Source organism: Ptychodera flava, chromosome 13, assembly GCF_041260155.1.
Source record: "Ptychodera flava strain L36383 chromosome 13, AS_Pfla_20210202, whole genome shotgun sequence".
In the NCBI taxonomy this organism is placed as follows: Eukaryota; Metazoa; Hemichordata; class Enteropneusta; family Ptychoderidae; genus Ptychodera; species Ptychodera flava.
This window is the reverse complement of record NC_091940.1, coordinates 6,335,569-6,589,591: the sequence shown is the minus strand read 5'-3', so window position 1 is coordinate 6,589,591 and position 254,023 is coordinate 6,335,569. Positions and strand designations below refer to the sequence as shown.

The following is a 254,023-nucleotide window of genomic DNA, read 5'->3' as shown; positions in this document are numbered from 1 at the left end:
ACTTATTTACCTACAATGTGACTGTCTCATCATTTGCTACTTCCTATTGTGAAATTTAGTTCAAAAATGCATCATTACTGCTCTAGGAATTACAAAATCACACAAAGTGGATGGAAATACACATTTGTACTCGTGTCATATCATGGGAGAATATCACTTCAGTATTAAAAATCTAGTTTGATGCCTACAGGTGACAGACTCAAGTTGAAATCTTAAAAAAGGCAATGTAAATATGCGATGATGACTGGCATACTTTTTAAAGTGTATCATGACACCAATACGTTTGTCTGGGAAAAATTGCCATTTTGATGTATTTATAAGAGTCATTCGTACCAGACATTACGAATGAAAGGGCATCAACTTTGTAGATATGCCCTAGTATGTAGGTCAACTGGCTGGTTTCACAAGAGGACATTTTATTCACCAATCACAGATTGTAAATTTTAGTTCAGATACTGCAATATGAGTGTCAGAGCTTTCAAATTAGACCGGTGCAAAATTGCTGGTATTTTCTAATGAGGAAATGACATCCACATTTCAAAATTATTGCCACCAGGGTTCTGATGCAGGGCACAAACATTTTTATTTGTTGAACCTTTCATCAAACATTGAGTAGTCTTGTGTCTGTCATCGCCAAGAATAAAGGTTACAGACTTGCTAACAGGATACAGCAAACTACATCTCCATTAGAGTCCCCTCTGCATATGGTACTGGTACAAGACCTGACTCGTGTGAACTGACATGACACAGAAAAAGGGCACCTTCTCATCCATCAATCAAGAACTATTTTTGTAACCCTTCAACCCACTTCACATTCATCCATCCATTTTTTTTCGCAATGTCATGGTTGGACATTTGGACTTTCAAATGGCGTGGGTAATGAGGTCAACAAGGTGCCATCATCAGTTCTATAACCATCCTCCACACCTTATCACTAGGTGACATTGGTATGGTCTACTTAGTCAGTCTCTTGCTAAACCTTATCACTGACAATGGCAAATATTGTCTGGCTTATACATGTAAGCAGGGTAAACAGCATAGCGTAGGTATTTAATTTCCAGACATATCATAGAATCTGCAGACTGCCAAGCTGATGACAGCCACTTTGTCAAAAAGTACAGTGAACTCTACAGATCATTCATCACCACTTACAAGTACCATGGATGTTTGTAAAAGCTATCACAGAGCTGACCAACTTGGGCTCTCACAGCAAACATTTTGTCTTAGTTCTCTAGTTCAACAAAGTACTTCCGTATTTTGAAAAACTCTGTAAAAGTTAGCTGCAATAATTGTAGCCTTTGTGGGCTGGGTCGTGCAGCTTTGGCCTGTGTTGTGGCTTGTGCTATCGCCCTACCAAGGCTACAATCCCATCCTATACCTTGCCCATGTAAATCAGCAGTGCAGATCTGCAGTGCACACACAAGGCACACATGGGAATGCATTATCAGCGAATCTCGCCTTTCTGTGTACAAATTTCACCATGGATAATGTTATAATCATTGTAACCCCATATCGATGGTCAACTGTACTCCTTGCAGCTGAAAATGACAGTTGAAAATGACTCAGGCACAAAGTCAATTCAAACTCGACCGCCATCTTTACTCGACGAGTACAACAGAGGCCCAAGCCTCACCACACATAAAGACTACAATTATTGCAACTATGCAAAGGCACGCCCCTAACAATAATGGACATCTCACAGTTGTCTTCATACTGTCCATGAAAATGAATTGTTTTTCAATCTCCAGCAATTAATCATGTATATTAAAGCACAATTCAGACATAAATTATCCATATTTTCATATGTATATCAAGGTCTAGCCACTCTAGCTTTCAAAAGGTGTACTGTAACTTCAAACCAAATTTTCCAGACCAAAATACCTGTCAGTGACGGTTTTTTTATGAAACCAATACTTTAAGAAGATAGAAAATGGCATTTTCTTGAGAGAAAATTCTTATGACTTGGTATGGTCTTTTAGTATTTTGCTATCAATATAGGACACACTCAGATACTTCAGCATAGTCAATGTTGGAACATCTGCCGTGATATTTTATCATACACTGGAGAGTATTGAACTCACTGATTGTTGTCAATCCTCAACAGCAACGACAGACCAAACATCCTGTCATAACAAATATTGCAGGCTCCATTCAAGGGCCAGTTGCTGTAACTCTCGATGATTTTTCTCCACTAATTGTTTTCAATAACAATTTCTGTTTTCTTGTTGTGTGTCCCATTGGATGTTGAAATACACAGTGATGGGCTTGTCAACTCAGCCTATACATGTGTAAACTGCATTGCTATCTATCACAACGTCAACTGATTTCTGGTCTGGATTAGAATTCAAAGGAAAACAGCAACATTGTATTTAAAACATGTATATGCTGTGTTGACAAGCCGAATAGTTGGTGTTTGAACATGCTTTGGGGAGTAGAACAAGAACTTAGCGTTGACTTACAAAATAAAAACAGTAAAAAAATATCAAAAGATACAGCTACTGGCAGTATAAGTGGTTTCACAACTTCAACAAATAATACTACTGTGCAGTAAGTTCCCCATTTTGGACCTATTTCAAAGTGATTACGGTGTTTCCACCAAGTCCTATGCAGAAGTAAGTCAGTGATAATGTGGTCACTGAAGTGAAAAAGTTAAAAAATTTTGTACTTAAACGGTAATTTATGTTATAATATGTGAATGAAGCATTTCCAGAAACCTGTCACTCATACTTAGAATAAATTTGACTTCAGACATTTGGTTCTAATTTACCAGTCGTATCCATAACTCCATATGCTATTTTTAAATATATCCCCTGTGCTTCAAACATTACAGACAAATATATCAACACTTGGTAATTTTATGTTGTTCTTGCATGGTGAAAAATACATGATCGGTTACCAATGTTAATTATAGACAGAGAGCGTTCATAGGTCATCGCTTGTCACCAGGACAACATACCATGGTCGTCAAGGTAGCCAGACAAACCGCAGACAGCACGCCGTGGGCTGGCCTCTTTTATGGCCTACTTCAAGTCAAGCGCCTGTCCAACACACACACTACACACAGTGATAAATGACACACAAATTCATTCAGGGGTCCGGCTGTGACATCTCTCCAGCTCTTTGGTTCAACAGCGTGTGTGTTGTGGACTTTCTGAGATAATCCAAGCCACAGGGAAGAGAACCACAGGAGATTTCAACATGGATAATTTATGTCAACTCTTAGCTTATATCCTCTTCCTCTTACGTATTGTTTTCACAATCTAACTGTGTTTTGCGGTCATCTTGAAGTTAGCATTGCTGACAGCAGATAATAGGAGAAATATGTTCATGTATTTCACAATCAGCAGATTTGTGGTCAGTTTTTCCCAGTCACTGCTACCTGATTAAACGTGCAGGTTTCCCCGTCACTTTTCTGGGTTATGGTTCTCAAAACCATAAATTCAGAAACTTTTTGTCCTTGTCGAAACCCAGCCAGATGTGTGGGTAGTATGAAATAACAGACCTTGCCACAAAGACCATCAAGATGATCCGATTGCAAAACCTCACGTACAAGCTCCCACTTGTCATGTCTATGTGCGAATGGATTTGCGTCTTTTATGATTGTTTCAATATTACATGTATTTATTTTCTCATTTGTCACTCTTTGAACACTCCAAAGGAAAGTCTTAACACACCATGTCTGATAAATAGCGATCAATGGAGGTATTCACGCAAATAAACCATTTCTAGAACAGCTTCATAGTCTTGGTTATTCTAACCCATGACGTATTTGCAGCCAGTACAATAAAATCACACCAACCAATTATCTTCCAGCCAACCCATCATTTCGGCTAATAGATGAAAATAATGCCACCCAACCGATCAGTTTTCAGGGGATAGAAGAAAAGTGTAGTCCATCATCTCCCCATGCACTTCTGAAAGCTGAGAGATATTCACACCAGACACTGGATATTCATAAAGTATGAATAAATAATTGCCTCTTCATTCCCATTTCCCAGAACAGATTATTGAAAATAGCAGAAAGTCGGGTTTATCCTGTGTTAAGCATAATCGACTTCATGAATAACTGTAATACCTGATGCATTCCGTGACACTGCCACCGCGACTAATCATCACCTGTGTTACCATGGTAACATTAGAATAGACATGACATCATAAGAAAACCTAACAATCTAGTCAGCAATCAGATCATATCAGATCATTCATTATGCCATGCATTTTTTTAACAAGTTTATTTGCCAACAAACTGAAAATGTTCACCTTGTAATGACAGTCACCCAAATGCTTGTTTTAATAATCCAATTCGTGACCTGAGTTTGTACTTTATTCTGTACCAGCAGAAAGAAATCTGTCCTAGACTTGTGTCACAAGGTGGACAAAACAAGAACTATGGCTCTGCCACAGACAACAGATGTTATCAGTTTGCAGGCAGGGAGCTGCACATATGTCCACTCAGCTATTGTCCATCATGCACACTTTTCATGCCTACTGATGCATCTGAGCCCCTAATTGAACAACCCACTGTTTCCCACCATGCATCAGTCTGCTTTTCCAGTTTTTCAGGACAAAAGGCTCAGATCATTTAAAACATATAAGTCCATGTGCCGCATGCAATTCCATGATGTAATGTCTATAAATGTGTTCTTCCAGCTGTAGTTCCTGGCTGTCACGTCAGCTTTTAGAAAAATGAGATCTCGTGTGCCCGGTAACTGCGGTTCATTAATCCATTAATCTGTCGCACTCTTCACGGCATCCCCCATTATTACAAGGGATTAAAAACACAGTACTGACGTTAATCCACAAAATGTTCTCAAGCATTTGTTCATGTCCCGGGAAATCTACACCCTATCTCAGACATTGCTCCTCTATGCCAGGGATACCTATTACAGAAAATTTCTTGGAAAAGTCAACATACTACGTGATAAAAGTTCATTACACTCTGTTTTTCCCAGAGTTCTTGAACAGCAAGTTTTCATTTATATGGCTGTGCTTCACCAGTACACTCTTTCAGGGTAGTTTTTATCTAGAAGAGGAAGTAGAATATTTTAAATCAGTTGCAGTTTGATGGCTTCAAGTGTTTAGACTTTGGCACTTTTCGCTAACACTTCCTTGTGTGACCAACTTGTTCATTGAGATTAAGTCATTTGATGTCCATCTTTTACAACAACCATGTAAAAGTCTGTTTGATGCAACATGATACAGTATAAAACACCCTGTAGTTTTTATCTTTGCAGCAATAACAGATGCATCAGTATCAGGGTCTACACTGAGGGCAGTATACTGGTATAATATACTTCTAGGGTTTTCCTGTCGCTGTTAATACCAGGGTTCCCTTTGGTATACTTATGTAGTTATGTTGTAGTCTCAGTTACCCAGATTGCACTTCAGGGCTTTCATCTCGCTGGATAACCAAGACTAACATGTTGGAGAAGAACATAAATGTTTTAGTTTCCAATCAATTAGAATCTAGCCAGTAGTTTCAAATCCCTAAAACATGAAATAACAGAATCTAAAAGCTATGGCTTGTGTACCTAGGCTAACAAAACCACTGCCTGAGCTCTCTCATACCTTTGCAAAAATACTTGTTTAACTGATAATGCCAGCTGATTTGTTGTGAATTATTTTTTAATTTTCTGGCGACCAAAGTTCAATATGTTTGCAGGAGAGTAGCTGTAGTTACATTCCCCATTCATAGGTGTTATACCAAGGAAGAAATGTACAAAAAGAGCATATGTGGCCAGGTGCAAGGGAAGCCCATTTCGAACGGTGCCCTCAAATTGTGTGCACTACTCAGCAGAAAAACAACTCACCTGAGCATCTGCATTTTAAAAATGTATTTATTGAAGTTCAATTTATTTAATCATATTTTTGTGTGATTGAAAAACAAAGCAGTGATAACTGAAAAATGAAATAATGAATAATAGAAATTCTGGTCACGTTCATCATCCATGGAGTAAGGGACATCGCCATGTAGCACTTCCTGTTGTATTGTTTGCTGGTATCTAGAATTTTTTTCTAAATTTTTTTTCTATTTTAGTGTTGGTTCATTAGATTACTTTTTGAGAGGAAAAACAATTTTTTTTCTGAAAAAAAACAATGAAAGCCTCAAGCCAGCAATACGTACCTTTATGAAAAGAAAATAGAGTCTGGATAATTTGTCAATGTCATTAATCACCACAGCAGCAGTCACCACTAAACTTTTAGCGGCATTTTGCTGGTTTTTAAATTTTCATGCCCTGAACAGTCTGTTTAGCTATTCAAGCAATGAAAACCTTGAACTAAATAAGAACCAATCCATGGATTTCCATGGCTCACGTTTTGGGCCAGACAGAACCTGCTAATGGGAGGATAAATTCTTGGCTATCCTTGAACTGAGTTGCAGCTTTCCGGAGTCATTACCTGCCAGTTCATTGACCTGTGAGTTAGTCAGGCCAATAACCTAGGCAGACAGCAGAGACTGGTTGGCTTTGTTACACACAATTTTTTTGCATTCAGCCCTGATCAGGTTTCACCTCGTTAGGATCGGAGAAGATCGCTGCCAGGAACGGCGTGCCTCCGCCATTCGGGAAGGAACTTATTAATCAGTGCTAGGGAGAGAGTATCAAGTGTACACGTGAGACTTTTGCTTTTGTTGTGAGGGAGCTGGTTATGGTGTATTATTCTCCGTGTCATTTACAGTGTTGCAGACAGAGCCTGACAAAGCGTGTACACCACAGCATACTTTAGACAACACAATCAGGTGCCTGGCAGAGACGGGGTCACACTGGGTTAACCTAGCTTCCTGCTGCCATGGAAACCCGTCGGCTCTCACCACTCCAACAAGAAAAAATGTCAGGAGCACGCTAAATGCTGGAAGAGAGACTCGTGATCGGCATCATTAAATTAACTCAGGCACATTTGTGACTGCCCAGATTAACACGGCCTCAGACAGTTATAAGGTTCATAGTGTTATCGATTCTTTGCCGTGAACCAGCAAAGGATTTTTCTGCTATCCATCCCATCAGTAGCTGCTCCAAGCTAACATTTATGCTGAGTTGCAAGGTCACTACAAATCTGTATTGTCTGGTTTTTTCATTTTTTATTATTAAACCTCGGGTGAATGTCTGATAAGAGCTGGTTCATAAATATCTCTCTCTCTGTGCACAACTGTCGGAGCTATAGTAATTATTCAGACTTTTAGCACGTTTTGTGATAACCAGGGATACTCTAAATTCATGAGCCAGAATTCCAATTTTCAACCAGAGGTGTTTTCGTAAATGTGTTTTCCAAGGAGAAATATTATTAAAGTTTTATTTCTCAGATCTTGGGTATAGTTTTTCCTCTGTACGCACAGTATACACATTTTATTTATACACATGAAAGCTAATATTACATGTGATTAGCATAATTATTTTCACTTTTTTCTTCAAACCACATTTTAATGTTTGTCGAATGCCAAAAGATTTGAAACCATGTATGTTCACAAAGTCAATTTTTTCCAAAGCAGTAAGCTATCAGCATTATGCTATGGCTTCTTATTCAAAATCCTCCAGTAATATTTGAAAAGCAAACCCCCCATACTGGACTACAACTTAAATAAATTTATAAACAAACAAATGTTTTGATGGATTTGAGAAAATGATGTACAAGTTACAGTTTGTGGAGTTCATCAGATGAGTGAAATATCTGTGTGAGCCACTGATGTCTTCACAGTATCATCACATTAAACTTTTTTAAACCAGAGCCCTTTGCTCAGGGATTCTGATGTCTGAAAAATGTTGGTTATTTAAAGTTAAGAATTCAGACATATTGGTACTGGGTCATGGGGGATGGTATTTTAATATTACAGTGTTTGACTGCTCAGCCAAAACATGCGTAAATCACTTACCCTGATATTTAGTGCTTTTGTACATAATTGGCACATCCTGTTCTATTTCAATTTACAAAGTCCAAATTAAATCAAGTTTCTTCTCAGAAATAACAGAATTCGTAGCAAATATTTTGATATGATCTGTTATTTACAATCTTTCAATTTATTCCTGTACAGTTGATCACAGCTGTGAGTTATATTTCATACTGAAATGCTGTACTTTTGTGAATATGTAGCACGTCAGCATAAGTTTTTGAGCTATGCTTTCCAAATATGGCTATGCTGACTTATGACCCTGCATGCATCAGAGTCAAAGGTCATAGCAGATAGGACACTCACCTTTATCATCTTCGTGCACAGTAGAGTTGACTACACAATGCAAAAAACCTCAATTTTTAAAAGAAGTTGTTTTTGATACTATAATTAATTGAAAAAACCTATTAAATCAGAGAAACTTCTACTTTGTGCCATAAATACCGGTGTCTTCCAAAGAAATTAGTAACAAAATATATCAAACTCCAGGCTTTAGAAATGAAACCAACAGCTTAGTAACACATTTTTTCCGATAAAAATTTCAGGAGTTCAGTTTTGTTCACAGATAAATTGTGATAATGAGAGTATTATGAGAGTTCTCAACAGCGCTTCCGTTGGTTGTTAAAAATGATTAAAGAAAAGTAGTCTGCAGCTGTTTTGAAGTTTTATCACCGGCGATATTGAGGGCTTGATATTTTTTTTGAACAAAGCTTGTAATGAAATTTCATCCTGCTTGCTATGAACTATAATTCATCATTTTTGAAAAGTAACAGCAGATGTTGACATTATTAGACAGACCCAGCCTCAGTCTGCTTTCCCCCCGTAATGAAACTGGTTTCCTTGTCTCATGTTTCATCAGATTGGTTGGCGTCTGCACGCTCTGCATTAGTCCCATATACCCAGAAAACCTCGTTAAAAAGAAAACGGTGTCGGATGCAAGCAGAAAGAATCAGTCTCCATGCAGTAGGCACGCTAGACATTGTAGTCTTTTTAGAAAATTATGATAAAGTTGCAAATATTTCTCATTTTAATTTAAGTGGGTGAAGGCGCCTGCAATAGAGTTGCTACAAATGATAGATGCATGCAAGGCAAACAAAACAAATGATGTCTATTCTGGCTTTGAATTAAACAATAGGCACTGCAGACATATGTTTGTAAAATGATTAGACTTCCTAGACATATCGATAAATCAGGGAGAGACCGATAATGTCTGATGATCTTCTATTGACTGAAAGGGCTGTCGTACTCAAGCATTGTGATTCAGATCGCTCAAAAAGCAGATTTCTTATGGGGTGAAATTGAACAATATCTCCGTACACAATTCACTTTCCATTGTGGTGCAGGGATCACGCTGCCTGAATAATTATCCTTTGAATTTATAACAAAATAGTATCAACCATCAGAACAAAAAGAGAAACAGCGTATCAATGGTATCTTCTGTTGTCTATTCACTGGGATGCATGTGTGTACTACAGCATGTGAAAGTGGTCAATAAAATGAATCAAAAAAATTGATAACAGAGACATTCAGGTCAGGATCTGTGACGACAATGAAATTAATGCATCTACTAAAATAACATGTCTGTCAGAAGCCTGTGGGAGACAATGGCTAATATTTGCCCAGGTGAGACTTCTCATAGTTCGCCCGGACCCAATTGTGTCCAGGCGCTCATTTATAAGAGGTTCATTCAGTCTTTGTGCTGAGGGTTTCTGACCGGCGCGGTAATCCATCCCCGGGTGGTAATTCGGAGACCAGAGAATATTGAGTGATCTGTTTTACAAATGATTTTGGTATAAAAGATGCCGTCGGCCATCAGTAGAGGATTAACCCCTTTTATGTGATGTACAACTGTACCTTCTAACACTTTTTTGGCCTCATAAATTTTGCAGTCGACTCCAGTCTGATACAATGTTCACCAATCCATTACCACTAGGATTGAAAATTCAGCCGTCAGTGGTATAATTCTCTTACAAGAAAATGCAATATGACAGACAGGCTGCCCACTAAATCCCACTCGATCCATCATCTAATTACTTTCTGCAAAATATGAACTCTGGATCGATGAGACGCGGCAAATCTCCACTGAATTCATCTTTTTAAATCAGATCCCTCCAATAAGTTGCTTCAAGAATGATTTGATGAAATTATAAATGACCTAAACACTTATTTCTCATTTCTCAGTTTAATATCCATTGTACATTTCATATACCTTACTATTATGACTGTATTTCTTGATTTCATGGCTGTTACATATCTGAATGTTATTAACACGCTTTCTGCTTAAATCTGTAATAATCCTTGGACTCCCATAGCACAGTCATTATAACATTTTTTTCCCATTTTTTCCATGAAGTTGCTCCATTGGAAAGCAAAAATCCTTATATGAATGGAATGGAATGGAATATTTAGAAAAATTCTCTACTTTTACGTCCAAATGCCTGGACTACAGTTAAACGTTAAATGTTATTACTCTCACTACAGCAAGTACTTGGACAGAGCATAACAGACTAAAGTTCAGAAGTTCTCAATTCTATTCACTGCAGCCCTGCTCTCTACCCACCGCACCTAAAAAATACAGCCCAATCAAAGCTCTTTTACAGGTTTGCTTTCAGTCGAATAGAAAATCACCAGTGTAAAAGCGACATTGTTACTAGTATTTGAATTGACAGTAATGCACACATTTTTTCAGAACTGAACAGCAATTTTAATGTTCACATTTTTTCCAAATCCGCAAAAAATGTTTTTTTTTAAAATACACAGATGTATTTTTGTTGGTTTCATATTGCTATGATGTCAATACATGAAACAAAGTATGAAAATTGTTTGCTTCTCTGAGAAAACCATACAGTTTATTTTAAATTTTGATGATATTTTAATTATTTATGATCTGTAAAGCAACCATATTTTATTATTCTTTGACCAAACTGTTTATTTAAAACTTATCAATACACAAATTATAAGCCTCACCGACAAGGTTCTTTGTGTTTGATATGTAATGTTATTGTTGACAAATGAATTCTTGTTCTGACTAAACATCAGTTACCAACAATAACAGCTGTAGAGAAAATGCATTGAAAGCTACAGCTGATGGATTTTTGATGAAATGAAACATTTTCAAATATTTGGATGCCAATGAGTACATTGCCCTCCTGTAGGGTCATCTGCGCGTCAATGTCACCATGTCCTTGTAAGATGTACACCTAGTAAAAGTAGAAAAAACCCATAACATAACAAAGGAAGTCTGGCTCATAAAAACAGGGCATTGTGGGAAATATTTTGAAGGCTGGCTACAGTCTGCGAATGGTGAGTCAGAAAAAGTCAATGAAAACAGTTTTATGCATCAGTTGAAGATGGTAAAACATTGGCTGTATTGCTGAGGAATGCCTTTCCACCATGCATTAAGCTTGGCTATTTTATGTTTTCAACATATGTCAACCTAAAGTCGAGGATTATGGACATCTTCTAATAAAAATCTGTGACGGAAGAGGGTTGGGCAAAAGCAATAAGCAAAACATAAAACTGCGTGCATGAAGGGTCAAGGTAGGCTGGAACAAAACCTAACTTGGCTGGCAAAAATGTTGTGAATTAAGCCATAAAAGTTGGCATAGTTCTGCTTTGAAATAATGACCTTTGAGTTGGCCAGCAGCAGACAGTTTTCAACTCATAAAATCTGCTGGCATTCTTTGCCTATTCAAACAGAGTTTCAAAAACTTCAAGAGTCCAGCCGAAAATCCAGTCCAGTGTTCAAAACACTGCTTGATTTACACAGCAAGTTAGCTTGTACTCAGTATCCTGCAAGTTTCATGTAGCTTTTATTGGACAATGAACTGCCGTATCCATGTGTTTGTTTTGTGCATTACACTTTGTGCTAATATTACTTCTTACATCTATTACTTTCTAAATCAACCTTTAGAATTCATCATTCCAAATTTTTCCAGAATCTTTTACATTAACAGGAGAAATGGATTCAAATATTCAATATCTTGCAAATTCTCCCCTCCCCCCCTCCCTTTTAACAGAATATGTAAAGTAAATTTTTTTTTATCTTTTAAGCAAAAGTGCCACAACTCAACCAAATTGCTTAAGTGTTTTTTTGATACTTTCCTTTTATATTTTTAACTAATCTTTGCATGCTTCATTTTCCTCAACATAATTATATGAATGTATGTTTATTTTTTGTTCTATCCTCTTATAAACTTTAGAATCTGGTCACAATTATAGGAAACACTCTGTGTACCCTTTACATTGTTTAAAACAGTGGAACTTGCTGATAGCACCAAACTTAATATGCAGAAATTGTCTGATTGTATAGTTTACGGTTGGTTCTATGCATGAGGTTGCCTTTAGGCAGTTTCCAGATGCTTTCCATATGATACATAACTTTTCATAAATTGTCCAAGTAACTTAGCATTTGTGCTTTTTAAAATCAGCACATATATAAGTTTTTTCTCAGTGTTTCAAACAAATTGTATATGCGACAAATTTCACATGGGAATTTAAAGAGTTCCACATGTAAACGTTACTTTTCGTTTTCACCAGAGTTGGTCATTTTATACACTTGGCTTTTTCCAAACAGCCTGTTCAATACTTCAAACATAAATTCATGACCTCCGGCAGAGAAATTCCTCTGGTTGTGAGTAGCCTGGCACATCTGGTGTAGTTCAACGACCTTTTGTTAAAGTACCGTGGGTATGGCATCATGAAGACCTCAACAATGTGGCAATTTTAAGATAATGACAATCTATGGTTGACCACTTCCCTTTTTTTTTTGCTGCAGGGAAAGAACTCTTCATATCCACAAACTGCGATAGTAATGGCACAATAACTCTCCATATCAGCTCAGTCTCTAATTTCAACCCAATATCCCACCTTTTCATGAAAAATAAAACTCTTTAGAGTACAGTCCTTGCATGTAAAGCAGTTTTAATATTTTATCACTACATACGTTCAGCCACATATATTGTTGGTTGGGTTTGATTGGCAAGCCTCTAAGCCCTTGATGCAGGGCTTATAGCCATTCATGGCTGGTCAGGTCTGCATTCTGACTGGAACCAATGTGTCTTTGTCTCTGATATCATTATTCATATTTACAGAGCTTGTATTTCGTAGTGGCAGTAACACTGTCTATTCTCTGTTTTTTTTTAATATGCAGAAAGCTTTAACAGAACATTTGTATGATTTTTTGGAGCAATATTCTAATACATATATATATATATATATATATATATATATATATATATATATATATATATATATATATATATATATATATAGATATATAGATATATAGATATATAGATATATAGATAGATAGATAGATAGATAGATAGATAGATAGATAGATAGATAGATAGATAGATAGATAGATAGATAGATAGATAGATAGATAGATAGATAGATAGATATCGAAGTATACAGATGTCCTCGTGGGAAATTACAGTGCTCAATACTAAGCAGAGCATTCTAAATAAATAAACAAATTACTTCAAGTACAAAGTAATATATATATATATATATATATATATATATATATATATATATATGTATATGTATATTTATATATGTACAGTGTGTATGTATGTATATATATATATATATATATATATATATATATATATATATATATATATATATATATATATATATATATATATATATATATATATATATATATCAATAATGCACATGAACTTCAATATTTAAGTCAGTTTCATCTTTGTTTTTCCTATCTGTTCATTTTATGGTATTGTAATTGAAACAGTATTTTTCTCTTTCCTACACATTGAAGTAAAAGTTCTTTCCTTTGTCTCCCACTGTGATACGAGTTGGTTTTCTCAGCTTTTATTGCAGCACAGAGAGGGGCCTTTAAGCATTTCTTCAGCAATTTATGGTTACCACATTGAAACAGAGTAGAATGGAAGATAAAATTTTAAGGACACAATCTAAATAAGGGACTGGTCAGTTTCTTCGGCCTGGGGGTGGCGGTGGATTCATGGGGGGGGGGGGGGGGGGGGGGGGGTCATCCTGTTTTTGACTTTGAAGGTAGGGGGGTCACCATGTTTTTGAAATGCCCAATAGGGGGGGGTCAGTGTGTTTTTTAATTTCGACATGGCTTATAATTGCGAAAAATGCATTGTGCCAGCCACAAATTTCATCATTCAGTTGCATTTTTCGGCGCGCCCTTCGGGCGCATAACTTTAATAATAATAAGACATTTTGTCAGAGCCCCACCCTCGTGCAAAACTTTAATATGTCAGACATATATATATATATATATATATATATATATATATATATATATATATATATATATATATATATATATATATATATATATATATATATATATATATATATATATATATAATATATATATATATATAAATTTTTCGGCACGCCCTTCAGCTCCATGACCGTCATATATCAGATATGTACATATATTAGAGATATCTGGATGTTTAATATTTTTCGGCGTGCCCTTCGGGCGCAGTAAATTAATATATCAGAGATATTATGTCAGATATATCTTGATGTCTGTAAATTGAAAATCTGTTTTGCAAAGTATACTGATCATTATGAAATCTGCAGTTCATATGAAAAGCATGACATGTTCCTGATACTTTTCTGTTTCCTCTATGAGAATTCAGTATTAGAAAGCAACATGCACTAATATTTCACAATCATATGTGCCATGAACCTGGTAATGTATTACCTTGAATGGAAATGATTATTGGACCAGTTTAATGTCATATACTACAACAGTTCTGGACATCTGCTTTATGCATAAAAAGAGTGGAGTACATTCACAGCTCATTCAAAATACTGTATTCAAACTTTAGAATTGACACTTTTAAGTTCTATCTTACAACTGACATGACAACAATTTCATTATAACACAGAATGACTGAATGTTTAAATTATATATATATATATATATATATATATATATATATATATATATATATATATATATATATATATATATATATATATATATATACTGAATTATTCAATTTATATTCCACCTTTTGTTTTACCTTTGTCGCTCGTGTGGGGGGGGGGGGGTTCAGCCTATTTTCGAAAGCTGGAATAGGGGGGGGGTTCAGCCTGTATACAAAAGTTGAAATAGGGGGGTCAGCCACTTTTTGACGCCGGCAAAAAATAATCCTTCGGGCCCCCCCCCCCCCCCAGGCCGAAGAAACTGACCAGTCCCTAAAGACATTATGAGACATTTCATAAAATATTAAATTTTTGAGAATACACCGCTGGCAATGATAAAGTGACCTCCTGCAAGGCTGTTTGTCTCGTATTTCTATCTCGGGTCCATCATGGGCTTTTCACACCTGAATGGGGAAATGCCCATAAAATGACAAAAGACGTCTGGCTGATAAAAGCAAGGCATTATGGGAAATAGCTTGTGCTTATCTTTAGAGTGTATAGGTCAGTGAGCGGCGTTGATTGAAAGTAACTGCTTTTGTGGAACGGTTCATTCTGACCTTTGGGTCACGTTGTAGAGGACTTTGTTGCCCAATATAACTTTTACAAAAATCAATTTGCAACATTTGAAAATTTACAGGGAGGGATGGAAAATGTGCTGTTTTTATGACATCACCTTATAGGTCCAGCTGGTGTCCACAAAATTTAATTTTACAGTATGTGACCCACTTTCTTTCTTCTATATTACTGTTCCATCCCTGATCCCAGTTGGTGGATTCTTGGACTCCCAGAAAGGTTATAAGTGCCATTCTTGGTCCCAACTTCACCAGCTTAATGTCTACAATAGCCATCAAATATTGTTCTCTAAAATTTTATAAATAACAATGAAATTTCTATAATTTGATTTCGTAGTACTTTTAGATTCAAGCTAATTAAAAAGCAGACAAAGCTGTTCAATTCAGAATCTCAACCATCATCTATATAAACTTTTCAGTATTAAATGTTTTCTTCGATGCTTTTGCGCACATTCGCAGCGAATAAAAACCAATAGAATAGTTCTGTATATAAAAAAATCAATGCCAATGTCAGCAAAACGCTGAAACTCCATTTAATGTTTTCCAGTACATTTTATATTTGTCCTGTTTGTAAAATGCAGTCCCTTGTTCTACTTTAAAATATGTTGAAATGCCTATCGTATTCAACAATACTGTCTGTATGTGTATAAAATTAAATGTTATAGTTTATCAATAAGAACTCTGTACATACAATAAATGCCTTGTGCTGGCATGGCACGGCTGCTACTAATTTGTGTTTTCACATGATTTTATGTTTTATGAGGGGGAATTTAGAAAATGTGTCTATGACTGACCAAAAAATAATGAAAATAATATCTGAAGTTGCTGCTTTGTCCTTCTAAACTTCCCATAAAGATTCTCAGTGCTTTCTTCTTTCCATTGATAGTAATCCGTGTACTGGTCATGTCACACTCAGAACACAGTATTCAGTATTGAGTTGATCCTGTGGAAGACCCATTGTGTTGGAAAGTGGTTCACGTATTATGCAAATCTAGGTTTTGAGAACAGCAGTTATCTCAAACTTTACATGTAATGACACTAGTCTGACAATGTTTATCAACATTTCATCAATTATACTGATCCATTTACCAAATGGTGGATGGTGATCAAATCCAGATCTCCTCGTTATTATTGCAAATCTATCAAAGGGTAAACACATTTTGAAGGATTGTAAATTCACTGAGGCATCTGCCTCCGGGGAGACCAGACAGAAAAGAAGATTATAAAAGGCTAATCAGAATTTTCCTGTCAAAATTTTGCTTTTCGTGTTCGACATTTGTTATTTCAAAACCACACAATATTCTTTTTTTCGCATTTCTGAAAATAAAGATTAAACAATGGCAGCCTGATTCCCTTTGAAAACTAGGAATTTATTATTTATTGCCATGGTATAGCAGATGTGGGGGATGACGTGATGATGGTCATCATTACAAAATGGATGTCCTCTTTATATTTTATTTATTTGGTTTCTACCAGAAAAATAAAAACACAATTACAGTAACTGTTACAAAAGCAGAATTTTAAACATAACAAATACCTACACTCAGCCATTGACCAAGTTTAATATGGGCACTGTCAATACTTGATAATGCCCCCTTTCCAGACAAATTGCAAGCAAAATTGTAAATCTTTTTCATCAGAGTTAAAAATGTTGAAGTACAATCTGTGTTATAATTGCTCTGCAAATGTTTGATTTTATACTTTTGATGTTTGTAAATTGTCATTTTGTGGTTGAGGTAGAATGCACTATGGACACAGATGTTGGGACTGTCAAACTTTCACAATATTCTTTTGACTGACCACTTGTAAGGGCTCATTTTGAAGCTTATGGAGTGAATAAAATTTTCATTGGCTTAGTTTTGTGAAAGCTAATATTTGAGTTTCCCCTGTAGAGTTTAAAAACCCGGCGTTGGTGGCAATCTTGACTTTCTAGTATCTGTATATATGGTGATTTGTTTCTCTACTGCTAACTTTTGCACGGTGACTCCCAATTTTTGTTCTTGAATTCGAAAGGAAAGGTTTAAAGTTTCCTAACAGAAATTCAAGTTTTAAGTCTTTCAATTTTGAGGTGCGTACTTCAGTAGCAATCGAACAACAATAACAGTATACAACATGTAAAATTGTTCTCTGCTTTCAGTGGTTAGGATTGTCAAAGAATGTTCAGATCTACGTCCCACATAAACTTTACAGCCATAATGTGCATTGATAACCTGTGTCTGTACTTAATTCACTTGATTACAATGTACTGATACTTATTCACATTTCTTACACTGCAACCTTTTGATCCATCCTACATTTTACAATGTCTGCCATCTCTGTGCTCGCTAGATTCTGATTGGTTGATGAGAAATAGACGCTGCCTCATTGATTGCCTAGGTCATAGGCACTCATCGAAAATCTGCATAAGCGCTTCAGAGGTGATGGATTGGTATTCAACGGAATGATGCTCCTAAGGAATCATTGGTTCAAATTTTAACTTTAAAACAACTGCAGAGATGTGTTTGCTTCAGAATGAATAATTAGCGTTCTATTTAGGCTACACTAACCCCATGTATTAACATATTAGCTATCCATCTTGGTACTGACATTTGAAGTCTGAACACAGTTCGATAATCTCTCACTGTGGGTGGTTATTATCAAGCTGTGGGTATCTCAGCATGTCACGGTCTAGTGGAACAAAAAAAATGCATGTAGACACGATCTCATGTAAATAAATACAAAATGTTCCAAAATTAGTTCATAGGAATAAACCTGCATGATAATTTCAGTCTGTGATCAATCATTCTCAGCCATACAGTTTAAGTGCTGGACCAGACTGAATGGCATCATGAAAGTCCAATTCATCTTAATTCCGCAATTTTTAAATTTTGGATCAAAAGTTTTCAGGATAACGAATGACTTTTTTTCAGCACTACAAAATTTTTACATGTAACTTGCAGCAATGGTTTAACGAGATATGTAAAACCAGGCCGTCTATCACATTGAAAGTATGGCAGAATTTTTAATGCTCCATTTTTGATCTGATACTCATCAGTTTCATATAATATCTCCAAATTTTTTCCCGGATATTTTTCTTCAAAGTGCATTGATGATTTATTTTGCTACTTACTGATATTTTATGAGCAATAAGGCGGCCATCATCTATTTGAAATTTTGAAGATATCTATTTTGACAATTTTTGTTTTAATAAAAAATTTGATGATAGCAGGGTCTAATGGAGTCGTAACATCATTTGAGTTGAGATGGGGATAGAGGATGTAGGTGGCAATGACAGCAGAAAAGGGTTTACTTCTTTTCATAGGGCAAACAGAGACGTTCAGTTCCTTTATGCTGCCCTGGTTTCATTTCATATCGGCCATTGAGTACTTTCAACACAAAGCTGGCGTCTCTGAGTATGTTTGCGATGCTCTTCAGCGAGACTGTAAACACACCTGATCAGTTTATTTATGAGAGTAATTCCCGAACTCTTGGTCATTGGACAATAAATTACAGTGAGGATTCTTGATCTGCCTAGCTGTGTTAAAATATCTCCTCGCATACCAGTTGTCAGAAAGCCCAGGCAGCAAAGTTTACAAGATTGAACAGCCATTTTGAGTCCATCAGTATGAATCGGTGTGCCCTTTGACTTGCAACTGCTTGCATGAGGACACACAGACACCGTTGTGGAAATATATCTACGCTTGGCAGCGAAAGATTTTCAAAAATAAGGCAGACCAGAATGCCATGACAAATCTTTCACAGAATTATATGCAATATGTTGTAAATTGTAAAGTCTTTAATTTTAAACTTTCCATTGAGCGAAGGGAAAATAATTCCCAAATGTGACTTTGTGTGTGCTTATGATTTATTTTTCTAAGGAGATATTTTGGTCAAAATTTCAACCACAAATAATTATGACTTGAAATTGTATGTATTTGCTTTCATCATGATAGCCCTTTGGTTGATGCAATTATGATGTCATCGAGTTCAAGGTTCACTTGTCTTACATGTAGTCGGTTTCCACTAGATCATGCAGTCACATTATGAAACATAATCCAGGTTGTCAGTAAGTTTTTGAAATTAGTTAGACAATGTGACAAAATTTTCTTCAAAGAAAAATGAAAATTCATACTGGTTTCTCTTCAAAATCATTTTCACAATGTACGTACACACATGAGAGTCAGTGAATCCAGGAACATACTGTGCTTTTTTCCACAGTACGTGATATCATTTTAGAGATATTGTTCCACTGTGTGTCATTCAATGGCTGAAAAGGTTTTTATAGGTTTCAAAAAACTCACTCAAAAAAAAGTTGACTTACAGAGGAACAAACCTGCAAAGTTAGAGTGGTGTTAACCTTTTCAGTACAGGGGGAATTTTAAGGTTAAACCCTAAATTTGTGTCTGAGGTATTACATATGTGTGTAGCATGGATTAATTGCCATTTACTGCTCAAGAAGATTTATAATGGACAGACAATTTTGATGGATGGTAGAGTGTCTACACTGACGTATTGAGACAAAGTCCGTTGGTGTGTTAACTGACAGAAGCATTTGCCTCATCACGTTGGAATCATTACTCTGACCTTCTGCATGTAAAACTCATTTCTTTCCAATAAAGCCCATTCACCACAGCAAATAAAACAACAGTGTTTTACAAAATTGAGCAATAGATTACAAAGATTGATGGTATTTTAGCTGCTGAAAACAGATTCTATTTTTGTCTCTTGGCCAACGTTAGCTTCCCAATCCATAACGTCCTTGCCCCTAGCATGATTAATGTTACTATTTTTCTTGGTTGCATTGCTGTCGTAGCCATAACAACACTGGACAATCTACAAACCATTAATTATATAGAAGTCAACAGGAAAAAACAAACAAACACGTCAGTTTTGACTATTTTGTTTGATAAAAATCTTATTTGCTCAGAATATTTATTCCCAAATGAATTATGACATTCAGCGTTTTGTCACTAAACACAAATTTTAAGCCTTCACTGAAAACATTTTTCTGCTATATATGTACATAATATGTACATAATATGTACATAATATATCAATCTTTTCTTTTCCCTTTTCTCTTTGTTTTTGTTTTTGACGGGAATTGTTACACTCATCACTAAAGCACTTTATCCAAAAACTTGGTTTTGGTTGTCATACATATCGGCATGCAGTCATTGTAATTTCATTATGTTGGTCATACTTCATTTTATCTCTACTCAGTGATTATAAAGGTGAAGAGTCAATGATTCACCTTTTCTCTGGACTCAATCATATTTATCGATTTGGGAATGCTTTTACAGTTACTTTTGGAAGACAAAAACCAGTCTTACAGGCAGCTTAGGTCAATAACATAAAATGTTACCAGTGTTTGTTGATTCATATGTGCTGATCTTGGTGAATTGTCTTATACTTGTAGCAGATTTACACAATAGACAACACCTCGCATTTCTCAATTCTACTGCTGTTGTATAGAATATACAAAACACCAATCACCACATCGCTTTTTATATAGGAAAGGAAAATAAAGATATTTCCCAAATGAAAAAATTCAAACACAGGAGAAGATTATTGGATAGATGTATATTTAATATACCATAATTTTTGTCTAATCTTACCATGCCGGTAAATTTACCCTGAGTAAATAAGACAAAAACAAACAAACAACAAATAAAAGATTTTAACATATGTGATGCATGTACAGATTTTGTGGTGATTAGTAAGATTCAGTGGTTTGCTTTTATACTAAATTTTATAAGAAGAGAGAAAGTCCCTATCCATGTGACTCTTTACCCATATTTGGAAACAATGGTGATTAATTGACCATATGTTAATTGCCAAATTAATAATTGTAGCATCGTGCCCTGACCAATGGAATTTTGCCAGGAGGTTACTGTGAAACATTTCACTTTGCAATGTCAATTGTTTTCAAAGTTCAAAAGTTCACACCACAGTTAATTACAACTTGTACAGTCATCAAAGTTGGCAAAATTTATTTTGACAGCTGTCAGCTCCACCCCATGATGCAAACACCAAACTCAGCATGTGATCCCGATAACAATGGTTTCCTGTTCTTTTCAAATGCCAGACAAAAAAAACAAGCAATTTATATTCACTCTTTTATACATTACAGATATTAATTTGTGTCATATAAGCCAAACATAATTTTCTGAAGGACCGAGTTCTCTTGAACCTTCCATTTTTCACTGTCTCATTGTGTTTACAAGTATTAAAGGCACATGAGCCGCAACTTTTGGCATTATTTTCATGATTTTTTAATTAGATTAAAATTAGTTCATAGAAATCCTCTTACTCAGAGATGTTAACTCAAGTATGGTTATCCACTGAGTGGGACTGCATGGGGAGATTTCAGTAAGACAATTAAATAATAAATGGGTGCCGCACCTAAACATGGCCGCCTTCATACAACTACATGATATGCAGCATAAATGTTGCATGTACACATTTGAATCTTAACAAATACAACATGTTGCAACCCAATGAAAGGACAGGAAAGAGATTCACTCCACTTTGACAAAAGTTCTCTATTTTTCACATAACATGACAAGATTTTGAAAATGGCAGGGAAATTTAAAAATGAACAAAAACCTGTTCAATTTCTTGCCTATTCTGTCAGAAACAAATGTTGTTGAGGCATGGTTTAATGACCATATCATTCAATTTGCAGATTGCAATGACTATCCGAGGAAATTGGAGGTACCTTGAGGTTGAACAAATTTCACAGAGTTGCAGCTTATGGGCCTTTGATATTTAAGGTTTATTTTCATGGTCCTATTGCAATGTGAATGGAAGAATGTTATAAAGATGACCTTCCATAGTCTTTCCTTTCCTATCCTATCTTTGTGACTCTAAACCATCCAATATATAACTACAAGGAATTAAAAGTCAACATACTTCAACATCTATCTTATTTTACCTGCTACTTTCCTGCATAGACTTACCATTCATTTTTTTTTAATCTTTTCAAGTTGTTCTATCCTGAAAATTAACTTTTAAAAATTGTTGATCCAGAATGAATCATTTTTTAAAATGCAGTCATTTCACGGTTTCAAGTCTTCAAAATCATTTTACAGGTGTATCGTAAAAGTGAGCATGGAACATTTGGTGTTCATTTGGTGTTCATTTGGTGTTCATTTGGTGTACTGGAAGAAAAAAGAGACTAGTTTTTTGTTAAAAATGTTCTAAACTGAAGCTACAAAATTATGAGACACTTGGACATAATGACAGAAGCATGAAAAATATATTTTTATATTGCAAATTTCAGATGGAAACTTTATTCATATTTTTAATTTGACTGTAAGACTTCCTGTACACTAGGTCCTACATTTGTTGTCAATTAAGAAATTTAAGTGGAATGGAGCAGGCAGAACCTCCATGTCTGATTCTTATATAGCCATCATATTTAAAATCAAATTATTTTTGTAATTGTGTGATGTACTAATGAACACCAGATCCTATATTTGTACTAAATTAAGAACCAGACAGAACCATCAAGTCTGATTGTTATACAGCCATCATTTTTAAATATTAGATTTATTTTTATAATTGTGTAATGTATTCTACATAGGATGACATTTCCACTACCATATCCCTCTATAGAAGTTGCAAGCTGGTACAGCAGCTGAACTAATCCAAAATTTGGTGATAAAAAGGATTACAGAGTTTAAAGTTTGTGTAACAGTGCACCTGGGGGGGGGATGTAATAAGCAAAGGGTGGGAGGTTGCATAGTACATGAAACATGATAATACATGCTTTTGCTCTTTCATTAAAGTTTTTCCTTTTTTTACTTTTATTTACATCCCTTTCATTCACTTGTATTTATGAAGCACAATTTCATATTTGTCAAATTGCTTTTGTACACAGCTCTTGAAAAATCAATCCGCTATTATAACTTGAAACTGTAAAATACCTAACACCACAATAATTGATCTAATTTATATTAGATGAGGTCCACATGGGTCACCACAATATCATTGGATAAATATTTAACGTTTTCTCATAAATCATATCAAACAACCACAGAGCAGATCACTTTCTTCATAAAACCAGTACTTTTCACTTTATTAACTCATTCTTGTTTTTTTATTTCTTAAAACTCCAACAAAGTATAATATGAATAAAAGGATTTGCACAAGACTGATCAAACAAAAGTTGGATTGATACCATCATGAATTCTCTGTTTAAAAAAATATCACAAAAATTCCAGCCATAGCCAGGTAATGTGTTGTAAAATCTGAAAAAGTGGACAACCATTCAAATTTGTCAGTCTCCATACATTTATTTGACTAATCTTACGACTGAGGACATAAAGTGAGGATATCTCACAAATTTTAATAACTTGATGTCATATTTTACATAAATATTTAAAGATCAGTAGAATAGCAGAGATATTTCTCAGTTATTTTGTCCTATGCATTGCCTGGCAGCTCTTTTCAAAATTCTCCAGAGCATAATGGAATTCTGAATATTAATAAACTATCCTTTAAAAACGTCATGCAAAATTTGATGAAATTTTAATCGAAAGCCCCTGAATGGTATAAAACATTTGGTTTTCAATGCATGTATAACAAGAATTGTTATAAATGTTAGCTCCAATTGTTTTTCCTTCAATATTCTGCTGTCTTTGCATGTATAACTAGGATTGAAATCTGACAAGCCTAAGTTTGTACAGGTGTGTAATGAATAAAGGTATTTTCTGCATGGAAGCAACTTGGGAACTTGAAATGCCATTCCGTCTAGACATGTTTGCTGTACATCTTACGATCTATGATATGTCAGATATTAATTAATCATGTTTCATTTGATAAAGACTCAAAGACGTCCTTTAAACTTTAGCCACAAATTAAAAATAAGCATTGTTTGGATTCAATTCCAGCTATACCATAAAAATTTACAAGGACCAAGGATTTTGTTGCATGCTTGCAGATACCATATCATTCAGCCAGTCTCGTTAATGTAAATAATTTAATAGCATATCAAATTTTATTTTGCAACTGAGGGCAGTGGAGTCTGTATTTTGGCACCTGCCTGGCGACAGACACACCTGTGTTTAATCAATAAGCGTTGCCATGAAATCTCAGCGAGGCTTGAAGCATTATTTTAGTCTTAAAAGACACACAAATATTTTAGTGTCTGATCCTTGGAATTTTTCTCAAGACCAACTTTTAGAATTGTCATTTTTGTTGGAATTTTCAGATGTAAAAATGAGTTAAATCTTCCAATTTTTAAAATGATTTAAATTTATTGATATTCAACCACCTGAAACATGTATATTTCTGTCAGTGTTGATATATCATTATTGGATGTATGCAAATATTCATTGATTATTTGGGATATTAATGTTGTAAGCTCTTCCATCCCCTTCACTTTGTACAATTATTTATATTTGTAAGCTCATGCAATAAAATATAAACAAATTTAAATTTATGTATTAACATAAATTCAGATCTTAATATGAATGGGATGTTCACAACGTACAATGTTCTCAAATAAGTTTGGTTGAGACACAACAAAAAAGGGTCATTTCTGCTCAATGACAAAATGTCTCTCATCAAGTGAAAAATAGCAAATATCATTTTTTAAAGGAAAAATTGATGGAATGATTTTTTTTTTATTGTCATTATAACACAATATATGAAAATTGTCTCGTACAAAAAAAATTATGTTCGAGGTTGTTACAAAATGTTCTGAAATTTTGTGAAGTTCAAAACAAGGATTCTGATCTGCTGCAAACATTTTTCACTCTAATGTGATTACACTAGTCTCTGGGGAAACATCTGAGATTTGCAGTTGAGTCTGTTCATAATTGGTGAAATTGAACATGTAAGTGACAGATTTAGTGTCAAAATCACTACTTTCAGACTGAGGGTATTAAAAAATAACTTGAATTAATGATTGTCATCATTTTTAATTTCAAGATTGGGGTCTTGTTATATTAAAACAAAATTCTGTTTTTGAAAAATAAACTAAATCTCTGATATTAGCCTTCTATGTAAGAATATTGGGTATACTCTATACCTTACAAAGTACAGAAAATTAAGAAAACTGAAATTTCATAGGATTATATGAACAAAATGTAAATTGTGGAGGAATTTTGCTATTCTATTTTTTTGTTCAAATCATATGGTCATATGGTCTACAGATTTGTGATAGACTCCAAAATACTCCAAAAAATAATATATACGTCATTTTATAGATTTAACACTTGGAGGAAGGAATTGGTCACTATGCTCGAATAGGATAAGAATTAGAACAATTCCAAATCTGAATTCTACTTTCCAAATTCATACATTAGCACAGACGTACAGTCCATAGAAAATCACGTTTTATGTAGAGCATGAAGAAAAAATGAATATTGAATCCAGGTGAACCGATTTCATATCTTTTAAGAATAAATAGGAATTTATCCACAAAAGTTTTGCATATTTTGGTGTGAAACAAATTTTGTGTTGTTATAGGTATTATAATGTCATAGAATAGGGAGAAAACAAAATCCCAAAATCTCAATGAATGAAACAATATGCAATACATGTGAAGTTTACTGAGAGTGGAGAATGTTGTTTTCATGTGAGAGATTTATTTCTAAAGGACATGGAAAATACTGTCTAAAAACTGTAACACACAAATTCCACCTGAAACTATGAAAAGCAATGGTTCAACCAATATTATGAAATGTACAGGCCTATGGTCAAATTTCCCTAAACTGAGCGCTTAGCCTTCAATGACTTCACCAACTTTCCCATCTCAGCTTGCGGTGAAAATTTTATGTGAACAGTTAAAGGAAATGACACAAAATTTTACCAAAATCACAGTAAAAATGTTTCTTTATAAGCATCCAGACAAACAGAAATTTGATGAAATGTTCAGAGACAGAATCCAGAGGCAAGATACATCATGCAATGTGAAATTGTGAATATTATGAACATTGTACTTTTCCATTGCATTCAATAGTTGTAAATCATTTGCCAATTCTGGTCATGTCTAAATTGCATTGCACAAGTCTTTCTCAACATTCTTTTTACTTTGCTTGGAAGGAGTTTAACAATGCCTAATATTAGCCTTCTATTTAAGAATTTATGAGTCAATTTCCATGTCTCGTTTTTAGTTGACGGACGGTCATTTAGCCAGCTAGAATACCTGTATAGACTAATTTTATATATGACAAGTGTCTGGATTTTTGAAATTCCAATAAATACTGTAGTTCTTCCTAGAAATACAAAGTGTGTAGATTACATGAACACAGTATGTGACAGAAATTAACAATGTACTGTGACAGAAATTAACAATGTGGAAATTCACTATGGTTACCTACCCTCTAGTAGAATTCTCTTTCCAATAAATTTTCTTGTCAAATCTTGCAATCAAAGGGAGTTTCAGGAATTTCACATTCAGGAAAATATTAATATAATGCATTCAAAACCCATGTGAAATATTTTAATTAGTTATTCATTGTTTCAAAGACCAAGTTGCTTTAAATTTCCTGAATTCCAATCCACTGTTTAATTTTCAATCATTTTAGTATTACAATTTATCTACTTTTACAATTTTTATACCACTTCATGGAAATGGAGGATTAACAATTAATATGAATTGCCTGTAAACAAAGTGTTTTCATGGCATCCAGAAAACAGAACTAAAACGCAACAGAACAATTAGCATGCATGTGTGTGTGTGTGTGTGTGTGTGTGTGTATATATATATATATATATGTGTGTGTGTATATATATATATATATATATATATATATATATATATATATATATATATATATATATATATATATATATATATATATATATATATATATATACACACACACACACACAGCATACACATTTGTCTTGGTGTGTGTCTTGGTGTGTGCATGCACATGTGCTTGTATACATTAACAGGCACTTTGTTGATTGCACACTAGGTTAAAAGTGACTTTAATTGTAAAACAGATTAAATTTGGTTCACAGCCCTGGATACAAGTATGCTGCCTTCCGTTACCTGCAGGTATTGGCTACTAAATCGCCGCATGTATATAGATATTAGGTTGCCATGTCGACAGACAGCTAGCCAACACACTCAGTTCAGTGTGCATTGTTCAGCTGTCACTGGCTGGTTGGCGGTAAAATAAATCACCACTGCGACACACCTCATCAACTACATCGACAAGATGTGTGTGCGCTTTACATGTGGTTGGACAAAACTCCTGTTTCTATGGTCCATGCAAGTATGATGGCAGCGTCATAACTTTGTGACGTACGCCCGCTGAACAGTTTGTAATTTCGTCCAGCTGTGATAACTAGAGCATGAGAGCTTTGAATATTTTATATGTTTTCTGTCTGCCTCATGGTGCATAAGTACTTTCAAAATCTCTCAAGTGTTCCGGGAAGTTGCCAAGCTAAAATTGTTTGCATGCATTTTTAACTGTATATTTATGATATTGCAGTGAGAATGGTGTATAGTGAAAGGTGTATGGTGGTTTAGGTGTGTTATTAGATGTGTGACCACTGACAGATATCAATTGAAATATATCTTTTCCATTGTCTGTCTAAATTATCACATTTTATTTTTCTTTACATACATGTGTCATATCCCATAGCGCCATGAATTCACCATATATTTCATCACTTAATCCTTAATCTCTATTGCACCCACAATTTGTATAAGAACAATATTTTAGAAGTTTGCTGCTATAACAACCAGACTTTTAAAGTAGACTCTATTCTTCCAGAGCTTTATCACCATGGCAACAGACGCCCTTGAAGGGAAAAATTGTCAACCATCAATGTGAGATGAAACTCCCCTTAAGAATTAAAAGACAAAATTGTTTTCTTTTAAACAAATAACAATGAATGAATTATCAAAATTCATTTCCTTTTCCAATTTAATTGATTCCTTTCAAGAAGATGATTAAAGTTGGGCTAGCAATTTAATAGATCTAATTATGATTTCATTAATGTCAATAATTCCTCAATGACATAAAAAATGATAGACTTGAAAGGATTTTGTACAAGTCACTGTTTACTATTAATTAATTAACATGTTCAATAAGTATTAAGTGACAATTAATGACACTAATTACCTTTTCTCTTTTTTTATTGTCTAGAAATGAATCCATTGTCTAGACAATTACATTCTGATGTAGAACCAGGTATGCTGGCTCGTACAACAATTTCACCAAAGTCATGGTATATGTTGAGTAAATGCATGTTGTAAACCATCACACTTTGCTTCCAAACTCCTGAGACTAATGACTGCAGGTCTCATTTATTTGACATTAAAAAGGAAGCTTCTGATTGCTTGATAATTTCTTGAATGGTGGACATCAGCCAATTGGAAAAGGCCTTATTGATGACACAAAATCACCCTAAAGAAATATTATCCATTGGATATACAGCCTCGATAGAGTTGACTACCTTTAATATTGTTTTAGTTCACACATCAAATAACCAAAAAGACATCATTTTCTCTGCCTAAGACCAGAAATTATAATTTAATTTATCATCGGTCACTGACTTGGATCATGTCTATAGTTTTTGATCATTTTCATCAGAAAAGGTGAGAGGGCAAAACAAAATCCTTTGTATGTTTTTGTGTCATAAGAGTTTGTTCAAATTCATGGTCCAATTGAACTCACAAATAATTCATCTACCCTTGTTACCAAAAAATATATCACCACCATCATCATCATCATCATCATCATCATCATCACCACAATATAATCACCATCATCATCATCATCATCATCATCATCATCATCATCATCACCAACACTTACCATCTTCATCCTCCTCCTCTTCACCATCATAGTTTATCAACCACTGGAAACTAAAAATATCTTTGCCAATAGAGATAGCATCGGCAGCATGCACAGTTTTGTGTTCAAGACTAGGATACAGACATACTCAGTATTCAACAAGCCTGAACAAGCTAATTCTTAATGATCCGAAGTCATGTTACCAGGTCATAGAGGCTGCACCCACCGAGATCTTTTCATTATCTGCCATGTTTGAAATGATCCATGCACAGTCTGCAAAGAGGTGATCTATTTGATTCTGGATATTTTCAAAGTGCTGCATATTCAAAATTATTTTCTTGCATCTAAGATCAACATAACAACGATGGAACAGCTGAAATCAAGCTAGTTTTGACAGAGGTGCTAGCATGCATGCATACGTACACGTCACTTTTATCAGGCAGTAAGTGTGGCATCCCTCATCTACAGCCTGTCTGATAAGAAGAAAACCTAATCTATGCTGCCAGCATGCATCCTAAAAATGAGTAAAACTTCTCCCTAACTATCTGTTTTCCGAGTGGGGTTTCCGCTGCAGGGACCATTTTAATGTGAAAATCAACGACTGGAAAAAACTGTGAAATTACTGCCAGGTAGGTAGGGCACCGGTCTTGTTACATGAACGGCATGTGAAAAAGCAATGATGATTTTGGAATTTAGCTGATAAATCATCGGATAAAGTTTGTTCGCAAAAGGCTTGAAATTTACCGACACATTATTTGTTCATTTTTCTCAATTTACCCAGTGCCTTTTTTTTTGAAGCCAAATGTTGCATTGCATCTACAAATTTCACATTGAAGTGAACCAATTGAAGAAAGAAATGTTGAAATAAATCCCTGTCTTCTCAAATTTGTCCTCAAATCCATCGTCATCTGTCAGGAAAATTGTAAAACTAGACGGGATATAGCGACATTATCTTGGATGTCACTGATAAGAGTGTAATATAGCTGTCTGAAAGATGGAGCTGTCTCCGCTTCTTCCTCTTTCCAATTTTTTGAAAACGATAATTATACTTATGTCATCATTGACAAATTCAAATCGGCTTTCTATGTATAATTTCAGATTGACTAATTGCAAAAAATGGCACTGAGGTGACGATCTCAAAATTTAAACCTTCCCATCCTTGAAAAATGGTTTGGCCGGGCAGCTGCAGTGAGGAATAAGAAATGAACTTTTCCTTTGTAAATTTTGGGATGCAAGAAGGTTGAAATATTTGTATTCTGTGGCACAGTATATTCAGAAATGGAAGAGATCTCAATGTGCTTCTGGCAAGACCCATCAATTTTATTACATTTTCAGTGACATTAATCAGAGAGTAAGACGATAATGTCGGCAATTATATCATAACCTGGGACTTCTCCAAAGTTGTAAATCAGTATGAGAGACAGAAGTCACTGAACAGAAATTCTGTCTCCGTCTTCCATCAAATATCTTAATTCCATGTCATCATCCACCTTCTTGATCCTACATCAAAGTCGGCAGCTAAATTTTACTCTACAAAGGTGCTCCGTCAATTTCCTTCCCTTGTAATCCGACTTTGTTCCTCGCTTGTGTTTTACTTTGTTGAGCATGAGAATAATTTAAATGAAGAAAAACAGTTGGTCTCGTTAGATGATTCATAAAATGTTGTCAGAGCTGTAATTATGATTCACGACAGAACTACCATTTTGTGACAAGATACTTAAAAAATATTCCTTACAGTACATAGTAATGTTAATACTGTTTTTTATCTTTTCTTTTATTTGCACTTTGTACATAAAATCATATGGTGAAATTTCTCTCATGTAGTGGAATCTTCTTATGATAAATATAGGTATCTATGACAGGAAAATACCCACAACTTCTGATGACTTTTTCAAAGATCTCACAAAACTTAATAGATAATTTAAAATGTTTGGTTTCTTTCCAGGCAGTCTGTTCTGTTTGTGAACTAGTGTATGCAATACTCTAATACGGTATTCATCTTTTGGTCCTAGCAAGTGTCTAATGTCCATATTGACAAATGCAAGTAGTCCAGGCTTACAATGAAATAGCATGCTGTATAAGATGCGTTTCATTGGCAGGGCTGACGCACTGAATATTTCAACATACTTTAGGGCAGATGGTGACAATAATTTACTCATTCTTTGGAATAAAAATGATGGAAGTGTTCTATGTGTATATTCAACAATATTCTATGTCTAAAACACATATGTACAGGTAAGCAAATAGTTTCATATATATTACAGTGAAACATTGTCAACTATTTTCTCAGGGACAGCTATCTGCAATGCAAACATGTCATCACAGACTGCAAAAAATAAAGTAAGACACATCTGTCAGATGCTTTCACAGGCAACATAGCATAACAGTGAACTGTATGGGTCAACCTTCCTACCGTTTGTCTTCTCACTGTCAAGCAATTGACACAAGTTTTTATGAGTAAAATTGCATGCATGATGATCCAGACATTCATGGTCGTCCTGTCCTAGATTTTATATCTTCACGATACAATTGTCATACAACTGAAATTCTTTTTGCTAAAATTGAAACATACAAATAATTGCTTCCACGTTTTACATTTGTTCCATTACAAGTCCTGTTCTTTGTTGATGCATCGACCTTGGCCTTGGCCAATCCACTTCTTCTTTTGTTTTTGTTTGCATTAAAAGGCATGATTCATTCATGGAATGTAATGTTAAATTAAATTAAATAAAATGTAAAACTTTGGAAAATACTTTTTTTGATTCAGTTATCAGAATTAAATGCACACAATTTCTTTTTGACATTTTCTCTTAGCATTTAATTATGATTGGCATATTTTATAGAGGTTGAAATAAATTATAAAAAGACAGCAAGAATCTCTCAAAATGTATTACACGAGGGATATATATTTTGTCACTAGAAGGTTACAGTCCAAAGTATCTCATTGGAAATTTAAGTGACAATAATTCAACATTTGTCTTTGCCTGAAGCAATGGGCAATAGAGATATGTTTTTTATGAATTTAACTGTATGATAGACAAAATATTAGTGATATATGCAACATTTTCTTGTTGATGAAAGGATATTTGTTAGTCACTGTTACCAGGAGTCTGAACATCTGCCTCAGAGCAAACTGTCATAATGCAATTTTATTGAGTGTTTCCATTTGTGTTTGTGGCGGGGTCATTGTTTTTGAAAGGATAGATGAATTGATGTTGTATGGGATGTTCTCAGGTATTCAAGTGAGAAATGAGTAGAGAATGTGACAGCAGTTGAAATGACAGCAGGTAAGAAATAAAACAGGAGATACAAAAGTTTTGCCATCCAAGGAATCATATGTTGAAATGCATCATGGGAGTCTTTGCATTACGAGGTATACGTGTAACTTGTACTTTGCCACAGAATACATGCATAATTATATAATCATATATGTGTAAGCAACACAGGAAAGAATGAAAACTGAAAAAAACAGCAATGATTTCCATTCTTTTCAGAAATTCACCAACTTTTCATTTGATGTACAAGTGGCATATATGGCACGGACATTTTTGCTTTGCAATTGTTCGGTTATTTGAGGTCACTATTAAAGTACAGTTCAGTACAAGATTGATCCAGACTGCCGTCTTGGCAACGTACGACAAAGCAGCTGGGTTGTATGCTCTTGCTCAAGGACTGTGTTGTATCTTCTGGTTAAAATTTTAGTGTAAAAGTACATTCAACCTGAAATTTTTATTTAAGAAGTAAAAATGACCATGAGGGATAAGTTTACAGAGTATGAGTAAAGTGAGACAGTTTGAAGTAAAGAAGATGAAATGAAATATAGAAAAAAATTATGTACTTAGGATTACCATTTCATCATCTGACACAATATCTCACTTCCACCCCACCCCAATAAAATTGACATGACAATGCACGTTTCATTTGCATATCTGGGACTGGATAATTTAAGCCTTCAGCTATAAGTAGGTCAATATAAACATGATTCCCCAGCTTATATATGCTTTACAAATTCATACAATGAACAATGAAGTGTTCCAATTCAGGTTTCACGATTGTGGAAGAACAAAAAAGAACATCATTGATGAAAATATTTCCAAGAAACAAATGTCCTCAAGGGTTCTTTTACAGATTGGAACCCTGCGCCCTACTTTTCATCAATGACCCTCCTTATTAAATAGCTAGGTCACCGTCTGTCTGCCTTGATAAATTAATCGGCGAAGTAGGCTAGGTGTCCCACTTTTGGGGCCAGTCACTTGCACTAAGGATATGTGCTCAGTCTGACATTGTCAATTTTTTCCTAGCTGAAACCATTGTACCGGTACTCTATAATTGCCGGCATTCTGAAGGTTTCAGCATCTGCAAATAATGTGAAACCCTTGATTGGTTGGGGTAGCAGTATTGGTAACAGGCACCTTCTTTGCTCTGAACTTTAGCTCTACCGGAATTACATTTCAGCTCATTGAAATTTTCCAGTCTTTTCCAGTCTTAACATGCTATTCTCTCAGAATGAAGGACAAGATATGCAAAAGAGGAGATGGTTGTGAAAATAATTTGTGACAATATTTAACAGTGGAATATTTATTCAAAAGTGTGTTAATTATTCTCCTCTACCTCACTCAATCTTGCCTTCCTCCCCCATTACCGATATGAAGTGGAACAATCTTGTCTGAAATGGTATTTTATTGCAATCAGCTAATTGTCCAATTAAGAGTTAAAATAATGCTTCATGAAATATTGTGCATACAGTAATTAAAATATAAAAAATTATATTATTCTGTTTTGTTCATGTTGTTAGGGCTGTCTGATCTTCTAAGGATTAACAAACAACAAACAAACAAACAAATGCCGACCTACGAACAGTATACAATCAAAAGAAAAAGTAAATTAAAATTAAAATAAGAAATAGAAAACATCAACAAACTAGAAAAATATGTGACAAATATCTATAACAGAGCAAACATGAAACTTTCATTCATTTTATACCTTAGATAAAATAGTCCTCCTCAATTCCACCCAGTATTTTTCGTTTTTTTTTCTTCTTGACTATGTTGTTTGTTTGTTTGTTTTAAATTTTTGATATTCAAAATGGCTGCCATCCCTGTGGTATTTCTAAGGGGGAAAATAAAATTCCAAATTTTCACATAACCGTGCCAGTGAAAACTTTATTTATATTCTTGCTGGTAGTTTGTCATTTCTGGAAAATCACCCCATGTCATTTTGCACATTTAATTTTATACAGTTAATCAACTTTAAATTTGATACCTTTTGACAGGTCGTGCAATTATTTATAAATCAATGAGATTATTAATTCCTTGGAAAGTATCTTTCATAACATGTTAATTTCATTAGAGGAATATTTAAAAAAAACAAATTAAACAAATTAAAACCTGGTAATTAAATAGTCTTTGAACAATAAATATTCCAGTTCTTGTTTGTATTGTAACTCAATGGATCATTTATCATTCTACAGATGATGTATCACACTACCCTAGGCTGGGGTTCTAGTCCCCATCACAGCCCTGGCTGAGTTACTGTCCACATCACTGTGTTGGCTGGATTCTGCCCTAAGGGGTGGACCATTTGATATCCTGGGGGTTGTCTTCCAGATCCCTCCCCCCAGATATCAAATGGTCCACCCCTAATCGCTGCCCTGGTTGGGTTCTGCTGATCCACATCACTGCCCTGGCTGAAGTGCTTATGATGGTACATCACTGCACTGGCTGGATTCTCAGCTACCCTGCCTGTTGCCACATCACTGCTTTTCAATGCTGGGGTTAAAGCCTGTCCACATCACTTTCTCAAAATATTAATTAATGTTGCCTAAAGATTTTGGAAGATATTTTTATTCCAAATGATCAACAGACATGATGTGATTTTTGTAGTCAATCTGTCCATGAATTGAAGAGTGTTTGTGATAATTGTGCCATTTTAGGTTTTGTATCGTTTGGAAATATGTCTACCAGACATACAGTCTAGAACCTTACCAGCAAAGCAATTTAAGGAATGATAGACGGTGGCTACAATGATAAAGTACCATCAATTGATGAGAATCTAACATAAATTTTGTATTGGGTGAAATCACTGCGGAATGATGATATAGAGTGGAGTGCATGCAGCACCCTGTTATCACCCAAATTTGGAATAACCCTATATCTTTAAATTGTGAAGCTTGGACTCATACATTGTAAAATAGGGCTGTATGGGTTGATACCTGGTGAGTGGGAAAATATCATACACACTCCTTTGGTAGACAAATCTGATTGACAGTTTTTCTCACATGGCTTCTTTTAACGTATATTTCACAAAACAGTATCTGTCAAAAATTGTACCAATTCTGAGAGCCTTTCCAGCAATAATAATTGTTTGTTATTTGACCATTTTTTATTTGTATTATTGGTGAGATGCTGTGGTGAAAGGGTGGAAATTGAATTACGTGCATAAACTCAACGGACACTGACAGAAAGAAACTAAAATTTACACAGACCAGCATTATTTATCATCATTGATAACATTAAAATTCTTTGAATAGCTGAGAACATGATGGAGGAATTGTGCCAAAACCTTTTATTTCTGCCGTCTGTGGAAAGTTTATAAATAAGTGAAATTCTTGCAGAAAAGTACATTTCAACAGAGGGGTCACATACTGGTGTTGCTGTGTACAAGTGCCTGGATGAAAGATGTTTGAAGCAAAATTGAAAGAGTCAGAGAAGATTAGCCAAATGACTTAAAAGAAAATGCAAACCATTTTAAAATGACTCTTGGGTTACTTTGTGTTGTGCTGGGATATCTCAAACAGATCTTTCTTTTCTGACAGTACATTATTGCATTATTATTTCAATTTAGCGTATAATTTAAAATTCAAGGGATGAAACAGCCCAAATCTGGAAATATGTTCCAAATTACCCTATGGCTCCAACATTCTGTGTTTTAAGAGCTGAAGGCATACGTGAAACCTCTGAATGAGCCCATAAAATAGTTGGCTCTTGTTTACCAGCTCACCAGGCATTTATCATGTAATTCTAATCTTAGAACACCTTTACATTAAAAGAGAACCATATTCATCCACAGACTGCAGATGGGAGCTAGTTTGAATGAGTTATGATATCACAACCAGACACACAGTCTGTTCATTCTATGCCTGTTGTATGACTTTGAAAAGAATCCCATCTAAAAATATAATTCAGTGTGGCTCTGCTGATCTGATGGTACATATCGATCAAGAGAGAGCCACTTCAGACTATGATGCCGACTCCCAGCATGCTTTGCTCTAGATGAAGACATCGATAAGCATATATATAGTCTGTCACACATTACCATACTGTGCCTTTTTTTTGTAATATTTAGGCTTTTAACTGAACGACTCCAGATAATAATCTAGGTGTTTTGCAAGTCTCCATGGTGAATGCTGACAAAATTAATAAGTTCATATTACTATTATTGCAAATAGTGAACTTTTGAAGTGAATCATCAGTGTGGTTGGTGATTTTCACTGTTTTTGGTTTGAGATGTTTAATTTTCTAGTCGTGCTCAGCAGCGCATCTGGACTGATTCAGATATTCAGCTGGACAACACAATCTGTGTAATAATTGTGTGCATTGTTGTTGTTGACAAAAGGAATCAATACTTGGCCTTCGGCTAGTTTTGGCGACACGGTTGTTAGATATGGTGTATTGTACACGTATAAAATCATCAAAAAAATGGAAAGATTTCTGCCACTCATAAATGCCTTAAAAAGTGAAAAGGCAGGGCTTTGAAAATGTGGGGAAAGGACCTATTAAAGGTTATCAGATGCCGTGACTGCTTTGCAAAGAAATCAAATTAATGAGTAAGAAATAAATATAACAGTGCTATGTAAAAAGAGCATTCTCTTCGTTTCCACGAATGTGAAGAAAGAAGTTGTGACTGATTAAAAACAAACGCAAATCTGCCAAAATATTCTTTCAAGCACTTTCTTAGTATGTCAAATGGTCACCTCTTTGCCTTCTCCGACTAGAAAAATGTTTCAACTTTCACCATCTCTCTCTCTCTCCCTCTCTCTCTCCCCCTCTCTCTCTCTCTCTCTCTCTCTCTCTCTCTCTCTGAAGTGAATTTTCAGCAATTTGGCGAACTTTCCATTTATGAAATTTTTTCTTCTGATGCTGCATTTGTTCAATGTTTACTTTTCTCTCACCAAGTTAATACATTTTAATGACCAGACATTTAAACAAATAACCAACAGATGTTTTGTTTACAAACCTTTTACTTTAATTGCCACATATTCTTGTAAAATTTGAACAGAAAAAAAAACCGGGTCACTGATGCATTTAAACAGTCTTCTTCAAGTTTGCAAACAGAGGAAGTTTAAAGTATTTAAGATAAACAGACAAATCTTTCACTTCACTTGTTCAATATCAAAGTCAGAAGAAAAAGCTGCAAATACAAACGTATTTTCAAAAGCAAAGTCCTGTTTCTGTGAAAGCTGTAAATGTCGTGTACAAACCATACACAGTCAAACATGTCTCTACAATTCTACAAATGTTAATTTGTCTTCTGTCAAAACATTTTCAGAAACTTCTGATAAATGCATTGTGGTGACAGTCTGTGATCAGTTTCACATCTCCATTCTAATTATTGCCAGTAAAGATACCATGCCTTTGGCTGGTGTTCTTATAGTTTTGCTTGGGTTTTTTTGGAGTGTGACTTGATTTGCACATACCGAACTAGATGCAGGATTTATTAAGTTGTATCTGGAGACAGATTATTATGCAAAACTCAGAGGAGTTCAAATTTGTACACTTTGGACTTTTTCATATACAAAAAAAAAATAATCACCATTGAATATCACAGTCTAAATAATGAAGCAATTTATTGCAATCTCTTCACAAGATCTATCTCTGACTTGATACATTTAAGATAAAACCTAAAATGAAAATACACACTTCAAAAATCTCTTGGGATTTCACTTTTTGCATATCAGTCAAATGTTAAGATGGACGGATGCGGATAATACAATGATAGCAACTACCCTGAGAGTGTCCTGTGGAACTGCATTATGGGAAATTTGTGCACACTGTGGTATGACTATACTACAAATTGCGGTGCACTAGCATTTGGTTTCCAATGAGTAAGCATTTTTTAAAATTAACATGGGTACTTGTTGATATTATGTAGGTCTATATAAATTTCATACATTATTTACATGATAAAAACAATGGATCATATACATAGAGCACCAGATACTTGCTGTTTGTGTCTGCACCAGTCTTTTTAAGAAAAAATAGTCAAATATTTTCCCCAACATTTTAATAAAGAAATCTTTGAATGAGGATATGTAAAACCAGATACTCTTCACCCCTAATTTCCAAGTAGCTACATGGATCGATCTGACTGCATCCTTACATGTACTAGCAAAAGTTATGGTTGGACCAATAGCTTGCTGATGAGAGGGGGGAGCTTACTATCATTATTTTTACACCAAGGCACAATCTCTGAGTAGTTGTTGAAATTTTATAATGGAAAGTAAAAGATATCAGCTGTACACTGACAAAGGTGTAAATTTTGGTTTCTAGTTTGTACTATCACCAATCGAAGGAAAAGTAGAAAAGTCGGGCAGAAAGATTTTCAGAAAATGGCAAACTTTTAAAAAAACCATCAGTAATGCTTTGCCAGATCATGTTACACCTAAAATGAAAATATGATTCAAAATCAGATGGCTTTGTGAATCTTTTACAATTTTTTTTACATTACCATGGTAAATTTTAAGTGACATGATCATCTCATTACAACTGTTTTGACTGTCCCAAATCTTGTATGTTGGAAAAAGTTAAACAAAAAGTTTGACAGAGGAACCACCTTCATTCTAATCAATGTAATTAAAATTTATATAAACATCATGGATCTTGTGACATGTAACATTAAATTCACAAACCCCATGGGACCAATACCATCTGTAACATTTTTCCACCCAAATCCTGATTAGACTAGTTTTAATGTCATTATTAGTCTTGGAGGGGGGTTGGAATTTTAAGTCCTGAGTGCCCAGGATGCGAAAACTATCTCAATATCTGGCACCCTATTTTATTTGGATTACACAATGGCTGGGTCAGGGGTCAAATGATTAGAGCTGTGCCCTATCTGCCATAAACAAACAAAGAGAACTCATTAAATTGCTACCACTCCCCTGGTAAGGTCATCCGTGAGGTCATCCTAGGTTGAAATACCCCAGTCTCTACAATGCAAGCTGGCAGACAGTTTATTGTGGCAAGTTTCGATCCAGACCAAAGGAACGTGATGTTATTACATAACTAGGAAATCTGGTCACAATTAAAGTAAACCAAAATAACGCAGTTTCTAGTTTTCAGTACAGTGCTCAAAGTCCTTGATTTAATCTTGTTTTGCATGTCTGCTGGTTTCCTGACAATTGGCCCAGTTTGAATTCAAAACAGCTGGGAAACAGTTTCAGCTGGTGTGCCGGACTGCAAGAGCTAGAATAGAATGATAAATTTGCTTGAATGGTTGCTCCAGCTTTCAGCATGGTTGAACATGAATGATTCGGAAAACCAACAGGTGATTAGAAACAAACAAACAAACAAACAAATAAGTAACTTGATAAATGATCTGAATCATTTTTTGATGAGGTTGATTATGAAAGTGTTTTAAATTTCAGTTTACAAACACCTTTGCTCAGACTTGTCAGAGAATTTTTCAAGCCCAGTAGGTAAACTTCAGTACGTGTACCAGTACTTCATTTGTGTGGAAGTTTTCATACATTTTACTCTCTAGCCTCTTGTAGGAAAATGTAAAATTCAAGAACACTGGTAATTCCTTTTCCATATTCTATCATTTGTCCCTATATATTATCAAACTACAATTGAATAGAAAGTTTTGCAGCTTAAATAAATTCCTATTATGTTGCTATTGAGAAACCTCAAAGTTGATGTTTTCTAGGGCTCGTTGTATTCAGTTTGGTTGTTAGAGAAAGCACTAGTATACAAAAGAATAAAACTTATGTTTTGATATCATCCATTTTGCCATTCTGTGAATTTATGTGGGACCATGTCACAGGTAATTCACAGTGAGTGACGGCAGATCTAGCGAACTTTCCATGTCAATTCACCACAGGGAATAATGCACTGCATAAACTTATGGTTCATTTAGAGTCAAACATCAGAGTACAGTCTTTGAATGTTTTCTGCACTATTCCATTGTAAGACATTTGATGTTTTCAGAGTTCACACCACGGCAAATATTGGCAACAAAGCTATACTTTTACCTCATTGTTATTGATCATTTCTAGCAACCTGGTAATCAAGTTATCTGTTTTCATCTTTTACGATGCAGTTCCAAGAAATAGAAAATCTATACAACTGCTGGTACTATGAATTGTTTCAAAAATATCCTTTGTGTAAGACACCACATGACACCAACTCTGTGTACGATATGTTCTGAAAAAATATACACCTTTTTAAAACCTATAGACTTAAAAATCAACAAGTACCCAGATAATATGCTACGTATAGAACCACAACCTGTCATGTCAGTTTTTTTGTCAAATTTAGTCGATGCCTTCTGTGGGCCAGTTCAGCTGCTTGACAAGGCCTCCCTTTGGTTTTGCATAACGTCCATATTTTTCTAGTCTGCAATCTGATTTGGTTGATCTCCAGCCGACAAATCCTGCCGTTGTTTCTGGTACAGGAGGTGATCTTCCAACTTGGATATACCTGGATATCGGTGTGATTGGAGGCAGAGTCAACGGTGGAGGGAGAATCAACTTCTCTCGTTCAACCTTTGGGAAATCATCCTTGACAAGCTGGAACAGACACGGAACAAACAAAAGTCATTTATCAAAACATGAAAAATACAAATATTTCATACTTTTGCACAAGGCAACTGTGGACCATTTCCTCAGTGAAGTTACATGAAAGTTCTTGATTGAGGAAAAGCCTGCAAACTCATATTTTTATTAATTTTATGTTGGACTCCATTAATTTTTTACAGGTAAAGTATAAGAAACTTATTTGAGGAATTTCACACTTCCTTCTTAATTTTGAACAACGCTTTTTGTCTATCAAAAAACAGCAGGATAAAATTGTCAAATTTTAGTTTTTTAACACAAAGATTTGATCAATTATAATTGATAAAAATACTGTCCTTTTAGCTGTAAACAAGGTTTTTAATAGAAAGGATAAATGGATGTATTTTCCTTTTGTCTTGTTTTTACCTAAAATAGAAAGACTCATTAAAAAGTAGGGTTGTACCGATATTGTTTGACATTATCAAAAGCTTACAATGTTATGTGTGCTTTAATATGTTACTACATGTGGAAAACTTTAATGATAACAGAGAAAAAATTCATTGTAAGTTTAAATTTCCTTGTCTCATCAAATATTCCTTCAGACCTTTGATAATTATGACCATAGGTTTTGCCCTACAATGGTCTCTTCTTTAACAGAATTATGGGCAGACATTCAAATTACAGCCAGACAATTATTGGTCGACACCTGTGTTTGCTGTTTGTAAAAAAATAAATGTAACTCCAGGTGACCAAAATATTGAATTCCATTCCAACTCGGCTCACATCTCCTGATTCCATGGACGCAATCCAATGAAAATAATAATAGCACGACATAAAAAATGATCAAAAGAAAAAAACAGCAGATCAGAGGGAATGAGTGAAATTCTTTATGCACTAAAAAACACCTTGTCTGAATGAGTTTACCGTGTTCACTGTCACTTCAGGTATTCTCTTCGTTGATACATCGACAGAATATCCATTTCGTTAGTACAGAAAGTGTAAATTGTTTTTTTTGTTGGGATAGAAAATGACGTAGTCTGAGAATTTCCGACATTTAATTTTCCAATGTCCACTTTAATACGATGGCATTGAAAATATAACATTACCTTCTCTGTAATTCTACATTATATCATTCTGGAGTGAACAAAAGTAAGGTGACCCAAGAAATGTTTACCTACGTTGAACCTCAATTTTTGTCCAACAATTTTTCCCTTTTGTATTTTAGTTCAAAGAGGAATTATTGCAAAGTAGATGTACGAAATTTTGTTCAGATTTCTTTTATTCTTTTTTGTCAGGCCACATATTTGTTACAATGCTTTGAATTTCTCTGATGTGATTTTCATTATTTTCAAAAACTTCATCCTAGTGTATTTGCTACTGCCATGGTTTCACAGCGTCAGTCTTGTTTTTGTTTTCAACAAATGCTGAGGAGCCTGATTTTAAAAATTGGCACCTGAAACTTTGTCCATGGTTTGCTTTCACCACAGATATGGAAGATTTTTGTCTATGGTTTCACTGAAATTGTCGACAACCAAACTTCATTTCTGAAACAACTCATGTTTTTATTTACCAAAAAAGTCTACAAACAAAGCATAAGTTAGTAGACAAAGTCTCAAATGCAAGCATTTTTGCCGACTGTCTGCCAATCTGCAGGATCCCAAAACTGAAATTTGTATGTTTCTCTTGCTCACATGGTAACACACACATTAGGTCTGTGAATGTGCAGACAAGATCTGGGATCACTGCTGGGTATACGTCATTTCCAATATGGTGATTAGTGTGGGTGGAGACCAACAATCTGTGCTTTTTCACATTCATGTTGTCTTTACTTTCTGCACAAAAGTCTAATAAATGACATCATTCAAGGTTGTCTCCTTTCAAGCTTTATCAAACCAGGAAAACAACGAGAGAATGTACCCCCGGGCCTGAGACAAACTATACAGTTGTAATTTATTTGCATTGATGATTTCCATTTCACAGAGAAAATATTCTTTTGTAAGAGGACATGTGATGCATGGTAGGCATATAGACATTCAATTGATCCAGATGTGTTAATATCGAAAAAGCTCAATACCTGTAATTCTTTACATTTTCCTATTGAAAACTTTTTTCAGAAATAGAATTACGCTTTTCTGTGGTCTGAGTCATGATGGATTACGGATCAACATAGAAGTATTGTAAACTTCATTCCTACAATGCAATCTGATAGAGGAACATGGATAATATTTTGGGAATGTTGAATAAGGCATTATATGTTATGCTTTCCTACTGATCATTTAGACATATCACCAGATGCGTGAAGTCCCTTATTCTTTCAACTTTGATATGTAAGATGTGCTCAAACTGAACTCAAATTAAGTTTAACTGAAATTTTATCAGGTATCAAAACTTGCTGATTTCATTAAATTAATAAATTTGCGGTAGTAACCTTACAACATAATGTCAATTCCTCAGTATGACTTGAATGTGGATGCATATTTCTTGATATAAATTAAGTCAAGTAGGTACGGCAAATATCTCAGGCAAATGAAAACTTTTGATATCTTGGTTGTTTTTCCTGTTGAATTTTCCCTTCCTTGTGGAGTAAGTTCAGCTTATGAAGTATTTGACAATGGATATATTCTGTGTATCGGGAAATTATTCTCATTCTGCGGTGGTTTCAGTAGTCTAGAATCCAATATAATTGGTTGATTCCTAATGATATCACACTTTAAAAGGATATAGTTGTCCAAAATTTTGGACAAGAATTTTGGGAATGAAGTACTTTGTGTCCGCCAATGTTATGATTGAAAACATGAAACTCACACCTCCATTAGGAGCTAAAGTGTTAAAGATAAGTGTACAGAGACAAAAGTTGTCCAACTTTATACTGTATAGGCAGCAGCTGATGTCATGTGCTTGACCCTACTTTTAGAAACAAACCCCTACAACCGTAATCAGAGCTATGTGGATTTGTCATTGTAGAACCTGAAATGACCAACTGGATTCTAGATTGTGTAGTACAGTTTTGAGGTGATTATGTTATGGAAAGGAAAAATAAAATCTAAGATGAACTAAAATAATTATCATTCACGATATGAATAGTGCTAAATTTAACACCCCACTCCCCTTCCCTGTATTTTGCGCTTGGTTTATAGTTCAGTAGAACATCCACAAGCTAGATTGTGTGTATTTCCAGCATGTACCACAGCTATGTCACTACTTTGGTTTATCTGCTTTACTGAAATCGGTTAACTAGGTGAATAACAAGTTTTGCCTAACCACTTTTCTGTTGTGTTTTGATATGATGAATGTAACAAATTTCACAAAAAGACATAAAATTGACAAAATGTCCACAGATAGATACTTTGTTCATAATTGTCCACTCTACAACAATGGAAAAGTAATTTGCAGGTACCTTTTTCTGTACAAGGTTTACAAGGTATCTTGGCAAGAATGAACCAGAAACAAAAATTACCAGTCGGCATTTATATCGTCTTTCTCTATTTTTTGTTTCCAACATCTTGTATATTTATATGTTGCATATTCTATAAGATATTATTTGAATTGAAAACAATATTTTATGAGAAGAAAGTGACTTTTCAAGTCAGGTACACGAAGTTCTACGTAGTTGGTAGACTGGAATTTAATAGTGAGAAATTTTTCATCATTGTCTAAGAAAATTGATCTTGAAAATGATATACAACTTTTGTTGGCAAAAAATAACATGTTATTTATCAAGTTAACATATGAAACCATTGCAGAATGGACATACGCAAGATCATGTTGGTTCATTTTTTTTGTGATGGCGAGACAACTTCCTGTGACATGCGGTTTAATCACCTTTTGGGATAATGTTGCATTATTGAAGCTGAACAAAAGTAAGCACAAAAAAATAAGAAACGGATTTACAAGAATCATGATGCTTATACAAGACTGTCTTTGCCAAAAGCTTGCGGAAATGTTGACGTTAGAATTTTCCAAACTTGTTTTCTCTTTTGGATACCAGTTTTACATAAGCCTCAGTAAAATTAAGCCCATTTGAGAATTATACATGAAAAGATGTTGTATGGATTCAGGGAGAGTACAGGATAGACCTCTTATGGACTAGTTGCCCAGGGAATAATATTTTTCAAGCTACAGTAAAAATCAAAATAAGTATCCTGCTAATCAATCGTTTGTAAAAGAGTCAGTTGACTCCATCTACCATGACTTGTGAACTTTACTCCAGGTTTGGAATTTTCTCCACAATTTGGAGTAGAAAATTACAAAAAGCCTTACATAATCAGTGAGATTTGTAAAAATTTGTTGAAATTAATAAAATTCTTCCTTACATATAGTTGAAAAAAGAAACATGAAAAATAAGATTCCATCTCATTTCTAACTATTAAAATCAACAAGGAAAATGTTGTTATCACTTTCCATTTTGTAGTCATTTAAAACTTTAAGTATAAATATGTAACGTGCATATTTTTTGTATTTAAACAAATATATACTATTGTTACGATCAGTAATTTACAATTGAAATTAAATAACTACTTATTAGGAATTATCAGAAGATATTTATACAGGAAGATAGTATTATACTGAAAGACGTGTACGGGTTGAGTTGACGCATACAGGATCTGTCAGTTTGGTGTGACGTGAGCTAGTACTAAAATACAATTATTACCTTGCAAGTTGTTGAAAAGGTTCTTAACAAGCAGGTGCATGAAAAATGACACAGTCAATAGATGTTGTCGTGTTCAGCAACAGCGTGAAATTTTCAACAGGATGTACATTTTAGACATGAAATCAGAAGAGAAAAACTGCTGGAAGGATATACGACAAACAGACACACAGACTGATCTTGAAAGTCAGTTTGCGCCAGAAAGGACCCCCATAGGATATGCATAGACGTGTACTTTCAAACATTTTCCTTTCAAAATTCTTGCTATACTTGCCTCTGGTGAGCAACCACTTTTCATGATGTTGCAAAGATTTGGCATTATTCATATGTCAGTGATTTTCCAATGCAATAGGCTGCCCCAGACAGCATCCATGCTGTGTGCTTTTTAAAAGGAAAAACTGGCAGCTTAATTGTGACAAGAGTCTGACAGACTCTGCCACATGTCTAATACCAGACTATTGCTTCTCTTGTTATGTTTCTGAGACAAATTTCAGTTACATTGTTGTCTGAAAAAAGTACATGTTAGAGACAAACTCTTTGATAATAGTAATAAAAAATATTTATCTGTGAAAAAATTAATACAGTGGTTATCACTGACAAACTTACATGGTTTTTATGTAAATGTACATAATGACTTAATACTCTATATACATGTAGCTTACGTTGTTCAAACTTGTAACCAGATAGAAACATTATTTAAAACTTTATTGTTTTCTCTGTGCATGAAATATTTAGTAATTTTGTCTTTCATAGTCTTCCTACAAACTATTATGATAAACTTTCATTTTTGATAAACTTGTATTTTTAAATGTAGGCCTTACTTTACTTTAATTATACCTTTATTGAAAGGAAGGTTTTCACCTTCCAAATGTTATGGTTATTTTCATGCTCAGACAAGCAGTGGGCTTGTCATCTATCAACAGTGCAGAGTCAGGACAGAGTTACAGTTAGTATGCTATTTGCTGAGAACACTCAGAGAAATAGAATCATATAGGTAGTTGTACATATCAGTAAACATTTACCTGTAGGCAGACTGCACAGTGATTGTGAAATGAAAAAAATATCAAAATACACAATATTATGGTGAAGGAAAACTTGCGACATACATCTGGCTCTTAGTTCAGATACAATATGAATCAGTATTGAAAACTGATAATTGTTACTAAGGTTACCATGTCTTTTCTGTGGCGTTCCCTTTCAATGCAAGCACACCGGGGTCAGTGCAAAAGTTACGATTGAAGTTCCCTAGTGAGGTACTGGCGTTCCTATGGTCTTAAACTTTAAAAACACAAATCAGTAGTTCATAGTCTGATGTGAAAATGGCATGGACCAGGTGTAAAGAGGTATGGAGACTTGTACAGAGAAAGGAAAATTGTTTAATATTGCAGCAATATCCACTGTCATGTACACTTATAGATAGGAATACAAATGAAAGAACGGCTGAGAAACAGTAGTTATGGATACTAGAATTGAGACGGCAAGAATTTTAGACCTCTATGTCAATGAATTGAGCTGATAATTACCACCAGTCTTGATTTAATCAGGCAGACTTTTGATCGGTTGGCAAATTGCCGATTTTTCACATTGACAATAGCCATGATAGAATGTAGCAGTTATAAGTGGAACTGGTAAGTTGATTGCCAGAATCACGGCACTTGAATTCTGATACAGACAATTCTCTGTATGTTCTGTATGGAAACCATAGGATTCTAGTGTCTGGCAATTTTAGTAATGTTGGAAATTTTGGCTATTTCAGAAAATTTCAAGAAGGAAAAATGTTCTCCGTCTGAATAACAATAAAAGATTCGTTTTGATATCACAGTCAAGTACGGACCAAACTTGGAAAAATACATCATTTAATCTTGATTAGCAACATTTCTGTTGACTGCAGAACTTAAACAGCAATACTTCAAAACTTAGACTTCAAAAAGTATTGTGTCATATCATCCCTTCTTTGCAACAACATAGAATACTTCTATTCTTTCAATAGCTGACAAAACAGAGAAATATTGCCATATCATACTGCAGAAAATTCATCAGATTACCAAATGTGTTCAAAATATCATTGTCAAAAGTAGGCTGGGATGAGAGAATCTCATCTTTACATATCCTAATACTGTAGATATGTAAACCCTAAATCATTGACTCATAAAATTATGAAAAAATTGATTAAAATAAGACCCATGAACGCTACATTGTACCTACAACCATGAATATACACATTTGTGGACATTGTTGTGATATTGGTGTAGCTGGTTTATGAAATTAATTAACCCTTTGATGCCAAAGTCAATTTCTATGGCTTTTATAAAATATATCACAGACACAATTTGTTTTCAGACATGGGCAATTTTTTTCTGATTTCCCCAACATTTTGATCAAAAACTATTGAAAAACTTACAGAAAAAGTCATAAAAATTAGTATAATGTTGCACTAGAATTTTGGTGGGGAAAAACTACAATACTCAAAGGGTTACTGTAAAAGTCTATCTAAGCTGTAACTACTGATGAAGTAATACTTATTTTGTTATCTCTGTAAAAGAAAGTTTCTTGTTTTACTCTCTAAGTCATCTTGAATTTCCAAGACCGCACCTTCACAAGATAGCCTGTATGATTGCAATATATACATGTCCATATTATTACATAAATAGTAGCCCCCTCTATTGTTTATGATTACTGACTACTTAATTGTAGTCAAGACTAGAACACAATTTTTAACAATAACATTGCATATTGTTATGTAGACGGTGCCTTTTCCTTATGGAAGGCTACCTGTAATATTTTGAATTTTTATGTACTTAAGTCAGATGATGGGAGGAAATGTGCCTGCTGCTTTCAGGAACAAAAATAATGCAAATAGTTTGTCAACTGTAAAGGCACTATAGTTTAATTTATAACTTTTGATAATATTTTCGTCAGTTTTGTTCTAGAAAGCTGCAGGTACATTTTATTCTTTGTATTAAGGTATGTTGAAAGGCAAATTGTTAGCCGCCTAAACTTGTGTACAACACAGATCGTGATTGTTTTTGATGAATAAATTCCAGTCCAAACTTAAATTCGCCTATCAACAATGTTATTGGACATCATGCACATAACAGACCATGTTGAACAGTCCAAAAAAAAGGCACTGCCATTTCAACATGATTTCCAAAACAACAAGAAATGGTACTTTACTATTAAATGAAACAATACTAATGGAAAATATGTCACAATAGTGATTGAAGTCAATGGTAAAATATTTTGAAGTTGATTTTCATGTAAACAGGAAACCCTTTATTGTTTTAACTACTTTTCAATAGAGTTTCAGACATTTTGCCCTGTGAAGTACATGTACGCACTGACTTATAGAAATTATCACTTTCATTTACTGGCCTCAGCATGAAAAATTTATTTTTTAAAAATATTTTCATTGTAGCTACCCTACACAGATGCATGTATCGATTGAAATTAAAGGGAAACAATGAATGGCCTCAAACATTATTATTTTATCACGTGAAACAAGTAATTTTCTATGTCCTCTTGAGCCTTGTTGTATCTTGTATCATAATTTATCAAATTTGTTATGCACAAATATTTGGACTACATACAGAGTAAAATTTCCATTCGATTAAAACAAGTCATTATATTCTTTGCTATAAATGAGCAATTAACAAATTGTTGGACAACTTCATTCAAGTTGAAGAAAAGTTTGAAAATGTTAAATTGTAAACAGTAAGCATGTCAAGTATTGGATGGCACTGACATAGGTGTTATAAACCTTTCCTTTTTCTGTAAAATTTTGTATTTTTGCGAAGAGAGACCATATAAGAATTTTAATCTAATTTATCATTAAAAGATGACATAATCTGTTTGTTAAATGTTTCAAGTCTAAAGTAAAATTGTAGGAAATTTCCTTCCGAATGCAAAATGAACAACTGTGAAGCCACCCTCATAATAAGGAATAAGAATGCCATGATTCTCCAGGCAAGGAAAAGCAAGCTCACCAGAAATAACGTCTCCTGATATTTTTGACTTGATCTATAAAATATTCCAACTGGGAATATGAAAGCAAAGCCAGGGGATTGGAGATGAACTGAGGGGCCTGACATGACAGAATTAAAGCTGGCCGATTGAGGGATGTGATGACATGAAATATATTATTAGCAACTGAGGAGTTATTGCAGTCCCTCCTGGCAATGATAAAAGGACATTAAAATTTCATACTTTGTATCTTATTTGCCAGATGAGACCTGTTCTTGTTAAAGGAGTCTGTCTTTCTTAAAAAGTGATGGTCCTAGCACTGACACTTCTAACTTTATATGTCAGGTCTACGTTTCTGATTATTTTGTGTCAGAAACAACAGTCTGTTATAATGATATTAAATTCTGGGAGTCACAGTCTTGAAGGCAACATTTCACAACTGGTAATTCTACCGTTATAAAAGGATTAAAAAAGCTGTGACCTTTGACCTAAGGTTTGAACTCACTCTAAAATTTTTCAATCAACTCAGGACTGAATTGATCAGAGAAAATAGTGTGAACTTCTTTGACTAACCGTTGGCTGTTGAGGAGTTATTGGAAGTAGGTCTTGGGAATTCAACACCCTGACCCTAATTATGGTTGAGAATCAACAGGTGGGATGTTGACTGATGGAGTAATTACCATGAATAGCACACACTTGCCTGGACCGGATATTACACAATTTAATTTAAAAGTATAATTTTGAGTTCGCGACTTTAACAAGCTTCTGTCGAAAGCTGGAACAATTTATCATGCTGCCTCAAAGGTAGTGATTGTTTTTTGGGGTATTTCACAGAGTGAAAATGAAATTCTAAACTCATAATTTTTGACAAAATTTGTTCTAAGGTAAAGCTGTTTTTTCCCCCGTCATTTTGGTGATGGAATACCCGAGAGACTCTTTTCTGGTTTGATGGGTACAATTTCATTTCCTCAAGCACTTTCTGTTTGAGATGATGATTTTTAATACTTGACTGTCTATACCTGCGGGCAGTGTATCAAATATTAATTTTTTCCCCAGAAATGGTAAGTCGTATCCGTAGGCATGGTGGAATAGAGCAATGATCTATGTCGCAAGAAAAAAAATGCATTCAGATATCAGTTCTTCTGGTTAAAAGTAAAAGCCTGCTCACCATACTGAGAAAAATTCTAAGCAGTCATATGCAAGTGAATAATAGATCACACCTATTGCATTATTTTCTCGTACTGAGACAAGTGAAAAACGCAAAGACACTGCTCTTGAATCCCCACAATTTGTATATTTGCATTTTCTAATATTTGATTCTATCATAGACGATGCAGAATCTCTACCATCAATGATTTAATTAATTAATTAGCTAATTAATTTAAAAGATTTCAATTGTAACATGATCATGGTGGCAGATTGAAATTAGTCGGGTGTACCAATTTAATTACTTGATCGTTTGCAATGTATGGTTAACATTTGATAATTTTATTCACTAAGATGAAATTTTTCAGATACATCTAATTTTTTTCATTGTCTCAGTGATTTTGTATTAAACATTTGATTTTTTATTGTATTGTGTTCAAGGTGATGAGACATCGTTTTAATGTATTTTTAGAGGTGTATTTGACTGATCTCATCATATGATATCTCAATTCCATACTTTTTTTTATTTTGTTGGTTTCAGAACATAACACAGATGGAACGTTCTGAAGAGGGCTGATCCCAGCGACTGTCCAACTTTTTGTTTGAAAGGATCAGGTGTGACATATTAATGGCCTATGAACTCTCAAAGTGTGAATTAGTTTTTGGCGCTTGGCTACATGAACTCTTCATACACTGTGTAATATACATGTGGATTAAACTTTGTCCCGCTCGCTATTGTTTACAGTTTATCAACTCGGATGACGCGCGACCCCATTCGGCCTTTGATCCCTGTGTATTGGTTACCGCAAATCAAACATTGTTTCAACAAAAGCTCATTCAACACTCCCGAAAATTGTTACACCGTGTCCATTTTTCGGTCACCCAATGGTGTAATTTGTTTCTGATCACTGAAAAGAACAGTGATAATGTTAAAATTGTAGACTCTGGTTTTATTTCCGTTTGAATCAAGAGCTGAGACAGCGAGATGAAAACAGGAATGCAAAGGGATCGACATTTCGACAAAGGTCCATTTCAAGAACGATGTGTTTCCAACCAGTGACTGAGTTTATCTTTTAGGAACACCAACACTAGGGACATCTCCGACCCTAAAAATCTTGACAACATTCACTGATCGTCTGGCGATTCGACTGTAATGAATTACCACAGACGTACAAAGCCAACAGGTCAAATCGTTTACCGTTGCCTACACCATGCCTACACAAACATCTTGGGCCGACATATTTCCCCAGCGGACACCACAGACGTCACATGAAATTAATGATATGGCACTCACGTCTTTATAACTTGTCTTGAGAAATCCCCACTGCTCTGGCCATGTTTTAGCCGCAACTTCTTCGTATTTTATGTGGTCTTTCCTGGGGATGACAAAAAGACAAGACTGAATAAGTTGGAAAATATTTTGTAATCATGTCATGGCCTACGATTCAGTGAACAACATCATCATTCCATTCGAGCTAGTGAACGCATACAAACACGTAAAAACTTACCAGATTTGATCCTGGGCAACAAAGTTGAATCCCGCGAGTGCCTTTCCGCCGGCCTTTTCAGCCATATCTACCACTAGACGTATACTATCGGCGAGATTTTGATCGTTTTCTGGCGACAAATTTATTTAAAAAATCCCTATGCGGGTTTGCCTGTACGCATACCCACATATGTAAATGCTATAGGTGGCACATCATGCAGCCATAGCAACAAGACGCCCTCGGGGTGATATGAAGGCCGTGTCACGCATAACAATACAATTGTTTAATTGGGCGAGACTATTTCTCACATAGGTGAGGAATGGCCTGACGGGTCGTGGTCGAATCGATGCAGTGTTCGCGACTATTTGCGAACCCCACTCGGTCACAAACGCACATTGAAAAGCTGTTGCTATGTTGAATATTGATGCACATGCGTGCGGTTACACTTTTGCGGAAGGCAGTCCGAACGCTTGTACTTTTTGCGACCGATGATGACCAATGGACACACACTATTATACTTTTTAAACAGGCCTCCGATTATTTTCCTCTCTCGCAGAAATTGAAAGGAGTCTTTTTTTGTTTTTTTTCCCAGTGAATTCAAGGTTTAGCAAACGCAGCGCTCAAGTATAGCTATTTAATCGGCAATTGACTATTTACGTGATCTAAGTCCTCAGTGGCGTTGTTCTCCTTTGAAAGTTGTGTCTAGTTAAATCAATTTATTCAGAGATAAATGTAATTAAAATCCGGCTCTTTAATTTGTCAATTTTCTTATAAGAACACGAATATTCTCTGTCAAATTTGCACAACAATGTCAATACGTATAAACCTCAGAATCGTCAAGTTTCAAGCGGGGATGGGCCGGTCACAAAGAAAAATTGTTTTTCACACAAACAAACAAACAAAATGTGAACCAAGCAGATAGATAGATAGATAGATAGATAGATAGATAGATAGATAGATAGATAGATAGATAGATAGATAGATAGATAGATAGATAGATAGATAGGTATATAGGTAGATAGATAGATAAAAATAGATATATAGATACATATACAGATAGACAGACAGATAGAAAGATAGATAATGAGTTCGTTAACGTTCAAGACATTCTATAACTTCATTGTGTGTTGGAGTAGGCCTACCAGCAATAGCGGTAACTTTTGATAATTTCATTATTTTCACATGAGAGAGCAAGGCCTACATTCTCTTCTTCTTGTATCTAGAGCACTTTCAAGGAAAAATATTACAATTACAAATACAACGCAATTTATATGATATTTCTTGATAGATGAATTCTAGCCCGGATTGGAATTGAGCTGTGTAGGCCTATATAGACCCACTGATGATGATGTTGACCACAATCCCTCCATACAAAATGGAGGGACTGGGAAACGTGTATTGATATTCGACATGGTTTTGGGAGCAAGAAACTCTATTTCACAGATGTGTAAGTAGTTAAATGTAGGCTATATATAACAGAGCCCTTTGAGACGCACACGCCTCTTCATCAGGTTGCCACTAGCTGCAGTACAGTAGCTCGAGGTTTTGCCTGGGTTTTTGGGTCGGACGGACCCAAATACCCAGGCAAAACCTCGAGCTACTGTACTGCAGCTAGTTGTCACTGGCTGGCATCAATATCAACCTTGTCGCACCTAGAGTAGACACCCGTGATTTTCGTGAAAAATGCCTTATCCAGAATTGCCATTTATAATGATACCGAAGAATCTGATGATTATAGTTTTAAAAGAAACAACTTTGTATTAGATTAAGTTTATATGACATTAGGCCTATGTCCAATTCTACGATATGGATTCTACATTAGACTAACTACAGGCCTAACGGGATGACGAAAGATGAAGGAAGAGACAAAATAATATCATCATTGCTTCTAAACAACAGACATTGTGTGGTTATCATCAGTGAGATTCGAGACTAGTTATCCTATCATGTCATGGACAGCAGGGTCAGTTTTTCCCGAAGAGAATCTCGTAACCTAAAAGCATCTCATTTCTCGAGCAATTACCGATCGGAAATCTCCGGAAATCTTCGGGTACTGGGCGACCATGCGCAAAGTATATTGCGTCCAGTGTATCAACATGGCGGTACAACTTCTGAAAGTGTGGACGACGCCGCTAGAATAAGGCCCACAACAGTATTTTCGAGTCAGATTTACAGGTTTCTGGTTTCAAGAGATGGAACTTCTCTCTGACTCTTTATTATGCATTGGACTAATGGGTAAGTGCAAATGTTTTTCGCAGGTTTTCTGCTATTTCCGGTCCTTTAATGCGACTTCCGGGTTGGACGGTCTTACTCTAACCTTGTTCATGTTTTCTTTCTTTTTTTTTCCGAACAGTAATTTCACTGTTGAACATAACTGAAGCCGAAGGTAGGACCATAGCGAAAAAATGCTCTCTTTTTCTTGCTTTTGTTTACTGTGGTAAGGGTTCCTGTGGGTCGATTTCAATCCAGACAACCGTGTCGACTGTCATACTCGCAGCATGGAGGTCTCTACTACCTCCATACTCGCAGCGAACATTACGGAGACTGGATCGCGTTGCCCGTCATGTCAAATGGAACTGTGTCTAAATTACATTTGAAAAATTTACAGCGATATGTGAAAGGAAAGGAAAATACCTATTATTTTTTCACAAATTGACTATCATTTTTGTCCTAAGTTGAAAGAAAATTGAGTTTCAAATTATTTCTCACATATTTTTGCAGAATTTCTAAGTTTTTACGCACATGTGTGCCCCAGACGTGACCCAGACATTCACATAAAAGAACCAAGGATTTTTTAGACGGGGGTTTCAGCTCTGTGTTTTGCATTCATCGCCGTGCAACCTTGACAGTTTTGCCCATCCATACATTATTTACTCCCAAATTAGCCGAATTTGGAAAAGATTGTCGTATATAATTGAGTTCTACACACATACATTGTGTTGCGTCACACGGTGCGGGCAGAAGTCAGCCAGACATGTCACATGCAGACGTCTGGCGCGAGCTGTCTAGACACTCCCACACGTACACACAGGTAGTCCAGCAGACAGATAAACAAACAACAAATATGTATGCTCGATACTGAATTTTTGTTGATGTAGACTTATTTAGTCCCGTGTTTCCCCCTTTTACAGTAAATCACGAAGTTCTAGAGGGGTTTTCTCTGAAAACTAAAATAAATTTCACGAGTGTTTCATTTATGCTGTACAGTGAAGTAGTACGGTTCGTTACCCAACAGAATCGGAGTTAGTTGCGGGTGCAGCGCACTTTGTAGTCAGTGCTATACACACAACACGACATCCACCCATCCCCCACGCCAAGTATTACGTCGCCGATTTCAAATCGCACGGTACTCACCGACTTCACAACTTTGCATATTTTAATCGTATACTTTGCCGTCATAGCCGTGCATAAAAACGACCTGCGTTGGTGCCCTAGTATTGACATTCATCATGATTATGGCTAGCGTCCTTGAGACCTACACAGATAGGATATTGTTTTGTTTTCGGAATTCATTTCTCTCTTGACTCAAACTCGACATTTGAAGCCGAACTCTTAGTCGTTTCATCAGTTTTCAGAGAGAACTTTATACAACAAATGTAATTCATTTGGCCACAGACCCCTCCTGAATCACAATAATCTAACCTTCTTGGTGTTACATAACCAAATCCAGCTACAATAGGATGAGCTATTTACACTCCACAAGGTCATGTCAACCAGCCTAGGAGCACGTTTTACCAACCCAGATCGATTTTGGATTTGATCAACAAGACTGATATTTGAAATAGTTTCGTTACTTACTCAAGTAGCAAAGTATGATTGGTAAATTGTGAATTTTTTTAGGGGCAATATTTTGGTACCGTACCAGACTAATTAATTAAGTTGAACAACTAGTGAGGTGATCACAGACCACACATCTTTTGTTGGACATAAAATGACAATACCCCAAGGCAGAGATATCCAATGGACAAATTTACAATAACTGTATTTATGCCACAAAGTACTGGATGTGTTTCAGTTCTTCCAGATTTAAGTCTACATAATTTATCCCACACAATTGCATTGTTCTCCCAAAGAAAAATAGGAACAGGCTGAACCTCCCGCATGTCTGCACATTTTGCAAACTTTCGCAATGTGTGAGCAATACTAAATATTTGACCTAAAAACTGTTAAAAAGTCATTGTATTGCAGTAGTGTCCTAACAAATTTACCATGCACCTTATGGGAAGAAGTTTTCCTCACCAAGTTAGCATTGAATTTTTCTTTCCAGAATGAGATTTGAAAAGTATTAAAAGACAAAAGGATTTACAAAAAATTTTCAAGTATATCATGCAGTGTTACAAACACTACCTGACAAAACAGGAGCTGTTATGGATTAGGGTATATTAATACATGTATTTTCCAAAAAAGTGGAATAAAATGCACAGGTTTTTCCCTTCTAAAATACTTGAATTTTCCATGAGTTCAAGTGATTATGATGGAAGTTGGTTTGAACTTTCTTGAATTTTCATTTTAAAATTTGTGAAATTAATCTGTCATTTGAGAGATCATAACTTAGTTTAATTTCCTATATCTGTAATACTAATTTGTCAACCATTTCTATTATTGTTTGAAGAAAGAATTGAATTTGCTTGTTAGTGTGCTTTAGTCTGAATCAATATTTTAACTCATGAAATCATAGGTTTTGGTAAGCAAACAAGAGTAAAAGTATCAAAAAAAGAATGTTTTCCCCACAAAATTTGTAAAATTGTATGCGAAATCTAGGGTTGTCCTGTTACTATGTATTCTTTTTTCAAACTTGAAACTATTTAGTTTTTAGTTCAAAAGAGCTAAAAACCTAGTGTCAGGATTATATCAAGTGTAGTACCATAATGCTTCTGAAACCTCACAAGTAGAATGTTAGGCTCTGGTCCAGACTACAAAAATTTAAACATTAATTAAATTTTAAGTTATAAGTTTTAATTATAAGTTTTAATTTAGCACTTAGCAGTCTTTGTAATATTAATTCTTGAAGTTCTTCAAATGTGGTTTTGTACAATGATGAAGTTGGAAGCTGTAATTACTTGTGAAGACAACTTGATTATGTCTTATGGGTGTTCAGAAATCATGGCTGTTGTTTTGCAAGGGGACTGAAGTTGGTCATGCCATATGTGCAAGGTGTGTTGTCTTCATATCAGTGTAGTTCTGGTGAAAAACTTCAGGAGACGGGAGTTTTGTTAAATCAGTTAATGCTTCTTCACTGTAAACATAAAAGCTTACAGTCTATTATGTTTCTCATACATGAACAACTGAATGTTTGACGGACTTTTTACGTTCGTTTCTCTTGACAAAGTTTGGAAAAGGTAACTCACATATGTGCAATAAATTATTTGATGTACATTTTGATAGTTTCATTTCCTTTATTGTGATCACAAGCCTTTTGTAATCACGGAAACTTGCCCGATGGTCTTTACATTTGCACTTTCTTACAAGTTGTGTTTGTTGTATTTCTATAGTTATTCAGTTTTGGTATAAGTTTTTAGATTGCTTTTTTTTGTCTCCAATTGCACAAGTCATTGACACTAGGAAATTTTCAGCATTAGAATATGACCACGGTAAACTCTCAAATGTTTCACAAACAGGACACTAACAACTGACAACCATGAGTACAAGTTGTGAGAATAGCACCTAATCGGTATTGTACCACGTTTCCTGAACAGTGTGTTCCTATTTCCATCCAAAACCAACAGTACTTTGAACTCACATCAGGGAATCTAGCGGACCTATGTCTTTGATGGATATACGCTCTGAATAAATGATTTTTTCTAACGTTTGTCTTTGGTGATATTTTCCAATGCATAGACTGTCAGGCTATTGAGCCAACTATTCTCTTCGCTGCAAGTACAGATACTGAAGAGACTTGTCACTTTAGCCACTTTTCTGCCCCTTAAAGGACAAATAACATTTTCTTTTTCTATCATTTTGTCAATTTTGTATTATTTTAGAAGTCAGATTGTTCAGTACATTATGATATGCTAAGAAGTGGTCTTAAAAAACGTTCTCAACTCCCAGAAAGAATCGATTCAAGAAAGTCAAATGTTATTTCTGGTATATACAATTACATGCTAGTACCACCAAACTGCAAACCCCTACATAAAGTACAGTACATTATAATAATCACACTTTACATAATTGTTGGAGATCATTGCTTAATTAAATTTTAAGAAGTTATTTCATTATTGGCAGACTTGAAAAAGTGCAAAAATTATGTCCCATTTAAATACTTTCCATGGCAAGATTTTGGTACAGTTGTGGAATCGTTGCTGTTCTAATTTTTTTCCAAATAAGATATCGTAAGTATCATGCTTCAAGATGCATTAAATTGGCTGAAAACTCTTGAAAAAACTATTTTATAACTTGACCAAGTAGCAAACCAAATGTATTGGCGCACAAAGAGTAAATGCATGTTTGTCGCCAAATTCAAATAGGATTTGTTTCACGTCCGCTGTATGGACAATGCTCTATCTTATTGTTACCACGTACAAATGTATTGGCAAAGTTTCTTTGTAGACCAAGGTCCCTCCCTGAGGTGTCACCTCTTTCATTTATTTTGTTCTGAGGTATTGGGAGGAAAATTTGACTTGTGGTATTTCACTCTGTCTGCGTCTGGGTTCTCAGTTAAAATTGTTTCATCATTATCATACCGCTTTGACAGAGGAAGAAAAGTAGCCACAAATTTACATGCTAACCTGATTACAAGTAAGTTGATGCGAAGCAAGGGAAAGGTGTCGTTTATGTCATATCCTATATTAGATGATCTTCTCAGAAATCAGCCAGTCTTTTAAAAGCTTTTATGATCTGGCAGTGTCAGCTTGTATGATTCTGATGAAATTCTTGGCATTTATGACTTTTTAGCCAAACATTTTGTCATGAGTTTGAAAGTAATGTTATTTTGAAAATATTGAACAAGGCACCAATATTTATAATGTTAACTGGATATATTTCAAAACAATTAGTTGTGTCTCATTATCTAAAACAAATAAAGTGAGCCTGGAATAAGGGAGAGTATTTTTCTTATCGTGGTCTTAGTTCACACATGTCAATTTTGAGTATTATTGTCAGTACTGAATTAGATTGCACAGAATCTGTGTCATTATGATTGTGATCTCTTGCAATATTTTTTCACTTATTGCACAAAGAGACCTTCATGAATGGAAAACACATTAGCGCCATTTAAAAGTGACATCTCGGCTTGAAATTATGAAATTGAAATTAGTTTCTGTAAAGTGCACTTGTTTTGCAATTAAATATTGGTAGTAGTAAGGGTATAGGGAACTGAAATGAGTCTCAGTGGGCTTTGTCTGGATTTACCCTGTGTGTGATTCAACAGATAGCTCTGAAATATGTCAACCCCAAGGCAGTCTGTCGTCTCTTTACAGCAGCTATTGTTCAGTATAGACCTGATGATTCATTTCCATGCATGAAGCCAAACACATCAAACTGTCTGTCCAGATTTTGCTGACCCCATACAGTTTCCAAATCTTTGTGAACAGGTCCTATTTTTAACAAGTGACCTGTACTGTACCCATTAGACAATTTAGAGGCTTGTCAGTCAATGCTAGAATTTTATTTTGTGAAACTTACATGTAGCAGTTGCCAGCAGCATTTTTTCTTCTATTCATTACTTAGGCTTGGCAGATAACTTTGTCATTTGAATTGTGTAGCAACAATTAGACTTTTGAAAAATTAGGATTGAAACTTGCACAACAAAACTCTTTCAGTTGTCACACAGATAAGCAGATATTGGTGGTTGTTGACATGACACATCACACAAACATGTGTATCAATTTTTGAAAATTTACATGTAGACATTGTGTTATTACCTGGCAAGTTTTTTTATTTCTGTGCAAGATATGAGGACAACATTGACATTTCAAATATCAATACCTGTAATGCAGTTGTCTCATTAACATCTGCATAGAATAGTGGCCATACTTATCAGAAGCAAAGAAATCGTGCACTTATGATTTTTCCAGAAACTTGCACAAAATTGAGCCCTTAATGCAGCACTGTATTAAAACTCTACAAAATTGGTCTGTAAAATAGTTGACTGGTCACATTGTGAAGAAGTAACCATGCATCATCTTTATGTATTATGAAATGTGCTTAAAAAATTTTGCTGATTATAAACATTTTGTCTTATATTGTATGTAAGATCATTTAAAAGCTGTGTACTGTATTTTACTACCATTCTTGCCGTAATTTTTGCACAAAAATACTTCCAGTTTAGCTCATCATTGGTGTTTCTGCAGTATTATGGTCCCTCTTTGATCCTTGTACCCATTGCAAAGGTGTCACTGTTTCAGAAAATTGATATCATTTATAATTTTAGGATCTTTATAGTGTTCAAAAACTTAATATATTCATGGTGACTGCCAAAGTTGTCTTCATCTTCAAGACTTTTGAACATAGACATCATTTCAGCCAATGAATGCAAACATTAGCACCCTGCCTTTCCATTTCTGGTTGGGAAAGAAGTCACACCAGAGGTTTTCGGTTTTACAATTGAAAAATATTCCTTCATTCATTGATACATGTTTGCACCATTGCTTTCCTCAAGAGGTTGGAAGAAGGTCAAATTAAATGGTTGCATTTTTGTCTCTGCATTTTTTGAGTTCCAGACCCCACTGTTGGTTTTGTGTGGTACAGACAAAATATTCATCAGGGGAATAACAGTTGAAGGTTACAGTTAAGCTGTTTTGTGGCAATCGATGTTGACGCCATAATATTTTGTGGAACAAGTGCCAATGTAGCAGAAGGGAGCCATAAATTTTATGTGTTCAGGTCACTAAAGTCATTTCAACAGTTTCACTGGTTAATTAGCATTGTGTGTACCAAGTAGGACAAATCCACACGGTAGGAACTTGTTTGTTTATATTTTGTCTGGTATTAAAATTTTTATGCCCTTTATTGAAAGGGCTCGCATGGCATATGGGTTTGGCTGCCAGACCTTTACCGTCCTAACCTGCAGACTTTACGCAATCTACATTTGCTAATTCTTTGTCATAATCTTCACGTTTCACACCCCATTTCCGAAAGTTTACTCCCAAAAACTTATTTCCTTGTCTTGTAAATCTGTAACTACCTTCATTTGAAGAGTGATTCTATCAGACAATATGAATGCAATGTGATTTCCATGTGTTTTTGCTTGCTCTAAGAGTATTATTATTAGGAGAAGTTGAATTTTTCTCTTGTATGTCAAATTTATCATTATATGTGAGCAGAAGTGTGTTGTTTTGGTCATTTTTGATCAGTTTTGGTTTGACATGGCAGAAGTCTGTATAGGCTTTTGACACTCTGAAGCACAATTTGTATTTGTTTCTCATGCAAGAAAGGTGAAAAGAAAACCATGACGATCTGTCAGATTTCACGGCAGTGAGTCATTACATTGTGAGTACATTTACACTTCGCTTCTTGGGATTGAAACTTCATTGCGATTTTATTGACGGGCAATAATTTGCAATTTGTTTTAATAGACCTTTGGTCATTGAAGTAGGTTCTTGACGGCCAGTCACTACAAAGGGACATGCATTCATAAAGAAAGATGTCTACACCGCTTGGGGACCATTTGAACTATTAATGTGCATAGATCTGTCTGTATTTCTTCAGGTTGGATCAAAATTTCTAGCTCTTTACGGTTAAATAAATTGTGATAGCAGAAATACTCTATCTGGATTTGCTGTACAATAACGTTTTTAATGTTCATCATTAGTTTGTATTGCATAGATACCATCAATCTTAATGGCACATAGTTGTCCTTGAAGATTGTTTGTTCAAAGTATTTTGCTCCAGTTGTATGTATGTGTGTCAAATCTAATGTTTGCTGCACGTGCTTCCAACTGAAGATACTGCATTGTTATTTGTATGTACCAGTGTTGACCAACTGGCTTTGTAGGACTTAACATGCAATAGTTGTTGTGGCTTCGGCTTCAGCAAAGTTGAAATTTGCCCTTGTTGGGGACTTCTAACTCTGGCTTGTAGTAAATTGTCGTGAGGTTTGTCATCTTCAAGTGCAGCAGATCAAAAGCAAATGGATGCGGCAAGAGAGTTTAAGGAGGCTTTGCTTCTACATTTATCACTATCCCAGTGTTCTCTTTTGTTTTATAAAAATCAAAATAAAATAAAAATGAAGACATTTCATATTAAAACCTGTATACCAGTAATTAAACTTTATAGGTTGAACTGATATTGTGTTCTAACTTAAAGATAGGTGGTCTTCACATTTTAACGAGGCCAATTTAAGTGAACTAGTTTTCCCAGAAAGTGCATTATCATGGTATTCTAAAAAAAGTTCAATTCTTGGACAAATATTAAGCAAGAGTGTACGTGTACGTGAGTGAGAGTTGTAGAGTTTAATGATAGTTTCCTAGCTATGTATGTCATCATTTGCTCTGCTCATTCTGCTGCCTTTCCTGTGTCTGGAATGTCAACACATGCCAATTCTATCTTCATGGAAATACTGATTTGCCTTGTAAAAAAACAGGAGTTGATATTTTTAATAGTTTGATGGTTGTGTTAAAGCATCGTTTCACTAAACGAGACACCGTCATATTTTTTTGTTAATTTTAGGTCCAGGCAAATTACTGACCTATATTAAAAATGTGAAGAGCATACTTCTCAGGTTAATTTTTTTTAATTTTAAAACGCTTTCATGATAACAAATAATGTCAAGTACTTTAAATGATCTTAGATAAACATTTTAACAGTTTCTACATTTCTCTTCTTGACCAAATGATCCAGATTTGCAAATTGATACACCACCATAGTGCATTTGAGGAGCATTTTGTGCTTGATTCATGTATGTGACCATGCCGTTCTAGGCATATTGTACATGTAAGTTGTGTGTTGTTATATAGTAGTCCTAATAATAAAGTTCATAATTACAATCTGGTATCCAGTCTTCATATATTGAATTCTGAACTCTGTTCGTGCAGCTTTGAGTCTGACTAGTCCATACAATGTGATGAATGTAAGTTTTAGATTCAGCTGACCTTTCTGATAAATGTGTCTGATGCTTCTGACAAAAAACAGATACATGTACCTGTCTGTATGGTGTAATTTCAAAAACCAGACATTGTGGTTTTTTCCAGAATTTGTTTGATGTCTGCTGTTATCACAGAAAGCACTCGCAATAAGATGTAACCATATTAATCTTTTCTGAATTCTATGTTCAACCATTTCAAAAGACACAGGTACATGTAACTAACAGTCTTGCAGGGTAGTTACTTTGCTCTGTCCCATCAAAGTGTCATCGTGATTTTATCTGTCGACAAAAATTTGTCGTGTTTTGCTTTTAAGGAGATTAAAAATACTTCATGAAAATCTGTGTGATGTATTGATATATATTCTAAGTATTTATTTAAGGGATTCCAGTTTTATTCCATATTTTCTGTCTTTTTCATATTTGTATTAGTGCTTACATATTTGTACATGGTATCAAACCTGTATACGTCATAAGTCCTGTTGTAAGTCCCAGGTATGATGTGAGATTTCATAACGTGTTCAGCACATCTGTTCTGTTTCACAGTGCCACTCACCTAGACAAGAGTAGATCTGTTTTTCTTTTAATGTAACTACGTCAATGTGTGAAAACAACAACAAAAATAACCTGGCAAGGACATTGAATTCATTAAAAGGAATTTTGCCAATGGGCAAGTAGACATGTAGACAAGTGCCAGACTATTAAAACTGAAAGCTTGCCATGACATGTCTGATTGGTTTAGCCTGGAGAGGCCGAAACTTACCGGTTTTACAAAACCATGCCAGGTGGTCTTAATGTGGGGTGTTGTGTTGAGATGTCTGTGAATGAAGTTTTTTAACTTGAATTCAGTACAAACAATCGAAAATTGATTGAGATACATCTCTTAAAGGCTTTCATAAAGGAAGGAAAATTTTGTTTTGAAGGGAAGACATCCAGCTCCAGAGGAAGATGATGGTACAATGGAAACATTGATACTAAAACACATATTAGGATATCACGCAGTTAACAGAGATTAGATGCCAACAACAATCTGAATGTGTTTTAACATTTATGGTAAAAGGTGTACTTGATCGTTTTTCAAATTTTGGAAAAGAAAAGCTCTACAAGATGTATGCACTGAATTTGCATTTTGATTCTGTGATCAGGACAGGTTTGCCTAAAGAACTATTGAGTATGATATGGCTATATAGTTCAACTTATTGGCAGTTTTTCTAACATGTCATTCAAGGTCTTGTGATCCCCCTACATAAATTACTGAATTTTTCGATACAAGATATTTCTTCCTACCATGAAATTTACTTCCAAATTAGCTCAGTATTGACGCTTATATTACTTTTTTAGACAAAGGATGGAATTTGTGTTGTATTCTCAGTTGTACATTGTGAAATTAACATTGTGTGACTGGCCACTGTACCAGTATATGCTGATTGAAACACTGTGAAACCAACTATTCTTATGCATACATGTAGGATATCAAGCTAACTCGTACTGTGCAAACGTGTGGTTAAGGAATCTCTACAAATACCATCTAGTCTCTGTGAAACTTCTTTTTTCATGTTAATTCTTAGACATTTCATTGTCATGAAACTTAATTTTTTTTTGCAAAATCAGAGACTGGAACAAGCACCTATTGGATTGGACATAACCAATGTTAACTGAAAGATGGTTTGAAGACAGAATTTTCATAGTGGTTTGATATTTCATACCAATTTCTGATTGTTACATGTATGTTGCCAAAGAAAACAATTAAGGTTACTCTCACTCGTTTCTCTGATACCTTTACAGTCCTTTATGGATTGTAAGCAAAGTAACAGGTTGAAAACATTAAAATCATTAACTTAAAGGTTTTTTCTTTAAAACTTATGGAAACAATAATTCTGAAACTGCTGATATCATTTTATATATTTATAAATGTGTTGTGTTAGTAATATGTCCTTGCTGTTCACACGTATTTAGTCCTTTGGGATTAATTGACAAGTCTGAAACTTGTGCAGGCAACCCGCATGTGTTATGATTGACATTGCTAGCCTTCAGGGAGGTCAGGCTGAAAACTTAAGGTAAAATAGGCTGTTTCAATTTTTGATACATTTTATGCTCATTTAATCCAGGTTGACCAATCATGAAGGGTCTTCAATTCAATTTAGCAATTAAAACACCAATTACTGCCCAGTTGCTGCAACAAAGTAATGAACAAAAAAGTATCCAATGCTAACAGCTACTCTGTCACTGGTCTGCAGATTAGCAAAGTAATTCAATGACATTTGATGGAAGGGAAAGAATACATGTACATGTATCTACTTATTTCAATCGAAGATATTAAAATGACTCAAAGATTAAAATTGATGACATCAGGAAATGTGACAAGTTCTATGAGGAGGATGCAAGGGAGGAATTCCAATATTACAGAGAGTTTGATTATTTCATCTTTTATGGCAGTGTCTGTGGAGAGTAACGCATATACTGATACTGACCATTTAGCTATATCTGTATTTCCAAATTGGACGGGTAATAATATATTTGGAAGAATATATGTTTCCATATTTTGCTGAAAACTTATGAGGGATATAAAGGTATAGCGTTGAAAAGTTATCCTTGAGTTGTGTCAAGAGATATGTACATTTCTGGATCCCAAAACAGAACATGATGTGATGCCTTAGAAATACAATACATCATGAATTATACTCAACCTGAAAAAGATGTATGTGCATGCAACTTTTGCAAACACTTTTTGTGACTCATCTTTGTTCAGGAAAATACAAAGTACACACTCTGAGTGTCATAATTTGCCTCTCTGATTCAGCTACTTTGTAGTTTACATGTAAACATTGAAGTATTATGGTGAAAAAAAACAACACAATATGTGATGACTTTTAGGGTAAGTTTATTCTCACAGCAGATTCTCTAATATGTATTGTACTACTGGCTATTCTACTATTATATAAACTCTCACAAAAAATACCTCATCTCAGGTAAAGGTGGGCGTTTTGCTAAAAGTCATGCCTGCAAAAGAAAAGTGTGTCACTCTGTAAAAAATTCAGCTCAGACCTGACTTACCTTTAACTTGTCTTTAATTTTTCCCCAGATTTTTGAGTGAAAATCCAAAAACAAAAACTAACAGTACTATAGGAAAGCCAAGTGTAACCCAAATAATTTGTGAATCTGGAGGATAAAACAATGATTTGTTTTTGACACCTGAGTACTTTGACAAGCACCCCAGGGTGCCTATGCAATGTCCATATACTTTATAAGGTAGGTGTTTGTCATACTTGTGTGTACGTGCAGGAAATTTATAATTAAAAGCATTTACCTTTTTTATGTTACATGGATGTGCAACGCAATTTCATTTACAAAATTAATGCTTTTTATCCGAAATAGGGAAGGTATTGATGACAATTTATCAATGAAAGCATGTAAAAATATGCGAGCAAGAGGGCAGTCTCTTTGACAATTGTCATTGAAGTGCCCTCAATCTCCAGTCTACCTAGCATAGCATTCATGCTGTATAGATTATCATCAATAACCTCATCTAAATGTGCAATGGCATAACAATAGCATTTGCTGGTGCAACCTCATATGTTGTATACGATATTGATTTCATGATGCAAGCATGTGGCTTGAACTTACTCTGCAGTGACAATTTTGAGTCACACTTGATGTGTACACTGTGTGATTGAGCTTTTTCCTTGATCAGGCTCTTGAAATGACAGCATTGGGACAAAAATTCAGCAGTCAGTGAAAAGAATATGAAAGGAGTATTTTTGAATGCTCTTAAATGGTATCAAGAGAATTGTCAAATAAGGAAGACAGAAGATACCTCAAAACAAAGAAGATTAAAAAAATGGAAACCATAGCTTTATAATGTATACTTGTATGCAGTGCATAAAGGGAAAGAAAGTTGTCAATGAATGTACCATTCCTGTAGGAGGCTCCTTTGTCACTTTCTGAATGAGTTCAAAAGGTTATTTTCAAAATAAAATAGTTGGCTGCAAATGACAAATTGTGGACATCAAGGTATCCGTTTTGACAGAGTTGTTAATATCAGCTAGTTTGTGTAGGCTGAGTCCATAATCTTCCTGTAACCTAGTTTGTGGACGTGTTGTAAATTAACCTTTGAAGATACTTTATGTTGATGTTGTGAGGATAGCATGGTTAGCAGTAACCTTTGTTAACTTGCCTTGCCAAAAGGTGTTTCATTGTTACTGCACATCATACTGACTAGTCCTACAGATTTATCAAAAACTCTTTTCATTCTCATGGAAAGATTGGCTAGGTAAGATTTAACAAATTACTCTTTCCTGCTGATTTATAGGTATATTGTTTCTAGGGAAACCAGACAAGTGTTGAAATTTAAGAAGTCAATGACATGTCATTGTGTGATTGATTGTATTTTAATATTGCGTGACAATTAGCCCTATAATTGGAACCCTATACAGACTGTAAGCCTGTGAACTTCAAATTGAAAAGTTCGTCAAACTTAAAATCTCTCAGTTGCATTTAATGTGACATCTTCATAACAGTGACTCAAGAATGACATGGAGAACCCTGGCTGTATCCACCTTTGATGCCAAACATTGTCACAATATGTCACATGTGAAACTAACAGGTACACCGATGAACTTTTCTAGATATGTTTCATCTCCCGGTTAATTATTTGGTATCATGGTAATCGTGTGCTCCAGGGGCTTTTGGACATTCGTACCATAAAAAATAATCAAACGTAATGGGAAGTTCTCCCCAATCTGTCTGGAAGATGATGACTTCCCAATTTGTGTTTGTTGGGATAGAGATGTTTCATGGCCATCAACCTCAGAATATTTACATTTAGTCCCAACATCATATGGACCACGTCAAATTGTCTCAAACATGGATGTACACAGTCTACAGATGAAGGCAAACATTGATAAACACAACAGGAAAGTAGGCTTCTAATACTGCAAGCTAATGTGATACATCTTCCAGCGTTTTTGGAAGGGTAATGCCAAGAAAAACAACGCAAGTTTTCACAACTGTCTTGTTCCAGAAGTAAAGAAGTACACAATGTTTGGGTGTTCTCATTTTTACGTCACATAAAAAATCCTTGGTTGTCAACTGTTAAGAATTACTATAATCAATTATTCATTTGTCAAGTACCGGGTAGAATATATTTTTCAACTTTGCGGTTTTTGAGTTTTCATGTAAGATAATCAAAGTTCAGTTTGTTTCTTTTGTACAAGATAAATCAGTTGGTATCCTCTTTTCAAAGATATTAATTATGTAACTTTTTTTAATTTTTCAAATCTTCAGACTTGCTATGAAGTGAAATTCTGCATTTTGTCCTATTTCTGGTGACTTTACATTGAAAACGTATTTGGGCAATTTGTTAATTTCAAGGGAGACAGCATGTGCATGTCCAGTGCCAAGTGCTCACTGGATCATGGTGAAACTATTTGACGCTTCATCAGTTTACAGTGACAAGGACTAGAGTAGCATTCAAATGAGGATGTCAGGCTCCTGAAACTTCATATGCCATCGGGATGCGTGGCTCTTTATCAGCTGTCTGAGCAGGTCTGTTCCTGCTTTTATCTGTCTGCGTGTCATTCGTAGCAAATGATGCAGCACAATTCAAGGAGAAACAAGTTGCACAGACACATCTGACCTGAGCAATTATGAATTTATGTCATATCAAACAATGGTGGCTGACTATTCCTCTGATTTGCCGCCACCCATTTATGTTAGGGCTTCCTGGCTGTTGTTCTAGCTTTATAAGAGTTTATGGAAGTCTGCCGGAAGGCCAGGTCTGCTGCAGAGGATTGATAGCCTTTATCAGAGACAAGACTGAGTCTGTGTGGCAGTCAGGATTCTGAGGTTATCATATTTGACTGATTTCTGTCTAGCCAGACTAAAATTTACAGGTAATACTGAATCATGCACACCTGCGTAAATTTCTCACTCGCTGCGGGATAACTCAATAGTGGAATGTCATTTCTTGCCACTTCATGCCATAGACAAGTTTTCCTGACCTGATTTCCAGCTTTACCCCTGTTTATGCTAAGCAAGACTTAATTTACATTGTGTCTTGCTACCTCTTGCATTGAATTCTGTTTTTTGAAAAATACAGATTTGTTCACTTGGAAGGGGAAAAAAATTGTTAGGAATATATTTTTGTCGTGTGTCAAGAGCAACTCACACTCTTGAAATTTACCGACACTGGGCTCAGATATGTGTCTGACAGCAAGGTGCTTGCACAAAGCAGCCGTAAGAATCCACAAGTGTCGACTGTGTCGCCATTCAATTTCCACAGACTAATCTGAAATGCAGGAGAAAATAGGACAGAGGATGACTCATCCATCCAGATGTATAAAAAGTATAGAATAAGGAGCATTGACATGAAGCTGAACTCATTCCATAAGGGAGTCCAGCATGGGCAGAATTATGTCGGCCTATTCTACATACAGCGTCTGATGTAAGTAAAAGACACAGACACATCTATGGATTTGTTGCAATTCTCTGTCTAATCCTAATTGGATATGAATTACAGTATAGCATCAGGACAGAATCTCTTCACACATATAAATTAGTTTTCTGCTCTTCTAGATATGTGTTGTCAGGTCGGCAATGCTAATTCAAAAGATATTCTTCCCAATAATTCCAAATATAAGACGTTCTGGCAGGATTTTTGTATTCTGTGTATGTTTCTTCACAAATTGCAAATAAGCATTTTCTTGACAATTTTGCCACTGTTGCTCATAATAGTTGATAGTTAGTGTAAATTTGTTTGTTCAGGTTTCTCAACATCTTCTATGCAAATGTACATGTAAGCTCAGTTAGGGTTTCTGATTGGTTGTTTCCATTACCTTTATTTTAAGGTTTTGAACTCTTCATTATTTGACTTTGAAAATCGTTGTCACCTAGAGGGCAGTAAGTTCTTGTTCCTAGGGCATTCACGTGTTAATTTTCATTTCCGAGGAGTTTATGCTAAACGTTAAGTGGATGCTAATTATGGTGATCAAATTAAATGAAATCTTGTCTATACTACTCTGATTTCCAAAATATCTTGTTGGTGCAGATTGCATGACATGGAAAAAGTAGTGCATGTAAATTACACTTATCGTAAGTTATGAAAAAGTCACCTGAAAGGTAGAACCTTTTAGACATCAGAATTCATCTCTTGAGATAACTAAAATAAGGTAGGTCCCATTTATTCCTATTTATTAAGAAATTTATGTTGCCAGTTTTGCAGATGTCAAAGAAAAAAAATATTCACAATGATCTAGTACTTTGAAGTCAGGGCAAAGCAGAGGATATTTGTATGCAGAACGCAAAAAGTTGCGTAAGTGCAGCACTCCTTTGTAGAATTAGGTTTCACTATACATGCATGCAAGATTATAGGTTGTCAGACTGTATCATAAGAGAGAAAGGCAATGGTAATTTGTTGTGAGTTGAGCTCCATCGGCTATTACTACCGCTGCTTTGGGCATGCTACATTAATTGCCTAGGGGCGAGCGAGCAATACAGACTGATGGTTTCGCTTGACATTTCAGATTTTTAACATTCAACCCGGTGTTCGGGATGATGTGGTGCAAATAGCTGATTTTTAATGAAGGATTTTCTGAAACAACTGTTGCCAAGTTACAGTGATTGCGGGAAAAAATTTCTCTGACTAGTTTATGAAGAAATTCATGCTTTCTTTCTTGGTTGCATATAATATGTTAAATGTAGCATTTTCAGGACACATTGCTCTCCTTTATTGAAGACATCAAAGGGGTGCAATGATCTCTCCAAGCATTGCATGTATACTAAACGCAGCGCTACGTGACCCTGGCATTTTACTGAAGGTTTAGTCAGATTTATCACTGCACACTCTTTTGAAGTGTCTCCAGGACGTTTCAAATTCAGTCAGTCTGTCAGCGAGCAGAATAGCTTCAGTTTTCCCTCTGTGTTTGCTTCAAGATTACATGTCACAGTGTTTTCGCTTTGCATAGCAATAGTTGCGGGGTCTTCCTTCACATGTTTTTATCGACCTTTCAAAATACCCCTCACTCGTTTTGCATCCAGGAATATTGAAATGATCTCACCGAATCATTGAAATTTAATCAGACCAAGGTGAGAAGTTAGAAGAAGAATGTGTCTTCTATAAAGTTATGTGTTTTCTTGAATCAAGCTACTGGGTTTATATATAGAAAAGTGAATTAAGCACTGTAATCATAGAGCCTTTTTTTCATGATTTTGTCAACAATAAAGAACATCATCTGCACTAATCTTATTTCCTTCCTGTTGAAGCGAGAGATATTAAACATTAGAAAGTGTCAGTTTACTCCAAGAAATGGCTACAGCACGAGAAGTGCAAGGATGGTGGTCTAATCCAGGAACTCGACATACCCAGATATATCAATCGCTTTAATTAATAAACTGACTTTGTGGCAGAGATTGCCAGGTGAACCTTAGCCTATATGCAAATTTGTAGAATTTAAAAAAATTGTCAGGTTTAAGGAAACAATCTAGACTAGTTGATTTGTCCTCCTTAGAGAAGAGAATACGTGTTCGGACAAACCACCCTGGTACATGTCTTGAATTTCAGTGCCTCAAAGAGTGTAAGGTGACTCTCAGTTTCTGTGTGTATTCTGCCAGTGACATTATTAAAGTTTTACAAAGAAGAATACATTTATTTTACCAAGTTGAATAGCCATCTTGTACCATAATAGGTTTCCTTTTGTGACCTTCATGACATCATAAATATGAGCTGTGTATGAAGTAATTTTCCTATGTTCATGTTCATAATTACAGAAATCTGATTTGTGCTTTTTGTCATCTGTGATAATTTAGCAATTTAGCAATTTGAAGTGTGTAAGAACCAGAAAACAAATCATCACCAGCAATACCAGGTGATATCTTTGAGAAGCATGTCACATGATGTGACTTTGCTTCCATAGAGCAATTCCTAGAAAACATGCTACTTTAAAATTCAAAGAGGTTGAAAAAGCAGACAAATATAAAGTAACTCTCTTTTATCAGTATCTGTATTGAGGTCTCTTTAGCTACATCGTGACCCACTGGAACTATTGAACATCTTGGATATAAGATGAATTTTCTGCCACAAAAATTATGTGTAAATGGTGTAAAGTGATTCACTTGAGTTAATGAATGTATTAACTGTGGAATGTCAACAGACATGATATTAAAGACTGGATTCCAATTACTGTATAAATCAGTGTTCATCCTTTGATGATAGGATCAGACAGCTGCATATCAGTCTGGTATCCTTTAGCAATTGTGGACATGGCCGTGGCAATTATCGACTTATAATGCTGCCATGATGGACTTTGCTTTTGCAATGATGGAGTTGACTCGTGGCTATTATGTGTAAGCTTTGATACATGATGTACATGTAGTGTATAAAATATTGGATCCAGCAATTATGGACTCAGCTTTGGCAATTATGGACTCATTGTTGGCAATTATGAACAGTGGTGGACTTAAACTGAGCCATTGAATTACGGGAGTTGTTTTTTTCCTTCTTCTTCTTCAAAGTGAACAATTGACAGGATTATGTCTGAGCCAGTTATCAGAATGGTCAACTGGATGAGATCTCACCACCAGCATAGAGTAAAATTTCTTTTTTCCAATGGAAATTGCAGAGTCTAGCAAAAATACCCCAATTAATTATTAGGGTTATTTATTTGAAAATTTTATGAGCTAAAAATGCTAAATTTGAAACAGTAGGATATATCTAATATGTAAAGGCCACTGGTTTGCATCCATGGTTAGAAGATTCAGCAATTTGGAATGCATGCAAGTTTGAAGCAATATTTATGCCAATGTATAATATTGTATGTAGACCCACGTGGTTTGTACTTGACCAGGGGCTGCGTTTGTGTATTTGTGTATGTGTTGAAGAAAGAAAACAGCAATTGGCAATATAGTTCTGAAGGCCCAGACTTTCAGTGTGTATGTCAACAGACAAATTGATTCACATTAAACAGCATGGTGGATTATCATCAAAGTGTCAGTACCAGGGATTGAAAATTAGGTGTTTTAATTGAGTGCATTCCAATTCAATTTTTTGACTACTTTTTTTGTTTTTCTGCAAAAGTGGACCTCCGAAGGGAAAATGGGGGGATGAAGCATTTTTGAAAAGGTAAATCAACGACAAAAGAGTCGGTGCAGCAAATTCCCATCATCCTCCAGTTCACTGAGATATGCCCAATATCATAGTCAATGGTTTCTGCTGTTTCCTATCTTCCTCTTACAAGAAACTGCAAATGAAAACTGCAGTACTATGTCTTCCACTATACTATACATTGATAGTGCAAGTACCTGGATATCAAAAATCCATTTTCTCGGGCAAGGTTCAGAAGGGTGACAAACTTTTCTTATGGAGGTCATTTTATATTGAAACCAAACAAAATGAAGTAATTTGATTGCTTGATATTTTGCTTTGATAATACATTAACATCTTGTGCATGTCTGAACAAATGCTGAACATGTACGTGAAGGTCAAATGATACTCAAATTTTTCTTCTATACCAATAAACATGACAAGGGGCCACTCAATGTACACCTTGTGAAAAAAATACAAAGAAATGATGTTTGTTCTATGTACCTGTCAGTCCTTTCCGAAAACTGTTATGTGCACAGAAAATTAATCACAGCTTACTTATTGTGATTTATCCCAAAACTTGCGTATTACTTTCTTTGAATTCTATTTAAAATGAACCAGTTTTAGCATTAAGACTGAAAATTCTCAGTCATTGATTGAACTAATGAGTATTGACATTTATAATAAGCAATAATGCAGTACAAAGCCATCAGTATGTTAAATGTCATGGGAAGCAGGCCAGCACAGCTTGAAGTGATGCTAAAAATCTCTATCCGCATGGGGACCAGCGTTCAGTCACTTCTCAATGTTTCCTGTGGCTAACTGCATGATTTAGCATATAGGTTGCGGAGAGTCAGACATTGCATGATGGTGGATTAATGTCAAAACACTGCATTTTGAAATCCTGTGAGGGAGAACTGTCAGGGGTTGAGCGGAGGTTCATGTCAACTTTGAACTACCGTTACTGGTTATGAAAACATGACTCAACACAATAATGTATGCATCTATTATATATCCTATCTGTATATATCTACATCCATCTATCTGTCAATCTACCTACCTATCCATCTATCTGTCTATATTATCATATATATATATATATATATATATATATATATATATATATATATATATATATATATATATATATATATATATATATATATATACACACACACAGCACAGACATACATTCTAGGAGTCGCAGCACAAAGGTTTTTGACTGATGCTCTATAATGATGTGATGATAAAAGTGTAGTATGGAAAAGCTGCCAACTGTTTTGTCTGTAACATCATGATAACCCTGAAATTCTGGTATAAAAAACTCTCAAATGGACGCTTCTACATTTAGTGCTGGGACTTTGACATGTGGTTAATTTTCAAATGAAGAGTTTGTGAGACTAATGCTCCTTTAATTACACAAAGCTAAAAATCAAATTTGACTATGATATGGGAGATTTTATTGATATGCCATGTGTTAATTTCAAATGAGTTATTTGAACAGTCATTGAGACAGAAAACATGTACCAAGACAAATAAATTGCATTTAATATCAGTCAATAAATACAGTAATTGCTTTGAAAGTCTGGTTTTTCCCCCAGTTATCATTTAAAAAACTAACACTTCCCGTGAAATGCTCTTCTGGGTTTTAATTCAACAGACACTATCAAGAAAAATGAAAATTGCTGAACTTCCTCTATCATAGATACATTGTAGGAATGACTTGTATTACTGAAGGCTCTCTAAATTCACTTGTGTCAGTGCACACAGCATGTCCGAGAGGTTTTATGACTGTCCTCAGTTGTAATCATTATGAATTAAAAACCATAAATTTATGCATTCCATAAAACCATCTTGTGAAATGACTGGACAAATTTTGTGAGCAAGGCCGTTATGTAGGATTTGTACCATATGGGATACTGCTGTCACTCTTCAATTTACTGCCTACTCAAAAATTATGAAGTAGTCATAGAAGAATGGCTATGAATATTATGGAAGAACTAATTACAAAAATAAATGAAAGTCGTAAAGTATTGCTCATTAATATAGAGCTAGCTGCAGTGTTGTGTCATGAGTTGATGAACTGGGAGTTATCAAAAAAGTCTAAAAATGTATAACATAATGTATTTTTACAATGCAGGTACAGTGTGTATAAGATTTGCGTACCTTATGCAAACAAGTAGGGTGTGCAAACTTTAAAGTTCTGAAATAAAATCCAGGGTTTGTAGTACTAGTAGAGTCAGAAACTGCTTGTTCAGGGACCCAGGGACCAAAATAATACAGTACTACATCCAGGCTTCATGATTTGACACTGAATTTTACATGTACCTTCAGATTCATCTCATCGTTTATAGAAACAAACTTCCTCAAAAGGTGTCACCACATTTTAGAAGATAGTCTTAACTTAAATTTATCATTACTATGTAAAGGTTTCAATGAACTTTAATACTCTTCCTGAAGAGCAAGTTAAAATTTGGATAGCTGTCACTTTTTTTGGTCATCATTCAGGATCTGTCCCATCCTTCACCCGTACACATTTCACTAGGGAGTTGTCCTGTAGAATCAACTCAAGTAATAATACCATTGTGGATGTCTCTGTAGGTAAAGGGCTCCTTAACCAAATTAAACAAATTCATGTGGATGTCACTGTATGGAAAGGACTCCCTAATCCAACCAAACAAAGTTAGTTACAACTGTGATGCACACCAGCGGATAGTTCAAAGACTGATCTTAGGTATTTTTGAAGCATTTTAGCCATTATGGGCCGGGTTATTAAACAAAATAAGTTTAACCTTTGAACTCAGCAGAAGCAACACAGTGACCGCAGATGAAACTTATAGCAAAGCAAGAGACATTCTCAACCTGAACAGTCTGTTGGCTTGAGATTTACAAACTACACTGTAACTCTAATCTGAGTGTCTATAAGGTATTTGAAATACGATATGGACAATTTAGAAGTGCAAGACTCAGGATGAGAAAGTCCTTTAAAAAATTATTACCGTAGCAACAATTTTTTTCAAAAGAAATATTCTGTCATACAAAGAACTGCTGCAGAGACATCATGGATTCTCTGCACACAGTGTTTGTATACCAGATACCGAAACGGCTTGGATAATTGAATTGTGCTGTACATGCAAGTCTGTCTGCCTCTACAAGCTTTGAGAAAGGAAAGAGGAAGACAAAATATTGGATTGAAGAGGAAGACAAACTCGTATCTCAGTCTTATATATACAGATGTATGGAAGAATTATTCCATCTTTGTGGAAGTAATGATCAATATTGGCTTGCTTTATTATGTATCAAATCAGGTTTATTGGATACACACATCACCATTAAAAACACTTCCTCATTTCTTCTTGTAACTTTTCTATCTTTATAAATAGTTGAAATAATTAAGACCAATCTGCATAAAGAGAAAAATGTTGAAGAGTTGACAAGATTTAAAAGTCCAATATATCCCAGAGATCTGCCAAAGAAAGGATTAATGAATTTTGCACAGTCAGGTTTTCGTTTGCAAAGACAGTATAGGTGACAACACTGAACATTATTCTGTGATGGAACACATGTCAAGTTATTTGTATGCAGATGTAACCTGAGAGAGAAACAGCAATTTGTTTGCATTTGCAGCAGGGCATTGCTACTGAATGGAAAACACTGTATAACAATGTGTATTCATTTGTGTTTGTACACAGACAGAATGAAAAGTAAGCCATTGTACATGTCACAGTGTGAGTTCGTCTTTCCTTGTCTTTTCTAATCTATGTTCAAAAAGTTACTCACCAAATTTGTAAATTCAATGAAACAAAGTATCTGATTGGTTATCCGTGGTGATCCATTCAAAGCTTTGATCCCACTGAAGATCATCACTCACATTTTCAGTGTCCTCAAGTTTGTCAGGCAGTGTTTTCAGACAGCTTCAGTCATTGTATAATTTGAAGGGTTTGTGTCTCTGAATTCCCTTTAGTGTGATTGGCTTTTTGGAAATATCTCTTGATATTTCTTGCAGAGGCCTGTTATCCTCTGCTGTACAATTGTGAAAAATATAGGGTTGGATGTGTTGTCTAGTAAAGTTGGCTATTCCCTATTAGTTTCTGTTATGTCTTCGCTCATTTTTGCCATCTAAAATGTAAATTTCAAAGACACTCTTTTCAAAAATATTTTTTCGCTCAAACAAACAGGCATACCTAACAAGAAGTTATCGATGTCAGTGAAAGCATTCAGATGTTTCAAAAATTACATGAGAATTTTCATAGTATTTCCATGAGTAAGAGGTCTCTTTTTGTGTGCCAGGATCAGTAATGTGTGCTGCATACATGTAGGTTGAATTAGTGTGGCTGTTCATCAGGAGTGAATGACCTCACCTAAGAAAGGAAGCATGGGAATCCATACTAATCCCAACCATTACTGAGGGCATATCTTGTCTAAGCTAGAATTGAATTGCTCTCCAGGTTACGTGGAATTTTCCAAATGTGATGAACTACGGCTTTTTTTCACCCCACACTAAAACCACATTCGGGAAGTCTGTTGTTACATTATCAATGCAGGTGTAATATTGGTAATATTGGAAGTTTGCAATAGTAATGAAATCATGGAAGGTTGAAATCTGACTCTTCAAGAATTATTCTAGATGAACGACATTTTCTTATTTCCTATGTTTGACATTAGAAAACAAGCAGTTGTGATAATTGTATGTAAGCTTAAAGAATTCAAAGGCCTATTTTAAAATTTAATTCACATAATGTTAATTATCTTAAAGATAAAGTAACGTTCAGTTGAAAATCATTGCTCTGCAAAGGATGCTTGTACAAAAGCTCCTTGAACAAGTGTGTTGAACAGCTGTAAATACTGTCTGAATTTCACTATAGATGGCTTCCGTATGTATACAAATTTGTGCCCCTCCCATTCCATTACTGAGGCAGAAAAATGCCCAGACAAAGGACATAATATGTACAGGTGGTGCAATGATAACAACGTGGTTCACTGAAGACTTCTTTTAAGTCTTATCTTCTGTAGAACAACCCCCTCCTTCTACCTACCTTGCGGGGTTCTGTCACCTGTGCTCCCACAATCCCTACCCTTCTGAATACGACATACTAAGTAAGCGGACAAAATTATTGTTTTGGTTTTTGGTTTCCAACAGAACTGCAAAGTGTTATCTTGAATCTTGAAATAGAACAAAATTGTAAATTTTAACTATTCCCATACCATTGGATGATTCAGTACTTTTTAATAGGGGGATTTGTTTCTTGTTGAGTCTTGTATCTAATGTCCGTCCTCCGAAAAATATGAAATTGCAACAGTATAATTGCTATGTAACAGGTAAATATAATAGAGTCTGATGCAGATTTCATTGGAATTCTCATTGTTTGGTTTGGTGCCATTTATTTGCTCTTCATTAAGTTGTTTTTATTTCTTCATAATCAAAATTTCAGACAGTAGTTTTCCTTTCTTTATTAATGGCAATTTTCAGTGTTTGAAGTATCTGATGATTTTGTGTTAATTACTTTTAAAGTGCTGATATGATTCAGTGAAAAAATATTGTTCTTTCATATTGAAAGGCTTTAGTCATTGTTTTCTTAGAAGAGACAGTAGTTGTTGGCTTTTCAGCAAAGATTCTGAATGTATACAAAGAATTGTAGTTTCTGTAATTCATTAGACAGTTCCTTTGAAGTGTCGTCCCTCAGCAATACTGCTGCACACCCCTACATGAATGCACTATGAATGGACTCTCCCGCCAGCATTTGACCTTTTACCATCCATCTGCTGTTGTTGTCTGGTGTCTACACATACTGTCTGGCTTTTCTAGAGCGGTCTGACCACAGTGCACAAGAGTTTTTCAGGACCAGGCAAAAGGGGGCAATCTTATAAAATCTGCTCTGCCACTCAGTGAGGCATTTGCTGTTCGGATTGTGCAGGCTGTTTCCCATGACATCAAGAGGTCGATGAACCCCCTAAATCCAGAGTGGTCAAAGCCATAGTCATATGGTCAGACAGAGCAAGGTCAGGAAAGAGACAGGATTATAGATTGCGTCTGTTTTAAATATTTTCTATTGTGGGCCAACTTGTCTGCCGGTGAGTATCGCTTCTGTTGCACAACTTTTCAGAAAAAGCTCAAATCTCCATTCATTCCACATTGCATGCTGTGCACAATTAACAGTCAAAGCGTTGTCAGACATGTATGTAGGTTAAAGCAAATGTGAAATTTTCATGTTTTCCCTGTGGAAATATCTAAACAAATACAAGTCTAGACAGCTATTTTGATTTCAAGGCTATTGTGAAATGTATGTTATTTAGGTACATGTAGAAGCCCACCTGAGCATGAGCCACATACCTGGTATGTCAGAGTTTTTTCTGTAGTTGCCTCCTCCACGGCGAAGGTGCCGTAGACAGAATTAGTTTCAGTCCAGACAAGACTTGGCTGTCATTCTCATTGTATTATAAAGTATATAAGAATGTCCCAGTGCTTTCGATTATTGAATCAAGGACAGCCCCCTCTAATATATCATATCAAATTTGGGTAGCTGAATTTTTGCGGAATATCACACAAGTAGAGAAATATGACTTTGAATGAACGTAGACGAAGTGATGTCATCGAGAAGTGAGTATGTGCGTTGAAAACTAACAGCTGAGACAGAAAATGGGGGTCATGTATTGGTCAACTTCAGAAAAGCTAACAATAGGTGCAGTCGTGCAGGATATCGATATAAACTTTGTCTAGCAGTCAAGAAACAGACAACTGACTAACTCACTTTGTCTAAAATCCACAATTTTGTCATTGTGGTGCATAACGATAATTTGACTTAATTTTCAGTATTTAGTATGCCAGACTAAACCAGAGTTGGATTAGATAACATTCCAGTAGTTTTCATAGTAATTGGAATCAATTTTCTTGTACCTTCTTTGGAAAATCCACTACCTGTCTGGTTACTCCTTCCTGCCATTTTTCGTGTGAATTTAGGATTTTTAATGTGTTTAAATTTTTAAAGCTTGTTACGCCATTTTTTTAATCATTCGATTACAGTGATGTCGGTAAGTTGTCAATATTTTTTGGTCGCAAGTTCTTTCTCTATCATTTTGTCTCGTTTGTCATGAAATTTTGATCAGGAGTAATTTTACTGGTGTAATATTAATGGTATGTCAGCCAAGGTCCAAATGTTTTGTATATATGCTTTGTTCATGTAATGGAATATACCAATCTCGTAATAGTACTTGTGATAAACTAGGAAAACATAAGTCATTGTGAATTGATAAGGTAGCAAATGATTAAAGCTTTGTGTTGATAGATAAATATTTTCTTCCATAACTGAACACAAATTGGTATGCTGTCCTCAAACTCACGGTGATAATTGTGTTAGAAGAAGGGTTGGCTGGAACATAGATTTTAAGACTTAGTTTGTAAAAAATGACGTCAGTTAGAAATTGGAAGCTTATTTATCTGTATCAATACGGGACAGGTCAAGGTGATACAAATGAGGCTATGTCTGTATTCACAAACTGAAAATGGTGATTGGGATGTTTCAGGAGGCTTACATTGTCTGACGTCTTGAACATGCATAATTTTGTGGACAACGAACTGTCTGCACGGAAGTGAGGAAAAGCAGGAATCAACAACAGTTTTTTTGTGAGGTAATCCATGTGCTCTGGTTCTACAGGGGCATTATCTTTCACTTTTCAAAACGTTTCCAAACACAAAAGACATTAATACCAAATTCTTCGAGGAAGTCGTGGTTTTTTGTTTCAGTGTGTTTTATAACCTTACATGTTTTGCTAGGTAAAGTTGTCCTGATTACTTTCTTGAAGGCAATCATGTGATATCAAAATTTCTAATTTTTACATGGGTCAAAAAGTAAAAGATGATGTGCTTGCAATTGCTGTTAAAAATCATTCTGTACCAAAAAAATGCTGTTCACAGTATTTAGAAGGATTACTTTTCCTTCATCAAAATCTTCAAAAAGTAACTGAACAGTGCTACGTCACAGCTCATCATGGTACTTTATTGTAAAGCCTTTTAAAGTGGGATTTTAGTATCCAGTTGATCAAAACCTTCCTTAGCACACTCCTCAACTCAAATTTTCTAATCTTGACAGGCTCCCATTTCAATGGCATTTCTAAAAATGGCTTTCCTTTTCAGATATGAACTAGCCAGTTCACTATGAAAGTGCTGCATAGGGCATAGAAGTCTGTGGATGTGTTAAAATAAGTGTTCCCCTAGACCCTTAGCTTAGCAGAATCTATCTTGCAGAGCATGCCCCAATGGGCAGGGATAACCCTATGTGCCGAATTGGAGGCAGCTTTCGTTTGAAGCAGTAATGATGTGTTTGCCAGGTGCCTCAAGCTGAAAGACTACATTTAACTTTGCAGTTAGTTGAATATCTTGTCAATATAACTAGTTCACGTATCCTGGTACCTGGAAATTGAATACAGGTAGATGGCTTCATCAAATTGCATTTATGTATGTATGTCTCCGGAATATACGGGTCAGCAAGACTTCCTCAATAGGGCCAGCAATGTTTAGTTGCCGTACAATATTTGTAACTTCTTGAGCAAAATCTTTTAACCCATGTATCTCTCTCAACACCAGGCTGTAAGTGACAACTGAGGTACATTTAGGTAGTAGGATGGTAAAAAAGGCTGTGGGTAGGTTCGGGTTTCTTGTGCCGTTTGATACAGAGATTTCAGATTTTCATGTAGTTTGATGGGCACATGCATACATGAACTGATAGATGGGAGGGCAGTAGTCCTGCCCCCAACATCAACCCAGTTTTCTGGCCAAATGCTTCAACTGTGAAAAGTCCTATTCAACATTTGAAACAATGGAACTGTACCACAGATATTTTTGTGATAGCATTACATCAAAATTCATGTGACTTCACATTGCTGGTAGAATGTCTGTGTTTTTGGTAAGGGCCAAGGAAAGGAGTGGTTAAAAATCCAAAACGTTTATCCATCAGTTCTAGACTTTGTTGGAGTAATTGATGTCTCTTTCAGTTTTGTTTTGCCTTCCATTCATCACCATTGTTTGATTGACAACTGAGTTCTTCACAAATGTACATTGCAAAGGGATTAGAAATGGGGAATATATTCTCTTTTTATCAATAATTAGACAGGAAGGTGTAAATTGATACTTACCTTTGCAAACATCAGAATAGCCAATGTCCTGTTATTGGTTTAATAGATGAGAAAAGTACCATTGTTATTAGCACATTGTATACTCTCAATATGAAAACATCTCCGGTTGAAAGTTTATGAACCATGCCAGAGCTATGTTTTTATTTGATTTTCACATGTTTATTTCATTGGAACACTTGCTGGATGGAAAGGTCAGTTTTGCTGTTTATTTTGTAGTGCTGTCACTATTGTCACTGAATACTTTAGTGTTTCAGCATGATGTAGACATAATTTTCAAATTTTGTTCTGTTACGAGAAAGTCCTGCCAGACGACTCTAATATAGCAAAAGATATGTAAATTGTTTTTGGTTTCTAGTTTGATTTAATATGTGAGAATAATGAGATGTAAAAGTAGGTTTCACTGAATTTAGAGAATGTCTCGTTCGTTTGGAGATTTACTTCCATAAAATGTGTTATTATAACCATGATTGTCCTTACCCTTTCAAGGATGTATAGAGGCTGTTAGTTACAATCAATATTCACTTCAGCAGTTTTCTTTTGAACTTCTGCTTCTGACTGTCCCCATTTAAGTGACAGATCTCCTTGGTTTGAAACAGTGATGTATTTCAATATCTTTAGCAAATTTGGTATTTGTGGACAACAGTATGTTGTACCCTGTCTGTGAAGATGAAATAATCAAAGACCGTAGTCTTATTATATCAACCTATCAGGAGAACTTAATGCATGGGAAAAAAGATCAAAATTTCTTTCCCAACATTTTCTTTTATGCAGTGATGTTTCAGTAATGCTTTGAGTCAGATATGTCACTTTGATCAGTTATGCTATCAGTGTCAAGCACACACAACAGCTAAGAAACTTGAGCTCTATTACAATTCACTTACATATTCAAAATCTTTTTGACAATTTTTTTTAACATACTTGTGAAGGAAGGGTTTTGTCACTGCCAATGTGATTGTCAGAATTTTGTGGTCATCATTGTCTATTTAATTTTTTTCGGCTTTTTTTTTGAACTACCGGGAACGTGGAATTTGATGGTAGCAAATTGAAGATATTAAGGTGAAAGGGTAAAAGTGTAGAATATTCTCTAGAAAGATTAATAAAACATGTTTTTCTTACCTTAACTTGTTTTGCACTTTAAAAATGTATATTGGAATGATCTGTATTTTGCTTGTTTTTTGATGATTATTGATGATGAGTAAGATTTTGTGAACTTCATAAACATCATACAATCTGGCAGAGTTACATAGTAATTGAGTTAATAATTTACCAATGTTCCAACATGTATGATGTCAGAAGCAGACATGTGCTGCATAATGAGGTAAACAATCTCCAGTCAACTCTACATGAATTTAGGTCAACACCAATGGTCAACACCATTGATGATGTACATGATAATTCAGAGGTGGTACAGCAAAAAACAGGATGGTTGGACAGTCTCATATACATTACATTTACGTTTTTGAATGTCCCACACAAGTTCTGTTGATAACATTGTAGATAAGAAGAACCGACTCATTTGAGTAAAACTCCACTCCACTGTTTATCCTTGTATGTCTATAACAACAGATTGGCTTTAGTAGGTATACATTGTTTTATGGTTTGTTTAGCCAGAGTGCTGTACTAATTAACTTCAGTCTCTACTATCAACACACTCAGTAATTTAGCAATTCCCTTGTGTGTTCAGTCCAGACACTCAAATGAGTCGGTTCTTTTTATCTACAATGTTATCTACAAAACTTGTGTGCCACGTACAAAAAAGTAAACGTAATGTATATGAGACTGTTCAACATCCTGTTTTTTGCTGTAGGTTTGCAAGATGCAGCAGGAATTTCAGTGCCTAATATGGTTGTACAGGAAAGCTTCAAGACATCACAACAAACTGTGATACAAACACTACTGATCGTCTGTTTGCATTGTGTTTCCACATTGGTGTATGTGAGACAAGATGTTATGCAACATTTCCACATGCTGTCACACAACCCACAACCATTTCATTTTAAATCTTAAAGGAGGAGTTGTCAGTTGAACAAATTATTGATCAGCTTTACGGTGTATTATAACAGAAGATGCTGTTAGAGCAAGTCATGTTGAGGGAGATATGGTAAAACTACCATAACCACAAATTTACTATAAATACATGTGCTGAGGGGTTTTGCAAAGACCCAGGACGGAGTTGGACAGTGGACTGACTAGTCACTGTCTCTTTTACATGTAAATTCACTCCATAAGATTGCCATCTGGTGTCAGTTCTGGGAAGTCATTTAATCTTTCATGGAAGTTCTACCTATTTTCATAAAAGCATGAAAGAACACTTCCAGACAGGGCCAGGTGACCTGCAGCTTATGCTTGTGGCAATTTTTTTCTCAAAATCTCACATGGGAAAGTGGTAATTGGTTCTGCAGACAAGCATTTGTAAGATTAGGGGTGGGCAGTATAGGGTTAGGTTGAGAGAAGTATCAACAATCTATATATTGAACAAGTTAGCTCTAAGATTCTGATAAATTGGATGTTGATAATACAAAATACATGATGTTATTTCTTCCATCTTACTAGCCCTGTATCAATACTCCAGCCATATCTAGGTTGATCATGTGCACTAGACTTGTCAGATGGAATGAAGCATTTTGGTTATTATAATGTCTATGACAGAATCAGATGACTTGGATAAGATGTATGGCACTCCATTGTGCCACAGTTCCTCAGACATCTCAGGAAATTCACTCTTATTCTCTGCAGGAAACACTGTCTGTCATTTTGCCAAGCAGAAGATTTCAATGAAATAAGATGATGTGCGCTTGCAACTTCAGCCATCTGGGTCACATCCTGAGCGATATCTTTAAGAGTACAATTATAGCATAGAGGGAAAATAAATCAGCTCCCATAAGGTTTAGGGCCAGCTAAAAGGAGTGGGAACTAGACAGTCTGGAGCTGTGCAAAGCTGGCTGACAAATCCCAGGGATGAAGAAGACATCAGTGACACACATGCACTGGAAAAAAAAGACATAGATTTAAACAAAAAAGTCCTGGATGTCATTTGTTGTTCATAGAGGTTCAACCTAGCCTAGTCTTGCATGTGGTGAAGGAGCTCCTTAGAGTATCCTCAGCAGCCAACCTTTCCATCAACCATTGTGAGCTATTAACTGTCCATGATGTAATGTGATCATGAAGTCTGATCATCAGTGAAAAATGGAAATCATTGATAACTTCATGGAGAATATCACATACTTAGGAGTTGGGTTATTTATAAGGACAACAGCGTAAGGTATTGATTGCTTGATAATCAGGCATATATATATCAATTCAACTTAAAAATATTCTGTAAAAAGAATATTGTTCACTGACAGACATGCCCTGCTGGTAGTATCTAAATTACACGTTCATTTTCAGACTAGTTTCTTTTATAGCTGACAACTTTTTTAGTTTCCCCTGCTCGAGGCAATCCCGTCTGGTTGCTAGTCGGTTAAGACTATGATTACTTGCACCATTGTGCCAAGTATGGAGGCTAATGACCTGGTGAGGTCAGAGGTCATAACCTTGGACAGGGTACTGGGCCTAAGAAAGAAAGCCTCAAGGAGTGATGGTAAGCAGTTTACGTACTCTGTAGATTTTTTTGCCAGCCAAATAATTGCTGTTGATTGCAATTTGGACAAGCTAGTCTGTTTCAGAGAGGTTTGTGTAGGGTATTTTGTCTGACTGCAGTGTGATGGGCCGTTTGTTTCTCATCCCTATCACAGCACATAAAGACATGTTTGTTGACTGCTCGTTGTGGTTTTACAGACAACACTTGTGGTTTGCCACAAACAGTAGGGCCATAAATAAGAAACGGTAGTATAGATAATTGGCATCAAAGTCCTGTGATTTGCCAGTGTACATTATTACGGAGGGCCAGTGTTTGGAACTTACATGTGACAGGCAGTTGCTCTTCTAGCACACATCCCATGCACATATTTTTCCATACTCTTTAAGGTTCATGTGTGCGTCAGTGTTGTTATTTTCCCATGTTTTGTTAAATTTGTTCTCTAAAAGCGTTTTTCATCACATATAGTGACAGATGCTCTGAATTTCAGGTGTCTATGGAGGATTTAAGGTAAAATTCAGATATATTATCCTCGAGTGCACGAAGCAGCTGAATTTTCTCTCAAGCTGTTTTGTTGTGTTTTACAGCCACACACTACAGTTTACAATGGGAATCTTTTTGTGTTGACAATTTGTCACAGCTCTGAAACATACTTTAAATCGGTGGTTTAGTGTTTTACTCCATGCCAACTCTGAAATATGTTAAGCTCGTTAATGTTGATGTAATTTACTGTTTCCCCTCCTCACCATCTAGAGAGGGTTTTTGTTTGCCTATGCATTGTTTGTTTTCCTTCCAGTCACAAATTTCCATCTTTGTGTACCTGTGCTGTATAGCTCTTTCATTGTGCTATCTTTGCCTTCAGTCTTTTGACACTTGGGCTGGCGTACCGTCATAATTGCCAGCACAGAGTGGGCTCATACAGTGTTTCCCAGCTGCCTCTATCATATAAATAGTGTCTACTCATAATACATCACGCTGTACGTGCAGTTTGTTCATGCCATCATGTCTGGGACTAGGTATTGCTACACCAAATGTGACCTCATCAAAGCAGAAGGTCTAGCTGGGGTACTCTTCTTTTGTAGACAAAAATCTCCGACCAAGGAGTTGCCCTGCCAGCCAGTGTGCATCACAAAACATGCTGTTTTCTTTCAAGGAATTTGCAAGACATGCATCGGCAAATTAGTCTGATGTTTTTCGGTCATGTGCTCTGAGTATGTAAGATAAATACCAGGGGACTCTGTCTACTAACCCAGTGACCTCATCAGGCCATTGTTCTGTGACATAGTTTTGAAAAGTCTGAAAAATGCAAGGATAACCTTTCAAGTTGAATTCCACACTTGTTGATCTCTTAAAATACTCTTTCAAACTGCTGAAAAGGAAGATGTTGATGGAACAATACACACGCCACATCATGCGCGCTACAGATTGAAATTGAGAAAATCCCTGTGTTCTTGTAAACTCTGCCCCAGAATCTGGTGTGAACTACATGGACGTGCACTTCAAACACGCTTTTGTCTACTCTTCTTTTCCTTAAAGCATGAGTACAATAATTAAGAGTCATCATTCTTTCACATTACATTTTCAATTGTCTGTCAAGCCTATTAGTATTGGCTGCAAATTATCCACTTGCAAATTCAAGTTGCTCCAGAAAATTTACAACACTTCTTCTAAAATGGCAATTTTTAAAAAGTGTTTGGTCATATTTTAAAAAAAGAAAAACAGAATAGTCATTTATATGTTCTCACATCCATTGAGAAGTTGTGCGAGCATCGCAGAAGACCCTGATACAGGTTTGTGCCCTCATAAAAAAGTGAATGATGTCATAATACAATTGCTTGAACATTTTCCTTGACAATTTGCAGCTACAGTAGTTATAGAGAAATTGAACATGCTACTCACATTCAGAGACCTGGTTTTGCTATTGAGCTTTGAATATTTATTTGCTGAAGTGCATATGTGCCATGATTAGAGGTTGGTCTTTGGAGAGACAGTTCGCATTCTTTAATAATTCATATCATGCATAGATTTGAGACCATTTCACAGATTTATCACTGTTTAAAACCTAAAAGATGGCAACTTACGTTTTAGCTGGTGCTGGTTTCCAAGATTTCTTCAAAAAACTAGCTTAGGACTGTTGTCCCCATACCATACTTGAATAAATCACATTCTCGTGCCACTATTTTGTTGTAATTGACTGCTTGAATGCAGAATTTCTAGTGTAGACAATAAGACCCATTAGAAAGTCCTTGCAATATAGTTAAGTGTTCTTCATATGCCCCATGACTAGAAATATTAATTGCCTATCACAGGAATGCATGGTCTGCTCTCAAGTTTGAATCAAAAAAGGTTAGATGAACCAAAAATAATCATAGGAACTCTGAGAGCCACTGAGACTTGGGTTCTCCATTTGAGGGTACACAGCATGCTTGAGAGCTAGGAAACTTATTAATTCTAATTTTTTTTCCTCCTTCAAAAGAGTCCCTGTGCTTAGTGCGGCACTTTTCATGTCCCAACGAAGATGCAAATTAATTGGTTTCGAACTAGTAAGGCCTGCCTAATGGTACTAGTCTGTGCAGTCAGCCTGCCCTTGATTTAAATCAAATATTCAATGTTAAGTAAGTGCGACTTTAGTTCTTTAGAAACTGGTCGGCAAGAGTCGAATGCTCTACAGAAAACAGATCCAGATCCTGCTATCGACAGCCGCATAAAAAGCTCTGATGAGTCATCTATACAGTTTGTCTGCTCTGTGAAGTTCTTAACACTTTTATTATACGCTGTCTGGCTCGGTTTATTGAGGCCTAGTTAAGCAAATTCAGTAATACCGCGCACGCATAGACATACTGTGTTCTGACCCGTCCTGCTCGGCACAATGAGGGTCTGCCCTCTGCCCTCATTCTGTCGATCTTCAGCCTGCCTGTCTGTACTGTTGAATTATTACTTGACGTGTCCATATAATTTTCCCCTTTGTGTAGCAATGGATGGTGTTGAATCGGCCCTGCCAGTTGAAGGCAGAGTTTTTTGTTGTGATATCTAGGACAGACATCATTAAATTAGGTGGTACTCACATCATAAATTGCTCCCATTCAGTTGCCCATAATGTTGAAAAGGCAAAATTGATTGAGAAATATGATGGCACAAAGCTAGGGTATTTCAAAGCAAGCTATAGGATGGCTGTAATTAGTAATTTCTCATTGATCATGAATTAACAAAACGTAAGACCTGGAGTTTCTTGTCTGTTCCAGTCATTTTATTGCTGCCTGATGTGGTCAGACAAAAGGGAAGAGAATACTTTTGTTCTGTTAGGTTGTCAATGCTTTCATTGGCCGGCTGTCAGCATGACATTATCAGGTATAAAACTGAGTGCCTCCATGATAAATGAATGTCTTTAAGTTTAATTGAAAATGCAATTTTAGCTTTACGTACCGGCTTTAGTGTTCCATTGTGATAGTATTAATATTATGGTCTGTGTGCATTCTTTCTGCAAGCATTGCCAGCTGTGAGAATGCCAGTCGAAAATTTCAAAATTTAGGGCCAGAACTTCATGGTCTTAGTTGTTGTACAGTTATTACCCAAGCATGTTGTGTAATGTCATGAGATGAAGGCACATGTACAAGATAAATTTTACAAAGTGAAAAATAAATTCTTTTCACAATTTCTACCATTATGGTCACATTCATTTGCTGATGAAATGTAATACATTTATACATACAGACATACAGGCAATGTAGGCTTTAACTGAAAGAAATGGTGTTTTGGATTTTTACCGTGGTCTTGAAAATTTTTATTTGCATTAACTATTGTTGTTGTTTTGTTGAATAATATGTATCATTATGTATGTGCAGAAGAATTGCATTTTTTGTAGCTTTGCAAACAGGAATGAAAGCTTTTGAAATAAATTGACAAATTTCCATCTTCCCAGTATACTTAAGAAATTACATATAAAACACATATTTTCAATTTGTGTAATTTATCCCCCTTGGATACGGCAAATACACCTGAAAATGGTCAAGTTATGGAACAAGGGGATTTAGCACATAATATTGTTTGGTGGGGTTGATGGGACAGGGGATGGAATTAGGATTGTTGAGGTGTGCACTGTTTGAATAATTTGATCTGGCAGCATTGAAAATCACCTTTGCAGTAGTTGTTGTGGTTTTTCTTTTGCTCTAGAAAGTTATGCATCTGCTTTTAATGAATGCCTATCTGTCCAAGTCTTTTACTTTCTAAAAATGATCATTCCACCTATCTGCATATACTGCCAAATAGGTACATGTAACACATACGTGGTTTGATGTCCTCAACAATATACTGTAGCTGCTCTGATCCAACCAGACAAGGCCCTTGGTTGTCCCAGTGACAAATTATTTGGTACATTACACAATACTAAATATTGAATTTTTTTGTGATTTTGTTTGAGGTAATGTATTTTTGAATGTTTTTTTTTTATGTTTATGTAAATATTGTGAAAAGGTAGCACTGTTTGAAATAATATTTTTATTTCTTGTTGTTAAAGTAGTTATACCATGGTATCAGTGACCTGGTCAGGGGCTTACCAGAACTCACCGAGCTTGTGAGTATGCAATGCAGCACCTTTGAATCACTTGACTGCAGCCATGGCAATGTTCCACATATGCTTCACTTGACTGCAACTGTGAAAACAGGCCTGGCCATAAGTGCTCCACTGAACTGCAACTGTGGCGATGGGTCACATCAGCTGCACCAGACTGTAGCCTTGGCAATAGGCCATACATACTTCGCCAGTGTGTGTAACTTTCTCTGGCCCACCTATCTGCCACCGTAGCCCCCTCCCCACATTAACCATCCCTGACTCCCAAGTCTCAATATTCAAATCACAACATATTTGTCTTACATAATTGTGTGCAAATTTTTGAGAATGAATAATGGTATCATAAGCATAAATTAGCAGTTGAATTGAAATACCAAATGTTTCAAATTAACACATGTGCATTGTGTAAATCACATTTAATCAAGTCAAATTCAATAACCCAGTTTGTAAAAGATTGTTACGTAAAAATGTTTTAACTTATTATACTTTCATTAAATCAACCTGGGTAATGTTAGGTTACAATAAGAAATATTTGAAGAATTTTATTCATAGGTGCCCAGAATAGCCATGTATTCTAGGAATAGTGTCAAAATTTGTGCAGTGGTGTTTAATATTCATCGCCATACCTTCTTTACATGGGGGTAAAATAGTAATAAAAAATTATGCACCACCTACAAGGAATCCTTCATTGATCAAGTTGACATACTGAAAGGATAAATTGCACCTTGTATTGTGATTCATAGAAGTCATAAAAAAGATTCATTGTTGCCCGTCTTGGAAGATCATAAAAATCTCACGCTTTAAAGTTGGATTTTGGTGGAAATTACATCAAATGGAAGCTCTGCATTGTTATTAGGTTGACACAATCGAGGAAATAACTGATAATAAATAATTCTCTGAAGACAGATTGAGATAAACTTTGAAAGTGAAATATCTGTTCATGTGTTGTCTCCCGGTAATAGTAATGGTGAATGTCCGACGACGTACAATGAATTTACAGCAACCAAGCTCGTTTTTTTACCTATAGTTCTCCAAACTGTGACAAATGGGATTGATGTTACTCAGAGCTGTATGAACACATAAGACTTTTGAGGCATACAGATATACGTCACATCATTGATAAAGATTATTTGAAAATTTAGCCTGGTTTCTGTGTGTCAATGTAATCTTTGTTACGATTTCTGTTACATGTGAAATAGAAAGCATGCATAATAAATATCTGTGACATAAGATATAATTCCATTGTGCCAAGACATCTCCCAGTGATCTGTTTTCAGTGAAATTGAAGATTACCATAAACAGCTTTTCCCTCCTCATGCATATTTCAGTAAACATTGCTCAGCATGCTTGTATAGGTTTTTTCATTGAAATGGGAATGACTGTTTTTGATATTGCAGGGAGCATCAGTGGAACAAAGCTGGGCACCAGATTATTGTGCTGGGAACAGTAGGGGGAGGGACAACACTCACCATTGTCTTTTGTCTTCTGTATTGCGATATTAGGTCCCATGAGTTTTCTTTTTTTTCATTTCTAGAGTCCTGATGCAATTCATTTTGGTAACAAATTTTTACAGTGCTTGCAATGAATAGTCTGGAACAATAACAGCACACTTTATATACCGGTGCCCTGTCATATGGGCTAGAGAAAGTCAGCATTGCCATATTTTTGACATGTTTCCTGATGCTTATGTTTCATTCAGTAGTACTGTCGTAATTTTGGAAAACTGAAAAAAATTGCTGTCAGTGTCAACTTCTAACCTTGTATAGATGGTGAGCATGTAGTTTACAGGTACATTATTTATAAAACATTTAGTAAATCCATCTCTAGTCAGAAATTACTTCAATTGTAGAAATCAGCTTCCATCAAAAGTACTCCATTAAAGACAATATGATTGTCAAAGGATACTGAGTCAATGGTAAGTTCACGGCCGTGGTTAGGCCAAAACGCATTGTGAATGTGGACCTGTTGACAGGAAATTGGCGATGAACAAGGTAAACAGCTGTTTATGTGAAATGTGTAATATTGAAGGCAGAAATGCATGCTGTGAAGTTCCTAGATATTTTAGGAATTTTACTTTCTCTTTGCAAGACAACAACCTAATGGCATTACCACTTGCAAGTCCAGACTTATCTCACCTGTAGTGGTCAAGAAATAAAACCATTATTAATTATATTTACACTGACTTTGTTGAAAAGCTGAGTTGTTTAAGATACAGTGTACTTTAAACTGTGAACAAAGACACTAGATTGTGGGTAATGCTCAGTAAGAGATATATTGTAATATAAGATATTGCTGTTTGTATTTTTATAAATTAAAAGTAAACTGTCTGAAATATTCCTGAAATCTTGAAGGAAGACAGTTTCAGCTGGACAAAATTAATGCCCTAATGTCTGAAGCTCTGTAATTTTGAAATTCAAAACCCATTTAGAAAAAATGATAGGCGGAATGTGAAAATGCTTTATTTGTTCAAAATTTGCATAGACGCAGGATGCAAATAATGAGTAAAAGTGCCATGGGAATAGGACCCAGATTTTTTCCCTGAATGATAAGCCAGTTTTAAGTGTATGAGGAAGCTATACAGACAGCCCTCCAAGTGTGGTTTTTGATTGTAATGGAGCCAGAAGTGTCGTAAATTCAAGGCTTTAAAAACTGGTTTTTCTGACTGAGGGTGTTACTTTGTTTTATGGGACCAGCAACTTGTAACTGTAACTTTTCTGTAGTTTATGATGAGGAGATTACTAGTCAAATGAGTTGATTATCCATCATTTACTCCTGTATTTTCATCTGGCATGATTCCTTGGAAATTCTGATATGGCAGTGTGTTGGTATCTAAGGTCTGTCTGCCCTTTTTGAAGAGTGCCATATTTAGAATGCTCATGCTCTAATTGTGAATGCATCTTTCACCTGCCCGGCATAGTTACGACATCCAGCTTGCTCTGTATTCTAACAAAATTGCGCAAGGAAATCAATTCTAAAGTATTTCCAAGTTTACATCATTTATCAGTCCTGATGTCATTTTTGCCCTACAGACCTGTGTTGCTCTTGAAACAATACAAACAAAAACAAGCCAATTCTAGAATAAATTGGCGCTTTTGAAAGGTATACATGTACCATTGATGAGATCAAATTGTTTCAAGGTACACGTATTTAAAAATTCAATGGAAGGAAAGACCTGCAAAGTGTGAAAGAGATGAGCAAATTATGTAGATTGACCATTCGATATAACATGTCACAAGATACAAACTTCAAAGCAAATTTCTATTCCATCAACCATAGTATTATGGTCAATAGTTGTATTTTCGATGATTATTTTCATTATTTTTGATCTATGAAGCAAATATATTTTCTTATTCTTGTCCTTAGAGTTTATTAAAATAGATAATAAATTGCCTTGCCAAGATAGTCTTTATCTGGGATATGGAGTTTGACATGTCGACAAATGAATTCTAGCTCAGGCTGAAATTTAGTTGCTATAGGACATTATTATATATACATAGGCTGTGTCGATAAATTTAGCACGACCGTTGTATTTTTACATGATTTTTTAAGTGGAACAAGATACTGTCTTTAACACATACACAAAATAATAGAAACATAAAAAAAATACAGCTTTGCTTTAGTTTCTTTGCTGTTTCAGTAAATCATACTTGTAGGTTGTCCAAGATATTGTTGAGATACTGAGATACCACATTATAATATTAGTCTATAACATATTGAAGCACACAATATTCTGCATGCAAACAACAGCTAAGTTCATGCATACCTGTCCAAATGCGGACCATAGGGAATCCAAGCTCCTATTATTAATTTTGATAAAAAATATTAACATTATTATCATCATCATCATCATCATCATTGTTATCATCAAGAGACTATCATCATGCAACAAAAATTCAAACCAAAATTTGCCACCCCCCACGTAAACTACTCATATCATCAGCAGCAGCAAAATTCAAAGTTTACCAACCCTTACGTAAAGTACTCTTGATGATGATGATGATGATTTTCAAATTTTCTATTAAAATTAATAATTAGGAGCCTAGATTCCCTGTGTGTAGACAAGTCTCACATTTCTTGCTTGAAAGAGTAAAGTGAACAACCACTTAACCTCACCGTTACCCATTGAACTTGGCCTGAAGTTTCCTAGAGTTCTTTTGTCATCATTTATGCGTGAAATACCCTTAATATCTTGTATACATTATCTTTTGTATAATCTTTTTTGACCTTGTTCCTAAACAAGTCAACCCCCTTGAGTGTCACGTTTGATCTGAACAACATTCTTGCAGCCAATAAACATGGATAAATATGGTAACTTTATCCAAAAGTAACCATTTCCGCTAAACTTTGCTTTATGTTCCTGTTGATCTGATTTTTGGTTCCAGGACAGGAATTCTGCAAGATAGGTTCCTCAAAATTAAAATCCGCCATGACTTTGAAGTCAAGTTTGACTTGTGGAGAAGTAAATCCTTAAGTGGTAGTTAAGTTGTTATCACACCCAGAGTGCTGATATGATAATCCAATCCCTCTCACAGAAAGTATACCTGTTCGCTACATAAATTTTATAACATCAGTATAATAAAAACAGTCCAATAGCCCGCAGATTTATAATTGAACTTCTGTGAATTACCCCTCTGAGGGTAAGGCCATGAGGACAGAAGGACGTCTAAGCAGTTATGTATCCTTGGGTAAAGGTAGGTTTGGATGAACTGCGTAGGTTGATGCTTTGTGAATGGTTTTGCATTTGAATGGGGATGGCATTGTCTTAAAACAGACATTGCCGTAGCTACAGGATCCGAAATGAAAATCTGGAAGATCTCGATTCACAAATGAATATTGAGGTTAGCTCTTCTTGCATTCTACCAATCTGTTTCTCAATTTTACTAACTAAAAATATTAACCAGTGGCACTTTGATTTGATACAGGGGCCTATTATTGTTTTTATGGAAGTTCCATTACTCTTATGCTAGTTGTGCCATCTTAGAAATTAGGCATCCAGGGCAGCAGCAGAGAGCTCAATTCTAGTTTGTCTATCCTTGTCTTTGATCATCCTTTGTGAACAGGACTGTCTTTTGAACTAGAGTCATATCAGTCATTTGTATCAATTTTTAATTTCAATGACTTTGCAACCTGTATATTCCATTAATCTCAGGGTTTTTTGAGGAGAATTCACAGCATGTGAAACTTGCTGCCTGTGTACCAGAAAGTACCTCCATATCTAGGTGTGCCCCGTACACAGGATGAAAATTTCAGTAAAGTGTGCATGGTCTCAACTCTGAGATAGCCTGACTTGATACCAGTTAGCAAACCTTCCATGTATGCCCAACCATGCCATGCGGAAAGATGGGATTTTAACAGTCTGGTCCAGAAATGGCTGAGAATGTGGTGGCCAGTACATTCTATATCAGTCAGAATTGGCCTTTTTCTGTGTAAGTTTTTTGAGTTCCTCGAGTAGCCTCTTCACAGAGATGTCTTTATTTGGACTGTAATTCTCAGGTGATATTTTGTAGTATGTCTAGTCTTGTAGGTCACATCTACCTCTAGTCACATTTTTAATGTAAAGATGACTGGTACACGTAATGGTGTTAAGTAAGACTGACATGTGGCTTGGTTTCTTTGGCATGAAGATCAAGTGTACAAAGAGCATCATCAAAGAGGAAGATGATATAGATGCAATACTGGTGTGACAATGTGTATGAGAATGATGGACGCCTTAGTTGTTTTATTTGTGCTATGTTATTTGTCATGTCATGTCACTGAATAATTGACAAGCTGAATCATGGATTTGTTTTGCATCCTTACAATGTCATAATTGCATTAGATTGTCTTAAACTTGTAGCCAATTAGATACCCTTTGAATTATGGACAGAAAGCAGATTGGCCCCTAATCGAGGTCACAATGTTGTTTCATATTGAGTCCATTGCAATACTCTTGTCGCATTTCGGAATCCACCTTCTTGTTTTATGGTTCAACAATCACAGTCAAGTGCATTTTGACAGTCTTCACTGTCAAACACTGCTTGCACATTGTCACTTTTTGTACACTGTAAGTTCACTATCTGTCAAAAAAGTTCAGCTGACACAAGAGTTCTGTCTTCCTCTTGACTCAGTGTTGCCTTTTTGAACCCAATCCTTCATCCATTGACAAGGTAGTGTGCCCATAATGTAACTTCATATTATGGCGTCACCAGTGTTGCCACTTGGTTCACTAAGCAGCAATGAACTATCTGTCATACATCATTTATCTCATGGTTCAGTCTGGGTTAGGACTTCAACCATCAAGTGTAATATTATTTATGTTTGTTGATATGAACACAAAGCATTTATCATGCCAAAGTGCACACTTAAGACCACACTGTGGAAACTGCTGTACTTGTCAACCTTAGTCTGCCACACTGAAGTCCTTCAACAGATAACGTGCTTTATTCATTGCCCAGTAGAGCACCAAATCAGTCATCAGTTTTACTAGAACTCCTTATATGTCAGAGAAGAACATCATACATCACCTGACCGTACTCCACCAAAGTATTTGGTTGTGCACAGCTAGTCCAGTCCTTGTGGAATCATATAGATTCATGCTGTATTATGCTTAGCTTAGTCCCTTGTGAACTTTTAGCAAGCAAAGGCAACACCTTGTAGAATCTACCTTACTTGGGTATATACTGTACTGAATATAGTATTTTTAAATCTGCGTAACATATTTTTACTTCAATGTTAATTTTCCACAAACTAAAAATACACTGTCCTTCGTCACATATTTACATCACATTTTGAGACCAAACTAAGAACTTGTAACGATAGCTGTATGCAGCAAACCCATCTGTACCACCTCCAAACTATACGTGTCACATGCTGAGCACTCAGCAATTGGAATCTTCTCCATCTCTGGAGCAGTCCAAGTGGATATCTCCAAGTCTTGATCTTGTACCCCATTGATGCCTAGTAACTATAGAGACTATAATCATAGAATTCTGAATTCAAGCAACTTAACATTGTACATTTCAATTTTAATAACTGATAGGAGCACAATTTTTGTTTGCACATGTAAATCATATGGGTTGGAAACGACACCCATACAGTCCTTGATCTTCCATCTGATTTACAGTACTTGAAATCATGATATATTGCAGCAGGACTCAAAGTCCATGAGTTTTGATACCAGCCAGTGTCTGATTTATTTTTCTTTCATGATACACTCGCCCATTTTGTGGTCTGTTTAGTGAGTGTTAGAACACCCAGCCTTAACCTGTACATACTCTGGGTATATGACCTGTCAATTGATGAAGCAGAAAACATTACTTAGTCTAGAATGTTTACGGTTTACTACTTGATATGTGTTTTTGGTCTCAAATCTCAGTCTGCTTATGTTTTTTGTTTTTTAGGTTGTTTTAGGTCGGTACAAAGTGTACCGTTGTGCAATATCAGTTACCATGGCATGTCTGTGCATCAATAACACCTGTAGACGATACCTGCAATAATACTGGTATTTCAGTGACGTAATTAACCAAAAAAACGATCTTTATGCTAAGGACAAAATAATAAAATATGTGTTTCCGGTAACCCGACCAGCCCTATTTAAAACGGTCCTTCAACCCTAAACGTGTTTCAGCATTTTTAAAATTGATGCATGATTTTGGTGGATTACACCTTATGTAAATCAAAATTAAAAGTTAAATTTAAAGTTCAAGATTGACCTCCTGTTTTTCCTGAAGGCGTGTTAACGGAAACACATGCATACAATTGTTTTCTTGGCCAATGATCAAAATTTTTCTTGCATAGATGTTTGTTCTTGATGAACCAAAGAACTGATCTTCGTTGAAATCATGTTCTTCTTCAGTTTGAATGTAAGTGTTATAATTGAGTAGAGATAGCAGCATAACATCATATTGCGCTTATTTTGACAATGCACTTGTTTAGTAACTCTAGTTAACACCAGCAATATGTTTTCTTTTCCTCTTGATATTTTTAAAAAGAAAAAAACATCAATTTACCATAATTTATTGCAAGCATATTTACATGTAACTCATTCTGTTTTGTTGACTTGCTATGTAGGTTACCAACATTTGAACACCAAAGTCCAGCAAGCCAGAAATATATATATAACAGTCAGGGAACCATATGGCGCCAGTATGATATGTGTGGCAATAGAAAGCAAGTGAAGCAAATCCATCGGTAACTCACTGCCCAGTTTTGTTGTTTGGAACATATGCACTCAAATAAAGTGTCTCCCAGAAAGTAATATGTTCGACCCACTTCTCCTTTAGAAAGGTGCATAGACTGATGCTGTAGTTGTCACGTAAACACATACATGTGCACTCTGTTTCTTCCATGGTATTTTTTTTTGCATGGTATCCGTTGTTTAAAATTTGAAAATTTGTCCGAGCCCCATTGGTGCATCATAACCCCTCCACCCTGATTTGCCTACAGGCAAGTCCAACCACCTTATTGAAGTCAGTAGCGATGCACAGTGATAGTGGATAAAATCCCCCCCAACTTGATGCTATGTATACTTTTACTAGTTTTACTTTTAAACTCATAAACTTTTACGATCAGTCGGCTTCATGGTTTACTACTGGGCATGTGTGCTTTTACCTTATCATAAAACTTGGACATGCGATGGGTACTAAAAGTTAATTCCATTTCAGTTTGGGTCGTCTAGTTCCATTATTTTTAGAACACGGTTAATGTAGACTATACTTTCTTTAAAAAAACTGTTCTTATTGTAGTTGGCATGGAATAGTGGGCTTACTCTTGATAGCTAGCCAAAATTCACACTTACACAGTTTTACTGCTTTCTAATAACCTCACACCCAGAGATACAAAAGACAAGTTAGAAATCTAACATTCTACTTTATAGGGAGATACACAGTGGACAACCTGAGTATTTGGATATTCTCTAATGATAAATGTATCATTATCTCCGGATTTGCATATCTAAGCAATACTCATGTATATACTTTGCATAAATGAATACTAATATATGGTACTTGATCATTAGATGGTATAAGACAGAAGTTTATAGAGGGACTTATTGCAATTGTGAATGTAAGTGTGAATTCTCATGAAAACTACGAAAAACTGGATATGAAACCTTTACGTCTATATGTACATATGTAACATTTGTTGTACATTAGTTTCAGTTCTGGGTATGTCCCACCTCTGTCAGATGGAAGGACACTTTATCACTGGTAACAGAAAGATTGTGAAACACATAACATTTTGCCCTTTAGAGTGTATCAGACCATTTGAACAATATTCTTAGAGGAAGGAAGGGAATAGAATAGAAACAAGGTCATTATGCCCTGAAATATCACTTCCAGACATCTACAAATGAAAGCATCCTGATTCCACATTTCAAATTCTTCATAGACCCCGATAAGTCATTATGATATTCTTTGTACAGTCCTGAATGTTCCATGAACAATTTTTTTGAGTTGATAATTTTGGTGTCCAAAACACATTCAAAGGATTCACGCACAGTATTTAGGATTACTTTTTCTTGTTTTCTTGGTTTCAGTCTGGGATGTTCTCTGCGCACAGAGGCATTTGCAAAGTAAGATGGAAGATATTGTTAAATTTAGTTTCTTGTATTGATGCCAGTTTTGTATGTGTGTTTGTTTGTTTGTTTGAATAGTATCATAGCAAGGTGTGTTATTACTGGGTTGTGCCTAGGAAGTGTTCAATTATTATGGGGGGGGGGGGGGATAAGTTACAGCCAAAAGTACAAGCTTAATTACAGGACACCTATAGATCAGTTGATGAAAAATCATGCCACAGACTTTGTCCTCAAAAGATAGGCTTTGTAGCAACTCAGCACCTCTTTGCTTTCAGTAGTGGACTGTGTCTCTGATCATTTCTGTAACATTCCAGTCCAATGTGAAATGTATTCTAAAACACACTTTGATAGAACTATTTCATGAACCATTTCCTGTCCTGAAAGACATTTGTAAAATACTGAATATCAAAGGGGCAATTTATGAAAGTGATTCATCATTTCCAGTATGCATGATGCCCTGTTAAGATGTCAGTCGGGACAAAATTCAAGAGTTGTTGAAAAATACAGTTTTGGCATAGAATTTGGTACAAACATTTTTGGATCCATTTGCTCAAGCTGCATATCAATGGACAACTATCAATGCTCACACACATTTGTACCTATGACCTGGTGAAAATTACAGTGATCTGAACATTGCTTCATTGGAGTATTTGTTCATATGGTTGATATGAATAATTAACAAGTGTGAGAGTGTATGTAGTATCTCTGCAAGAGTCCTCTGAAGATATGTAAAAATTACAGACTGCACCAAGAGAGTAGTTGGCTGTTAAATTAGAATAGACAGTCAGTCGGCCAGAATTCAGGGCATATAAATTATAGACTATTTGACAAGCTACAAGCTTGATATGAAAGATGTTCTTCGAGAGAGCCAACCTTAGTTCATCAAGAAATAAGGCTTTGACTGCATAATGGTGTGTCTGTAGCCCCGGGGCATGATACATCAAGGAGGTATCCTGTGACAGTATTACAGTAGAGACTGACTGAGTCACTCTGGCAAGTTGAAAGAAACTTCAAAGTGGCAAAGTGGATTATTGCTATTGTCCCCTCTTGTACCAGAGGCACATGAAGGCAACATTGGCTTGTTTTGCTTGCATATCTACTCTTCAATGTTCAAGTGTGTAAGGTCGCAGACAGGTTTTATTTGTAATTCAAATTATCAGCCAACATGGCAATTGTGTCAGCGAAATATTTCAAAGTACACTGACAATGGGATGTCTGGCTTCTTGTAATGAGCTGGTGACGCAAGCGTATTTTTTCATATTTCATATCTATGAAACCAAATACCTGTGACGTCACACAACATGGTAATACATATCATAGGACACTTTGAAAGTTTGAGCATCTGCAGATACCAGATTACCATAGCTTTGGCTGGTTCTCACAACAAAGCTGACTGTTAGATAATGACGATAATACTAGTACATGTTTAATGTCATCTATTGATTGTTAAAGACGATGATATATTAAATAAAAAACCTCAAGCTATGGAATAAGTTGCTCTTTTTTGTGCCATGGATTCATGGCCTGTCATTGTAAACACGTATACATGATTGTATTAATGTAACTTATTCTAAGGCAATAATCTAGCATGTTTAACAATGCAGTATATATCATATGAGTGTTTTCAAGGAGTTCAGGTGACTAAAGTTAGAAAAATATTATTTTCTTATATAGAGCAGTTGATGTGTTTCGCTTGCATATTTGATAGGTAATTTGCATATGTTAAAGGAATCTAGCTGTTACTTTGTAGTACTACTTCCAATATATTTAGGATGGGCTCAAATGGAATAATATTTTGTTTGTTGATATGTTTTAAAACAATGAAAAGAAAACAATTCTAAAGGAATGTAGTTCTGGACCTCTGTTTTCTTGTCAACCAGTAAAGTAAATATAGTTATCATATACCTACAGTCACGTGCCTGTGTAAAGCTATGGGAGAAAACGCCCTCAGATCCGTGCATTTTTTTTACGTATCACGCCCCGGCCCGGTGCCCAAATATGGGCAATCGCGTGCATTTCTGAACTATCTCGATTCTGGTTACTACGCGCGTTGCTATCCGCAAACGTTCCATTCGTACACAAAGCCAGCGCAAGATTAGGAAAATGTCTGCTCGCTCAGATCGTAGTTGCGCGTGGCGACAGTGGAGCAGCGCAGGTGACATCGGCTTTTATTTCTAAATTCTAGTGAAATCCTGTGTATACTAAGTGTGTGCCTGTTCAGTATAAATTACCAGAAACTGACATTACGCTTTTGTCCTTCTTACACCTCGATTTCAGCCTTGATCTCTGTTGGTCACGTACAGTACGGATGTTGCTTTGCGCGTTCTAGAATTCTGCAGGTTAACAAATGACGTCATTATATATGTCAATCCGCGACGGGAAGCGGCCGTCGTATTTCTGAAAAACTGACACAAATGGCGATGAATTTTTGATATCGCTCACATTTTTATCTCCTAAACAATGTTGAATATTATGTAAACTACATATTTATCATTCCATAAGATATATGATAAAACCTTTACGGCCCTGATACGGCTTTTGCGGCCCTTGGTCGTACGGCGTACGGGCCCTCGCACGCTCGGGCCCTTCCGCCGTACGACCTCGGGCCGCAAAAGCCGTATCAGGGCCGTAAAGATTATTATGTAAATACATATGCTCTGCTGATGGTATACTTGTGTCTTGACAATTTCTGAGGACAAGAAGTGAACATTTACACTGGAAAGAGTAGTGAAAGGCTTGTGAAAACTATTTACAAAATATTATGACAAATGGACTTGGTAGATTCCATAATCCTAATATAGTGTGAAGTTACTTTCTCAATTAAAAGTGAATAAAGTTACCAAGAAAACACCCACAATGCTAAGATGAGGTATGGAGAAAAAGAATGGTGAAGAGACACAATGTTACAACCTGTTGTATATATCAGATAAAATTACCATTTTTTATGACCTGATATGTTGTGAAGAATGTTATAAACTAGGCTTTTGCTGCAAGAGACCACATGCCACTATCATCATGCTTCCAATGATGTGCGTAGTGACTTTTGTCTGATTTTATACCTTTTTTGTCTCTACTATGGAAGAGAGAATGAATTATAGATGTAATTAGAAAAGCATGTCATATCTACCCAGTGGAAGTGTCCTAGTCATGACAGCTTGAAAGTAGCTTTGACGTAATGTGGTGTGGTCAGTAATCTTTGTGTGAAACACTGAACCATACCTGTCGTGAGTGATTACTTTCAACACTTCATGTACGTGTACGTGTTTCTATTTTGTTTCATTGTTGTTGGATAGGTGTGCCATCCGTTTGTAGGGATAAGGGACATTTTGCATGAACCACAATATAAGATGCAGGAGCATATACCCCTTTGAAAACCGGTTAGATGTAGGAAACAGAATTCTTTTATCCCAGTTTGTCTTTTGTTTCCTGATGCATATTTTTGTCATTCCACCATGAGTTGTTCAACTTTCAGTCTGATTTACATCTGAAGCTGTGACAACAAGAGCTCTCTTTGAATTTTGTCAGCATTAAAACTCCATACTTTAAATACCTGCATATCGTGGTCAATCACTTGAAGAAAAAATACAACCACCAAATTTCCCGATCATTTCATTGCATGGTTCCAAACATCACACTGTCAACATCTGTCATAATTGTCAAAATTTCCAAGCAGAAGGTTGTCATGACTCATATAATGTGTTGTATGACATGTTCATGTAAATGACAGGTCTCCCTCTTTGACCTAGAATTTTCACAAATTTAGCAGGATCAACTTTCTCCTAATTCCCATCAACATTGTCTTTAGTAATAAAGAACAAAAATCGGGGATCAATTTGTAAAGTTTTGGACTAGATAATCAACTCTCCTAAATGCACAGATTGTTTGAAATTCAAAATGGTTATACCCTCTGCTAATTCTAGGGTAAAATGAAACTTACTGTTATCACAAAAACATGATAGTGGAAACTTTGTATACTCTGTATGCTCTGCCAGCTGGACCACACAAGTCCAAGCATTAATTAAGCAGTAGAGAAGAAAAATATTGTGTAAAAATTTGTTGCTTAGGCTCATTAACTGCTTTAACCAGAAATAAGTTGTGAGTTGATCAATGATGTTGCACCATGTCTAAATACTTTTAACTTAAAAGTCTTCAATCTGCATGTAAATTAATAGCTTAGCCATGGCATGGACAGGAAACAAGGGGTTGAATTCACAGCCATGTGAAAGGTGAAGTTGCAAGATGTGGTCATTGCCTCAAAATCAAATATCTTGGCCTCTTCTCCTACTGGTTCACGATCAAAATTTACAACAATGTTAACTTTGCGGTCAGCTATATATCTGCAGTGATGCCCAGACAAGCTGTTAAGATTCTACCCAAAGTGTAAAAGGTGATCCCAGTTCATTTTATATCTGAGACCTTGCTTCCCCCTCGCTTCAAAATTTACAGTCCCCAGGTGAGAAAGTCACCAAACGGGCTCCATTATGTTCTTTGTGCCATGTCAAACTGCTTTCCCCTATCCAAAATTTATTACCTCTAAATGAAAGGGGATTCCAGCAGAGCAGTAAGGCTCTGATCACTTCAATACTTGTCTAATCTGCTGTCCTGCAAATTAAATTCAAGAGAAAAATGGTTGGCTACAATCATGTCCTTTGTCCTCTGAATTCGCTATCTTGATTGCATACTTTATAGACCAAAGCAAAAGCTAAAATATTAACATTATCTCTCCGACAAATTGGATGGTTTTATGTTAAATTATCAGCTCTGAAATTAAACTGTAATCCTGGTTTATGGTGTTTCTGAGCTCCCTAAGATGGTGGATAAAAATATTACAGGTTGTGCTGTTGACTTCTGTCACCTGTCACGTCGGGATCAGCCCCCCTGGCTGACAATGAAGCATCATCGATATGTAGCGGGTGTGATTAATTTTGAAGGCGTGAAAATTTCATCATTGCTGTACTATAAAGAATGCTAACAGACAATCCTTTAGAAATTTGAAAGCATGTATACTTTATGTAATTAATATTGAATTAAAGTTTTAGTCTAACCAGCAAATTTTTGTAGGGTTTCCCGATATCATAACTTGAAAGAGAAATTCTGTTGTTTGTATTCATTTCTGTCCATTTGATGAGAAAAATCAAGCTCAGACAATTGAATATGCAGTTTTGATGTCTCTTTGATAAATGAACCACGGACATCTTAAGAAAAAAAAGTGAAATCACTCAGAGAGTTTAAATGTAAGTAGATGATCTTGTAGTTTGGAAGTGAGGGATGATAAATCCTCCTCATTGCATCTTTATGTTTAAGCTTTAACAGTAATAACCAGAGATAGAGTTCTGTCTGAGTTTCATGCCCCTGTTTCCACCTATGAGGTGAAACTCCTAAAATTGGAAGGGGATACTGGAATTAAGTTGTTGTGGACACGTTTGCTTTGAAGAATATGTTTGTATAAATCACCCCAAACATCAGGGATTATTTTCATTAACATTTCCTACTTGGGATTCCAGGATTCACATACAGGATTGCATGTCTATCTTAGAGAGACTTCTCCAATTGAAAATGAAAGCCTGCAGTCTTCTTAGTTTCTGATTCAGACAGCGTAGCAGCAGCCCAGTAGTAGTACAGACACATAGACACAGAACTCGCGTTTCATTTTGATCAAATTCCATTGATTAAAGTAGATGGCAAGATGTATCATACCTCGGTATTTGAGGGCATTGACACACATGGTATGACGCATCTTCAACATGCTCAAGAAGTTTCAAAATTGTAAATAGGATGTCATTTCCAGACAGCCAGCTAATATTGACCTGTATTTTTTCCTGTAGCATTAGAGATTGTATTTATAGGACTTTTATACATATATATGTTGAGGATTATGTTTTGATGATGAGAAACTTTTTTGCCAACATCCGCCTGTTATGCAAGTTTATTTTTGCTAGACATGATTCGATCGGATCAGCTGAACTCAGTAACCTACTTTTCGCCTTTATGGAGGGCAAAAGGTTGACTTCGTGTATGTTGATTGGTATGTACGGCACAACACGTGAGTATCATGCTGACTACATGTATGCATTATTTCCACTTTATTGACTATTTTGTCTGCAGTCTGTAGCCGTAAACAAATCTTTGTCTGGTGTCGTGAATTGGGAGGCTCTGTTGATGGGTCAGAAATTTATAAATGGTTCATCCATAGATCAGAAGAATCTCATGCAAGATGAAAACAACCACATAATGGCTGCGCTGCTCCCAGACATCTTGTGTACATGATGATATGCAGCTTTCATTGTATAGTCTTGTTGGGTGATTGCAGAGGGTGCCGTCCATATATCTTTCCCTACTTCTAGATCTATCCTCAAGCCTTTCTAGGTTGTATGTTTGATCTGGAGTGTTTGTGAGGCTGTGTTATGTGCACATGTATGTTTACTGTTGTGTTTACGAAGTTGCTACAATTTAGAGTAAAGTCAAAGGTGCACCCTTTGCCTTACAAACAACCATCTATGCTATTTGAGCCAACAGAACCTCGGTCAGAGAATTTGATACAATTGTCCCATACAATTACTTTTCAGTATCTGGGCTCCAAGTCACGTAGACTTGTCTCGTATATGTTGTGTATGCACCCTGTTATTTTGACTATTTGCCTGGGAGGCTTAAGGTGCGCATGCTTGATACACAGCGTTTTTCGGGGTGCAAATTAAGTAATCTCAGCAACTGTTATCTACCGGCACAACGGTATACGTCATGTCTGGAACTGTGAAAAGCCTGCATGCAAGGTCCAGGATGTGAGTACCTGCTGTACATTATAATTTTGTTGGAAAGAATTTGGCAAATATCTTCCATTTATGCATATGCTCACAATCCATTTCACAGTTTTTGACAAGTTTTGAACTTCCTCTTTCGATAAAGCAACATCAAACTCCAGCATAAGTGGAAAGATGGTTAAACAATTTGTTATTTGTCTTGTTAAAAAATCATCAACAAGTAAACAGTGAAATTTCAATATGTGGTAAATTAGGACCAAAACAGTATCCTTATGGAGAGTTCTTTTTCTAAAACATCAGAGTTAAATGACTGAACAAGTCAAAGCAATATTGGTCACCAATATATCATATATTTTCAAAAGACTTCACCAGTCTTCATATCTTTTATGGTCCTCAAGCGTTTTGTCAAAAAAGTAGCATTTGTATCCTTCATGGTATGAATTTTTGGTATTGATGGTCGTCTAGTGGTATGTCTTTGACTTTTCTGCTGTTGACTGTTTCCAAGCTGGCTGTTGTTTAACTTAGGCTCTGAAGAGGGGGAAAGTTGTGAAGAATTTTACCGAAGAAAGTTGTCATATGATGACTAGTCAGCCACATAGGCCATTATATAGGATATTTTCACAGATAGATAAACATAATATTTCAAGTTCACATGATAGATATTTTGCCACATTGGCTATCCAGACAGTATGTTTACATAACAGGTGTTCAGCCATTATTACTATAATCTATCACATTGACTAATTGGATATGTTCACATCATGGATATGCTGCCACATTGGCTAATTTTGATATTTTCACTCGATGTATATTTAGCAATTAATTAAAATAGTGACTGAATATTTCAGATAATTGATATTAGCCACAGCGATTACCTAGATATTTTCACATGTTGAATGCTTAGCCACTGACTATCTCAATTATGAGATATTTAGTATAAAATTAGATATTTATGCAGTGTTATTTTTACAAATGGTTAATGATTCAAGTTACTGTAGTTGATTGTCTGTGTGAACCGTACCTGGACTTCGATACTTTCTGTTCCGAGAGATGATAATCTTAAAGTATATGTTCAGATATGCATTTAATATTTCTAACAGGGTTTTTTCCATCACACTTTACAGTAATTACTTAAAAAACAAACTTTATGTGGGTCATTTTAGTTAACCCTTATACAATTGCCTCTCTGATTCAAACCTCATTGTATAGATAAGGTGTACCACCTACGTATGGTACTGGTACCACAGTTGGAATATGAGTGACAAAACTGAGCCTTTCAGTTGTATTGCGGAGTGCTAGTTATAGTTGAAATATTCTGCAGTTTTCATGCCCATTGTTCAGCTTTTGTAGCGTAATTATAGAGTTTGACGTTACATCAGTTTTCATGTGACATTTATTTCACCAAGCATTTGAAAGAACATTTTTTCACGCTACACTGCTTCAATTAATTAAAACCCAAGAACTGAAAGTTCTGACATTGTATAGACTTTTGAGAACAAACAAATATTTATTGTTGTTCCTGTAAAGAATGTTGACCGACGTTCTACACTTGTCAAAACAGCCTATCCATCAATTGTGTGTATGTATGTAACATGTATTGTTATTGTATTCACTATACAATTCAAGTCTGGATGTGATTTCATGTGACAAAAACTTGATTCAAGAATTCCATATATGAGATAAAGTTTTTGTTCATGAAAGTCCCTCTGCCCGGTCCCTTACTTTGTACTAAAAAGTTTCAAATACGTGCAGCCTCTTCTTTGATATACCTGTTTGATCTGACAAGAAATCGAAAGATTGAAATAATGTTTATTTTGAATGATCAGACACTAGTTTGGGGGGGTTATCGTCTTTTGAAGACATTCAGCTATCCATTGCTGCAAAGATGATTCACTCGTAATCTAATATTCCAAACTCCATCAATATTTACAGATAGAGCTGCTGTCATCCATTGACCAATAACTCACATGTAGACAGCATAGAGGCAAACTTGACATCATTTCATTCAATGCCATTGTAAATGACTGACCTTGTTTAAGTAGGTGATGTTCCTTCTCTCTGTTGTCTTCCAGTTTGAAAAAAGTCCTCATTTGTTGATGTTTGGGGGTTTTTTGCAGCTTAGATAGAACTGAATCAGTTTTTAGCTCATATTTGGTTTTGTATATTAATACCAAAAAGAGCTTATATGATGAGTCGGTGGCGTCTGTATGTCTGTATGTTTGTGGGTATGTATGTGCGGATGTATGTCCGTCACACACAAAGGCTCCCATACCGCCAAAGCTACAATCTCAGTATTTGGTGTACAGGTAGATGCAGGGGTTGAGATGTGAATTTGTTCAAATGAACATGTTAGTGTCAAAAATGTGCAAATGAGGTAAGAAAAAGGGAAATCCTACAAATGTGCAGAAGTGATGGCATATGCCAGTGACTGAAACAGGCTTGAGTCATTTCCTGTCATAGTTTATGAACTGTTACATATTAACAGACCTGCTCAAACCATAGACAGTAGAGGGGGAAGACTGTCTATGCTCAAACTAGGAGGGGCTAGCTGTATTGCTGTGCATGTTGCTAAAGTTGACATCTAGTACCTAAAGTTTCAGACCTTATTTACTTTTGTCATTCTTTTTTTCTGGTTTAAATGTTTCTTGTTGTTTTTCTGGTTGTACTGTGCAGAAATAGTTGTCATAACATTAACGTAGAATTTTCCTGCACGGAACAGATAGAAACAATATTTATTGTTGATCTTTGGTAACCATTCTGGTATATACCAATTCTGATCAAATTTGAGCGACACCGTTGCGGTATTTTTTAAAATCTGTTTAAAAAAAATTGTTAAAAGGTCTGGGAATATTCTTTGAAGGGGATTCTTCCGATAGTGGTCAAGAAACAATTGCATGAATCTCTCTTTAAAATCAGATTTTGGCATTTGCATGACTCTCCATAAGTTGGTGTATCATTATCAAGGGGATTAACAAGTTTGAGAAGAGAAGATATAGTCATTATTATTGCTCTGCTCACATTTGTGGAATTGTGAGATGTAAGGAGCATTATTGCTTTCCTTTACTTTAACAGTATGTTGCAATTTTTCCCCTTGTAACTTCAAAATATTAATGTTCTTGATCGAGCAGTTGATATTTGCCTGACCTTTGTGGTAAGAGTCTGGCTATGTTGACACCTGGTTAGCTCTTGAATATCCCTTGACATTTTTGTTGTTTGCTCACAGCTAGTGTGGGCATCACAAATGTTCTCAGCTTCAGAGAAGTTCTGTCCTCCCAGGGCATGAACACCATTGCAATGAAGAATTTAGTTTTAGTGTTTGTTTAGGAATTGCTGTTGTTTTTAATTTCTTAGATATGTATAAGCAGACTGAGAGTGTAGATGTTCCCAACAAATAGGTAATCTTTTCAGAAAAGCATGTATCTTCTAAAGAAATAAATTTTAATATCTCTGTTCGACATTGAAGGTATCCAAATAAATTTTAATATCTCTGTTTGACATTGAAGGTACTTGCTGTACTTGCTGGAAAGTCAATTTTCTCACTTATATACACCAATTATGTTGTCACAGAGATTGTAGATGTACCAGCAGATGCCTCTGTATCATTTGTGATTTATCTCTCTGATACTGCCTCCGTACCCTATTTCAGTGCAAGATACTTCTGTTCATGTCATTAAAACTTGAAATGCAATCTTTTAACTTATGCATGTCAATAATGATTACATACTATCTTTTCTAAAAAAACGTCAGGTCACTGGGGTCTCCCTAGGTCTATTTGCATGTTATTTTGTTTGAGTGCATTTATCTGGTTAATATAACACATATCAATTCAACTTGACATATTAATTTGGCACGTTTAACTTAACTTGCCATGTCTGCATGGTTGTTGTCATATTTAAATAATAACCATGATAGTGAGGGCAAGATCAGGATTTGTTGCCTGCCCAAGCAATAGTAATAATGTTGATGATGTGCGAGCCGCAAGTGAGGTATCATCAACATTATTGTAAGGTGCTATGGGTTTGCAGTGTTTAGAAGTTTTCTTTGTGTGGTTCAAATGATAAGAAATATAAAAAGGATATAATGAAATTGTTGAATTTGTCAAAACTTTGCAAAAGTCAACTTGTATTTTAACGAATATATTCAATTATCTATCAGTTGATTTGACCCTATTGAGTGAGCTTAAACAGTCATTAGGATAACAAAAATGTCTCACATATATCAGGTTTCATTGGATACTGGGTCAGAGAAGCACTAAGACGCACTGGTATGAGTAAAGGTACTTGTGAAAATGCAATCATAATGTTGATTCTAGTATGGGACAAGTGAGGCTAGCCACTAGTGACTCAGCATCTATATATATGACATGTAATATACCTGGCCTCTCCCACTTTGTTAGACTTTAGATAGAACCTTGTCTGCTTTTCCAGTAATGTATAGTTGAATATAAACTATAAATAATATGTAGAATAGACGTGACAGATGTAGATGTGTCTGTTCACCAGCCATGAAAATGTGACACACGTATACAACTAGGGTGTTAATCTGATATTAGGATCAAGCAGCGGCAGAAAATAGGTAATGAGGACAGTAACTCGGTTTGACATTTTGTCATTGTGTCACTGCCCCAAGTCTGTCTTTTTAAATTTTAAAGTTTCTTGCTATTCATGTGTCTCGATCCTTTTTTTGCACCCATCGACTTGCAATTCACATGGATTATGCATTCTACGCTTTTGAGTTTTAGTAAAAAATCTGCCCTGCAGCAGCTTTTTGATATCCAATCCATTATTCGCAGCTTCCAAAGAGCAACTTCTTTGAATTCAACAGAGAACAACAAAAATTGCCCCTGTGACATGTACTGGTAGTTCTGCTCAAAGCAAATATTTTAGCTCAGCTGTCAGTGACACGAGTATCTAATAGGTGTATGTGTGATGTTGTCTGTCGTCCGAGGTCTGTGAACTTTTTACATTCCAAGCTAACTCTTCTTCAAAATGGCTGGTCCAATTCCTTTAATATTTTGAGTACAGGTCCTTAGGGATGACCACAATCAGATTTGTTCAACTTGTGATGAAGTATGCAGATTTGTATTTTTGTGGCTAATTTGCTATTTTTGGGGCAAAAATTTTCTTCTCCTTAACAGCTGGTCCAATAGCTTTAATACTTGGTACACAGGTCCGTAAGGATGACAGGTTTAGAATTGATAAATTGTGATGAAATACGCAAATTTGTACTTTTAGGTAATTTTTTCATTTTTTGTCAAATAATGTTTAAAAATCTTCAAAACTGCTGGTCAGACAGTTTTGATATTTTGGATACAGGTCGTCTTTAGATCAGCGTTGCCAAGTTCGTCTCACTTGGCCACAATCTATGAAGTGCCGAGGAGCCAAGTATGTCCAACTACGCCAGCAGACATCATAGTGCATTAATGCCAAGTATGCTAAAATTTGAACACAAAACCCAACTCTCACAGGTTTGGGGGAACTGGCTGGATAGGTTTCTGCACCTTTCTCTGTCTTTCGATTCCCTGTGAACCCATTTCGAGACGAAAAGCCTTGCCTTGTCAGAAAACATGTCCTTGGATGACCCGGAAGTGCACATAGGCTAGCTATATGTAGTACCTTGGAAGGATACAGGGTGGGCTACAATGGCCCAAAATCTACCGACTTGACAGAGTAATGGCCGCTAGTGCAATCTCCTGGCTATACCAACTTTTCTACCCGATTTTGACCGAGTTGGCTGGAAAAGGGTTTACTTAAGAAAATAAGAAAGTTCTCTGTCATTTATCATCTATTTGTTTTAACACCAATCAGTCAGTGTAAAATTGCAAAAATATTCTTTAATCATGGTATCTGTCAATTACCCATGAATTTAGAAGTGCTCCTCCAGAATTATGTTATCCTCTTAGTATTGACAAGAATGATACTACCATGATCGATCCTGTTCTTGCTGTTCAAAAACAAGATTTTGTGAATAACTGACATAACTTCCTACCACATCAAATAAACGATCTGGTAGGCATTGTTGTATGATTATTCAAACTATGTAACTTGATTTGTATGTGATTGTTTTATCATGTTTTGATAGATATGCAGTAAGTCTTATTTTGTTTTTAGTAGATGTGTCATTGCCAAGGGTCCTTGGCAAATTGAATGTAAGGTCCTGCATGCATGGTGGAAGGAATTTTTTCAATAGTTAAAGTCATCTCAAACACTTCAGTCCACCAGACAGCTATAAAGCACTGTTTTTAGATATTAATAGCTTGATATTTATGGATTTTTTTATGAAACAAGACCTGTATGGTTCGGTTTGTTCTGTCTGTAGTTCTGATAATCCGAACATACGGCTAACTTAAGCAAATCATTAACCATTGCATCTGCTTTCAGTTATTTCCAGCTTTTATTTTATACTATGTTGTTGCCTATGTCTTGTTGTGGGAGTTGTAACTAAAAGTCTAGGTCTGGCTGGCCTGCATAGCTCTCTACAGCAACAGAGCATATTGTGTAGACTGAACCATTGTTGGTCCATACTGAAGAGACTTCACATTACACTATTTTGTGGACCACAATGAACTATTAGAGGCTTTTGAGTTTTTACTGTAAACTATATATCATTGTACTGTATATTATAGATTAGGTTTCCTGATTTTTTAAGTAGTTGTTATTGGTTGTAGTTGCTTGCCTTCTCTTCATAGGACAATAATGTAAAAAACATAAACATTTAATAGAAACTTTTTACACATTGGTGAAATTTCATTAATCATGATTCAATAGTGTGAATGTCAGGATCAAATTCAAATTTTAGTCAAATCACTTGAAACAAGGCTATGAAAGAGTAAATCAACATTTTTTTGTTAACACAAATCAACAGTACCATGTAGGAGAAACAAACCATTTAAAGAGACATCCTTGTGTAATCTCAAATCAAACATTAAAAGTATGAGCGAAAAAAGGATTTGATGACATTTTGTAAGAATAAAATGTACACCAAATCAGAAATTGTCCAAAAAGTTCAATCAATTGACTTAAAAGCAACTAAATCTCTAAGTTTGGATCTTGGATCATTAATTAATCTTGATTCAGGCTTACTGACCTTAAAATGTAGCCTATTAAATTTATGCAAGGTGTTGGGAGCCCCAAGTGGAAAAAACTAGATACCATTGAAACTGAAACACCAACTTGACAGAGAAAGGGTTACTCAGGCAAAGGTGATTACTGTTATATCCTTGTCGTATTGATAAAATATATCATTGATAATCATTAATTATCATTACTAAATAAGCATGCTTGCCAGACTCTTGCAAGCAAAGGATGTCTCCATGACAAAAAGAAAATTTTCTTTGAAAAAATGAAACTGCTCTTTTTTTGTAGCTCAGTTCTTTGCTTACACCATTTAGATCATGTTTAACCATGTTTAACCATGTTAGTCGTTACACTATGCTGCAAGGCTAATTACCGTTCAGTTAATTATATTCAAGGAGGAAAATTGTCATTGTTGAACCGGAAGTTATGTTCATGTATTCTTGTAGAAGTTAAATGTGGTTTGTTTATTAAGTGCCATTCTGTACATTTTAAAAATATGCAAATCATCATCTCCTAGAGAAATCTGAAGAAAATACAGATTTTTAGATTATTCCTGGCATGTTAAGTTGAAGTTCGTAGACTTGGGGAGGGTAAATGTTAATCGACCTTCATGTGTCTGATTGATTTGAGTTCATTCACCTTATGCTCACCCAGGAGAAGGGAGGGAGGAGTTAGGCCTTTGAAAACTTGGTAGGGCAACAGTCCCATTCATTGCCTACGTGCAGCATGTCCCATTTCACTAGACTGTGGCTTCATGATGAACTACCCTTAAATGAAGCCGAAAAGAGAACCTGGAAAAACTATACTGTAAACTGTCATAAATGTGCATTTTTGTTTAATGACAGTATGAAATATGAACTACAGTCTATTTATACAAATCCAAAATAACAAAGCTTCCTTAATGAAGCCTTGAAATACATTATGACTGTTATATTTCTCTTTAAACAAATATCATTACATATTATTTGTATTCATCATATTGGTTTTGACTTGATTAGGTATTTGACTGTCTAGGCAGCCATGAAAACTTCATTGATATCATTGCTTTTTGATAAAAAATGACAGCAAAATCTTGCAGCTTGTCAGCTTGCTTCCAATGTCAGTGGAATTTTCCACTGTCTTTTAATTAAACAAGTTTTCTTTACATCATGCTCTGTCCATATACTGGCAAAGCAGATTTCTGCATGTTGTGAACATGACATATTTCTAGCTGTTAAATCATTGGAGATAAATAAAGGTGAACTGGAGATCAACTGTAAACGATTTGTTTATCAGTAAAATTTATAATACACGACTGACTGTACCTGACCCAAATAATTTCTTGAACTGTTCAAAATAATATAGGATCAGTCTCTGTGTCACTAAAATCACATGAAATTTAACCACTCTCTGATCATAACAAATATTGGGACAAACCTAGCTTCATTTAAAGTACTTCTACACATCTTAACATTATAAATTTAACTATTGCCATTAAAATTACACAAGTCTCACTGCAAAGAAAAATGCTCTTTGTAGAGTTTTGAGATCTTGATAAAGATAGATAAAGTCAAGGAGGCATTAAGAAGTGAGCATCCCTTAGAGAGAGAAAAATAGGAGACACAAGTCTTATCACAAACCTCAGTGTCCCTCATCTTTGCCATGGATGGCAGACAGAAATTTAACCCTAAAGGCCTTTAGTAAGGCTTTACGTCATCTCAGCCAAATATCACCATGCACAGACAATATACTTGAAATGCATGCCAGACCACCCTACATCTCCAAGAGTATCGGAAGTTGTAATTACTTTGTTTGTATATTCTGATCATGCCGACATCTTAAGTCATTTGGTTATCTGCAACTGTTATTATTTACCTAGCCATGATTGCATTCTTTGAAAGGCAAATTTTTCATAATGACCTGTGAATATATCCAGATGTACACATAGAGCATTCAGTCGCAACATATTGTATATTTGGTTCTTTTCAATGAACCATTGCAGTACTAACGTCACTTTATTTTTTTTCATATATTTATTCATAAAATTGGCAATACTTAGAATTGCAATTATCATGGATCTTCTGTGTCAACACAGATAATGAAGGGAGGTATAAAATTTGTCCTCTCCAGCTGATAATGCGGAGACCAAGTCTCTCCATTTTTCAGTGAATCTTTTTCAAAAATTTTGTACATTATCAGGAGTCTCTTTGCCCATGAAGCCATTAGAAAACTATGATGTTGCTTATGGCACAGGTCCTGCCAAAAAGCACATTTTTACCCAGTATCAGCAGAGATTGACATAACTGTCAGATTACTACTGACAAATTAGTCCCTATGTCTCATTTAATGACTTTTGCCTATGTGTACAAGTAGTGGGTGGTTCTAAATTTCAGTGTCACATTTTAAACAGTCGCCACATTCAGACCCCATCACTGGTATTTAATTAAAGGGAAAAATGCAATTAAGTGATAGCATATGTCTGATCTTTTCAAAAATACTACATGATTGGTTGTTGTTGTGTTGCCAGAACATTGTCTAGGAGACTTCAAAATATCAAAGTTATGACGTAAGACAACTGGAGGCACTTTGTGTATGTTATGTCAACAACCTAGATGAAGATTTGTTGTTCATGAAAACATTTTACAAATTACATATGAAGTAATTTTAATGATTATGGAGTTAATAAAAATGGCCAATGAGCAGGCAATGCTGTTTGGTTGAAAGAGTAGTAAACAGTTGCCACTTTGTTAAATTTAATCAAATAAAAAACAGTCGAGACAAAAATAAATCATTTAGAAATTACTGCAGATTTTGAATCGATGTATACGCTCAATTGACTTTAATTTTATGTGCATAAAAATAGTCCAGTTTGTTCTGTATATACTGGTATGGATTTGTTTCTTGAAACTAAATACATTGCACTTGAGCTAGAATTTATCACAAAAAGTAACAATATCTGTGTAAAATACCAGCCCTACTCACATGACATTTTGCCAGTAAATAGTAAATTTAATTTAATTTTTACAACCCCTATATATATTTTGGCACCTAAGGTTGTTTGGCAGTTAGGGCCTAAGTGGACCTTACTGCCTTGTATAACAGGGCGCCAAAATACTTATCAATGCCATTAAAGTTCTGTCATGTACCTTATGGCACATTACAATATAATTGAAATGATGTTTTCTACATTTTTGGATTCGACACTGACATTTACTACAATTTCGTTTGCCGTTTTATAACGATATGTGAAATGTAGCCATATGAGCATAGGCTGCATCACCTTGCGGAATGATGGTTCCATGATGCAATGTGTTTAACATTTCACATTTCTCACTTCATGATATCATATACATTTGGATGATTCACGACAAAGCCGCTTCGGAGCGATGCTGTACTGGCATTTAGTGAAGCCAACACAAGTAAAATCTAACTTTTGCCAAGTGAAATTTTGAATCATATACAGCAACAAAATTACATTGTGCTATTTACAAAGCCTGCAAAACAGATCTTGAATTTGAAGCATTCATCCTTAGCGACTTGGCATAATATGGAAAATTACTGCATGGATATGAGGGCGCTTCCCCATAGCGTTGCTTAAAGACTGACTACTGAAATTAGTAAGTGTAGGAGTGGTATTCAGTATCAAAAGCTTACCTATAACTTTGTAAAAATTCTTTCCCGAATGTTTGGATAGAGAAAGTTTGCACTCATTATTTCATTTTGAGACAGATAACTATCAAAGCATTTTGTTCATATCCATCTGACTGTAGAGCTTGTGAAATGCAATGTTCCCAGAGGGCTGGCATTTATAGTGATTTCCATAACAAGTAGCTAAATGATTACATGTTTCCATATGCCTGCTAGCCTTTTCATCATGACCTATAATAATTGTAATGTCGTCAGTTCATATATTCAGAAACATTTTTGTTTTTTGCCTGAAGGGTTTGCTGTTCAATCTATAACGTACCCTGCTCAGGAACAACCCCAAATTGGTGGCAGAGCTGAGAAATTTCCTTCACTGTCACGTTTTATTTTAGTGGGGGCTGCCAAAAGAAGATCCTAATGGGGGTGTAGACTGTTGGTAGGGGATGCCTATCTCCGGTTTTGGATGAATGCATCATTTACAAAGACCTTGTGAGGGCTGGTTTTCCAATTCAGGGCCTAGACATTGTGGAGACTGTATATGTGTGTTCTCATTAGTGCAAGAGGGAAAATTTACAGAAAATGGGCACTTCAAAAAAGCAGCATTCTGTGTTTATAATGGACCATAGTACGTGCTTCTACAAATGCTGCCCATGAATTTTTTACAGTTCTTTGTAGTTGATGCAGTTGTGTCAAAAGCCAATGTATTCTGAGTTTGACCATATCATATGTGCAGTGTCTTTGGTCATTGTTTGCGTGATTACACAAATGTCCAGCCAGTAGGAATGGTTGAAATAACAGGTGGAACCACAATTAACATAGTGACTCAATCAAGTAGTGTGCTCTGGTTTGTGTAGGGATAGACAGAAAACAGTTGGCAGGGGTCACACAGCATGTCTATGTACATTTTCCATCTGCATTTTATCCATAAATAATATAACCCTTTACTGCAGAACTAGTCGAATTGTTATGTATGCTAGCTGACTTTGTTTTCCTACCAGGAGACCCCATCACCATCACAGCGGCAAAGTGCAGATTTCCCATACCATTGACGTAGGTTTTGTTTTTCTTCATGATGAAGCATTCTGAAAGAGCTAATTAAATCATTTATTTTTAAAGTAGCATCATATCAGCTATTTTTATGCGAAGATTTCAATTTTATCATGTTTCATAGTGTAGCTGCATTTCCAGAGTTGCCGGGTAAAAATTTATGTCAATCAAAATAACGATTTAATGTTTATGACAACCCATTAGTACTTTGGCTTTTACATACAAATTAGAGAAGAAAATAAAATAAATGGAATCGATGCAATAATATTTCTTAGTATGTTGCATTGATAACTGCAGAGATGAAGTGCCAACATCGTGATCATGTCAATAGCTAAAGTTTATATTGTAATGCAAAGATGCAAAAGATGTGCAGAGAATGTTACTACACAGTATCTCCAAAACGAGTCTCATTCAAGAAGGTGTTCATTCATATGATTGGATAAAGAGATGTAAACCAGCCAATATGAAGGTCAAAGTCACCTGAGTATAACCTACCAACATGCAGAACACAAGTATGACAGGGTCATTATGGTCAAGGCTTTCCTTGTATGACAGTTTTCAAGATATCACACATGAGTACTCAGTTTCTAGTCAGGATATGGTTAAAAGTGGCATGGAACTAGTTGGAACTTGCAATGTTGCTAACCACATAAACCACAAAAATGTAAGGTCAAGCATATTATTGATATTACAGTGTCATTTGTCGTAGCGTATCTTGTGGCCAGGCCCCCTACCCCTCTAAAATAGCCAATCTGTGTTATCTGTTAGAGTATCAAAGTTTTTGCTTTGTGTTGAGCTTCTCTATAAGAACAATAACATTGCAGCATAGATTGTCATTCTGAAGAGATGGTGAGAGCAGCCATTACAATGTGTGTGTGTGTGTGTGTGTGTGTGTGTGTGTGTGTGTGTGTGTGTACACACACATGCACAGAGAAACTGAATTTAAAATTTAAAAACTATGCAAGTGTTTTTCTTTTTTCAGATGATGTTTGAATTCCTGTCATTACAACAAATAATCTCTACAATACTGTACAATGTTATGACTACAAATGGCTTATTGGAATCTTGCTGACGTAAAATATTAAAACACTTTGACATGGTTGAAATATGATGCTTATCATGGAGTTCTTTAAGTTTTTTGGACTGTTGATTATAGATCAAAGTTCTTTTAAAGTCTACATCCAGTTGAAAATGGCCTGCTTTAAAGTTACTTTGATAAGACAAAAACGTCAAAACCATCATGATTCATCATGATGCCCTGATTTAGTTTTGTTGATAACGATTTTTGCCCTGACAAGTACAAAAAAAGTGAAAATGTACAACACAGTAATTTGCCAGCTCTCTTTCCTTTCAGTAATGAAGCTAATTTCTTTTCTATTGTATATATATAAAAATTGAATTCTCTTTATAAGACCAATTATGAAATCTAACGGTGAAAAGGTGTAACATGATTTGTATCAAGTATAATGACTGAAAGCCTAGGTTTACTGTTTCTCAGAGTTGTTTTTGGTGGTGGAATTTACATCATTGCTTTCTCTATCAGCTCTGTCAGTTTTAATAGCCAAAGGTATCCTTCAAGGAAGTGACTCCTGTAACGTATGTTTAATAATTGTTGTACTAATGAAGAATTGACCAAGATAATAAGGAGACAGCATTTTCACGGAAATTTATCAGGTTCAAAAAAAACTATAAGATAAGCATAATGTGCATAGATGATACAAACATTATTCATATTGCCGGTAGTGAGACACTAACATAATCAGGTTGTGTTTCTTTAGAGCTTAAAAAGTTGGCAGTTGGCGGGTTTGTTAACAATAAAATGTAAGATGAGATGTAGAAAGAAGTTGAATGTAGTCTTTCCAAAATATCTGCAACATGGGGTGTGTCTTTTCTATGCAAAGTCTGTTTGGAATGTTAATGCATTATGCAACCGCTGTAAACCAAACATCCGAAAGTGTTGTCTACCGCAAGCACAGCACTATAGCCAATTCTTGTTAAACAATTGCATGACATCGTGATGGGCACAGGATGTTGACTCATGCAGGTTTTGGCTAGACAAGTACATGAAAGAATTTCCTGTTTTCACCATCATCATCATCTTTATCATCATCATCATCATCATCATCATCATCATCATCATCACCACCACCACCACCCCATCTTAGCAATAATGATTTTCACATGTTACTTTTTAATGGCGGTGAAGGTAGGACGTTGACTCTTCATGTCTGGTTCAACACAGGCATGATGCCTCCATCACCCATCATTTTCCAAGCAGGAGATATCATTATATTTGCACACTGTGTGTGATTGGTATTAATTAGTGTGTATTCTGTATGTTTATTACGTAAAGAAATATCCCCTGCAGAACTACCCCGTTAAATTATTGACAGAAACGTTTTCCTTCCATCCAATCAACTCTGTGACTTTTGACACCAGTCATAAACCTAGCTGTTAAAAACAGCAGCACTGAAGGACAGAGGCAACAACAAGTACCATTTTAACATCACAGATATTGGAGTTTTGGTGTTTGCACTATCATAACTATCATTTCATGTTTATTCAGTTTTATATTGTGTGAGTGAAACCTCTTGCTCTATTGGTTTCCACGATATTTGGTAAATCCAATCAAATTTTCCACTTGAAGACACTCCGTTGTACATGCACTGTAGAGGCATACATGCACATGACTGATAGACTATACACAATTATTGCTTCAAAATTTTTGAAACAAATAAATTAATGAAGAAAGTTGAAATTTTTGTAAAACTGATTCTTCAAAAGAAGTTTCACATTATTTATACTTACTTTTGAGATACTTATCATGATACCATGTGAAACCCGGTCTGTGTAATATAATAAAATATTATCAGCCGATCTGTAATGCTAAGAGTTTGAATTAAAATGCCTTCACGACTCCTGTGTGTACATTATGAAGACCTAAATGGAAAGAGTGGACAGGAATCCCACAGCTTAGCAGACAGGATCATGATGGGAGCCATCAATACAAAGATCAGTTTCATTACTTTCCTCCGTATGATATCTTTTGTGAAAATTTCTCATTTGTTGTTTTGGTTTTTCACTTATTTACAGAATGCTGTCACACATATTTTGAAGCTCCGGGTGTTATCCAGAGTGATGAGTACGACTGCTGCAAGTATCATTTGAAGGCGCCAAAGGGTCACGTTGTGGTTCTCAACATCACAGAACTCCGAGGATTTTCACACCAGGAAATCCACAGACACTGCATTCCAAAATTAAGTGTTCGTAACATTGCAAGCTCAAGTAGTAGTTCCTCCTTTACAATATGCAATGGTGGAAATGTCCCCTTACCTGTAACCTTAACCTCTAGCAAGTCAGAAATGAAGATAGTGTTCCGATGGCAACGGCCATATCAAACCAGTTTCAGAGCGGTATTTACATTTCACAAGCAACAAGGTAAGGCATTCCCACAGTCTGTCATGTTACCCTCATAATCTTCTTTTGTGAGACCTATGTGATGAAGATTGGGAAACCAACAGATGGCATCTCATTGAAAAGATCTGTCATGGAAAATTTTGAAAAGATATACAATTGGATGTAAAACTGCAACAAAGTGCTCTTTTGATAGCTACCATCCATTTATAAGGACAGATATTCAGATGTAGGTCTCTGTGAACGTATGGATAGAATGCACATAATTATCAATGGAAAAAATATATCTTAGATTATCTGTGGTGGTAATATAGAAAACCTGGCAATGTTACTTTCATAGTAAAGTATAGTGGGCAAGCTATCAAAGCCTACCGTCCTGATATATTGTACAACAGCTTGTCACATGGATATCAGCCATACAAATACATAGATCAGCCAATAGACCACTTCTGACATGGGATACCCAGGTGTTATGATATACAACAACCAATAGAAACACAGATCTTCAGACCCTAAAATGCAAATGACAACCAGCGAAAAAGATCACTTGTCATGTAGGTTTCTGAATACTGACATTTATAGAAAGACGTCTTTTACATGGGATAGACAGAAGTGAAGCTACAGAGCAAATAGTAAAATGATAAACTTTCACTGTGGATCCCCAGATTCCAAGATGCATTTTGCAAGGGCTGCATGCAGATCATATGTCGTCAGTGCATTTGTTTATATCTCATAATTGTCAGACCCATCTGTGATATTTCTATACAGGTGTGTAAATCTTTAGTTATACCACTGGCTTCAGATCTTCCAATGATTAATGGCTGCAGATTTGCCCCAAGGCAAACAAAAGTATGACAGCTTTCATACTCTGTGAAAATATCCAGAAGTCAAAATGGACAGGACAAGCAAACCATGTTTTTGTCTTGACTATAATGACAAATGACTTGTATGAGAGAAATTCATCACTGTATGTGCTTTGCTGTCAACAGTCTGTACCAAACATCCGAAAGTGTTGTTGGTATTCATTCCACTGTTATCAATGGAAATCAGGAGACAATTTCCAGCTGAGAAGGTTGTAGCTGATTGGCTGTTTTGACATGATTCATTACTGTCAATGATACTCAGCCAACCGGTAAGCTACAACCTGCAAAGACATTGCACATGAGCCTGACATCACTTGCAAGATTTTCCCTGCACAAAAACACCTAAATTTGAGGTTCAAGGGTCACAGATGCTTTGAAAATCATAGATTTCTTGTGCTCATCATGCATTACCATGTGAGTGTCACAACCAAATCTCCCTCAACCCTTCTCTGTACATTCATTCATAGGAAAGGCATTGCATAAAATGTAACCTACTTCTGCTTCTAGTCAAACCCACAGAAGTTCACAGAGATTTCTGTGCAGGACATATAATTCTTTAAAGTCGTCCAGACAAATGTAATAAATGACTCAAATTGTTTGCCAAATTTATTGCATTGTGAAGGCTTCTTTTGTTTATTTCAGCAATTAATTCCAACTTATTCATTGATTTATGCACTGATTTAATAGTCGCTCGTTTCTGAGATTTGCACAGGAACATAACTCATGGCTAGTTTAAAGATAAGACCCACGCTCAGCTCTTCTCATCAAGCATTGATTAAAGCCGTCTCTTTTTTCAGCAGTTGTTACATATAATGTAAAAACAATCTGAAGAAAGTACCAGAGTACGTATCAACACTGTACACTTTCCATTTGAATTAACATTCAAACTCACGGCGGTTCATGTCAAGTTTTATCTCTGGGACATAGTTCCTGAGGTTTTCCGGATAAACTTCCATAATATATATTGTGTGCCAAATTGACTGCATGGGGTTGTATTCTGCATCCTTTCTCAGTCTGTAGGAAAAGAGTGAGTTCACATCAATATGCTCACATTTAATAACAGTTTTAGTAAAATTCCAGGGTAGGTTGTCGTAACCAATATATTTTGTTTTAACATTCCAGTAGGTGTATCTGACTTTCATCAAACCCATCACAATTAATAAGAATTTATATCTACAATGAAATTGCATTGTAGCTAGTGTTTGGGGACCATGGATAATCAAAGTACTTCATGGTAAACAATCAATTATGTTTGACCTTAAATCCCTCCCCAAATGAAAGTTTTGGAGGGCGAAAGTTCCTGTGTGCAATAATAAAATCATGATTTGTACTTCTCCCAAACATGATAAGTTGCTGAATTGGGTCATTGGAAGTTTAGGCTGACAAGTTTTAAACCATTTAGTGCCAAAATCAAAATTTTAGTGCTTTTATAAAATACACCCCAGTCAATTTTTTTTTTCAGATTTTTGCCAAAATTTTGATTAAAACTGTTGCCAATGAAATGTGGCACTAAAATTTTTGAGGGAAAAATCTTGGCAGTAAAAGGGTTAACTACAAACATTACACAGTATCTGAACTTACAGTGATTTAGTATCATTGACATGGTTTCCAATGGCATATCTGTAGGATAAAGTGCAACTTTGGACATGATGATCTTAAAAAAGGTAAACCCCCACCTCGTCGATGCAGTGATTTGTGAAGCACATGTTATAGCTATCCACACAGCCCATCAATGTTTCCAGACAGTTGTAAATGATATGACCACAACATTTTCTTGGCAATTAACAAAGGACTGTGATGTACCACATCAGTTCAAATTGATATCATGGGACTCTTTTGTCATTTCATTCCTGAAAGTTCCATTGCATCAGAGAAATATGGCAAGGAAGTGTTGTCAACCTTCACTTACCATGAAAATTGAGGTATTGAGTGTAGTTTATTAAAATGACTCAAAAAGACGACTGCTGCCATTAATATTTGAAAGCTTCATTTTTGTCATGAACAATGCAGTATCTATAGTAACTAATCAATAATCTGATTGGTTTCCAGTCCATAAGGGCAATGATCCACCAGAGACTGGATATGTGTATGTTATATGCTGAACTGCTGCTTATACCGGTAGATGGGCCTACTATTCACAAATATAGCTTTTACCTACTTTTCCTTTCTTTATCCTTTGATATAATTCCAGAGCATTTCAAAACGGATGGACCTCTTCCTTTTGATACAGATGGCAGTCTTGAAACAATACACATATCCAGCCAGAGCAATGATGCATAGACTCCATGCAATGAATTCAGAATGTCAGTCAGCTTGACAGATCCAGACGTGACTCATTCATAATTTGTCAGGCTTAGTCACCCTTGTTCAGTCGAGGAAAGTTCCACAAAATATAAAAAATTTGGTTGCTTTTATCGTATAACTGCATAGACATGGTGAGCATGAACACTAGGTTTTAATGAAAAGTTTTGCAGTTTTGGTTAACAGGGACTGGACATATCAGATCTATCTGACATGAGTGATACTTTATTCATGTAGGAAGGGATTCAGAGTTTGTTTTCTGTTTCATGACGTCAATTTCATGTTTGGATAATTTGTCAAGGGGTCAGTATCAAAACCAAAGAAATTTGCTTCACATGCACAGTTGTGATAATCAACCACTCTGTATCTTTGCAGAAAAGGGCAATCATATAGTCATGACTCTGATGGTGATGGTAAGGGAATTCCGAAAGGGATTTGGACTAAAACAAAAGAACTTGTGTGGTATACATTAGTTATAAAATCAACTACCCCATTCTTTCAGATCATCATGACTTTGCTAGAGAAAAACCTAATCAATGTATTTTTAGTGTGTGAAAGAGATTTTTGATGAGACTCTTTTTCATGCTATGATAATCCCGAAGACTATTATCCTCTTTTCAAAAGGTTTGCACATTTTATGGGTAATATATTTTATCGTTGACTCTGAAAAAAGATGTTATCCTTCTGCCAATAACCACTGGCTTGTGATGCAAAGTACGTTTTACCTTTGAAGGGTAGGGGCCAGACCAGGAGGTCATTTATCAAGTCTATCTTTGAAAACAATCCAGTTGGAAGAGTGATGCAGGGGTAACATTACAGGAATTGCGCACTTTTCACAATACCAGTATATCATTCATTTCAGGATACCGCAGTATGCAACTAGCGAGCAAGCTGAGAAGTCCCTCTGAATATTTTTAACCACAATAGACTTTTTCCTTTTGAGTTGGTGAAAAAATTGAAGCTATGAATGATAACAAAGTGCAATAACCTTATCTCCCCTTGTATCTGCCCTGTACATATTTCCTGTCTAGACAGGTAATGCATCATCCATCCAGCTTTAGAAAGACACATCAAAACTCTGAAAGCCATGTCATATCACTTAAGAGTATGTAGATTACCAGTCATCTGGATTAGATCCTCAAGAGTTCAGAAATCTTTGACATTTCAATTTGAATCTGTTGTGTAAATATTGGAAAATAACCTTTGAATAGTCAATTTGGTGTACATGTAGATAGGTAGGTAGGTAGGGGAAAATGATTCTCAAACATTTAATGTAAACCTTGAACAAGCTAATTGACTTTTATAGGTTATTTTGTATTAGAACTTGAACTGTGTTGTATTGTTTGTTATTTTCTTATTACAATATTAGACTGTCTCTTGGATTTCATAATTAAATATTTCATTCAATTAAATGTAGTGCCATAATCTAAAAGTGATGTTTCAGACAAATTATGTTAGACCTTCAGGAAAATTCTTGAAAACCCTGAACACTGTAGCTGTGAATGAATAATTTTTCACTTTTCTTCAAATTATATGAGCTAGACTTCACACAAGTTGATTATGCCATTGTAAAACACTTCATCTCCGCAAAGTAATCAATCACGCATCTACAATATCGCAAAACACATTTCTGCCTGGAACAGAAATTAGTCAATGCAAGTGGATCACCGTAACCTTTAATATTCCATGCAATTGATTTTGTACTGTTAATAAATCAAGATGCTGATAACAACCGTTGCCTCTACAGAAATGATCCTGTACTGAACTTTTTGTGATATATTGACATAAAAGAGGGAATGTAGCAATAATGGCCCATAAAAAGTGCCATTGACTTTGTGAATAGGGGTCAATGTCATGGACTTCAATAAGTGGCACAGTGTCCAAGATACTCTACCTAGTCAAGTTTTTATTGTGAGCCCATTATAGTCTGAGTTTTGGATGATAGACCAGTTTGGTGATAACACAAATATTTCAGACGTACACGTATATAGATGTTTGCCAAGCTGTCTACTCAAAATACTCAAATACATCATGTCTAGGAGAACTTGTCAGCTACTGCCATAATTCAACATGGGAGGCAGCCAAATGACTTCAACGTGTCCAACTAGACTCTTGAATTTTCTAAGTGGAGAGAAACCACAGCTGGGAGCTGAAACAGTCACGGTTTTACAGGTCTACAAAATACTGAAAATAAAGGGCAGTGGTTTGATTTAATTTCTGTAAATTTAAAATGAACTGTTCTTGATATGGTTTCTGTTTGTGGAAGTCACCACATGCAAACACTATTTTTATGTGAACATGACTGGGAGCAGTTCATGCATGCTGACCAAAGGTTGCTGGTCGTGACTCTTAGTTACAAAAAGTATTTAGTACTGGCAAAAAAATGTTGCTCTAAGGATACAGGAACTACTAATAAGTATGTAACAAAAGACAAAACTGGTGGAAATTGCCAGTGTTGTCAGGTTTAGAATCATAAAGGTGTTTGCTCATTGGTAACCTGTTATGATTTACTTGAGTTCCAGAGTAATTTTACCTTAATAAGTGCATTGCATAGGTTCCCCTTTGAACATTATTCTGCTGTAATAGTTCCAAAAATCATTTACTTTGGCTCCTCAACCTTGGCAAAAACACAAGCTGTTATTGACAGTTTTAAAATTATCTAGCTTGACTATTGTACGGTAGTTGAGTGTTCAGTTTGTAACTCTGCCTTTGCTGATTAATATTCTCAGTAATAATTCAAAGAGATATCTCTATATCCTTAATACACTCTGTGTATATTCTGGTAGTGTACACAAATGTTACGTTTTTCTTGAGCTCCTCTGAAATGTCTCAATCCGTCACTACTTCCACTGGGGATTATTGTAAGCTAGGACATCCCTGTAAGGTGAAACTGTAGATTAAGAGCAGAGAGTTTTTCTTTTTTCAAAGAAAGTTAATATTCATATCACTTTTATAGGACTTTGTGCAGATCCCCATCAATCAAATTCATTAGATGCAAGACATGTCTTTGTCATTTACCAGTCTCAAATTGCTTAAAAACGCTTCATATTTCCCCATAACTATCTGTGACAGTTAGACATCTGTCATTCTGCCGAAGTTAGGTATTCTGTCAGCTCTAGTCAAGTTGTAATGTTTTATCCAGCCAGAGACAGGTAACTCATTACTGCTCATTGCAGATGACTGATGTTGTAGCCAAATACACTGATTGTAGGTCAAATAAGATACCCCAGGGATGGTGGTACACCCGGGGTGGTACATCATCTCAAATGACTGTCTCAGCCGACCTGAAATTCTGATAGGCCATCTTTCAAGTAGCTATGTATATTGTCTGAAGCTCTTTTTTTGGAGACGACGAAGGGGTCATAAGGTTTCATCCTTTGAAGAGCATGTTGCAGTGCCTAATCTAAACTTACAATATCATGCATGATTCCTGGGTTAAAAGGTGTTTCCCTCTAGAACCACAAGTTCTGAAATTGCTGCATCTTGCCTGATGCCAGGGTCAGGAGGTGCATCCCTTTTGAGCCAAAGTATATGCTCCAGAGTTACAATGTCTTTCAGCATTCCCTGGGTAGATCCCATTAAAACATGGATAAGGACGTGATCTAAAGGTGCACCATCTAGTTTGACTGTCAGCTGACTTTGTCCCTATCCATATGCATTGTAGCTTGGATGATGCTGGTGCATGATGAAAGATCAAGGGACTTCATTTCCATACATTTCAGTCCAAGAGTAAAACTGAAGGCTGTCCCTTAAACATTATATCATTGTTCAGGGAAAAGTCACATCATCTCAAATATTAACAGATCTGCAGTATATATGTCAACCTCAGGGTGATGAAACTATCAAGATATCACAGCAGATATGATTTTGACATGCAGGAAATACAGAACCCATACAGTAGCATCTACAAATCACGTATCTTTCTGCAGGAATGTAATTCTCGTAAACAATCACAACTGTTCTGTGTGTTGTTTTGTTTTGTGGTTGTATGCTGAAAGGCGATATGACTTCAGTGGAAGCCTTTGCAATAAACCAGTGTTAGCAGCAACATAGAGTCATATCATTCATGAGTCAAGGCCCTTTAGCACAGATATGGATAGCATGCACAATAAGTCCTGTTACCTGGTAAAATTGTCAGACCACAGAAGGAAGAAATTTTACTCTCCAAAGAGAGCGTTTGTATCATTATCTTACCTTTCAGGCATCAGCTTTACCAAGAGACCACACTGAAGTGAATGTGTTGGTGTTGCATATTTAAAGCAGCCAACAGATATTTTATAATGCCTACAGTAAAGTTTAATAGAAGACACTTGTCTGAATAGAATTTCATAAAAAAATACAACCACACAGGTGTGCTGGCTTTAGCACCACCTGCAATCAGTTGATAGTAGGTTGTATTGGCCTTTATGTAGGCTATATACAATGCACACACTAAAATCACAGTGCTGATACTAGTGTCAAAATAACACCAACGACGGTATTGGAAACAGTGCCAGAATATGATACTACAGTAGGGTATTCTGTTGGGACGTACTGCTCTTGTTATCAACCGCCAAACAGAGGTGTCTTAATGACCCAATCTTGTACTATGGCTGCAAGTTTTACAACAATAAGTACTCTGAGAGAAAGTTTCAGATTTAGGGAGTCCTCCTCGTGAAGTTGCCATTCTTATCATCTCTGCTTGCTGCCTTGTTGACCTTTTTTTTGGCATAATCGTACTGGAAATGAGCTTCTTGTTTCAATCTTTGGTGTCCTTCAAAAGAACTTACGCAGTGTTCTTGGAAATGTTTGAGTCAAAGACTTTCCTTTCACACTGCCCCATCCCCATCAAGTCAACAAATATTGTTGTTTTAGTACCTATCATTAAACACACCATTGCAAATTATTCTTAACAACTTGGAGTTGAATATTTTCTTTTCAAAGCAGGTACCTATGCCACGTTCTATTTCAATCCATATTTAATTTGGATAATTTTGTTCTGAAATTATAATAACGAATATTATTTAATGTTATCAATAAACACGCTACCAGTTTTAAAATTCGTAGGGTTTGATGCTTTGCTTTAAGGTAGCTTTCCACCTTTGCGACGACCTATTTTCAAACGTGAATTTGCCATCAAGATGTGTACTTTTACCCAAGTATTATATATCACCTGAAAGCTATTTCTATGAATATTTTTGTTTTATCAAGAAAATTAGTGTGCGATGAATTTTTTTGAAGATCTTAGTGAAAGTGTAAAGAAAATGGGTGGTCTCACGTAAAAAAGTTTAAGTCTGAGCGGAGAGAGGCTATTGTTTAGGTGTTAACGGGCAATTGGTCTTCAGAATACTGGCTACAAAACCGTGTCTCAGATTTTTGAAAAAGGCCTTAGTTTTTTCATATCGTTGAGTCAAAGTTTATCCACCGATTAGTCTTACAATGCCGCCTAATTAAGCAGCAATAACTCGACTTTAAAAATCTTCATAAAGAAACTGAGACACGGTTTTGGAGACAACCTACTTGACAAACGTCTGTGAAAATCTGGTGAACTTCCGTTCACGCGTTCTCGAGTTAAACTCTTTTGAACGTGCTGCAATGTGACAAAATGCCGAACTGAGAAAAAGGCGATTTAGTAAATTGGTTCGGTTTTTTCCTTTTGAATGGCAATAAACAATGTACTCAACCGACAAAACACTAAAACCAGATAGTGAAATCAAAGTGTTCAACTTCAAGAGTATATTCACTCATTGAAATCAGTGTCAACGGTCGAAATGAGGCTAAAAAGGGTGAATTTTGGGAGCGTTGTTCTGTTTTTAGAGCGCAATCTACACAGTAGCTGATGAGTAAATAAAGTTTGGGAGTGCCAGGGAAGGGATTATGCATAATCTGTAGACTGATTAGTTGTAAGGTTTAAATAGAGTATTAACTGTTCGACCTAACTGTCGGAACTGCTACGGCATCTCGATGCCGTCTACACGAGCGCTTGGACTAATTACCTCCATGAGCGTACACTACAGTGTAAGTTTATGGCCTAGCATTCGATTCGACCTCGGAAACGACTCACGACTGCGGAATGAAAGCGAGCCCAATGAGTGATACAGGGAAAACAATATTGGCTGACAACAAAAATATCTGCGTTTGTATGTGGATGTACATTTGCGGTGTCTGTGATCATGGAGATAAAAAAGAGCAGCTCCATGCTGTGATTCATTACGGTTACAGTAACCGAGGATTCTGTGAGCAGCCATTTTTAGATCTTCACACGCCTTGAAAACCGATTAACACTAATCAAACTACGAGCATTTCTGAGACAATAGTTCGTCCTCACTCTGTACAGCATTTCTGTGGCTGAAGACCGTTTCTGGAGTCATTTATGCTAAAATGAACCAATCGCCTGTCGGCAGCATAAAAGTCAAAGGAGAGAAGTTGAGAAAACATGAACATAGAGAAAAGTACGTCATTTCATCAAGCGCAAGTTGCATGCGATAGACCGCTCGTCAAGTGTCATACGTCACAGATAGATAACTCTCTGCTGTTGTTCGTATCCAACATGAGTACCATCGATTCCAGGCGAATATGATATCAGATCCGTCTTCATTACATGTAAATCTCAGGATTGGGATGGTGTTTTGCACTGTATTCAAGTAGTTAGCCCGTAAGCGTCTCATTCAATGGTTTACCGACCAATGATGATATGTTGATGAAAACTCAGGGCGATTACGTTATTACGTTGTGACGATCAAATTCATATTGAAATTTGTCTTCGGTCCTGCAGCATTTTTGCTACTGCCATGATAACTGATAACAATGTTGTCGTGTCCATTCCAATAAAATCATTTGATTCACATTCGTCCGGTGTACGATGAACATTTGTTAGTCGACGTATTTTTTTACCTTGTCAAGGTCGGTTTCTCATTTAGTGGTAGGGTGGTTGCATTGTACGATTATTGGGTAATAACGCGGACGAAATTGGACAAGGAAAACGAGACCGCGGGATTGACACGACCTCGACGTTATCAGTTCACTGCCATTGTGCCAAAACGTCTGCAAACCAAAGCAGCTATTGTTTTGTGGCGTGCGATTTTTGCATCGCTAGGTATTTTGCCTTTGGAAAATTTCCTGTCGCTGTCTTGAAGCCCATGCAATTTGTTTCCACCTTGTACTTTCTAATCCCAAGTAGTTCCAGTGCCGCGATTTCTGATATTTCATTTTTATTCATCAATTGTTCAACTCTTAGTATTCTTATCGAACGGACAATGTCGGGTTTCTAGACCTTTTGGCGCAATGTCGTTTCGGCCGCACAATTTCTGACCCCAAACTAGACGTTTAGGCAACGCGACCAAAGACGTTTCGGCACTACCTGGTTGGGGAACTCGTGCCAAATGTTACAAATCAAAACACTGAGAAGTATAATGTCAGCATTCACATGCTTTAAAGTTTGTGAGAACATGGTGAAAAACCGTGAGAAAAGAGTTTCATATCATTTTCAATAGCATAGCCGCCGACACTGTCAAAGTTTGAAAAGCGGCGCCTAAACGGCATTGTAAAAGTCATACTGGTCAGAACGCAAAGGTCACGCTAATGAATATGACTGGTCTGTCAGTTACTAATAAGTTTGAAAGGAAAAAATAAAATCGTAACGGGGGTGTCGAAATGTCTTGGGGCCAAAAGAAGCCGAAACTTCGGCCGAAAGAGGCCGAATGTTGCTTGAATGTTGAAGATGTGAAGGGTGTCTGTTGCGGTATTCAAGTGTTCCCGCTGTCACTAAGGCCGCCAGTGGAACGTACCATTTATGTATACGGGACAGCCTCTTCAAAGATGTTAAACATTACGGAAACGGAACTTATCCACCACTCCTGGTGCTTTTACAAAAGCACAAAAATGTCCCAGATAAAACATTTAGTGTGTGGGCCATTTGTGTAATCTGAAATTGTACCGTCAACAATGTCATAAGTCTGACCTTGTCCGATTGTGTCGATAAATTGTGATCTTTTGGGAGCGCCCCCCCCCCCCCCCCCCCCCCCCCCACATGAGAAAAACGGTAAGACCCACCTTTCGACGCCTAATATGCCAGGTACACACTATGGTCTTGACCCACGCAGTGAACGGTAGGTGCTAATGGGATTTTCACAGCGTATGTTGTCTAAGTGCATGTGAATACTGTGACGCTGCTTGCTTAGCGTAATCCCCTTGTCAATCAAGACTTAACGGTAGTCTCAAACGCCAAAATGTACACCTGTGCCTCTCGTACATTTTTATTCCAAAATTTCACCCAAAAAACAGGAACTTCACGACCAAGATATTCTACACACAAGGAAGATCAATATTATAGGAATACTTTTCAGGATAAAAGAAAAATCGTGTTTTTGACTCAAAATACCAAAACAAAGGCGAAAGCTACCTTAAAACCAGCCTACCAGAACCACAATCTATGCAGCTACTGAACAACAAAATAGACCATATCACAACCAGATCACAAGAAATATTCCCAAATAATCATTCTTGAATCAGTAATTTATACTTTATAACCAATCATAATAAGTTGTTTTCTAAACTTGACATTTTGACAATGACATATTAGTAAAATACAGTCAAGCTCTGCATAAACCAAAAAGAACTTAACTTTAAAGGGTCGCAACTTTGTACTCTTCTCACATCCATGAATAGCAAAGAAAAAGCTGATCTGTCACATACCATTAGATTTTCTGTTGAATTTCAAGGAACCCGATATTGGTGGTCATTGTGTATAACAATAGGCAAAATCCTTAGCAGTGATAAGTCTACGCACACAGTATAGAACACAAGTTCTGATATCTGGCAAGCATCCAAACCAAGCGTCTGGTCATTCGCTTTTGTCACAGGTCCTTCAGACACAGTTTTTGTCACTTTGTTATGGAAACAGCAATTGTTCAACAGATTCCATTGGTCTAAACTTCAATCTTCATTGAGTTACTCATACACTGAGACAGATATTCTTGCATTGTTAAGCAGAAAATCATATTTTAAGAAAACAATGCTCAAGAGTCTCAAAACAACAACAAAGAGACAACAGATATGAAATGATACTGTATAGATTGTCCTGATTAAGGGGACATACATGTATCTGCCAGTATACTAGACAGTTGCTGGGCAGTTCCCTGTCTGGTGCTACTGTGTGTAACATGCATTAGGTATCAGGAACAAAAAGTGCCATACCTGAAGCAGATAAAGTGACTTAAAAAGACATTGATATTGATAAGAACGTCGCATAGTCACACTATATACCATAAATGCCTTGGACTTTACCATAACCACCAAGGCCAGTAAAGTACAAAAAATGAGGGCCATACTGATACTGAAGTCTAGACAATATATTAGTGTTGTAAATGCAAGTCAAGGCAAATCTTTCTGATAAGGTCTTGGTTGGTTAGGGTTATTGACATGCTTATGGGTGATTGTCTGGTGTCTGCATTCAGAGTCAAGGAAGCAGACCTGTCATTTAACAACCAGGACTAGCGTCAATATTTATCAATGTCATCTGTGACAAGATCTAACTTAAATGAATACCAATCGATGTGATGCATCGATGTGATGATAAAATGCGGTTTTGATGCAATCTTTCACAACATGTAACATGCATGTAATTTTTGTACAGTGTTTGCTTCACATATTTTATCTGTTTAGGTGCTAGCAGAATGGCTGTAGAGTCAGCCTGTTACAACATCTTTTTTTTCTACTGCATGACGTACCAAGTCACTTAGGAGCTGTCAGCTGGTTGTATAGCACTGCAGGGCACAAAGTACAGAGTCTGACATTTGTAGGGGGAGTGCTTGTCCTTTTATTGAACTCTGTAGATATGTGTACTTTTCCCGTGTATTGTCCAATTATGTGAGTGTACTTTGTTCCTCTGTGATGAAATGAGACTGAACTGTTTAATTTTTTGTCTGTCAACAAAACTATGAAAATTAAGTAAACATGAACGATATACCTAGGCCTGCAAAGGAGATGGCCATTTTTTGTCTGATAAAGAAGATTTTAATAGCTGATGAAAATTACACAGACCAGGGGTGATCTAACCAAACTCAAAGAAATGATTTCTCATGACAAGAATAAAACATATTTTGGACAGCATTCATTAAACACATATAAAAGTTAGTTCTGATTCTGTTGTACAGGTAATGGACAGCTTGCAATGAGAAGAAATTTTAAATGATGTTTTTGTCATAAGAATCCTGTCAGAAAATATCCGATATATGTCACAATCGACTTTATTATCAATTTTTCTTCACAGAAGTAGAAACAACAGAAACATCATCAGAAGATTGCGTCTTTGGATGTAGGAACAATAGGTGTCTGAAGAGTTTATCTTTAGTGTGTGATTCCAAAGACGACTGTGGGGACCAGTCTGACGAGATTGGATGTAGTCAGACGGCCTTCCAGGCAGCTAGTGAAATGTTTTCTTCAACTCCACAGAGTACACTTCAACCTAGTGATATTCCCGATTCTAGTACTGCAGGTTTGTACATCTCATTCTATTTCTAAATAATCATATAATATGTGTTATGGGACCTAACATTCAGGCAGCGTGGTCATCAGTACACTTCAACCTAGTGATATTCCCGATTCTAGTACTGCAGGTTTGTACATCTCAGACCGTTCTATTTCTAAATAATTAGATGTGTTATGGGACCTAACATTCAGGCAGAGTGTGGTCATCAGATTATTTCTGTATTTTTCATAAAGATCTGTCATTTGCTTGTAGACAGTGTGGTTCCAGTCAAACATCTTGCCCTTTTCAGTCTTATTTCCTTGTAATATTTGTGTCTGCCAGACCTCAGCACGTTTGGGTAGTAGGAGACATATCATGTGATTTTTTTCAGCCAATCATGGGCAAGAACGTGCTTCCATGTTGATATCTAGATAAGGAGGGGATGTTAAAAAAAGGTTATCCCGAGAACAGACAGACAATTAACCCTTCCAATAGGTTGTGGTCAATAAAGAATGCCATTAGGTTGTAACCTGTCCTTGTCAAAAGTATCATGGGAATGGCTGTCTGCCATTCTGTAAAAATATCTTTCTTTGCATGTGGTCAGCTTGAGTTATGTCTTCCGACAGAGGTTTTTGTCAGCTGGCACGTTAAAACCGGCCAAACTCAACAATTTGTGGTTCCCTACATATACAAGATACTCCCATAAAACCCCCAAAACTTGATACTTTTTCCCCTCTTTCTTTGTGATGGTTGAGCTCTAAATATTTTGAAATCATAAGGTTAAACAAAAGTTTGATGTTAGAGTTAGGGATCTGTATGGCTTGTCAGGTAGGACGATGAGTAAGAATGATGATAACTGACTGAGTCCAAGCAAAAAGTCCCTGGTCATCAATAACTGTTTGTATAGTACACCATGGACTATGTTTGAAAAGGCTGATTACTTTATATTTCAACATCTTCAGGGAGAAGAAAAAAAAAGTGTACTTGTTGTATAGAAGCAATAAAATAAATATATGGTCGGAAGTTACAGTCATAATTGTCGTTCTAAGTGACTGGGTGACAATGAGTCATCCAGAAGTTGCTATTATCTGTCAGTCAATGTCAACCCAAGACACATACTCGTAAAAGAAGTCAGAGCAGCATTTGCATTTTAGCTGTTGCTGTCGTTTTTTCTTTATTAGGCATAAACGTTCATCACAACGTAAAGATATGAAAAGTTTAAAATAGGAATTTCGTACTATTAGTTAAACTATTGCATAATTTAAATACCTTTGGAAATTTTTCCCCAAAATGGGTATAGTGTTGATCAAACAGTTCTTCAAATATTCACAGCACTTTTGTCATGTGTTTGTCCTCTGTTTAATAATACATTGACATTGGAGGAAAATTAGAATCAGTTACTTTTCGAAGTATTTTCCTTTCCAGTTAATGTTTGTCTTGTACTGCCGTCAACATCACATTTAAACAGTGAGTGGTCTGTGTGCTGTTGCAGTTGTTAGTGAATTTAAATAAGTCCATGCTTTGATACAAATTTGAAAACCACAGATGGGACAATAAATATGTTTTACAATGTAACCCCTGCTTCCCATGATGAAGTATATCAAATGTTTGGTAAAATTTATGATTTCTTGTGTCTGTTTGTCTTTGCAAGTAATATCGACCACATCCCCACTCAAGTGTCGTAAAGCAAGAATATTTTGACAACATAAAAAGTGTACCAATACACATTATCAACCTGCAAGATTTACAAGGAGTGTGTGAACTACTCCATAATGAAACAGAAATGATGCAAAGAGCTATAAGGGCCATAAACGAGTGACTTGAGTATTTTTGAGTAAATTTTATTGCTTGATAAATCTTATAATGACTAGTTGCCCAACAGTACTTATGAAATAAATGAGCTGCTGAGATGGGCCTTGCCGTGTGCTTCATTGATACTCCACTTCTTCAAATTCATATGTTTTCAAGACCATCAGTATCCCATATCTGGAACTCCTAGCAACTCTGCAATCTGAGGATGAAGAAAGTGAAATTTGTTACTTTCACCAGTGACACTTTCACTTATTAAAACTTTAAGTAACCACAGGTGTTGTTCAAGTGTCTCATTGTACATTAAAGCCCACCTGTCTGGACACAGCTAGCAAAGAAAGGACAAAGAAGTTAATGTTGAAGTCTTCTTGCATACAGTCTCCTTCTTACATGTTGGTACTCTCCTTGTATGCTGTTCAAATAAACAGGTGTGTTTCTGATTGCCGGAGATCATTAAAATATCACTCCTTGAGAAAAATACCGCCACCAAGTTGGAAGGCGTATTATCTGTAATAATCGCAGTGTTTACCACCACTTAATCCATTTAGCTGTGATTTCAGGGCCTTTTTACAAGGAACTAGGAGGAATTCACTTTTATGATTTTTGTCTAGGTTTTCACAATTGACCAATAAGGGAAATAATTGCATGACTCAACTGATGTGGGCGTCTGTGAAGTCACTCAAGTGCTTCGGTATTTTTCTTTGTCATTTTCTATACATGGTTTCTTTTTGACTGGCTTAGCGTTTTGTTTTTGAAATTTTTGCCATGCATACACCTGACTGAGGAGTATGCATAGCTGGAATTGTTTCCTGCTCTGGGCAACCTGTAAAATTCCTTCGAAACAAACGATATTTAACAGTAAATAAAGTGGAGAAACGCTAACAAAACCAAGGTTATTCACCTTTTGTGTGTTGTGCGATAGTCAGAAAGAGACAAAAATCAGACTAAGATATAAGAGCACTGACATCACACGAACTATGACATTCAAACCCCATCTGCTTTATCCATACTCTATCTCTGTCTCTATTTTTCCCCGGCAATGATGGAAGAATCAGATTTTGTAAAGGTTAACTTACACAATTCAATGTGTTGTTATCCGCCCATGCTCTGTCTACTTACGTCATTTCATGACTTTTTATTGTTTTGACATCAGCTCCACCAATTCAGTAAAGCGCTTCTCATGAGCATGTCATGAGAAAGTCTCCCGTGGCTGACTTTGTTTTCCATCAATGATGGCAATTTTGATATAGCATTTGCGTCATCAGTAGCCTGTCACACTGTTTGAAAAACAAAATGAAAACAACTTGCCATACACAGTATGCAAGCTATCATGTGTTCAACTAAAAAGTTGCCACATGTGATTCAAGAGCTAAACCCTGATTGGTTGCCTTTTCATATGTCCTGTGAAATAATTTCAAAGATGTATAAACGTAATCATTTTGTTTTACAGTGACTGAAATATTTTGAATTCCCCTCAATGCTGTCAAAAATGGCAAAGAAATTGAAATTCTTCAGTTGTTTCCAATAACCCTACTCTCTTAAAACCTGCTGTCTCCAGTCGTAAAAAAAAATAAAGACAGCCTTCCTTTCATTGCAGATGGCTGGGTAATGATATACCAGATCAGACAGGGTTTTAAAATATTAAATTCAATATCCTTGCTGTGTTGTAGATAGTTGATAATCGAGCAGACACAGTGGCTGCCACTTGCCTGAGATTCGACAGCTCTCTCTCCCTTACCATTAAGATATTACCAGTAAATGAAATTGGCCACCGGCAGACCACCTTGCCTTACTCTCTCACCATCCATAGTACATCTTGTCCGGTGTGTTACTTTAAGTCTCCTGATCATCTTATATTGGCCACCTTGCTCATAATTAAATCCCTCTTCATCATTTAAGCCATTTCCCTGTCTTTGTTAAGACAGTACCTTGTATTATGACTTTTTTCTCCCGTTGGGGGATGAATATTTCTATGGATAAAAGCATTGGATCACATCATTGTACTTATTAGACTGCATTGTCAGAGTTATATCTGATTTCACCATTCAGATTGCTATGTGCCCAAGACTTGCATATATATGAAGCAGAAGTGTTAGTGCTGGACAAGTATTTTGTGTCAGATGTTTGTAATTTTATTATATTTGTCAAGCCATTATATAGATTCATGATCATCCTTTGTATGGGCTGGTAGTTGATCAGTAGAAAAGTAATTCAAAAATAAATAGTGTCTTAAACACAAAACGAGACCCACTAAATGGGATTCTCCTAGTTTGTCTCTTTATACGTCACATGACTTTACTTTGTTAATATGGGCCTATGTGTGTGCCTGTGTGGCTGTATTAGCAAAAAATTCTGACAAACACACAAAGTTGTAGTATCCATATTGTTTTGCTGAAATAGAAAATTTCACACTGAATCACAAAAGCATATGGTCCCTATTTTGGATTTTTTACAAACATGTTCTGATAACATTCTACCAAGACAGTCAATCTACTTACTTCAACTCCCTTCCAAAATAGAAATATAGGTCGAACTATGTTTTGTGTGGATCCCAATTCACCCCTTTATTCAACCTGATAAGCTACTGTCAATATAATTTCATGTTGTTTTCCAAACTTTCCTCTTCCTCTTCCTTTTCTTTTCCTCTGCTACCTAAAGCAAAATCTGATCAAAGAATAGGGAGGTTTGAAGTTGTGATTCTGTAAAACTTTGCTGTATGACCATTTCAGTGACATTCTACAACAGCAAGCAGATTTTGAATGTCTCCAGAATTGTCATCAAAACTGCAGGTCTGTGAATGAACATTATGTACCAAGGCAGTCATGTTATTTCTTTGTCAGTCAAGGATGATTGTGTAAGTCTGGTGAAATGGACCAGTAGTTATTTGCAATTGCTTTGCCAGAGAATATTATGAACCTCCTCAGCATCTGGTCTGATCTTTATAGTGTTGTATTTTCTGGTGGTCTTGGATGTGTACAACATACACGGTAAATGAAGTGAATAAGGTATATGGGTAGACTATTTCATCAGTGGTATCCAACTCTCTGGCAGCCACAGGTTTACTCTACAACTTCTTATTTGTTACACTTAAGTATCTTCGGTGGGTCTGGCTGAATCCACATAGCCTCACTTAGCCAGGCTCCACTTTTCAAGCTGAAAATCGAGGCAAGAGAGGACCACAGGAAGGGCGATTGGGGGGCTGTGAGAAAGTCTGCTATGGCATAGCTTGTTGTTGTCCCTGATGGTTTTATATGGATGGGAAACCGTTTTCCCCTCCCTGTACATGCATTAGTGGAAGGATAAAGCACATTCTACAGCACTGATGCTAATTTGAGAACACCATTGTATACAGTGGAAGATGCATTGCTTGAGACGGGGCTTTACCCTTCCTCTAAAGTAACAGATTTGCCAGTCTAACCACTGTACAGTCTGACTAAAAAAATCAGTAAACATAATTTATCATGATATGCACTTTGATGATAAAAATTCCTTTCAGCAAGTGGTCAACTAAGATCCTGCCTAGTATCTCCATCACTCCATTTTCCTGTCTTTCATTTAGATAAATCAGCCTCAAAATATGTCTCCGCTTGGAAATGTGATCTGTCTCTCCCCTGTCATATTGATGCTAAATTTGAAGTTTTGTTGAATTGCTTTTTAGTCCCCACGGACACCGTCCGGGGGGACTTATAGGTTTGGTCATGTCCGTGCGTGTGTGCGTGCATGTGTCCGTGCGTGCGTGCGTGCGTGCGTCTGTGCGTCCGTCCGTCCGTCCGTTCACGCAGATATCTCTGAGATGCCTGGAGCGATTTCATTCAAACTTGATACAAGGATTACTTCATATGTCATACAGATGCACGTCAATTTGTTTTGTGATACGATCCAATATGGCCGCCAGGCGGCCGTTTTATTACGATTTTTTCATGTACAGAGCCATAACTCAGGCATGTTCCAACCGATTTTATTCAAAGTTGGTACAAGGACATTGACCAATGTCATAGATATGCACGTCAATTTGTTTTGTGATACGATCCAATATGGCTGCCAGGCGGCCATTTTATTACGATTTTTTCACGTACAGAGCCATTACTCAGGCATGTTTCGACCGATTTTATTCAGAGTTGGTACAAGGACATTGACCAATGTCATAGATATGCACTTCAATTTGTTTTGTGATACGATCCAAAATGGCTGCCAGGCGGCCATTTTATTACGATTTTTTCATGTACAGAGCCATTACTCAGGCACGTTTCAACCGATTTTATTCAAAGTTGGTACAAGCTTATTGACAAATGTCATAGCTGTGCACGGCAATTTGTTTTGTGATACGATCCAAAATGGCCGCTGTGCGGCCATTTTATTAGGATTTTTTTCATGTACAGAGCCATTACTCAGGCACGTTTCAACCGATTTTATTCAAAGTTGGTACAAGGACATTGACCTATGTCATACATATGCAAGTCAATCTGTTTTGTGATATGATCCAATATGGCCGCCAGGCGGCCATTTTATTACGATTTTTTCATGTACAGAGCCATTTCTCAGGCATATTTGCATGTTTCGACCAATTTTATTCAAAGTTGGTACAAGGACATCGACCAATGTCATAGCTATGCACATCAATTTGTTTTGTGATGCGATCCTTTATGGCCACTGTGCGACCATTTTGTTACGATTTTTTCATGTCCTGAACCATAACTCAGACATGTATCAAGTGAATTTATTCAAAAGTATTTTTATCACAGACCTAATGAAGAGGACTCTATCCTCTCTGAGGACCTGTAATCAAAATACCCATTAACAAGTGGGGACTGTGTCATCAACGATGACTTGTTGTAAGAGGACACGTCAACATCTACAATGTTTCACATCATTGATAAAAGTCAATCTGACAGTAATGTTATGTTGATGCAAGGTTGTCTGTGTCAGACAACCTTGGATGTTGATATCAGTGAACTTTTATCACATGTGAACTTCCCGATGAATTTTGTTTCTTCTTCAAGCAAAAGCAGACCGCCCTACTTTTGCTGCTGGATATCCTTTCATGGCATGTCTAGAAACCCAAGCTGAACCCGTACTTTTACTGAAGTACCTCTTTTCACAGCCCTATTAAACTTTTCAAACAACTTTCTTTATAGAGGTGTTTACATGAAGAAGTATTTGTGGCAGCACTTATTTGCAGAATCAGAGCAGACATTTGATCTCGTCCATATCAACTGTTACACCACAGACACTAGAGTCTATGGTTACACCAGTATTTCAGCCAAGGACTTGATTCATCCTTACCATATGGAATTAATCTTACTTGATTTTCTTGACATTATATATGGCATTTGAAATGAAAACATAAATGTGTGATAATCATTTACAATCCTTGCACTAAGTTGTTCTCCATGATATATACTATGCTATAAAACGATCATTCGACCTTAACTTGACCAGTGCATATATCTATTTTTGTCATCTACAAAGCACACTGTCTGGTAGCAGCTAGGACAATATCAAACCATACACACTGTAAATGTATCTCTGTTAGGTAAAATGTTTATTGTTGAACATTGAAATGCACCAGGAAACTGAAAGATTTAGAACGTTTGCTCAAACTTTCTTCAAAGAAACTTTAAATCATTCTGTTTCAAATCAAGAGTAAAAATCAAGGATCACTGTGCAAATTTGGTACCAGAAACACCTATCACCGAAATTTTTCTGACCCTTGAAATCCAAAATTGCTGCCATCCCTGTGTTAACTCTGTGGGAAAAATTGGAATTTTTGATTTTCACAAATTTTTGATTTTCACAAAGTAAGACTGAAAACTTCTTTGATCCCAATAGCTTCACGATAAACCCACACAAGCAGTGTGCAAGAAAAGTAGTGTGACAGATCTAGTCTGAATGTGTGTCCAGGAGGGGTATTCTACCTTACAGAGGAGCAGTGTATCAAGAATTAAATGTATACTGGCAAGAGTAATGATTAAACAGACTTTGTATGAATTATATGTTACTTCTACGAAGTGGGATCAACTGAATGTACCAATGGCATTGTTATTATACAGTGATTATTGTTGTAATATTATAACACTCTTGTGTTCCAAGTTAAATGAAATTGTCTTGCAAATGGACGCCTAATAATGGTTCATTTTAGGTGGATTTTAAGGTTGTTGTACTGAAATTGTTGCATTATGTTCCACAGTGGTTTATCCATTGTGATTGCAGCCCTTCATCTTCACAAAAGTCGTAGAGTAACTCACTCCAAGTTGTCTGGTAACATTTCTATAGGAGAAAGATCGTATGTTTTTTGAAACAAGACACAAATCAAAGTGTAATACCTTTTTTTAGAAAGTACCACCGTATACCTTTCACCGCCTAATTCAGCTGATGTTTTCCGTGCTCTGATGAAAGGTGTAGAATAACAATGCAGGACTAAACATGCCATTTGTTGTTGTTTTTCACTATTTCAACAGGAGCCCATAGCAATGGACCAGTAGAGCGTATGGGACTTTTTATACTAATCATCCTAGCACCCATAACGATAGCTTGTGTATGCTGTATAGTAATTCATCGTAGAAAGGTAGTTTGGAGGACTCGACATCCAGAGCATAACCAGCATCAACAAGTACCAAGAAGTGATTCCTCTGATAGCACGCAGGTGAGAGACGTAAGTACAACCATCACCTTATTCATTTCCTTCCACCCTCTAACACTTCACACTTTAGTTTTGTCCCAGTGTTTTCTACACTAAAGAAAGTTCCACCTACAGTTAGTTGGGGTAGAGGGAGGGGGAGGTGATTGGGGTAGTGAAAGTAAAACCCACTACTTTGCTGCAAATATGCTTTGCTGTAGTATGTAGGTCAAGTATGGTATCAGGTGATCGGAGAAAATTCCAGGTGAACACGGCATACAAATGCAACAAAGCAACAACTATGCAAAAACCTCTTAGAAGACATTTATTGACCACTGAATCTTTGAACATTTCATTTTCATGAGAAAATTGCATATACAGAAAATGATGAGTATAAGAAATATTTGAAAGTCACATGGCCTGTTTGTAATTTTACATGTTTCACTTCAAATTTTAAGATTTCTTAAGTCAGTGTAAGCAACAGAGAACGTGCATAACTTTATACCATAATTTCAGTCTATGAATTGCACTGTGTGATAGCAACTTTTCAAAATTTTGCTGTCTGTCAGGTGAGATACATGGCGACTTGTCCGGAGTATCCCAGTCACCAACGGCAACAAGAGGTCCTTGCACAACAAAGACAGGACATTATGAGTCGGACTTCTGAAACTGAGGACTTTCCTGCCACAATAACACTTTTAGATGAGGAGGACCCGCCACATCATAGTAACATAAGTTTACATTTGCATAACGATGATGAAATTTACCGAGAGGGCATTCGTGCGCCCCCAAACAGGATTGCGTATGAAAGTGAAATAAATAACATTCTAACTCATCAAGAGCAACAACAAAAATATCAACGTTTCACTTCTTCAAGAGCACATTCTTTGGAAAGACAACGGCTTATTATAGATAGCAAAACAAGAGCTCCAGTATCAATTGTGGATTCGGATCTGGAGGAGCCACCGCCATATTCGAGTACCGGGGGACCGCAAATGAATAATAACCTAGCCGAAGAACAGGACCTCCAAGAGGCACCACCAGCTTACTCAGAGGTTGTGACTAATAGTAGTAGTACAAGCCCATATCAGAACAGACATGCTAACGGAACAAAGTCACACAGCAGTGATGTGGTATGACATTGCATTACGGGTGTCATCTAACTGTGATTCTTCAACCAAAGGAATTATCATACAGAGTTGTCTGGTGCTATGCTTCTAGTTTGCAGCATTACAAAGGCAAGATGACCACAATGACAATGACAGACAAGCGTTTAAACAAACAAACAAATAAATAAATAAAAGAGATTGAAGCTTTTTTACATGTCAAACATGTGATAAAAATGCTCAGTAGTTTTCAAAACTATAAAAGGACTATTTACCATTATCTATGCTTATATTATGGAATACAAAAAAAACAAAAAAAACACAGACAAAAACAAGAATGTTACATACCGGTACCTATCTGCTTGTGTTAGAAATGGCATTTTCTGCAGTCAAGCAAAAAAAGCTCAGTGCCTTCATTGCTAGAATTTGGTTTACCATGTCACACCTTTCTTTGCTTGTTTTCATCATGACGACTTTCACTGCAAAACAACTTTTAAGACAACAAAAATGAAACCTATTTACAGACCTATGTCAGTATTCTGTCAAACTAAACTACACGTACATCCGTTTTGCTTCACCGCCCCCTTTCTACCAAACAAAATATGAAAGAGCAAAAGACCATGTAAAATATGAAAATATCAGTTTAGTGTATCATGGGTTTTGCCGTCTGTAAGATTATGTGAATCAATCAAAATCTATGGTATTCACAAAAAGTACCATAACTTTTAATAGTTAAAACTTTTCAACTCTTCTTACTCGTACAGGTAAGATAATTAGCAATGTGCTTCATTGTTGAAGTCATAGGCATAGCATGTAATATCCATGCATTTCTCCCAGTTGCATGTCGCAACACCCACCTCCAATATCATGTGTTACCAATTGCAATATCACTCTTAAAAACAGTGTAGGAAACTAAGGGAGTGATGATAAAGGCCAAGAATGCATCTTTAACAACAAGAAAGCCATTTTATCAGTGAAACAGCAAATGTAAAACCTGATATGTGACATCAACAATGATCTTACTGATGGCCGTTTTTTTTTAACAGTGGTGTGAAAGAAAAGAGAAAATTCTAATTTCAATGGTTGAGTACTTAACCTCCAAACAGCGAAGGCTCATTAGAAATATTAGAGTGATCATCTTATGAACTGTATCAACAAAGTTAACTTTTGTATGATCAACCCCCACAGCTTGCCCATTTACAGTTAGTAGAGGTCTAAAATCTTGTGTTTTTTTATTCATGATGGTTAATATAAGGCCATTTTAAAGTGGGGGATATAATCCCAATTCAAAATGAATCCACAATCCTACAAGGATTTATCCAACTTTTAAATTAGCAGTTGGAAATGCCAGCATAGATAACACTGATCCTCTCTCTTGGAAAGAAACCCAAGATAATATATACCTTCAAAAGGGGAAATCCGTATAACTGCTTCAGCTACATGCAGGTGCTTAGAACATCAAACTGTACAAATACTGTCTCAGTGATAAAGGTGTGATAAGGCTGCTCAAAGCGAGATAAACCAACAAATTTTTCATCAAGTGAAACTTGTACCTTCATTTGCCCATAAGTCTAGTTGTTAGTTCAAGCATAAATCATTCATTAGTCTGAGATTTTGTATTCTTTTTTTGTCAGCTGAATATAAGCATTGATACAGGTCGTCATGTTGCTACCAAACAACGAAAGGAATTGGGTCTGTTTTTTCCTCCTCATTTTGTGAAGTCTATCTTAAGACTCTAGAATTTTGAGTAACCATTTTGTCTCTTTTTATTCCCTGGGACTAGGAGGTGGTGACCAAGTCAGAAAAAAAAAGAAACCACCCCAAAATCACATTTACACACCAACACATCGGCATGTGACCACTGTTAGAATCAACAACCCTGGAAAACAGTAGACGCAATTTGAGCAAATGATAAAACAGGAAAAAAATAAACTATGAGTACCACACCAGTTCTGACCAGCTAAAACCAGTTCTTACCAGTTCCTTCCGGTTTTTGTACTAATTCGAACCGGTTGTCTATTGCAGGTTTTCCAGTTGATGTGTGGTGCTAGGCTACAATAAGCAAAACAAATTTTGTACAGTATATATATTATTGTTATCATCATCGTCATTTTCATCATCATCATCATCATTATCATCAACATTATCTGCATCAGTGTAATCACCAGCAATTTTTCTGTATACATTGTTACGTGATGTTAAGCAGTGTACAGATCATGTCAGGCAGGTGTGATGGCATTAGGACACTGTTAACCCTTTCACCACCATGGTTTGTCCCAAAACCGTTGTTATCAATGGTGATTTTGGACCTGTTTACAGGGAATTGGGGTGAACAGGTTAAAGAGGGGACTTTCTCTCAGTGATGCACACCATACAAACTGGTCAGCAACTTTCTCAATTCATTTGTTCTTATGACATCTGTATACAGTGCTTCATATGTGGCAAAAGGTAAATCGAACAGACCCCTATGTAGAAGGTGTAGCAAATACAAAAGCTTCAAAAATATTTCTGTGCTGCTTTGCTAATCACCAGCCATATTTATCATGTATGAAGTGTCTAATTTGAGAGGCTGCTGTGGTGGTTATTTTGAATTTTAGTTCACAATCCCGTCGAAAAAATATTGTAGATAACCATTCATTTCTTAAAGTGACAAACATAAGAAGAAGTCCATGGAAATTATTTGAAATCTATTCATGGTCTGACTTGTAAGTCAGACTTTTTAACTTGATCCTTCAGTGTTTCAATGAGAATTTTGGTGCGACGTTTCTTTATTGCAAGATTTCCGCTGGGAAGGACATCAGATAGAGTTACAATATTTTAGAGAAATTCCCCCAAAAGACATAACTCATGATAACTAAATTTTCTAAAAAAGTTGGATTCCATTCTTTGTTCCTCTAATGCCAACATACCTGTCTGACATCCTAAATTATCCTGTTCATGAGAAAAGTGTTTCACCTGATGATTATTTTGGGATAAATCAGCAAAGCTGATACCAACTATCCAGTAGATATGGGACAATAGTGTACTTGCCATCTGGATGGGGAGCATTGTATTAGAACCATTTTACAAAAAAACATTTGTAGGGGGTTTTTGTGAGCTTCACAGCCAGCCATGGAATATCTGTATGCAGAGGACAAGCCTGTGCTGCCCATATACATGTGCATGCACACACAGACAAACACACACACACACACACACACACATGTACAGACACATCCACTAGTACATTATATTTAGAACATTGTGAGAGAGTACATGCAATCCTGCAAAAAAAAAAGAAAACTTGTTCAATGCAGGGAGCACATGTAAGTGGGCATTATTTGTCAAGTGGCTTTTCCTTATAATTTGAATTAAATGATCACACAGAGACACAAATGATCTTAGAAATCCTTGCAACTTCAGTCAAAGACTTATTTATGCAGCATAGAATTTTTTGCGATATGGTCTGAGTAAATGGGGAGAATGTACAAAAGCCATACTGATGAAAAAAGCCATCTTGTGGGTATAGTAGTGCCCTCAATGTCATGGATAGCATAACTTTCTTTTTTATTGACAATTATACCAAAGATGCATATATTTGTGTTTTGGTGCAGTTTGTATGTTTAAAAGATGTAATCAAGTATTTATTATTCAGACTTTAGGTCAGAATCGGAAACAACTTTATTCAAGATTTGAGTACAAAGTTTCACAGCTAATGTAAGCTCACTTTTTGTATCAGAGAAACACATCATGTAGCTCTATGAATGGCACTTTCCAATGTGCCAGTAAAGTTCTTGCAGCATTGTCAATAACTCCTCAGACTATGTCAACAACTAGTGAAACCTATTGTCAGTTCTAGTATATGGCAAAATAGCAACATTTTAGTCTATTCTGTTATTAATATTTTGCAAGTTATGTTTAATAGTTTTCCTTGTATTTCTGGAAAACTGGAGTCCAAAGTGGTCACCAACTCATTTCATTATTACTTGTAGTTATTCATGGAAGTATGAAAGACCCAGGGAAGATTTCCAGTTTACATTGGCTCTTTCAAATTGTATGAGCAAACAAAAGAAAACAGGGCGTTTTTCTGTCTTTCCAAAAGTGGATTTTGTATTCACTTGACCATGCTGATTGCTCTCCAGTGTTTACATGTCTTTCCTGGTACATGGGTCTGACCTTATCATTGATAAGTGTCTCACTAGACCAAAACAGCATGGTGCCAAGAGGTTTCAAGGTCATAGGTCTTCACTTCCATTGCTTACAGCCTTTGCAAGATGCGAGTCTCACACAGCCATAGGCACGCTGTGGTTTTGATAGACCCATGCCCTGTAACCATGTAACTTTGGAAAGATCAGAATTCTGAGATGCCAAAGGAGTATGAAAGAATAATCAAGAATAGCATGAAAAGGGCAAATTTTCCACCATGACACGCTTACTTGAAGACCACAAGATGGCTTTTTGTATCAGATCATTGGTCAAGTCTCCAACACAGCAGTATTAATCCCATTACTTCAAACAGACAAAAAACATGTAAACAAGAAAAGACGCCAAACTTTCAGTTTTTTTTCAAGTAATGATACTTCAGTTTATCACATGCTTTGTATGTACTTCTGTAGACATGTATCTTAAGCTCACCTCACAAAGTGAAAATACCATGCCAATGACGAAAAATGTATAAAAAATATTTAAAAATGGAAAAAGGGAAAAAAAGAGAAAATCCACATATTACAAATATGTGATGATTGTTATGGGCTTATTTGAAAGGGGGGAGTCAATGCAATATTTAGCAATATATCTGTAGAAAGGTAGTAAAACCTCACTGAAAGTGGGATTTAACAGCAAACAATACTCTTTTTGCCCAATCATCTGTTCTGTGCTGAGTGAGGCAGTTTTACACTAAGTTGGCTCGCTTTTTACAGCTTTATACCCACACACACACTCCCTGTTATCCCAGTAACCTACCACACCAATGTCAAATCTGATACCAGATCCATAGGAGAAAGTCTAAAACAATGTTGTAAGGGCAGGTTTACAAATGCCCAACCCCTCTGATGTACTTACAAAACAATTATTGCTTTCAATATAGGCAGTAGTAGAGAAGATATACTGCAGATAACCCATGTAAAATAACAAACAAAACAGAGGAAATAGTCATCAAATATATACTGCTCTGTTTTGAAGTTAATTTTAAACTTACTAAAAGTTGACTTTCACAGTTTTCATTGGTTCATTTATTTTCTCTTCCACCCTGGTATTGACCTATCCCAAACCATCCCCACTTTGGTATTACTAGACGTCTCCCTGACCATAGTTATTGACAGGGAGATACCACTTTGAGGGATAACAGTCCACATGGTGTAAGAATTTAGAAATGCATTTAAAGATTTGGCACTCAGCCAGCATCATGAACAATATTATAAGTCAAAGTTAACGAGAAAAAGTGCGAGAGTGAGAGAGCGAGCAAGAGAAAAAAATTATCGCATATTTCACAATTTTTGCATATTGTGTTTCTTTTAAAATGAAAACAGAAAAACTACTGTTTATGTGTGCAATTGTAAGGTACTATTGTGAGTACAGAACAGCTTAAATAAAGAGCAAGAGTCATTTATAAAATTGACAATTGAGTCTGTTGTTGTGATCTGATACAGCCCACTCATTAGCTCTGCTCTCTGTGGATACTTTGGGGCAATGTGGCAATTCTTTTTACCATCATTTTCAATGAAAAAACTGCAGAGTTTATTGGCCCAGCTGGCTTACTGGTAACTGGTTTACATCGAGAACATGACCAGCAATCTGTTGTTGATTGCAAGTTATTTTGTAGCACAGACGAGAAGGCTGTGATATTTCAAAGACTGTCAATGACCATTTGCAGATAGGAAAATATGGTGGAAGGACTACCATGGTACATTAAAGGACAGTGAAATTTACATTGCTACTGGGTAAATGCCAAATAATAAATTACCCATCCCTACCATCATTCTGCCCACTGCAGAGAATTCAGAAAATAAAATTCATTTCTAATCCATGTCAAAAGAAATACAGAAAAGAGACTGTATGCAAATATTTCATATATTTGAAAGGATACAATATTTCATCACTGTAAACGCAGATTACACTTGGTGCTCTTGCTGAGCTATACTGCAGGGCCCATTCTCATGTGTGTGGTTGAAAAGATCCCTTTGGATGTACCTAATAAGATTTTACTAGAACTTCATGTGGCAGAGTGGTCACAAAATATTTTCTACAAAACACCAAATGCTCATGATTTTAAAAATTCCTAATAGCATTCGCAGTTCTCTAAGAGTTCCTTGTGAATCTTTCAAAGACCAGTTGCATATGCACAAGAATATTACTGTCAATTATGAATATGTTTCACCACCAAGTCATCTCAATAGCCACATTTGATGGAGCCATAGACCACCTTAGACAAACATTGGTTTTCATGACAATCAGGAAGCCAGCAAAGCCAGGGCATTTTAGTCTATCCCTTCCTGTTCCTCTGCTATATTTTTTTGCAAAAGTATATTTGCGGCGTGAAGTATATCTATGAACATTTGGGTAAAGAAGAGTGGCTGGTGAGTTGAAGGGAAAAAAATGAACCCCTTAGCACAAAAAACAAACTGATGGATTTAACAATTACAGTTGCTGCAGTCATGTTTCTCCTGGTTTAGTTTAACTTTGTTTATTCGTTCTGGCATTGTCTTGAATCTCTCCATAGTGTTGATATTGGTGCACCGTATACCAAAACTATGGAAAGGTTACCAGTTTTGGACAATTTGGTGTCAATCTTTCTAGTCTTTTCTTCGGGGGAGAGAATGTATATTTCTTGTCCATGACAATGACCTTGCATGTGACTTGTACTTAGGAGGAATTCAATGGCATTAAAATTAGTAGTTAGTGCAATTAACTCGTCTAGTTTTTATCAAGTTCTACGACACTGCGATGCTGGATGCTGGATCAATGGATGAAGGATAGATAACGAACGAAATATTGAATGTACCACCAACTGAGCTTAAACTTCAAGTTGGATTTTTGCACTTGCTTTTGCTGACTGTTTGATATAAAATGTTATAGATCTACAGACGAGGTATTGAATATAACCATGGATGTTCTACTTGCTATTATTAAATGAATCGTTACTAAGGTGAACTAGGTATGTCGGCTGGGATGTCCAGATCTGGAAGGCCTGGAGCGGTTTTCATTACAGATATATTTTCAGCGCTAGAGGGCGCCCATCAAATTTTCAGAGAGAGAGAGAGAGAGAGAGAGAGATACGACTGAATCTGAGAGAGAGAGAGATTGCTTCACCTATCGAACCTATCACCTAGCTACAGCTTTTATACTGGACGCTATTTCATCAAAAAATCTCAAGGGTTATTCCTGCAAAAGATGTAGGGTACATACTATTGCAATGCAGAATGCGTACATGCCTGAAAAGCAGCAAAAACTAAAAGGAAGGACAGCGAAGGACAGAGAAGGCCGAACAGAAACCTCATTAAGTGAGGAAACTTTGTATTTTTTGTACTAAATTAGACGAAGGACAACATTTTCAGCGCAGTATAGGAAGAAGAGCAGTATTATCACCCTATTCTGCTACGGAAATATTGTCATTCAACATGTTCTGCCCTGATAATAACGTTGTCCTGCGCCATATTTCAAAAATCAAAACGTGTCCTTCGCCTCATTTTGCAGTGCGCCACGGATCAAAATACCACGTCCGCCGACTGAGAAATACAGCCACACCTTCTTCGTGGGACAATGCATAATATCTGGAGATCAAATCACCAAACCTAGCGTAGAACTACCTAAATGATCTTGCTACTTGACTTCAAGGGACATCCACTCTGACTATCTTTATTGCAAAGAGGCTTTGTCTTACACGAAAGTTAACTTTAGGCTGAATTCAAAAGTAATGGTGGGGGGATTCGAAAATTTTAGGGGTCGTCGAGGAGGGACTTGAAAGTTTTGCTCTGCCTATGGGGGGACCTGAAAATATTTTGGCTCCCAACATTTTGATCTTGTTCAATGGTTCTTATGTTAGTAATAATTAAACAAAATCTAGAACCGTTTTGTCGCATTTTATGACTTTAATCTCGAAAAAATCTAAAAATGTATGAATGTCATTAAATTTTCTTAAAAAACAACACGTTGGCCTTGTAATGGGGCAGGAGCTGCAACTGTTGATTATTCTTTTCAATATTTCTATGCAATGTATCAAACACAGTTTCTTGATGTCTCTCTACAGCATGCTGAAAAACACAATATTCAGTTTTTCAACAAAGCCCGTTTGTCTAAATATTGGTGATAATTGAATTAGAGTTCAGACTGAAAGTTATTTGTCAATGATACAAATGCACGGTACACGTAGGCTGTGTTGGCAAGCTGAATACTGGACAGCTCAACATGCTACATAGGGAGTAGAACAAGTCTGGAAGAGCTCAATTGTATAAACTGAACGAAAATATTGTCAAAATACAAAGTTAATTTATCTACTGCCCTGCTACTACATACTGGCAGTGACAGTGATAGCTCTGACTCTGATGTAGTTTTAGAAGAGTTTCGGTCACTCAATTGACAGTGAAACAAACATGTACACATGATCCGGCCAGAGAGTAACACATAGAAGACTAGGGGACTAATAGTTACCATGGATTTTTGAATTCTGGCATATGAGAACAATCAAATATTAGAGAAAAAAGTTAGGGTCACCATGCTTGATCTTATACAAATGTACGATGAAACGTCACAGTTTTTCTAAAATCACTTAAAATCAATGCATGAACCATTCATTTAAAGTTCATGCAGTGAATGAAATTTTCTCATCTCATCGTACAATAACACAAAAGTAAGACTTTGAACAGTAAAGACTCTAATTTAAATAAAAAATGTGTGACTAAATGGAATCATTTATTTTTTTACCAAACTTGCCATTATCACACCCAAAATTTCTGAGATTAAAATATTAATTTGATGGAATATTTTAACCTGCCAGTATTGTCAATTTTGTAATAAGTGGCATCTAAGTTGTATATGTCTTGTACTTTTGAAAAAAAAGTTTTTCGGTGGGTCACTTTGCTCATTTTTTCACAATTTAGTAAAATGTAGCCAGGAATTCACAATTTTCATCCTCTCTCATGATTGTCATTTTGTGTGCTTTTCAGCTGATGCCATTGACCTGGCCAGAGTTGGATAAACTCAAGTCGGCTTAGACTGATAAATCCAAAAAGTCCACTGATGCATTTAAAAATGAATCAATTTAAGAACTTGCCTTAGGTAAATGGTTCTAAAACCTGCTGATAAGAGATAGTGTTGAACATCTGCGTGCAGGACTACGTAATGCATGTTTAATTTTATTCCGCGTCCATTCCTAATAAATATACGGCTATATGGTAATTTGAGGGGGGTGCCCTGCAAACGGAGAAAGTTGATGATTTCAAGTTTGCAATAATCTTTGTTGTCATTCAGCTCAGTATAGGCTACAATGCATTTTGTCTGAATTATAAAAGCACTTTCAAGTATGAAGCTCAAATCACACTATACTGCGAGACAGCCACAGGGTGTGCCCAAAATAGGAGGTGGTCGCTCTATAAGGGCACCCCCAAATCCCCCCCCCCACCCCGGGCAACCCCTGAGATAGGTTTGACTGTAAATACATACACACCGTATTGGTGAGTTGAACAACAGTCACTTTGACACTGTTTAGGAAGCAGAGCGAGAAACTTTACTCAACTGACACAACAGAAATGATGAAAACTAGATCAGAAGTTGCAGCTCGTGGTGATTGTTCCTCACGAGGCCTTGGTCCGCCGACTGAGGGCGGTAATCGGTATTTGCTGCATGGCGTCAAGCTTTAGGCAACTACCAAATTTGGTAGTCGTGTGAGCTTCAAATCAATGCAATCTATAAGGTCATAGTGTATGACACAGGGAGCGCCTAATATATATTTTATTGCTACTTTTATCTCAATACATTGTGTCAAGTCACAGTGATTTGTCTGAAATGAAAATATAACTGATAGAACGATTCATTACACTGCAAAATATCGGTAGGCCTATAATATAATATAATATAATAAATAATAAATCAATAAACGAAAAGTACAATAAAGTATTCTATGTTTCTGTCGCGCTTTGAAACACTGTAAAAGTGGCTGAGAGTTGCTTTGATGAAGGTCTGAGCTCAGGTGTTGAACAAACTGAGAGATTTATCAGCATTCCGACTTGTTCAATCAGTGTTCCCTGTCCCTGATAGCGTTTCAAATCAACACTGGTTGGTCTTTTCTGAGCGTATCGTGGTCTGTTTTGGTTTGCAATGTGGAGATCCATGAAATCCTCCAAGCCAAACAGTTCAGAATTGTATGGTTTACGACCGGTGAACAACAACGCCAGGACCAAACCGAGGCTCCATATGTCCTCCTTGAATGATGTTTCGCCTCTGTCTAGGACTGCTTCGGGAGCCGTGTACGGTAACTCTCCCAATCCGCGACTTTTACCGGCGTCATATAGCTTTTCTGCGTTGTTAAAGTCTCTAAGACTGACTTTCAAGGTCTTCTTGTTGATCTACGAAACAAATGATCACCAAATTCAAGTATTATGGCTAGTCTCAGTCAATCTAGATTAAATCTAGAACTTTAAATTTGTAAAAATTTACACTTTTTGGATAAACGTGTCTGACACTACGAAGACGAGTTTCGCCGCTGAAAACATTATAAAAGTTGAAGACAGCTGACAAAAGCACTACACTAAAATAGCGCAAACTGAAAGCAAATACAGTAGACCGAAAATGTTTTAACGTTCAGGTGAACTAAATTTAATTTAAAAACTGACTTACGATGATACTTTGAGGACAGATATTCTGGTGAACGATGCCGACACTGTGCATATGAGCAACTGCAGCACATAGCTGTGAGGCCAACTGGAGTTTTTCGTCCAAGGAGAACTGTTCCTGTAGTCATGGAAACAAAGGGAAAACGATATCTATAGTCACCAACATGAACCATGTACTTGTCGTTAAGACATACCCTTCGCATAGTACGAGTTCATTCGTCTTCAATGTGTGAAAGAAAGGCAGAATGCGATGATGATGATGATGATGATGATGATGATGATGATGATGATGGTGATCATGATGGTGATGATGATGATGATGGTGATGGTGATTATGATGGTGATGATGATGATTATGATGATGGTGATGATGATGATAATGATGATGGTGATTGATGATGGTGGTGGTGTTGGTGGTGGTTGTGGTGATGATGATGGTGATGATGATGATGATGATGATGATGGTGGTGGTGGTGGTGGTGGTGGTGGTGCCGAAATCATGAATTTCACCTCTACCATCAATATTGTCTTTATTGAACAAATACACGAGAATGTAATTTTGAACATTTTCCTCTCAGGAAACACAACTTATTTAGTTTTACGTCAGAGCTCAGTATGCAAGAATCACGTTCTTAAGCATATTGAATCTTACCAGGTCACCGTTGAATCTCATCATCTCCATGTCTTCTCCATACGTCATATCATGGACGATACCATAGTTGTGATCGTCCATTGAGGTGATACCATGCAAGATAGGGAAGCTGTCGCAACCGGACAGTACACTGTAATATCAGAAAAAAAAAAACATTACTGCACAATTTGATAGTGTCTGTCTCTACGCAATGATTAAAGGTTGTGTGCGTTGCGGCATTCGATTATACAAGTGTCAGATTCATATTACGTCAATGAGTTTCTCTACAGTCCTTTGAATATCACAGGGAATTTTATAAATCGATGAGAAAACAGTAACCTACCTTAGAATTGCGGTCTCATGTTCCAGCAATTTGCGGTCCATTACTCTTACACTCATCTTATCGTTGCCACGGGTTACGATGTAAACTTTGCAGAGTGGACCTTCGTCGACAACTTCATCAAATTTCAACGAACGTCGATCGATGAATGGCAAACCTACAAGAGTAAAACTTGGATAAATAGGGCCTATGTCCAAATATTCCGTTTCAAAAAAATACAGTTGTACAACCACATATCACAGATTGTTTTCATGTGTGCAAAGAAAACACTGGGCAGAAGAAACTATATTACTTTCCTCAAATTATTTCAATTTTGACAGTTTTTCACAGCTGCAAACGTTATGCATGTAAATCTTGTGCAACAAACATGGGGCTTTTATGAGTTATTTTTGCGTAGCTAAAACTCACATCCACACACATACACACTCGTTAATACACACTCATGTCAGAATCTAAAAGTGTTGCTCACCGATCAAAGATGCGAACTGTTCGTCGGATAAAGATTGTCTCCTGTTTTCAACGAAGTTAGCCGTGCTATGATCAGCTGTTAGTTTTCCATTAGTTGACGTCGGTGAGACTGTCGGTAAAACAAGGAAAAGGCATCGTAAGAGTGATGATTCCGTTGAAAGGAAACACGCAAGGGAATTTAACAGTCATTCTGTCTTTATAAATAGAATATATACTTGGAATACGCAAAATTCTAAATTACAGATGATCAATTACAGTGTATTCTTGACATTGGGAATATCTTCCTGCAGCGTAACTTATTTCATGCATAAATCATTGCAACCTGACAATATGTGGAACACGGTACTCGGTGTATTGTCAAACCTAGTATGATATGGCTGTGAAGATTTCGCTTGAGTTTTATCAACGGTTTTAATCGATGTAACCTAGATAATGACTATTGTGAAATTCTTGTTTAATATGGAACTAAAAGAGAGTTAAATTTAAAAAAAAAAACCCTAGAAATCAACATACATTTCTCAGAAGAAGTAATTTTCAAGGAATCGAAGTAGAAGTCTTTGCCAACACATTCAGTTTGGTTGGTTGCATGCTCAATAACTCTCTGAGAAGAGAAAAAAAGAATGTTACTTATTATTCCAAGGTTGAACTTAATAGATTTCAGTTGACCTCAGATCAAATAACATGTACAACATTGTGGATGCTAATAGTCTGATGTTAAGCTCACCGTTTGTTCGGGCCGCTCACCAGTCTTCCGGATCCCTGATACACAGGATTGGCGGCGGAAGAGGTTCCGGACGATATGTCTGCATGTCCCAGCAACTGTCCGAAGGCGTTTTCCAGCTGATAACATTGTTGATATAGTAAAGTTATACAAATGTAACTTTTACGAAAGAACTTATTTTCAGGAGGCCAAACGTAAGCCCACTGTGGTACTTGAGACGACACGTTGTTTGTGTACACAGTACGGTATGGAACATTGCTGTGCGACAGATGCTGATTGGTCTACGCATATCGAACAATAATGCTGGACGCTGATTGGCAGAAAGTTCGATCTCCCGGATCGCGGATGACAACACGGCAGAGCCCGAGTTCTATTCTCTTGTTGCATGCTTACGTTCGGTTGACGAAATTCGAAGTGAAGATTTTAAGAAGAAGGTAATATACTCTATTGAACAAGGCCAAAAATATGTTTGTTTCCGTTAACATGCCTTCAGGAAGTAGAGCTGCGTTCAAAAAAATGGGTGGGTGGGGGCTGGAGGAATTCAGGGGGGATTCGAAAATTCTGGGGTAGCCGGGGGGGACTTAAAAGTTTTGCTCTGCCTATTGGGGGGGGGGGCCTGAAAATATTTTAGTTCCCAACATTATGATGCCGTCCAAAGGTTCTAATGTTAGCAATAACTAAACAAAATCTAAAAGGCTATTGGTGACTTTCATGAACAACAAGTTGGTCTTGTAACGGGGCAGGAGCTGCAACTGTTGATAATTTTTTCAATATTTCTATAAAATGTATCAAATACAGTTTCTTGGTGTCTCTCTACAGCATGCTGAAAAACATAATGTTCAGTTTTCAACAAAGCCCGTTTGTACAAATATTGGTGATAGTTGAATTAAAGTTCAGACTAAAAGTTATTCGTAAATGATACAAATGCGTATATACAGTATATTCACAGGCTGTGTTTGCAAGCTGAATAGTGGACAGTTTAATACGCTGTAGGGAGTAGATCAAGAACGCAGTTGTATAAACTGAACAAAAATATTGTCAAAATGCAAAGTTAATACAGCTACTGCCCTGCTACTGCCTATACGGGCAGTGTCACTGTCACTGCACACTGGCAGTGACAGTGATACATGTAGCTCTGACTCTGATGTAGTTTTGTTTGTATTTAAGTTGTTTTATTGGTAACACTTTCTTTAGTAACAGTAAAAATGAATAAAATGAAGTACAGTGCTTAGTTGTCTACAATCGTGTGACAAATTGAAGTCCATTTGCTGCAGTGTCTCGCTAATTTGTGTTTTTCCACAGCTATTTCGTACTCTAGATGGTAGTTGAATTTCACTTGCAACATAAAAGCTGCAAAGTGTTGTTTACTCTGTTTCATTTTCATGGCATAGATGTGTCTTTTGGCTAACAGTAGCAAGTGATTATGAATGTCAGAGTAACCGTCAACACCAAAGAGTACTTCATTTAGGTTATGTCTCGTGAACAAACTTAGAGATTCCTCGAAAAATGTGTGAAACTCGTTCCAGAAGGTCTCAGGTGAATTTACAGGTGTAGAAAAGATGATCTGGTGTCTCGTTGCTGTTTTGGCAGAATGAACAGAGCGGTGACTGGATAGATCGTAGTTTGTGTACAGAATATGATGAAGAAGTTTGAACTGGAATTCACGTGTTTTTGTGTCTATGGTAGGCTATATGTGCGAGACCATGGTCCAGTATAGTCATATTCTCTTTCGTAATAGCGTTCATTAATTGGACTTAATTCCTCTTCACTGTAAATGGCGTTTCTGATGCTCTCCCTGGTAACTTTGTGGGAAGGTTGAAAATTACAATTAAAAAACACATATTCGTATTCATCTTTAAACACCGGCTCAGCCAGCAATGGTTTTGGCCACTTAACTCTGAGACATTTAATTGCTCCGTAAAGAAGGAGAACTTCGTTCCCTTGAAGGTTTTTGTTGGCTAACTTTTCCCATGACAGATACCCCTCCTCGGTAGGTAAATCAAATATTAATTCAAATCCTTTCTGTCTTAGCTTTGGATTATAGACAGAATTCCCTTCCATTAGAACGTTTCTGTTGTTCAAAATTGTCTGACAAGTAATGTCAATCTCAGAGTCATTGACCGCCACATTGCAGACCGACCAGGATTCAAGCATTTCTTGGTAGAATCTCGGTAGGGGCAGGCTGAGTGAGTTAAAATCGAAGTTACACTTGAAAAGGTATTTTCCACCTACAGATTTTAGGCGATGGTCTAGGAAGAGTTTCCAGGGGTGCTCTATGTTTTCATCTAGCTACCTTTTAATAAGGTTTATACGCATAAGTTTGTGTGTAGTTTTCACATCGGGAGCCTTTACAGTGTAAGCCCCCTCGGAAACCCCTCTGACCATTACCTTTCTAGTTATTCTATCTTTCCCATTCAAGAGGAAATTGAAAATAAGCTGTTCAAATCTCTTAAGAATTTCAGGTGTTATTGTGGTCATTCTCATGACGTAATTAAGTTGTGATAGGGCGGTTTTCAAAATCTGAACTTTGCCCATGATTGTCAGGGACCTCTTTTTCCATGTTCCCAGAGTCCCTTCGATCTGCTTGAGTGGTGGTGCATAATTAAGAGTGATGTTTAACTCTTGGTTATACGAGATGCACAGGTTTACCTAGTTTTGTATTGGAAAAAAATTATTCATAGTTTCATCATAGACTGCCATGTATAGTAAAATCGACATTTCAGTGATATGCCAAAATCAAATTTCTTGCACACCCATTGACTTGAAACCACTCTAGTCTAATTATGAACATTAATACCAATAATCAAGTGTACATAAATGCACAGATTTACCTAGTTTTGTATTGGAAAAAATTATTCATAGTTTCATCATAGACTGCCATGTATAGTGAATCGACATTTCAGTGATATGCCAAAATCAAATTTCTTGCACACCCATTGACTTGAAACCACTCAAGTCTAATCATGAACATTAATACCAATAATCAAGTACACATAAATGCACAGATTTTCCTATTTTTGTATTGGAAAAAAATTGTTAATAGGGTTTCATCATAGACTGCTATGTATAATGAATCAACATTTCGGTGAAATTCCAAAATCAAATTTCTTGCACAACCATTGACATGAAACCACTCTAGTCTAATCATGAACATTGATACCAATAATTGAGTGTACATAAATGCACAGATTTTCCTATTTTTGTATTGGAAAAAAATTATTTATAGGGTTTCATCATAGACTGCCGTGTATAGTGAATCAACATTTCGGTGAAATTCCAAAATCAAATTTCTTGCACACACATGGACTTGTAACCACTCTAGTCTAATCAAGAACATAAATATCAATAATCAAGCATACATAAATTTTTTACAGTTTTGTCATAGACTCCCATGTATAGTTTTGTCATAGACTCCCATGTATAGTTTTGTCATAGACTCCCATGTATAGTGGATCAACATTTTGAGCGAAATTCCAAAATCAAATATCTTATTCACATGTGCACTTGTAAACAACCCATGCTAATCAAGTATATCTATATCAGTTATTAAACATCTATATATGAACAGATATTGCTAGTTTAATACTGGAAAATACACGTTCGTTGTTTTCTTATAGTCGACTACCATGTATAGTGAATCAACATTATCGATGAAATCTAAAAATTACATTTTTTGTACAGGCATGCACTTTTTACCTGCCACTTCAAGCAAAGTACATTTACATGAATTATCACACACATATGATTTGATATTTTTTGGACAACACATTATATCGGCCACATTTTGCCTTCCTTTCGGGAGGGCGACTTAAAAAGTATAGCAAGTCAGAAGGGGGTCTTGAACACATTGCGGGTTTGTTGGGGGTATTGAGTAACAGGGGAGGGTCACTTATTTTCATGCACCGATAAGGGGGAGGGTCCCTAATTTTTGTGCATGAAATTTTGAAGGGTCACTATTTTTGATGCAGCGGTGTTTCAAAAAACACCGGCCCACCCCCCTGTAATTTATGTCCAGTCCCTGAGGATGTCTTCCTCTGACGCATTTGGCCTGAGGGAGGTCTCAAGTTCGTTGACTCGTTTGTTTTTGAGTTTCGCAATTTGTTTTGAGTATGAGATTGAAAATTTTTTAATCTCATATTTCAGGAGGTCCCATTTGAGGCCTTGGTCCTCTATTCCGTCGTAATCTTGGAGTCACAGTGTAAACGTTTGAGAAAGTTCGTCAATGTAAACATACTCTGATCACCGTCCCTCCACTGGAGGGACGGTGCTCTGATGTAGTTTAAGAAGAGTTTGGGTCATAGGTCACTCAATTGACAGTGAAACATACATGTACTTGTACACAAGATCAGGCCAAAGAGCAACACATAGAAGACTAGGAGACTTGACAGTTACCAGGGATTTTTGAATTCGACATATGAGAAATAGAGAATAATCAAATATTAGAGAAAAAAATGGGGTCACCATGCTTGATTTTATACAAATGTACGAAGAAAAGTCAGAGTTTTTCTCAAATCACTTAAAATCAGTATATAAAACCATTCATTTAAAGTTCATGCAGTGAATGAAATTTTCTCATCTCATCGTACAATAACACAACAGTAAACTTTTGAACAGTAAGACTCTGATTTAAATGAATAAACGCGTGACTAAATGGAATTATTTATTTTTTACTAAATTTACCATTATTACACCCAAAATTTCTGAGGTTAAAACATTTATTTGATGGAATATTTAAACCTTCCAGTATTGTCAATTTTGTAAAACATTTATAAGTAGCATCTAAGTTGTATATGTCTTGCATTTTTGAAAAAAAAATATTTTATCGGTAGGTCACTGTTCTCAGTTTTTCACACTTTGGTAAAATGTAGCCAGGATTCATAATTTGCATTCTCTCTCATGATTGTCATTTTGTGTGCTGTTCTGCTGATGCCATTGACCTGGCCAGAGTTGGATAAACTCAAGTCGGCTTAGACTGATAAATAAAAAAAGTCTACTGATGCATTTAAAATGAATCTTTCCCTAGGAATACATGTATGGCTCTACAAACTGCTGATAAGAGGTAGTGTCGAACATTTACGTGCAGAAGTACGCAATACATGTTTATTTTTACTCTGCGTGTATTCCTAATAAATATGCAGCGATATGATAATGGGGGGGGGGCTTGAAAATTTTTGATCATATAGATGGGGGGGACTTGAAAATTTTTTAGGGTATTGAGGGGGATCTGAATAAAATATGATTTCAATCGCAATTCCTCCAGCCCCCTGACAATTTTTTTTGAACGCGGCAAGGTGATTCTTAATTGAGAAATAGAATGCTAACATAGCAAATTCAAGATCGAAATTCGGTCCAGTTTTAATGTAAATTGTCAAGTGAACCGATGAAATCATGAAATTTGCCCATATTTCGACTTTCATTCTCTGATTTCAGGGTGAAAAAAGGGTTGGCCGAATAATGTCATGGATAGCGTCGCATCTCATCACGCCTAAAAGAGAATAAAAATATAAAAATTCCCGAAAGACCTACTCTATTTCCTGAAGGCATGTTAACGGAAACAAACATATTTTTGGCCTTGTTCAATAGAGTATATTACTTTCTTCTTAAAATCTTCACTTCGAATTTCGTCAACCGAACGTAAGCGTGCAAAAAGAGAATAGAACTCGGGCTCTGCCGTGTTGTCATCCGCGATCCGGGAGATCGAACTTTCTGCCAATCAGCGTCCAGCATTACTGTTCGATATGCGTAGACCAATCAGCATCAGTCGCACCGCAATGTTCCATACCGTACTGTGTACACAAACAAAGTGTCGTCTAAAGTACCACAGTGGGCTTACGTTTGGCCTCCAGAAAAAGTTCTTCCGTGAAAATTACGCGTGTATAACTTTTCTATATCAACAATGTTATCAGCTCGAAAACGCCTTCGGACAGCTGCTGGGACATGCAGACATATCGTCCGGAACCTCTTCCGCCGCCAATCCTGTGTATCAGGGATCCGGAAGACTGGTGAGCGGCCCGAACAAACGGTGAGCTTAACATCAGATTATTGGCATTTAACATAATGGTGTACATTTTATCGGATCTGAGGTCAACTGAAATCTATAGGCTGCGTTCACAAATAACGATTAAGGGGGGGGGGGGGCTGGAGGAATCTCGATTGAAATCTTATTTTTTTTCAGATCCCCGCCCCCCCCTAAGTACCCTAAAAAAATTTCAAATGCCCCCCCCCCTCTACTTGGTCAAAATTTTTCAAGTCCCCCCAACTATCACAGGCCCGCATATTTGTAAAGGATGTGAGCGCAGAAAAAATAAACATGTATTGCGCTGTTCTGCTCGCAGGTGTTCAACACTACCTGTATTAGCACTTTGTATAGTCATATTCCCAAGGCAAGTTCTTTAAATGCATCTGTGAATTTTTGAGATTTATTGGTCTAAAAGCCAACTTGTGTTAATCCAACTCTGGCTAGGTCAATTGCTCTTGTTGAAGAGCACACAAAATGCAATCATGAGAGAGTAGGATCAGGCTAATTGCCGAATTGCACAGTGACCTACCAAAAAATTGTTTCAAAACTACAAGACCTATATGAATTAGATGCTACTCAAAATTGACAATACCGGAAGGTTAAAATATTCCATCAAATAAATGTTTTAATCTCTGAAATTTTGGGTGTGATAATTGCAAATTTGGTTAAAAGATAAATAATTCCATTTGGTCACATATTTTTCTTTTAGTCTTTACTATTCAAAGTTTTACTTCTGTATCATTTTATAATAAGAGTGTGAAAATTTAGAAAATCAAGCATGGTGACACCATCTTTTTTCTTTAATATTTGATTATTCTCATATGCCAGAATTCAAACATTTCTATGTTTTCTTCCATGTTGTGTTGCTCTCTGGCCTGATCTTGTGTACAAGTGAGTTTCACTGTCATGAGTGTCATTTGACAAAAACTCTTCTTCAACTACCATGTACATCAGAGTCAGAGCTGTCTCTGTCACTGTTAAGGTATGCAGTGACAGTGACACTGCAGTAGCAGGGTAGTATCTGATAGTGACACTACCCGTAGGCAGTAGCTGTATTAACTTTGATAATTTTGGCAATATTTTTGTTCAGTTTTACAACTGCGTTCTTGTTCTACTCCCTACAGTATGTTGAATTGTCCAGTATTCAGCTTGCTATCACAGCCTATGTATGTGTACCATGCATTTGTATCACTGACAACTGACTGTCAGTCTGGACTCCAATTAAATTATCACCAAATACATATTTATATTTATATATACAGGCTTTGTCGACAAACTAACTATTGTGTGTTTGAGCATGCTGCAGGGAGATAGCAAGAAACTGTAGTTGTTATATTGCATAGAAATATTGCAGAAATCATTAACAGTTGCAGCTTCTGCCCTGTTACGAGGCTCAAGTTTATTTTTCACGACAAATCACACGTTTATATTTTTTCGAGATATAAGTCATGAAATGTGACAAAATGGTTCTAGATTTTGTTAAATTATTACTAACTTACATTACAACATTTTGATGTCATAAAAAATGGTATTCATTTTTCATTGAATTACCTACAAAAACTTGGAATTAGAAAATGTAAAACTCAAAAGGGACCCAAAAATTTTCAAGTCCCCCCCTACAGGTAGAGCAAAATTTTCAAGTCCCCCCTCCACTACCCCTAAAATTTTCGAATCCCCCCTGAATTCCTCCAGCCCCCCCTAACCGTTTTTTGTGAACGCAGCCTTTAAAGTTCATCAACCTTTGAATAATAAGTAACATTCTCTTTTTCTCTTCTCAGAGAGTTATTGAGCCTGCAACCAACCAAACTGAATGTGTTGGCAAAGACTTCTACTTCGATTCCTCGAAAATTACTTCTTTCGAGAAAGGTATGTTGATAGTTTATTTTTTCTTACATTTAATTCTCTTTTAGTTCCACATTTAACCAGAATTTCACAATAGTTACTATCTAGGATACATTGTTTAAAATCGTGGAATAAATTGAAGCGAAATCTTCACAGCCTTGTCATACTAGGTTTGACAATGCACCGAGTTCTGTGTTCTGCATATTGTCAGGTTGCAATGATTTATGCATGAAATAAGTTACGCTGCAGGAAGATATTCCCAATGTCAAGAATACACTGTAATTGATCATCTGTAATTTAGAATTTTGCGTATTCCAAGTATATATTCTATTTATAAAGACAGAATGACTGTTAAATTCCCTTGCGTGTTTCCTTTCAACTCTTATGATGCCTTTTTCTTGTTTTACCGACAGTCTCACCGACGTCAACTAATAGCAAACTAACAGCTGATCATGGCACGGCTAACTTCATTGAAAACGTTAACAGGAAACAATCTTTCTCTGACGACGAGTTCGCATCTTTGATCGGTAAGCAACACTTTCAGATTCTGGCATAAGTGTGTAATTAGCGAGCGAGTTTGTGAGTTTTAGCTACGCAAAAATAACTCATCAAAGCCCCATGTTTGTTGCACAATATTTACACGCATAGATTCATAGACTTTGGAATTAATGCTGAGAAAACTATCAAAATTGAAATAACGTTGCACACATGACTACAATCTGTGATATGTGGTTGTATCAGTGTATTTCTTGGAATGGAACATTAGACATATCTATCCACGTTTTATTCTCGTAGGTTTGCCGTTCATTGATCGATATTCGTTGAAATTTGGTGAAGTTGTTGACGGACTCCCACTCTGCAAAGTTCACATCGTAACCCGTGGCAACGATGAGATGAGTGTAAGAGTAATGGACCGCAAATTGCTGGAACATGAGGGCGCAATTCTAAGGTATAGGCATACGTACGTTACTCTTTTCTGATCGACTTATAAAATTTCCTTTGACATAGAGGACTGTAGAGAAATGCATGGACGTAATGTAAATTTAACAGTTGTGTAATTGAATCCCGAATCGCACACAACCTTTAATCATTCACATATAGACATGCACTATTTATTTGTGTAGTAATGCTTTATCTCTGATATTACAGTGTACTGTCCGGTTACGAAAGCTTCCCTGTCTTACATGGTATCACCTCATTGGACGATAACAACTATGGTATCGTCCAGGATATGGCGTACGGTGATGACATGGAGATGATGAGATTCAACGGTGACCTGGTAAGATTCAATATGCTTACATGTAAGAACTTGATTTTTATATATTCAACTCTGACGTAAACTAAATAAGTTGTGTTTCCTAAGAGGAAAATGTTCAAAAATTACATACTCATGTATTTTTTCAATAAAGACGATAGTGATGGTAGAAGTGGAATTCATGATTTCACCACCATGTTCATCATCATTATCATCTCATTCTGCCTTTCTTTCACTCATTGAAGACGCATAAACTCGTACTATGTCAAGAATATTTCTTGATGTTTTATCTTAGTGACTATAAAAATCGTTTTCCCTTTGTTTCCATGACTACAGGAACAGTTCTCCTTGGACGAAAAACTCCAGTTGGCCTCACAGTTGTGTGCTGCAGTGGCTCATATGCACAGTGTCGGCATCGTTCACCAGAATATCTGTCCTCAAAGTATTATCGTAAGTCAGTTTTTAAATTAGATTTAGTTCACCTGAACGTTAAAACATTTTCGGTCTACTGTATTTGCTTTCACTTTGCGCTATTTTAGTGTAGTGCTTTTGTCAGCTGTCTTCAACTTTATATGTTTTCAGCGGCGAAACTCGTCTTCGTAGTGTCAGATACGTTTATCCAAAAAGTGTAAATTTTCACAAGTTTAAAGTTCTAGATTTAATTTAGGTTAACTGAGACTGGCCATAATATTTGAATTTGGTGATCATTTGTTTCATAGATCAATAAGAAGACCTTGAAAGTCAGTCTTAGAGACTTTAACAACGCAGAAAAGCTATATGACGCCGGTAAAAGTCGCGGATTGGGAGAGTTACCGTACATGGCTCCCGAAGCAATCCTAGACAGAGGCAAGACATCATTCAAGGAGGACATATGGAGCCTCGGTTTGGTCCTGGCGTTGTTGTTCACCGGTCGTAAACCATACAATTCTGAACTGTTTGGGTTGGAGGATTTCATGGATCTCCACAATGCAAACCAAAACAGACCACGATACGCTCAGAAAAGACCAATCAGTGTTGATTTGAAACGCTATCAGGGACAGGGAACACTGATTGAACAAGTCGGACTGCTAATAAATCTCTCAGTTTGTTCAACACCTGAGCTCAGACCCTCATCAAAGCAACTCTCAGCCGCTTTTACAATGTTTCAAAGCGCAACAGAAGCATAGCATACATTATTGTATGTTTCATTAATTTAGTTATTGTCAATTGTAATATATTATACCCATATTCGGCATTGTAATGAATCGTTCTATCAGTTATATTTTCATTTCAGACAAATCACTGTGACTTGACACAATGTATTGAAATACATGTAGCAATAAAACATACATTAGGAGCTCCCTGTGTCATACACCATGACCGTAGATTGCATGCATTGATTTGAAGCTCTCACGACTACCAACTTTGGTAGTTGCCTAAGGCCAAGAAAAATAAAAAGTTTGTTTCTCATCCTCGTGCTCCTCAATTCAGAGCCGCCACGTCAACTCTTTTTCTGTTCATGAGGAAATAACATGAAAAAACACGCAAAATACGCGACGATAGTGCATAACACAGTGCTGTATAAAATAAAACTGTAAACAAAATAATTGACACTAATATTCCATTCAGAAGTGTACACATATGTCACTATTATATTAAGCTGTCAAAACTGTGCATTGCTGCACTAAAAGTCAAACCACAAACACCAGCTACACTTTATGCAAGTCACATAACGGTATCAACTACACTGTGGCAACTATATCAATCTTTGAGATGGCGCAAAGAGATATACTATCATATTGCATCCTGGGACTGGTAGAAAGACAAAAAGAGTACTAACATACTGTGGTTTAAGACCGTGAAAATTTAAGCATGAAAGGATTGTATGTGCATAGTCTCCTTGCAATGGTGATTGGTATTTTTCTTGCACACATTAATAACAATGAATTCCCAGATATTCTAAATCATTATGATAGTTGCAGTAATGGGATTATTCAAACTTGAGATCATCAATACAACTGTAATTATTACAGAATTATTATTAATTAGTGCTTTGTTAATCATCTTCGCTATGGATTTTTTGAGAGACTGTATGAACTGCACTTCATGGAATAAAAACACCCATACGACCAATGTAAACACTGTATCCAAGGTACGATGGTGATTGATGAAAGTTAAAACATGTCTGTCATAATCAACATCGTATAATTTAAATGTTGCAGCTATGATGATGAGGTGCATCTAGATATCGTGCACGAAATACATTGTAATTGTAAACAAGAAACTCGCACAGGCGCAGTTCCGACGACCGTTTTCCTTTAAGTTTCAACTGTCGCGACATTGGTAACAGGAAAGATTTTGACATTTGTTTTGAAGGTTAAACAATATGTTGACTTATTGGCATGATGAATGAAAATATCAAAGTATTTTTCCGCCATTCTGCAATTAAACAGTTCGACTGGTATTGCGAGGTCCTCCTGTGCAGTCCTACACAATCGAAGAAATAGATGGTGTCAAATTACTTATCTTATCGAGACGAGAAGGCCACTTCGAGAAGTCGCTCATCGAGCTGCTGGAACAATAAACATAAATCATATATCATAAATATTTGAATTCAGAACAGTGTTTTAAAAACCATTTCGACCATAGAAATATATTTGTCTATTAGCCTAATTAGTGTTAATCAAAATAGTGTCGATCAATTACCTTGGATTTTACGATTCAAATGTATAGTATGCATGCAAATGTGTAGCTAATTTAAATAGAATCGTCAATTTTCCATTATTCATAGTTTTGATCGGCTAGAAAAAGCACTCTTGTTCGAATGACGTTCAATATAAATTATTCAGAAATTTGAAATGAATTCTAGCTCCCCCTCTCCCTCTGAATGCTCGACGTAATACTGATGAATGTTACCATCCTAGTTTGCACAATGACGAAGTAAGACATCGTATAACTACCTATAATATGATTTTCCAATTCTTTTATAAAAGTCACGACAAAATATACGTTGAGTCATCATTCACATACCATAAGAGGTTGTTAAGGTGTAAATGAGGCAACAAAATCTCAAAGTAAAGGTATAGGCATAGGCAACATACAGCTTCGAGCAAATTATATTCAAGTTTCAGTCACTTTTTGCGAAGCTACTTTACTTCAGCTAGTAATATCAAAACACGTGAAACTATTGGTGAAGGAATAAACAACGTACACTATACAATGAAAGAAGATTGGCTTATTGTGTGCATAATGTTTTTACAGACGTCTGTGCCTCTGTCTATACCCGACCTGTCTGTCTGTCTCTCTGTCTCTCTGTCTCTCTCTCTCTCTCTCTCTCTCTCTCTCTCTCTCTCTCTCTCGCTCTCTCTCTCTCTCTCTCTGTCTCTCTGTCTCTCTCTCTCTCTCTCTCTCTCTCTCTCTCTCTCTCTCTCTCGCTCGCTCGCTCGCTTGCCCGCCCACAGTAACAACTTTCCCGGTACAACCGTCGTACCTCATTTTTCTGCGTCTATAACAGAACCATTCTATTTTCTGAATATTTTACCATGTGGTGACTTCTCCCTTACACTGGCACACACTGGCCGGCTGCTTTTTATTAGAGTAACACTGTTATTAGTGTCATATCTCACGAGATTCGATAACACAATGTATCAATAATACTAGCTGTCAATTTTCAAATTATCAGAAACCATTATCGATGATCTTTGTCCAAACCAGAAATTTCAGAACGTCTCTAAAGATAACCGAACTTCGGAATCGGATCCCGATAAATGTGTTTAATGTATGAAACCACGTTTATACATACCGCAACGCATTTTGCTCAAAATCACTTTTTTTTTTAAAAATCATTCAATTTTCATTAATTTGTTAATCCAATATTGAAATATTGGTATGGTGCACCTTTTAGCCTGACAATATTTTGGAGGCTTTTCGCGCACCGTGTGATTACATGTACAGTCCGTATAAACAAGCAAATGTTAATTGAATTTTATGCTATGGCTTGTATATTGTTTCTAAAATATTCAACGAACGCACTGGCAAGGCTTCTGTTATACTTGTATTTTGCTGGCGCGTTCATTGTTGACTTTGTCAAAGTTAATCCAGTTTTAATCTCAGTAACAGCGTCCACAGATTAGTAACTGACACCTGATAGCGGCATGGTGATAAAACTTTTACGCAAGATTGTCAAGGGCAGTGCTGAGATAAGACCAAGACAACAAAAGTTGGTAGAATAAATGTTTATTAGCAATACAACAAAAACACCTTGACCCATCCCCTGGGGACAGACTTGTAGACTGCCCTTATGGTACAATAAGCTTTTTGTAGACGTTTATATATCCAGGTTATTAAAATGAAATCGTCCATTGTTCAGTGGCAAAAAAATCATCTATACCACAATAATTACAAGATAGAGAAAGTGTGAATTCTGACTTCGTATGTTACCATAATGTTCCGTGTAAGTTTCAGTGTCACTATACATTATACAGAATCCGGGTAAAGTATAAGACACTTCTGAGAAAGTCAAGCTTTAATGTAAGTCGTTCATCTTAAAAGTTTATCTTCCATTTAGGCAAGTCAGAAACTGTAAGGATAGAGGGTATAATTACCTTTGAAATATTTTATTTGTGCTGCAACGAAATGTACAGTGAATATCAAGTTTAGACGACGCTGTACGCATTTCATGTGTCATAGAGTTTTCCCGAACCCATTCACGAACCCCTGTGGAAGATAGTGAATACGACAAACGGGACATCTAAGGACGTAATTGGAGATAATCCGACGGACATCACACTGTATCGAGATTTCTCTACTCGGCTACTGTATTCAGATCACTCTAAATGGCATGCACGAGCGTTGTTGGAAAAGCGCCAGCTTTGTACTCTACGTGATTAAAGTTTGACCCAATTTTTTTTATTGGCCGCATAACTTTCATGAAGGACAGGGGTTATTTTTCTCGACACGAAAAACACCCATTTTATAGCCTCCAACCTATTTTACTTCTGTTGTCGTGCTCAAGAAATGCTACGCGGTGCCGTCACTCCTTATCAACAATTTTTCTATGATTGCACCGAGGAAAAGTCGACTTCTATCAATTCTACATCTAAAGTCGAGGGGCGTGCCTAGGAAAACGTAATTATCAGAGAATGCATGTGTAATAGAAGGATAGACGAAATTTCTTGTGATGTGTCCATATTTTGCTTCGCTGCGCAACTCGTCAAAAACAGGCATATAATTGTGTGCAAAGATACTTCCTCAGAATGTAGTCTTATGCATTGACAACCGGACGTAAGCAACGACCGTAAATCGTACATCACCCTGGTTGTTGGATTCACTTGTAGGGTTGAAACATTTCAAAACATTTCTAAAATCGAAATAAACGGAGAGCCTTTTCCACTGACGTAAATGCAAGACGTTTATTTGCAGCCTGCTGTCAAATCTGATTGAAGCCATCCACACTACATGTAATCAACGTAGGAAATTTTAAAGCTAAACGACACGCGGTTAAGCTTATAGAGGAAACTATTTTTTATCACAGATAACTAATTTATCGAATAAAACATTCAACTCCGTTTGAAGAAATATAATCTAACTCGTCTAAAAACAAATTGAATTTGAAAGCCATCGGACAAGAAGTTCGAAACTGAAGATGAATCCTTCAAAAATTAAAAATGTGAACAAATTTTGCGATAGGCTTACTTCATTAAACCTAAATGAGGTCAACTACAGCAGGATGCAATGCAAATTTCACCAAATTCAAAATGGCTGTTATGACAATACCCGTAAATGTCTAAATTTTGGTAAATGTGTAATTTTGAATGCTGATCTCACTGTCAGACCAAGGGCAGGGCGCAGTATGCATCACAGCGCGGCAAAGGCCTACAATAGGCCCCGAAATTGGCATATGATAGTAGAATGTCATTCACTGTATGTAGTGTCAGCGTGCTTCCAAATGGTCACTCTTACACAAACATTACAGTCCGGACACGTCTCCCAGATAACATTAAAAGTGTGGTAAGCTTATGGGTCATTTGCGAACGTTGTCCCTACCTGGTCGGTTAACCCCAAGAGTGTCATGTGATCAAAACAGTTATATAAGGTAACCCGTATGCAAATTGGACATGTTATATAAATGTCACGTGACTCAATTCATACTATAAATCAGGGCGTGATCTGTTTATTTGTATTCACAGCTTTGTTGTTTTCACATGTTCACACGCATGACCAGCTCGCCGCATGTGTTTTGAAAACGTGTCTTGGACAATCACAGTTCAGAGTGACCTTGGTACGGTACGTGTACAACTCGCAGTGTGTGTTAACATTGAAGCGTAGTTTGAAAATCGGAACGATTCGAAGAAGCACTGCACAGTGACCGTATATATCTGGTGGGTGCATTTCTCCTTACTCACTCCTATCTTATCAATTTTTACGATACCGATGTTCTGCCGTGAAGATTGAAATGTGTAATCACGGTTGTCAATATTGATAGCGATAGCTCTGCCATCACCACGATATACCGCGAAATACAACTGGCTGCGCCCGTATGTGTATTATGCTTGCTGTTTTACCAATGTGGCTTGTGCTTCAATACATGGCGAAAGCCCACAGTCGTTTGTTGGGCTATTCAGCTCTGGGATTATTCGACCCATATAGACGAGTGTACAGAAGCGAGAAACACTTTCTCGCTTGTGTACACTCGTCTATGGGGCGAATAGTCCCAGAGCTGAATAGCCCACCAAACGACTGTGCGAAAGCCCCTGCCCTGTAACAGCTGTAAGCATCAGAAAGATCTACGCTACACGAGGGGCCTTCATCTTCTATCTAACCACAAGCCAATGTTGCTGTTACCGATACGATAATTGAAATTGGGTCCCTGGATACTGATGATTCCGTTCCTGCGTCGACCATGGGGCTACCAAATAGGATCTCCATGGTGGGACTCTCTCAACAACCTTTCTTGGCCACATAAAGAGAACAAGGACATGACTCGGGTCGACACCATTAAATATCGCGTTCTGTCCAGCCGAAATGTTTTCACACAAACCCTTGCGCAGTGAATCATTTTCACCCGAGTTCCCTCAGAAACGATCGTCCGAAAGCGAGCCTTGTAGACATTGGAGGAATGGAGAAAGTTAGCTTACTGACTGGCCAGAGAAAGTAAATTACTGCAAATCTGTATTTGTACATTGAAACTCCAGCGTTTGCCCCACCATACAATATCGTTAGGGAAAGTTTTGGGTAACGGAATTTCAGCAAGTTGAGCAACCACCATATGGGTGGACGTGTGATGCGCTTTCAGCATTGTTCAGTCCAGCTTTCATCCATGTTGAAACCCAATTTGCATATGTAAATGTCACGCCTTGACTAACACTTGTTTATCTTTATATTTGTTTGCAGCCCACTGGTGAAGTTGTGTTACAGCAAAATGGCAGCCTCACACAAACCCTGGTTTATCTTTTTGATAATACTGACACTGATTGTGTATTTGCTGACAATTGCAATAAATGCTCTGAGCGGCTCTGTTGGAAAGGACATAGGTATGATTATGATTTTTTTGATGCATACATATACCACATGTTGAAGGAATGTGTTTGCCAAGCTGTCATTCATTAATATCCACAGCGATTTACTTTCACTATTGTGATGTTTGAGACATATTTCACTAGGATTTAAGCTCACTGTTTTTGCCAGTAAAATAATAGATTTTATTGTTATTTAACATTTTCACAGGGATTTTTGATAACGAAATTAAATCCCAGTGAATAATTAATGCTTTTACAGTATTATCAAAGTCATATGACAGTAGTCTTCCTTGGTCTAATATTCCTCAAAACCCTATGTACATAGTAGATGTAAATCAATGTACTCTAAAGTAACACATCATAGTTTGCATCATGTGGTATAGGCATATATGACATTTTGCAGGTATTAATGAATAAATGCATGCCTCTCTGTTGGCACACTCATGAAACAGTTTAAACTTCAGACAAATCACTATTTTAGGAACAACAATCAACTTTGTAACTTTCTCTATTGGTATTGAAATGCTAAAATATTTGACAATTGCACTGGTAAACTTATGGAATATGCCATGGCTTCATTCCCACCTCATTATCAGATGTATCCAACAGGAATGTACACTCACAACCAAATATCAAAGATGTGTTAATAAGCTCTGTTCACTCATCCAATCATTTGAGCACAAAGGTTTGAGAAGTGTGTCTTTATTGTAACGATCACTTAGTGTTTGCGTCCCAATCCATACAATTTCTCTAATGAACACAGAACCAAAGTTGATTGGAGTTTCCTTTTATCGGTATTCCCATTTTGCTGATAACCCAGCAGTTATGCCCACTGCCATTAATTACAAAAGCTGATAATGGTCCATAACTTGTCTATTAAGAATGCCAGAGGTCAATTGTAAAGCTCTGATGACAGTATGTCACAAAGCTTGCAACTGCAATGTCCCACTTTTGCCATTTGTAACATGTCAAAGGAATATTCACAGAAAAGTGAAGGGGACAACAATGTTTTAGCGACACACCCCTTTTTGTGAAAGTCAGATCACAATTATTTTGAAATTCATTAAGATCTCTTGTTTTCAGTAAATTTGCCATGATCTCAGTGACGCTAACTTTCTGTTGCAATGCCAACTTAAGAATAAAAGATCAAAGTGACTGACTGTTCACAATGCAGGGTAAACAGTAGTTCCTCCCTATATTGACTGGATTATCTGCCAAAGAGGGTAGCTGCTGTTCAACAATTTTATCAAACAGTTTTATGTGGCACATCCATCTTTCCCCACTACACAAAATCATCAAGGAAAGAAAACATTAGGGCTATGAAAGTACAGCAATCAGAGAGGGGTGCCTTTGTAACCATTGATCACTTTGCTTATTCCTGTAGGATTGTTTCTGAACAGCACTGGTGACATATCAGATGCTTACTACCTAGAAATCACACCAGCTGGCTGGACATTCTCAATATGGGGTTTCATCTACACATGGAACATGTTATGGCTTATCTATGCACTGACTACCATTTGCAGGCAGAACAAGAGCAGCTATGTGTACATATATCCACTTGTGATGACACCTCTCTTCTACGCAAGCTTTATTATAAACTTGGCCATGAACGTCGGGTGGTTGTTTCTATGGGACCGCCAGTACATACCTGTTGCATTTGTCTTTCTTGCATTGCTGACATTCATGCTGTATGTCTGCCTCTTCATCACCCATGCTAACCTGTACAAGAACCTGTCGGAGATGGCAAGCTACAATAATAAAGAGGTATGGGCCATCCGCCTGCTGGTACACAATGGCATCGCATTCTACGCCACATGGTGCACAATTGCAACCCTCCTGAATCTTGCTATGACCCTAGCATACTACACCAGCCTTTCCCAATCCACCGCTAGCACTATTAGTCTGTCAATTCTAGTACTTGAAATTCTTGTGTGGTTTATCTGTGAAAACGTCGTCATTGAGAAGTACGTTCGTTACACTATCAGCCCGTACATAGTTGTGATTGTAGCTTTATGTGGTAGTTATACCAAAAACTGGAATCCAGAGAAAACCAATTCGATCATGACGGTGTCCATGCTGGGTCTAGCTGGCTTGCTCTTTGTCGTGCGCATTATCCTGTTGATTTGGCGTCAGCACAACCGCCCATTGCTATCTGAACAAAGTGCTTCCCCGGAAGATGATTTCAATTTGTACATCCCTGACAAGCAGGAACATAAGAAAGCATCCATGTCTGATTAGACAGGATTCAACCTTACACAAGCAACATCTCACTAGATGCTTACATAGTCACTTTAAAGGGAAACAGTCATTGAAACTGCACCTGTGCGAGTGTTTTGTTTACAAACAATGTATTACATGCACGATATCTAGATGCACCTCATTATCATAGCTGCAACAGTTAAATTATACGATGTAGATTATGACAGACATGTTCTAATTTTCATCAATTGTCATTGTACCTTGGATACAGTGTTTACATTGGTTGTATGCGTCCCATACGACCTTTAAGTGCAGTTTCGATGACTACATCGCTTTAAGTTACAGCAGTTTGTATGTCTGTCAGTTACAGCAGTTTGTATGTCTGACAGAATTTGTATTGGTACAGTAGTATTAAGTTAAAACCTAGTTTATGTACAGGACATATTTTAATATTGTATTAAAGGATCAAATGTCAATATATTTTCATAGCAATGTATACTTTGAGATGTGAATCACAACTCATGTTCTGTCTTTGCAGTCTAGACGTTTTACAATTTTTCATTTCTGTAGGTATGTCTTATTTGATAAGTTGATGAAGCATGCTATCCTTCCAAAAGCATCAATGAAGGATCCAAATTTAAAAAACTCAGCGAATTTACACAATAGAGATTTTGGTACATTTAGCCTGTAAGGCATCAAAGACATTTCATTGATATGAGAGAGAGCAAGGTAAGGCATGTATTGGTTCAAATATTCAACATACAACAAATGATTACAATTTCCCAAATAATAAATAGGTAGGTATGCATCATTAGAACATGTACTTTTAAAATATGTGTCATGATATCTTCTAAGTATTCTTTATTTTTATAGTAATGTTAGTACAATATAATATTGAACACTTTGGTTTAAGCATTTACTATTACATAAAAGAATAACTTCAGTATATCTCAAATAATCTATGTACTACCAGTATGTATTTGGATACTTCCAGTATGTATTTGGATACTTCCAAAACCTATTATAGTGTAGACATCTACAGCTGGAGCCATATCATTAAATGAGTCTTTTCAAGAAAAAACAATGAATAGAAGGTCACAGACTAACTTCCTAAATGATTGGCATATGTCTGTAACATCACCGTTGTAAAGTTTCATCAATATCTTGGCCATTGTATGCAGTATTGCCTTGGTGACTGATGTGTTGCAATAAAACCGCTACCAACTCAACATAGTTAACCTGAAGTTCATTCATTCAATTTACTCTGTACAGTTATTACAATAACCGCATTATCTTTAGGCAAGTCTACATTTAGTTGGCTTTACAGTGCTGTTTTTTCTTCCTTATGTGCATTTACAGAATATTACAGTATGACGAGGCTGCAGTGTTCATAGAACTTCACTGTAATGAATACCTAAAACACTGAATAAATGTGAAATTATTTGGTATTGAAGTGTGTTGTGTTGTTCCCTCTAAGACATGAATGTTATGAGGAAGTTGGCATTACAAACAAGAGACACTGAAAGTTGATGTCATGAAAATCGGTTACTCGCACTTGGTAGTAACAGCAATAACTCGCATTTGGTAGTAACAGCAATAAATAGGAACAATTGAGGAACAATAAATGTGAGTAGTAAGCGGAAGTCTGACGTCACTGCTCTGAATACCTCAACAGCATCCTCAAAGTAAAGCATGTTGTTCTAAAATAAAATTGAAAAATACTCCCCTTTCTCAGTAAAAGTTGGGTATGCCTGGTCAAATTCTGTGATTCAAAATTTTTTTCAGATGAATTTTCACCTTTTTGTCATTTGCAAAAGTATTTGCGGAAATTTTTGATCTGTCAGACTGAGGCGGTTAGCGTTGATCCCAGAGGGACTGTACTGTGGTTGATCCAAATCCGGCTTGGTCGATGATACCCGCTGAAGAGCGCCCCAAACGACGATCGTGAGAGAGTACGTAATTTATGAATTCCAGGACACAATGTTGCAAGTAAGTGAAAAAAGTGAAAAACTTAGCACGGTGACCTAACCCCCCCCCCCCCCCCCCCAATGTACAAAAGTTCCACAAAATTGACAAAACTTGTACTCTAAAGAATTGGATGAAATAATGGCAAATTAAAGAAATATATTATTCCATTCATTCGCTAATCTTGCTTTCCCAATTGACAACTATTACCTTTCCAAGTTTTGATGTGGAGTTATTATCGTACGATGAGAATGCTAACACTTCATTCATGCGTGAACTTGAAATAAATGACTTCTTATATCGATTTTCAGTGATTGTCGTTTAAAACTGACTTTTAATCGTCGTATAGTAGAAAATCACGAACAGTGACCCAATCAGCAACACGTTTGGAACTATTTTGTATGGAAGACCGGTCACGACATGCGACATGCGAGTTTTTTTTTAAGTGCGACCTTGGAGTTCTTAAACTGCGACATGCGAGTTCTTAAACTGCGACATGCGAGTTGCAGAACTAATATGGCGTTTGCATACATGTCATTTCGTTCTCCTCCTAACGATGGATTACAGAGGTAAAGACGAGCTTATTTCTGCCTACTTCTACAATAGATACACCCTTGGAGAAATAGCGGCCACGTTAGGACTCTGACATGTAGGGAAGACCGGTCACGACCTGCGACATACGACCTGCGTCTTTAAACTGTGATCTGCGACCCAACCTTAACCCTAACCCTACCCTACCCTAACCCCAACCCCTAACGCTAACTAACCCTAAGTTATGCCGTTACAATCTTTCCCTCCCTTGGCCTAATCTCCAGGGTTGAAAGCGAAGTAAGGCTTTTTACGAGAGAAAACCTAACCCCTAACCCAAACTCATTCTCCACAACAACAATTTCACTTTTAATAACTCACACTTTCTACAGGTGTTCGGCACAGCGATGGGCCAAAAGATGGCCCTAGCTATGCTAATATTTTCATGGGCGAATTGGAACTTCAGATCTTACAAAAAGCGCCACAAACACCACTTGATTGGGCCAGATTCATAGATGACATCAACTCCATCTGGGCACATGATAAATCCATAGTCAATGCATTCCATCAATTCATCAACACTATACACCCCACCATAAAATTTACCATGACACTCTCACATACTTCCGTCCCTTTTCTTGATATCTCGCAACACTTGGATAAAGAGGGGAACATCGAAACAGATTTATACAAAAAACCAACAGACACGAATCAACATTTGGCATTTACGTCATCACACCCTAGGCACACAAAACTAGGCATACCTTATGGATTAGCCATCCGCATATGTAGAATATGCTCCAGGCATGACAGGAGGGACACCCGCTTAAAGGAATTGACAACATCATTAATCAAGGGGGGATACCCAGAAAGCTTGGTTATAGACCAAATAAATCGGGCCAAATCAGTCCTAGAAACACCCTCCTACAATACAAAATAAAACCACACCAAACACGTATTCCTTTTGTAGTTACATTTAACCCTCGGCACCCAAACATCAAACAGATCGTTCAAACTCACTTCAATATATTACAAAAATCACCCCGTTGTAAAAGTGCCATCGCTGAAACTCCAATCATAGCACACCGCCGTAGTAGAAACCTGCGAGATCTATTAGTTCACAGTGAACTACAACAGTCCGATGCACCAGCAGGTTTCTACAAATGTGGCTCAACCAGGGGCTGCAACATCTGTAAACATTCGACAAATGCCACCAGTTTCCATAGCCACTCAAATAATACAGTTCACACTATTACACAAAACATCACATGCAAGTCTAAAAACATAATATATCTTATAACCTGTAATAATGCAAAAACAGTACGTAGGAGAGACCAAAACAGAATTTCGATTAAGATTCAATAACCATCTGTCCACCATCCGTCGTAACTCAAACATGCCAGTAGCGCTCCATTTCAATTCAGATCAACACACAATCCAAGACGTTTCAATAGTTGGCATTGTGAAAATCAATAAAATGGACGACCCGCTTCGAAAAAAGCTGGAATCCTTGTGGATTTCCAAATTAAAGACATTAACACCTGACGGCCTAAATATTCACAGCTAGCTACTCCCATTGTCTTTATTCAAATTCCAACACTAGCGCCCTCCCAGCCACACTATAAATACACATTCAAACATTCTCCCAATTGCCATTCAACATCTGAGCCATTCAAATAGGTAAGAAACAATTCCTGTATTTCACCATACTGTCACTTAGTATTTTCTCCGACATGTAACTTTTGTACGTTAAATATCACTGTGACTTACTCCGTGTTGAAACTTTTTGATCTGTAGCACCTGAGGAAGTCCTACTTTTAGGACGAAACGTTGTGCTCTTATAATAAACTATTTGAACCAGAAGATTGGTACGTGTGTAATAACCTACAAACGAATTTATCATAACCACGCCACCGACAACACTGGGGACAACCTGAAAAACCACAGTCGAACATATATATATATATATATATATATATATATATATATATATATATATATATATATATATCTATATATATATATATAATATATATATATATATATATATATATATATATATATATATATATATTGCGTGGACGATAGACGCCTTTTCCGCTTTTCCGTCAGAGGAGCTACTTGCAGTATCATGTCGGTTACCAGAGATCACATCGGATATTACTAGGGCGGACTGCCAGATTGTACGCGTCCATTTTCAGCCAGTCTTGAACTGGTAAATTAGAAATACTTTGTTGTTCAACTAATTCATCCATGACGTGGCTTTCCTAGCTAGCCTTGTCGAAGCTATATCAGCTTTTTTCAAAGATGATACTCTGTATTTGAAAAAAATATTTACAGTGAACTGTTCATAAAATGTTGGTCGCAAACTTTGCTATCTCTCTGCATGGTCAGTTTTTTGCTGATTTGAAATAGCCTGATAAAATGTAGTATTTTAGGAATACGTAAAGAAATCGAGTATTTCAACCGATCATTATGTACCGCAAAACTTTAAGAATCTTTGTAGAAATCATGAAAAAATTGAAGACACGACGTTGCTTCATATGAACATAAGGATTAGATGTCCTATATCAAACATCCAGCCTTGGTTTGAAAAGCTGATTGTGGCAAGATGTTATTATCAGAACAAGTGTTTAGGAGGTAGGCCTAACTTTCTTCTCCAAGACTTTGAAACGAAATGGTGACCAAGTTAGAGACCTCATTATCTTTTGCTTGACGATACCACTATAGAGATGACCATTTACCAATATCCAGGCAACATTTCAGACTTCACGCTTCCAGTTTAAAACGCTAAAACTTATCACATTAACAGGAATCTCATGCATCATTCTATCGGAAGCAGATTCTGATTCAAAGGAATTGCAGTTATAAGACACCAAGTCCTTGACATAATTTGCTGAGAAAGATGACTTTTGATAAATAGTTTATTTTATGTTCTTTCACGGTTAACTTTGTCTAAAGTTGGAGCGTTATTTTCTAAAAGAACGATCAAAGTATATGATTTAGATTGTATAAAATTGTTTCGCCTTGGTTACATATTGTTCGAACACATTTTAACCCTTCCGTAACGAACGGACCCCCCCCCCCTCCGTGTAATAGCGCCACCACAGTCAGCGAAACTTTCGGCCAACGAGAGTTGCGCGAGAAGAACACATTGTTGACATCACTGACATTGTCGAATGTTTACATATAGTTCCAAAGCTATGTAATCTGGTGCATGTGATATATCGTTATATCGTTACAGTTTGGGTATATTTCCACCATACTCGCCCTCCTATTGGGAATATCGTCAACATTTTTATACCTGTTTGTAACTTCAGAACTTTCTTTACAAAGAAGAAGAGTGCAATCATGGATTTCAACCTTGACAAGAGTATTGAAAGGTTTGTAGGATTGTTTTACGATAAAAATCCAAATAAACTTGAATATGCAATGTATTGGCATTTTACGAAATTCGACATATCGTGTACTTTTTCCGACACAAATGTACGTTTTGTACTGACAACAAGGACGTACGTATGTTTAAACGTCTAAGGTGTCCGGCCCTGATCTCAAATGCTTCCCCATATTTCCCCAAAGTTTGGCACCTCTGCCCAGTGTAGCTAGGGAGTAGGCCTACCGCCGTGCGAAATGAAGCGGTATGCGTGGGCCTACCGCTAGTTCAGAAAAGAAATTGAGGAAAATACAATGGAGAGTGTAAATATGTTTAATTTGTGATTTAATGTGATTTAATCTGAAAAATACGTTTACATGGTAGGAGTGGGCTATAATATTAGCATTTTCTCCAAGTTGTATTTTATTGACACCACCTGCCGATCGGAAATGTTAAAACAGAAATAGGGCCTACACGCAGACATGCTGGCATGACGTCAGGACGACGTAGCTTCTGAATCAACCACCTGTTGATTGTTGACCCGGAACCGAGGAGAAAATCGGGTCTGTCGTGGTACGACGACGGTGAAACAGTTTAAATGAGGTTCTTTTCCTCAGAAAACATAAATTTTTAAGGACCGTTTGTAATGCTTTTTCCAGTATTATCTGAAGACGGTCCGACGTTAAACATACACGTAATTTGTTTGGCGTTTTTGCGATAAACCATGACTTTATATCGTTTGTCCATATCCTCGTTATAACATGTTGGACGAGCCAGTTCCCGAAGACAACCAAATACTAGAGTTACATCCAACAATCTATGGCTGTCGCAGTACGATTTTAATGTTTAGAGTTCATTTTTTATCATATTCGGATAGCTTGTACGGTGAAGTATAAACGAGCAAGTTGCTAGCGACGACACTACTTTTGTTGAATAAAAAGACGTATTATTGACGATATTCTTTTAAGTATTCTTTGTGGCATAAATCCGGCTGTTTAATTTTTTGACCTATATTTGGCATGTAAGAGAATATATAGGCTTATTCTACGCCGATGAGCTTATGAATATCATACAGTAAATGAACGAAATATCTGTAGACTATTGTACGAATGATAGAGTGCTTGCGACATTTTAGCGATGAACTTCAACAGACTGTCGCATAGATGGGGCAGTGAACTCAAAACCCACAGCTGGTAGCTACGGCCCTTGTCTGAGAAAGAGGTTAGTGGGCTAGTCTGAGGGAAATATTGAAGGGAAATGTACCAACACGCTTGAGTTTGATACCAGCGATATGATTTGCTTTTTTGTGACTTAATCTGTCAGCGATATTGAAAACAAACCAGTATGTAACAAATAAAACTTTCCATCGAGAACTTAATTTAAAACTTTGCATAATTCTCCCCCCCCCCTCAGTCGAAATGGCAAAATTGAATTGCCGGTACTCGTTCCTATTAAAGAGAGGGGGAGGGGTTGGTCATCGGAACTCTGCTCAAAGGTTGTCAGGGACCCCTACAACCGCGGTGTAAATACTGTATCTATAGGGTACGTTGGCGATTGATGAAAGTTGAAACATGCTTGTTAAAAATGAATATCGTAAACTTTATATGTTGCAGCTATGTTCAGTATGTTGAAGTTATTCATATAGATATCATGCATGATATACATTGTTTGTAAACAAGAAAGTCGCACACGCGCAGTTTCGACGACCATCCCCCTTTAAGTCTACTGGTATGACCCCATCTGTCAAATTTTCCCGCAGCAAAACAGTAAACAAAGTTTGTCATTTCCACCAACGGAATGATTTAGATTTTTTAATTTCTTCAACTTTGTACAAAATTCTTCGCAGTGGTTAAATATTGTTCGCACACATTTGAACCTGTGGGGAGTGTGAGAGTAGGTTCTTATTGATTACAGTCACGAGTGTCGGACACCAACGGTAGAATATTGCGTATCAAACACTTTTGAGGTTTTATTGCATGGAAAAATTAGTATCGACAAACGGAACACTGGAACTCTTAACTATCCAAAAACTGAATTATCTAAAAGCTTTCTGCCCGTTGCGCGTGAAAAGTGTCTTCCCGTGAGAAAATTGCTACACTTTTTGCAGCTTTGCTCTAATTGGTCCTAAAGTAACCACGTAAAGTAATCTGATTGGTCCAAAGTAAAGTAATCTGGTCGAATGGACTCTAATGTGATTAGTCCACTCCAGGAGTGTAAGAGCGCCACCACAGTCAGAGAAACTTTCGGTAGATAAGTGTAGTTCCAAAGCTATGTAACCTGGTGTATGCGACATACGTTGTAACTTTCCGCCATTCCGTCTCTCCTTTTGGGAATATCGTAAACATTTTTTTATACTTCAATCATGCTGGGCTTATTGACGATATCCGTGTTGTTAACTTTCCTTCATACAAGGAAGAAGAGTGCAATCATGGATTTTGACCTTGACAAAGACACGGAAAGCTCATTAGAATCGTTTTATGATATAGCCTAGGCCAAACTGGAACTGGATATGCGATGTATTGGCATTTTAACTAAATTCAACATAACGTGTGCTTTTTGTTTTAACAACAAGGACGTACAAACGTGTCCATCAGAGGAACTAGATAATTTTGACTGAAATTACGAGACGCATTCTATTAATATTTGTATGTAGCTAGACATTATTAAACAAACGAATTTAGTCACTGTTTGCAGTTCATTCCTTATTGTTCTTTATATTTTGAATTATTCAGACTTAGCAGATACGTTGACTGTTAAAGAAAGTGGGATGAACCTACACCCAGTGTTTACGGATTGCCAGGAAGACCTTTCCATACGATACATTGGTACCCAGACACCTATTGACTGGTCCGTGATGGAAGATACACAAGCACCGTCCAGATCCGGATCAGATTCTGGTTCACAATAAGTGCTGTCGGAAGATGGCAACTTGCATGAAAATGCATAATGTATTCTCTGTTGCACGAGAGTGCCCATTTAATATGATCCTAATTTTCCCCGAATTTGCTTGCATGAATTACGCGTGAACTTGATGTGGTTGGCAATTGACCATAATTTGCGCTAAAAACATTATATTATGCAATGTTTGTCATGTAAAGCTGTACGAAAGAGAATTTAAAAAACAAATTATGCTAATCATATTTTAAGTTATGTTTTTATAACATCTTTTCAAACAATGTCGAGAATTGGCTGTCATTTCTCCGAGGCAGTTTTTTTTAAAGTGTGAAGTGGTAAGATGTTATTGATGAGAGCGTATTTTTGTCTAGCCCGCACAGCGACCCACTCCAAAATCCCTGAGCTGAGATATAGCGCCGATACTTTTGAACCACCCCACCCCCTTAAAAATGTAGAGGTTTTTGCTTCGTAGTTTGAGCTCTCTAGGCTACATCGGTATCATACCTTAATCTCAGAAAAATTTCGTCAAATTATAGATTCAAAAAACTATAATGTGTATCCGAAGAAAATACTTCATCGAACATGATTGGAACTAATTTGGGATAATCGGATTTTCATATTTTGCTAATTTCTCAAAAGTGTTAGGTACCATATAGCTGAATGTTGCAATATTGCAAATTACTAATAAAAACAAGTGTGTAATATAAAAAGAAGAGCAGATGAGATAACATTTGTAGAATGAATCGACATTACTTCACCATCCAATTATCCCAAATTAGTTCAAATCGTAGTATCGGCGGCAAATTGAAAATTAGCCAGGGTCGGGTGACCAGAACCTCATAATTTTTTCCTTATTCTTTGAGCTCATGAAATGCCACCTTGATCCGTTTTATATCCATTCGAATATTACTGAAGTTATTTTCAGGTTATTTCGACCAAAAAAAAAAAACGTTGGCGCTATATTGTCGACCCACCAGCAGTTCATACTGTTGTTGCCGAAGTGCTATTGTCGTTGAGGGCGAAATGCATGGTGGGCAACAGGTGCCCAACACTTTCGTGAACTGAGTGACGAGGTGTACTTCTCCTAGTATTTGGGATTTCATTTCTTATCCAATCATTGTACTTTTCATATTTTTCAGCCAATATACTTATACTTCCTGTGATGTATTTTACGTGTTCACATATGCCTTTAAAATTAGTCTATTTAATGTGAAGTTTTGATATGTCTAGGTAGATTTCAGACTTTCGAACACTTTCAGAGACTTTCGGGGACTTTCAAAGACTTTCGGAGGCTTTTGGGGGCTTTTTTGGCTCTAGACTTTAGACTCAAGACTTTGTTGGGGAGGCTTAGACTTTCGTCAGTCTAAGGCTTCCCTTGGACTCGGCAGACTTTTGGTTGGTCCCGCCTGACGGCTTATCAATAAACTTCATTCACTTCAATTTGCGGTATCTGTGTAGTATTATCTTTGTGGTAGGCCTACCTCTCGTCGAGCTAAATTCTCTTCCCTGAGACAACTTGCCGGACCGTAAAAAAGATAGCGGGCAATAATAAGATGGAGAAAGAGTTGCCCCCTGAATCACTGAGTTGTTACAGTCAGACCACTACTACGAAAATGTTGGAGAAAGTGCAAGCATTATTTTTACTATTTCACTGTCGAAAATTTTGCTGAGATAAACTGCATTCACAATTTGAGCAGTTGCGTTATGAACAATGGTTTCAGCACCGGATATTTTAACATTGAAAGGGGGTGAGACGGGAGATCCATTGTCACCCTATTTGTTCATCCTAGCGCTATAAATATTCTTAATTAACTTGAATGATGATGCCAATGTCAAGGGTATCAGGTCAGGAATAGGTGAATGCAAATATGCCGCATTTGCGGATGACCTGACGACCTTTGTAACAGATGAACAGTCATGTCAGAGAATATTTGAAATGTTGCACGAGATCCACTCACTTTCAGGCTTGATGGTCAACCCTACCAAAACGGAAGCTATTTGGCTTGGTAAGTGGAAAAGACGTAAGAAAAAACCATTTTGCATCAAATGGCCGACATCACCGATCAAAATTGCAGGAATTTACATTTCGTATAACCAAGAGTTAAACACCACTCTCAATTATGCAACACCACTCAAGCAGATCGAAGGAACTCTGGGAACATGGAAAAAGAGATCCCTGACACTCATGGGCAAAGTTCAGATTTTGAAAACCTTCGCCCTATCACAACTTAATTACGTCATGAGAATGACCACAATAACACCTGAAATTCTTAAGAGATTTGAACAGCTTATTTTCAATTTCCTCTGGAATGGGAAAGATAGAATAACCAGAAAGGTAATGGTCAGAGGGGTTTCCGAAGGGGGCTTAAAGGCTCCCGATGTGAAAGGTATCTAGATAAAAACATAGAGCACCCCTGGAAACTCTTTTTAGACCATCGCCTAAAATCTGTGCGTGGAAACTACCTTTTCAAGTGTAACTTCGATATTAACTCACTCAGCCTGCCCCTACCGAGATTCTACCAAGCAATGCTTGAATCCTGGTCGGCCTGCAATGTCGTGGTCAATGACTCTGAGATTGACATTACTTGTCAGACAATTTGGAACAACAGAAATGTTCTAATTGGAGGGCATTCTGTCTATAATCCAAAGCTAAGACAGAAAGGGTTTGAATTAATATTTGATTTACCTACCGAGGAGGGTAAGTATCATGGGATAAGTTAGCCAACAAAAACCTCCAAGGGAACGAAGTTCTCCTTCTTTATGGAGCAATTAAATGTCTCAGAGTTAAGTGGCCAAAACCATTGCTGGTTGAGCCGGTGTTTAAAGATGAATACGAATATGTGTTTTTTAATTGTAACTTTCGACTCTCCCACAAAGTTACAAGTGAGAGCATCAGAAACGCCATTTACAGTAAAGAGGATTAAGTCCAATTAATGAACGCTATTATGAAAGAGAATATGACTTTACTGGACCATGGTCTCCTACATATAGCCTACCATTTAAGGTAGCCATAGACACAAAAACACGTGAATTCCAGTTCAAACTTCTTCATCATATTCTGTACACAAACTACGATATATCTAGAAGAGGCATGGACCAATCACCGCTCTGTTCATTCTGCCAAAACAGCAACGAGACACTAGATCATCTTTTCTACACCTGTAAATTTACTGAGACCTTCTGGAACGAGTTTCACACATTTTTCGAGGAATCTCTCAGTTTGTTCACGAGACATAACTTTAACGAAGTGCTCTTTGGTGTTGACGGTTACTCTGACATAATCATAATCACTTGCTACTGTTAGCCAAAAGACACATCTATGCCATGAAAATGAAACAGAGTAAACCACACTTTGCAGCTTTTATGTTGCAAGTGCAAGAGTCAGAGCTATCTCTGTCACTGTCGGTATGCAGTGACACTGCCATGCATGCTTCAAGGCAATGGTTGGGCAGTAGCTAATGTAACTTTGATAATTTGACAATATTTTTGTTCAGTTTATCAACTTCGTTCTTCCTCTACTCCCTACAGCATGTTAAAACTGCCCCTTATACTTAGTTTGCCAACACAGTCTGTGTACTGTGCATCTGTATCATTGACATGAAAACGACTTTCAGTCTGGACCCTAATTCAATTATCAACAATAGTGTTACATGTATGACTTTGTATAAGGCTTTGTTGACAAACTGAGTATTGTGTGTTCAGCACGCTGTAGGGAGACAGCAAGGAACTTTATTTGATAAATTGCATAGAAACATTGAAAATATTCTCAACAGTTGCAGCTTCTGTCCCGGTACAAAGTCTACTTTACGAATTCAGTGGCATTCATACTATTTCAAATTTTTTCAAAACAAAAGTAATGAAGTGCTATAAAATGGTTCCAGATTTGATTATTCGTTGAATTATCTACCGAATTATGGAATCTGAAAATGAAAAAAGAATATAGGGAACCAAAATATTTTCAAAGCGGCCCTTACACGCATAGCAAACCCTTCAAGCACCCCCTCTACTACCCCCAGAATTTTCAAATCTCCCCTGGTGTCCTCCAGCTCGCCCCGTATCCAACCCTATTTGTAACAATGAACCCTATTTGTAACAATCAACCCTATCTGTAACACTAACCCATTTGTAACAAACTTAACCCTATTTGTAACAACAACCTAAGTTTTGAAAAAACTTGACCATATTTAATCAATATGTACACAAATGTGGAAATGTTTTCAAAAATTAGGTTATTGTTACAAATAGGGTTAACTTTTATTACAAATAGGGTTAGTATGACTTCTGACAGAAAACCAGATTTTTTCACATTTTTGACCGAAATTAGTGACAGTTGCCCAAAATTTGGCATATATCTGCAAAACTTGATTATCTCTTACGAGTAGGCCTATTATCCCTCGGAACCTGCACAACGAAATTTAAAACATTTAATCTGGCGAGCAGTTTCCGAAAACATGAGTTTCGACAAGGAAAATACAAGAAAATCGCCCCAATACAAATATGCATATTTCATCAAAGTTCAAACAAATACGGCCAAGTTTTTTTTGAAAATTAGGTTTTGCTACAAATTTGGTTAGTGTCACAAATAGGGTTAACTTTTGTTACAAATTGGGTTAGTATTACAAACAGGGTTTTGTTACAAATAGGGGTGAGACTGCCCCCCACCAATATTTATGAATGCAGCCTCACTGCTTCAATTGTAAACATTGCCTATTATTCAGTACGGATTGTTATGTAACACGGAGGACGATAAATCCTGTCTGATTTCGCTTTTGAACAGGTTATGCACCAGTTTGTAAAAAAAGGACAGGCGCTCGTGCAGTTACACTTGGTCCAAGTCTTTGAATAAAAACTAATTTAGTAGTAGAGTAATTGCGAGTGGTTTTTTTTTCTGACCGCGATGTTGCGGAGTTATTGCGAGATTCCGCGAAAAACTGCCGATGATTTGAGTTCACACTATGCATGCGCAAACCCACAACGCCTACCTAAAGTTAGTCCACCTCACAAGCGTGAAGACTACGGCGTTAGATCATATTGCGGAATCTCAGTTAAAATATTTCGAATACACAAACAAACGTTTACAACCGTGTAATGTGTCAGGAAAATATTATATCATCGCCAACGATCCCCCTACGGATGTTATGAACGCACCGTCACTGCACTCACTGGTCGATGTGACGTCGACGCTCGCAGACCGTTTGCAAGGTCGCAAGATGTCAATCAAAGGTTTGCAGTCGATTTGAAGGACAAAGAGATAAGCCCACAGTCTGTCCTCTCGGACAGTTGTGTAGTCCACGCTCGTTGGCTGTTCACATTGCTCAACAGTCTTCACTGTCCGGCTTTCCTAGAAATAATGGACACCCTGCGCTGATGAACTCTTATCTTTTTGGCATGGCACCTCAAAATCTAACCCTACGAGTATGGCGAGAGTGTCCGGCTGGGTTGGCTAATAGTTAATGGTTAGTCCTACACGAAGGGCTTCTCAAAACCTTGGAAGATCCTTATTCATTATATTCTTGTACTCTTAGGTACCGTTCAGTTTTTACGGCCGGGGGGCCGGCAAAATCCAGGGGGGGGGGTCATCATAATTTGGAATCCGCAAAGGGGGGGTCATCGCTTTTTCACTGGTAGGAAAGGGGGTGTCACCACATTTTCAAAACATAATACCAACAATAAGTTCACTTTATGCCATGGCCATGATCGACCCTCTTTACCGGCGGGCCGCCTTTGGCGGCCCACTACAATAAATATACATTATGTACTGTACAGTATTACCCATGACCCTCTTAACGGGCAGACGCCTTTGGCAGCCCACTCCAATTAGGTTTACTTCATGCAATGTCCATGATTGACCCTCTTTACCGGCGGGCCGCCTGTGGCGGCCCACTACAATAAATTGACTTTATGTAATACCCCACGGCAATCTTACCGTAAAATTCCCAATTGAAGCCGCGGCTTGTATTAGAAACATTTTTGAAGGACCCCTGGGATCACGCACTGAATAATGGTAATGGCCGCGCGCCTTCAGCGGCCTTGTCCAGTAAAGTCTACTTTATGCAATAGCCATGATCGACCCTCTTTACCGGCGTGCCACCTTTGGTGGCCCACTAGAATAAAGTTGACTTTACGTAATGGCCCATGACCCTCTTAACCGGAGGGCTGCCTTTGGCGAACCACTCCAATAAAGTTTACTTTATACAATGTCCATGGACATGAGTTGTCTATGGAAATGAAGTTAAAAATTGCCTTACAGTCGTCCTAATGAACAGACGTTTCAATGGATGTGGCTGAGAAGTTTGTGCACTGGCATAGAATAAAGTGCGCCGCGTACCGGAGTTCAAATCAAAACCATGCGGGTAAATTTGACATATGGCCGGGTTTGGTTATTTTTCAGGGGGGGGGGTCATCATTTTTTTTAGTCTGACAAAGGGGGGGGTCATCTTTTTTTCACAAAAAATGCAGGGGGGTCTATATTTTTTTGAACACCGGCGACAAGATTTTGCCGGCCCCCCCAGGCCTTAAAAACTGAACGCTCCCTTATTCGTTCATTTGTTGTTCAGACTTTTACTGTTTTCTTAAAGAGCACATGTTTATACTGAGCTCAAGCAGCTCCAATGAATGTAATTATTGCATGTTTTCGTATCACAGAGTTGAATGGTTGTTTTCCTTTCTGTGTATTGTTCACTTACATTTGTAACACATCTTGATGTACCATACCATACTCTCTGTTAGTATGTGCCGAGTAAATAAAGATTGATTGATTGATTGATTGATTGATTATTAATTAAGCAGGTTAACAGCACAAATTAATCCACAAAAAGGAATGACTCGTGTTGATCGATTTTATAACCAAATAACAACACAAATAACTACAAAGACAACAACATTATTACGTGTAAACACCCAGATTACTTTATCACCTGTGGTGTCGTGGTGTCAACGATAAAATCTTTCCATCCAGAGCGTTTCCTGACTTCGAGAAGTTCGAGACCCTTCAACAGTGCACGGGCCATCCCATTTTTGCTAAAACTCCGGCATTTCAAAGACCTGATGGACGCGTTTGCCTTTCTCAGATTCTGAAAAGTCTGGGTCTAATTACTTTGACGTTCCGGGTTTTCAGAGGTCGACAGTAATTACGTTTACTGTATATTTCCTCTCATTTTGGTAGCTGACACTCAATATTGCCACAAATACGATCTCCTATTCCCTCCCCCATACTTATATTGAGGCTAGCCCCTAGTATGTCATATGCAGGACGGTGTCATCAGACTATTTATCGGACAGAATATCACTCGCAAGGTGGCGTGTTCTTTACTGTAAAACCAAAACTTCATATCGAGCAGGACCATTTTGGTCTTGTGTCTCAGATCGACCGGACTGGCCAGTCCTTGATGGAGAGCACCTTGGCCTGAATACGGCACCTGCAGCTGAACTTTGTATTTTGGCAAGTCACCGACATAGCCTATCTAACACTCATTGCACTGTTAACCTTTGTGATACCAGCATGTACCGTATTGCGTTGTCCGGTGTTCGATCAGTAACTTGTAGGGTTTCAGCTAGCAAAACGAATACATCCTCTATCCCCATACGATGGTGTTCAGCAGTCGTCGGCCAGATTAGGAGGCAGTCAACAGCGTCGACGGCGCGCACACTGGAACCGGGCGAAGCTGAATCTCTCAACTACCAGGCTCGGGTCGATCTCGCTGCAGCTTACCGTGGTTTGGCAAATTATGGTCTCCATGAAGGTATTTGTAACCATCTCACTTTAAGTGCTCCTGGAAGAGACGGCACATCCAGAGTGATGCTTCTTATTCCATACGGGCTTCATTGGAGAGAGGTAATAATTCCTAAATTTTGCCAACATTTATTAGAGTTCTAAATTGGTAGTCCATGGTTGGCCCTCAATGTTTATTCGGCCACAGTCCCTTTGTGGGCTATTCAGCTCTGGGACTATTCGCCCCATAGACGAGTGTACAGGGGTGTTTCTTGCTTCTGTACACTCGTCTATGGGGCGAATAGTCCCAAAGCCGCTGAACAGCCCACCAAGCGACTTTGATTCGGCATTGCTGAGCGTCAAAAGCTAGCCACTAAATAATGCCTTGGGCAGGTTTGTAACCATAAATAGCTGCACGCAGGCGACTTCGGACACTACTGTTTGAAATTGAGACAAATTTTATTGTTGCATGTGTGGCTATTGTTGCAGCTTGAAATCTGAGCCATGAATTTGTGCGACCTTTAGTATCCATTGTAACGTATACATATACTGACAGATTTTATTTTCGTCGTTCTTGCGGAAATTGGGGACAAATATTTATTTTTGCATATTAATAAGAGAAACATGACGTCATTTGCGATTGGCGCTATTGCATCGTTAACACGATTTGAACTAATTTGGAATAATTGAATGGTGAAGTAAGGTTGTTTGAACCTGCAAATGTAAGCTCATCTGCTTTTCTGTTTTTTATGAGTAATTTGTAGTATTGCAATATTTAGCTGTATATGTCACCTAAAACTTTTGAGAAATTTAAAAAATATGAAAATCCAATTATCCCAAATTAGTTCCAATCGTGTTTGTTACATATGACCTGGGCAGATCATCTTTTTTGGCTCAGTATCAGTTCGTTCTATCTAGTTCAGGTTCTTAACTGACTGTTACTGGTCTTTATTGGTACTATGGTATCTTCAAAGTACATAGCAAGGTTCATCAACCATGATCACGTCAATACTAGATATTTATCCCTAATGCATGTAATAAGGAAAGTTCATTAAATATGTAAATTAGTAATTTGCTGAAGTAACAATGCTATATGACTTTCAATAATGTTCATTCAATTCATGAAAAGATGAGATGATCGCAAATTCCAGTTTAAGGGGTATATGCAATGTCGATAACTGCTTCCTAGTGGTAAAATCTCGAAAAATTCAAGATTTTAAAGAATTTCGCAAATTTCTTTTACACATTTGAGTTCTGATTCTATTCTTTGTATTTTGCAAATTTGTCTGAAAATTTTTTTCTCAACTTTTTGCTTTTTAAATTTTTGACCACCCCACGAGATCTAACAGTCCGTCTCTTAATATCGTATGCAAATGGCTGCTTGGCTGTCTGACTATCTGGCACAACTTTGACCCACCATTTTTGTAGCAAATATCGTTTTGACCCAGTATCAAACTGTTGACTCCCTCCCCTATGTTCCTCTCTCGTCTTAAATTATTTTAACCCTTTCACCCCCAGTTCCCTGTATACATTACAGATCCAACTTTACCATAGAAAACGATGGATTTGGGACAAACCATGGTGGTGAAAGGGTTGAAGAGAATGTAATGACTAAAATTTGAGTGTGACTTTGATTGATGCAGATGTAACGTAAAACTTTCAGTAGTAAAACAATACAATGTTTACCAATAAAAGAATATGGCATTTAATAATATTATGACTGAACATGTCTCAAGATTGAATCTTTCGAACATCAGGGCTGCATATTGGTACCTGTTTGGTTCATCATCACAGGTCACTGCCAGCAAGCTAATCGGTGTGGACATCAAAACTGGAAAAATCATTGAGGGTGAAGGAAAACCTGAGACTTCAGCCTCGGAAATACATCGTGCAGTCCACAACGCACGCCCTGATATCACAGCCAGCTTACATGTCCATCCACCAAACGCAACTGCCTTAGGTGAGTTGACCCTTGATGAGGACAAAGGAGAATAATATCACAGACAGGGCCTACAACATTGTTTATTTTTGATATGTGGGTGAGCTTTTGTCCAAACATTTCAGGTGCCACTGTGTAGCTGTGTTGCTGTCATCCGGGAAACCAACCAAACTGTTTATGCAAAAAGCTCTTTGTGCACAACTTGTTGGCAGGCAGGCAAATTATTTCAGTATCAGCAAGTAGGGTAATTTTTCGTTCCATATGTTAGTGGGCCATTTGTCTCAATAGCAAGCAGGGATATTTTATTCTACTGCTCAGCATACAACTTGCAAGAGGTCAATAAGTATGCAGGGAGTGTAAATTAATTGTTTTTTCTGGACTTTGTATTAAAATTATAGGCACGGAAAAAGCATGCAGCAAAGAGATGTCGTTTGGAGTGTTTTTATATGGGAAAAGTTTCAAAAAGTATGTATATGATGTTTTCAATCAGGTTTTACGGCACTCTAGCATAGAAGCCAAAGACAAAACCTACAAATAGCAAGAACTTACGAGCAGGTATTATTTTCCCCTCAAAATTGTATTATTTTTCAAAATGCATCAGATTAGCATATTTAAAAGAAGAAATGCCAGTGATTACAATTTCTAAATATTGGCTGGTTAGCTGCCCCTGTTGTACATCAATCCAGCTTGTCAGAGTGACCTTGATTACTGAGATTTTTGTCTTGAGTGATGTCACTCACTCAACAAACATCAAATCTTTTCTTTAGACAAATTTATCTTATGATTACAAAGGATTTATGATATGACAGATTTGATATGAAAGAAAATAAAAAAACAGAAATTATGGATGTTCAGTGCAGCACTGTGATATCAGGCTAATACTCTGATCAGCGTTTATATACAATAGTATTTTTGTTGGCCATTCTTTATCTGTAAATTAATACTTAGGTCTTATTTCAGGTCAGGTACCAGTTTGAAGTAACTGTTTACAATTGAAGGTTTCACTACATCAGATATTGTTTGGACAACTTGGTTAGTTTTAACAGATAAGAAAGGATGAAAGCAGTGTGTTCATGATTTAGCTAAATTGACATTGATTACATTGATCAACAATACTCTAATTTGCCCTGGCTTTTTTTCCACTGAAAGATGTTCCATTCATGAAGGAAGGTACTGAGCATTGCTTGAATATTCTTGTCATCACTCACTATTCCCAGTGGCTGCTGATACAAAGGGGAACTATGCTATTTTCAGTAAAGCAGTGATAAAAAACATTAGAAATGTCATAGACATTACACAGAGCTCGAAAAAGTACCTGTTCCAGTCTAAAAAATGTCTGTTTATTCTTAGAAAATGTACCAAATTCACTCTCATCGGAGACAAACTGTCTGAAGAAATTAGATAAAAGTTATATTGTATAACATCTCTTTTGATAGGTCGGCAACAATATTGAACAGTCTTAATCTCGGTGTTCTATTATAGCTGATGTTACTGGGAAAATGTTAATGATGTTAAGTAACACCTTAACTGCGTCCATGTGTCTGTGCGTCCATCTGTACATTCATGCAAATTTCTCAGAGATGCCTGGAGCAATTTCATTCAAACTTGGTGCAAGGATTACTTCATATGTCATACATATGCAAGTCGAATTATTTTGTGATCTCATCCAAAATGGCCATGTGATGGCCAGGGAGTATGTCATTGACAATGATGTTTTGAAAAAGCTCTGTTTCTAAAGATACTGCATGAAATTTGATGACATTTTGTTACGGCGTTTATCACAGAGCTCTGATAGCACACAGTCAGTATTGCATCAATTAATTGTTAATTTACATATTTAACGAATTTTTGTAATTAGGGTGATATGTCTAAAATACTGCAGCAAATTTGATGAAACTTGGTACAGATCTTTAGGGACTGGTCAGTTTCTTCGGCCTGGGGGGCCGGTGGATTATTTTTTGCCGACGTCAAAAAGTGGCTGACCCCCCCTATTCCAAATTTTGAAAACAGGGTGACCCCCCCATTCCAAATTTCGAAACAGGGTGACCCCCCCCCCCCCGGCACGTGACATAGGTAAAACAAAAGGTGGACATAATTATATATATATATAAATATATATGTATATAATATATATATATATATATATATATATATATATATATATATATACATTTTACATATATTTATTTTTGTATAGTCATTCTATGTTTTAATGAAATTGTTGACATGTCAGTTGTAAGATAAGAATTTCAAAGTGTCAATCTTAAAGTTTGAATACAGTACATTTTGAATGAGCTGTATTTTGAATGAGCTGTGAATGTATTTCACACTTTCTATGCTTAACCAGATGTCCTGAACTGTTGTACAGAAATGGATGTCAATCATTAATATCAAAGAGGAAAAAGCAGTGAATCAAAAACTTTGGTGGGTGTTAAGACCAATGCCAACCATATAATTAAATCTCTTGAGGAACCATAGAGAGCTTTTTTAGCCAATGATGTGTACAGTGTCTGAGAGGACCTTTTCTTGTAACATTGAAACCATAAAAGCACAGCTAATAATGACAAAAACTGCCTTTTTGTTCATAAAAAAGCATCTTTCTACAGGATACCTGTGACACAAAGAAAAATAATTGCATCAATGAGAAGGAAAGATATCTTGTCATTTTTCTATCTCTAAAATAAGTCACTGTATCAAATATATATTGTGAAATATTTGTGCGTGTTGCTTTCTCATACTGAATTCTCATAGAGAGAACAGAAAAGTATCAGGAATTTGTCATCCTTTCCATATGAAGTGCAGATTTCATAATGGTACACTTTCACTTAGCAAACATCAAGATATCTCTGATTTAACAAAGTATGGCGCCAGAAGGGCGCGACGAAAAATATGAAACATCCTGATATCTCTGATATATATGCCTTGTATATTAAAGTCATGCACCTGAAGGGCATGCTGAAAAATGTCTGATATATTAAAGTAATGAGCTTGAAGAGCACGCTGAAATATATTGAACATACAGATATCTCTGATGTATGTATGCTTGATATGTTAAAGTTGGGCGTGCTGAAAAATATGACTGATTATTAAAGTTACGCGCCCAAAGGGCGCGCCGAAAAATACAACTGAATGATGAAATTTGTGGCTGACACTAGCATTTTAGGCAATGATGAGCCTGTGTCAAAATTCAAAAACACACTGACCCCCCCTATTGGGCATTTCAAAAACATGGTGACCCCACTATCACCAAAGTCAAAAACAGGGTGACCCCCCATGAATCCACCAGCCCCCCAGGCTGAAGAAACTGACCAGTCCTTTAGCACACTGTCTCATAATAGTGTACAAAGACACTTAGCAATGTCACAGGAAATAATTGCTAATTTGCATATTTAATGAACTCTCCTAATTAGTGGGCTATCTCGGGAAATACTGCATCAAATTTGATGAACCATGGTATAGATGTTGATCACTCAGTACTTTGTGAGGACATTAAGCTGTATCATGTCAATTAATTGGTTTTTTGAATATTTGATGAACTTTCTTAATCAGTGTGATAATAGAAATACATCAAATTTGATGAAACATTCAGATGTTGATCTTCCAGTAGTGTTATGGCATGCAAAGGTATGTAGTAGTATTATCTCACTTAAGTGCTGATTTGCATATTTAATGAATTTTCAGAATTAGGCTGATATGTCAAAAAGTAGTTCATCAAATTTCATGAAACTTGGTACAGATGTTGAGCTCTCATCACTTTTACATTGAATAAGGATGTTTATCAGTGTCATATTAGTAAATTTTTAATTTACATATTTAATGAACTTTCCTAATTAGAGTGATATGTCCAGAAATACTGCATCAAATTTGATGAAACTAGGTACAGATGTTGATCTCACAGTGCTGTAATACAATTCATTGACACTTTGCTATATCATCAATGCAATGTGGTGGAGGTGATAATCTGTCAGTGTTATAAAAGAATGCAAAAAAGTTTGCCAACGTCCTGTCGATTAATTACTATTTGACTTATTTAATGAACTTTTTTTTTACGTTGGTTTTATGTTTTCAACACCATGGAACTCGTTCTTGGCCATTAAGCCCCATCTGTATCATAGTATTTTTATCATATACCTAATTATAAAGAGGACTCTATCCTCTCTGAGGACTTGTAATCAAAATACCCATTAACAAGTGGGGACTGTGTCATCAATGATGACTTGTTTTGTTTTTGATCTTTGAATGCCCAGATCAGGGTGGTTTCAAAAATTTCTGAAGCAGCATGGGTTGAAATTTTCACATGTGTGGTGGGGAAAAATATTATAATTCTGATTTAGGGCTTAAAATTCTACCTGACCACTTGGACAGTTACTTTTCAAACTCGCTTCCTGTCTTAGTAAAGGCTGCAAAGTACCTGTCCCAGACAGGCAGACAAGAATTATTTTGAGCCGTGATTACTAATGATTTAATGGCATGTGCAAATAGGGACACACCTGTTTTTGGAATTCGCAGACCTTACTCAATAAATTCAATATTTGTCAAATGTGACTAAGGCACTGTACATATTTTGGTTTTGGTGTTGTAAAATAAGTATCTATCATTGATGTTATGAATATCTGCATGCAAAGCAAATTTTCATTTTGCCTTCCTTCAAATTAGTGAAGTGACAAGCACTTGAACCAGTGGAGACAATTTTAAGTCTCTTGGTCTGATCAATGGCAAATTACAATTTAGTAAATACAAAAATAGCAAATTAAATCAGTGCATCTTCAGCAATCTCCTATAACCAACAAAGGATAGATCAGTCAACCTATATGAAGGATAGACCAATAATACTTATATGAAACAGGAAATGGCTTTGCAAGTAGGTAAGGCATGGGCGTCAAACGTTATCATGAATATGCATTAGGGCTCATGAATATTTATAAAACAACACTGTGCATACGTGAGATAACAACAGGAAAGCTACATCACATCACAAACAAAGTTCGCAACTAGAACACCAGTGAGCAAATGAATTGACAAAGCACTCACTAGTGTTCACAACAAAATATAGCCTATAAGCACTGTGTGGAAACTTGGAACATACAGAAAAGGACGAAACATTTACGAATTTATTCCCCAAACAACCGATCATCACATAGAAAGGAAATCCAAACACAGGCGTGATGTTTTCTGGGTAGATGCTATAAGTGTAGTTTATGCTACGTTCCGACGTTCTCTTCCGTAGCCTAATATTATCCTACGGAAGAGAACGTTGGAACGGAGCATAAACTACATTTATAGAACTACCCAGAAAACATCATGCTTGTGATCCAAACATCAGCGATACACTGATAAAGGCCAAAGTCCACGGCATAACAAACAAGGCGACAAACGTTAACTAACAGAGTTGGACACAAAACGATCCAGACATAAGTATTCTAGAGATGTCAATAACATAGATACAATATAAAATTAAGAAAGATATATATAATGGAGAGACAGTTGGTACCTCCATGTTTATGTAAGCGACTGAGGAAGGAACCGGTTACGAAACGTGGGGTCAAAAGGTCAAGGTGGTCTGAGACACACTTCCACGTCTTGCCATGGCTTATTTTAAATAACAACCCATTTGTTAATTTTGACACTAACAACCTTACCCAATACCGACACAAAACACAGTAAAGCACATACGAGACAAGCGGAATGATGTGTGAAGCCACTTTACAATTACAAATCGTTTCAGTAATACTGCGAGTAGGCGACGGGGTCATGACCTTTGGATGGCTTGCGAGATGGTCCGATCGCGTACATAACGACCATATTTCTTTCGAAAATTTCAACTTGTAGATCGCCCTATTTTTCAGAAATTTTGCCATCCTCAAACTAAGGCTTAAAATATCTTTACAACCATACCTTTAACATGTACGATTTGGTAACGTTTCCTTCAAAAAATTACAGAAATTCAAACAAGAATTGATTTTTCGTACAAATCGTACGTATTTGGCAGAAATATCAGGCGATTAACTCCGAAATTTTCTTAGTGAAGTATGTTTATCGATTGACCTGAACCTACTCTGTTATCATTTGCAGAAAAAATGAAGTTTAAACGTTGTTTACAAGATGAAATATGCCGATAGATAATACTATTGATTTTGGCGGGTAAATGCCGGTATAAGAATCACGTGACACCTTTTATGCAAATTTAAATGACATAAACTAAAAGAGCTATCAAAACTACGTATGTTTACCAAATTTCATCAAAATATGACCAGTAGTTTTTGAGAAATGAAATTTAGCTCAAAATTCGGTCTGGACCCCTGCCTTAACTCACTTGCCTTTAGTTTTAAGGTGTTTTTTATTCAAAATGACAAGATAACTTTTACAATATGCTACTGGTATGCTACGTTTTCACAAGTTCAACAACTAAAGCTTATGAGATCCTTCCAAGGAACCCATAAAACATCAAAACACTTTTGAATCAAGAGTCTTTGAGAGAAAATTGTAAGTTAGTGGTTGATAACCGGGTGGTTTTTAAACTTCAAATATCAATTATGAGCCTGATGAAGAATTTGTTTTTTAAATATAGTAATACCACTAAATGCGTTACCAGGAGAAAAGGGCCTTGGCTTAAGGTAAATGGTGGGGGACAGATATTCGGACTCCCAACAAACTTTTACAATTCTTTTCTGATCTACCACTTGTGGGGTTCATTTTGAAGTTCCTGGAGAAAATAAACTTTCACCGGCTTAGTTTTTTGAAAAATCGAAAATTTTATTTTTTCTCCATAGAGTTATCATAGGGTTGAATTTTAAATGTCGGTAAATTTGCACAGTGACCCCAGATTTTTATTCTTGATTTTGAAAGAGAATGGTTGAAAGATTCATTTATAAGGAAAGTTTGAGCAAAAGGTTAAGTCTTTCACTTTCAAGGCGCATACTACCTTAAAGTATATCAGGGCATGACAGTGCAATCATCATACATTTTCCCTGACAGAGTCATTGTACTGATTTATCAAATGGAGGTCTGACTGTACATGGTTTTTGTTGTTATGAAAGGTACACTGAAGGATCCACAGTTATTGATGCTCCATCAGAATAGCTGTAGGTTTTACAAGGATATTGCGTACGACCTACAATATGATGGTTATGCCACATCTGGTGAAGAAGGTCCTCGTCTTGCAAAAGTCTTGGCAGATAAAAAGGTTATAGTCATGGGTAACCATGGCATTTTGATCGTCTCAAAGAGCATCGCCCAAGCATTTGATGATGTGTATTACTTTGAAAGAAGTGCAGAGGTACAGGTAAGGTAGCAAATTTTTGTCATGCAAATTATGCAGTAGTATGAGTAAGGTAGCAAATTTATGTCATGCAAATTATGCAGAGGTATAGGTAAGGTTGCAATTCTTTGTCATGCAAATTATGCTGAGGTACAGATGAGGTAGCAAATCTTTGTCATGCAAATTATGCAGAGGTATAGGCAAGGTAACAATTCTTGGTACCTTAATTCAATTTTGCCAACTAAGGCTGCATTCACAAATAACGATTAAGGGGGGTGGGGGTGGGGGGGGGGCTGGAGGATATGTGATTGAAATCTAATTTTTTTCAGATTCCCCCCCTCAATATCCTAAAAAAAATTTCAAATCCCCCCTCTATATGATCAAAATTTTTCAAGCCCCCCCCCCCCCCCCCCCAACTATCACAAGCCCATATATCAGTAAAGGATGTGCGTGCAGAAAAAGTATGTATCGTGCTGTTCCGCTCGCAGATGCTCAACACTACCTGTTTAAGAATTTGTAAAGTCATATTTTTAACGCATCAGTGAGCTTTTTGGATTTATCAGTCTAAGCCAACTTGAGTTAATCCAACTCTAACCAGGTTAATTGCTCCTGCCAAAGAGCACACAAAATGACGATCATGAGAGAGTGGGCAAATCGTGAATTCTGGCTAATTGTCATACTGAGCACAGTGACCTACCCAAAATTTGTTTCAAAAGTACAAGACATATATGAATTATATGCTGTTCAAAATTGACAATACTGGAAAGTTAAAATATTCCATCAAATAAATGTTTTAATCTCGGAAATTTTGGGTGTAATAATGGCAAATTTGGTTAAAAAATAAATTATTCCATTTAGTCACATATTTTTTTTATTTAGTCTTTACTGTTCAAAATTTTGCTTTTGTATTATTGTACGATGAAAATGTGAAAATTTAGAAAATCAAGCATTGTGATGCTATCATTTTTCTTTAATATTTGATTATTCTCATATGCCAGAATTCAAAAATCCCTGATAACTTTTAAAGTCGCCTGGTCTTCCATGTGTTGCTCTCTGGCCGGATCTTGTGTACAAGTATGTTTCACTGTCATGAGCGTCATTTGACCCAAACTCTTCTTCAACTACCATGTACATCACAGTCAGAGCTATCTCTATCACTGCTCAGGTGTGCAGTGACAGTGACACTGCAGTAGCAAGGCGGTACCTGATAGTGACACTGCCCGCAGGGAGTAGCTGTATTAACTTTGATAATTTTGACAATATTTTTGTTCAGTTTATACAACTGTGTTCTTGTTCTACTCCCTACAGCATGTTGAACTGTCCAGTATTCAGCTTGCTAACACAGCCTGTGTATGTGTAACATCATTTGTATCACTGACAACTGACTGTCAGTCTGGACTCTAATTAAATTATCACCTAATACATATTTGTATATACAGGCTTTGTTGACAAATTGAATATTGTGTGTTTGAGGATGCTGTAGGGAGACAGCAAGAAACTGTAGTTGATATATTGCACAGAAATATGGCAATAATCATCGACAGTTGCAGCTTCTGCCCTGTTACCAGGCTCAAGTTTGGTTTTTTACGACAAATCATACATGTTAAGATTTTTTCAAGATAAAAGTCATGAAATGTGACAAAATGGTTCTGGATTTTATTACACTATTACAAACATTACAATAATTGGATAACTTAAACATGGTCTTCATTTTTCATTGAATTACCTACAAAAACTTGGAATTGGAAAATGTACGACGTAAGAAGGAACCAAAAGATTTTCAAGTCCCCCCCCCCTTACAGGCAGAGCAAAATTTTCAAGTCCCGCCCCTCTACTACCCCCAAAATTTTTGAATCCCCCCTGCATTCCTCCATCCCCAACCTTTTTTTGTGAATGCAGCCTGAATGAGTCATGATAGTCTCTCACTGTCGACTGTATCTTCAAATTATGGCAGATTTCTACAGGTAAAACATTCTAAAGTTTACAGAAGCAAAAGTAAAGTTTTAGATTATACAGAAATTTGATGCCAGAAATGCCAAAAATGAAAACATAAATGAGTTTAGCCAGTTTCCCAGTGAAACAACTTTTTGCAGTAACAGCAATGATATTTGTGGTAAAAGTAATTATGAGATCACTGTCTCTTAAACTCTTGCTGTGATGAGAAGTCTACGTTTTACCCACAATGCATTTCAATATCAATGACACGTAGTTAACCCCCAAGACAAGAGCTATTCAAAAGGGTAGGTTTTTTCAGCTTTATCTCTGAGCAATTAAACTGTACACAACATTCAAAAGGGAACAAAGGACTAAAATCACGTAAACAGTCAATGTCAATAACCACTATTGCGTTGTGTTTTGTTGGTAGTCTGTTTATTTGAATTAAGTCACTGTTGAATGATTTGAAATTCAAGTGGCCATTGTAGTCAGCCAATCATGTCAGTGTATTAAAAGACATTCACTGGTTGGTTGGTTGTGTAGGACTGTCAAACTGGTTATAGTGCTGGTTAAAGCATGGAGTGATTCAGGAATGTCCGTAATTTGTATTTCACACAGCACAGCTCTCATAACGTCACTGACATAACAGCCTAAGTGATTGCCTAAGTAATATAATAAACAATTAAATTGTTATGCTCAATATATGTAGGTAAAAATCTTTTATCCTAAAAAATGTATGTCATTGTGTTATCACTGGCACATTTTATTTTTAGAAATGAGAATCCACCATTGTTTTCATTCAGATTTGTACAAAGTATGACAAACACAGATATTGTACAGAGTTAAGAGGTTTTTGTGGCAGCTTTACAAAGTGTGAGTAGGGTCACCAAATACAATTGAGGCATGCCACTCTATAAGCTGGCACATGTAAAACTATGTCATTTACCACAATTTTTCAATGAATTTGAAGGTGCTGGCAATGTCGACAGGAAGAGAAATTCAATTAATCCCTGAAACGCTGGTGTCCAAAATAAAAGAAGAAGCGGATACCACACTGGGACCGTATGGTGAAGCTCACTTTGAAAGTATCAAGCAACTGCTCCTGAGAGAGGAACCTGATTTCAGATCATAGTCATTCCATTGGTGTTGGATATCAAGAAATTCAGACCAGACAACGTTTTCAAATGACTCTATGAGATTTGAATAGAAAGGAATGAAGATTGGAGGGTTTTAGCAGGAACTAGTAAACGCCTGGTACAAATATAATTATATCGATATTCAAGAATATGAGAGCGAACAAATTTTTCTTTGTTACTTCACTTTATAAATTGCTTTATGCCATGAACATCTCAGCAATGGCTGACTGAAGAGATTTAGCCAAATTTTGCTCGAATTTCTTCAACCTTGTTACAATGTCAAATGATCACGGTTGGAGGACTGATTACAAATTTCCTACAAGACTCTCATCCAAGGATTAACAAGATAGGGCATGGATGTATTTCATTCATGATATTATTGCATTATGGGTGTCATATTGCTGTTTAATGTTCTGAAAATTTTGTGTTCAAAGCACTGATACAGATGTAGCTCATTATGTTGATAAATACATAATATACTAGTATATGACCAAGCAACATGTATCAGTAATATAAAATATGACATCTTTTGGTTTATTACGGTTTTTTCTGATATATTGTATTCTTATATGTTGAGGTAATGTTGTTTTTCAAGCAACAGAAATTCCAAACAAATGTAACAAAACAAAACTTTTGTCCTATTGTAATCTTTTGAGTACGCTTATATTTCGAAGTTATTTCTTCAAAGTAACAGAACGTGTGATGCTCCATTGATGCACTATATTTTCTTACAATTTTTCGTATGTTATGGTGATTTTTATAGTCTCAAAGACTTTTTACAAGCTAATTTTGACATCAATTTTGTCATACCAAACCTATTTTGGTAACATTTGTTCTCATTAAATACCCAAGATTCCAAGATTCTTGGTGAACTGGTCAGCCTGTTGTCATTTAATGAGTCTGATTTTAATTGATTGACCCTTCTCAACTGTTTGTTATCAGTGCTATCGGTACGTGATGCAGTCTCTATGCAATATCAGACCCTCTGCAGGATAGAAGTCTCTTCATTTCTATGTGTGATGCTGACCTATTCCATGGATTATGCTGTTGGAAACTGTACTTGCTGCATCATTTTCTGTTCATTGCAGTTACAGCAGTGAAAACATATCAGAACATCATGCACTGTATTGATGTGGTCTTTCCAGACCAGAGTTATTTTCCAAATTCCAATTTCTGACTAATCGTGACCAATGACCATCCCATACAAATTCATTGGCTTTTTCCATTTCCATTTGTACGTTATGTATCAATTTCGCTGAGTAGGGTGCAAACATATTCAAATACAGGTCAATTTTTTTTTCAAAAGAAAGTCCTAAAAATATTCATACAGTGCAAATGTGATGTCATCTGTATTGTATATCTCTTACCAACACAACAGTCTGTTTTCATGTTTGAATCACTGTGGAATGATGGGAATTCTACCAGTGACAAGTTCTCACCTGTCTATTGTTTATTATGTGGATACCCATATCCAGGGGCAGCTGCATGCAAGAGAGGTGTTTTCAAGTGAGTATGTGGCAATGGGCTCATCACTCATGTCAGTGGGCAGGGAAAGCATTGCAAGACAAATTTTCATCATCCACAGGCAGGGAAAATGAATTATTCTGCAGGGCAGATTTTGGAAAAATACCTGGCAGATGTTCAGGCAGTAGGACTCACTTTGCAAGTTTGTGCCCCTTCTCTATGCATTATCATTTCTATATGCCAAGATGTTGGCACAAGTAAATTATGCATATATAGTGATCAGAACAGCAATGACATTCCTGTTAATGTTCACTAGTTCCAGTCAAAGTAGGGTTAGACCCACCACAACTTGCAACAGAATTTTTAGTCCCCCCTGTACACTTGTACACATGTCGGTCACACAGCTCTTATAGCACATAAGGACATTTGTCAGTATTGTGTCAATTAATTGCTAATTTGCATAAATTATGAATTTTCATAATTCCACTAATATTTCAATAAATACTAACTCAAAGTTAATGAAACTTCTTACAGATGTATACATACCAGAGCTGTTACTTTGTGCAAGGGCATTTGGCGAATCATGTCAATTAATAGCTAATTTGCCTATTTGATGAATTTTTGTAATTAGGGTGCTAAGTCAAGAAATACCCACTCAAATTTGATGAAACATGATATAGATGCTGATATACCAGAGCTGTAACAATGTGCAGTTAGTAGACAGTTAGTAGGATCATGTCATTTATTTTTATTATTTATTTTTATTATTATTATTAAAGTTTATTTCAGACAATGTGTCCATATCAGCATTACACAAACAAAAGGAACATTAAACTGAAATGATCAAAAAACAAAGAAAAAAAAACGCAGAAGAAACATTTAATTGCTAATTTACATATTTTATGACTTTTGTAATTAAGGAAATATGTCTAGAAATATGACAGCAAATTTGATGAAACTTGGTATAGATGTTGATCTCAAAGTGTTTTACTATTGAAGAAAGACATTCAGTAGTATCTTGTCAATTAGTAGCTAATTTGCATATTTCATGAACTTTCCTAATTAGTGTGCTATGTTCAAAAACATTGCACCAAATTTGATGAAACTCGGTACAGATGTTGATCTCAAAGTGTTGCAGTAGCATGCAAAGACAATAATCACATCATGTCAATAAATTGCGTATTTGCATATTTAATGGATTTTCATTATTAGGCTGATACGTCAAGAAATACTTCTTCAGATTTGTTGAAACTTGGTATAGATGTTGAGCTCATCTTGCTTTAACTGTGTATAAGGACATTTATCAGTATCATGTTAATTAATTTCTAATTTGCATATTTAATGACTTTTCCTTATTAGTGTTATACGTCCAGTAATCCTCCATCAAATTTTATGAAACATGGTTCAGATAATGATCTTCCAGTAGTTTCAAACTGAATAGTGACATCCTGTTGATAAATTACTTGTCTTATTTAATGACCTTTTGTGATTAGGGTGGCACCCCAGATTGGCTGAATAGGGAAACAATGTTTAAATGAGAGATCTATATTCTGAATGACTGCACTAAATCTGATGACACTTGATACAGATATTGATCATACAAAGATTTACCAGTCAAGAAGGGCGTTTTAATTTTAGCAGTATCAATAGCTAATTATAGGAAGTCTCTTCTTTACTGAACATGAGGACATTTTTGGTTCACATCTGGCATTCTGACTTTTTTATGTCAAGAGCCATTACCAAATAACAATTAAAGCTGTCTGACCAGCGGTTTGATGAAGAAAAAGATTTTTTACCAAAAACACCTTTTTTGGTGCTAATTTACATATTTTCAAGAATATCAAAAAATAAAAAAAAATTGCTTCTCAAAATCATATTTTCATCTACACAACAAATATCAAATCAGTAAGTACTGCGGTTCTCAAGATATTTGAGTGGACGGACGCCTCACAAACGGACATACATACATATATATACATACATACATACATACAGACTGACGACGGATAGATACCATCCCAATAGCTTCTATAGACTATAGTCTATAGGAGCTAAAACTGTTATTCATTTTCATTGAATTACCTACCAAACTATAGAATCTGAAAATGTAAAAAAAATAAAAGGGAAACAAAGAATTTTCAGATCCCCCCCCCCCTTAAAGGCAGAGCAAAACTTTCAAGTACCCCTCTCTTTTACCACCCAAAGTTTCAAATCTCCCCTGAATTCCTCCAGCCCCTCCTCTCAACAGTATTTGTGGAGCCTGTAAGAAAAACATCTCAATAAAAAGAACAGGAAATATTGACATCAAGGTGTATTCATGCATGTGTGAATAAAATTAGGTTCCTCTGAGAGAGAGAGAGTGAAGAATAACGTTGCCAAAAGTGGCACAGTTGAAATAAGTAATTCTAAGTATTAAAAACACAGAGAAAAAAAAGGAGTGCTGCCCAGTGAATCTGCCAGACCCTCCCTCAGAATTTCCAATGGTTCATCCCTTATTGTAGGCACTGCCTACCAACCTGTAGATCATTACAGATTTTTTGCCAAGCTAGATTCTTTGTGAGTATGGTTATATAAAGTGTGACCTTTAAACACTTGTATGTCAGTTTGAAAAAGGCATTTTTGCATTCTCTGCCAAGAGTTCAAAGGTCATCAAAACAGCTCACAGGCCTCAATTGCCTGTGTGTTGTGACTCGGCCATTTTCTGCATAATGCATGTACGAATGCCAGACTTCATAGAACAAAAGCAAATATTTGTGTTGCATTGTAGAAAGCATTGTGCTTTGTACAATATGTATATTAAAATCATATACAACACAAATTGTTTTTATTAATTATTCATTATAATAAACAACAAACAATAAGGTAATAGCTTTCATAACACTGTCACATATTTGTTCCAAATGACACAAGTTTGACACACAAACTTTTCAAGTGGTACTAGGTCAATTAGTTTTAGAGTACAGAATTTTGACAACTAAATTGAAGAAACAGACCAACACATTTTTGTACATGCAAGTTATACCATCTTTTAAACAAATCTATAAGGATTCATCCCTAAAATCCTCCAAATGGAATTTGAATGGTTTTGGCCAAGTTTTTTTTTCAAAAGAACATTTCGCGGAACATAGGGCTAGTGTCCTCGAAGCTTCTATAGACATGGATACAAAATTAAGTATTTCCTGACTGTATGAAATTATCTCACTAAGGTCATCTTAGGGACCTGTTAACCAAATATTAAAGCTGTCTGACCAGCGGTTTTGAAAAAACAAGCAACCTTACAGTCGACAGAGCTCTGCTGTGTTATGTAGAGAATAACTCTTTGTGACACATGTATTGATGAAGAAGCTTGAAAGCTTTGATAACTCATTTCAGGATGGTCTGACCAAAAATGGCAAAATTAGCTGCAAAAATACAAAATGGATGATTTTATCATAATTTCAATACATTACATTAAGATAAAGCCTAGGAACCTGTTTACCAAATATCAAAGCTATCACATGAGTAACTTTTGAGAAACAAATATTTTGACCAAAAACGGCAAAAATTGACCCAAATATACAAAAATTGAAGATTTCATCAAATTTCACTATATCACACTAAGAGAACCCCTAGGAACCTGTATACCAAATATCAAAGGCATCAGACAAGTGGTTTTTGGGAAACACATTTTTCGACCAAAATGGCACAAATTGCATCAAAATTACAAAATTGCAGATTTCATCATATATTCAATATATCATATTTAGTTCATCTGTAGGAACCTGTATTCCAAATATCAAAGCTGTCAGACGAGTGGTTTTGATGAAATAAAGTTTTGACCAAAAATGACAAAAAATTCCTTAAAAAAACAGATTTGCATATTTCATCACAATTTGAACAAATCCAAGTTGGGTTATCCCTAGGGACCTGTATACCAAATATCAAAGCTGTCCAACCAGCGGTTATGAAGAAGATTTTTTACCAAAAACACCTTTTTTTGCACTAATTTGGATATTTTCAACAATATCAAAAAATAAAAAAAAAGCGGTTTCTCATAATCATATTTTGCATCTACACAACAAATATCAAATCAGTAAGTACTGCGGTTCTCATGATATTTGAGTAGACGGACGCCTCACAAGACTGACGACGGACGGATACCCATCCCAATAGCTTCCATAGACTATAGTCTACAGTAGCTAAAAATGGAAAAATTGCCTAACAATGCAAATACATACGTATGCAAATTTAATAATCAATCAAATCTCTATGAGGCTATCACAAGAATCTACATGTGAAATTTTCAATGGTTTTGGATAAGAGATTTTGGAGGTACTCTAATACAAAAAAATGAAAAATTGGCTCCCAAAATTATGCAAACTTGATAATAATCTGAAAAATCAGCATAAAGTCAGCCCTTAAAACCTACGATCTGAATGCTGTCAGATAAGTTAAAATCAGAAAAGTTGCACCCAAAGTTAGCATACGCAAATTCACTATCATTTGAACAGAGCTGAATAAAGTTGTTCCTTGGAACAAATCAAATTAAATTTTTAAGATTCACAGATTTTCATGAAGTATTCTCTGAATTACAACAAAACAACTGAAAGTTTAACTGTGACTTTATTAAGCATGCTCCTATCTTATCCTATCTTATACCTGGCTCCTCAGAAAGGCATAGCTTTATATTGGACATTTATTAGTGTGGGGCTGACGATGTCTGATACATATGTTCTGACCTTACATTACTGAAGTCTGGCCTGATTAGGTGATATGTGTACCTGGTGAGATGCTTGCTGACAAAATTTGTTCCCAATTGGGTAAGGTATGTCCACTGTTGGATGACGTCTCTTCTTCAGAGAGAAGTATATTCCTCTGTGATATGGTTGTCATTGTTCTTACTGGCTGATGCAGTACAGAAATGATTTATACTTCTCTGTATTACTAAGTGGTGTTTACAAAGAGAGATATAGAAGAAAATAGGGTGTAGTTATCAAGTCTTTCAAGCATAAATTTGGTCTCGGTCTGCAATTTTCTGCTGTGCATGATCGTACCTTCAACAGTCTGCCAAAATTCGGCGAGACAGACCAAGTGCAGCATCTGAGTTGACAATTCTTTACTTGCTTACCAGATAGTCAAAGTGTGCGTATGTATAATGTTTTTATTATTATTTTGATGAAATTGGACCTTCAATATTTAAATCAGTTCAAGGCATGCTTTTCACTCAAACTCAATTTACACGTGAAAATGAATCCAAGTAGCTTGAAGGTCTTTGAAACAAGGACTTTGTGACAGATTAGTAACCAATCGTTAAAGAGACAAGGCATCTGTGAATACTTGGATTCTTACAGGCATGTCACCAGTTATATCTGCATAATAGTGAGCGCATTTATCTCATACATTTTGATTAATCACTCTTAAATCCTGGAATATACGTTATCAGCACACACTCCCTTGGAATGAAAAGCTGAAGTTGATACAGATGGGCAAATGTTTAAGCAGGATCCTCTTGGTGGAATGGGGTAGTTACCGAGAAGACTTTTTAGTCCCCACGGACACCGTCCGGGGGACTTATAGGTTTGGTCATGTCCGTGCGTGCGTGCGTCCGTGCGTGCGTGCGTGCGTCCGTCCGTTCACGCAGATATCTCAGAGATGCCTGGAGCGATTTCATTCAAACTTGGTACAAGGATTACTTCATATGTCATACAGATGCACGTAGATTTGTTTTGTGATGCGATCCAATATGGCTGCCAGGCGGCCATTTTATGATTTCATAACTCAGGCATGTTTCAACTGATTTATTCAAAGTTGGTACAAGGACATTGACCAATGTCATAGATATGCACGTCAATTTTTTTGGTGATACGATCCAATATGGCCGCCATGCAGCCATTTTGTTACGATTTTTTCATGTACAGAGCCATTACTCAGGCATGTTTCAACAGATTTTATTCAAAGTTGGTACAAGGACATTGACAATGTCATAGCTATACACATCAATTTGTTTTGTGATACGATCCAATATGGCCGCTCTGCGGCCATTTTGTTACGATTTTTTCATGTACAGAGCCATAACTCAGGCATGTTTCAACAGATTTTATTCAAACTTGGTACAAGGATATTGACCTATGTCATGCACATGCACATTGATTTGTTTTGTGATACTATCCAATATGGCCGCCGTGTGGCCATTTTATTACATTTTTTCATGTCCAGAACCATAACTCAGACATGTATCAAGTGAATTTATTCAAAGTTGGTACAAGGAGATTGACCAATGTCATACATATGCACATTAATTTGTTTTGTGATACGATCCGATATGGCCACCGTGTGGCCATTTTATTACGATTTTTCCATGTCCTGAACTACAACTCACACATGTATCGAGCGAATTTATTCAAAAGTATTTTATCACAGACCTAATGAAGAGGACTCTATCCTCTCTGAGGACCTGTAATCAAAGTACCCATTAACAAGTGGGGACTGTGTCATCAACGATGACTTGTTCAGTTGTATTCTGGCGTTTAAACATGCCGCTGGTCAAGGGCTTCAAAGTGTAGAGGTCAAACACAAAAGAGTTTGTGGCTTGGATTGCAAGGACTAGGCAAGCCCAGCTGACTCAGAAATCTTTCTGTTAAAGTATCAAGTTAGCTGTCTGTTCCAATATATGGCTTGGTAAAACTCAGGCATTGTGTATCTTCCCTGTACATATCAAATGTAGATCCTTTCAGTAGATTGAAATAGACAAATCCTAATCTGGCCATGACCATCACATCTGGCTATGACCATGGCTGGCTGCTTTCCTTCACCTTGGTAATGGCATAAACAGACTTCATGTGGAGACTTTATACCTAGCTGACCTTACCCAGAATAAATATAAAATTTGAAACGAACACAAAACTCAGAACACCACAATAAAGTCTACAGCATGCAGAGTGCAATTAACCACAAAAACAACTGAAACATATATTTTTACGCGTTTTTATTAACTGTTTTTTAAATGTTGGAAGCTAAAATTTTTACTCTACAGCCGTCCTTTAACAGACTAAAAAGCCAAAGTACATCAAAGCCCCTCTGTTCCAAACCTGCATCAAAATAGTCTTGCTACAACAAATGCTATATTCATGATAAGATTTTACATATTTACAAGTGGGCATCAACACAGTGGGTAACTCCCGTCATGTGATCTGAACTGGCCAATCACCTTTCCCTCATTAGACCATTACACTAGAGACAGACAGGGGTTGCAAATTTTGAGACTGACAGGGGTTGCAAGTTTTGCGATGCAAAGAAATCAACTCTCCCATCTCAGATAAATTTCTTCCCTCGAAATTCTTTCCTTTATTAAAATCATCGAAGTTTCCATTTTTCTTCACAGTGTGTTATTTCCATTCGTACTGATTGAGGATTCATGTTCAGAACAAGCGGATTTCAACTTGTTAGCTAACTTCCCCCAAAAGTACATAAAGTAGAGTAGTCCAACCATGAGAAACAATAATACATCAAATTGAGTGAAAATACTGACTAAAAGGAGGGGGAGATCACGAAAATCAATATCTAGGTATGAGTTACAAACATGGAATTGTGAACCGGGAAAACATTGCACAAAACATACAAAACAGGAAAGGGTTTAATCTTTTTTTTCCATAAAACATTTTCTTTTCTAGTACTTTACAAGCTCATTTTCTCATAATAATCTAGCACTCAAATATTACATATACAAAATCTAATTTAACTTAGTAAACAACAGAAAAAAGTCTCATTAAAATCCCATACATTCACACACATCCATGTAAAGTTGTTCTGAGTTCAAGCGAAAAGAAACTGTGTTTACAATATGCCTAACATCTTAGGCAACTCTTACTGGCCGCATCGTTAACAGGAAATGAGAAGTGACTTGTTCACGTGATTCAACTGCCTGTTGAACCAATCACCACACATCGGGGAAATTTCTAATTTCAGTAATTTAGGCTAAATTGTAGAGTAACGTTTATGAATCAATGTGATATACGTCATGCTATCCACTATTTTCATTTGAAGAAATAAGCAATCCCTTATATCCATGATGGAATAAAGTGTTTGGAAAGACTGAAACATGATGACTGCGCTCTGGATTTAAAGAAGGCATGATAAAATAATGTTTCTATTTTGCCATTTTTGTGTCATGATTCTGCTTACTGTCAATCAACAGTTTCTTTTTATGAAGTGTTTATTTTTGTTCAAGTTCCAATCATAATTTTCTCTAACAGACAAAATGAAACTTACCATTTTCTGATCTCTGTGATGTTTCACAAAAGTTTGCAGTGAAAAACAGAAAGACTACAAAAATACAGTATTTCAGTTTGAATATATTATCTATGGTAATTAAATCTTCAATTTGGTTCCCTGTCCCATCTTTCACATACTTTATAAACCCTTTTTTTTCAAGGCAGACAACTGTCAACTGCAAAATGTAATATCTCATCTGTCATTCGGTGATTACTGCAAATACAAAACTGTAACAGGAGAAGGCTAATCCTGACATTAGAACATGATTTTCTGATGTAAAATTGTAATAAAAAATTATAACAGACTCCATGTAAAACATGTAGATGTTAAACATAAGATACTCAACCACTGCGGTTGCACACCATCTAGAACCATTTCCAGTATTTCTATTCCTTAAAAGCCACGTTCATGTCTCAAAGCTACGACTATGGCAACACCTTAAAAGAGCTTTCCTGGATTTCAGCAAACTGTTCCTTATTCTAGCATATGTGGATTTCTCTGCAAAGATCAACTGTCTTCATATATTTAGCTGCATGATCTACACTGGAGGACAAAAGTTTGACAAGCAGACCGATGGCCTGACTGGAAAAACGGCTTGCATTATCTTGAAAGATGTAAGACATTTACATCGGTTACTGATTTACATGTTCTTGAACATTCTTGGCAAAAAAACAAGGGTCAGTGTGACCAAAAACTTAAAAGAAACAACATCGATGAATGCACAGTTGGATAAGAAAACTCAGAAAAATTCCTGAAGCTGATGCTAAAATATCATGATTTTATTTTAAAACATTAAAAACAATCTGACATTGAGTATGAACTCTTGCTAGAGTGACGTACATTACAAATCTAAAATTGGATGTTTTTTAGTGTCCAGAAGATGCAGCTTGTCTGTCGGAATTGACATCATTCAGGCGACGGATGAAATTCTTGTTATTTTCTGTACACAGCTTCTTTGGACTGTCATTTGCGTCATCTTGAAGTAAGCGTTTCCCGATTCTTGGTTCACCTGACTTGATCATGTTATTTATGTCTCGAAGATTCTGTAACAAAAGACAGATTGACAGTTAACCAGACTGCGCTGTCATCAAAATTACATAAATGTCCCTTTGTGACCTCTGCAAGGCATTGATGAGAGTGGGACTTTGGAAAATCAAAATTATTTAATTTATGCTTTGGCTGGACGTATTCAGTGACAGGGCAATACAAGGATGAAGTTCTTGCAACAATTGAACATGCTCTGATGGCAGATAAAATAATCTTCAGATAACAACTTACCTTGGCAGGGCTGCGGTTGAAGCAGTACATCATACCACTGGATGGGCTCAATGGAGTGCTGTTTTTCCGAGGTGAAATGTACACTGAATGTCGACTTGACACTCGCCTCGGCGACACTGGATGCGTCTTCACGAGGGGTAATGGTGACAGTGGGGGTGCCTCCAGGCTGCCTTCTGCATTGTGTTGAGCAGAGAACCTCATAGCAAAGGTTTGTATCTTGCGCACATATATCTGGATGGAGGAAAAAGATGGGGAATAGTTTATCAGTGTCACTGTGTAGATTTGTTCAGCTTATGCTCATAGTGCCACAGATTAGCATTCATTTATGCAAATGCATATATAATTATTGTTTCATTATGCATATCCAGAGAAAATGAGTCATCATTAACTGAGAATATTCATGTGCCTTAGATTGTGCACTGTATGAAATTGATGATGGCTGAAATTTCAGAAGTTGGGTGTCCAGTGTTTGCAAGGTTGCCTACAGATTTATTCTGCTCACAAATTGAACTCCTGCAGAATGTGTGGCAGGTAACAGTATAACATTGAGGGCATTTGTCTGTTGTGTATGTGTGTATGAGAGTAAAGAGAGAGCGAGAGTGATGGGAGGTAGGAGGGTGAGCAATTACTCACTGAGTTGTAAAACTTGATAAGATCTCCTCTGTCTTCTTCTTCAAAACTTGAACCGGTACCAGCCAGTCTGGTTGGTGTTGGTGGGGCACTATTTGGTTGAGGTACTGGCAGTGTACTTGTTGATCTGATCTGTACTGGACTACCAGAACCATTTCCACCTGTGGCGACAGAAATTAAAGGTATATAATTTAAATATTGCTGGAAAAATTTCACTTGTTTGATTGAGTGTATCAGTATTTATGCCACAAGGGGGTGCTGTTTTTTAACACCAGTGAGACCTCATTTCTCATGCATAGTGTCGAAAGAATATCTTTGAAAATATGACATGTACATGGCTACGTTTATGCACAAATGGTGCAGGTGTACCTTCAACAGACAAGCATGTATGCTAAAAATTAAATCTCATGAAAAACCTACGAGTAAGTCCATTGTTGCACTGAATGCCTGAGATTATTCCAACACCCTGTTTGTTTAAATGAGGAAACGAAGTCCAAACAATCAGCTATTTACCTGGCTGTACAGGTGACCCATGACGACTGGCGCCATTTCTACCGCTGCCATCACTGCTGTTGGAGCTGTGGCGTCGACGGCTCTTCAGAAGCACACTGCGGTAAACATGGCTGTTAGCTTGCGGCTGAAGACGGTAACACTTCATGATTTCTTGGAATGTTCTGTCCTGACCAGTTACCTAGGCGACAGAGATGAACAGTCAGAGGCAGGCAAAGCAGTGGGCATAAAAATCACATGATATAAACCTACATGACAGTTTTATGGCAACTGCGTGATGAATTTGATTGAACGTCAAATGAGAAATTATGTCAAACCTCCCACATAGCGGAAATGTTGCATAACTGGAATAAAGTGCAAGATCTCTTCTGGATGACATACTGACATGATCACCTGTAGAATGTCATACTGCAACGACGTCTCTTTCAACACAGTGACTGTGCAAGGTGTGTTCACAAATCAACTTCAACGTGAATCTGGAGTTTGTATGCAAAGTTCTGCACTGAACGAACATTTCTAACTTCAAACCTTAGACTATGATCCAGATTCCCATAGGTCAAAGGACAGGGCAGATCATGACGGCTAAATGGCTAGGTCATTTGCAGAATATTTACCTTGGCAATGACATAGACAGCACACATTATCAGCTGATCTAAATGACGGTCCACCATCATCCCGATACTACTGACCAGTGAATGTTCAAAGCATGTCCAGATCTTGCGGCGAAGTTCCTCATTGATCTCCAACCTGTTACAAAGATCTAGCAACCTCACATTGGCAAGGTGGTACACCTATCAAAACATAAATGAGAAGAAAGATATCATAATTGCTTCTCGCTGATATGTGTTTCAGCATGGAAAGACATGGCGTGTTTTTTACAAATTCATAATTATATCAAGAATATGTTTTTTTCCAGTGTGCTTCAAAAATGCCAACAATTTCATAACCAAGCTGAGAAGTTTTGTTTTGGTAACCTGTAACGCGTGAGCTGATCGTGACCTACCTTTCGGAAGAACAGACCAAGAGATCCTGTCCTCTTTGGTTTCTGGGGAACTTGCTGTTTTGGCGGTGACTTGCTTGGTGAAGTCAACTGCACAGATGTTGAGGTGGCCAACGGTACAGCTATGTACGTTATGGTTCCATTTTCATTTCTCACACCTTGGATGGAAAAGAAAAAGTCAAACTTTACCAAAAATTTCCTGTTTTTGAAATACTTTACATTTCTGACTACCTTTTAGGATGTGAACACTGATCATCAATGTCGACAAAACATGACGTGTTTAGAATTACCCATGCTACCATAAATTACTAAACACTGGGGTCAACTAGAAGGCTCTGTAACATGTCTATGTATAGCAACAACACTTCTGTCCAATCTGCTGTTACACAGGTACACATGTTCTAGGGCCACTGAGTACTTTGAATTTTCTGAGTGACTCGCAGACATCTCCCCACAGTTGGCTATTTCAGTTTTGACATTCATTGGACATTACACAACAGCTACAAGATTGCTGACATCATAGAAGGAAAGGATACATATGTAGATAGTTTATTAAAAGAAAATAATCTGCAATACCTTGTACAGGGATGACAGTTTGCCCAATGCCAGCCACCCTCTGAGCCACAGCAGCAGCTGCAGCATCTGCATTGATTGATCCACCCGACTGTGAGGGCGCTGCAGCAGGGCTATCACTGCTCTGAGTAGGATTACTGCTACCAGATGTGAACAGTCTCCTCCTGGTGTTGCCGGGCTGCGGTGAACTGAATCTGTCATGAGCAGACATTGGAGACTGTGGGGGGACATCTGGAAAAGGACAAAAATAATTCTTAAACCTTTGTTCTATTTTGATTTGGGATAGATGGAGTTCTTTTTGGTTTGACGGAAATACTGATAACGTAGTTTTCAAAAGAATTAACTTTGAACTCTGTCAGCACTATGTCTTCTATGACCATAAAACTAAAACTTATTTCTGAAGAAAAACTCAGAGTTGAGCTAACCTAACCTTTACTGAAAACTTGCAAGATAAAAAAGATCGCTAAACGTTATTGTCTCCACCAAGTATTGTTCATTTGTTTGTTTAAGCACACACACCTTTCCTCAAAGCATCAGCTGTTGCCAGTCTCTTTACTCTTGGATGCATCAGAGGAGATCCCATCACTTGCTGTGCATTCTGGGAAGGCTGGCTCGGGTTTTGACCATTGTCAGTTTGGTGAGGGAGGGTGACTTCCTCACAGGTGGGCACCCCTTGCCCAGAATCCTTGACTGCATCCCAGAGAGGGGATTCCTGTCTCCACGCCAAACTCTCAAGAATTTGTTCCTCAATCTGTAAATGGTAATAAGTTGGATAATTGGTAAAAAATCAATTCCTACATTTTGGAATATGTTTTTTCACATTCACTATTTCTGGGGTCACTGTACTACTACGGATGACAAGTTTGGTTGAGACAGAAAACTATTCTGCGCCAAGTTTTCAATGAATGCTTGCTTGATGGCATTGCACATGATTAACCCTTTCACAACAATGGTTTTCCCCAAACCCATTGTTATCAGTGGTGATTGTGGACCTGTTTACTGGGAATTGAGGGGTGAACATGTAAATGAAGTTTTATCTGCAAATCAAACACAGTGACATTAAGACTCTATCAAATTCGACTACCTAGCTGCAATTACAATTTGAGAAAAATCACAACATTTATGCAATGAATTTGCTGTCTGGTGAATGTTTTCGATCCTGTGCCAACTTGGAATAGGGAAAGCAAATTGTGGTGATTTCTGTTATTAATCAGAAATGTCCACTAAAGATTATTTTGCAATCTGTAAATATTTGCATACTGTAAGCTAAATAGCATTTGATAGTTATTATGTCAAGTCATGTATCAAGAATATTTTAAGAAAGTATTATTTTCTTTGATGTCAAAAAAGCCAAAACATAGCAGAGATTTCACGCTGTAACTTTTCGCAGTTTTCTTCCCAAATCCTCTCGGAGTTGAGAGATGAGGTTTATTTTATGTCAGGCTTTTTCTATAGGTAATTGGCCAGATTATTGCTTCTGGGATTTCTTGTTGTACCAATGTTATCTCATATTTCTGTACCCTAAACATCGATACACATTTATCAGTGCAAACGGAACAGGACAACACACCTACAAAGTGATGATCGAATTGCATGATAAAACAGCTTGAAAATCTAAGAAACTGCACATGCACGAAAACAGATTGATAAACTGTGAGAGATGTATCCTACAGTCACGCTGTACAGGTTTTCTACATAAATTTCCTGAAATTTTTGTTTCTGAACTGCAACTTTGCTTTTGAATAAATAATCAAGAGAAGACCTATGCACCAAGGACTGCACCTGTAACTGTGAAGCAAGTTCTGCAATTGGATAATATCAACAATCTCCAGAAAAATGTTCAACTCACATGGTTGAGGTGTTTGACAACGTCTCTTGAAAGCCCATCTTCTGCTCTGATCAGCAGTTCTATAACTTTATAGAAATGGTAGGATGACAATTCGTAAATGTCTATCACCCATGGGAATGTTCTGAAATTGAGAAAAAGGCAAAGATGACATCATCATAGCACTTGTGTGACTCGACTCAACCAATGGAGTAAATATAAATAGTATATTCTACTTGTTGTTCCGTCCTCTATTGTGGTAGACCTCTGAATGAATACAAATTTGACATTTCAATTACACTAACATCTACTGAAGGAAAGAAGTAGGACTATTGCAGAATTTTTGGAGAATGAAAATACAAAACAATAGAAAAACTCTGGAAGTAAAGCACACACTGTGTTCTTACAAAACTGTGCGAGTACTTACCTTTGAGAATTGTATGAAAATATCACCACTTCAAGACAGCATGCAAAGAGTGACTTGTGGAAAAGGTCATGTTCTAATAGACTCTGTGACGAAAATAGAAAATAGGATGTTTCAGTGTGCATGTGACATTTCACTGTTGATAGTGTAGCATTGAGCATCATGGACACCCGAAACGAGATCAGGAATTTTACAATGCTGTTACTGCCGAGAATTAGTGGGCATTTGACAATTAGATCAACACCTTACCCAATTGCTTATTTACATCAGACACTTTATTTCTGAAAGTACTCAACTATCTCTGAGTATTGCTTGCCAGTGGCAAGTTCTCAAAGACAAGAATAATAAATACTACAGAGATAAATGTTTCTATACAAAACCAACTGTTTGCCTTCCCCTGTGCTGACGTCAGTGTCATATCTGTTCCCACTGTTTTATTGCTGAAATGTTGTAGAGTCCATGATGATTGCACAGAGATACATAGACATAACAGTCTACGCTTGAGTACAAAGTTTCCCTCTGAAAACTTCCCCATGGTGGGATGAACTTGTACAGGTAAAGAATGGTCATGTTACTCACTGAAAACAGAATCCTAATAATTTTTCTTACCGTGAGATCAAATTTTGATCCAAGACGTTTCTTCTCTTGTTTCATGATATTTTCCAGTGCTTTGTAGTACAGGCTTTCTGCAATGCACAGACGTTTCTTTGCAAAGTCTATATGAGACCCAGGTAGGTCATCCGATGGCTGTGCATACTTTTCACAGAATATCTCCCCAATTTCCTTCACCCTGTTTGTAACTGTCTCTTGTGGGTTCTTACTGCACTCTTTGAAAAGCGACACCAGCGTGTCACTGGGACCCAATTTGTGGCCAATGAGGAGGGCCTGCAGGCGGCTGACACTCTGTGTTGCCGTAGAAACTGGTGTCACGGTAGGATCTTTCTCTTTGAGATACCTCCTGCCAGTCAGTGGTGTAGAGGGCGCCAGACTCCTGGTCTGTGAATTAATAAATTGAACATAATCTATAATTTGCTATCAACACATTTCATGGTATTCTCAGAAAAAAAAAACATTCCAGTATTTTTTGTGTATAACATAGCTTTTGAGGTCTTACCTGATCAAAATGCTGCTGAAGATTGCGTTTCACTTGCATTTTTTCTGATAAATTTCCCGCATCCGTGACAGCAGTTGACTTGGCTGGTGTGCCGATTTCCTCATCTGCATCAGCGCCAAGGAAAATTCTCTCATCAAAATCACCCTTTGTCAGCACAAACTCTTCATATTCTTTATTTACACTTTTACTGTGAAATCGAAACAGTGGACGGATTAAACAAGAATGTTGAGGCTTTAAGGCTATTTCTCTTACGGGGAACACTAAAAAAGATTTTGAAAAACATGTTTGCCATTATTTCTAAAGTACTTAATACCACTTGCCTCATGTTGTGCACTGCATCTTTACAATAACACTTATTTTGTCATCACTTGACCACAACACATTTTAACACTGGAATATTGCCAAAAAAATCTAATGGAGTACACAGGAATACTTTTCTAAGCATATTTGCAGCTTAAAAGGCAGTCTCTTCTTGACTGGATTTGGAAAGATGTCTGATGTGGTCATCCTTCCTGACACAGTCGCCATCAATGTCTGTTGAGGAACCTTCCAGCAGAGAGATATGATCGTAAGGGAATGTGCATCCGGATGTTTTAGAATATGACTGCTGTAGTTAAGTGACATCATTCATCTTGTTTTTACGTCATCAGCTTTCACACTTGTGCGATGACAACAATCCATGCTCTCCTACCTTTGAGGCTTAATGACTTCAACACCGTTTGGGATACTTTTCACACAGACATTGTGGTTTTACGACCAAATTTCCAACACTTCCCAAACCATGCTATATCCATGTCTGCTTCCCATAAAATCAACCTTGCCTTTGATTATAACAATTAAACATTCAAAACGCCTTCACATCTAATAGAAATGGATGTCTGCTGTCACAAGTTTTAACGACCGCAACCTTGACGAGTGTCTCTGCCAATACGAGGGTTCATTGACTTGCTGATTTTCTCTCAGAAATGATTCATGGGCAAGGGCTCGGCTTTTCCCCGTTAATCTTGACCTTGCTAATGCTGACAAGTTGACACTCCGCAATTTGAATACAGACTCACGATGATGAGACTATCGTGGCATGACGCAAATTTTGTTGGTGAAAACTGCACAGCCAAGATACAGCTTTCAATAGCTTGTGTTCATGGCATGATTATTGAAAATGAACCTGTTCATCCTAATTCCTTGTAAACTGGTCCACACTAACAATTAAAAACCATTGGTTTTGGGCCAAACCATGGTGATGAAGGGGTTATACTTACTTGTTAGGTTCAAAGTTGGCTACATCCAGGAGACCTGACAGGGTCTCTGGTTTACCTTTCAATATCTGAAATAAAACATTGCAACAGTTAATGCAGTGTTGCTATTTGCTATCTCATGGAATAAAATCAAGGTTGAAAGGTGATTTCTGTTTACAGTAATTTACTCACAACATGTGCACATGGTACAATCTCCACAGCTCCTTTAAAATCAATTGGACCTGTTAGATGGTAATTCGCTGCAAACAGACCACGATATGCATTGACATCCAATAATAGTCACATTTACTGATCAATATACAGATAGATTCAAGGTTATCTTAAAAGAACCACAGGAAGTAGCCTAGAAAAGTTCCAGACTGTCTCATCTCTCAATAGCATCTTAACCCTTAAGACGCCATAGACTTTCATGCAATATAGCCTCCCATGCCAAGAACTTTTTGAACCAATAAACTTGACATGTTACACTTCTTTTAGACAGGTACAGTGTGTTTCCTGTGATTGGAAGCCCAGCCAAACCACTATGAATTTCAAAGATCAGGAAATGGAGAAGCTTCGAGAAGTCTTTCCATGTTTGGTTTAGCAAATGGGGGGGTGGGAAAATGGGCTTAAAATGCACATTTTTGGTTCAAAATGTATTGTAAATGAATAAAAGACTCCTAAAAATAGATCTTATCGTCCAAAAACCTGCAAACTTTTACACATTTTAAATGTCATGAAAAGACATATTTTGGTGAAAATTTTCAGCAGCGGAACTTATCAAATGTAAATAATAAACAAACAAACAATTGTTGATATTTGTCAATAATACAAATACCACATACCCTTCAACACAACTACACAAAAGCATATAACACAAGTGAAATACAGCTCAAGACAATTTTAATCAGCAACATTTCGTAAACAACATCTTTTATTCATTTGTCGTTTATTTATTTATTTGTTTGTTTGTTTGTGTATTTCTTTCTGCATCGAAAGGTGAAACCATGTAACCAGGAAAAATCTTTGTTTTTATTTTTTTATTTGGATTCTGATTGCTATCAGATATAATTAAATTGTTGTTGTTCTGGAATGAATGTTGCCATTAAAGTTAGAGAGGATATGTTTGAAAGATTTGGCATTGCAAGTAAACACAAACAACTAATTTGATTGATATCATGAACAAGCTGCCATCTTACAAGGCAATTCAAATCAGAGCCTGTATTCAGCTAGTACGTTATTAGCTACCCTGTGATTGGCAAACGACGAAAAATTTCACCACAAAAACGCACTACCTGAACTTCTGAGAAAATAAATTCGATTCAAGAACTAAATAAAGTAAGTTTGAGGTACAATAAGAACGACATTCGCCTCTGAACGCTTTCGATAACGTACTGGCCCTGACGTTTGATCGCGACGTCTCCGTAAATCATGACAGTCAATGTGAACACATACGAAAGTTTGATCACGTATTTTGACGAGCACGCAACATAATTCGCCAGTAAATGAACAGAAACCAAAAGGTATGATATAAATAATTACATATCGGGTATATTTCGACAAAAGAATATGTTATAGACGTAGGAATATGACGCGAGATCAACAGTTCGGAACGTGCCGTGTTGTACGTTTTGTACACACAAACCCGTGATCGGCGGCCATCTTGGCCGTCTCGATACACGGTGAAGAATGCCGCGATACCAAAGTTTACTTGACATAAACAGACCTGATCGCTCCAAAATCACAGATTAAATTAAGATTTCGTGAAAATCCTTTCAAATTTCTTTCATCATTAGTGTTTCGGCCTAGAAAACCGAACTGACATACTCAAACTTGAGCTTTCAGAGAGGCTGGTCAATGCGATGCTCCGTGGTGACGCCATTCAAGCCGCTGTTCAACTTCAAAATCACGTTCGGCCGATCAAAAAAAGTCTTCATTTTCTCAGAGATTATCCTCAAAAATTACCAAAATATGTCATTTCTATAAAGAAATGGCCAATAACTTGTCACAAAACAATCGTCTTTAGGATGTACAGCAGGAAAAAGCGTTCAGAATGTCTCTCACTTCGGCGAAGTCAGCGACCAGATCTGATTAGATATTCACGGTAAAAATAGTCGACCCGATTTCCTCGAAAGGTCGCTCAAATTACTGGAAATTGCCGTAGCTACAACTGATGATGTCATTATTTTAGTCCTTATATGGACCTGAAGTGGGTTCAAAGGGTAAGGAATGGATTTATTTGTCAGGTGACCTGTTAAACGCGGGAAATCAAGTTCCAAACTTTGCCTGAGCGAACCTCAGGCCGTGTACGGATATATCCGTGCATGGCGCTGAGCGTGAGTTGGGCGTGTACGGATATATACGGGCATGGCGTTTTAAGGGCATCTTAAACCACACTACCTCTAAAAAAAAGTACACACACTCCTGTGAATTGAACTGGGATTTTCTAATGGGTGCCAGGTAGTTTCTTCTATGGCACAGCAAAACATGCTAATAATAAGAATGGGTTCTGTGTGTACTTTACAAATTTACACTGAAACTATTATACTAGTATCATTGCAGAAAGTGCCTATTGTAGTTTTTGAGTTGTACAGTACATTGCGTAACATATGAGACAATGTCACGTATTTATCTAGCAATCTCCTCCATCTTACACACCTCTTTCCGCTAGTCAGAACTTAACCAACATCACGGTCACCTTCGGGAAAACAATACTAGCGTGTTACCGCATTATCATTACTACTTTGGGATTTTTGAGAAAGTGGTAACAGAGGCCCTGCTAATACACAACCAACACTGTCTCTCCATCTCATCTCTTTAATGTTTTACCGATAGATCCCTGCAGTGAGGCCTTTCCATTAAATATAACAATGGGTGTAATACAAGTAGGTCCAAGGACGATGCTGGTCTACTGAATCAATTACTTTACCAAGCAATTATTTGGACGGCTTTCATAAAGCTACAATCTAATTTCATTTTTAGGTGGGGAAAGATGAAATCTTTAAGCAAAGAGAAATAGAAAAGACACCAAAATCCGAATATGTTGACTAAAAATGAATATTTCAAATTGTAAGAAAACAAGGTCTGAGTAAAAACTTCTCCAACACACCATGGAAATTTTCTAAACACGCGATGTGATAACATTAATGAATGCTTTTTTCTACCTTGTCTTCCACAGGAAATGATTACAGATAGTCACTTACTTACTGTGAAAATCTGACAGGTTATTGAGCACAGATTACAATGTGGCTTATCCTACATGTGACCTTTGATGACCTTACTTTTGGTGACAATGACAGACAACAAAGGCTCCTTGATGCTCCCTACAATGGATTACACTCTAAATCAAGCATTGATAATACAAGGTTAATACTTATACCTTGTATAAAAACTTCACCTACCCGTTTGTCGAACAATTTTTTGATATAAGGCTTGAACCAATGCTCCTTGATTCCTTTGGCTTCAACGACCAGGCCGTCGTGCAAGTCGCAGAGTTTCTCAATGATACAGATAGGCTCCTGGGGTGCCCTGTAGTCTTTGTTGTTGAAATTTGCTGGAAGGCCTAGACAGGTTGGAAGATAAACAAACACTGAAATCTATCAGGTGATAGCTGCATGGGGATAAGACCTGAAATGTTCACATTCCTTGTTGCCAGGCGAGCAAAAAATGTACTAGCAAGGCTTAGAAAGACTTGAAGTTATTTATATGAATAAAAGAAGGTTGATAAAAACAACAGAAAAGCAAAAAAACTAAAGCTTTTGATGGCTATCTCACCTTTAGGTGCCCACACAAATACCACATATATTTGCACACAATGGAGGAGACCTCAAAGCCCTCCTGGTGAATACTTCATTACAATATCAATAGCTATGACATTCCTTGGAATAAACCTCTATTATCAATTCCAAATGACACACTTCTCAGGGCACCAATCACCTAGTTTCCCCTTTTCTGATCAATGTAAAGAATAACATACTAAGGCTTGCTTTTAGACAACTATTCTCATAAATTCACCACCATAACAATTAAGTCAAAACTTTGTATTTGTCCCGCATCAGTCTCTACCAACACAATTACTTGGGCAATTTAATTTATTTTTCAATGGAAAGGTATTGTCCCTATCATTTTGTGTTTTTCTGGTTTCATAGATATGTCACTGCCAATCCCAACACTTGTCAAGTCTCTTTCACTGTCATGTGCAAATAAGGCTCACACTATTTCAATGCATTTCCAAGACATATTTGAAAATTTCAGACAAGACTGTATAAACCATCATATTTGACACAATTTCAATATCAAGGCCATGTTGAGCGCACTCAGATTAAGTTTATGTTTTTCATAATTATGGAAGCTGTCTAAGGTGGAATTTGACTGCAGGTATAAAATCTGTTCTGAAAACGATGAGAACAACTGTGTTTGGGCAGGTTGCCTATATTGAATATTTAATAAAACATCCTAACCCATTCCCAGTGCAGCAGACACTTTATCACAGCACACTGTAAACTTTGATCACAAGATTGTTAAGTAAACTTTTTCAGAACACCTGGAAAAAGGTGAAAATGTTACCCAAGAGGCAAGTTGACTAAATATAGCACAAAACCCAACCCCAAGATAGATGCTTGACAGAATTTCTTGGTGTCATAGCAACCAAAAGGCCATGACAACCAGACTCTTGGCAACATCTACCTCTTCCTCTTTTCTTTGCAATGTTGACATTGCTTCCAAAGGTCATAGCTTACACCTACTTATCAACCTTTGACCGTCTGATTATTGTGAGGTAACACGTGTGGCCTATGGAAGACAGTCAGCTTGTGAGAAAGTTAAGTGCCCCTCTCCCAAAAACATGTACGCAGGTACCATTTATATTTCATTGAAAAGTCATTAAAAGTATGGGTGTTGTAATGATTTTCTCCCTGATACTTTGGTGCTAATTAGAGTTAATTAACCTACAGTTTGATTAATTAATAAGCTATTAACACCTGACAATTGAATTTTATCACTTTGAATCTATCAATGTTCAAATGACACTTTACATTCAATTTTTTTCACACAAAATTCTAAAACCCAAAATTGTACTTTTTTGAAATTATTGCTTCATATCTGCAGCTATCAGGGGTAAAAAGGAAACACTGCAATAAATGAAACATTTGCAAATATCAATGATTTGCCATTTTCTTCATATTAGCATACAGTAAATATGATGTGTTGGGCATTTTCAATCGATGGAGTTGAACTTTCTGTACCACATGTCGGTTTGCGCGTGAAACCTATCTTGAAGGTCTGGCAATTTGGGGAAAAAAATTTCTGCCTTGTTAAAGACAGGATGTAGCTTTGCAGCTTGTCACGTTTTAGATCTTTGCTGGAACTTTCACTTATTGTTTCATGTAGCCTATGCTTCATTTCAAGCAAGCCACAGTTGTTTATTTCACCCAAATATCACAGTCATCACCTATGCCAGTGTTATCAGAGTACAAAAACTAGCAGTGTTTGGAACAACAGCTTACCGTTGAATCCTAATTTCAGGATGTCACGGCGATTGGCAAGAATAGCATTACTGAAAATCAAGTCCAGACAGCAAAGCAGTAAGTGATATGAATTCACAAGGTCATCACTGATTGCTGGGAAGTTACCTGCAAAAAAACAGAAAAGAAAAATTGGGAATCTGTACGCTATTATTTCAATGGAAAAATTTGAGAACTGTCTCATCTTTCGAATGGAAGAATTTTTTTTCACTGAACAATTAAAAAAATTTACCAACCTACCGTACCTCTGTTAATGTCAGTGACTGCTAAGTGCATTATTCACTGATTTATGATGCCAAATATTTTTATTAGAAAACATACAAGGTGACGTATGGGATAGATATTGCCTGACCAAATTCTATCAATATCCAAAAACTCACTTACTTCACCTTCTTGGAGCTATATTTTCATAACAGTCCATAAATCAATTGAATTGGTGCAAACAGAACAGTGTAGCTGAGGAGACATTTTATATATTATGGTTTTGTTGACAGTGACAGAAAGTATTTTTTTCATGTTTAGTGCCTCCCAGGAGTGCAAGACTGTATTTGAATCACTTAAAGTGAACATCAAGAATGGATTATTCTCTATCCGCTGATGTGATATGAATTATTATGTATATTACAACACAAGTCTATGTCCCTAATGCTGACAACCATTCCAGAGTGTCTTGTTTAGAAACTGAAAGCGAATGAAGCCCAACAAATCAATTACCACATGGCTGAAATCTCACAGATGCATTGAATATAACAGCAATGTATACACCACAGAGAACATCAGCTGAACTTAGTCAATTTGCGATGTGCGCTGCCCTCAAGGCAAGTTCCCCCTGAATAAATCTTGCGGTGTTTTCTCAATTAAAAAGCCATGTTTTCCCATTTTCCCTGAAGCTATCCTCGCATTCGGAAATTACAGAATTGCAATGGTGAGTCAAGTGCAGAAGGCAGTCTGCTCTCAACTAACAATCAGATGTACAAAACATAGTCAACACTTATGCAATGTGTCTACAATTAAATACATCTGAGTAATACCAAACTCTACCCCTATTTTGAGTGTGAAGGTACATCTACACCATTGAAAACTATTGGAGTGTGCCAACTATTTGATTGTCAATGGGGTTCAGGGCCTGCCTCAAAGATCTTGAATTGCTGCAGTCATTTAGTCTCTTTCTTAGCGAAAGGTTGAACAATTTCCCTTTTGAAGAAAGAAGGCTTTTATAATAAATTCATCAAAACGTATACATCATGACTGTATACTGTCACTATTGAATTACAACCGTGTATGAATACCTAGCCATGAAGTGAATTCTCACACAGAATATCTTTGAAGTTCAGCACATACGGTCATGTTTGTCTCAGAACAAAGTGATTATCTATTACACAACAGCAGATTACAGTCTTGTTCATGGCCTGAAAAATCACTGGAGAAATCCATGAAAGATTACGTTCTGTTTAATCGGGTCGCTTGATGAAATTTGTTGTTGATAATAATTTGAAATTCACACTGTAAAATGGTGATGCTGATTTAGTTCATTATGCCAGTTTGGCAATAAAGCCAAGAATCTTGAGTATAAGTATTTTTTTGAAAAACATGACATTCAAGATAGTTTCAATCCTCTGTCAGCATTCACAAAGAGCACTTGAAATATGTCACCATTCACTATGAGTGAAATCTGTCATATCTGCAAAAACAAAGAATGAATCAGCCAATGGTTACGACAAAACACCAGTTTAGGCTACTGAAACTGGAAGATGATTGTAGCCTGATGAAATTCAGATTACGGGATGCAGGTTGTCAAGGTGATAGAGGACTCCACTGCATCAGCTTTACATATAGGAGAAATCAGGTTAAGATCTTCAGATTTCATTTTGTTTTGGTTCTGATAAACAACATCTGCAATTTTATTTAGTATATCATCTCCTTTTACCAAATTGGTAAGAGGCACTGTGCTCACAAAAACTTTGCAACTTTCAGCATTCTTGTTAATGTTTTGGCAAAACTGTAAGGTGTTAGGTCAAAGACAGGGAAGGCAAACAGTAATATTTGTGCTTCTGATACAAACAAACAAATCAAGATTTCTTACGATAGCAACCTGTCATTACTGGATTCTGCTTCAACTGCAAGTCCTTCTTTTTAAGAAAGAGATGAATTACCTCTCTGAACTACTGAATAAGATCAGAAAGTCTCCGCACAAAAAAAGACATCTTGCCTTCAGGCATCATAAATGAAAAATTATCCATCTTCATGACACTGAAAAGAATTTCCAGATCACAAGTGACTGCGTCAAATTCAAATTGAACAGAATGGGACACATTTATAAGTCTGATCATTCCATCACACATTTCAGTTATGCTTTCAGAAAAAGACAAAGTTCTGCTTTTGACAACCTTATCTGCATAAAATTGCTTTCTTTCAACATCAGAGCAAAAGACCAAATGCTATCGGTATCTCTGAGCTATTAATAAACGCCAGTTATATTGAGAGGATGATGAAACTACTATCTGCATGGCTAAAATGTTATCTTGCCTGCGATAAATAATGCAGTTTTCCAGGAAAGGGACAAAAAATGTAAGAGGATACAGGAAAAAAAAACAGTTTTGGCAAAATCATTTTGGTTTTTACCCTCCAGTAAAATTCTTGACAGTACAAAACATACACCTAAGAGATTGGTGAAGTCATCTGCGGTAATTTCCACAATGATGGTATGAAAGAAAAAGAACCGCAAACACTTGCTTATCATAGAATCAAATTAACTCGGGCATGTGGAAATGTGCCGGCTGCCTTGTGATATTTATCACCATGGTAACCACATCCTGTCTTAGTATGAAACCTGAGGTAAGGACAGGCGTGGGGGTCATTTGCCTGTATGCATGAAACTACACGTAGGAAAACTGATATCCCCTTACAGAAATATCATTCCTTGGTTGTCAGTTTTCATGATGAAAATATCAAAAAACAAAAGCAAACATCGCAATAGATCACTTCATATCAGCAGATCAATCTTGTGTTTTTTCTTCAGAGTTATTCGTTAACCCTTTAAGTGCTGTACTTTTTCCCACCAAAATTTTAGTGCAACATCTTATCAATTTTTATGAACTTTTCTGTAATTTTTTTTGATAATTTTGGACGAAATGAACTCAACATTTCATTGGCTACATTTGTTTATCAAAAATTTGGCAAAAATCTTACAAGCATTGACTGAGTTATATTTTCTAAGGGCGACAAAAATTGACTTCGGCGCTCAAAGGGTTAAAACCTGGGTCTGCACCGACTAGTCTACAGTTGAAATGTACCTTAAAAGGTAGTTGACTTGATCAGACATACCTTACCAGCTCTAAAAATCAACGACACACAGTCACAGCAAAATATATTGTTGGTTGATGACTAACTGTCTACATCAAAAACTCAGACAGAAGAACTTTCACTTGTATGACCTAAACAACCATTTAGATATCAGAAGTTTACCTTCATTCCACAAGATCGGTTGAGAAATGACCGCTCAACACTGTACTGCCTCCATTCGAATACTTCGAAAATGATTAAGATGAATATTTCATGAGCTGCGTGAGAACGCTACAACGGTCTAGCCACAAGCTAATACAATAGAGGACAAAAGAAAACAATAGGCTGACAACATCCCCTCATCAGCAAAGGCAAAGCAGATCAATGTCATGATAGCTTACTTATGTGTCTTGTAGAAGAAACATTACAGACTAACACGCCAGTATGGCTTGTGTGAAGTAGCTGTATTGGTGAAGTGTCCTGTACTTACAGAGAGCAGTATCAAATTCATATTTGAAACATATGAGGGCTCAATTACACATGCTGACTTTCACTCCCCGCATATGCCTGGCAGAAGCAAAGTTGCAGGTAGTATGGTATGACCCAGGTATCAATGTCACAAACCAGATATCAAATAAAAATACAGAAAATTGTTGATGATATTTGGAAGTTACAATAGTGGTATCATAGGCAGCACCAATTATTTTGCCTCTGAACAAAGCCTTCAAATGATGTCTCTGGATAAAATTACATATTGCTCTGCTAAGTCCAGAATGTTGCAGAACTTGTTAAAAATATAAGCGTTAAGATCTTGAGCTTTGCTTCTTGTATATGACTATTTCACTTGTTGTAGCGTCACTAATTTGCACTATTTCTTGACGTAGTTTCTTTTCTTTCGCAAATCACTAGGGTTAGCATGTCAGTTTTTTATAAAGAACATGCATGTGTGCCCCCCTGCTGAGCAAGAGAATAAAATCCTTAATGGCAAAGCAAGGTGCTGTATGTATAACCTTGTATATATTATTTTGTAAATGGTACTTAATGACATCAAGGTTAAGGAAAGTTAATGGCTCCATCAACAATTGTTTGCAGAGAGAGAGGCATCAAAGGAAAAAAAACTAAACTACATTCTCTGACGTAAAATTTTAGAGAAACTGGTCCAGGTACTTGTAAAATAAAAATTTATGGAAGGATTCACAGTCAGACATATGAGGTGAAGTTCTTTCTTCAAAGCCCTTCCCAAATTTTGTCTGACAGTGACAAAGGTTACCAATCCCTAAAAGCCAACAGAATGCACATTGAGAAAGACAGCTCTAAGTTTTGATGGTGGTTTGTACTGTCTGCATCACAGAACTGTACCACCTTGCAACTAGTGGCCAGGCATGATTGCTCTGAAATTCAAATAATCTGTAACCTATTTCTTAATGACACAGTTTCTCACTGCTGCAGGAAAACAGAAGGTTGCTGGACAGAAGGGAAAACGGTGGTGGGATTGGGTAGTGGGGAATGACGATCCCCTTTCTTATATTGTTGATGGAAGTAAACTGAAGCCCAGTGTGATCAATATCCAGTTCAAATATGTAGCTATTAATAGGTGAATAAGATTTGAAATATTTTTCAAAATAATTTCTTTTGGATATATGGTTCTCAAAACAACTTAAAAGTCAGCATCCATACAGCGCTCATAATATTTTTTGTTTACACAATGTGATGACTGCTGCACATACCTTCCCTTGCTGTTTGGATTATCATAATCTATTCTGACTGAGGATGGCTTTGAAATAACCTTTTATAAAAGATAACTTATTTTACTGACAAAAGCATCTACAGGAGATTTACACTGGAAAATATGTCATTGATGTTCAACTTCACAGCATTAATTTTTCATGCTGGGGGTCACTCAACAGTGAATATTACTCCAATAGTCTGACAACCGTGAAGGTGAAATGGTTTCAACCTTTAGACAATGTTTATGAAACAGCTACTTTTTTGTGGGGTGAACACTCTGAAAACAAAAATAAATAGTATCTGAATTTTATCAAGGCCAGTCATGGATTGGAGTTTTGCTCTACATATGCCATCACTTTCAAAGTTTGCCTGTTTCCTGAATACAGCCTAAATGACCAATTTGAAAGCAAACACACCTAAATAGCATTGTATTTACCAAGTATAATTTACGGGCAAATTCTATTGTGAAATTTAAACCACACAGCAAGCTGTTTCTCTTGCTGGCTCAAACCTTCACATTTCATTTCAATTATGCAAGAATGTGATGTTTCCTTTTACAAACTAAATCAACATTATTTTTCTCAAAATGCCCGCTCTATTGTTTTAACACTTCAATGTATTACTGTACACATTGGGAAGGGAATGGTATACTCAGCACAACCTTCAGGACATGTCACACAGCTCACCAGTGGTCAAAATGGAGAAAATGTCAAATAATGTGGCAACCACAAATTGAATGAATACAAAATTAATAAATCAAATACAATTTCAAACTTGCTTAATTAATCTGGTACCTTCATTAGATGTAAACTCTTGATAATTTTACTGGACTTCAAGCTTTTGATCAAAAGAGGAAAATACCCTATGATCGATGTTTTATCTGGACCAGCAAGGGTAAAGCAACTGTAGCATAAAGCCATTCTGAATGTGTCTGGCTGCCTGCTCCCAAAATGCCATGATGTCAGTGTATCCACCACTTTCTATCTTGATTGGCAGATTCTGATAACTGTCATCACTCATGAATATGTGTAACTTTGCTAAAATTTCCGGTGTTTCTAAAGAGTAATATGCGAGAGCTTGTTTTTGTAGAATAACATCATAAAATAGCAATACTGATCTGGCTTGTAAGACAGCAGACAGCAGTCAGACAGACAGCAGTCTACATATTTCCCATACTGCCTTGGGAGAAATGAGCACTTATGGTTTTACAGGGCAAAAAAAATACTGCAATAAGACTTGGCCTTTATTATTTTATAAAAGCAGCAAAGCTTTTCAAATACATACAATGAGAATGTTTTTGTGAAAGAAATCACAAAATTGCAAAAGCCAAGAAAAATGGTGAAAGTGGATACTTTCAACAGCATTCGATGCTTACGGCTTGACCATAAAGGTCAAAAACTGTGCAGTTTCTGAAGGAAATAATGAAGTGAGTAAGCAAGCTTCAATCCTTCACATATCACCTCATGCTCCCCACACATGTGAGACCCACGTGGCTCTGAGGAATGCCATGGGTGATTTGGACAGGTTACAACATGAATATGTCACCACTCTCGTCTCGTTGTTTTAAGAAAATTTGTACAAATTCTAAGAACTCAAAACTGTTAAATCACACTTTAGAATTGGTTATTGTTACACACCAAAATTTGTCAGATTTACTGCCATTTTCAGTTTTGGAGAAAAATTAATTATTCTCTTCTAAACTCATTTGTAACAAACAGCAAATCAAAATTTGTCAAACTGCATATTTGGCATTCTTGGTTGTTGGGAAATTCAAGATCTGTCCAAAGTCTAGTGAAACAATACAATTATTTCATGGAAGTCCAAAACCATAAATCACATCAACTCCACTAAATAACAACTCATAATGCTAAATTTTTGTGCCAACAATTCACGAAAGAAAAAAAAGTTACCTTACCTATAACGTGTTTTTGCCAAAGCAATGATAACAAAGTTAATATAAGACAGTTGTGCAGAAGCAGCTCGCAAGCGACCAACCTGTTGTATTCTTTAAAGACCCACTGAGCTGGGGGTTCCCCTTGATTTCAAGTTCTACTGAGCATGCTCTGAAGTGAATAAGCTTTATTTTTAGCATGTAATCAAGTATGCGCTGGGATCCTATTGGTCAGAATATGTTAACTATTGTGGCAGCTGTCTTGTTTATGACTGGGTGTAGCCATCGTTGACATTTCAGTAACAATTCAGCTGTGAGTAGAATTGTAAAATGACAGCCATGGCTTTTTCACCACAAGGCTTATCTTTTTTATTTTGCCTGTCGTTTGAAAAATTGGCAATACATACAACTAGTAAATGCGTAACTAAAACAGATGGATATTAATCCTTTTTCAAAAATCTAGATTTTTGCATTGATGAATTACATTGTATATTTTTCCTAACAAGTGAATACAATTAAAAAAAAAAATTTGAAATACTACTAGTACAAAAGTATCTGTAATGCAGCTTGTCTGAAAATACAGTCCCAATGGATAGAAACTTCCTATCATTAAATTGATTAGTTCAAAAATCAAACTTCTACAAAACAAAGGACAGGTAGTGACCTTATGTGAACTTCTTGGAATTACATAATGGGCACTATATCTAAGAATAGTATAAATATGCTGTGATTCCTAGAAATACATAAGATAATCTCAAGATTATGAAACAAGTTGTTACAATACAGCCGTCCAAAATCAATAACTTTGAGTCCAAGTTTTAACATCTTCATACTGATTCAGATATGATACTCAAGATCCTGTGAAATATCCCCCCAAGTTCTCATTTCCTCTATGAGTGGACGTGAATATGGCAAGGGGCAATATATACCAAAGCAGAGATTAAAAACAAATTAAGATTTGAAAACATATATAAGTCGACTCTAAACATACTAACAGGATGTCTGTGATGGTAGAAGACATCAACAAAGGGATGACCCTCTCTCACATTACAAAAGACACATGAAAAAGTTTATTCATACTTCTGTGGAAGCTCTTTGCTCGATTGTTTCTGATTAAAAAGTTATTCGCACGTCCTTTGCTTGAAAATCATTTTCACAAAGTTTCTCACTTCTATCTGTTGTCAATTTCCCCGGTTATAAGAGCATCCAGTTCTTATCTACTTTATGAGCATTTCAACAAGAGCAGCTTTTATGCAGTAGCAGCAAGACAGTACTCTAAATGTTAAAAGCCTCGTGGAACATAAAAGCAAAATAGCGAATGCCACCTAGTCAAAAAGCTTCAAGACATTATGAGGCAACTGAACTTACTTGTAAAAGGTAAAACATCTGCTCCTGTCTGGACATGACAATCCTACAAGACATATGAACTGTTACCTTTGGATGCCTTGAAGCGAAGACGCTGTCCCAGTTATTTTTTATGGAGATATTGCAATGTTGGTTCTATCCAGGGCAGGAACAAGTCCAGGCTTGCTCCACTCTACTCAGCCTCTTTACTCTGATGGTGAGTGAGCCACTGAAGCAGACCTACTCCACCAATCATGGGCCTATCAGCTTGCCAGACTGTCTTTTTATGTTAATGGCAAACAGAGGGGACGTACTGCTCAACAATTGTAATTAGCATATCCCTTACTTGGGTTGAAAACAATGCCACCTAGCCTGGGTACTATCTCCTTCTTGGCACTGGAATGCATTTCTTTACATTGTCATTCTAGCCCTGTTCAGAAACAAGGAAGGGTCGCCGACGATAAAAATTATGCAGTAAACAAAGGAAACCGAGGAAATGCTTTCAGACAGTCATCCAACCGTAGGTCCTTGGACAATTTACAAGAACTTGTTCATAAGCTGTCACTAGCAAAAACCTTAAACACTAAAGGTGGGACAAAATCAATAATGGTAAAGCCAGCAATCCATGTATAAATACAACAAAGCATGACACCAAGGTTACATTGCCAATTGCATTTGCTTTGTAAAATATTTAAACCTAGAACTTTTTCTCTAGCGTGAACTGGAGTAGTTGATGTGCACTCTAGGCATTCTAGGGTGTGTTTCGCACCAGAAATCCCACAGTAACATTAGTGTATCCTTTTCACTAAAGAAATATTTCTGTATCCTGAAAACCGTGTGAAATCACAGCAAATATAAAAACCTTGTGTATTTACAAAGATTACAGAAGTTTTAAGGTCTTTTATGAATAAACCAATAACTGTATTAATACTTGGCCAAATTCTGCTTCTAATAATTTTTAGGGAATGAACGAAAAACAAACCGTGACCTTTCTGGCCATGAGTGTCAGACGCTGGCAATGTGTTTTCTTTCCTGAAATCACTGCACTGTTTATTATAGAACTGTTCCTAAGACTCTCGGCCCAACATCAAAAATTCTGGCGTAAAGTATATGTATGTCTTTTATGATACAAGGTTGACCTTATTCATGGATGCAAGATATAAGCAGAAGAAACTATGTGAAGGGAAGGGTTCCTTCCAGGGAGTGCACAGAGATCAAGTCAAGAATCTTTATGTTTTAATGAGGTTTGCAGAGCTGCAATAAAGTGGAGTGATTCAACACAAACAAAACGCTGGAACCATCTGATCATCTGACAGGTACATTTATCTCCAGCGACATCCTGTCAAAGGTTTATACGTCATAATATCACTCCCATGAATTGAATATATTCACTGAAGTCAGCTGTGTTCCAATAACTCACACAAAAGTAGGTCACAAAATTCCCGTGTTTTACTCTGAACACCTCCACACTGAAAACATGTTGAATTCACCAATCATTACAATGTGCTAGAAAGTTTCACCAAACAGTACCATTATATTTGCAGAGACACTGCACAGGCTTGTAACTTTCTTCAAAGATTTAGGTTTTCATGATACACCAAAACAATTTGAATTCCGTTGACCGTCACTCCATAAAATTGACGTTTCAGACAAGTTTTGTACAAGAAGTGACCCCTTTGAACTCCACATGATGGAAGCCACTATAGGTGTCACTTTACACCTGCACTATCCCAATCAAATGGTGTGTGTGTGGTCTGGAGCAAAGCCCCTACACAACTATGTTTACACGCTCTGAGGCCTGTAACCCACTACAATTCAAGTTGCTGGAGCTTAAAAGCGGAGCCTCCCTTTAAAAGGGTGCCAACCTATGGCGGCATTCATTGTGTAAGTGGACACCAAACAGGCAACATGAGGGCACACGCTCCAGAAAATGCCACTTTTTAGTGTTCCCCGGACGCAAAAACGCTGACAGACTGCCAAGCGGCCAGCCCGAAGCTGCTGCCGATCGAACTCTGTGGTTATATTCAAATTCTAACGTGACTGGAAGACGTTTTTTAAGGAAATTCGAATGTGGTGCTGGGGAATAAATGACCGTTGGCAATTTGAACCGACCGTCAATCAAACGGTTATATAAGCTCTATTTGCAGGATTAGCAAAAGGTGACAAAAGATTGAAATCAGTTTGTGTAATTAATGTAATAGAAATCAAACATCGTACTGGCCATGTGTTTGACTGGGAGGAGAACTCCACTAATGCGAGAACCTGGGATTGAAAAGTGCGGCTTTAAAAGAACAAAATCCCCTAGATAGGATTGACAGCAACTTGTACATTAACCTTATTCACCTCTGTGTATAATGGTGTTTGTTTGTGAAAGAAATACACACACAACGTCAACTGAGGCACTGGCCAGGCTTAGTATTTTTGTCTTGCATAAGTCTTAGCCAAATGCGAGCTGATAATGTGAGCCAGTAAAGTGAAAAACTGTTTTTGTTAAACCTACTCTTTAAAATATCATGAAGAATATGGAATGTGCTATGCATATTTAACTTCTGAGGGATACAGCACAATAGCCAAAACTTGGGTTACAAAAATTTGGATAAACAAATTTGTATTGGGCCAATAGTCTGTAACTTCTTTTCAAGATCCTCATTTTCTTCTAAAACCAACAGTCTGTCATACGCCTGGTATAACTTTGTACTTTCACCGACACGAAGTGTCCCATGCATTTCTGTAGTTGCATTTTGCGGAATATAATGAAAAGAGGCTGGAAAATTGCCTTTTAATTTGTTCCTGTGTGACATCTGTGATCTAACAATAGTGGTTGATGACATACATGGTCTGTAACTATGGCAACACCTCCCTGATATATTTGCCCTGAGCCATTTTGTTGATGATGTCAATGACCTGTGACCTTTGAACTGCATCTAATGGGTGACAGTCCCTTTAATTTTTTAGGCAACCGACAGTAGTGATATTGATTTGGGCTGTTAAAAAATCAGCATAAGTACACGGTTAAATTTCCATGCAAGTTGCAAATGCTTAAATAACTGCTTTTTTTATTATGTTTATGCTGGAATTGCTTACAATTATATCAAAACATTCTTCTGTAGTGAAATCCGTAAAACTTTTCAAGTTTAATACGCTAATGGTGAGATCACTACAACAAGCAGGCAGATAAATTTCTTCAAAAGTACTTGGTGATTCAAGGTACACCTTGCCAAAATTTCAAGAAAGACTCATGGAAACTGCTCAAGAGCACAATCAAGAAATGATTGAAATTTCATGTAGTGTCATCTTGACACTTTCTTTCAAACAAAAAATTTCAGAAAATATTTTCTTACCTTTCACTTGCACAAAGAGAGTCCAACAGAAGATGAAGACATCAGATGAGTTGCATGGTAGTCTCCTGTTGAAAAGAGTAACACTACATTACTAGTCTGCCATGAATCTTGAGCAAGCAGAAAGACACATCACACAAAACAGTCCTCAGTGTGCCAATATAGAACAGTTCACTGCAACCTCCAGTTTCTGAAGGACAGGTCATTCATCTGCACTAATGGGCTAATAAGAGCTGCTTGTAAAGAAACACTTCCAACAGTGACGGCACTCTTGACATCCCAGATAGATGCCTGACGCCTGAACTTATGCCGCAAACCACAGAAATTCTTGTGGAAAGAGCTTTGTGATGAGTATGGAATAAATATTTGCATATTCTGAACTCTGACCTTTGATAAAACCCTGAGGTGACTGGAGAGCTGGACTCAACCTTTTTCCCTCTGTATATTTTAATTTTTCTATAGAAGGACTATTTACACACATAGGACAGTATCAAAACAGTAATTACTGTTACTTCAACAGCAACCACTGCTATATTCAGTATGGTTGAGGGAATGTACTAGCAACAATGTGAGTACCTGTAATATGGAACAGAGGACTGAAAATACAACTCTGTCTGCATATGAAACAAGAAATTCCTGAGTGTTAAAAAGTATGGGTTTGAACTAAAAAAAAAACTAGGTTGTAAAGCAAACATACTCCAGCATGTCATTTCACGGCTAATATTCAGGGAATAATATTTCAGCAATTTGTTTGAAAGAAGGAATGACACTATCTTAAAGTTGTGCATCCATTGCTGAAAATTTCAGGACTGGGAAAAGGAGGGAAAAAATGGAAATGAAACCACCAAGAATGTATCCAAACAACTCTCCCAGTAAATTCCATCATTTCATTTTCTTTTAGTCAGGGCATATGTCTGGCTGTTTTGTATTGATTTACGACTGTGTCAACATATGTCAAATTGCTTAAGTTTGTTTTCACCTATTAACAAATCTATGTCAATGGAGGCTTTTTTCAACCATTTTTACTCCACTTAAAATGTCTCCAAATGAAAGAACCATGCCACGCCAACAACTTGTCTTCAGAATTTTCCCCTTAAATTTCACCCATATTAAAATAATTCAGAAATTCACGACACGTTTCTTGAGGTCATGGGTCAGTCTGGCCGCAATCATTCATATCCGTGCTTATGGATGGCCAGACATGCTCAAGCCTTTTCAGTGTCTCATGGCTGCTGGCTGATGTCATTTTATCATCATAATTTATTTGGTGATGTAAGCCTGAGACAGAGGTTGCTTTGCTACACAGCTGCAACTGAAACCCTTCTAATTCGAAAATTATTTTTAGAATTCTCACACCATTCAATCATGTCTCTTACTAATTTTTCAATCACATTTACTTGTAAACCTTATTTACAAACCGTAGTTTGTCTGCTAATGGGATATGATCATACCAACACATAAACATAATAATTTGGCAAAAAGTTTCCATTTTCAGTGATGACATGGAAACCTGGAAACCCTGCTGACAAAACAATCTCAAGATTATCTGAACAGTACAACATTGCTCTTTTCACTGACCTGACTGGTCAGAACAAAAGAACTGTAAATGACGTTCATCATGTCTTTCATTCATTGCACCTTTTTGCTCCTATATTTTTCTCTCTATGCAAGATGTTTTAAATCACTTCTGTTTGCGTGACAATACTCTTCTTGAAAGAACATTCAATGTGCATTATGGCGAAACATCTGGTGTTCATCTTGAAAACCATATCCCTGCCTGCATCAACATTGTAATGTACTAACAAGTATGAACATTCCGTCGGTTACAAACGCTTCCAAGAGACACCTTTGTTTGTCTACAGTTAATCTGACTTCAGCACATTGTTGAATGATTCACCAAATTCATGGAGGCTTTTATGGGCAGAGATGTGCAAAGAGGAGACAGGTAATTCACTTTAACAGCACATCAGTTTTTCAACCAAAAAAAAATCACCCAAACTGTACTAAATGTAAATGTACTTCTGTCACTGTTTCATGAAAACAAAACAAAATACCAGCAATTCCTTTCTGGTCTAACTGATCAGAGCCTGCGAAGGAAGTGATAAAGAGCATTCATACAACTTATGTGCCAAACAGCCTGATACTTTTCATGTTTAAAATAAATGTTTTGGCATTGTGATTGGCATGGAAGATCTGACATAAAGTGGGTCTAGTCATTTACTTGGTGTGTACATCCTAATGTCAGCGCATCTCTATGTTGATGAGTGACAAGATTTTTATTTCAAGATTTTTATTTCAAAGGTATATTAAGCAAGTTCATAGTTAATTTGCATGATTGATTTCAAAATGGGCTATTTTTTTTATCATTAATGAATGCATCAAAACTGATGTAGCAGGTTAAAAATATAGATAGAGGCAAGTGAATGGCATCAATATACTGTAAATGACAGTGTCACTTTCATTTGTATAAGTTGAATGTTTGTAGCTATCTAAATAAAGTGTTTTAACCAACTTGATCTGATCTCGACACATGAACTTGGCAGGGATCACGGATAAATGTGATAATGACTACACAGCTGGTACAATTGCAAATATCTTTGCTGAAGGATTTTACACATCATAAATCAAACAAAGGGATTTAATATTCAAATGCACAAAGAAGTAACACATCAGGTAAATCCTCATTTGCATATTTAATGAACTTAACGACAATTGGGTTCTGAACATCAAATACAAAAAGCTGAAAGTGAAACTTTTGTGTGCATGTCACTTTCTTATAAACTGTAAATTTTTCTTCCTGATAATTTTCAAATCTGAGTGAAATGATGAACTAAGTGAAATCATTATTACTGTTTTCACATGGCCTTTTATTACCGATTATGTGAAAATAAAGTAAAATTATGTTCTTTTTTTTCACAGTAGGAGGTTAAAATTTGCAATGTGCGTGTTTTATAGCTGATATCTGCCTATTATAAAAAGCATTTATTTATGAGTTGTTGGTGTGACCACACTAGCTGCTGCATGTCCCCTGAGGAGGCTTGAATGTTAGATCTGTTTGATGTCAAGGAACGAAATAAATTCATGTTTCTCCATTGCTAACGGCAGATCCTCAGTAATTTGCAATCTGTCAACTCTGACGGACTGAACATCCATCTTGCATCTCTCTCTGTTGTTACCAATGCCAACGATGAAATGAAATCCATCAAAAAACAAGCACATGAACTTCTGCCACAACGCACACACTGACATAACACCACAGGCTTACAACTCATCCAAACAAACCCCAAGGTGCCCTCTAGAACAGTGTGGGTGAAGTTTAAATGATTCCCAGTTACAAAGAATTTCACTTTGCCTCAAATATAAGTGAGAAACGCAGGACCAATAAATCAACTTGATGTGACCAAATTGTCTGGCCCAGCATCCCATCTTTTGATCATTCCAGGGACAAAATGAGGCATCATCCTTTCATCTGGGATGTCTTTACAGGCCATCTGCGTGCAATTTATAGACTTGTTTTCTTGACCTTTTGGGTTGACCTAGATAAACGGAGCAACATGCTCTCATTTTCACAGGGATGTCCTCTCTTTAAAAAAATGTAAAGTTACCGATGACCACGCTTCCCTGTCAACATGCTACAGCATAACCATGATTTATGGAAATTTGTAAGTCTATGTAAATTAAAATTCTAATCTATCAGATAAGCAAGCTTAATAACTGTCTAAAATGAAATCATTATACCTTTGAAAACTTCTCTATTGAAATAGCAATTGTGTCTGTACATGTATTTGGTGATGATTATATTTCACAGATGGATTTACATATTTCCAACTGAAACATAACATTTGACACTGAAACATGAAAATTGTCTATGTCCATTTCTCATACAACAAAATTAACTTTTCTTATCCCCTCTAATACTGTGCTTGGGTGCAGTTTAATAATATTTCTTCTTTTTGATCAAGAAAAAACTAAGCTTACCTACAGCTCAAGAGACCGATTTGCTTACATTTGGAATTTTAAAAATGGTTACAACAGAAAAGCAGTATAAAACAGAAGCCACAGAGGAATAACTAGACAAAACCTATTTTGGGTATCTGAAAATGCAAAAGTGACCTCAGGCCCCCCCCCATTCACCTCCCCCCACCCAACCCCCCTAAAAAACCAACAACCAAAAAAACAACCAAAAAACCAAACAAACAAAAAACCAAACAAAAAACAAACAAACAAACAAACAAAAACTGGTTATCTGTAGACAGACACCACTTCTAAGACAGTTTTTGAAATATCCAACTTAGGCATGAAATCTTCACCATAATTGCGCAGGTTGTGAATTTAGAGTCTGGCTCCCACAGCGATACAACCACTGCCATAGAAACAAATGGAACCAACTTCAAACTGTCTGAGAATGTCTGGTTGTCATTAGCAATGCCAGAGAATGACTGGTCAGTTACAAGAACTCAAAGAATTTTTAGGAAGCTCTTGAGTTATGTTGTTCCAGGATTTTTGTATCAGATGGACAACCCTGGTCATCACTGGAAACCTTTTCAAATATCCTAATACAATTTTAACAGTTGCTTTGCGTGGGACAAACTGCATGTACATGAACATTTCAGTTTTTCGAATGAAATTGAGAGAATTTTGCATTCAGTGAATTGTTCATCCAATCCTAAAATTTACAAACATCATGACTTGGAGAGAGTACAGATAAATATATAGTACCAAGTTTACATGACCTTTGAACTTGGTATGTGAATAAATACCACATGATAAACCACATTGTTGTTGAGAATGGCATTGCAACAATTTATCAGCGGTGCTAGTGAGAATATGACAGACAGTTGAGAGTTCTACTCACAAACATTTCCTATCAAAGTTTTCTACTGAGATACAAAATGATGCTATATCATAGATGCTTGAATTTTTCTTGATCAAATCCAGATAATATAAATGTTTGACCAAGAATTCCTTGTAATGGCTAAAAATATCATGAGAAATACTTAGCAAAAATAGTAAAATACAAATCTTGATAACTGGTAGAAGGCTTCACACATCAGCCTATTTGGAATTAATAAGATATAGAAATTTCACATTGGTCTGAAGATCTTGGGATCAGGTAGTGGAAAAAGACATTTAGAATTTAATTTACACTAATACACATAGCAAAATGTCAAGGAAGGAAGTATTATGAATGCAATTAATGGAAGAGGATGATTGGACTGACAAAAATGTGACAAAGACACTATTCTTGAAGTGAGCTGGTACTTCTTTCAATGAACAACTCTCTAACCTTTCCTCTTTATAAACATGTGACCTACCAGAGAACACAATATCGTTCCACAATTTTATAACTACATAAATAATAACAATGTCTGAATTCAGTATAATTTTGTAAAACTCTATTCCCTTTCCCTGGAAAATGTATTTCAATGTATCATTTGGCAGATACTTTAAATCACAACCAAGACAGCAGCTGAAATCAATGGCATACGCCAACTGACCAGACATAATACAGTAGTTTCTGCTAGGTTCATTACATTTGCCAGAAAACACAGCGCAAAAATGTAAATGTAGATTGGACAATGATGGAGCAATGAATACTTCTTGAAGGAAATCATAATTATAAAGCCACTGTGTGAACTGTTTGTTTTTACTTAATAACCCTACTGTAGTAATATCAATTCATTGTCAGGTGTATTGACTATGTCTACCACCAAGTGCATAACATGTCCAATATGCAGCATTTTAACAAAAATCTGAACACTTGAAGGGCTCTCAAAACTTAGATGCCTGTTTACACACAATTTTTACTGACTTTAACCCGCTACAACATAACATGTCAAGAAGGTTTGACTCAATACCACTGTTTACTGGTTTGGTAGATCGGGCAGTCACAGGCCTTGGTAGCAAAAGAGTTAGTCTAAAAAATAAGCATATTTCCTGTTAGAGATTCTACAGATAACAACTGGAAACAAATAAAGATACACCAAACTGTGAGTAGTACAGGAGTTGCACCAATCTCCCTTCTAACAAAAAGACAAGCTTGGCAAAAATGCAAAACAGTGAAACACCATCAAGAAAGAGTCAGAGGCCACTTCATTCATGTCGCTATCTTATACTTTGAACTTCAAAGCTTATCTTATTTCACAAATACTACTTCATAACTACTTTATCTCTGAGAAACAATAAACACAATTGATTCCCTGTTGAGATACCCTAGAATGTTTCCTGACCTGAGGTCAAAGTGTATGGGTCACTAACAGCTGTTCACAACATGAAATGGCTTCAGCTCATCACATACACTGCTCAAATAAAAAAACCTTATTACATTGTTACTATTTCCTTTTAAAGTCAACATTCCTTTTTACTTTTGGTAATCAATCACAGAAACAAGGCTCACAATGCAAAATTCAGCTTCATATTCATAAAGATTAATGAAATATGATTTTCTCTATAACACAGGCATATATGCTGGCAAAAGGGAAATTCACTCATCACACAGGCCACTCTGTGTAAATAAACACTCAATGTGATAGCAAACTCAAACACTGGTAGGATTAGTAAATTGAATATCTTTCTTTCAATTCCCTGTGAAGTAAAGCTACATTGTCTGGATACTGGTGCCGTGCTGTAAAGGTTAATACTGCCAGCCTTTCTTGTATTGCGTGTGTGATTTTGCATTGGAGTTTTGATACACCACAAATAATACACAGGGTTATGTATCTTAATTTGAATTCATAAAACAAGTTTTTTTCAAAGCAGCGTATCTCATTTGCAAACCGTGACAAAGGACTATGTACTCTCTCTATCACGCTTCTGCATAGCGATACCATAGCTGTAAATGCTAACAGAATAGAAATCCTCTACAGGAATACCAATATATGAATACATGTGTGTGTGTGTGTGTGTGTTTCAATGTGTGAGAGAGAGAGAGAGAGAGAGAGAGAGAGGGAATGCAGAGGATTTTTATAGTTTTAAAATAAATGACTGCATTGGATTGAGGTAAATTGGTAGGTTGGCAACACCAACTGACAAAAAGTGGGTACAGTAACTTTTGCCCACCCATCACCAAAGCCACATGCCTAATTTTCTCTTAAAAATTTACAACTGCATTTAATGACCCAAAAAAATTGATGATTGTTAAATACTGATACATTCGAAATATGTGGATTAGTTTTATATTTCAAGGAACGGCCAATATGCACACCCAGTTGCACACCCAGTTTGAAGACCTGACATTGTGAGTGACAGACCTGTAACACTTGTATATATGCATTGTGGAATGAGTACCAAGCTCTATATTTGAAATATAAACTGCCATGCGTTAAGTTTACACGCACAAAATATAAAATAGATGCCATCTAAATGATTGCAACATTGCACAATGTGGTATGCCAATGAGGAATAATATTGGTGAAGTGAAAAGACTCAACATCATTCACTATGGGTGGAATTTTCCTGAGCATGTTTTGATTTTGTCATGACTGACCGTGACAAAAAAGTATGATTCTCTTGTTCCACACAATTGCAAATTATTAGTTTCACAGACACAAAACAGCATGACTTGAGAAGTCATTGACATCTTCAACTCACGAGAGAATGAAGTAGGCTTGGAGACAGCATACAGGTGTGAAATTGACCAATTGGGTAATGCGTTTCAAATATCAGTATCTATTCAGAGAGATTCTGCTCAAAAGGGTCAACAATGCAAGTTCGATGATAAGACTAAAATCATGGTGGCTATGTAGATGATAATTTTGAAAGAGAATGCATAAAAGGGACACATGAGATGACATATCCCAGTTTCTGTATGAACTCTAAAGACAGTGTCCAAAATAGTATAGTTAATGACATGACATCATGTTTGCCATTTGACATTCCAAATCCAATACAGCCATGGCAAACTGCCCCTTAAATATTCAAATGTCCTTAGATGTAAGGTCTAAAATAGACTGACCATACCTTTAATCATAATTTTATACACTGTATTCACAAGATTGCGTCCAAGAAAACAAAATATGAACACAAAAAGATCATCATGGCTTCTTGGAGAGGCTATGCTTTATACTCTGACACACATGCTGGCTACATGTATGGCACAAGGCTGATACACAGGGCCTGGTACATTATGTGCAGGTGATCTTTGGATCACTGATGAACTCTTGACCTGGGACAATTTGTGGGATAAGTCTAGATACATGTAACTCTACACTACAGTAGCCTATGTCACTTTAAACTTTGAAATATGTTTGCTCCTAAAAGTTTCCATGCCATTTGAAAACAAATGGAAAGCTTCAAAGGAAATTTATTAGAGCCATCAGTGACAGTGTACATGGCATCTGAAATCGTGGTTCACTTATCCCACAGATCAAGTTCAAGACATTCAGATTGTTTGTGACATCATGAATTGACACGGATGACTACACTGAATAACTTGTCCATCTGTGAAAATATCACATTTCACAAAACATTTGATGTTGCCGCTCATTCCCCTCTACAGCTCCTCTCCTTTGGAACGCTCTACTCTTGGACGTAATCACCTCTCCCAATGTCAACAATATCAAAAGATGCCTTTGAAAAGGTACATCTTTTAGAGAGCATATTACTCCAAGCGCCACTGCGCATGTTGGATATTAGGAGCTACATACATTTGTAACATAGATCATGTAGATAGATAGATATTATAAAAGACTCCACACAACACATCAGATTCCTTGCCATGTTATGTTAAAACAGAACATAGTTCATGGTGTAATAAGTTACATGGGTTCATGGTTAGTCATGATTCACCTGTTATTACCGGACTCTAACCTTCCATGATCAGAGATACAAACGCATTAAAATCAACCTACTCTGGCAGATTAAACCCTGGCTCTACAACAAAAAGTGTCAGTACCTCATCATTTCATTTCCCCTGACTGAATCAAATGATAGATACTGCCGTCACATAAGGCCAAAAAGACAAGATCGTTTCCGGTCACAGTGTGTGTCATTTCAGAACCTGCATGTCATAGCTTTTTTGTTGGTAACATACTCATCAGTAAAGCTATCCTTGATATCCCTGTTTGCATGTCCAAAAATGCTAAAAAGAAAACAGAAGTATTATGCAGCCAGTGATAAAAGACAATAACTGTTGCATCAATAGTGCCAAACCAGCATTGTTAGGAATAAAAAAAAGACAGGGAAAAAAAAGGAAAGAAAAGAAAACCACATCGTTGCATCACTTTTGCTGAATGTCAAGGACCAGAAACAATTTTTTTCTTTGGCCTAAGACGAGACAATACTAGCCCTCTTATTTGATATTCTTAGCAATAATAGCATACTGTATCTAGGTGCTGCCCAGGGTCCACCTGCACAGGTCAAAGGTTAATGTAGTTCACCTTGGAATCATGTCCTGTGTATACAGAGTAACAAAGAGCAGTCCAGTCACTTTGAAGGTGCAGCTGAAAAGAAACTGCCAACCTCTTAGAGCACTACCTGACTCAGAGTACCCTGTGATACAGGTGTTTATCTCTGAGGCATTTGAGAACAGTACCAAGTACAGGATATGAACCACCATGAGGCTGGATTCAGACACTACTTGGACTTCAACTGATCACGACTTTAGGTCTAATACTAAGTATGGCATCATATTATAAGCCACATGTTTGCTGTTGCTGTCAGAAATTAAGACCTATTTTGTCCTCTTTTGCACCTTTTTTAAGTTCAACAGTTTATATTTGGGACACTTTACATGCAATGATAATGGTTACCATTATTAAGTTACAAGGTTTGTCAATTTTGTTCCTGTAAACTAATTCATAAAAATCTTGTCCAGAAATTGGTGACATTTTTCTCTATGTTAGTTTGTGATAGACCACACAAGTCATAGAGACCTGTTCTACAACTCTGAAAACGGTGGAGAGATATTCAAACATGGAAAACTATCTCCCCATGGCAAGGGGCAGGGGTATTCCAATGTCATCCATCTTTTAATTATATCAATGGCATGGTCATCTATCTGGAAAGCCTTAGTAATCCTGCATACCTAAATTTGTACAGGAAACCATGGGAAACCTGACAGGTCAGGTTCAGTCTGGCTGCAAGGCAGTCTCCTTATCCAGCCCTGGCACCCTACCTTCCCTGACCCTGCATTAACATGCACTTTGACACAGTATTACTCTGTAAACTATATCCGTAAACACAGCGGCCAGGTCACTTAGCCTGACTTCACAAAATACATAGGATTACTAGTTCTGTATGTGCAAAGACTAACTTTGAAAAGGTATGAACAAGTCAAGGGGACTCCATGCTGTTATCTGCACTTCTTTCTATTGACACCAGAAACACAAGCACTCAATGCTAGATAATTATAGCATGTAAAAACAGCCAGAAAATTGCTCTGAAAATATTTTTTATACATTCCATGACTATAACTTAAGATGGAATAAACAAGGTGATATCTGTTGATGATGTTAAAACGAAATATCTACACACTAGCAACATAATTGAAAATTTTATCGTGATCTTTATTTTTCAGACCATTGATTTCATTTTTGGTATGGTTACATCCCTATTTCACTCCAAATTTTGAATGGGAAAAATGCAATGTAATATTTTGGAATTACCAGTGAAGGGGTTACTATGACAACAGGATTTCTGTTGACTGGATAACATGAGGAAAGTCACTTTTTTGTTAGCATTGACAAACTAGAAATATTTGCCTTGTGGAATTTGAAAAACAAATTCCCATCCTTTCCACCGGAAAAAAACCCCCTGGAGATGCAAGGCTTCTTTTTTCACTTGCAGATTAAACTCTGGATGCCTTTGGATTCCAAATGAATGTAAAAACTAGGCATGATGAATATTTGTTTCCAAGAGCAACAGACTGGAATTTCATCGTGATTGCCTAATAAATGTTGGGGAGATTTAAAATTTAAATGACCCACCTCTGTTTGCGACCCCGAGGATGGCGGGGATGGTCATCGGCGGGACTGCGGAACAAATCCATGAAGATCGGTTCGAATTTCTTGAAAATGACCGTCGAAACGGCGAAGTTGCGCTCAAGGCGGTCCACTTTGTCGCGGAACTCTTGCGACAAATTTGCCATGTCTTCCCATTTCTTCATTTTATTGAAAAATTGTATCAAACTGAAACCAAACATGTGTGTACACATAGTTTGTTAACTTGTTTCCACACGCAAAGAGCACGTCGATATGTTCTTTGTGAATTTCACTTCCGGATTGCAATGGGATCGACCAGGACTATAACTTCAACAAAATATCAAATGTGATTTTATATTAGTAATCAAAGGATGTCGTACTGTTTGACACTTCAGTTTTAGAAAGGTGCCATTAAATTCTTATTTTCAGTTTTTCCCAAACGATCGATCGACGTATTTGCGGAGCGTGTAAAGTAAATGGAAGCTGGGTTGAATACGCCTGTGCATAGACCGTTCCACGTAAACAATAACCGTTTCTGATATCGTTTCAAAATAACTGTAAATGCACGCGTCGAGCTTTCTCCTATTTACTGTAATATCAAGACTCACCTCAATTTTGTCGATCTCAGCAATCTAGTCAGCGAGACGCAGTTGCCTTCTACCGCTTCGCTGCTTCCAACCGTTGGAACGACCGACTTTCGGCAAGCAACATACAAAGCACAAGCCAACCAGTGAAGATCGTCACCCTATATAAAAATATCGTCGACGCATTATTTTTACAATTTTAAGAATTGTGACGATAAACAAAAACATTAACTGCAAGGGATATATTTGCTTTTCTTCGAATACAATTTCGATTGTTCAGGTAATCAGCTGCCATTTTGCAATCAGCTACCAAAAGTTAAAGGGGCCAACCATCCAAGAGATTTAAAATTATGCACGAGCCATTCGTATGTATACGTTACCTCCAACGTATAGTTAGTACTGATATTCTCGTAGGCTTGCCAGGCTTCATCCTTTGCTGGTGTGTCCATATTCAAGTCCCTGCATAGTTCGTCAAATCGCGATCTCGTATCGCTATTCTCCGAGTCGGAGGGAGGCATTTTGACGGCCGGTTTTGCGCTTCAAATTCGCCTGGAAATTAACAATGGCCGTCCAATGGCGAATGATTTCAGGTTACATTCTACCAGAAAATGGCGCGAAAATTTAAGGAATCACTCAATGACCAAGAATTTCGCCATCCGCCATCTAGTGCAGCGACGAATCTCCAAACTATTTCATCTCGATTACTTTGCCATTAAGATAAAATTTTTCGACAATTACTATCTTAAAATCGTGAAATCCGTGCTATATTGATGTTATTATGAACGAAAGGGGTATAATGCGATATTGTGCGGATTGATATTTTTCGTATTGTACAAATAATTCGGTCGTCGCTTGGCCACGCGCCAGTAGAAGGCGGGGCTTTTTGTACACAATGCGTCAATCAACTGTAATACTCAGTCTGTCTGAACAGACAGAAGGGGGCGTTCAGAGAAAGTGGCGTGTTATTTTCGCGCCATCAGCGCGTCTCACATAGCAGGCAAATACAGTCGCGTCACTTTGATACTCTTGTTCATTTTTCGGTTTTCCCACCCGCGGAGTCTACTAGTAACTCTACTAAGTGCAATTTAGTCCACAAGAACAGCATGTTACCCTTTTATATTTACATGTAACGTTTACAGACAGAGACGTGATAATAGATCACGTAAAACATAAACAAGTTCCGATGTATCAAAAATAAAGCAAGAAAATACGACTAAATGTAGGTTGCAAGAAAGAGAAAATTTAGACTTCCTACTCTCGTATATCCCTATGCCGCTGAGCAGCTGTGTCCTTTGCTGGATATACACAGAAAGTTGTGCGAATATTTGCTGTAAACCTCGGGGGGGGGGTGGGGGGGGGGGGGTTCAATGGCCTTTTCTCATGCTGCAGCGCTGGAGTTGCAAGAACACTGTCATTCAAGTGTGATTGTAAATCATCCTGATTATATGTAAATCGTCGATGA

General features: G+C 36.6%; 6 protein-coding genes across 6 annotated transcripts; 4 read left to right on the top strand and 2 right to left on the bottom strand.

Annotated features, from left to right (window-relative positions):
* Window positions 1-37,359: 37,359 nt before the first annotated feature.
* On the bottom strand, window positions 37,360-52,421 carry LOC139147242 (ciliary microtubule inner protein 1-like). The gene is made up of 3 exons (XM_070718266.1): window positions 52,174-52,421; window positions 51,960-52,041; window positions 37,360-40,926 (listed from the first exon to the last, which is right to left on the bottom strand). Exons 1-3 carry the CDS (start codon window positions 52,236-52,238, stop codon window positions 40,672-40,674), a joined length of 402 nt encoding a protein of 133 aa, XP_070574367.1. The 5' UTR covers window positions 52,239-52,421; the 3' UTR covers window positions 37,360-40,671.
* Window positions 52,422-54,211: 1,790 nt separating this feature from the next.
* Window positions 54,212-150,730, top strand: LOC139147250 (low-density lipoprotein receptor class A domain-containing protein 4-like). Its single transcript, XM_070718277.1, has 6 exons — window positions 54,212-54,387; window positions 54,506-54,538; window positions 121,669-122,013; window positions 135,403-135,627; window positions 143,868-144,061; window positions 144,595-150,730. Exons 1-6 carry the CDS (start codon window positions 54,345-54,347, stop codon window positions 145,162-145,164), a joined length of 1,410 nt encoding a protein of 469 aa, XP_070574378.1. The 5' UTR covers window positions 54,212-54,344; the 3' UTR covers window positions 145,165-150,730.
* Window positions 150,731-163,992: 13,262 nt separating this feature from the next.
* On the top strand, window positions 163,993-168,661 carry LOC139146962 (testis-specific serine/threonine-protein kinase 6-like). Its single transcript, XM_070717818.1, has 7 exons — window positions 163,993-164,118; window positions 165,894-165,981; window positions 166,371-166,484; window positions 166,753-166,906; window positions 167,107-167,236; window positions 167,549-167,662; window positions 167,932-168,661. Exons 1-7 carry the CDS (start codon window positions 163,993-163,995, stop codon window positions 168,376-168,378), a joined length of 1,173 nt encoding a protein of 390 aa, XP_070573919.1. The 3' UTR covers window positions 168,379-168,661.
* A 4,662-nt stretch (window positions 168,662-173,323) lies between these two features.
* LOC139147248 (uncharacterized) lies at window positions 173,324-178,358 on the top strand. Its single transcript, XM_070718274.1, has 3 exons — window positions 173,324-173,571; window positions 174,584-174,723; window positions 176,093-178,358. The coding sequence occupies exons 2-3, from the start codon at window positions 174,612-174,614 to the stop codon at window positions 176,947-176,949; spliced, it is 969 nt and encodes a 322-aa protein (XP_070574375.1). The 5' UTR covers window positions 173,324-173,571; window positions 174,584-174,611; the 3' UTR covers window positions 176,950-178,358.
* A 14,540-nt stretch (window positions 178,359-192,898) lies between these two features.
* LOC139147241 (putative aldolase class 2 protein CC_1201) lies at window positions 192,899-206,529 on the top strand. The gene is made up of 4 exons (XM_070718265.1): window positions 192,899-193,505; window positions 195,177-195,342; window positions 202,359-202,603; window positions 205,485-206,529. Exons 1-4 carry the CDS (start codon window positions 193,173-193,175, stop codon window positions 205,644-205,646), a joined length of 906 nt encoding a protein of 301 aa, XP_070574366.1. The 5' UTR covers window positions 192,899-193,172; the 3' UTR covers window positions 205,647-206,529.
* Window positions 206,530-214,061: 7,532 nt separating this feature from the next.
* On the bottom strand, window positions 214,062-253,166 carry LOC139147240 (retinoblastoma-like protein 1). The gene is made up of 19 exons (XM_070718264.1): window positions 252,942-253,166; window positions 252,586-252,722; window positions 251,984-252,184; window positions 241,062-241,126; window positions 229,458-229,583; window positions 227,355-227,515; window positions 223,978-224,042; window positions 222,719-222,905; window positions 222,214-222,600; window positions 221,608-221,690; window positions 221,205-221,325; window positions 219,875-220,106; window positions 219,359-219,586; window positions 218,786-218,940; window positions 218,397-218,573; window positions 217,786-217,963; window positions 217,276-217,433; window positions 216,643-216,873; window positions 214,062-216,407 (listed from the first exon to the last, which is right to left on the bottom strand). The coding sequence occupies exons 1-19, from the start codon at window positions 253,077-253,079 to the stop codon at window positions 216,231-216,233; spliced, it is 3,207 nt and encodes a 1,068-aa protein (XP_070574365.1). The 5' UTR covers window positions 253,080-253,166; the 3' UTR covers window positions 214,062-216,230.
* Between the last annotated feature and the right edge of the window lie 857 nt (window positions 253,167-254,023).

What these genes read in the sequence shown, in the direction of transcription:
- LOC139147242 (XM_070718266.1), bottom strand. Translation starts at nt 52,238, where the DNA reads ATGGCTGAAAAGGCCGGCGGAAAGGCACTCGCGGGATTCAACTTTGTT. An exon ending in GTTGCCCAGGATCAAATCTG is followed by an intron (nt 52,042 to 52,173) that starts GTAAGTTTTTAC and finishes TGTCATCCCCAG; the next exon opens with GAAAGACCACATAAAATACG. An exon ending in TCAAGACAAGTTATAAAGAC is followed by an intron (nt 40,927 to 51,959) that starts GTGAGTGCCATA and finishes TGTCTGTTCCAG; the next exon opens with CTTGTCAAGGATGATTTCCC.
- LOC139147250 (XM_070718277.1), top strand. Translation starts at nt 54,345, where the DNA reads ATGGAACTTCTCTCTGACTCTTTATTATGCATTGGACTAATGG. An exon ending in ATTATGCATTGGACTAATGG is followed by an intron (nt 54,388 to 54,505) that starts GTAAGTGCAAAT and finishes TTTTCCGAACAG; the next exon opens with TAATTTCACTGTTGAACATA. An exon ending in GAACATAACTGAAGCCGAAG is followed by an intron (nt 54,539 to 121,668) that starts GTAGGACCATAG and finishes ACTTATTTACAG; the next exon opens with AATGCTGTCACACATATTTT.
- LOC139146962 (XM_070717818.1), top strand. Translation starts at nt 163,993, where the DNA reads ATGTTATCAGCTCGAAAACGCCTTCGGACAGCTGCTGGGACATGCAGA. An exon ending in CGAGTTCGCATCTTTGATCG is followed by an intron (nt 166,485 to 166,752) that starts GTAAGCAACACT and finishes TTATTCTCGTAG; the next exon opens with GTTTGCCGTTCATTGATCGA. An exon ending in TGAGATTCAACGGTGACCTG is followed by an intron (nt 167,237 to 167,548) that starts GTAAGATTCAAT and finishes CCATGACTACAG; the next exon opens with GAACAGTTCTCCTTGGACGA.
- LOC139147248 (XM_070718274.1), top strand. Translation starts at nt 174,612, where the DNA reads ATGGCAGCCTCACACAAACCCTGGTTTATCTTTTTGATAATACTGACA. An exon ending in CTCTGTTGGAAAGGACATAG is followed by an intron (nt 174,724 to 176,092) that starts GTATGATTATGA and finishes TTATTCCTGTAG; the next exon opens with GATTGTTTCTGAACAGCACT.
- LOC139147241 (XM_070718265.1), top strand. Translation starts at nt 193,173, where the DNA reads ATGTACCGTATTGCGTTGTCCGGTGTTCGATCAGTAACTTGTAGGGTT. An exon ending in ACCAAACGCAACTGCCTTAG is followed by an intron (nt 195,343 to 202,358) that starts GTGAGTTGACCC and finishes TTGTTATGAAAG; the next exon opens with GTACACTGAAGGATCCACAG. An exon ending in AAAGAAGTGCAGAGGTACAG is followed by an intron (nt 202,604 to 205,484) that starts GTAAGGTAGCAA and finishes ATGAATTTGAAG; the next exon opens with GTGCTGGCAATGTCGACAGG.
- LOC139147240 (XM_070718264.1), bottom strand. Translation starts at nt 253,079, where the DNA reads ATGCCTCCCTCCGACTCGGAGAATAGCGATACGAGATCGCGATTTGAC. An exon ending in CTGAGATCGACAAAATTGAG is followed by an intron (nt 252,185 to 252,585) that starts GTGAGTCTTGAT and finishes GTTTGGTTTCAG; the next exon opens with TTTGATACAATTTTTCAATA. An exon ending in GATCAAAATTTGATCTCACG is followed by an intron (nt 221,691 to 222,213) that starts GTAAGAAAAATT and finishes TTTTCGTCACAG; the next exon opens with AGTCTATTAGAACATGACCT.